This window comes from Erinaceus europaeus, chromosome 16 (genome assembly GCF_950295315.1).
Source record: "Erinaceus europaeus chromosome 16, mEriEur2.1, whole genome shotgun sequence".
Taxonomy (NCBI): Eukaryota; Metazoa; Chordata; class Mammalia; order Eulipotyphla; family Erinaceidae; genus Erinaceus; species Erinaceus europaeus.
The window spans coordinates 38,999,896-39,288,253 of record NC_080177.1 but is presented as its reverse complement, the minus strand read 5'-3'; the positions used below and the strand labels follow the sequence as shown (position 1 = coordinate 39,288,253).

At 39.3% G+C, this 288,358-nt stretch overlaps 1 protein-coding gene and 1 non-coding gene across 6 annotated transcripts; both read left to right on the top strand.

Moving 5' to 3' along the window:
• Positions 1-47,496: 47,496 nt before the first annotated feature.
• KTN1 (kinectin 1) lies at positions 47,497-177,575 on the top strand. 5 transcript variants are annotated; one of them, XM_007538459.3, is made up of 44 exons: positions 47,497-47,639; positions 72,752-73,296; positions 78,275-78,412; positions 80,489-80,659; positions 91,313-91,443; positions 94,751-94,867; positions 101,082-101,222; positions 101,717-101,823; positions 102,896-103,028; positions 105,794-105,881; positions 115,206-115,372; positions 116,359-116,427; positions 118,197-118,234; positions 119,085-119,175; positions 122,800-122,868; positions 123,665-123,702; positions 124,054-124,135; positions 125,894-125,962; positions 131,297-131,331; positions 131,724-131,814; positions 133,302-133,370; positions 134,247-134,284; positions 135,213-135,303; positions 135,446-135,514; positions 137,071-137,108; positions 137,768-137,858; positions 137,961-138,026; positions 138,494-138,531; positions 142,513-142,603; positions 144,715-144,771; positions 147,132-147,166; positions 149,448-149,538; positions 151,587-151,673; positions 154,901-154,990; positions 157,291-157,371; positions 158,187-158,276; positions 158,402-158,494; positions 160,290-160,361; positions 160,604-160,687; positions 160,842-160,925; positions 164,377-164,460; positions 166,967-167,059; positions 167,853-167,974; positions 177,077-177,575. In XM_007538459.3, exons 2-43 carry the CDS (start codon positions 72,780-72,782, stop codon positions 167,952-167,954), a joined length of 4,026 nt encoding a protein of 1,341 aa, XP_007538521.2. In that variant the 5' UTR covers positions 47,497-47,639; positions 72,752-72,779; the 3' UTR covers positions 167,955-167,974; positions 177,077-177,575. The 5 variants fall into 5 exon arrangements, with proteins under 5 accessions (XP_007538521.2, XP_060030909.1, XP_060030911.1 ...); XM_060174926.1 differs by lacking the exon at positions 135,446-135,514; XM_060174928.1 differs by lacking the exon at positions 151,587-151,673.
• LOC132533636 (small nucleolar RNA SNORA36 family) lies at positions 78,033-78,171 on the top strand. The gene has a single exon (XR_009545493.1). It is a non-coding gene; the product is annotated as a small nucleolar RNA SNORA36 family (small nucleolar RNA).
• Positions 177,576-288,358: the final 110,783 nt, after the last annotated feature.

Below are 288,358 nucleotides of genomic sequence, written 5' to 3'. Positions count from 1 at the left end.
CCATTTCGCTCTGTCCTATCCAACAACGACGACATCAATAACAACAAGGGCAAAAGAACAAGGGCAACAAAAGGTAACAAATAATATACGTAAATCAATCAATGTGATCCACCACATCAACAAAAGCAAGACCAAAAACCACATGATCATATCAATAGATGCAGAGAAAGCCTTTGACAAAATACAACATCCCTTTATGATCAAAACACTACAAAAAATAGGAATAGATGGAAAATTCCTGAAGATAGTGGAGTCTATATATAGCAAACCTACAGCCAGCATCATACTCAATGGTGAAAAACTGGAAGCATTTCACCTCAGATCAGGTACTAGACAGGGCTGCCCACTATCACCATTACTATTCAACATAGTGTTGGAAGTTCTTGCCATAGCAATCAGGCAGGAGCAAGGAATTAAAGGAATACAGATTGGAAGAGAAGAAGTCAAACTCTCCTTATTTGCAGATGACATGATAGTATACATGGAAAAACCTAAGGAATCTAGCAAGAAGCTTTTGGAAATCATCAGGCAATACAGTAATGTGTCAGGCTATAAAATTAACATTCAAAAGTCAGTGGCATTCCTCTATGCAAACACTAAGTTAGAAGAAATTGAAATCCAGAAATCAGTTCCTTTTTCTATAGCAACAAAAACAATAAAATATCTAGGAATAAACCTAACCAAAGAAGTGAAAGACTTGTATACTGAAAATTATGAGTCACTACTCAAAGAAATTGAAAAAGACACAAAGAAGTGGAAAGATATTCCATGCTCATGGGTTGGAAGAATTCACATCATCAAAATGAATATATTACCCAGAGCCATCTACAAATTTAATGCTATCCCCATCAAGATCCCAAGCACATTTTTTAGGAGAATAGAAAAAATGCTACAAATGTTTATCTGGAACGAGAAAAGACCTAGAATTGCCAAAACAATCTTGAGAAAAAAGAACAGAACCGGAGGCATCACACTGCCAGATCTCAAACTATATTATAGGGCCATTGTCATCAAAACTGCTTGGTACTGGAACATGAACAGACACACTGACCAGTGGAATAGAATTGAGAGCCCAGAAATGAGGCCCCACACCTATGGACATCTAATCTTTGACAAAGGGGCCCAGACTATTATATGGGGGAAGCAGAGTCTCTTCAACAAATGGTGTTGGAAACAATGGGTTGAAACATGCAGAAGAATGAAGCTGAATCACTGTATTTCACCAAATACAAAAGTAAATTCCAAGTGGATCAAGGACTTGGATGTTAGACCAGAAACTATCAGATACTTAGAGGAAAATATTGGAAGAACTTTTTTCCGCATAAATTTTAAAGACATTTTCAATGAAACGAATCCAATTACAAGGAAGACTAAGGCAAGTATAAACCTATGGGACTACATCAAATTAAAAAGCTTCTTCACAGCAAAATAAACCACTACCCAAATCAAGAGACCCCTCACAGAATGGGAGAAGATCTTTACATGCCATACATCAGATAAGAGTTTAATAACAAATAAATATTTTTTTAAAACCTTAAAAAATAAATAATATTTATTTATTTATTTATTACCTTTATTGCCCTTGTTCTTTTTGCCTTTATTGTTATTGATGTCTATTTGGGGCATTCCCTGTGAAACTACTATGGGATGATGACGTTGGATTCTTAGCAGTCCTTCTGTCTGTACTGAGAAACTGTGCAAGATACACTCTTATAATCCTTAGATGGGACAAATAAAGCAAAAACAAACTCAGGCAGCAAGAACAGACTCTCAGAGAGGTAAGGGGAAGGAGAGTAGGAGAAGCTAGTAAGAGGTGGAAGTAAATCAGACTTTGGGGTGGTTATAATATGTATGCTGAGTTATAATACTGTGCGGCTGAGTCTATATAAACTTATATAAATTCATTACTTTAATAAATTTTAAGTTTAGGGGCCTAGGCGGTGGTGCACCTGGTTGAGCATACAAGTTACCATGCACAAGGCCCTGGGTGCAGGCATCCACTCTCCATCTGCAGGGGGGATGCTTTATGAGCAGTCAAGCAAGTCTGCTGGTTTATTACTTGTTCTCTCCCTCTCTACATTCCTGCTTCTCAGTTTCTTTCTTTCCTATCTAGAATAACTAAATAAATAAATAAACAGGAAGCTAGGAGAGGTGGATTCATCGTACAGGCACCAAGCCACAGCAATAATCTTGGTGGCAAAATAATCATAATAATCATAAGAATCACAATAGTAATTCTTAAAATCCTTAAATGACTTCCATGAAGTCTGGGATCACTGCCTTAACTTTCCCTGATATCAAATAAAGAAGCTTATAGCTTTAATCTGGATTTGGTGTCTGCTTTGAAGTCATTTGAGAATTGCTTACCACCTGCAGCAGACTTCTTACCACGATAGGGGATGATTAATTATGAACTTTATGAAAAGAAACTGTGGTGAAAGTTTTTTAAAAAAATATATATTTATTTCCTTGTTGCAAATTAAACTTAACACAAAATGGGGTTAGGTTGGGGGCTGCTGCTGTGCCTAGGACTCACAGCAGGAGCTGGAAACTGGTTTAAACATTACACAGTTTATTAGGGTGAAACAGCTAAAAGGCAAAATAAGAATTTATCATCAAGGGTTAAGCGTACACTTGGCCTATAAAGTCTGAGTATGGTTATCAAAGTTTAGTCCCATAAGATAAACAATTATAATCTCTGGTAAAGGTTGCTCATGGCTGTAGAGGCTGTTTACCATCTAGCAGAGTCACACGTGTTCAGTTCTCAGGAGAAGTAGACATAGCGGATGGATGCCTGAAGCACCTCACTGGAGATGCATCTGACCAGGAGAAGAAGCAGAAGCCAAAAAGCCCCAGAGTTCCGGCTGCTGTCCTTTTAAGTCTATTCAGCCTACCCACAATGCTTTGCACGCCACACCGTCTGGATTCACCTACAGTCCACCATGAGCCTGCGCAGATCACTGCATACTGTCAGCCTTCTGTTACCAAGGCTAACGTCAGCACTGTGTCGGGGCATATAGCGTCACCACATTTCCTTTTGTTGCCCTTGTTTTATTGTTGTTGTTAATGATGTCATCGTTGTTGGATAGGACAGAAAGAAATGGAGAGAGGAGGGGAAGACAGAGAGGGGGAGAGAAAGACAGACACCTGCAGACCTGCTTCACCACTTGTGAAGCGACTCCTCTGCAGGTGGGGAGCCAGGGGCTCCAAGGGGCTCAAACTGGGATCCTACCGCCGACTCCTGTGAAAGTTTTTTTAATCATTAAAACTTGAAGCTGTATATAATACTTCAGCTGATGATTTGTACTCCTTTATTTTTAAAGATTTACTGACATAATTTACTTTTTTGACCTTTTTGTTTAATAGAGACAGACAGAAATAGATAAGAATGGGGGAGAGGGAGAAAGAAAGATAACTGCTGGGGAAGCTAGCCTGTTTTTTGTTTGTTTATAGTTTGTTTTTCCTTTATTGGAGGGTATTAATGGTTTACAGTTGACAGTAAAATATAGTAATTTATACATGTGTAACATTTCTCAATTTTCCACATAACAATTTAACCCCCTCTATGTTCTCCTCTGCTGTCATGTTCTAGGACCTGAACCCTCCCCTCAGCCCAGAGTCTTTTACTTTGGTGCAATACACCAACTCCAGTCCAAGATCTTTGTGTTTTCCTTTCTGTTCTTATTTTTCAGCTTCTATCTATCAGTGGGGACATACTATTATTCATCCTTTTCTTTCTGGTTGATATCACTTAACAAGAGTCCTTCAAGCTCCAACCAAGATGAGGTAAAGAAGGTGAATTAACCATTGCTAACAGCTGAGTAGTTCCATTGTGTATATGCCACAATTTCTCAGCCACTCATCTGTTGTTGGACACCTGGTTTGCTTTCATGTTTTGGCTATTACAAATTGTGCTGCTATGAACATAGGTATACACAAATCTTTTTTGGGTGTGTGTGTTTGTTTCCTGAGAATATATCCCCAGGAGAGGAATTGCAGGCCAATAGGGTAGGTTAACTTCTAGCCTTCTGAGAATACTCCAGACTGCTCTCCACAGGGGTTGGGCCAACTTACATTCTCACCAGCAGTGCAGGAGGCTTCTTGTTTCCCACAACCTCTCCAGCATTTGTTGTTGCTGTCTTTTCTGATGTGTGACACTCTCACAGGAATGAAGTGGTATCTCATTGTTGTCTTTATTTGCATTTCTCTGACAATCAATGACTTGGGGCAAAATAACAAAAATAACCCAATCATTTTTTTTTTTTAATTTTCATGTGTCTGATGGTCTTTGGATCTCTTCTGTGATGAATATTCTGTTCATATCCTCTCTCCACTTTTGGATGGGGCCATTCATTTTTGTTGTTGTTGCTGAATTTGGTGAGTTCTTTATATATTTTTGTTATTAGTCTCTTGTCTGATATATGGAATATAAAGATTTTCTCCCATTCTGTGAGGGGTCTTTTTGTTTCAGTACAGATTTCTTTTGCTGTGCAGAAGCTTTTTAATTTGATGTCGTCCCACTGGTTTATTTTTATTTTAGTTTTCTTTGCAATTGACTCATAGCACTGAAGATGCCTATAAAATTTAAATGGAAAAGAGTTCTGCCAGTATTTTCCTCTAAGTATTTGATAGTTTCTGATCTAACACCCAACTCTTTGCTCCATTTGGAATTTATTTTTGTGTCTGGTGAAATGTTGTGGTTCAGTTTCATTCTTCTGCATGTTTCTTTTTTAATTTTTAAATTTTTTTATTTATTTATTGCATAAAGACAGTCAGAAATCAAGAGGGAAGAGAAGGATAGAGAGGGTGAGAGATAGACACACCTGCAGCACTGCTTCACCACTTGTGAAGCTTTCCCCTGCAGGGGGACTGGGGGCTTGAGCTTGGGTCCTTGCGCACTATAACATGTGCCCTCAACCAGGTGCACCACCACCAGGCCTCATAAATTTTTTTATTATCTATATTTATTTATTGGACAGATACAGCTGGAAATCAGGAGGGAAGAGGGTGATAAAAAGGGAGAGAGACAGAGAGACACTTGCAGCCCTGTTTCACCACTTGCAAAGCTTTCCCCCTGCAGATGGGGACTGGGGCTCAACCCCAGGCCCTTGCACATTGTAACATGTGCACTCAAGAAGGTGCACCACCACCTAGCCTCTTTCTTCATGTTTAACCCAATTTTTCCAACACCATTTGTTGAGGAGACTCTCCTTTCCCCCATTTAGTCTGGGTACTTTTGTGAAAGATTAGATGTCCATAGGTATGGGGGCTTAATTCTGGGCTCTCAATTCTATTCCATTGGTCAGTGTGCCTCTTTTTGTTCCAGTACCAGGCAGTTGGGTTTTTGTTGTTGTCGTTTGTTTGTTTTACCAGAGAACTGCTCAGCTCTGGTTTATGGTGGTGCAAGGGACTGAACCCGACTAGGTAGCTTTGATTACGATGGCCCTATAATACAATTTGAGATCTGAGAGTGTGATGTGTCTAGTTCTGTTCTTTCTTCTTAGGATTGTTTTGGCAAATCTAGGTATTTTCTGGCTCCAGATAACATTTGTAAAAAGCAACCAGTTTTGAACTCCTTTTAACTCAAACTTCCCCTCAGAAATATCTGTTATTTCTCTTTTCTAAATACTAAATAACTTTTGACCAAAGTGTTTAGGAAATCCAGCAATTCAGGGGGCTGGGTTTAAGCATGCATAGCACGAAGCGTAAGGACTGGTGTAAGGCTCCCGGTTCCAGCCCCCAGCTCCCCACCTGCAGGGGAGTCACTTCACAGGCGGTGAAACAGGTCTTCAGGTGTCTATCTTTCTCTCCACTCTCTGTCTTTCCCTCCTCTCTCGATTTATCTCTTTTATTTATTATCTTTATTTTTTTATTGGATAGAGACAGCCTGACATCAAGAGCCTGACATCAAGAAGGGTGGCAGAGATGGAGAGAGACAGAGAGACACCTGTAGCACTGCTTTACCACTTGCAAAGCTTCCCCCCTGCAACTGGGGGCCAGGGTATCCAACCTGGGTCCTTGCGCATTGTAACATGTACACTCAACCAGGTACGTCACCACCTGGTCCCTTGATTCCTCTCTGTCCTATACGACAGCAATAACAACAATGGTAAAACAAGAGCAACAAAAGGGGAAAAACAGCCTCTAGGAGCAGTGGATTCATAGCACAGGCACTGAGTCCCAGCGATAACCCTGGAGGAGAAAAAAAAAAAAAAAAAGAAATTCAGCAGTTGCTTAAATCTGGATTTTTTACTAATATGACATTAAGTTCTTTGGTCCGGCTAGAAGCTAAAGGAGTTTGTCAGTTGGGGGAGGATAGCATAATGGTTATGTAAACAAATACTTTGGAGCCTGAGGGTCCAAAGTCCCAGGTTCAATTCCCCAAATCACTATAAACAAGAGCTGAGCAGTGCTCTGATAAAACAAAAGCAATATTAATCCCCCAATAAAGGGGGGGGGTAAAGCAAAACAAAAAACAGAGTTTATTGTACTGACTTTTTTTTAGAGATAATTATTCTTGTTTATTTATTGGATAGAGACAGCCAGAAATTGAGAGGGCAGGAGGAGGTAGAGAGGGAGAAAGACGAAGAGACACCTGAAGCCCTGCATCACCATTTACAAAGCATTCCCCCTGCAGGTATGGACCAGGGGCTTAAATCCAGGTCCTTGCAGATTGTAGCGTGTGCACTCAGCCAGGTGCACCATCGCTCAGCCCCTTGTATTGACTTTTGTACTCCAACAATTTTGGTTTGGTTTCTTTTCAATATCCTGAATCAATGGGAATTTAGATCACTCATAACAGCTCCAGTGCACTCAGTAGGTGAAAATAAAGCCATTAAAGAATAAGTTTTCAAGTCAAAGGAAGACAAATGTTGTAAAAAGGAAAATTTCTTTGATCATTAGCTGATAGCATAAATCTCCTTTTTCTCTTGGCAATTTCATAGGTGGTAGACAGTGGCAGAATCAGCACATAATTCTAAGTATGAGAAATATTTCTTGGTTTGTCAAATTTATAGCTCATTATCTCTAAACACTCTGCTGTTCTTTATTGTTGTCCCTGAAAATTTTAGAGCGGATTCACTAGGACATAACACAAACTACTGATCAATTTACATATTATTTGGTTGAGAGTAGTACCAAAGCAGGTACTTGTGTTGTTAATTCTGACCTAGAATAAAATAAATCTTAATACTGGTTTTTGAGTTCTACTCTGTGTTTGGTGCTATAAGCCATCTCCATCTGCAAACAGATCTTTTTATTTTTAAAATATTTTATTTATTTATTAATGAGAAACATAGGAGGAGAGATAAAGAGCCAGACATCACTTTAGTACATGTGCTGCTGGGAATTGAACTCAGGACCTCATGCTTGAGAGTCCAATGCTTTATCTACTGTGCCACCTTCAGGACCACTGCAAACAGATCTTCAATGATCACTGATGTCATTTTTCAGACACAATGAAAAATGAGGCTAATGTTCAATACTTAAAGAACTAGAGTCCCTCATTAACAAGCCTGCCCCGGGCTGCGGGGTTATTGATGGAAACCTAGGGTAGGGGGCGAGAGAATGGAGGGGACAAGAGACACGAAGAACGAGAGCAAGACAGGTTTCTGATCAAGCTCTGAAAATTTTATTTTGCAGTCACAATTTATGCACAAACAAGGAGGAAGTTCTGCTAAGGTAGTGGGGGGAGGGAGGTGGGTGAGCAACTTTCCAAACAGCTAGATGGTAATCGCAGTTACAATGATTGGAATGTCCGTTCACCGGTTATGTGAGAGACTTAGCTAAGGTTTTGGCTCCCGGCATGTCCTCCCTTTTTAAAATTTAAGTGAGGCGGCAATTGAGGGTAAAAGCTAGGAATCTTATCAAGAGATAAGCAGGCATTAACCAGAGGGGAGAAGTATTGACCTGATTTCTCCCACGGGGTAAATATAGAACTGATCTTCCCGCATCTTATACGGCTCTTGGTGTCTTTTTCGGGAGGGGAGGAAGAGCCACTATTTCTAAGGTGAGGAAAACTCATGGCGAAGAGTTTTGATGACTGACACCAACCTCCATGCAAATCAGGTTTGCTTCACGGGGGACTCAGAGGCAGACTATAGGGTCCTCCCCCTGCAGTGCTTAGCCCTGCACCCCTTACTGGTGCCCACGCCATGCCAAGGCTGGCGTGCATAAATCTGAGTTTTATGCAGCTCCTAAAAGTGGTGTGTCACCCTCAGGTTCAGCCAAGCCTCTGTCAGCCAAATCAATATGTGGTAATATATCTGTAATGGTTTCGATGCCAAGGAGTCAATTTGTTGTTTTATAAGGCCAATAATCTTATTAAAAATAAAGGGTCCCAAGGTAATCATTAACAAAAGATTAATCAGGGGTCCCATAAGGGGCATCAAAATGTCCTAGCATGCCACCAGCAAGTCTAAGGGAAGCAGTCAGTGGATGTGATGTCCAGGGGAAGAAACAGCACGTCTGGTCCTCTGGTCGTCGTCGGCACCAAGTGATGAAATTTTTCTTCTTCATAGAGGGTCAGCTGTGGAACAAGCAAAACTAGGAGGCAAGGACCAGGTAGAGAAGAATTGACATGAAAATATAGGGTGGTGTTGTACCAAAACACAGACAGAGGAGGTGCATACACATTAGAAGTCAAGGTGAGGTTCCTTGAACATGAGGAATATTGGGAGAAAAGTGAGCAGTCAATAAACATGCAAAGATGAAGTCAGCAGTGGTAGGTCAGCAGAAAGAGAAGACTTGGATAAGCTGGTGAGGTTAGCTGGACCATATATTGCCATGGCATCCTTTGTGGTAAGGACTTGCCAACAGGGACTGTGAATTTTGCAAGATCAATAATGTCATCCACCATAATAAAAGGAAAATAAAACATGGACATCCAGTGTTGAAAAAAGAAAGAAGAAATATGTCTCTATGGCTGGGAGAGTGGGTGGCTTTGTCAATGAGATATAATAAATGGACAATTCAAATTTTTGTAAATATTAGTATAATTACTTCATTGACACTTTAGCCAACTGAATATTGGAGGGTGCATTCCCCTTCTTTTTTTATTTATTGAGATTTTAATGTTCTAAAGGAAACAAAAATACATGGATTGGATGTCTATTGAAGCAAAATAGAGCATATGACTCCTAAGGTTTTTGAGCTTTTTCTTGTTTGAGCTGTAGCCCACATAAATTTAGAAAAAGTACCAATTGAGAAAAAAAATGTTTTTGTTTACTAAACATGGGCAGGTGAATTACATCAATCTTCCAGAGAGCATTGGCTTTTATCAATGGGGATTAATCTTAAAAGTCTGAATAGCAGGATCTTAATTAAACAATGCAGGAGCCAGTAAAGTGCTCTCACTATGGCAGGTCAAGTGTTAAAATTTTAAGAGGCTTGTAAAAAAACGAGAAAAATTTTAGGATATGAGTGACTTTAGGAATCATCACACACCCATAAATAAAAAATTAAAAGTGTTTAGTTTTAAATCTTACCATATGAGCAGTCAGTTCTTCATGTGCAGATGTACCTATAATTATTTACTTAGGGAGAGAACTTGTACCAAGTTAATTGATGATCTAATGGTTAGAATTGGCTTAAGTTCTTTTATATGATTTTAGAAGGCTCTTTATTAAAATATACCAGTATGTTATAGAAAGTCAATACCTAATGTGTTGACATAAAATGTTTACCATTTTTTAGCATTATTTTAAACTGATTAGACAGTTTAAGCACACTATTATAACTTTAGTTTACTAAGATCTTTACTCATCACAAAGCTATCATGAGTAAGCATAGATATAAAACTCTTAATAGACTTTGCTCTTTAGAACTCTAATATGGCAACTTAAAAAGCTAAAATAAGACCTCATAGCTTAATTGTTCAAAGTACTAATTTTGTTAAATCAGGATTTGCCAAAACAAATCTATCAGACCAGAAGCACCATGTATTACCTTAATTTATCAAGAACAAACCTCTGACAGTGTCTTAAAACAAGCCAGATAATTTTTTGCTCTCTAAAAGAACTGATTAAAGTTTGACATGTAGAATATGTACTCTCAAAAGCCAGTTATTTGATAATTTTTGTAGTTTTTCTAAATAGGGGAGTTATCTCAGTAACAACTTTATTAGAAGGAGTAAGTCACTGTAAAAGCAAAAGTAACTAACTCATGAGTAAGATCCCAAAATCTCTTAACAATTTTTAAAATAAAAGTTTTAACCGGAACATTTTAGTCTATATCAGACATAAAACTCTCTTAACTTTTTACCTAGTCTCTCATGTTTTAATATCTAGAGTTCTTTTTCAGGGAAACCAGGGACATACTTCTTGAATAAAATGTAAAAAGGTTAGATAAAACATCTATACAGCTCTATATTAGGCCGCACCGTATTTATTTAATAAGTTTTATTTGGAAAAAAAAATTTTTTTTACATACCTTATTTAAATTAAACCTCATTTATCAAAGCAAAGGCCTCTGGCGTTAGATAATTAACATAACCATTGTGTTATCTTTTACTAACCCAAGCCAGTTTTTCCTGTTTAGTTGAGAAAGTATTTTAAAAGCTTTTTTTTTTTTTTTTTTTGAAATCACTTAAACAATTTTAAGTAAAATGTTAAACTTTGTTAGAATCTTTGCTCATCACAAAGCTATCACACCCTTTGGGCAGCTATGAACAAGGGTGGGTACACAACTTAATTGATATTTCACTTTGATTTGGATAGGTAACTTAAAAGGCTAAGATAAACCTCATAGCTGAAATGTTCAAAATAAATTTTTACTGTTAACATTTCTTTTAGATGACCATTTTACATTAAATAATTTTGTTGAATCACATCTGCCAAATGAAAATTTTTTATCAGGCCAGGAATATCATGTTTAACCCTTTTTTCCTGGCAAGGCCACTGCTCTACACTGACTGGGCCACTAGAAAGCCATTTCAAGCATGGAATTAACAAATTAACAAACAGTGGCAGTTGGTATTGGGGTGCTGTTAAGGTTTGTAATTCTCACAAGAGGGAGAGAGACTGCAGGGGCATTTTACCATGCCTAGAGATCTCAGAAAATCTTTTAACTAATGAATTGATGCTGATATTAGCTATCAGAAGGACGAAACTGTCCTATATTTTACTCTGGTAAAGGTGTGCCAACTCTATGAGTCGGGATCTTTAAAACCACATTTAGCTTAACTGAATCTTATTTAAAACTTAAAGCAAACTCTATTATTTTGGAGGGTTAACACATATTAGTGAAAACAAGGCTAGCACAGACTTAAAACAGACATTTTTGGTGAAAAAAAATTTTTTTCCTTAGCTCACAGCCACTCTCCCCCCACCCCGACCCCAGGAGGGGCGGGTGTGGCTAGAGGAATGATTGACTGCAGTCTTTGCCAATCTGTGGAGCAGGAGCTCTGTGATGTGATTGGCTGCACGGATGGAACAGGTGGGCTTAGTTTACCGCGCATGGAGAAAAATCTTTAAAATTCTTTTTCTGGGCTAAGGTACATTTTACAGTTTTAAAGAAACAATTCATTAAATTTCTATCAAAAGTGTGTACTGGTTCTCTGATTAATAGTTTTTAAGTTAATAGAACATCTTGTTTGATTGATTTTATTCTTTCTTTAGAGAATAGCTTGGTAGCCAGATAAGATCTCACTCAGAACTGGCTTTCTGAGAGCTCTGGTGGTAGCCAGAGGGAAAAACCTGGATCTTTTTTTTTTTTGCTGGCTAGTTTTAAGATAATGCCAAATCAAGAGCCCACAGTTCTTTAACTAATTGTAAATGGTCTCATTTTTCTTCTACTAATTTTCTAAGGGAAGCTGTTTTTTGTGCTAGTTGAGTTTTAGCCTTGGTGGTGTCGGCCAAGCCGAGGACTGGAGCACAAAACGGAGGGGTGGTGGCATAGGGAGGCGGTCTGGACAAAGAAGAGCAAAGGGGTGGCCGGTCAGGATTATGATATTTGGCCATCTCTTCATCAAGGGATAAGGCCTCTTCAGGAGAAAGACTATCATCAGGCCCATCTTTGGCGGGGGTGGTCTTAAGGTTGTCAAAGAGGGGTAAATCTTAACAGGAGGAGACTTAGCAGGAGCCTCAGGGATGGGGTCTCCTGAATCAGGCATGGGAATAGAGACAGACTCACAAACAGAAGGTGGCCGGGAGTGTCGTTGTAGGACTTTTTCTCCCTCTCTCATGACTCCCTGTACATCAGGACAATGTTTATGGACTTTGAGTATATCATTTACTAAATTCCAATAAGAAAAAGCCTGGACTGGAATCTTTTCTGGACCGAAGGTCTCATAAAAATCTCTTAAACAGTTTCCTACTCTAGCCCATCTTTTTTCATCAATAGTCCCCTCTAAGGGAAACCACGGACAAATATCACTCACAAAATCAAAAAACTTCTTGAGATCCTTTTTCTTAACCCTTACTCCTCGTGTCTTGAGGGACTCTTTGAGGCCCTTAAGCAACAAATCATGTTTACTCAATGCTTGTCCCATAATTGCGTCGCTCTTTCTTACCTCAAAACGGATCAATCTCACAGACGGGCGAATCTGCGGCGATCACCACGCGGATCTTCACTCACTCTGGGCTAGAGTGGCGATCCAATGCGAACCTTCACTCACTCCTTCTCTGAAGTGGCGGTCCTATGCTCCTTGGTCGACCATCGGGGAGCGACGTTCTCTCGGACCCCAGACCCAAAAAGGTCCCACGTCGGGCGCCAGGTGCCCCGGCCTGCGGGGTTATCGACGGAAACCTAAGGTAGGGGGCGAGAGAATGGAGGGGACAAGAGACACGAAGAACGAGAGCAAGACAGGTTTCTGATCAAGCTCTGAAAATTTTATTTTGCAGTCATAATTTATGCACAAACAAGGAGGAAGTTCTGCTAAGGTAGTGGGGGAGGGAGGTGGGTGAGCAACTTTCCAAACAGTTAGGTGGTAATCGCAGTTCCAATGATCGGAATGTCCGTTCACCGGTTATGTGAGAGACTTAGCTAAGGTTTTGGCTCCCGGCACAAGCCTTAAGGAGTAGTGATTTTTGATAAAATAACAAAGAACACTGAGCTTTTTCTCAGTTTTGAAAGTCAGTTCTCACAAGTAAAAATAGGTTTATTTTTGTATTAAACATTCAAGGGCATTTTTTGGTCAGTAAAATAAATGAATACTTGGCCATGAAAAACAACCTAAAAGGAAAAAAATTAGGTTTATATAATAGCAATTGCAAATGAAAATGAATTATCTGGATTTGGATTGTAAGACTTCTATGACCCTTTCATATCTAAACACAAATTTGCTAGGGTACTAGAAAAAGTAAGTTAGCAGAACTCACACTCACAAAAAATTAATTCCCTGGAAAATATGAGAGAAAAAAAAGAGTAAGCAGCATAATTCAATTGAAGCACATGACAACCAGAGCCTTCTTTTCTACTTAACTTACTAAAAAAGCATAGTGTGGTGATCAAAAGCATGACAGCCACTGATAATGAGATCTGTGAAGAGAAGTGAAACAATGAAGGAACCATTGTCTTGCCGGGCTAGCTTCGCAGTTGGGAGAGAGGCCAGGAACCAAGCTCCTGGTGGTAGCAATACAAATCTTTATTCATGCAGACACCCCAGAGTCAGGTGTGAGCACAGCTAGTTAAGCCACATGGCGCCAAACTGCAATGGCCACCTCCCGCTCAGCACACCAGCCCTTCTCCAGGTCTGGACGCGGGAAAGAAGAGAACGAAACCAGGAACAGAATTGGGCTTTATAGGGTAAAACTGGAAGTGGCAAGTCAGAATGGAGATGGCTGGGAAAGGGGGTGGAGAAAAGAAAGAGCAGGAAGGTAGAAAGCTTCCATAGCAACAGTTGCTAGGGTTTTAACTGATGGAATTAATGTACTCTGCAGGCAGAACGAAGATAGATCAGGAAAAACAGTGGTTATGTAAATAGGCCATACTATCAGCGATGCAGCATGGAACAGGGGGAGCTGGTTTAATGCCCGACAGTCTTTTCAAACATTTTTCCCTGGGATGAAAAATAAGTTCAGGTGGCATCAAGAATATATTTTTTTGAGGCAGAAGTGGGTTACCTGGCACAAGAAGATCTACTCTCAAGCATAGTTATGGATTATTTTAGGGAAGTTAGGTAATAACTGTCTCAGTTTGCCTGGAACAGAGAGGTTTCCTGAGAATTTGAATGATATAATTAGGAAAATCTCAGGCAAATTTGTACATGTTGTTCACCTTAGTAATAACCAAATGGAAGCTTTAGCTTTCAGTTCATTTGTCATTTGCCCAGTTTTGATAATATTTCCCTTAAAAGTTCTGCTCATTACTATGATTAGTGCATCCATTAGTGTTTGGATTGAAAGAGCACTTGGGATTCGAACCCACACAAACTGACACAACTCCCGTATATAATTGAAGTATAAGGAATTTATTCTTAAGTTTGAAAGAGTAAAAATAAGGCCAGTACACAGACTTACACAGACAAAGACAAGAGACAAATCCTAGCTAGGAGATCCAGGCCAGCGTGCCAATATGGCCCTGTAGCTCTGAGATCTCGAGGTCTGGAACTCCCTTTTAAAGGGAACGGGAGTGGGAGTCTCAAGGATGTCACATGAGTACATTTCTAGAATAAACATTCCAAAACTACCCTGAAGCACTGGTAAACAAGTGAGATTACAGTAGTGAAAATAAGCGGGTTTCATATAACTTCAAGGCATAAAGATTACAAGGCAGATGGGTTTGGGTATCTCTTCTATAAATATTCTCAGTTAATCAGAAACTCTCTGCTGTCCTTGGGTGGGGAAAAGGGGAAATTCCTTCATAATCTAGTACTCTAAAGGTTTGCTCTTAATCACTAAAATCACTTAGCTTTCTATATGGGAATTTCTAATTGAATCAACTTGGGAGACTTATTCCTTCACAGGATGTTTTCCTCATTGTTATTTGTTTCAGGTTTGTTGGGATTTTTTCTGGGCTTCTGTCCTGATTCATTTCTGCTATGTTTCTTTTTGGTTTGACCATTGTATTTGGTAACTTTTGAAATTTGTGTCCTGGGGGCTGCTGGTGAGGTATTGTGTGAGGTAGACTTTCATTTTTGGTTCCTGGACCCCTGAAATCAGTCACCCTGGTGTGTCTCAGGAGTGGGTGGAGCTGTTACTCTAATGGTGACAGCACTGCCTTTTGGAAGATGAGAGGTAGGGTCTTTTGTGTTCAAACTGAGGAGAGAAGTAGACAACTGGAACAGCAAGGTACCCTCATACACTGAACACAGTGTCTAGAGTCTTGAAGTGTCCCCCTGTGACCTATTTTCTTTTTTTTACATTTTTTAAAAAGATTTTATTTATTTATTCATGAGAAACATGGGAGAAAGAACCAGAAATCACTCTGGTACATGTGCTGCTGGGGACTAAACTCAGGACCTCATGCTTGAGAGTCTGATGCTAAATCCACTGCACCAACTCCTGGACCACTTTTTTTTTTTTTACATTTTTAAAAATTATCTTTATTTATTGGATAGAGACTGTGGGAAATCAAGAGGAAAGGGGGTGACAGAGAAGGAGAGAGACAGAGAGACACCTGCAGCACTGCTTCACCACTTACAAAGCTTTCTCCCTGCAGATGGGAACCAAGGGCTTGAACCTGGGTCCTTGCGCATTGTAACATGTGCACTCAACCAGGTGTGCCACCACCTGGCCCATTGTTTTCAACCTACTGATCACCCTTGCCTGGACTGACATGTGTCTAAGTGAGTTCCCTGTTGTAAATTCTAACAGTTTTTGTTTGTTTGTTTGTTTTGCTTTGTTTTTGTTTTTTTGCTTCACTTCAATCTCTGGGTAGAACCAGGCAGCTGATGTCTCTTGTTAAGCCATGGAGAATTTGTTTGTGATTTATCTTCCCCTCAGGCCTTGAGATCTTTTCAACTATATGTAGATTTTTCACTTAACCACCAATTTGTCATGAGAAGACAGAGATAATAAACAGAAGCCTAGACCAAGTAGATTAGAAGCATCCAATAGCACAGCTATATACAAGATACTGGATACTGTACAGCAAGCCATAACAAAAGGACTTTTCAAAGTTAACCCAATTAACAAATAATGTGATGATAACATTAACTATCGATTGTCTTTTTGAACCCTAAGACAGCAGGAACCTCACATCTCCACTATAGAGCCCCTACTTCCCCCAGTCCTGGAACCCTTGGATAGGGCCCACTTTCCCGTATGCCTCTCCCAATCCATATCAAATAATATTGCATCCGCCTATCACAACCTAACCAACGCAACGATTGCCACCTCAACATGCTTCACTTCAGACTGTGTCCAGAGACTTCACATGTGGAATGACAACCCTTCAGCTTCATTACTTGGGTGAGACCTTTCCTTTCATAGTATACTCTAATTTCATCTCAGGTGGTTCACTTTCTAACAAAGTCCCAAAACCTAGATATACACCAGTTTCTGTGAGAGAGAGCATATGTTCATACGTATCCATAAACTACTGCAAAATATATACCTGAAAGCAGAAGTACACTAAGTTTGCAGTGAGTACCTCCCTAACACTTCCTCTCCACTATTCCAAGCTTTGGGTCCATGATTGATCAACAATTTGTTTGGCTTCGTATGTTAACTCTTTTCAGTCACCAGGTTCCAGATGCCATCAGGATGCTGGCTAGGCTTCCCTGGATTGAAGACCCCACCAATGTGTCCTGGAGCTCAGCTTCCCCAGAGACACACCCTACTAGGGAAAGAGAGAGGCAGACTGGGAGTATGGACCGACCAGGCAACGTCCATGTTCAGTGGGGAACAATTACAGAAGCCAGACCTTCTACCTTCTGCAACCCACAATGACCCTGGGTCTATGCTCCCAGAGGGATAGAGAATGGGAAAGCTATCAAGGGAGGGGATGGGATATGGAGATCAGGTGGTGGGAATTGTGTGGAGTTGTACCCCTCCTACCCTATGGTTTTGTTAATTAATCCTTTCTTAAATAAAAAAATTAAAAAAAAAAGAAAACCAGTATTTGAGCAAATTGTGGAATATAAATACAATACTATTTTAAGTAAAAAAAAAAAAATTTCCTCCAAAAAAAGAAGTGCTCTGGGGGTCGAGGGGTAGTGCAGCGGGTTAAGCTGCATGTGGTTGGAGCCCCCAGCTCCCCATCTGCAGGGGAGTCACTTCACAGGCGGTGAAGCAGGTCTGCAGGTGTCTGTCTTTCTCTCCCCCTCTCTGTCTTCCTCTCCTCTCTCCATTTCTCTCTGTCCTATCCAACAATGGCGACATCAATAACAACAACAGTAATAACTACAACAACAATAAAAATAAGGGCAACAAAAGGGAAAATAAATTTTTTAAAAGTGCTCTACCACCAAGTCATCTTCTCAACCCTAAACCATTTTTATGCTATTTTTTGGGTAAGAAAACTCATTCATATGCCCATTGGCTTCCTTCCTTCCTTCCTTCCTTCCTTCCTTCCTTCCTTCCTTCCTTCCTTCCTTTTTTAATATTTTATTTTTTCATGCAAAAGATAGGAGGACAGAAATAACAAAGTGTCACTCTGGTACATATGCAGCCAGGGATTGAACTCAGGACTACATGCTTGAGAGTCAATGCTTTGTCCACTGCGCACCACCTCCTGGACCACCCTAACCCATTTTTAAATATGTAAAAAAAGAATGTAGGGTAGGAAGGCAAATTGTTAAACACTCTGAAAATACACCTATTAATGGAATATAGTTAACAATGGGAAGCAAAATCCCAGGTCTCAGAATGAACCAGAAGAGCCTGGGAAAAGTCTGGAAGAATCAATGAAGTGTGAAGAATTAATGTGTTAGAGACTATTTATGAATTGATAAATGGCAGACTTTAGTGCTGCATATTGCTTTCTTTCTTTCTTTCTCTTTCTTTCTTTTCTTTTAAAAATATTTATTACCTTTTGTTGCCTTTGTTGTTTTATTGTTGTAGTTATTATTGTTGTCATTGTTGGATAGGACAGACAGAAATGGAGAGAGGGGGGAAGACAGAGAGGGGAAGAGAAAGATAGATACCTGCAGACCTGCTTCACCACTTGTGAAGCGAGCCCCTTGTAGGTGGGAAGCTGGGGCTTGAACCAGGATCCTTACACTGGTCCTTGATCTTTGTGCCACCTGTGCTTCATTTCTTTCTTTCTTTATTGACAGTTATTGCTGGGGCTTGGTGCCCACACTATGAATCCACTGCTCCTGGTGGTCATTCTTTCCATTTTATTGGATAGGACAGAGAGAATTTGAGAGGGGAGGGGGAGATAGAGAGGGAGAGAGAGAGAGAGAGACAGCCAAAGACCTGCTTCACGGATCGTGAAGTGAACCTACTGCAGGTGGGGAGTGGGGCTCGAACACAGGTCCTTGCGCTTAATAACAGATATTGCTTTATACATCAGTAATGTCTACGTCTAGTTAGGCTAAGAATAATTAGTATTTTTTCAATGATGTTTGAGTCTACTGTAATAGTCAATGAATCTTAATTGTGATGCTCCCTGTACTGCCTTTTATAGATTTACTTCCCAGTGACATGTAAAGCTATTTCTTATGTAATTATGTATCTACAGTTCAATCCTTTTGTCTACATTGGCAAAAAGATTTAATCTTTTGCTAGAGGGCTCTGAAATTCAATTCCATCAGGACCCAGAGAACAGAAAAAAAAAAGAAAGCCATTTGTAAGTAGTAATAAGTATAGGTGTGACTTAAAATGGAAGAGAAGGCAGGGCCATAAGGAAAAAATGAGCAAAACAAATATAGATAGATAAATAGACATATATTAGAAATAATAGTCAACTCATATCTATAAGCATGGGGAAACCACTGCAGTTTCTTTCTTTTTTCTTTTTTTTTTTTTTTGCCTCCAGGGGCTTGGTGCCTGCACTAGGAATCCACTGTTACTGGAAGTCATTTTTATTACCCTTGTTGTTGTCCTTATTGTTGCCATTGCTGTTGTTGTTGGACAGGACAGAGAGAAGTTGAGAGAGGAGGGGAGACAGAGATGGGGAGAGAAGGACAGACACCTACAGACCTACTTCACCACTTGTGAAGTGACCTACTCCCCTAGATGGGGAGCTGGGGGCTTGAACCTGGTTACTTACTCTGGTCCTTGCGCTTCACTCCATGTGAGTTTAACCCACTGTGTTAACCACCCCCCCCCATCACTGCAGTTTCTTTTCTTTTTTTAGAAACATTTATTCCCTTTTGTTGCCCTTATTGTTTTATTGTTGTTGTTGTTGGATAGGGCAGAGAAATGGAGAGAGGAGGGGAAGACAGAGGGGGAGAGAAACATCTGTAGATCTGCTTCACTGCCTGTGAGGCAGCTCCGCTGTAGGTGGGGGTTCAGGGGCTCGAACTGAGATCCTTGGTATCCTTAGGCGGTCCTTGTGCTTTGCATCAAGTGTGCTTAACCCACTGTGCTACTGCCCGACCCCCCACCACCACAGTTTCTAATGGAGAGAATGGGGACACAAAATTCTGGTGGTAGGAACAGTATGGAATTGTACCCTCAATATTTTGTATTTTGTAAATCACTAATAAAATGATGTAAATTTAAAAAAATGTGTTTTGTTTTGGTTAATCTAGCAAGGAGACACTGACAAATTCTCAACTATGACAAAATCAGTTTTAATCATGGAAGACTAAATTCTTCCTCAAGGAAATTTTCTCTGTCCTTGGAGTGGTCTGACCTCCTCTTTCTTCTGCATCTCTTCCCTTCCAAGGCAAAAACTACACTGCTTTTGTTTGTATCATTGTATCCTCAGGAAAAGGACAGTGCCCAACTTTGCTCCAGATGTTTTCAAGTTGATATATGTATGAGTTAGTCCTGGCATGATCAGCTCTTTCCTCCCTTTCTTCCTTCCTTCCTTCCTTCCTTCCTTCCTTCCTTCCTTCCTTCCTTCCGCCCTTCCTTCCTTCCGCCCTTCCTCTCTTTCTTTCTTCCTTATTTTTTTATTTCACTCTTTCTTCTTAAATATATGTTTATTTAATTTTTTAAATGATAAAGAGAAATAGAAAGATTAGAGAGAGTTAAGACCAGAACACTGCTCAACTCTGGTTTATGGTGGAGCTGGGGATTAAACCTTGAGCCTTGGAGCCTCAGGCATGAAAGTCTTTTACATAACTATTATGCTGTCTCCCTCGCCCTTATCAGCTTATTTCAATCCGACATCTTAGAATTAGAAAAAGGACTAGAAAAGATCTCAAGAAATCACCAAGCAGCTAGGAGGTGGTTCAATAGGTCAAGTACAGGACTTGCAAGTTTGAGGTTTAGTCTCAATCCCTGGCATTTCATACACTCATGTGGTGTTCTGATTGCTCTCTTTCATAAACTTAAATAAGTAAATAGGGCCAGCAAAATAGCTCACTTGCATGGATAGTGTATTTGCTTTGTCACACATACAACCCAGGATCGAGCCTAGTTCCCACTGCATTGGGGGGAAGCTTTGGTGCTTTGGTGTCTTTGAGTAAATATGAAAAAGGAAAAAAAAATTTTTTTTTGGAGTTCTTTCTCCAACCTTTTGAATCAGGTGATAAAAAGGTAGAAAAAGGGAGTCAGGCGCTAGCTCAGAGGGTTAAGTGCACGTGGCGCCAAACGCATAAGGATCCTGGTTTGAGCCCCTGGCTCCCCACCTGCCGTGAAGCAGGTCTGCAGGTGTCTATCTTTTTCTCCCCCTCTGTCTTCCCCTCCTCTCTCCATTTCTCTCTGTACTATCCAACAACGACGACATCAATAATAACTACAACAATAAAACAACAAGGGCAACAAAAGGGAATAAATACATAAATAAATAAATATTTAAAAAACTTTTTAAAAAAAGGTAGAAAAATACACTGCTAAGCAATAAGATGATCTGAGCATCTACCATGTGAACCAATGTGCATGGGCAAATGTGACAAGGAAGGCATATTGAGGTTGCAACTTGCAGGGAACACAGGTAAGTATATGGTCAGTTCTGTGGTGTGTACTGCTTGGGGTGGAAGTTAGGGAGCAGAGATTGCAATTAATTCTATCCACAGTGAGGCAGTGTGACCTGGGCACATGCAGCCTGCATTTCTGAAGTTTTTTGCTTGTGAGGTTGGGAAGCTGCTGGAAGCTTTGGAGCCACAGACTGCTTGCTGCCTGGTCCATTATTCTGACTGTGGGGTTTGGCTGCTTTATTTGTTTGTTTAACAATCCTTTGACTTGCTGCATAAGTAGAGGCCCTCAATTGTTTTACCCATTTGGCTTGTTCAGTTGTTCTTCTAAGAGGAATAAGTGGGAAGCAATTAGAAATGGTGTTTCTCAAATGTAGGACATCAATCATACTAAGATGTCCTAAGAATGCTAGTCTTTTTTAAAAATTTAATTTACTTATTCTGGATAGATAAAAAGATAACTTGAGAGGGAAGAGGGAGCTAGAGGAAAGATACCTGCAGCATTACCTCACTGCTGGTGAACCCACCCTTTCCACCCCCTAGCCCTTGTAGGTGGGGAGCCAGGGGCTCCAAAAGGGATCTTTATGCCTGTCCTTACTCTTTGCACCATGTTCACTTAACCTGCTGTGCTACCACCCAACCCCTAGCAATTTTTTTATAAGCAGATGATTGCGTGTAATAATAATGAGTCACTCCTACTACTCCCCTTGATTTCTGTTCTTATATATTGTATCTATAAAACGTGTGTGTGGGGGGAAGAGCCTTACATATTTTTAGCTGGTTGGGAGCATCTTGTAGAAGAGCACCTTGATCTATAGAGTATTGTCTCTCATTTGTCACTAAACTGAGTCTTTGACAGTCATCCCAACTATTCCATAATGTTAGCTACTTCTAGAGAATCCTGTGGACTTCAGTCTATTGCTTCATTCTTGCTACTGTGAAATGAGTTCCTTTGTGACAACAATGCTGTGAGGTATTCTGTGACAGTGAATAGGCCTTCAGTAAATTCACAGATGGTAGTGATAGCAGAAGCTTTGCATGCAGGGAAAGCAAATCCATGTTTAGAATGAGTGTATATTTCAGTGAGGCCTAGTTACTGCTCCCTCCATGATAGAAAGTGTTTAATAAAATCATTATGCCATCTGATGGCTTGTGTTCCCCCTAAAATATAGGTCTGTGAGGAGTCAGGAGGTAGTGGAGCCGGTTAAGTGCAGGAGGCACAAAGCACAAGAACTGGCATAAGGATACCGGTTCAAACACCCAGCTCCCCACCTGCAGGGAAATTGCTTCACAAGCTGTGAAGCAGGTCTGCAGGTGTCTTTCTCTCCCCCTTTCTGTCTTCCCCTGCTCTCTCCACTTCTTTCTGTCCTATTCAACGACGACATCAGTAACAACAACAATGGTAACTACAACAATAAAAACAATAAGGGCAACTAAAAGGGAATAAATAAATATAAGAAATACGTACATATGTACCTACACACACAATGAAACACTACTCAGCTGTAATGCTATTGACATAATAGCCTTTTTCAGTAATGTATATGGAACTGTGAAGTGAAGTAAGTCAGATGGCTAAATACCAAGACTAGATGATCTCACCCATATGTAGGACAAATGGGAATAGATAGAATCAAACAAAAACAAAACCCTTAGGCTCTGACCACAGAACTGAAGTTACCAAAGAAGGAGAAGGAAGGGTTTTTTAGCATAAAAGGGATGCAGAACACGGCAGTGGAGGGTTACTATTTTGCTGAGGTGTGTTATGGCAATACATGTGTTGAGGAAGTGTGAAAGTTATACTCCTATAAAACAATGTTACTGCAGTAAGAAAAAAAAAGGGAGGGAAAGAGAGAAAAAGAAGTGTTTATGGGGAAAAAAATAATAAGTGGGTACAGAAGCAGGTGTATGAGGAGCAACATGTATGAGAATGGGTAATGAAAAGACACAAGTGCCCCTTTTGGAGCCAACTTATCAACCACCCTGCCCAAAACCAGGCTTTGCAGGTTGATGGGGTAAGAGGCCTAGCTTGGAATTGGAAGGAGCTTTTGTTCTCCCCTTATTAAATGGAGAGTGCACTAACCACATTTAATGACTGGTAGAGAGGGGAGGAGATAAAGAGACATGGCTCAGAAGGCCATTGGTTTGAAGGATTGCAAGTAGGTTCAGAGGGCAGACATCAAGAGTTCTATTTCATGAGCACTGGGACTCAGAGACATTATTATATAGCTTCCACATACTAACAATAATCCGCCATTGGGCATGAAATCTGTTTTCTTTTTTACTCATAAATATACCTTTGCTAATATATATATATATACCAAAAGGCAGCTTGTAAATTTATTGACACAGTTCAAAGGAAATTGGCAAATTGGAGAGGGGTCAGGCTACTACACCTGGTTGAACTCACACATTATGGTGACTAATCTGATTCCGGATTTATAAATTGTCACAGTTACAAATCCTGAACATCAAACCTATGCGCAGGGACTGACTGGGGTTGCACCTGATAGAGTGCACATGTTATAGTGCACAAGGACCTGGGTTCAAGCCCTGGTCCCCGCCTGTAGGGGAAAAGTTCATGAGTGGTGAACCAGTGCTGCAGTGTCTCTATCCTTTTCTCTACTCCTTCATCCCTCTAAACTTCTGTCTCTGTCCAAAAAAAAAAAAAAAGTAAAAAAAATATTTAGGAGAGATAACAAAAAATGGAAAATAATACCTGAACTTAACTGGAACAGAAAAACATGATTTCTAGGCTGATTTTAACACATTCTTCAAATTCTTACAAAGAAATCTGATCCTTTGAAAATATACAAAAAAGATTAAAAACCTCACAGGTGGGTGTGGGGTCAAAGGAACCCTCCTGCACTGCTGGTGGGAATGTCAATTGGTCCAACCTCTGTGGAGAACAGTCTGGAGAACTCTCAGAAGGCTAGAAATGGACCTACCCTATGACCCTGCAATTCCCCTCCTGGGGATATATCCTAAGGAACCCAACACATCCATCCAAAAAGATCTGTGTACACATATGTTCTTGGCAGCACAATTTGTAATAGCCAAAACCTGGAAGCAACCCGGGTGTCCAACAACAGATGAGTGGCTGAGCAAGTTGTGGTATATATACACAATGGAATACTACTCAGTTGTAAAAAATGGTGACATCACCGTTTTCAGCCAATCTTGGATGGACCTTGAAAAAATCATGTTGAGTGAAATAAGTCAGAAACAGAAGGATGAATACGGGATGATCTCACTCTCAGGCCGAAGTTGAAAAACAAGATTAGAAAAGAAAACACAAGTCGAACCTGAAATGGAATTGGAGTATTATACCAAAGTAAAAGACTCTGGGGTGGGTGGGTGGGTGGGGAGAATACAGGTCCATGAAAAATGATGAATGAAATAGTGAGGGTTGTATTGTTAAATGGGAATCTGGGGAATGTTATGCATGTAAAAAAAAAAAAAAAAGAAGTAGAAACGCAAAGCAGAAATTGCCTGAGTTTGGAGTATGGCACCAAAGTAAGAAAGCAGAAGTACACTAGAGTTTGCAGTGAGTACCTCCCTAATACTTCCTCTCCACTTTTCCAAGCTTTGGGTCCATGATTGCTCAACAATTTGTTTGGCTTTGTATGTTAACTCTCTTTTCAGTCACCAGGTTCCAGGTGTCATCAGGATGCCGGCCAGACTTCCCTGGATTAAAGACCCCACCAATATGTCCTGGAGCTCAGCTTCCCCAGAGACCCACCCTACTAGGGAAAGAGAGAGGCAGACTGGGAGTATGGACCGACCAGTCAACGCCCATGTTCAGCGGGGAAGCAATTACAGAAGCCAGACCTTCTACTTTCTGCAACCCACAATGACCCTGGGTCCATGCTCCCAGAGGGATAGAGAATGGGAAAGCTATCGGGGGAGGGGGTGGGATATGGAGATTGGGCGGTGGGAATTGTGTGGAGTTGTACCCCTCCTACCCTATGGTTTTGTTAATTAATCCTTTCTTAAATAAAAAAATAAAAAATAAAAAAATAAAAAAAAACTCACAGGTTTTTTTTTTTTTGACTGTACATTTTTTTTCCCACAATTTTCCACATTTTCCCCACAATTCTCTACAATAAACATGTTTTTTTTTTAATTTCTTTATTGGGGAATAAATGTTTTACGTTTGACAGTAAATACAATAGTTTGTACTTGCATAACATTTCCCAGTTTTCCATATAACAGTACAACCCTCACTAGGTCCTCTGTCATCCTTCATGGATCTGTATTTTCCCCTCCCACCCACCCACCCTAGAGTGCAATATGCCAATTTGGTGCAATATGCACTTTGGTGCAATATGCCAATTAGAGTTCAGGTGCTACTCGTGTTTTCGTTTCTGATCTTGTTTTTCAACTTCGGCCTGAGAGTGAGATCATTTCATATTCATTCTTCTGTTTGTAGTCACTTATTTATTTATTAGTCACTTATTTATTTCACTTAACGTGAATTTTTCAAGGCCCAGTCAAGACTGGCTGAAAATGGTAAAGTCACCATTTTTTATAGCTGAGTAGTATTCCATTGTGTATATATACCACAACTTGCTCAGTGTCTTATCTGTTGTTGGACACATGGGTTGCTTCCAGGTTTTGGCTATTACAAATTGTGCTGCCAAGAACATATGTGTACACAGATCTTTTTGGATGGATGTGTTGGGCTCCTTATCCACAGGCGTGGAATTACAGGGTCATAGGGTAGGTCCACTTCTAGCCTTCTGAGAGTTCTCCAGACTGTTCTCCACAGAGGTTAGACCAATTTATATCCCCACCAGCAGTGCAGGAGAGTTCCTTTGACCCCACAACCTCTCCAGCATTTGCTGCTGCTATCAATTCTGATGTATGACATTCTCACAGGAGTGAAGTAGTATCTCATTGTTGTCTTTATTTGCATTTCTCTGACAATCAGAGACTTGGAACATTTTTTCATGTGTTTCTCAGCCTTCTAGATCTCTTCTGTGGTGAATATTTTGTCCATGTCCTCCCCCCATTTATGGATGGGGTTATTTGTTGTTTTCTTGTTGAGATTTGCAAGTTCATTATATATTCTGGTTATTAGCCTCTTGTTTGATGTATGGCATGTAAAGATCTTCTCCCATTCTGTGAGGGGTCTCTTGGTTTGGGTAGCAGTTTCTTTTTTTTAAAGAGATTTTATTTATTTATTTATTTATTTATTTATTTATTTATTTATTAATGAGAGAGATAGGAGGGAGAGAGAGAAAGAACCAGACATCACTCTTGTACATGTGCTGCTGGGAATTGAACTCAGGGCCTCACACTTGAGAGTCTAGTGCCTTAGCCACTGCGAAACCTCCTGCATCACTGGGTAGTAGTTTCTTTAGCTGTGCAGAAGCTTTTTAATTTGATGTAGTCCCATAGGTTTATGCTTGTCTTAGTCTTCTTTGTAATTGGATTTGTTTCATTGAAAATGTCGTTAAAATTTATGCGGAAAATAGTTCTGCCAATATTTTCCTCTAAGTATCTGATAGTTTCTGGTCTAACATCCAAGTCCTTGATCCACTTGGTATTTACTTTTGTATTTGGTGAAATATAGTGGTTCAGTTTCATTCTTAGGCATGTTTTAATCCATTTTTTCCAACACCATTTGTTGAAGAGACTCTGCTTTCCCCATTTAATATTCTGGGCACCTTTGTCAAAGATTAGATGTCCATCGGTTTGGGAGCTTACTTCTGGGCTCTCAATTCTATTCCACTGGTCAGTGTGTCTATTCATGTTCCAGTACCAAGCAGTTTTGATGGCAATGGCTCTATAATAAAACTTGAGATCTGGGAGTGTGATGTCTCCGGTTCTGTTCTTTCTTTTCAAGACTGTTTTGGCAATTCTAGGTCTTTTCTGGTTCCAGATAAACATTTATAGCATTGTTTTATTCTCCTAAAAAATGTAGTTGGGATCTTGATGGGGATAGCATTAAATTTGTGTATGGCTCTGGGTAGTATATTCATTTTGATGATTATTCTTCCAACCCATAAACATGGAATATCTTTCCACTTCTTTGAGTCTTTTTCAATTTCCTTGAGTAGTGACTCATAATTTTCAGTATACAAGTCTTTCACTTCTTTGGTTAGGTTTACTCCTAGATATTTTATTGTTTTTGTTGCTATAGTAAAAGGAATTGATTTCTGGATTTCAATTTCTTCTAACTTAGTGTTTGCATACAGGAATGCCAACTTAACTTTTGAATGTTAATTTCATAGCCTGACACCTTACTGTATTTCCTGATGATATCCAAAAGCTTCTTGCGGGATTCCTTAGGTGTTTCTATGTATACTATCATGTCATCTGCAAATAGGGAGAGTTTGACTTCTTCTCTTCCAATCTGTATGCCTTTAATTCCTTGCTCCTGCCTAATTGCTATGGCAAGAACTTCCAACACTATGTTGAATAGTAATGGTGATAGTGGGTAGCCCTGATCTGACTGGAAATGCTTTCAGTTGTTCACCATTGAGTATGATATTGGCTATAGGTTTGCTATCCGTAGACTCCACTATCTTCAGAAATTTTAAGTCTATTCCCATTTTTTGTAGTGTTTTGATCATAAAGGGATGTTGTGTTTTGTCAAAGGCTTTCTCTGCATCTATTGATATGACCATGTAGTTTTTGGTCTTGCTTTTATTGATGTGGTGGATCACATTGATTGATTTGCATATATTAAACCAACCTTGCATGCCTGGGATAAACCCCACTTGGTCATGATGAATAATCTTCTTAACATACTGTTGCATCCAGTTGGCTAGAATTTTGTTCAATATTTTAGCATCTATGTTCATCAGATATATTGGTCTTTAGTTTTCTTTTCTGGTTGTGTCCCTGTCTGCTTTCGGTATCAGAGTGATGTTAGCTTCATAGAAGCTGGCAGGGAGTATTCCAGTGTCTTCAATCTTCTGGAAGACTTTTAAAAGTAGAGGTGTTAGTTCCTCTTTGAAGGTTTTGTAGAATTCATTTGTAAAACCATCTGGTCTAGAACTTTTATTTTTGGGAAGATTTTTGATAACTGTTTCAGTTTCATTATCTGTGATCGCCTGTTCATGTTATCTAGTTCTTCTTAGTTTTGGAAGTTGGTAGGTACTAGGAAATCGTCCATTTCTTCCAGGTTCTCTAGCTTGGTGGCATATAGTTGTTCATAGAAGCCTCATATTCAGCCTCGCTGAATTTCTATGGTGTCTGTTGTGATATCTCCTCTTTCATATATGATCCAATTTATTTGGATCTTCTCCGTTTTTTGTTTTGTGAGTCTGGATAAAGGTTTGTCAATTTTTGCTGGCACTTACGTCAGGTGAATTCCAGCAAGGAAGGTAAATGACTGGTTCTCTCTCGCTTGTTCAAGAGATGACGCGAAATAGAGACAAGAGACACCGGGGAGAATTGGGACACTCGTTTATTTGGGTGTGGGCTTGGATATATATAGAGAAAGTTAAACAAAGAATATTTTTCAAATACATCAGAAATTACAGGTTTCTTAAAGGTAAGCTTGCCCCTATGGTACGGGGCTGGTATGACTAGAATTGATGCAGATACATAAAGGTCAAGATAATTAGTCTCCTGATGCAGGCATTTAATTACCCAGAGGCATTTGAGAGGAGAATAGGGGTTAAACTAGTTAAGGAAAAATAGAGAGAAGATAAGCAAATTAAGGACATCAAAGGGCACTGTTAGGAGTGTGTGATAAGGTGTGTTCCCCTTTGTGATCAGAAGATGAGGTGAACTTTGAGTAAATGAACCTTAAAGCAGGCAGCCATGTGGCCTGCAGATTGCAAGGAGAAACTGTGAGATCTCTGTGGGCTTGAGAGGCTAACAAGGCAAGCTTAGTCTGGGAGACTTTTTCCCTCTTGGCTCACCTCTATGACGAGAGAGACTAACAAGCGGGGTGTATTTCCAGACATCCATCCAAGGATGGGAGAGCTCCCCTAAGCTCTACCAAACTCTCACATAGTCCCACAGATTTTGTTCACTCTTTTGAAGAACCAGCATTTGCTTTTGTTGATCGTATGTATGGTTTTCTTATTTTCAATGCTATTGATTTCTACCCTAACTTTAGTGATTTCTGCCCTTCTGATTGCTTTAGGGTTCCTTTGCTCTTCTTCTTATAGGTCTTTATTATGTGCAAGCAGGCTGTTTATTAGTGCTTTTTCTTGTTTCCTAATGTGTGCTTGTATGGCTATGAACTTCCCTCTCAGTACTACCTTAGCTGTGTCCCAAATATGTTGAAAGCTTGTGTCTTCATTTTCATTGGACTCTCGAAACATTTTGATTTCTTCCTTTATTTACTCTTTGACTCAGTAGTTGTTAAGGAGTGTACTGTTGGCAGCAGCAGATCTATTTCTCTCCTATCCTCTTCTCTCCCGGATCAACTAGGAATATCAAAGGAGACCACCTGAGACTGAAACAAGACAGGACTAGCACAACTACAGGACCCCACCAAATCACCGGTGAGTGCAAACACACGTGGCTGGTGACAGAGAGGAGCCTAGGGAGAGACTAAGTGGCTGGTAACAGTCCGGTGGTTTACCAGTTGATACACCACCTCCAGTCTGTTCCACCAACAAGGGGACAGCTGAAGGGAGGAGAGGACTCCCCGGAGACTAACCAAGTGCAACTCTGAGTCTCCATTGCTACTGCCCTCAGAATTTGGATTAGCGGCAGGGAGGGACACCAGGGGACAGAGATCTAAGAGGAAACTCAGGAGAATACCTATACCTTGGTGGCATAGCTGTGGGGCTGTGAATGTCTCTTTGCATAACCACTGGACTATCTCTACCACACCCTGCCTTATCTCTTGGTCAGGAGTCAGTGATTAAGATAAGAAGCCTACTTATAGTTTAGAAGCCCTCAGGCTCCCATAGCCTACAGAGAAGAAAAAAAAAAAAAAGAGGCTTTTAAATCACAGAGCTCTAACTCAGGGATTAAAAGACTATTGAAACAACTGTTAACTTCCATCACTGTGAACCCAAATAAATTGGATAGTGAATGAAAGAGGAGATATCACAACAGACACTGCAGAAATTCAACATATCATGCGAGGTTTCTATGAACAACTATATGCCACCAAGCTAAAGAACCTGGAAGAAATGAATGATTTCCTAGATACCTACCAACTTCCAAAACTAAGTAAAGAGGAAGTGGATAACATGAACAGGCCCATCACAGCTAATGAAATTGAAACAGTTATGAAAAATATCCCCAAAAATAAAAGTCCTGGACCAGATGGTTTTACAAATGAATTCTACAAAACCTTCAAAGAAGAACTAATACCTCTATTTTAAAAGTCTTCCAGAAGATTGAAGACACTGGAATACTCCCTGCCGCTTCTATGAAGCCAACATCACTCTGATACCAAAAGCAGACAGGGACATAACCAAAAAAGAAAACTACAGACCAATATCTCTGATGAACATAGATGCGAAAATATTGAACAAAATTCTAGCCAACCAGATCCAGCAGTATATTAAAAACATTGTTCACCATGACCAAGTGGGGTTTATCCCAGGCATGCAAGGTTGGTTTAATATATGTAAATCAATCAATGTGATCCACCACATCAACAAAAGCAAGACCAAAAACCACATGGTCATATCAATAGATGCAGAGAAAGCCTTTGACAAAATACAACATCCCTTTATGATCAAAACACTACAAAAAATGGGAATAGATGGAAAATTCCTGAAGACAGTGGAGTGTACATATAGCAAACCTACAGCCAATATCATACTCGATGGTGAGAAACTGGAAGCATTTCAACTCAGATCAGGTACTAGACAGGGCTGCCCACTGTCTATTCAACATAGTGTTGGAAGTTCTTGCCATAGCAATTAGGCAGGAGCAAGGAATTAAAGGCATACAGATTGGGAGAGAAGAAGTCAAACTCTCCTTATTTGCAGATGGCATGATAGTATACACAGAAAACCCTAAGGAATCCAGCAAGAAGCTTTTGGATATCATCAGGAAATACAGTAAGGTGTCAGGCTATAAAATTAACATTCAAAAGTCAGTGGCATTCCTCTATGCAAACACTAAGTTAGAAGAAATTGAAATCCAGAAATCAATTCCTTTTACTATAGCAACAAAAACAATAAAATAACTGGGAGGAAACCTAACCAAAGAAGTGAAAGACTTGTATACTGAAAATTATGAGTCACTACTCAAGGAAATTGAAAAAGACTCAAAGAAGTGGAAAGATAATCATGATTTTTTCAAGGTCCATCCAAGATCGGCTAAAAACGGTGAAGTCACCATTTTTTACAGCTGAGTAGTATTCCATTGTGTATATATACCACAACTTGCTCAGCCACTCATCTGTTGTTGGACACCTGGGTTGCTTCCAGGTTTTGGCTATTACAAATTGTGCTGCCAAGAACATATGTGTACACAGATCTTTTTGGATGGATGTGTTGGGTTCCTTAGGATATATCCCCAGGAGAGGAATTGCAGGGTCATAGGGTAGGTCCATTTCTAGCCTTCTGAGAGTTCTCCAGACTGTTCTCCACAGAGGTTGGACCAATTGACATTCCCACCGGCAGTGCAGGAGGGTTCCTTTGACCCCACACCCTCTCCAGCATTTGTTGCTATTACCTTTTCTTTTATTTATTTATTTATTTAATTTATTTATTCCCTTTTGTTGCCCTTGTTGTTTTATTGTTGTAGTTATTATTGTTGTTGGATAGGACAGAGAGAAATGGAGAGAGGAGGGGAAGACAAAGAGGAGGAGAGAAAGATAGACACCTGCAGACCTGCTTCACCCCCTGTGAAGCGACTCCCCTGCAGGTGGGGAGCCGGGGTTCGAACCGGGATCCTTATGCCGGTCCTTGTGCTTTGTGCCACCTGCGCTTAACCCGCTGCACTACAGCCCGACTCCTGCTGTTACCTTTTCTGATGTATGACATTCTCACAGGAGTGAAGTGATATCTCATTGTTGTCTTGATTTGCATTTCTCTGAGCATTTTTGGAGCATTTTTTCATGTGTTTCTCGACCTTTTGGATCTCTTCTGTGGTGAATATTTTGTCCATGTCCTCCCCCCATTTTTGGATGGGGTTATTTGTTGTCTTGTTGTTGAGTCTGGCAAGCTCTTTATATATGTTGGTTATTAAATTCTTATCTGATGTATGACATGTAAAGATCTTCTCCCATTCTGTGAGGGGTCTCTTGGTTTGGGTAGTGGTTTCTTTTGCTGTGAAGAAGCTTTTTAATTTGATGTAGTCCCATAGGTTTATACTTGCCTTAGTCTTCTTTGTAATTGGATTCGTTTCATTGAAAATGTTTTCAAAATTTATGCAGAAAAGAGTTCTGCCAATATTTTCCTCTAAGTATTTGTGGTCTAACATCCAAGTCCTTGATCCACTTGGAATTTACTTTTGTATTCGGTCAAATACAGTGCTTCAGTTTCATTCTTCTGCATGTTTCAACCCATTGTTTCCAACAACATTTGTTGAAGAGACTCTGCTTTCCCCATTTAATAGTCTGGGCCCCTTTGTCAAAGATTAGATGTCCATAGGTGTGGGGCCTCATTTCTGGGCTCTCAATTCTATTCCACTACACAATTTCTTAAAGTAGAATAATTTTTTAATTATCTTTTTTAAAAATTTATTTATTTTGATAGAGACAGCCACAGATCGAGAGGGAAGGGGATGATAGAGAGGGAGAGAGACAGAGAGACACCTGCAACCTGGCTTCACCACTTGTGAAGCTTTCCCCCTGCAGGTAGAGGTCGGGGGCTCCAACCCAGGTCCTTGTGCTCTGTAACATGTGCACTGCACCAGAAATATTTAAATGTTACCTGTGATTAACTCTGGATGTGAGATTACAGGTATATACATATATACTTGTATCTATCTATCTATCTACTTACATTTGCCAAGTTCTTTTTCTACAATGAACATGCAAATAACAATACATCCAAGAAAATGGTTGACATGTAATTCACCTTGTAGACCATACGCCTTGCCAGTTCAAGGTCTGGATTTAAGCTCTGGTACCAGGGGTGGCCCTAGTGAAGCTCCATGAAGGGTACTGAAGTACTGTAGTCTTTTTTCTCCCTTTGTGTCTCTCTCCCTCTCTTGGTTCTCACTTTCACTATTAGAAAGAATAAAAAAAATTGGGGGCTGGGTGGTAGCACAGCAGATTAAGTGCACATGGTGCAAGTGCAAGGACCATCGTAAAAATCCCAGTTCAAGCCCCCAGCTCCCCACCTGCAGAGGGGTCGCTTTGCAAGTGGTGAAGCAGGTCTAAAGGTGTCTATCTTTTTTTCCCCTCTGTCTCCCCCTCCGCTCTAGATTTCTTTCAGTCCTATACAGCAACAACAACAGCTATACAATAACAATAACAACCACAACAAGGGCAACAAAATGGGAAAAATAGGAGCAGCAGATTGCTTTCTCTCCTCTCCTCTCCTCTCCTCTCCTGGATCAACTAGGAATACCAACGGAGACCACCCGGACCGAAACAAGACAGGACTAGAATGACAACAGGAACCCAGTAAATCACCCGTGAGTACAAACACGCGTGGCTGGTGACAGAGAGGAGAGAGGGGCCTAAGGAGAGATTAAGTGACTGCTAACAGTTCGACAGTTTGTCGGTGGAGACACCACCTCCAGTCTGCTCCACCAACAAGGGGACAGCTGAAGGGAGGAAAGGACTCCCCAGAGACTCACCAAGTACAACTCTGAGTCTCCATTGCTACTACCCTCAGAATCTGGAGCAGCAACAGGGAGGGACACCAGGGCACAGAGATCTAACCAGGAAACTCAGGAGAAGACCTATACCTCGGTGGCATAGCTGAAGGGCTGTGAAAGTCTCTTTGCATAACCACTGGATTATCTCTGCCACACCCTGCTTTATCTCTTGGTCAGGAGTCATTGATTAAGCCAAGAAGCCTATTGATAGTTTAAAAGCCCTCAGGCTACCATAGCCTACAGGGGAAAAAAAAAAGGCTTTTACACCACTGAACTCCAACTCAGGGATTGAAAAAACTGTTAACTTATATAAAATGGTTAAAACAACAAGAAAAAATAATGGAGACTCGAACCAGGACAAGAGTCCAGCTAAAAGTCCTCCAGAGGGTGAAGCACAAAACAACGAGTTCAACATCCAAACATTAGCTAAGGAAATAATAACAGGAGTGAGTAAAGAATTTGAAAAAATTGTAATCAGAAATGCAGGAACAACAAATGAGAATATGGAAGAAAATTCTAATAATCTCATGGTTATTAGAGAGCTGAAAGCTGAAATCACTGAGCTAAGAAGGCAACTAGCTGAACAAGCTAAAACAGTATCAGAACAGGGCAACAAAATAGATGAAAGCAGTAGAGGGCAGAGAGAATAGAATCAATGAGGCTGAAGACAGAATTAGCAAGATTGAGGATGAATTAGAGACAACTAAAAAAGAAGTAAGAGATCTCAAAAAGAGATTAAAAGATGCTGAAAACAACAACAGAGTCCTATGGGATGACTTCAAAAGAAACAATATACGCATTATTGGCTTACCAGAGGAAGAAAGAGAAGGGGAGGAAGAAAGCATTCTCCAGGCCATAATAGCTGAAAATTTCTCGAGTCTAGACAACACCAAAGACATAAAGATTCAAGAAGCCCAGAGGGTCCCAAACAGAATTAACCCAGACCTAAAGACACCAAGACATGTCATAGTTAGAATGCAAAGGAATAAGGATAAAGAAAGGATCCTCAAGGCTGCAAGAGAAAAACAAAGAGTCACCTACAAAGGAAAACCCATAAGATTAGCAGCAGACTTCTCCATACAAACACTACAGGCCAGAAGAGAATGGCAAGATATCTATCGAGTGCTCAATGAGAAAGGCTTTCAGCCAAGAATACTATATCCTGCTAGATTGTCATTCAGACTAGATGGAAGCATCAAAACCTTCTCAGACAAGCAACAGTTGAAGGAAGCAACCATCACCAAGCCTGCCCTGAAAGAAGTTCTGAAAGGTCTCCTATAAACAACCAGACCACCAAAAATAGGACATATATCAAAACACTCTCAAACTCTACAAGAATGGCGTTAAATTATCTTCAATCTTTGATATCAATAAATGTCAATGGCCTGAATTCACCTATTAAAAGACACAGAGTAGGAAGATGGATCAGAAAACACAACCCAACAATATGTTGTCTACAGGAAACTCACCTAACTCAACAAGACAAACACAGACTTAAAGTGAAAGGATGGAAAACTATCATTCAAGCCAATGGCCCACAAAAAAGGGCAGGAACAGCTATTCTCATATCTGACATGATAGACTTTAAAATAGATAAGATTAAAAAAGATAGGAATGGACACTACTTAATGCTCAGAGGATCAGTCAATTAAGAGGACTTAACAATTATTAATATCTATGCACCCAATGAGAAGCCATCTAAATACATCAAACTTCTACTGAAAGAGCTACAGCAATATATTAACAGTAACACAATCATAGTAGGGGACTTCAACACCCCACTATCTCAACTTGACAGATCATCCAGGAAGAAAATCAGTAAAGACATAAGGGAGCTAAATGAAGAGATAGATAAACTAGAACTATTGGACATTTTCAGAGTCATTCATCCCAAGAAACTGGAATACACATTTTACTCAAATCCACATGGATCATTCTCAAGAATAGACCATATGTTAGGCCACAAAGACAGCATCAGCCTATTCAAGAGCACTGAAATCATCCCAAGCATCTTCTCAGACCACAGTGGAATTAAACTAACACTTAACAATCAACAAAAGATTAGTAACAGTGCCAAAATGTGGAAGCTCAACAGTACACTTCTTAACAACTTCTGGGTCAAAGAGGAAATCAAGGAAGAAATCAAAATGTTTCGAGAGTTCAATGAAAATGAAGACACAAGCTATCAAAATATTTGGGACACAGCTAAAGCAGTCCTAAGAGGGAAGTTCATAGCTATTCAAGCACACATTAGGAAACAAGAAAAGGCACAAATAAACAGCCTGATTGCACATCTCAAAGACCTAGAAGAAGAACAAAAAAGGAATCCTAAAGCAACCAGAAGGACAGAAATCACTAAAGTTAGGGCACAAATAAATAACATTGAGAATAGGAAAACCATACAAAGATCAACGAAAGTAAATGTTGGTTCTTCGAAAGAGTAAACAAAAGCGACAAACCTTTAGCCAGACTCACAAAACAAAAAAGGGAGAAAACCCAAATAAATCGGATAGTAAATGAAAGAGGAGAAATCACAACAGACACTGCAGAAATTCAACATATCATGCGAGGCTTCTATGAACAACTATATGCCACCAAGCTAGAGAACCTGGAAGAAATGAATGATTTCCTAGATACCTACCAACTTCCAAAACTAAGTAAAGAGGAAGTGGATAACATGAACAGGCCCATCACAGCTAATGAAATTGAAACAGTTATGAAAAATATCCCCAAAAATAAAAGTCCTGGACCAGATGGTTTTACAAATGAATTCTACAAAACCTTCAAAGAAGAACTAATACCTCTACTTTTAAAAGTCTTCCAGAAGATTGAAGACACTGGAATACTCCCTGCCAGCTTCTATGAAGCCAACATCACTCTGATACCAAAAGCAGACAGGGACACAACCAAAAAAGAAAACTACAGACCAATATCTCTGATGAACATAGATGCGAAAATATTGAACAAAATTCTAGCCAACCGGATACAGCAGTACATCAAAAAGATTGTTCATCATGACCAAGTGGGGTTTATCCCAGGCATGCAAGGTTGTTTCAATCAATGTGATCCACCACATCAACAAAAGCAAGACCAAAAACCACATGGTCATATCAATAGATGCAGAGAAAGCCTTTGACAAAATACAACATCCCTTTATGATCAAAACACTACAAAAAATGGGAATAGATGGAAAATTCCTGAAGATAGTGGAGTGTACATATAGCAAACCTACAGCCAATATCATACTCAATGGTGAAAAACTGGAAGCATTTCAACTCAGATCAGGTACTAGACAGGGCTGCCCACTATCACCATTACTATTCAACATAGTGTTGGAAGTTCTTGCCATAGCAATTAGGCAGGAGCAAGGAATTAAAGGCATACAGATTGGAAGAGAAGAAGTCAAACTCTCCTTATTTGCAGATGACATGATAGTATACATGGAAAAACCTAAGGAATCCAGCAAGAAGCTTTTGGAAATCATCAGGCAATACAGTAATGTGTCAGGCTATAAAATTAACATTCAAAAGTCAGTGGCATTCCTCTATGCAAACACTAAGTTAGAAGAAATTGAAATCCAGAAATCAGTTCCTTTTTCTATAGCAACAAAAACAATAAAATATCTAGGAGTAAACCTAACCAAAAAAGTGAAAGACTTGTATACTGAAAATTATGAGTCACTACTCAAAGAAATTGAAAAAGACACAAAGAAGTGGAAAGATATTGCATGTTCATCGGTTGGAAGAATTAACATCATCAAAATGAATATATTACCCAGAGCCATCTACAAATTTAATGCTATCCCCATCAAGATCCCAAGCACATTTTTTAGGAGAATAGAAAAAATGCTACAAATGTTTATCTGGAACGAGAAAAGACCTAGAATTGCCAAAACAATCTTGAGAAAAAAGAACAGAACCGGAGGCATCACACTCCCAGATCTCAAACTGTATTATAGAGCCATTGTCATCAAAACTGCTTGGTATTGGAACATGAATAGACACACTGACCAGTGGAATAGAATTGAGAGCCCAGAAATGAGGCCCCACACCTATGGACATCTAATCTTTGACAAAGGGGCCCAGACTATTATATGGGGAAAGCAGAGTCTCTTCAACAAATGGTGTTGGAAACAATGGGTTGAAACATGCAGAAGAATGAAACTGAATCACTGTATTTCACCGAATACAAAAGTAAATTCCCAGTGGATCAAGGACTTGGATGTTAGACCCGAAACTATCAGATACTTAGAGGAAAATATTGGAAGAACTTTTTTCCGCATAAATTTTAAAGACATTTTCAATGAAACGAATCCAATTACAAGGAAGACTAAGGCAAGTATAAACCTATGGGACTACATCAAATTAAAAAGCTTCTTCACAACAAAAGAAACCACTACCCAAATCAAGAGACCCCCTCACAGAATGGGAGAAGATCTTTACATGCCATACATCAGATAAGAGTTTAATAACCAACATATATAAAGAGCTTGCCAGACTCAACAACAAGACAACAAATAACCCATCCAAAAATGGGGGGAGGACTTGGACAGAATATTCACCACAGAAGAGATCCAAAAGGTCGAGAAACACATGAAAAAATGCTCCAAGTCTCTGATTGTCAGAGAAATGCAAATAAAGACAACAATGAGATATCACTTCACTCCTGTGAGAATGTCACACATCAGAAAAGGTAACAGCAGCAAATGCTGGAGAGGGTGTGGGGTCAAAGGAACCCTCCTGCACTGCTGGTGGGAATGTCAATTGGTCCAACCTCTGTGGAGAACAGTCTGGAGAACTCTCAGAAGGCTAGAAATGGACCTACCCTATGACCCTGCAATTCCCCTCCTGGGGATATATCCTAAGGAACCCAACACATCCATCCAAAAAGATCTGTGTACACCTATGTTCTTGGCAGCACAATTTGTAATAGCCAAAACCTGGAAGCAGCCCAGGTGTCCAACAACAGATGAGTGGCTGAGCAAGTTGTGGTATATATACACAATGGAATACTACTCAGTTGTAAAAAATGGTGACATCACCGTTTTCAGCCGATCTTGGATGGACCTTGAAAAAATCATGTTGAGTGAAATAAGTCAGAAACAGAAGGATGAATACGGGATGATCTCACTCTCAGGCCGAAGTTGAAAAACAAGATTAGAAAAGAAAACACAAGTCGAACCTGAAATGGAATTGGAGTATTACACCAAAGTAAAAGACTCTGGGGTGGGTGGGTGGGTGGGGAGAATACAGGTCCATGAAAAATGATGAATGAAATAGTGGGGGTTGTTAAATAGTTGCTAAATGGGAATCTGGGGAATGTTATGCATGTAAAAAAAAAAAAAAAAGAAGTAGAAACGCAAAGCAGAAATTGACTGAGTTTGGAGTATGGCACCAAAGTAAGAAAGCAGAAGTATACTAGAGTTTGCAGTGAGTACCTCCCTAATACTTCCTCTCCACTTTTCCAAGCTTTGGGTCCATGATTGCTCAACAATTTGTTTGGCTTTGTATGTTAACTCTCTTTTCAGTCACCAGGTTCCAGGTGTCATCAGGATGCCAGCCAGACTTCCCTGGATTGAAGACACCACCAATGTGTCCTGGAGCTCAGCTTCTCCAGAGACCCATCCTACTAGGGAAAGAGAGAGGCAGACTGGGAGTATGGACCGACCAGTCAACGCCCATGTTTAGCGAGGAAGCAATTACAGAAGCCAGACCTTCTACCTTCTGCAACCCTCAATGACCCTGGGTCCATGCTCCCAGAGAGATAGAGAATGGGAAAGCTATCAGGGCAGGGGGTGGGTTATGGAGATTGGGTGGTGGGAATTGTGTGGAGTTGTACCCCTCCTACCCTATGGTTTTGTTAATTAATCCTTTCTTTAATAAAAAATAAATAAATAAAAAAAAAAAGAAAAATGATGAATGAAATAGTGGGGGTTGTATTGTTAAATGGGAATATGGGGAATGTTATGCATGTAAAAAAAAAAAAGAAGTAGAAACGCAAAGCAGAAATTGACTGAGTTTGTAGTATGGCACCAAAGTAAGAAAGCAGAAGTACACTAGAGTTTGCAGTGAGTACCCTCCCTAACACTTCCTCTCCACTATTCCAAGCTTTGGGTCCATGATTGCTCAACAATTTGTTTGGCTTTGTATGTTAACTCTCTTTTTAGTCACCAGGTTCCAGATGCCATCAGGATACTAGCTAGGCTTCCCTGGATTGAAGACCCCACCAATGTGTCCTAGAGCTCAGCTTCCCCAGAGACACACCCTACTAGGGAAATAGAGAGGCAGACTGGGAGTATGGACCGACCAGTCAACACCCATGTTCAGCCAGGAAGCAATTACAGAAGCCAGACCTTCTACCTTCTGCAACCCTCAATGACCCTGGGTCCATGCTCCCAGAGGGATAGAGAATGGGAAAGCTACTGGGGAGGGGGTGGGATATGGAGATTGGGTGGTGGGAATTGTGTGGAATTGTACCCCTCCTACCCTATGGTTTTGTTAATTAATCCTTTCTTAAATAAAAAAGAATAAATAAATAAAAGAAAAAATAATAAAGATAATAAAAATTTAAAAACCAAAAAAAAAAAAAAAGGGAAAAATAGCCTCCAGGAGCAGTGAATTTGTAGTGCCAGCATCGAGCCCCAGTAATAACCCTAGATGCAAAAAATAATAAAAATAATAATAATATAATAATAATAATAATAATGAGAACTAAAAAATTGTCCAAGTGCGCTGGGTGGTGGCGCTGCTGGTGTAAGCCCACATGGCCGAAGCACAAGGATTGGCATAAGAATCCCAGTTCCAGCCCACGGCTACCCACCTGCAGTGGAGTAGCTTGACGGGCAGTTAAGCAGGTCTGCAGGTATCTGTCTTTCTCTCCCCCTTTCTTCCCCTCCTCTCTCAATTTCTCTTTGTCCTATTGAATAACAGTAACAGAAGTGACAACAACAATAATAATAACAGCAACGATAAACAACAATGGCAACAAAAGGGGAAAAATGGCCACAGGAGCAGTGGATTAATAGTATAGGCACTGAGCCCCAGTGATAAACCTGGAGGCAAAAATAAATTAAATTAATAATAATAATAATAATAATTGCCCAAGAGTGACTACTTGCTTGTATTGCAGGGGAGACTATGCATGGTTCATTTCCAGAGTGCTACATTAAAAAAAGTGTCTAAGATTGAGAGTAGAATGATAAAAATAGTTATACATAATGATGAATGGTAATATTTGGGCAGGGGTAGATAGCATAATTGTTCTGCAAACACACTGTAATGTCTGAGGCTCCAAAGTCCCAGGTTCAATCCTCAGCAGCACCATAAGCCAGAGCTGAACAGTTCTCTGGTTAAAAAAAAAAAAATTGAATGGTAACATTTAAACACAGTTGAAAGATGTTGAATGATATGTTAGGTTTTTTTGGAGGTAAGAATGATTTTTACTTGCCTGGATGTTTAAAGAGTGGTTTGATTTGTGATAAATGAGAGCAAGTCTTTTTATTTTTATTTTTTATAATGTACATAAAGCAGTCTGTCTTTTGGAAGGGGTAAATCTGTTTAGTGGAGGGCACTCAGTTCTGTCATTTACTATACTAGCTCTGGGCCTAGACAAGTTTTTTGATTTCTTTTTTGGGGGCCCTTCCTGCTTTCTCTCTCTCTTTTTTTCTCTTTTGTTGCCCTTGTTTTATCGTTGTTGTGATTATTATTGTTGCTATTAATGTCGTTGTTGTTGGATAGGACAGAGAGAAATCGAGAGAGAAGGGGAAGACAGAGGGGGAGAGAAAGATAGACATCTGCAGACTTGCTTCACCACTTGTGAAGTGAGCCCACTGTAGGTGGAGAGCTGGGTGCTAGGACCCTGGCAGTACCAATCCTTATGCCAGTCTTTGTGCTTGGCTACCGCCTGACCACCCCCCCCCCGCTTTCTCTCTCTCTCTCTTTAAAGATTTTATTTACTTTAATGAGAGTGATACAGAGAGCAAGTGAGCAGAGCACTGCTTTGGCTTATGGTGGTGCTGGAGATTGAACCTGAGACCTTTGGTGCCTCAGTTATGAAAGACTTTTGCTACATCCTCAGCCGGCCTACTTGCTTTCTCAACTGTTAAGAACATAATTACATCTCAGTTAATTATTAGAATTAGCAGTTATATATAGCATATTAACTATACTAATATACTAACTGTATATAATAATATATAGTTATTATTCAGATATAGGTGAAGTTAAATAATGCTTTACTTAATATTAATCTTGACTAAGAACAATAATAGTCTATAATAAGTTACATGCCACTTACTAGTTTAAAGTATTAAAGAATATATGCTTCAGTTTCAGTATAACAGCATTCTTTAATGCTAAGCACGCATATCCTCAGATAATCTGAGAAAAAAAACTAAAATTAGGGAGTTGGGCTGTCAGGCTCTCGAGGGGGACCTATCTTGGGTCCAGACCTCTAAGCGTGACTGTTTCGTTGGCCACAGGAGAGAATCTGACTGGAGGCAGCAGGGGTGGGTACGCTGGGATACCTTTGCAACCTGGGGCAGGAGAGAAGACCAAAGATCACCCCAGGAGACTATGGCAGTGAATAGTCTGTTTATTGAGCAGCAGAGCAGAATTTCTAAAGGGTGGTAGGGGGAAGCAGTTTGTTTATATCTAAAATCGTTAAGGCACCAGGAGGTTAAGAAAGGGTGAGGATTTTTTCCAGTAACTGCTGGGCGGGTGGTCTAGCCAGTTGAGATTATCAGCAGGCAAACGGAGAGAAGGAGGGAGGGGGGTCTTTGCGTGGGCACGGGGCATTGAACCATATATGGTCAGAAAAACGGGAGACAGGGAAGAGGTGAGTGGGCTTCTAGTAGCTGAGTAAGTGGACTAACCAGTTTGAGAACAAGGAAGTGAACCTTTGTGCTTAGAGGATGTGGTGCCCTTGTGGGGCAGGGGAGACTGATAGGGGGACTGAACCCAGAAAGGCAAGGGCCTACCCTACTCAACCCGAGGTGGGGGAGACTGATGAGGTGGCTGTACTTTCAGGCACCCATTTTTCATAGGCAGTCCACACCATGCTCAACCTCAGCCTCACAGTTCCCCACATTGGGTAGTAGTGCGCAGGTGGCGCAAAGTGCAAGGACCAGCATAATGATCCTGGTTGGAGTCCCTGGCTCCCCATCTGCAGGGGAGTGCTTCACAAGTGGTGAAGCAGGTCTGCAGGGGTCTCTCTTTCCCTCCCCCTCTCTGTCTTCCCCTCCTCTCTCCATTTCTTTCGGTCCTATTCAACAATGAGGACATCAATAACAACAACGATAATCAATACAATAAAACAACAAGGACAATAAAAGGGAATAAATAAGTATTTTTAAAAAATTAAAAAACAAAACAAAACTGGGGCCGGGTGATAATGCAACTGGGTGAGTGCACATGATGCAGTGCACAAGGACCTGGGTTCAAGGCTCCTGTCCCCACCTGCAGAGGAAAAGCTTCACGAGTGGTGAAGCAGGGCTGTAGGTGTCTCTCTATCTCTCTATCCCCCCTTCCTCTCAATTTCTCTGTCTCTATCCAATAATTAATAAATTAATAAAAATTTTAAAATAAAAGGAAAAACTAAAATTTTGAGAAATGGGGTACCTTGCCTAAAGTCATACAGCTAGAAAGGGACATTGGGGAGGAAATCAGGTTCTGTAATTGCAAATTCAATAAGTAACAAAACTCCTTATACGAAAGTATATGAAATCATGGAATCAGGAAATTGGAAATCATGGAATGTTGCAAGAGGCTTTAAAGTGGGTTTCTCTAATTGCTATGTGTACTTGGACAACATTTCAGTAGTTTGGGGCAACTTGAATACAATTCAATACCACAATTTTTTACTTAGAAAAGTTTATATTTGAATGGGGTGAGCACATCGTGGTTATGCAAAAAAGCTTTCAAGCCTGAGCCAGCCATATCCAGCACCACCATAAGCCAGAACTTAGAAGTGCTCTGATAAAACAAAAGAAAAAAAAGCGGGGGTGGGGGTAGAGTGGGGGCTGGTCAGTGGCACACCCAGTTAAATGCACAGGTTACAATATATAAGAACCTTGGTTCAAGCCCCTGGCTCCCACCTGCAGTGGGGAAGCTTCATGAGTGATGATGTAATGCTGTAGATATCTCTGTCTTTGTCTCTGTCTCCCTCTCTGTTTCTCCCTTCCATCTCAGTTTATCTCTGTCCTATAAAAAAAAAGTTGTGCAAGCACTGAGTACCACTGATAACCCTGGTGGCAAATAAAAAAAAATTAAAACAATTAAAAAATTACATGATGCTGACTTGCACTTTAATACTCCTGATTTAATTTAATGTAGTTTATCTGCTCATCATCATATCAAAGACCAAAAAAAAAAAAAACCCAAACAAACCCTATCATACTAAGTGAAATCTATATATAATTAAAAACTCATTTAAATTATTTGTATATCTAAAAGTTATATCTTGGGAGTCAGCATGATGCAGAAGCTCATACATGTGAACTGGAATAAAAAGGATCTGGGTTCAAGTCAGGTCTTGGCCCTCAAGTGAGTTACGCAGTGAGAGTCTATTGTTTTATTATAGGGTTGCTTTGACAATTGTGTCAGCTAATGTACATTAAACACCCACTCAGCATTTAGGCACAGTAAATACACTGATTCCTTTTTCCTCATTTAACCCATCAGCTTGCAATCATTGGACAATCTCTGAAGATGGGATACATTAAGGCGGTTTTCATAATCTTAAATTATGCCACCAACTAGCCTTACTTCTCTGTCCATTCTTGTCCGAATTTCCCTTGAAGGAACCCCAGTGGTGTCTTGGGATTGTGTGGGCTAAATAAAAACTTCCATCTGTTTACAGAGACACTAAGATTTTTTTTTTACACCATTTAGAAGTAGAAGAAAGTGCTTCTGTTTATCTATTACTGTGTAACTATATATATATATATATGTATATATATATATTTTTTTTTGCTTGCCATATTATGGGATCAGAGATTCAGGTAGGACTAGGACAGGTGATCCTTTTGACCCATGTGGTACCAGATGGAGTGGTGGGTGGTATTTAGCTTGTGATGTTACGGTCTGGGATTCTGCAAGACTTCATTCATGTATCTTGCACTTTGGTGGAAACTGTTGGATGGTTGTGCCCAACTGGACCCATTTTCTTTCCCATGTACTTTCAAGGTCTCTCTGTGTGATAGTTGGATTTCTCACATGGCAATTCAGAACACAAATATCAACAGTTGGTAGGAATCTACAGTTCTACAGAGACCAGTATTTAACAAAATGTAACTTCTGGCATAGTTTATTGGTCACAATAGCTACAGATTGAAGAGGGAACACAGATCCCACTTCTCCACACAAAGAATGGCAAATAATTAGTGGTCACTTTCATATGCAATAAAAGCACTTGAATATATATGCTTGTTAAAGAGGCAGACTTCTATAGTTACAAATGCACCAGATATTTACTAGAATGACTGATTGTCTAGATATGCCACTACAGAGTTTCTGTGAGTCTCTTTGGGGAAGGTGAACTTGATATCTTCCCTTTAAGGTCAGTGACTTGCTTTCATTAAACTTTAATATCTGCCACCCCCAATCTGGTGGAGTTGGAGATGTAATCTATTACTCACATATTATTCAAATTCTACTTAACTCATCACTTCTGGGAAGTTTTCCCTAGACAAAACTGGAATAGCCAGTTTTCTCTCTGTCTGCTAGAGAGAAGTGTACTATGTGTCTTTAGAACTTTTCCAAAATCCAGGGGGTGGGGGGAAGCATTGCAATGCGCTTAGAGTCAGAAGGTAGTTTACAGTAAATTTCATTTTGTTTGATTAAAAAAAAAGGGATCAATACATTTTATGTAACAGCATTGCACTTGATAGTTTTCAATATAATTTAATTTCTTAGTTGTTACAAGTAGAAGTATTTCAGATGCTGAAGCCCTAATTCTTGAAGCAAGATAGTTGCTGGATTTTAGTGCCATTGGAGGGAGGTGCCATCAACCAAAGTTAACTTTATTTTAGTTTAAATACTTTGTTTATAATTAATGATATTATGTTAGATTGTGCTTTAAAATGTGGAGGCCTGCTCTTAATTCCTAATAGAACTTACATTTATTAACACTTCTAATAAGTTTCTGTGTTGATGTAAGTAAATAGAAAGCTTATGAAGAATAAAGTATCTGAACAGCTTCCTTTCAAAAAAGTCAAAGTTCAATTATCTAGTATGCTTATTTATTTCAAATTATATAATGCAGAAATAATTGCTTCCCTGACTATAAGAAAAACTAGTGTAAGGGGCCAGGAGATGGTGGACCTGGTTAAGCTCTCACATCACAGTGAGCCCCTGGTCCCCACCTGCAGGGGGAAAGCTTCATGAGTGGTGAAGCAGGGCTGCAGGTGTCTCTCTGTCTCTCTCCCTCTCTGTCTCCCTTCCCCTCTCAATTTCTGTCTTTAAATAATAAAAAATAAAAACTTGTTTAGGGAAAATATGTGCCTAAACTTCTTTTATTTTCTTAGTTGCAGGTCTACCTAGGTTACAGTCTCTAAAATAACACCTTTTTTTTTTTTTTTTAAATTAACCAGAGCACTGCTCAGCTCTGGCTTATGGTGGTGTGGGGGATTGAACCTGGGACTTCGGAGCCTCAGGCATGACAGTTTGTTTGCATAACCATTATGCTATCTACCCCCACCCTAACACTGTGGTTTTTTACTGGTCAGGAAAATGACATTTTTATCCTAACCCCAAATCTTCTTTATAATACTAGCTAGAGGAAATAAGATAGTTGTTTGTATGCCAATCAAGAGATCTTAGACTCCATTATAAAAATGATACCTTTCTCCCTTTGAATTAAGAGACCAGCAGTTTTGCTCTTCAATCAAGCTGGATCTCACAGTTCACAATCATGAGCCAGGCAGTGGCTTGGAGACAGATTGCTTTGAGGGATTTGGAGACTGAGTTAATCTTCTGGGGGGGGGGGAGGAGAAAGAGATGCTTATGTAGTTAAAATAAGATCACATCTTTTGAAAACATAGATGCTGAGGACTGGCAGAATTTGCAACATCTCAGGCTACCGCACTGTGTGCAGTTTTGATGGTAAGTGCTTTGTAAAGATTAGACAGAAGTAACTAGAATACAAATGGATACTTGCAGTTCGCCCATCTAAAGGAAATGCTCAGCTGAGGCAGGAATGGTTCAGTTCAATTGCTTATAGCTTGTTCCTGACCCAGCTTTGTCAATATGTAGATGCGATGTACTCCCAATTTTATGCATCTGTAGCTACACTCTAAAAGCTACGGACTCATTTTGAACTCTCATAACATTTGAGGAGGATTTAACCTATTTTGTATACATGTTCTGGGCAGTGGCTTGCAGTTTTCCTGTTATTCACTCTGCCTTCAAAGACAGAACACCTTCACGATATTTGCACACAATTTATTTGAGCCGGTTTTTTAATTTCTCCGTTTGTAGTTCGGGTTGCTCGTAGGAGAATTCAGAGAAAAAAATCTAGGGAGCCGAGGGACGGAGGGTTTTGTTTTCTAGTGATGTCTGGGAGACAATTTGGGACAGGCAAAGTGAAATAGAATACAATTTAGGTAAAGTAAAAATAAAATCATCCAGTGTGTGTGTGTTGCTTAAAGGGTTTTGCAAGACAAAATCAACTTTGGGGGCAAGACGAAATAATGAATGAAGGGAATTCCTCTGTGCCTCCAAGCCATACTTCACCCTCCAGCAAGCGGTGCGGAGGAGGCGGACCCCAGAATCCCGAGCCAGCGCGACCCAGCGGCTCACTGGAGTGCACAGCGGGCGCCTGTTCCTTTAAGAGGACGGTCTCTGGGCACCGCCGGCCCTGACGCCGAGACGTGCCGGGGCCGCCTCGCCCCGCCCCGTAGCCGCCCGTTTCCTGCCGGGCGGCGCTACAGCACCTGAGCGGCGGCGGCGCCTCGGAGAGGGTAGCTCGTGCTGTAGTGCCGGCGCCGCCGCGTCTTCCCGGCCTCCTTTCCCGGGCGCGCAGGGTAAGGGCGAGCAGGCCGCGCCAGGCCCGGGTGCGGGCCCCGGGGGCCCCGGGAGGGTAGTGGTGGCGAGGGCGGCGCTGGCCGCCGGGCTGGCAGCAGAGCCACGCCGGGTGGGGGGCGCGGCCGCCGGTCCGTACACTGCCCGCCGCGGGTACCCTCCCGGTAGGCCTCGGGCGCCGGGTCGGCGCGGCTGGGCTCCCACCCTAGCCCGGACGCTGCGGGGAGCCGCCCCGTGTGGCTCCTCGGCCTTGCTCAGCAGCCCGGGACCGACCAGGCTCTGCGCGGCGCCAGGAGCGCGGCCGGGGACTCCCGCGGGGACGTCTCTGGAGGGCGAGGTCGGCCGAGAGGGCCCCGGGGTGACCCGAGGCACCTATTTTTAGCCGAGCCTGGAGGCCCCCGGGAAGGAAGGCGGATTACCGCCGCCTCGGCGGGTGGACGGCGGGAGCGCGTCTCCGGCGGCGGCCCTCGGCCACGCTTACGCCATGCTGGAATTTCAGTCCCCGCCGCGCTCGCCGCCCGCCCGAGACGCAGGTCGGGATCCGCGCTGTGCCCGCCGCCGCCGGCGGTGCTCCCGGCCCTCGGTGCGGAGCGCTTGGTGATGGGCTAGCTGCGTGAGCGTAGAGTTTGGGTCTAAAACAAAATGTGGACTGTTCCGGAGATGGGGGGGAAGTTCTGCCTTCCTCTCCCAGAGGGGTGTGTCTTCCTTAGCGAGTCCCCTCCCCCCTTCAGTCTTCAACAATGAGATTTTTCAGCGTTGGGGCTCTTGGCAGTAAACCAAACCGGCTTTCTAGAAAAGTCGTCCAGGGATCCCACCCCCGGTGTTGGATGCACAGCCCTGTTCGTCGGTTCTGCAAGGAGCGTGCTTGTCTGTCTGTCTGCCTGTCTGTCTCTGTGTGTGTGTCTGTCTCTGCACCCGCACGGAGGCCGCAGCCCCGAGCATGGGAAGCTGCATCCTAACCTCGCCCAGTTGCACTCTGACTAGGTTGCAAACTTGGGGCGGTTCAGCTTAGGCATTCCTCATACTGGCCTGTCTTAGAAAATAATTCCTTAGCAAGCATGTGAATAAACATTGCTTTTCAAGACAAACAAACAAACAAAAAACCCAAAGTTTTGGAGTGTGGTTCTCCCCCCTTTCTTGTTTTTTGAAATGCTTTGTAGGAGGCCTCATAGCTCATAGCTCACTAAAGGTACCTTGGAGTGAACTAAACACTTAAACTGCCTTGGAGATGACTTAACATTTGAAAAAGAAATTAGCTTGCTTTGCCTGCCTCTCTCTCAGTGGGCGAATGGCAGTCGTGTCACCACTTTGGTTAAAGTAGTTGCTCATGAGACTGGGCTGTGTCTTAAGAACTACACTGTACTCTTGTTTTACATTTTGGATAAGTAGGCCTGACTATATCGATTTTTTTATATGTTTAATGTGCTCTCTGATAAACATGATCCTCCTACTCTACCCCTTTTAATTTAATGGTATAACAAGAAATAGCTTTTCAGTTTTAAGGAAACCCTATTAACCCCCCGCCCAACAATGAATTAGAAACGTCTTTTACTTTTTCCAGTACCTGCATTCGTTATAATAGTATTTTCTTTTAACATTTTTTATTATGTTTATTTATTTATTGGATAGAGACAGGTAGAAATCGAGAGGGAAGGGGGTGATAGAGAGGGAGAGAGACAGACACTTGCAACACTGCTTTCACCACTTGTAAAACTTTCACTCAGTAGGTGGGGACCAAGGGCTGGAACCTGGGTCCTTGTGCATTGTAACACGTGCATGTGCACTCAACCAGGTGCACTACCACGTGGCCCCATAACAGTATTTTCTATCAGGCACGCTTCTTCTTCTAGCGTTTGCCCTCCTTCCGTAGCCAGTCAACAGCGTCAGGTTGAGCCTGATGTAAAGTTTCGAGACCTCCTTTGAATCTGGAGAGGTGGCAGTCGTTGACTATGTGGGTCATAGTCTGTCTGGAGCCGCAGGGGCAGTTCGGGTCGTCTCTGGTTCCCCAGCGATGGAACATAGCGGCGCACCGGCCATGGCCTGTTCAATAGCGATTGAGGAGGGCCCAATCATAACATGCTAGGTCAAAGCCGGGTTGACGCTTGCAGGGGTCTGTGATGAGGTGTTTGTTCTTTACCTCAGCTGACTGCCAACTCTGTTTCCAAGAGTCTGGAACAGAGAAGTTCAGTGTAGGCGTAGGGGACCAGATTGGATGACGAGATGTCAAGCGTTGGACAGGGTGGGCGAAGATATCCGCATATATTGGCAGGTCTGGTCGAGCGTAGACATGGGAAATGAACTTAGATGATGCCGCATCCCGACGAATATCTGGCGGGGCGATGTTGCTAAGAACTGGCAGCCATGGAACCGGGGTGGAACGGATGGTTCCAGAAATTATCCTCATGGAGGAATATAATTTGGAATCGACCAAGTGGACATGGGGTTTACGGAACCATACTGGGGCACAGTATTCTGCAGTGGAATAGCATAATGCCAGAGATGATGATCGTAGTGTGGAAGCGCTTGCGCCCCAAGAGAATGGGTTGTTCTTTGTTTAATTTTTGGGCGACTTATACTGAATCTTTAAATATTGCAACACCCAGTGCAGATTTTTCTTGAGTATACTAAACACTAAAAGTGATAAAGATACTATCATTCCTTCCTTGATGACTCAGTCATCGTTAAGAGCCATTGATTTACGATGTTTGTAATTTTCTAAGTCTCTCAGTAACAATAGTCTCTTACAATGTAAGTGTTAACTTGGGCCTCTCATCTTAAATCTGCTCCTAGATTATAGGCTCTAATCTTTTTTTTAAATCATTTAAATTTTTTTAATCATTTAAAAGTCAATATGGCTTTTCTAAAGGCATTGGTTTTGAAGAGATTGTTATTGTTGGAAGATTTCTTGAGTTTTGAAATATATAGAAGACAGACCTTAATTTTGCAGGTTTATATTTTTATAACAGAATATTTTAGTTTAAAAGTTCTCACAAAGGTGGTCCAGGAGGTGGCACAGTGGCTAAGGCGCTAGACTCTCAAGCATGAGGTTCTGAGTTCAATCTCTGGCAGCACAAAGTGATGTCTAGTTCTTTCTCCTATCTTTCTCATAAATAAATAAATAAATAAAATCTTTTTTAAAAAAAATGGTCCGGGAGGTGGTGCAGTGATAAACCTTTGGACTCTGAAGCATGAGGTCCCGAGTTCCATCCCTGGTAGCACATGTGCCAGAGTGATGTCTGGTTCTCTCTCCTCCTATTTTTCTCATTTAAAAAAAAAAAATCTTAAAAAAATAAAGTTCTCACAAGCGACTTGTATGGTGGCGCACAGTTGAGTACACTCATTACCATGTTCAAGGACCCAGGTTTGAGTCCCTGGTCCCCACCTGAGGGGGAAAGCTTCATGAGCAGTGAAACAGTGCTGAGGGTATCTCTCTCTCCTTTCTCTCTCAGCTTCCCTCTATCTGTATCCAAAACATAAAATAGTCAAAAGAGAAACATTCAGATATTTGAAGATAACACTTAAGCTGCTTGCCTGGCGCTTTATGTTCTTAGTTATTTTGAAGGTAAATTTAGAGCACTGTATACTTAGGGATTAGAAGCAAGTAACTGTTTCTTTACAGATTACATTAATGTTTGCTTATGTAAAAATAGAGTTGAGTTTTACTGCTTCTTGTAGTTTTTGATCCTAACATTTGGTATTTTCTCCAGAGTTTATATGCAAATTCATAAGAAAACATGGACTTAGGTAATAATATAAGTAGTTGAAAAAAATAAACAGGAAATTGAACAGAAGGAAGAAAGACCTAATTGCTGTGAACTAAGACTTTACTTTTTCCTGAGTTTCAGGAAGAGGAAAGCAGTGGCAGTTTATAACTTTGTGCTAGGTTGTTAAATTGGGGTTTATTTGATTTTTTTAAAAGGCTTTTGAAATTGATAGACTTTGTTGTTAATAATAAAATAGGCAAAATATATATTTAATACTAAAGAGTAGCTTTAGCAGAGACCCCAATAGGAAAATAATAACATTCCAAGGAAATGTCTAAGAAATGATGAGCTTTTTATAACAAGTTATGATTTAGTACTCTACATATCATGCTATCTGGTCTCAGCAAAGTGATTTGTACCTTCGTGAAACTGAAGTTGTTTACACACTTTAAAAAAAAATTTTTTTAACCAGAGCACTGTTCAGCTCTGCCTTATGGTGGTGCAGGGAATTGAACCTGGGACTTTGGAGCCTCAGGCATGAGAGTCTATTTGCATAACCATTATGCTATCTACCTTCTGCCATACACACTGCTTCTAAGACATTGTTTTTTGAGTTTTTTTTTAACTAACCGTTTTGGTCTTTGTTTAATATTCTTCTGTACGCTCAAAAAGTGTCCACTTTTTAAAAAATATTTATTTATTCCCTTTTGTTGTCCTTGTTGTTTTATTGTTGTAGTTATTATTGTGGTTGGATAGGACAGAGAAATGGAGAGAGAAGGGGAAGACAGAGGGACAGAGAGACACTTGCAGACCTGCTTCACTGCCTGTGAAGTGACTCCCCTGCTGGTGGGGAGCCGGGGGCTCGAACCGGGATCCTTATGCTGGTCCTTGCGCTTTGTGCCACGTGTACTTAACCCTCTGTGCTACTGCCCAACTCCCCAAAAGTGTCCACTTTTATATTTCCTTGGTGAACTCATCTAATATTGTGTATGGTGTTAAATAACTGCATATATGCTAATGACTGCTATATTTGTATTTCTTCACCAGACTTCACTTGTTCACTACGGACAGCCTATTCTGCATTTCTACTAGCCTTTGAAATAGTGAACAGATGTTGGTTTTTCATTTAAATTTGCCTCAGGAGCAACCTTGTCACATCTCTTTTAATAGCTTCATCCAACATTCAGACCAAAAAAAAAAAAAAAAAGCCAGAGTGGTCATCCTGTTTTACCTCTTTCACACCTGCATTCTTGGCTCTATTTTAGTTAGAAAAATATATCTGGAATCATACTGCTTGTTCTCACAGCACAACACTCACTAGTCTGGCTCAAATCATTCTTATCTCTTGCCTGGATTCCTGCAGTTCATCTCTTAAGTGGTATCCTTGCTTCTCCCAATCTCCCTACTGTCTCTTTCTACACATCATCTCACATCTCCCCCAGAATTGTGCAGAGGATTCTGTTAGGCAGTGCAAACATCCTTTTGGCCTCATAACCTCACAGAATCTGGACAGTCCTCTCCCTGTCCTTCTTTACTCGTCTTTTACTCTGATCCTGTCTACATCCTTCCAGCTTTCTCTCTTAGTGTCTTTGCACAGCTTGTTCTGTTTGTTGGATTATAATTCTTCTTCTAAAATACCTGCATGGTCGATACTTAGGTCTACCCTACAATTTTATTTAAAGCTCTGTCACCTACGTATGATTTCTGTACTGTGTTCTATTTTCCCCATAGCACTGACAAGTTATATTTTCCTTATTGTGACTTTATTATTTCTTCTCTCAGCACCCCCCCCCCCCCATGTAACTTTTTGTAGTTGGAGCTAAGGGTTCTAGGGTCACAACAGATGCGCATTATGTTTGTTTCTTTCCCAGGAATAATCAGAGAGCAAAAAAGTGGTAGGTGTTGTCTTTGGAAATCCTTTGTTGTAGAGTGATAATGGTGTGGCTAAGACCTTCTTACCCATTTCTTGTGATTAGGACCATTGCTTAGTTGTAATTTAAAAAGTGGATTAGAAAGGCAAGAACTCAGAGTACCTATACACTGTAATTTTTTTTTTTTAATAAAGATTCTGCTTATTAATGGGGGGGGGGGAGAATGAGAGCAAGCACCAGAGCATCACTCTGGCACCTGGGATGCCAGGGATTGAACTCAGGACCTTATGCTTTAGCATCCAATGTTTATTTATTTATTTATTTATTATTATTTTTTTCACTTTTTTTTAATTGGGGAATTAATGTTTTACATTCAACAGTAAGTACAATAGTTTGTACATGCATAACATTCCCCAGTTTCCTATATAACAATACAACCTCCACTAGGTCCTCTGAATCCTTCTTGGACCTATATTCTCCCCACCTAACCACCCCAGAGTTTTTTACTTTGGTGCCATATGCCAATTCCATTTCAGGTTCTACTTGTGTTTTCTTTTCTGATCTTGTTTTTCAACTTTGGCCTGAGAGTGAGATCATTCCATATTCATTCTTCTGTTTGTGACTTATTTCACTCAACATGATTTTTTCAAGGTCCATCCAAGATCGGCTGAAAATGGTGAAGTCACCAGTTTTTACAGCTGAGTAGTATTCCATTGTGTATATATACCATAACTTGCTCAGCCACTCATCTGTTGTTGGACACCTGGGTTGCTTCCAGGTTTTGGGCATCACAAATTGTGCTGCCAAGAACATATGTGTACACAGATCTTTTTGTATGGATATGTTGGGTTCCTTAGGATATATCCCCAGGAGAGGAATTGCAGGATCATAGGGTAGGTCCATTTCTAGAGAGTCTCCAGACTGTTCTCCACAGAGGTTGGACCAATTGACATTCCCACCGGCAGTGTTGGAGGGTTCCTTTGACCCCACACCCTCTCCAGCATTTGCTGCTGTTACCTTTTCTGATGTATGACATTCTCACAGGAGTGAAGTGGTATCTCATTGTCGTCTTGATTTGCATTTCTCTGACAATCAGAGACTTGGAGCATTTTTTCATGTGTTTCTCAGCCTTTTGGATCTCTTCTGTGGTGAATATTCTGTCCATGTCCTCCCCCCATTTTTGGATGGGGTTATTTGTTGTCTTGTTGTTGAGTCTGGCAAGCTCTTTATATATGTTGGTTATTAAACTCTTGTCTGATGTATAGCATGTAAAGATCTTCTCCGATTCTGTGAGGGGTCTCTTGGTTTGGGTAATGGTTTCTTTTGCTGTGAAGAAGCTTTTTTTTTTTTTTAAATTTTATTTATTTATTCCTTTTGTTGCCCTTGTTGTTTTATTGTTGTAGTTATTATTGATGTCATTGTTGTTGGATAGGACAGAGAGAAATGGAGAGAGGAGGGGAAGACAGAGAGGGGGAGAGAAAGACAGACACCTGCAGACCTGCTTCACCGCCTGTGAAGTGACTCCCCTGCAGGTGGGGAGCCGGGGGCTCGAACCGGGATCCTTCCGCTGCTCCTTGTGCTTAGCGCCACCTGCGCTTAACCCGCTGCGCTACCGCCCGACTCCCGTGAAGAAGCTTTTTAACTTGATGTAGTCCCATAGGTTTATACTTGCCTTAGTCTTCTTTGTAATTGGATTCGTTTCATTGAAGATGTCTTTAAAATTTAGCATCCAATGTTTTATCCTGTGCCACCTCCCAGGTTGCTTATTTGAACTTAAAACATTTATTCACTTATCTTTTTATTTGTTGATCTTTTTTAATATTTATTTATTCCCTTTTGTTGCCCTTGCTGTTTTATTGTAGTTATTGTTGTTATTGATGTCATTGTTGGATAGGACAGAGTGAAATGGAGAGAGGAGAAAGACAGACACCTGCAGACTTGCTTCACTGTCTGTGAAGTGACTCCCCTGCAGGTGGGGAGCGGGGGGCTCGAACCAGGATCCTTATGCTGGTCCTTGTGCTTTGCACTACCTGCGCTTAACTGCTGCACTACCGCCCGACTCTGGATCCCTTATTTTTATTTGCTGATCTCTCTCTCTCTCACTCACTCACTCATGTAAATCATGCTCTAGAAGCCTTGTCCAGAACTTCTTTTTTATTTTTCTTTTCTTTTCTTTTTTTTTTTTTTAACAGTGGAATGAAAATGTAGGCACTGGGAACCTTTCCAATTATAAAATTCTTCTAAAAATTTTCTCATCTATTGAGATCTTCTAAAGGATTTAATATAGCTTTGATGGCAATAATAGTTTTTCTTATATTTAATGGACTTATTTTTAAAATCATTTATAAAATGGAAATATTGGCAAGACTACAGGATAAGAGGGTACATCTCCACACAGTGCCCACCCCAGAGCTCCATATCCAGTCCCCGCCCTTGATAGCTTCCATATATATATTTTTAAAGTCTTTATTTATAAAATGGAAACAATGACAAGATAAGAGGGGTAAAATTCCACACAATTCCCGCCACTGGAACTCCATATCCCATTCCCTCCCCTGATAGCTTTCCTATTCTTTAATCCTCTGGGAGCATGGACCCAGGGTCATTATGGGGTGCAGAAGGTGGAAGGTTTGTAAGCTTCCCCATTCTTTATCCCTTTGGGAGTATGGTCTCAGGATCATTGTGGGGTGAAGAAAATGGGAGGTCTGGCTTCTATAATTGCTTCCCCACTGAACATGGGCATTGGCAGGTGGACCCATGCTCTTAGTCTGTCTCTCTTTCCCTAGTGGGGCAGGCCTCTGGGGAGGTGGGGCTCCAGGACACAGTGGTGGGGTCATCTGCCCAGGGAAGTCTGGTTGGCATCATGGTAGCATCTGGAACCTGGTGGCAGAGTAATGAAGCTGAAGGGTTGACATTCCATGCCTGAATCTCTGGATGTAGTCCGAAGTAAAGCATGCTGAGGTGGTACTGGTTGCATTATTTAATGGACTTATAAACATGAGTATGTAACAGTTTAGACTGCTAGTTGGGAACATTTAGCTTTCTTTAAACATTAGTCATGTGATCTTACCAGGGTGAGAAATGCCAGTTACTTCAGTGAGAGTTCCTTTAATGTAGCTTTCATATTGTGAATAGATTTTACTGGGGCTGTAGAATTCTAACAGGGTATCATTGCTAGAGGAGAATGTCATTTACCCACACTTCTTTATTATGACTGAGTAATGCCTACAATTAGAACTTATACATTATCAAAATGTGTATATTTTTAGTAACTATTGTCTGATGTTTTGTTACACTTACTGGAAAAGGTGGAGCAGTTACTACTTAATCTTACATAAGAGATATTTGAGTTGCCATGGAAACAGTATGATCTGTACTAAATTGGAAGTTAATGGGAAAGCTGTAGGTCTTTGACCTTACTAACTTTATGGCCTTATGCAAGCTTCTTACTGCTCATTTCTTTAATTCTGTAGTGTGATGAAGTGACTAAAGCACAGGTACTAGGGAGTCTGAAAACTTGGGTTTGAATTTGACTTTTCTAGTTAGTACCGTATCAATGTGTATGGTGAACTTAATGACATTAACGTGCCTTAGGCTTATTTTCCTTGCATTAGTAGTTGCTACATAAACCACAACACTAGAATGAATTGTTTCCAGACTGGGAACATTTTAAGGAGACTGTCTTTCCTTTCAACAGTTTTATGAAGTATGTACTGTTTGGTGGAAACTAGAAGCAGGCTAAATAGTTTGTCCAGTGACTCAGAAAAAATAAGAGGAGGAACCTGAGTTTGAGCTGAGATTTCTGATTGTATAGCTTATTCTCACCCATTGTGCTATTCTGTAAGTGCCTTTTTTTTTGGAGGGGGTGGACACTCAAGTATTATTTGTCTCCAGGGTTATCGCTGGGACTGGATTCCTGCACTACAGATTCGCTGCTCCTAGAGGCTATTTTTTCTTTTTGTTGCCCTTGTTTGTCTTTGTTATTGTTATTATTGTTGTTGTTATTGCTGTCATATAGGACAGAGAAATCGAGAGAGGAGGGGAAGACAGAGGGGGAGAGAAAGATAGGGGGTAACTTCACTGCCTGTGAAGTGAACCCCCTGCAAGTGGAGAGCCCGGGGCTCGAACTGGGATCCCTGCGTCTGTCCTTGCACTTCACCCCATGTGTGCTTAACCCACTGCACCACTGCCCAGCCCCCTCAAATATTATTCGTAGAATGTTGGTTGATGCTAGATATTAGAACTCTAAATGTCAAATATTTTTTTTTTTTTCTTTTGGAGTTATAACTCTTGTAGTTAAATGAGTTTGACTGCTTTTATTTTCCCAAGTGGAAGAGTAATAAAAGCTACTTAAAACTAAATGCTTTATGTCTCATAAAGGAAACAGTGGATATGTTGTGATATATTTAGTTTCCAAGAACTTTTTAAAAGTTCAATTCTTATTTAAATTGTAAGGTGCTTCCTTGTGAAAGTGTAATTGTTGCTTAATGGTCATCCCGGGAAGGCCAGCCACCCTGCTGACTTTACCTAAAAATATGTCTGTCCTTTGTTCCAGCCTTATTTTTCTTCTTTGACTTATCAGTTGCTCCCCAGTACTCCAATGTCTGCTTTACTTGGTAGTATATATTTGGTAATCTGTATCACCTGTAAGAATGTAAGCACTATGAGGCAAATCTTTGTTTACCTCTGTGAGCTGTATTTTTGACTAGGTGGTAGTGTCACTTTGGTGAATGAATTGCCTGATGTTTGAAAATGGTTGGGACTTATTGAGCCCTTTGCTTTACTTGTTATTTGTGTAATTCATTTATTATAGATTTATCATAAGTTTATTTAATTACTTGTTCATACTCATATTTTAGCTGTATTTTATTTCTTATGTAACACCCTTTGAGTGGTTATGAGTAAGGGTGGATATTAAATTTTACTAGATCTTACACTTTAAAATTCTGATATGGGCATGTTTGTTAGAAAAGCAAAGGCCAGCAGCAGGCCTCGTGTGCTCTGGATATTTATAGTCTTGTTAAAAGCCTTATTTAAAACAGGTCTTGAAGGCCAAGAAAAACGGCTGGTGTTTAAATGCCATGGCTTTTCTCTGACTCACAGAGCACCCTCCCACCCCAGGAGGGGGTGGATCCAGGAGAGAAGGTTAGTGACATATAGGCTATCAGAGAAAAGATTGAAAGGGTCTCTGATGTGGTGAAGAGTGAAATAGACGGCATATAATTCTTTAAATTGAGGGGAACTGTCAGGGAGTTCTTCAAAGAGAATCTGGGGGGAAGACGCTGGTGGCTTTAGGGATAGGGGAGTCCTGGAAGAGTTTGGGACCCACCCAGGGTAGACTGGGGAAATATTAAAGACCAGCAGCTGGAGAGGCAGGGAGGGGTCACATCTGGCCAGCTCAAGGCCTGATTAACCTGTCTGAGGGCTTCAGAGGCACTGGGTGTCAGATGCCTTCCAGCAGGATTCTTACTGCCTTTGAGCAGACGGAAATAGGATCTGCATGAGGTCCCTCCCAATACAAGAATTGTAAAGTCCTTTATGTGTGAGAGTAGGGCAGCTTTCACTGCCTCTTGGCAAATGGTAGGGCTCTTAGCCACGCCCTGGGGCAGGACCACCCACTCAACTGGTCCGCTGTGGCCGGGAGTTGAGCACTAGGATAGAGAAAGTAAAGCGTTTGTGGTCACGGAACCCCCAGTCAGGATGGCTGAAGCAAGGGGTAAGCCTCTCTGGGGGGAGCCCCAGATGCTCATCGTCTTATTGACTGCGCGGAGGTATTGAAGTAATTGCCATTTTCCAGATTTTTTTCTGGATAGTAAATACTGGGGTATTCCAAGGGCTACGAGAATGGCGGATGTGTTCCAGAGCAAGTTGCTCTTGGATCAGCTCTTTAAGATCGGATAATTTCTCCCTAGGTAGAGGACACTGCTCTACCCAGACTGGGGAGGGGCTTCTGGCGATTAGGAGTCAGATTCACAGGTATAGTTAGAATAGGATCTCGGAGGCAGCACAGGTGCTGTGTGTCAGAAGGTAGAGTGGCCGGCAAAGATGGGGGATCACAAGAGCGGGGTGGATGTGGTCCCGGAGGTGGCACAGTGGCTAAGGTACTAGACTCTCAAGCATGAGGTCCTGAGTTCGATCCCTGGCAGCACATGCACCAGAGTGATGGATGGTTCTTTCTCTCCTCCTATCTTTCTCATGAATAAATAAATTCTTTAAAAAAATAAGTAAAAATAAATAAAAAAAGAGGGGGGCAGAAGGCTGGGGACCGCTGAGGACTCAGTATCCGCTGGGGTCTCAGGAGCCCATTATCCTGAGTCCGGATCTTGGGGAACTCACCTGGCAGCCGTCGTGGGGCCTCTTCTGCCTTGTGGAGTGTTCTCAGTGGGGGGGGGATACGTGCCCCGCATTTGGGCGCCAGATGTCGGGGTTCCTTGGGGGGAAAGAGCTCCCACTTCTATCTCTGGCGTGTTGGCCACCAGGAGACAGACATGAGAGTGGGGAACCTAGGGCTAGCAGAGGCAGGAGCGAGTTTGCTAAAGGGTTTTCTTGCGTTCGGTGGCAGTGGACGATACACAAACCTCTTTAGGGTACCCTTGCAGGGAACAGAACATCCTTATTACGCAGTTACAAGTTTATAAAGGGGAAGTAGCCAGCTGGCCAATGAGGTCAATATCTCCTTATAAGGGAAAAGGGAGCAAGGCAATGAGAAGGTATGGATGGTGATGCAGGAACGGGGAAATAGAAATATAAGGATGGTGAAGCCCACCAGAGAGAGGGAGGAGGGGTGGGGTGATGCAGCGAGGCTGGTAGGAAGGTTGAAATTCCCCCCGAGTACTCTGGCCACATCTTGCTCGACCACAAGGCTGGCATGCCAAGGGGAATCTGATAGACGAGTTTCCCGGGGGGTCAACCATCGATGTTCAAACACACATCAGACTCACAAGAAACTTAGGTGTAGTTGAAGTTGAGAATAGGGCTGGAAAGCTCTTAGGGCAGTAGAAAGCTCAATTAGGGCAGTAGAAAGCTCAGTTAGGGCAGAGAGTAGCTTCCAAACTTGAAGAAAATGTGTAAATACAGTTAACTGTGACCCCACAATCGCTATCGAACAGGCCATGGCCGGTGCGCCACTATGTTCCATCGCTGGGGAGCCAGAGACGACCCGAATTGCCCCTGCGGCTACAGACAGACTATGACCCACATAGTCAATGACTGCCACCTCTCCAGATTCAAAGGAGGTCTCGAAACTTTACATCAGGCTCAACCTGACGCTGTTGACTGGCTACGGAAGAAGGGCAAACGCTAGAAGAAGAACTGTGACCCCAGGTACAGGAGTCTCCCTAGGCCCTGTCAGTCTGAGCTCAAAGTGTATGGTCATAGCTGCGAATATTCTAGGCTGCACTCATTTCAGGACCAATCTTCCTTGAGTGGCAGAGTATGCTGACCCAGCCTCCCTTTGGAGAGTGGAGCCTCAGTACCATTGCTACTTTATAGTGAGGGCAAGATCCTGGAGAGACCCTTGAAAGGACTTATGGTGACATTTCTGATGGAAGTGACCAGTGATGGTGGAGATCTGTTAGAGGTCTAGTCCCATTATATCTACAGGAAAATCCTAGGATACCCTGACTTGGGCCCCAGGTGATGGGGTGGCCTCCTAGTGACCAAAGAGGCCACCATTAAGTGAGCCAGTCTCTTGCCCTCTTTCAGCTTTTGTAGTCCTTTCTTTATTTTATAGACTTTTGTTCTCTCAGCTGTTAAAGTACTGGGTGTTATTTTTGTGTGTGTGTGTGTCCAATTTGGTCTGTGGGGTCTGGGCTCAGTTTGGGGAGGAAATACCTGTAGGTTTTTAGTGAGGTCTAAGGTAGCCTGGAGTTTTATTGAATTTACTTGTTTGATGATTCTAAATAAAGGTTGTCATAGAGATAATAATTGTCCTTTAATATATATATATATGTGTGTGTGTGTGTGTGTCAGCGTATCTCATCCAGTTGTATACTTTTTTCTTCTAAAAAAGAGTATCAAGGGGTGACAATAATGCTGATGCTGTAAGAGATTAGGAGACATATCTTATGCTCTTTTGTGTAGTTAGTTGAGTAGATAGAGTGATTGAGAGATGTGGGGTAGAGGGTAGGAGATGAGACTATCTAGGCCTAAGTAGTAATTATTTGATAGAAAACTTACAGTGCCTTGTTAAGGCCATTCTACTAGGTTGCCGAGCTTATTATGTCAAAGTGTAATCACAGAGGACTATCAAACACTTTCACTTCGTGGTGTATAGTTGCCCCTAACTTCTATATACATGTACCCAGTCCCCTAGACCCTACCTGGCCTATATCTTTGTTGGAGAGTGTGCCAACAGATAGACTTTTGTTTTATTTTTTGCTGAGCCAGGATCTCAGTGTACTTGTTTCAGATAGGGAGGAAAAAGAAAAAAAAAACCATAAGCAGGTAACAACAAAAAAAAAAAAAACAGAGAAAAGGGAAGAAGGAGGGGAAGAGATAACCAAAGAACCAGAGGGATACTTTAGTACCTCCCATGTGGTGCTGGAACTTGAACATGGGCCACACATATGCCCTACCCAAGTGTTACCTCTCTATCTCCCCTCAAAGAGTAAAAAATTTTAATAGAGTAAATGTTGTTTTACAAAACTGTAGTTGCCTAAGGGGTACAATCATTTTACACTTGGTTTGTTGGAACATGTAAGCTTTAAGGTCAGTGAAGGTGATAATAACACCATAGTACTAAATTTGAGTCGAAGCTGTGTGCTCATGTTGTAATTTAGTTTGTTAAATTTCTTCTGGAACTGCTACCAAAATGGGCCTGGAAACAATGACCAATCCTTAGTAAGCATTCCTGGCACCTAGATTGTGGTCTTTTAGTACCTCTTCACAATAAAAGTATACTCATGCTTGAATAGGCATCTTGAATGTCTAAGGCAAAGAATTGTGTGCTGTGAATTTGTGTATTAGTAATCTATTTCTGTGAAACAATATTACCACAGACTTAGGGGATTTAATATAATTACACTATGGTTTATGTAGGTTAAGACCCTTGGCACTGCTTGGCTGGGCCCTCTGATTGTCTCACAGAGTTACCATTAGCTAAACAATTGATGAACCATCCTGAATGTGATCCAATTGGTCAAAAAGGGATAGTTTAAACATCAACAAAGATAAAAACCAATGAATTGGATCAAATCGAGGATATTTAATTTTTTGAGTTTATTCATAATGTGAGGACAATTTAAAAAAGTCTTAAATAGTTACTGAACAATAGTTATTCATTATTTTTACAGCTGGTAAGTAAAGAGAAACAAGTACTTGTCCTAGTTGTCTTATATGATGATCTCTATCTCAGGGGAACCATATAAGGTTATGACAAAAGTTTTTACAGATGTTTTTGAATCTAATAAGGGAGAGATGAACATCACTGTTTTGTATCTAATAATGAATAATACCTAGGTAGCTGGTATCACAGATAGACATCCAGTTACTAGACTTATTCTTTTGAAAGTACTATGTATCAATAGTAATTTTTGCAAAGGACTTTCATGCCTGAGGCTCTGAGTTCCGAGGTTCAGTCCCTGGCAACCTTGTTGACCAAAGTTAAACAGTATTCTATATATAATGTTACGTTATTTAATTATTTTTCCATGCTATATATAGCCTTGTATCCAAGTCATAACTGAATCTACTCTGGCCTTTACATTTAGCTACTGTTAAGTTATTGGAAAAGTCTATGGAAAAATGTGTCAAAACTTTTTGACAAAGTCAGTAATTTATGAGATAGAAAAACAAATTCATTGAAGAGTGTGGGGATGATGATGTTAGTGATAGTGATTAGTGACCATTGATGAGGTATCTATTTTTTTATTGGGATTAATGGTTTATAGTCACAGAAACTACAATAGTTTGTACATGCATAACATTTTTCAGCTTTCCATGTAACAATTCAACCCCCTATAGGTCCTCTGCCTTTTTGTTCCAGGACCTGAACCCTCGCCCCAGCCCAGTCTTTTACTTTGGTGCAGTACACCAACTCCAGTCCAAGATCTGCTTTGTGTTTTTCTTTCTGTTCTTATTTTTCAGCTTTTGTCTATGAGTGAGATCATCCCATATTCATCCTTCTCTTTTTGGCTTCTCTCACTTAACATGCTTCATTCAAACTCCAACTAAGATGAAGAAGGTGAAATCACTTTTTTTTTTCTTTTTTTACTTATTGGATAGGGACAGCTGGAAATTGAGAAAGAAGGGGTGGTAGGAAGGGAGAGAGACTCTAGAGAGACACCTGCAGCCCTGCTTCACCACTTGCAAAGCTTTCCTCCTGCAGTTGGGGACCAGGGCTTGAACCCTGGTCTTTGTGCACTGTAACATGTGCATTCAACCAGGTGTGCCACCACTTGGTCCCTTACTCTTTTTTTTTTTTTTTTTAACCTCCAGGGTTATCTCTGGGGCTCCGTGCCTGCACTACAAATCCACTGCTCCTGGAGACCATTTTTTCCCATTTTGTTCCCCTTGTTGTTGCTGGATAGGACAGAGGGAAATTGAGAGAGAAGGGGAAGACAGAGGTGGAGAGATAAGACACCTGCAGACTTGCTTCACTGCTTATGAAGCGACACCCCCCTGCAGATAGAGAACCGGGGGCTGGAACCAGGATCCTTATGTTGGTCCTTAGTCTTGACACCATGTGCACTACTTGGTCTTGACGCCATTGCGCTACTGGCCTCCTCCCTGAAATCACCATTTTTAATAGCTGAGTAGTATTCCATTGTGTGTATATATCACAACTTACTCATCTGTTGTTGGACACCTGGGTTGCTTCCAGGTTTTGGCCATTACAAATTGTGCCGCTATGAACATAGGTATACACAGACCTTTCTGCATATGTGTGTTTGGTTCCTTAGGATTTATCCCCAGGAGAGGAATTGCAGGGTCATAGTGTAGGTCCACTCTAGCTTCTGAGAGTTCTCCAGACTGCTTTCCACAGGGGTTGACCTATTTACATTCCCACCAGCAGGCAGGAGGGTTCCTTTGTCCCCATAACCTCTCCAGCATTTGTTGCAGTTACCTTTTCTGATGTATGACATGGGGAGGCATTGTTATTTTGAAAATCATTTTGTATCATTTTCTTCACCAGTTTCAACCTTCTTGGTGTTCAGGTGCACTTAAAGTCAAATTGAGGTAAAGGAGAGCACTTTTAAAGGGAACAAAGGCCAAATTAAAGTTCTTTAAGTAATGTAAATAGATATGGGGGCTGGGCTGGGCAGTGGTGCACCCAGTTAAGTGCACATGGTACTATGAATGAAGAGCTGCTTAAGGACCCCCTGCTCCCCACCTGCAGAGGGGATGCTTCACAAGAGATGAAGCAGGTGTGCAGAAGTCTTTCTCCCTATCTCCCCTTCCTTTTTCAGTTTCTCTGTCCTATCAAATAAGAAATATAATAATTAAAAAGAAAAAGTTGCCATCAGGAGCAGTGTATTCCTAGTGCTGGCATCAAGCCCCAGCATAAATGTGGTGACAGTAAAAAAAATAAATAAAAAAGAAAGTAAATACATACAGAAAAGTTTAAAGAGCTATTAAGAGATAACAGATCTGCATTCTCTTCTATGGCATATGTACACAAAGCAAAATGTTCTATGTGTGTGGTAGAGCTTTGTTACATATTGGTATTTCAACTGGAAAGCATTGTGTTGAATAACCCTTTCAGTGTGTCTTTGAAATCATGGTGGTTTATTTTTATTTATTTTTTTGCTGCCAGGGCATTGTACCTGCGTGATTCCATTGTATCCAGGTAAATTCTTCTTTTTTTTTTTTTCTTTCCAGGCAGAGGGTGAGAAACAGAGAGAGAGAGAGAGAGAGAGAGAGAGGGAGAGAAAGAAAGAAACAGAAGACACTACAGCCCTACTTCACCACTCACCACTTTGGAAGTTTTTCCTTTTCATGCTACTCCTATGTAGTGCTGCATGTTTGAACCTTGGTCTTTGTACTTGGTAAAGTGTGTGCTGAAAGGGTTAACTATTTCCTGGCCCCAAATATCATTCTTTGTAGGGTATTTATTGAGTTTTTTTTTTTTTTAAAGAATTTATTTATTTATGAGAAAGGAGGAGAGAGAGAGAAAGAACAAGACATCACCCTGGTACATGTGCTGCCTGGGACTGAACTCGGCACCTCATGCTTGAGAATCCAGTGCATTTATCCACTGTGCCATCCTCCGGACCACGAGTGTGTGTCTTAAATGAACAAATCTCTGTATCGAGAAATTGTTTAAAAAGTAGTACATTTCTTTTTAAAAAGATTTTTAAAATATTTATTCTCTTTTGTTGCCCTTGTTATTATTATTGTTGTTATTGATGTCATTGTTGATGTCGTTGTTGTTGAAATAGGACAGGGTGACATAGAGAGAAGGGGAAGACGGGGAGAGAAAGACAGATACCTGCAGACCTGCTTCACTGCTAGTGAAGTGACCCCACTGCAGGTGGGGAGCCGGGGGCTCAAACCGGGATCCTTAAGCCGGTCCTTGTGCTTTGCACCATGTGTGCTTAACCGGCTGTGCTACTACCCGACCCCTCCCCTTTAAAAATTATTTATGTATTCCCTTTTGTTGCTCTTGTTTTATTGTTGTAGTTATTATTGTTGTTATTGATGTCATCATTGTTGGATAGGACAGAAAGAAATGGAGAGAGGAGGGGAAGACGGGGAGAAGAAAGACATCTGAAGACCTGCTTTACCGCTTGTGAAGCGACTCCTCTGTAGGTGGGGAGCCAGGGGCTTGAACCGGGATCTTTATGCCAGTCCTTGCGCTTTGTGCCACCTGCTCTTAACCTGCTATGCTTCTGCCCAACTCCCCAAAAGTAGTACATTTCAAGGAGAACCAGCTAACAGAGCAGTTCATTATTTGAGATAATTCTGTAGATAGAGGAAATACTGTGGTACTCCTCCTTATCTGAACTGGGTATGGACATTCCTGTTACTTCAGCTAAGGAACTAAAAGCATTTTGTAGCAAAGATTAAAATAAGAATCTTACTTTATGAAACATTAATTGCTTTGTATTTTTTTCTTTTTTGAGATATTCTTGTGTTCAATACAGTATTTACCTTGTCAGTGCTTTATATGTGCCATGTATGTTATAGTATATTTACAAGCTGACAATCTTGTCTTATTAGTCAAGTAGTTGATTAAAATGTTAGTATGATCAGACCAAAGTTCTTTGATACATGTTTCACATACTCTAAATCATTAATGGCGACTTCGGGATATGATCATTTAATGTTTTAAATATTCCCCAACTTCTGCTACTATTCAGCCATATTCAGTATGTGTCTGTCTTGTCTCCAAGGATCGCTTGTCTGCTTTATCAACTGTTCTCTCACAAACCAGACACTGTTAAATATACACTATGTTTTCCTGATTTAGTCTTAAGGAAAAAAAAAAACAAAGCTTCAGAATGACTTGTTTATAGAGAATGACTTTTGATAAGATCTTAACTTTTTAGTTACAGTGTTTGGGCATACCAATGATGACTGTCAATTCTATCTAGTTTGATAGTTTTCTGCTATTTTTGGTACATGATAGCTTTATACAAAGCAAACAAACAACAAAACCCAGCAGCAAAAACAAATTTTTTCCCAGCATCTTCTAACAGTTTGAAAAACATTTCTTTCTTTTTTAAAAAAATCATTTCTTTAATTAATTTATTTATTGGATAGAGACATTGAGGGAAGAGGGAGCGAGAAAAAGAGAGAAACCTGCAGACTGTCACCTCTTATAGGGACTGGGGCCTTGAACCCAAGTTCTTGTGCATTGTAACATGTGCTCTCAGCCAGGTGTGCCACCACCCAGTTCCAAGCATTTCCCTTTTATGGGTCTTGAATTGTAGCATCTTGGCAGCTGTGTACTGTTTAGTGAAGAAGGTAGTGCTTGGGCTGGGGAGATAGCATAGTGGCTATGCAAAGGATTTTTGTGCCCGAGTCTTTGAGGTTCCAGGTTTAATCCTCAGCAGCGATCTGGTAAGACCAGATCCCCCCCCCCCCCCAATCCTTGTCATTTCTGTGTCCCGGACCACAACGCTGCTGGTTTTTATGTGAGACTTAGAAAAGAATTTTACAAAACAATATTAATTTTTAAACATTTGTTTCATTTATACATGTGAGTTTCATATAAAACAATGTTTGCAATACAAGAGAGTGAATGAGCAGAGGATTTGGAGAATTTGTTGTGTAGGAACTAAGCCCTAGAAATAACCCTGGTTGCAGAAAAAGAAGAAAGGGAGGGAGGGAAGGAAAGACTAAGGAAGGAAAGAAAATTGTTGCAGTTTCAAAGTAGAAATTGTACCATAGCCTTGAGATTTCAACATAGTCTGTAAAGTCAGTTTTTAGAAAAGCCATTGTGGGTCCAGGCGGTGGCACACCTGGTTAAATGCACACATTGGAAAAAGCCATTGTAATGAAGTTCCCATTTCAGGGAACTTAATGTTTGTTTTATTAGGCTATTTTGTCTTTTGGCTACTGTAAAGTCTTTTTTAAAATTACCTTTTATTTATTTATTGGATAGAGACAACAAGAAATCAAGAGGGAGGGAAAAGATAGGGAGATAGACACAGAGACACCTGCAGCTTTGCATGAATTTTTTCCCTTAGCAGGTGGGGACCAGGGGCTTTGTGTACTGTGATGTGTGCTCAACCAGGTGTGCCACAACCTGCTCCCTTTTGGCTACTTTTAATATTTCCCCTCATGTTTAAAAAGAAAAGTTTATAATTGTAGACTATGTATATTATCTATTTGGTATAGTAGCTGACTATGGAATGAAAACTTAGGTAAGTTTCTATACAGTGATGGCCATTTCAGGAAATGATTGTCTTTTTCTCATGGGCATTTTCCCTTCCCTCCCTTATGATTTGTGGTGTCAAGTTCTAAAAATTCTGCTTATCTCTGGCTTTTTATTTTAATTTTTAAAATACGTTTTTATTAATTAGGAAGATGGGGAGAGAGAAAGAACCAGACATCACTCTGGCACATGTGCTGCCAGGGATCGACTCAGGACCTCATGCTTGAGAGTCCAAAACTTTATCATTGCGCCACCTCCCGGATCACTTACCTCTGGCTTTTTGGGGTGCCTGAGATTGGACCTGAGACCTGGAACCTTAGAGACTCAGAGATGAAAATCTTTTGTGTAACTACTTTGATATGACTGTAGCCCTTAAAAATGTCACTTCTAGTGTAATAAATAATATAAAATTGTGTTAAAGTAAGGCAAGTCTGTATTGTCTTGTGATTTCATTAAGTACTTTATGCACTTTCTTGTTTAAAAGTTCTTGTCTGCATGTCTATTTGATTTTGAGTGATCCAGACTTTCCCCTTTGATTTAGTTACTTAAACATTTGAAGCCCCATTGTTGTTCCTTATATCTGGATCACACCCCAGAATTTTACTACCTCCCTATTATTAAGACTGTCTCATAGAATTCTATGAATATGCATAGAGAGTCAGTTCTTCAGAATTTTAGGAGAACTAGCTATAGGCATGGAACTTAAGTTGGAAGAGTGGGGAGACATTGAGGTCCAGGCTAGTTGGAGTTTATAGTTCTGTTCTGGTTTATAGAGATAGATACTATATATTCACCACCTCAGATACACCATACATTTTTTTAAAAGCAGAAAACAGGCACGGGAGGTGGCCCAGTGGCCAGAGTGCCAGACCTAAGAGCATGAAGTCCCAAGTTTAATTCCCAGCATTGCATGTGCCAGAGTGGTGCTTTAGTTCTCTATCATAAAGAAACAAATAAATCTGTAAAAAAAAATTAAAAAATTAAAAAACAAAAAACAAAATTGATTTGAGTAATACTGCTAGTGATCTTGCATCTTCATTCAATTTTTAAAATTTAAATGAAGAATCAAAGTAAGCACAGAAAATAAAGAATAGGGGCTGGGTGGTAGAGCAGTGGGATAAGCAAACATGGTGCAAAGTGCCTAAGGATACTGGCTCGAGCCCTCAGCTCCCTATATGCAGGGGGTTGCTTCCCCATCTCTCTCAATTTCTCTCTGTCCTACCCAACAGCAACATCAGTGGCAGTAGTAACATTAACGACGGCAACAACAAGGGCAACAAAAACAGGAAAACTAGCTTCCAGGAGCAGTGGATTCGTGGTGCTGGCACCCAGACCTAGCAACAACCCTGGAGGCAACATAAATAAATAAAGTACAAAAGAAACCAGACTATATAATTGCATCTTGTAGGACGTCCACAACCACTATTTCACCCTTACTTTGTGTTAATAACTTTGATTGACTCTTTGAATATGGAGCCTCCTATAGAGAAATCTTCACAGATAAGCAGACTCATAAAGTTCACAACTGTGTGTTCAAGGGTCATCTGTACATGAATTGCTAACTGTAGTCTTAAAGTAATCTCTTTTAGTTCATCTAATACTGTGATCTTGTTCAGTTTACTGAGTTATTGGAAAAGTCATGACATATTTTTCTGCTTTTCTTTGCAAAAATATCTCGTGACTTTCTGACAATCTAGTACTTCAACTGTATTGTTGTATTCTTGCTCAGTATGCTATGTATGTTCTTATTAATTATTTAGCATTTCATTAGTAGAATGTCAGTCCTAAAAAAGTGAGGATTAGTATTTCTATTGCTATTCAAAATATTCTTAAAACAATCTTGGCATATAACTGGTGTTAAGTAACTATATGAAAGGATTAGTAGTAAATAGTTGTGAAGTAGTTGAATAGATGCTTCATAGATATGCTTTGATTTTTATTTAAAAATAAAAGATTGACTATATAAGTCATATGAGAGAGGACTCAAAGAAACTAGAGCACTGTTACGACACAGTGTCCTCCTGGGATGAAGTTAGGAGCCTCAGGCATACAGGTGCTGTAGTCTTCCAGTTGACTATCTCACTGTGTGGCTGATTTGAATTTTTAGCAAGGAAAGAAAGTTTTTTTTTTTTTTTTTGGCCACCATGGTTATCACTGGAGCTCTATGCTGGCACTTATCCCTGGCCATTTTCTTTGATTTTTTTTATTTTGCTAGGACAGAAATAAATTGATGAGGAATGGGGAGGTAGAGAGGCAGAGTGAAAGAAATCTGCAGACCTGCTTCACCACTTCTGAAGTGTCTCTCGCTACAAAGTTCTTAACTTATCTCTGAATCCTTGCTCCTTGCTCTGCTTATTTATTGACTCTGCTTTTCCTAAAGTATAGGTTGCACATGGTTACAACTTGCTGCTGTTCATAGTTTGACCTTTTTAAAAAATGTGTTGTTTTTATTTTGTTTTTGAGTTACAAGGAGTGTAGTTTCACAGTACTGCCACCCCAAAGGTCTATGTCCTTATCCTTACCCGAAAACTCGCCCTCTCTTCAGTCTTAGACTTTCTTGCAGTACATCAGGGTTATCACTGGGGCTTGGTGCCAATACTACAAATCCAGCACTCCTGGCAGTCAGTAAAAAAAAACAAGACATTCCTTTTCTTTCTTTTTTATTGGATAGAGAGAGACTAAGAGTGGAGGGGGAGAAAAAGAGGAACAGAGAAAGATAGACACCTACAGGTGGGGAGTGGGGATTGAACCCAGGTCCTCACATATGGTAATATGTGTGATTAACTGAATATACCACCACCGGGCCCTCCTGACCTTCTCTTTATTTTATTTTATTTTATTTTATTTTTCCTTTAGGGTTATTGCTGGGGCTCGGTGCCTGCACTACAAACCCACTACTCTGGAGGCTATTTTTTTCCCCTTTTGTTGCCTTTGTTGTTTATCGTTGTTGTTGTTATTGCTGTCATTGTTATGACAGAGAAATGGAGAGAGGAGGGGAAGACAGAGAGGGGAAGGGAAAGAGAAACACCTGCAGACCTGCTTCATCTCCTGTCCCCCCCCCCCCACAGGTGGGGAGCTAGGGGATCGAACGGGGATCCTTACACCAGTCCTTGCACTTTGTGCCATGTGTGCTTAATGCTCTGCACTACCGCCTGGCCCCCTCTCTTTTTCTTTTTTAGTATTAGTAGTTACTGCTTTAAGTGTCTCAGCCTCTCTTTTTCCCCAAAACAAAAATCCAAAGCGTTTTAATCATTGTTTCGTCTTTTTTGTTCTCCCCCAATTCAAAATAAAATAAAAATTAAAGTGTTGTAGATTGGCAATAACAGCACAGTAAAATCTAAGGTAGGCACAGGAAAATCATAGCTAATTTAAAGTCTGAATTGTTCATGCTTTATTAGGAATAATTCTGTATGTAGTTTTTAGTGTTTTACTAGTACATAAAAACATTTCCTCTGTTAACTTTTAAAAATCTCATTGTAGTAGGTCCTGGGTCATTTTAATAGCATTTAAAAAATTATTCGTGAAAGTACAAACTATTAGCAAACTACTTCATAATAATGTGCTTAATAATAAACTTTGCTCTTAGGTTCCATTTCTAGCTATAAAGTATACTCTGCATTTTAAAATGAGATATAAATTAGTTTAAAAGCAAAGCTAAATTTAGTCAAGTTTATTGTATTTCATTATCTTGGCAGTTAACACAATTAGGAAGAACTTTGTTTTGGAAAAATTCGTGAGTCTTAAAAAATGAATACAGAAGGTCTTAAAACATAATTTCTATAAGGTCTTAAAACATAATGTTCAGAAATAGAAGTACAGAAACCAAAACATATCTGGGTAGTAAGTTGCATCTTTGTAGCCACTGGTTAAACTTAAAAGTAGAGATGATAAGTTTATGTAGGAAGCAATACCTCTTTTTACCTATGGGTTTTTTGGGAAGGATAGTTGATGGTCAGCTTTATTTTTATAATATCATTTAGTTGAGGTAAGGAATACTTCTAAAAATTTGAGGAAAATGTCTAATTTGAAATATAATAAAATGATATACCAACATTTTGATTGACTTTCTTATATTTTCCATATTTTTACTGTTGTGGACCACACCAGGAGGCTGTCAGTACTCAAAATAAAGGGGCTGTCAAGTTTGTGAATGGGCTTAAATTTGTAAATGAGTGAACCACCCCTATTTTTGTTGTTAATAGATACCTCTAGAGAATATTCAGCATGTTGGTAATAGTAAATGTCTCATTATTTGCACATATGGTAGAAGTCATTAGCATTGTACAAAAAAGAAAAAGGAATCCTAAATATTCATGAAGTGTCAAGTGATTGGGGGAAAAGAGCAACTTTCATTCCTTTTCCTTTCATGTCTTTTTATGAGGTATGCCACACTCTGACTTTAATATACTATTTAGTATTTTTTCATAGTAATTTAAATAATAGTTGGCATTGTAACCATGTATATGAATTAAAAAATCAACCTTCTTTGATACATAGATGATGATACATTTATTTATTTATTTATTTATCTGTTTATTACTAGAGCACTGCTCAGCTCTGGTTTATGATGGTACAGGGGATTGAACCTGGGACTTTGGGGCCTTAGGCCTGAGATTCTCTTTGCATAACCATTATGCTGTCTAACCCTGCCAAGATTTTTTTCTTTTCAGTGAAATTTTTACAAGACTGACTGAAGCTTGTGTTTCTCTCTCTCTTAGGTTTTATAGAATCATTAAGAAAAGCACCATGGAGTTTTATGAATCAACATATTTCATTGTCCTTATTCCTTCAGTAGTTATTACAGTAATCTTCCTCTTCTTCTGGCTTTTCATGAAAGAGACATTATATGATGAAGTTCTTGCAAAACAAAAAAGAGAACAAAAACTTATCCCTACTAAAACAGATAAAAAGAAAGCTGAAAAGAAAAAGAATAAAAAGAAAGAAATTCAGAATGGTAACCTCCATGAGTCTGATTCTGAGAATGTGCCCCGAGACTTTAAATTATCTGATGCTGTAGAAGATGAGCAAGTTGTGCCTGTGCCACTGAATGTGATTGAGACAGTGAGTAGTGTTAGAGAAAGGAAGAAGAAAGAGAAGAAGCATAAGCCAGTACCAGAAGAGCAGATCACCAAAGAAACTGATATTTCAAAGACTCCAGGCAAAAAGGTAGAACCTGTCCCAGTTACTGCACATCCAGTCCCCCCCATTGAAGTAGCTGCCTCAAAGAAGAAACCAGGACAGAAGAAGTCTAAAAATGGAAACGGTATTGTAATCTATATAACTTTATTGCATGATACATAATAACTAGAAATTCAGATACTTTTAGTTGTGGATACAGTCTTAAATACTGAGTCTGTTTTCATTAGTATTAACTGCTGATTGAAATACTTAGTACTAATCTAAAACAGTGTATTGTAATTTAAAAATAAGAACTAGAGGAGTGTGGGCTGCTTGGCTCAAAGGTTTATTACATGGCAGTACAGCAGTACGGAAGGGTTTATTTTAGGTAGATACAGCCAGATAAGCAGGGGTAAGAATACAGGTCAGGCCCATGAGATAAGTTAATTACCAAAGTTCAGCGTCACTTGTACAAGTCCTGGGAGGAGTGGCAATGGGGGCCCTCAAGCATGTAGGAAAGCAGGGAGACCCTAGAGCCGAGTACAGGAACAGAGTACGACTTCCTTCAGTCCTGACTTCAGCCTGACATCAGCCTTATGCTAATTACATTTGTCAGCTGTACTAATCAAGCCCCAAAGTCCTATTCAGGGCTGTAACAATAAGTAAACTTATTATATTATAAATATAAACTTCATATTATAAATATAGGAAAGACCTGTAACGAGAACATGTAAAACCTAACTCTTCCACTGAAACCACTAAGGAGCTACTGATACTGAAAATTAATAATCTTTGCATTTACTTCAACCAATACTTTCTAACCCCTGTAGTAAGTAAGAATGAACAATGAAAAGTTGAATCACATAATTTTTTTTGTCCTTGATGATTTTTATAAACATTTATTTATTTAATCTTTTTTTTTTTTTTTTGCCTCCAGGATTATTTGCTGGGGCTCAGTGCCTGCACTACAAGTCCTGTGCTCCGGGAGGCCATTTTTTCCCGTTTTTGTTGCCCTTGTTGTTGTCATTATTGTTATTGTTGCCATTGATGATGTTGTTGTTGGATAGGACAGAGAAATTGAGAGAGGAGGAGAGACAGACAGACACATGCAGACCCGCTTCACTCCCCTGCAGGTGGGGAGCTGGGGGTTCGAACGGATCCTTATGCCAGTCCTTGAGCTTTGCACCATGTGACTTAACCCACTGTGCTACTGCCCGACACCCGTAAACATTTATTATGTATCAGTGTCATGCTAGATATTAAGGCTGTGAATATGACTAGTACAACTTCAGGGTAGAGTTCTATCTATAGGCACAAGCATAAATAGGTTATTATAAAAAGTTAGACTAGTGCTCTAGGGAAGTCCAAACCAGTGCTGGAGGTTTAAGGTGGGCCACTAAGAGCATGCAGTGTTTGAAATTAATTTTAAAGGTTGAATAAATACTAGCATGTGTGTGTCTTATCTGGAAGAGGGATAGGACAGGCTATACCAGGGAGAGGAGTTAACAAGCACAGTGAAAAAGACTTTGAGAAATGTTGTGATTACTGGGTAAATCTGTAAACTATTTCCTATGTACGAAAAAACAGTGTACTATTAAGTTGTCTGTGCACCTTAACTGGTAGAATATTAAATTAGTTATATTAGGTTATAATATTTGCTGCTCATCTCTGATCAAACCACTATTGTACCTCACATTTCTTGTGGGTGGAAGAAGTAAGCCATTAATAAAGCATAACTTATATAAGAGCTGTTCAGAAATAGAAGCACAGAAACCAAAGAGACTACTTACTACTTACAGGAATTGGGATGAAAAATTTTATAGAGGGGACAGTATCTGAACTGAGTCATCCAAAAAGTCACATCATCAAGCAGAGAGTAGGGTCTTCTCTCATTCAACATTGACAAGACACTGTGCAAAGACTCAGAAACAAGAGCACAGTGTACTATTAAATGATGAAATATGAGGCAAGGAGTGGTTGGAAACAAAGCTGAAAAGATTTTTTTTTTTTTTTGTTAACACAGTGCCAGGGAATTGATATTATAGCTTAGTCATTGTTGAAGACTATTATCCAGTGTAGTTTACATATTCAGAGTTGTAATTTAGAAATCAATTTTTTTAACTTTTGGTATTAGCCTTTTTAAAATTTTATTTATAAAATGGAGATATTGATAAGACCATAGGATAAGGGGTAAATTCCCACCACCAGAACTCCCTCATCCGCGTTCCCTCCCCACCCCCAAAGCTTTCCTATTCTTTATCCCTCTGGGAGTATGGACCCAGGATCATTATGGGGTGTTGAAGTTGGAAAGTCTGGCTTCTATAATTGCTCCCTGCCGAACATGGGCACTGTCAGGTCAATCTATACTCCCAGCCTCTCTCTCTTTTCCTAGTGGGGCAGAGCTCTGGGGAGGCGGGATGCCAGGATACACAGGTGGGGTTGTTTGCCTAGGGAAGTCAGGTTGACATCATGGTAGTAACTGGAACCTGGTGGCTGAAAAAGAGTTAAGATAGAAAGCAGAACAAATTGTTAACTAATCATGAACCTCAAGGCTGGAATATTACAGTTGAAGATTTGGGGTCTCTGCTTTGGAAAAAGCTAGTAGGTCTATTTTGGGTATATTCCAAGGGACCCCTGACTTTACTAGTTTTTGCCTGAGTCTGAAAGCTAACATGCAGGTAGACACAAGGTATTGTCTGGGGAGATGATGTCAGAGTTGGAAAAAGGAATAGAAAGCTGATTACGGAAGAGAGTAGCTCCCAAATATGAGAAAAGTATATAAATATTGCTAACTATAAACCCTATCGATTTGATCTGGGGCCCTTATTTAGCACAGGAGCCTATGTAGCCTCTGCATCCCTCTAGGTCTGAGCTGGTCACTGCTAGGCATTTCAGGGTGTACTAATTTCAGGATCCGTCTTCCATGAGTGGTAGAGTATGTTGTCTCTTCAGAGAATGGAGTCCCTACCATTGTTGATCCACATTGAGGGCAAGGTCCTGTAAGGGCCCATAGAGGGATCCATTATATTGTTCCTGATGGAGATAACCAGTGACCGTGGAGAGACGGATCTGTTAGAGGTCTAGGCCCGTCATGGCTGTGTGGGAATCCCAGGACTCCCTGACTAGGGCCCCAGATGATGGGGTGGCCTGGGAATGACCAACGAGGCATCTTTAAAGCATGCTGGTCTCTTGACCTTATCCAGCTTTTGTAATCCTTACTTTGCTTGAAAAGGTTAGCTTTGGGGAGTCGGGCGGTAGCGCAGCGGGTTAAGCGCAGGTGGCGCCAAACTCAAGGACTGGCAAAAGGATCCAGGTTTGAGCCCCCGGCTCCCCACCTGCAGGGGAGTTGCTTCACAGGCGGTGAAGCAGGTCTGCAGGTGTCTGTCTTTCTCTCCTCTTCTCTGTCTTCCCCTCCTCTTCTCTGTCTTCCCCTCCTCTCTCCATTTCTCTCTGTCCTATCCAACAACAGTGACATCGATAATAACTACAATAGTAAAACAAGGGCAACAAAAGGGGAATAAATAAATAAATAAAATTAAAAAAAAAAAGAAAAGGTTAGCTTTGGAGTGATTGAGGGAAGGGGAATAGGAAGTAGGTGAGGAGGGTATCTAGGTCTAAGTAGAAACTAGTTAGTTAGGTACTTTATGTTGTCTTTTTTAGGTCTTTGTACTTGCTTGCTGAATTTATTGATTCACTGCAAACTATTGTGTGCTACTGTTTTCAAGGGTATATTTTCCCCTAATTTATGGATGCATGTGAACATATTCTCTAATCTCATGGACCCTGGTCTGTATCTAGGTTTTGAGGCTTTGTTAGGAAGTGCACCACCCAAAATAGAATTAAGGAGTCCAACGAGCTAGGAAAGGTCTCACCTGAGTAGTGGAGCTGGACGGTTGACATTCCACATCTGATGTCTCTGGATATGATCCGAAGTGAAACATGTTGATGTGATACTGTTTGCATTGAATAGGTTGGGATCATCAGATGCAGTATCAATTGGTAGATTAGAATTATGAGAAGAAAGTAGAATGTGAAATGCTAAACAAATCAAATAATTCAAGGATATTACTGTTAGAGTATGGCATTTTTTTGAAATTGGAGACCTGAGTAAATTCTCTTCATGGGTATAGTGGAAGAGATACACATTAGGTTGTGATTAGTTGAGAAACCAGTGATAGAAAAGGTAGTGCACACTATTCTTTTATTTTTTTTAAACAGAAGATGAAAATGGTGTTGGGAGCCAGGGAATTAAATGAGTGAGGAGGTTTTTGATTTTTAAGATAATAGATATTTACCATACTAATAGAGTTGGAATTCTGCTGAGAAATGGGACATAAAAGGAGTGAATTTTGAAAAACAGGTGTAATAAAATGATAATGACTGTTAAGTTATTGGCGAGAGTTAAATGTCATAATTTAAAATTTTACAGGGAGTCGGGCTGTAGCGCAGTGGGTTAAGCACAGGTGGCGCAAAGCGCAAGGACCGGCAGAAGGATCCCGGTTTGAGCTCCTGGCTCCCCATCTGCAGGGAGTTGCTTCACAAGCGGTGAAGCAGGTCTGCAGGTGTCTATCTTTCCCCCTCTCTGTGTTCCCCCTCCTCTCTCCATTTCTCTCTGTCCTATTCAACAACGACGACTACAACAATAAGACAAGGGCAACAAAACGGAATAAATAAAAAAAATTAAAAAATTTTTTACTGGTGGTCATGAAGGTGGTGCAGTGGATAAAGCGTTGGATTTTCAAGCATGAGGTCCTGAGTTCAATCCCCGGCATCACATGTATCAGAGTGATGTCTGGTTCTTTCTCTCTCTCCTTTTATCTTCATGAATAAACAAATAAAATCTTTAAAAATAAATAAATAAGTAAATAAATATTTACTGGTTTCCAAAGTGTTGAGTTGAGTTCAGTTCAGGGCTGATTCCCTGTTCTGTTAATTAAACTTTGGGACATTGAAACAGAGGCTAGTGAAGATGACTGGATAGAAAACATTATTCTATTCATTTACTTCTCATCCTACAGTAAGAGAAAAAAAAATACTAGTAAGACATGGGATAATTCAGTTAAAAATCACATATTTTCTGGTATGTTCTTAGTTATGATACTTCTCATTTATGTTTCATAAAGATGATCAGGATAAAAAGATGGAGAATCTCATGGCACCGTCAAAAAAGCAAGAATCCTTATCCCTGCATCAAGAGGTGAAACAAGAAAGTGGATCAGGAAAGAAGAAAGTTTCATCAAAGAAGCAAAAGACTGAAAATGGTAAAATGTGTAGATATGTGTTTTACAGATACTCTGGAGAGGCATACTAGAATAAAGACCAAATGGATGCTGTTTGCTGTTTTTATTATTTTTTCCCCCTCTCCAGCTTAATATGTACTATAACAACTGTAATAACATTAAAAGTTCAGGATTTTCACTAGTTGTATGGCTTCATTGTGCTCTCATAGATGGATAAGAGTATGTATTTAATGTTTTTCCAAACTTAAATGTAAATAGCAAGAAAATTCTATAAAAGTACCTAAAATACTTGACTTTTAAATATCACTAAAAACAATTTCATTTGGATGATTGAGAAAAATAGTACAGTGGTAGTAGAAATTCTATTCCAGAGGTCCCAGGTTTGATTCTAGCACTGCCATTAGCCATAGCTAAGTGGTACTCTGGTTAAAGTGTGTGTGTGTGTGTGTGTGTGTGCTAGTACGTTAAGTAGATCTGTTATTCAATAGTCCTAATTATTTTCTAAACATAATTTGCTTGTATATGTGGAAAGCATTTCTAAAAGTGGTGTAGTAGATTTTTGTATGTATGTATTTATTTTTTGTGGCTCTGGGGCCTTGTGTATGTGTGGTTTTACCACTACTAGACTGACTTTTTCATTCTTTTTACTCTGTGTGTGTAGAGAGAGAGATTACCCACTCCCAACCAACTCCCTTCCTGTATATTATTGGAACTGAACCCAGCAGTGTGTGCATCATACTGGATGAGCTATCTTCTAGTCTCTGATTTATATGGTCAGAGTTGTCTAGGGAAGACGTAGCTATAAATTTTAGTTAGATTAAACATTGATTTTCAGATTATATTGGACTATGGTAAAAATTAGTGCTAGAAACAAAATTGGAACAGAAAAAGAATACATTTTAATATTTGCCTAAGAGTATGGCATGAATCAACAAGAAATTGGGACCAGCAGGTGACACAGGTGGTAGAATGCATACATTACCATTCAAGAGGACTCAGGTTCTAGCCTTAGGCCAACACGTGGGGAAACTTCAAAAGTGGTAGAATGGTGCTATGGGCCCATGTATAAACCCCTCCCATCATAGCCCCTCATCTTCTATTCAGAGGAAAGTAAAGGAAAAATAAAAGGCAGCTAGGAATAGTGGAGTCATGTATGCACCGAGTCCTAGCAATAACCCTAGGGGCAAAATAATTATCTAAAGGTAATTGATAATATTTATTTTAAATATAAGGACTACACATGCTCCAAAGTCATTTTTTTTTTTAAAGTGGAACTGCAGAGGGATTTGTACAAGGGCATGGAAGTTTATATTTCTAACCAATAGACCTAAAACTTTAATGTTCAAATGCTTAAGAGCCCTCTGCATTAATCCTTGGGAGGGAAAAAGGGAGACTTCCCTTCTCTACTTTTGATACTGCTCTGGAAGTTTTAGCCGGAGTAGTAAGATACATGATGAAAATTAGAAGCACAACTGTTAAAAAATGGGCAGTTGGGCAAGGAATAATGGTTGATTGTTTAAATAAATAAAGTAAAAAATTATCAGTTGCAATAAGGATTCTGTAAAGTACCAATATAGATAAAATTAAGCTTTCCTTGAATTCTAATTAAATGTGAATGAATTCTTAGACTCGGACAGGTAAAAAGAACCAAATTTAAAGAGTGTTTTTTTAGAAAGAAAATTTAAATTACTGTTAACGGATATAGGCTGCACATTTTTAAAAAGGTTTTATTTATTTATTAATTAATGAGAAAGATAGAGGAAAGAGAGAAAGAACTAGACATCACTCTGGTACATGTGCTGCCGGGGATTGAACTCAGGACCTCATGCTTGAGAGTCTAGTGCCTTAGCCACTGCACCACCTCGTGGACCACAGGCTGAACATTTCTCAAATGACTTAAATGATTCATTATAAAGTAAGATGGAACTGGTATACCAAGTATGGCTTGATTTGTTAAAAATAACAGGAATTTAAAGTAAAATTGAGGTGATATTAAAGATTTGAGAGTAATTGTGCTTATCATTGCTTGCTTACATGTTTTGTAATTTGTTATAAAAAACCCTTGCTAATAACAGTTTTGCTGAATTTAAATTGCAGTCTTGGTAGATGAACCTCTTATTCATGCAACTACTTATATTCCGCTGATGGATAATACTGACTCAAATGCTTTGGTGGACAAGAGAGAGATTATTGATCTGATCAAACCTGACCATATAGAAGGAATCCAGAAAACGGGGGTAAAAAAACCCCAAAATGAAACCAACAAAGGTAATGTACAGAATGCTACTATCTCCATTACATTATAGAAACACAATTTTGAGTTTTGATGGAATTTAGTACATCTTCTCATAGAAGCAATAATAACTTTAAAAGACTAGTTGTGTCTTCGCAGTAAAACCTTGTTTGTAGTTTTCTAGTTCAGCCTCTTCAGTTGTATGTGCTGGTCATCTTTTCCTTCTGCTACTTTCTTCTTTGAGCATCCTATTTTAACTCACAGTACCCTTACAAAGTAGACTGTTTTTTTTTTTAAAGTGCATTTTTGGATTCATAGCAGAATTGAATGGAAAATGTAGAGCTCCCAAATACTCCTTGCCACCTACATGTATTTACAACTGTCACTTTAAGCTTCAAATGTAGTTGAAATAATAAAAGCCCCGGGCTTCTTTGGATCTAATAAATAGCATTTAAGAAAAGATATTGATGCCTAATAATGGAGCCTTGGACAAAATGATGAGATAGGCGAGCCCTATGACACTTGATGCCTGATTTAATAAACTTATTTATTTATTGAATTGCCCACAGGGATGTTGCTGGGAATTGGTGCCTGCACAATGACTTCTTCTCTTCCAATCTGTATGCCTTTACTTCCTTGCTCCTGCCTGATTGCTATGGCAAGAACTTCCAACACTATGTTGAATAGTAATGGTGATAGTGAGCAGCCCTGTCTAGTACCTGATCTGAGTGGAAATGCTTCCAGTTTTTCACCATTGAGTATGATGTTGGCTGTAGGTTTGCTATATATAGACTCCACTGTCTTCAGGAATTTTCCATCTATTCCCATTTTTTGTAGTGTTTTGATCATAAAGGTATGTTGTATTTTGTTAAAGGCTTTCTCTGCATCTATTGATAGGACCACGTGGTTTTTGGTCTTGCTTTTATTGATGCTGGTGGATCATGTTGATTGATTTACGTATATTAAACCAGCCTTGCATCCCTGGGATAAACCCATCTTGGTCATGATGAACAATGTTTTTAATATACTGGTGTATCCGGTTGGCTAGAATTTTGTTCAGTATTTTAGCATCTATGTTCATCAGAAATATTGGTTTGTAGTTTTTTCTTTTTTGGTTGTGTCCCTGTCTGCTTTTAGTATCAGAGTGATGTTGGCTTCATAGAAGCTGGCAGGGAGTATTCTAGTGTCTTCAATCTTCTGGAAGATTTTTAAAAGTAGGGATATTTGTTCTTCTTTGAAGGTTTTGTAGAATTCATTTGTAAAATCATCTGGTCCAGGACTTTTGTTTTTGGGAAGATTTTTGGTAACTGTTTTAATTTCATTTGGTGTGATGGGCCTGTTCATGTTATCTAGTTCCTCTTTACTTAATTTTGGAAGTTTGTAGGTATCTAGGAAATTGTCCATTTTTTCCAGGTTCTCTAGCTTGATGGCATATAGTTGTTCATAGAAGTCTCGCATGATTTGCTGAATTTCTGCAGTGTCTGTTGTGATACCTCTTCTTTCATTTAGTATCTGATTTATTTGGGTCTCCTCCCTTTTTTGTTTTGTGAGTCTGGCTAAAGGTTTGTTGATTTTGTTCACTCTTTCTAAGAACAGACATTTACTTTTGTTGATCTTTTGTATGGTTTTCTTATTTTCAATGTTGTCGGGCTGCGCCACAGAGGAGAGAGGAGATCCAGAGCGAAGAGGGAACACAAATCTTTATTCGCACCGGCACCTCAGGATTGGGTGAGAGCGCAGTGGTTTGGGCCATGTGGAGGTAGCAAAAATGGCCGCCTCCCGGACCACCCTCTCTTGCGTCTAATCACCTAAGTGAAAGGCCATCAAAAGAGGGACGAGGGGTGGAAGAAGAAGGGTTTTATAGGGCAATAACCAGGAGTGACGTGTCGGGACAGGATTGGTTGAAAAAGGCACTGCGAAAATATCATGGAAAGTGGCAAAGCCTGAGGGGACTCTTGGCAGATGTGACTGCATCTGCATAATTCCCTAGCACAGTGTTATTTATTTCTGCCCTAACTTTACTTATTTCTGTCCTTCTGGTTCCTTTAGGGTTCCTTATTCTGGGTCTTTAAGATGTATAATCAGGCTGTTTATTTGTGCTTTTAATTTAATTTAATTTAATTTAATTTTTTATTTTATTATTTTTCAATTAATTAATTAATTAAAAAAGATATTGACAAAACCGTAGGGTAGGAGGGGTATAACTGCACACAATTCCCACCACCAGATCGCCATATCCCATCCTGTTCCCTGATAGCTTTCCCATTCTTTATCCCTCTGGGAGTATGGATCCAAGGTCATTGTGGGTTGCAGAAGGTGGAAGGTCTGGCTTCTGTAATTGCTTCCCCACTGAACATGGGCATTGACTGGTCGATCCATACTCCCAGTCTGCCTCTCTCTTTCCCTACTAGGGTGGGTCTCTGGGGAAGCGGAGCTCCAGGACATATTGGTGGGGTCATCTGTCCAGGGAGGTCTGGTTGGCATCATGATAGCATCTGGAACCTTGTGGTTGAAAAGAGAGTTAACATACAAAGCCAAACAAATTGTTGACCAGTCATGGACCTAAAGACTGGAATAGTGCAGATGAAGTGTTGGGGAGTACTCACCACAGACTATTGTGTACTTTTGCTTTCAGTTGTATATTTTGCCCTAGTTTATGGATATGTGTGAACATAAGCTCTATCTCATGGAACCTGGTCTATATCTAGGTTTTTGGGACTTTGTTAGGAAGTGAACTGACTGGAATGGAATTAGAGAATACTATGAAAGGAAAGGTCTCACCAGAGTAATACAGCTCTTTTTGTTTGGGTGTTATGGAGTCCTTGGGGTATAACCCCAGGAGAGGAATTACTGGATCATATGGAATGTCCATGTGTAGCCTTGTGAGAGTTCTCCAGACTGCTCTCCAGAGAGGCTGGACCAATGTACATTCCACCAGCAGTGCAGAAGGGTTCCTCTGTCCCCACAGCCTCTCCAGCACTTGTTGCTGCTGTCCTTTTTGGTGTCTTTTTTTGTGTATTCTCACAGGAGTGAGGTGGTATCTCAGTGTTGTCTTTATTTGCATTTCTCTGACAATCAGCAACCTGGAGCAGTTTGTCATATGTTTGTTAGCCTTTTGGATCTCCTCTGAAGTGAATGTTTTGTTCATATCCTCTGCCCATTTTTGGATGGGGTCATTTACTTTTTTGTTAAGTTTGCTGAGCTCTTTGTATATTTTGGTGATTAGTCTCTTGTCTGATGTATGGCATATGAAGATCTCCCATTCTGTGAGGGGTCTCATTGTTTGTGTGATAGTTTCTTTGGCTGTTCAGAAGCTTTTCAATTTGAGGCAGTCCCATTGGTTTGTTTCTGCTTTAGTCTTCCTTTCAATTGGGTTTTTTCATCAAAGTTGTCCTTGAGGTTTAGGTGGGAACGTATTCCACCAGTGTTTTCCTCTAAGTATTTGATAGTTTCTGGTCTAACATCCAGGTCCTTGATCCATTTGGTGTTGATTTTTGTTTCTGGTGAGATAAGGTGGTTCAGTTTCATTCTTCTGCATGTTTCAACCTCATTTTCCCAGCACCATTTATTGAAGAGAGTCTCCTTCCTCCATTTAATACTTTGGGCTCCATTATCAAAGATTAGATGTCTATAGGTGTTGGGGTTTAGTTCTGGGCTTTCAATTCTGTTCCACTGGTCTGTGTACCTATTTTTGTTTCAGTTCCAGGCTGTTTTGATGATGATGGCCTTATAATGTAGTTTGAGATCTGGGAGTGTGATGCCTCCATTTCTGTTTCTTTTTCTCAAGATTGTTTTGGCAATTTTAGGTGTTTTCTGGTTCCAGATAAATGATTGTAGTTTTTGTCCTATTCTCTTAAAGAAGTTTGGTGGAATTTTGATGGCTATCACATTAAATTTATATATATTTCTGGGGAGAATATTCATTTTGATGATATTTATTATTCGAATCCATGAGCATGGGATGTCTTTCCATTTCTTGGTATCATTTTCTATTTCCTTGAATAGTGACTCATAGTTTTCAGTATACAAGTCACTTCTTTGGTCAGTTTTATTCCTAGGTATTTTATTGATTGTGCTGCAGTAGTGAATGGGAGTAATTTCTGGATGTCTTCTTCTTCAGAATTAGTGTTTGCATAAAGAAATGCCACTGACTTTTGTACATTGATTTTGTAGCCTGACACCTTGCTATATTGCCTAATAACGTCCAGTAGTTTTCTGCTGGATTCTTTAGGTTTTTCTATGTATAATACTATATCATCTGCAAATAATGAGAGCTTGACTTCTTCCCTTCCAATCTGTATTCCTTTGATTTCTTTCTCTTGCCTGATTGCTATGGCAAGAACTTCCAATACTATGTTGAAGACTATTGGTGATAGTGGACAGCCCTCTCTAGTCCTGGATATGAGGAGGAATGCTTTTAGCTTCTGTCCATTGAGTAGGATGTTGGCTGTAGGTTTGCTATGTATGTATTCCACTCTCTTGAGGAATTTACTGTCTATTCCCATTTTTTGTAGTGTTTGAGCATAAATGGGTGTTGGATTTTGTCAAAGGCTTTCTCTGCATCTATTGAGATAATCATGTGGTTTTTGGCTTTGCTTTTATTGATGTGGTGAATGACATTGATTGACTTACATATGTTGAACCAGCCTTGCATTCTTGGGATAAATCCCATTTGGTCATGATGAACAGTCTTTTTGATATACTGCTGTATCCGGTTGGCCAGGATCTTGTTTAATATTTTGGCATCTATGTTCATCAGAGATATTGGTCTGTAGTTTTCCTTTTTTGTTGTGTCCGTATCTGCTTTTTGTATTAGGGTGATGTTGGCTTCATAGAAGGTGGAAGGGAGTGTTTCTGTTTCTTTGATCTTGTGGAAAAGCTTCAGAAGTATGGGTATTAACTGTTTCCTGAAGGCTTTGTAGAATTTGTTTGTGAAGCCATCTGGTCCAGGACTTTTGTTGTTGGGGAGATTCTTAAAACTGTTTTGATTTCTTTATCTGTGATTGGTGCATTTAGGTTTTGTAGTTTCTTGGTTCAGTTTTGGAAGGACATATGTTTCTAGGAATTCTTCCATTTCTTCCAGATTCTCTAGCTTGGTGGTGTATAGTTCTTCATAGAAGTTGCACATAATTTTGTGGATTTCTGTGGTGTCAGTTGTGATATTACTTCTATTTTTTACGATTCTATTAATTTGAGTGTTCTTTTTTTTTTAAGTGAATCTGGTTTTTCAATCTTGTCTTTTAGTTATTTACTGTTTTTTGTTAAATGTTAGCTTTATTCCACTGTGGTCTGTGAAAATACTTGGGATAATTTCAGTGCTCTTGAATTTGTTGATGCTGTCTTTGTGCCATAACATGTGGTCTATCCTTGAGTATGTGTTGTGTGGATTTGAAAAGAATGTGTATTCTGGTTTTTTGGGGTGAAGAACTCTGAAAATATCCAGGAGGTCTAGTCTGTCCATCTCATTATTTAATTCTCTTGCTTCTTACTATCTTTGTGGCCTAACATATGGTCTATCCTTGAGAATGATCCATGTGGACTTGAGTAAAATGTGTGTGCCAGTTTCTTGGGTGAATGACTCTGAAAATGTCCAATAGTTCTAGTTTATCAATCTCCTCATTTAGCTCCCTCATGTCTTTACTGATTTTCAGCCTGGAAGATCTGTCATGTTGAGAGAGTGGGGTGTTGAAGTTCCCTATTATGACTGTGTTGCTGTTAATGTATTGCTGTAGCTCTTTCAGTAGATGTTTGATATATTTAAATGACTTTTCGTTGGGTGCATAGATGTTAATAATTGTTAAGTCCTCTTGATTAACTGATCCACTGAGCATTAAGTGGTGTCCATCCCTATCTTTTTTATTTTATTTATTTTAAATTCTATCATGTCAGATATGAGACTAACTGTTCCTTCCCTTTTTTGTGGGTTGTTGTCTTGTATGATAGCTTTCCATCCTTTCACTTTAGAGTGCGTATTTGTCTTGTTAAGTGAGGTGGGTTTCCTGGTTTCCTGTAGACAGTATGTTGTTGGATTGTGTTTTCTGATCCATCTTCCTATTCTGTGCCTTTTAATAGGTGAATTCAGGCCATTGACATTTATTGATATCAAAGATTAAAAATATTTTAATACCATTTTGTATTTTTAGTGTTCTGATATATGGCATATTTATGGTGGTCTGACTGTTTATAGGAGACCTTTCAGAACTTCTTTCAGGGCAGGCTTGGTGATAGTTGATTCCTTCAACTGTTGCTTGTCTGAGAAGGGTTTTATGCCTCCATCTAGATACAGTAGTCTTGGTTGAAAGCCTTTCTCACTGAGCATTCAATAGATATCTTGCCATTCTCTTCTGACCTGTAGTGTTTGTGTGGAGAAGTCTGCTGCTAGTCTTAGGGGTTTTCCTCTGTAGGCGACTCTTTGTTTTCCTCTTGCAGCCTTCAAGATCCTTTCTTTATTCTTATTCCTTTCCAGTCTAAATATGATGTGTCTTGGTGTCTTTAAGTCTGTGTTGATTCTGTTTGGGACCCTCTGGGTTTCTTGAACCTTTATGTCTTTGATGTTGTCTAGACTAGAGATGTTCTCAGCTATTATGTCCTGAAGAATGCTTTCTTCCCGTCACTCTCTTTCTTCCTCTAGTAAGCCAATAATTTGTGTATTATTTTTTTAAAAATATATTTATTTCCTTTTTATTGCCCTTTTTTAATTGTTGTTGTAGTTATTATTGTTATTGTCATTATTGGATAGGACAGAGAGAAATGGAGAGGGGAGGGGACAACAGAGTTGGGGAAAGACAGACAGACACCTGCAGACCTGCTTCACCAATTGTGAAGTGACTCCCCTGTAGGTGGGGAGCCGGGGGCTTGAACCGGGATCCTCATGGCGCTCCTTGGCTTTGCGCCACGTGCGCTTAACTCGCTGCACTACTGCCTGACTCCCTATGCATATTATTTCTTTTGAAGTCATCCCATAGGTTTCTGTTGTTGTTTTCAGTATTTCTTAATCTCTTTTTGAGATCTCTTTCTTACTTTTTAATGGTCTCTAATTCATCTTCGATCTTGGTAATTCTGCCTTCAGCCTCATTTATTCTATTCTCTCTTCCCTCTACTGTTTTCTGGAGTTTATCTGTTTTGTTACCCTGTTCTGATACTGTTTTAGCTTGTTCAGCTAGTTGTGTTCTTAGCTCAGCTATTTCAGCTTTCAGCTTTATAATAACCTTGAGATAATTTGTGTTTTCTTTCAGAGTTTCATTTGTTGTTTCTACATTTCTGAGGACAGTTCTTTCAAACTCTTTACTCACTCCTGTGATTATTTCCTTAACTAGTGTTTGGATTTTGACCTCATTATTTTGTGGGTCAACCTTTGGGAGCCTTTTAGCTGGACTCTTATCCTGGTTCATTAATTTTTCTTTTTGTTCGTTTAACAATTTTATGTAGTATGTTATGAAGTCGTTTTTAAATTACTGATCACTCTTGCTTGGATTGACTTGTGTCTAAATAAGGAAATTAAAGGGTTCACAGTTGTGGAAATTGACAGTTGTTTCAGTATTATTTTAATCCCTGAGTGGCTTAAAACCTCTTTGGTTCTTTTTCTTGTAGGCTGTGGGAGCCTGGGGGCTTTTAAACTATAAGTAGGCTTCTTAGCTTAATCACTGACTCCTTCTTCTTCTGGCATTTGCCCTTCTTCCGTAGCCAGTCAACAGCATCAGGTTGAGCCTGATGTAAAGTTTCGAGACCTCCTTTGAATCTGGAGAGGTGGCAGTCGTTGACTATGTGGGTCATAGTCTGTCTGGAGCCACAGGGGCAGTTCGGGTCGTCTCTGGCTCCCCAGCGATGGAACATAGCGGCGCACCGGCCATGGCCTGTTTGATAGCGATTGAGGAGGGCCCAATCATAACGTGCTAGGTCAAAGCCGGGTTGACGCTTGCAGGGGTCTGTGATGAGGTGTTTGTTCTTTACCTCAGCTGACTGCCAACTCTGTTTCCAAGAGTCTGGAACAGAGAAGTTCAGTGTAGGCATAGGGGACCAGATTGGGTGACGAGACGTTAAGCGTTGGACAGGGTGGGCGAAGATATCCGTGTATATTGGCAGGTCCGGTCGAGCGTAGACATGGGAAATGAACTTAGATGATGCCGCATCCTGACGAATATCTGGCGGGGTGATGTTGCTAAGAACTGGCAGCCATGGAACCGGGGTGGAACGGATGGTTCCAGAAATTATCCTCATGGAGGAATATAATTTGGACTGACTCCTGAACAAGAGATAAAGCAGGGTGGGGCAGAGATAATCCAGTGGTTATGCAAAGAGACTTTCATAACCCCACCACTAAGACATGGAGGTATAGATCTTCTCCTGAGCTTCCTGGTTAGTTCTCTGTCCCCTGGTGTCTGCACAGGGCCTTCCTGCAGCTGCTCCAGTTTCTGAGGGCAGTAGCAATGGAGACTCACATCTGCGTTTGATGAGTCTCACGGGAGTCCTTTCCTCCCTTCAGCTGTCTTTGTTGGTGAAGCAGACTGGAGGTAGTGTCTCAACTGGTGAACTGCAGGACTGTTACCAGCCACTTAATCTCTCCCTAGGCTCCTCTCTGTCTATGAGCCACACGTGTTTGCACTCACTGGTGATTTGGTGGGTCCTGAATTTGTTCTAGTCCTGTCTTATTCTGGTCCCTGGTGGTGTCCTTTGTATTCCTCAACCTGGCCCATTTTTATTTATTTATTTGGTCTAATAATGAGCAACAAGACTATAGGTAAGATGGATACAATTCCCACCACCACAATTTTGTATCCCATCCCCTCATTGGAAGCTTTCTTATTCTTCATTCTTTTGGGAGCATAGACCAATGATCATTACAGGATACAGAAAGTGGAAGACCTGGCTACTGTTATGTCTTCTCTGCTGCACGTGAGTGTTGGCAGGTTGATACATGTTTCCAGCCTTTCGCTACCTTTCCCTATTGGGGTAGCACTCTGGGGATGTGGGAATTGAGGACACACTGGTGAGGTTGTCTACTCTGGGAAGTCAGATTGGCATCATGGTAGCATCTGCAACTTGGTGGCAAAGTAATGGAGCCAAAGGGTTGATGTCCCACACCTGGCATCTCTGAACACAATCTGAAGTGAAACATGTCGAGGTGATACTGGTTGTATTAAAAGATCAGCAGATGCAGTATCAAATGGTATGGATCAAGAGAAGCATGAAGGAAAAGGTGCCACACCCCAGGTGTTCTAGGACTGGGAGAAATTCTTTTATAATTTATTTATTGGGGGAATTAATGGTTTACAGTCAACGGTAAAATGAAGTACAATTGTTTGTACATGTGTAGCATTTCTCAGTTTTCCACATAATTCAAACCTCACTAGGTCCTCCTCTGTCTTCTAGGACCTGAACCCTACCGTCTACCCCATTGTCTTTTACTTTGTTACAGTATACCAACTCCAGTCCAAGTTCTTCTTTGTTTTCCTTCTTTTCTTTTTTTTTAAATTTAATATTCACTTATTCCCTTTTGTTGCCCTTATTTTTTTATTGTAGTTATTATTGTTGTCATTGTTTTTGGATAGGATAGGGAGAAATGGAGAGAATAGGGGAAGACAGAAAGGGGGAAAGAAAGATAGACATCTGCAGACCTGCTTCACCGCTTGTGAAGCAACTCTCCTGCAAGTGGGGAGGTGGGAGCTCGAACTGGTACCCTTATGCAAGTCCTTGAGCTTTGTGCCATGTGTACTTAACCTGCTGCACTAATGCCTGACTCCCTTCCCTTCTGTTCTTATTTATGAACTTTTGATTATGAGTGAGGTCACCCCATGAAATAGGGGTTTTATGAAAACGTGAAAGTTCCTGTCTTATTAGAGTTTAAGAAGGCAATAGATAATGTTATAACCAAATAATTTGGGAATTTGGTTTACTTTGTATCATACAAGACCTCACCATAATTTGTTATTTAATGCTATTTCCAAATTGCTGTATATTTTATACTGACAAGACCAGTATCTTCTGGTTTCCTTTGTCTAAGATTATAGGTGATTTAATATTTGAAAGCAAAAGTTATTATTTGAAATATATTAACAATTTTTTTCAAATCACACTGTCAGAATTTATTGAGATATATCAAACAGGCAGATCATAGAATAAGGTGCAATCCAAGAGTATAACTTTGTTCACTGGTTTCTCTCTGCCCCCGTGACACTAATGATAAAAACTTTGCTGTCTGTGATTCAGTCCACACTGGAATAGTGAGGCCATATGGATATTAACAATTTAAGTTCACTGTTAAAATTCAATCAGGTTACCAATTTGAAACCATAAGTGCTTAGATTGAAGGAATATGCATCAAAATGTTCCAGATATTTAATGTTTTCCCCCTTTCATATTGACTAAATAATGATTTATAAGACTATAAGTTAATAGGAGTGTATATTAACACCATTTCCATCACCAAACATCTTTGTCCCTTCCTCTACCCCCTGTAGTGAAGCTGAAAATCTACCCTACCTCCAGAGTTTTTTTTTTTTTTTTTTTAACTTTGGTGTGATCCTCCAACAGGGTATTTATTTTTATCTGACCTGAAATGTTAATCTATTTTCTCTTGGTTATTGACTTTCTGGATTAAGAATTAATGATCCTTACTTTTGCTGTAGATATTACTTGTGTCTTTTAAATGCCAATTCCTCTTTCCTCCCTCCCCTTTTGTTTTTTTAAAGAAAACGCTGAAGTGAAATTTAAAGATTTTCTTCTATCCTTGAAGACTATGATGTTTTCTGAAGATGAAGCACTTTGCGTTGTAGACCTGTTAAGGGAGAAGTCTGGTATAATACAAGATGCCTTTAGAAAGGTGAGCTTGTTTTTGATTATGGGCAGATTTAGTAGTGATTAGCATTTCATCAAGAAAGGCTTCTGTTCGTGCAATAAATTATCATCTATTCCTACCCTTCATAGTCCAGATTATAGTTCACATTCAAGGTTCTCTTTGTGGACATGGAGAATTGAAACACATACACTTCAAAAAAGAAAAAACTGCATAGTTAACTCTTATCTATAACCTTGGGAGAACTATGGTGATTACCTTTGGAGGGAATGGGGCCACAAAAATTTGATGGTAGAATTGGTGTGGAATTATGCCCTTATTAACCATATAAACTTTAAATCACTAACAAAAATAAAAAAATAAAATTGTATAATGTCTTCTGAAATTATTTCAAATATACATGATAGTGTACTTATTTAATAAAGTCTAATAAGTCATTTGATATTCTGATAAAATCAAGTATCTTAAAATAAAAAATAAGGAAAATGATTTATATGACTTTAAGGTCATTTGGTACTTTGGTAAGTTGTTTCTTTGCTCAGATTGGTAGTATTGAAGTCAAGGTCAGGTAAGTTCTGGATAGCACATAAGGAATCTTTTTGTGACTGAAGATAGCACTATTCACAGAACCTGAGAAGCTGTGTTGTTGTATATGTATTATATTGACCTTTTAGTTAAACTAAGTTATTTGAGTGGTAGAATTACTACATGAGTGACTAAAATCATGGGTTGTGTTCACTGTATTGTTATGGAAAATGATGACACAGGTGTTAACTTGCTTCAATATTAAGCTCTTGAACATAAACTTTTCTTTTTTTCTAAAAACGTACAGACACACATATACGTATCCCCACCCCTCAAAGAAATTTCAACTATTTTCTCCCCTCCCCCTTTCTCCCTTCATTCCTTGGATAGAGGCAGAGACACCGAGAAAGTAGGGGGATATAGAGAGGGAGAGAGAGAAAGAGAGATACCTGCTGCACAACTTTGACATTCTTGAAGCTTTCCCCCTGCAGTTGGGGACTGGGAATTTTAACCTGGACCCTTTCATATTGTAACATGTGCTCAACCAGATGTGCCATCAATAGGTCATCACCTATTTTTAAGCCTTGAGTAAGAGCTAGGGATTTGCATACACGACATTCTTTTTATTATCCCTAGCACCACATATACTAGATCTGAGTGTTGCTTTGATCTTAACATTCATTAAAAACAATAGAAAACCAAAAACAAACAAAAAACCACTTTGAGTTGACTTCTGCTCCCAGGGACTGTTACTATGAAGATTGAGTTCCAACAGAGCATCCACCAGCCATGATTTTTAGCAGGGTTGCAGAGCTCAGCTGGCCATGTCTGCTCCCCAAATTAAAGCCCGAACCTTAGATAACTGCTTTCTGATTGCTGCATATTGTCATATAATATAATATAAGAAAGAAAGGGTTTATTTCTTAGGGGTGGGTGTTTTTTTTTTAATATATTAAAAAAATTTTTTTTTGATGTTTCCTTTTGTTGCCCTTGTTTTTGTTGTTGTAGCTATTATTATTATTGTTGATGTCATTGTTGGGTAGGACAGAGAGAAATGGAGAGAGGAGGGGAAGACAGAGAGGGGGAGAGAAAGATAGACACCTGCAGACCTGCTTCACTGTCTGTGAATAGACTCCCCTGCAGGTGGGGAGCCAGGGGCTCGAACCAGGATCCTTCCACCAGTCCTTGCACTTTGCACCACGTGTGCTTAACCCGCTGCGCTACTGACCAGCTCCCAGGGGTGGGTGTCTTTCTATCTTTGTCACCTGGATGCTGACCTTTGGTCCCTTGTTTTGGAAGAATAATTGGATTTTAGGTCTGTTTCTAGGTAGATTTTTTCCCAAGTATTACCACTTTGCTGTTATTATGGGAGGAGAAAAACACAGGTACACCCTATTTGACTATCTTGACCCTGTCCCACTCTATCTGCACCCCCCCACTATTAGATTAAAAGAAATCTTTAACTGATTATTTTTCTCATTTAACATACCTTTCCTCCTCCCTTCCTAGCTCCTTTCTTTTCCCATTCTCTCCTCCCCTTCCTCCCATCCCCTTTCTCCCCTCCCCTTTCTCCTCCTTTCTTCCCTGTCTCCCTCTCCTTTCTCCCCTCCCCTTTTTTCCTTTCCCTTTCTCTCCTTTCTCCCCTTCCCTTTCCCTCTCCCCTTTTCCTGCTCCCTTCCCCCTCCTACTTCCCCTCTCCCTATCCTTTCCCTTCTGTTCTCTTCCATATTTTCCTATTTTTCATTTATTACATATACCCTTTATATAGGATCACTACTTTTCTCACAGTGAAGGATGTTACTTTTGAATTGTCTGTGTATCTGGAAATAAATAACAACGAAAGACCCAGTTTGACTTCTGTTCTTCTTTGGTTATGTATTTTTTTTTTTAAATATTTATTTTATTTATTTATTCCCTTTTGTTGCCCTTGTTGTTTTTATTGTTGTAGTTATTATTATTGTTATTGTTGTTGGATAGGACAGAGAGAAATGGAGAGAGGAAGGGAAGACAGAGAGGGGGAGAGAAAGATAGACACCTGCAGACCTGCTTCACTGCCTGTGAAGCGACTCCCCTGCAGGTGGGGAGCCGGGGTTCGAACCGGGATCCTTATGCCGGTCCTTGTGCTTTGCGCCACCTGCGCTTAACCCGCTGCGCTACAGCCCGACTCCCGGTTATGTATGTTTTTAACCTTTCCATTTTCCAGATAAGTCTTCACTTGACAGTCTCACTATAGAGAATTTATACATCATCTGCCTTGACTAGCTGCTCTTTTTTGAGTAAATTTGTCTGATTTCTTCTTTTTTTTCTGCTTCTTGTGCCCTTTGAAAATTCCTGTTTGCACTTTTCCCTGATATCAGAAGGGAACTGCTAATTTAACCTTTTAAGATATGTGTATTAACTTCAGAAAAATGATCTTGGAACATCTCTAGTCTTGGTTATATTCTGACAGGATTGCTTAGCTCTTGTGTTTGATTGCAGCTGCTTTGGGCAGTATATCTTGATACTTGTTTTCATATTTATCTTTTGGTGTTTAGTAAGAAAGGAAATTTACTACCTAGACTCTGGTTTTAAAATCTGGAAGTCATGTAATTTGTAAAAAATTGTTTCTTGAAATAAATCCTTTTGAATGCATCAGAATATATAACAATAGTAACTTTTCTGAATGATTCTTAAATGACTAGTGATGGGCAGTCGTTTTGCTTTATATCTAGTAGAGAACTCTGCATTGGCCTAAGAGCTCTTATTGCTAGTCTTTACATGATTTTGTTCGCCACTGCTAAATGTTTATGTATTAATTTCTCAATTATAGTCAAGTAAAGGAGAATTGACTGCACTCCTACATCAGCTTCAAGAAAAAGACAAATTGCTTGCTGCTGTGAAGGAAGATGCTGCTGCTACAAAGGATCGTTGTAAGCAGTTAACCCAGGTGAAGGCATTCTTCTTTTTATGGGGTGTGTTCTGAGTCAGAAGCAACAAAGTTTTTAGAGGATTTTAGAGATTTTAATTCTTGACTTCTTGGTGTGTGTAGTAAATTTATGTCCTGTAAAAGTTTAGAACTTTTTAGAACTTTGGTGGCATTTTATATTCTGATAACCTACAGTTACGAATTTAAAATAGTAGTATTTTTGTATAACTAATTTCAGAATAAAAAGAGTGGTTAGTTATTGGGAGCATGTTTCTAGATTATTTTCTTATGTTAGCATGTACAGGTTCAATTTGTAGGTAAATGTCAAGCTTACACAGATAATTTTTATGATGGTTTTTGTGATACTTACAATTTTAAAAATGGCCATCAGGGTTACTAGTGGGGCTCAGTGTTTACACTATGAATTTACTGTTCCTTGTGGCTACCCCCCCCTTTTGCATAGAGATAGAAATTAAGAGGGGAAAGATGGAGCTAGAAAAGGAGAAAGTAAGGGGGGCACTGCAATACTGTTGCACTGCTTGTGAAGCTTTCCTTCTGCAGGTGGGGTTGGGACTTGAACCCAATTCCTTAGGTACCACTGCCCTACCCTGCTCCTTCTAATTTTTAAATAACGCAGTTTCTCAATCTCTAGATGTTTTACTCAGAGAATTTAATAGTAAACCCTTAAAACTCATATAAAACTATGTCAAAAACTACAGGCATTATTTATTTATTTATTTATTTATTTATTTATTTATTTACTCATTTTTTTTGCCACCAGGGTTATTGCTGGGACTTGGTGCCTACATGGTGACTCCATCATTCCTGGCTGTTATTATTTTTTTATTCTCTACTCCCCCTTCTCTTTATATGGTAGTGAGAGACAAAGAGAGGGAGAGAGAGACAGACAGACAGGTAGATAAGAGACACCTGCAGTACTACTCTAATATTCAAGATGTTTCCCCCCTTAAATTGGGAGGCAAGGTCTTTAATCCAGGTCCTTATGGTAATGTGTGTGTGTGAACAGGTGTGCCACTGTATGATACCCCCCTTTTACTTTTTTGTTTGAACTAGGGTCAGAGAAGGGTGAGGGGATCGAGATACTTGCAGCTCTATATCATCTTTATGAAGCTTATCCCATGCAGGCAGGGACTGGGGACTTGAACCCAGGTTTTTGCATATGGTAATGTACTCTCTTTACAGGGTATGCCACCACCTGACCCCAAATGATGTAGACTTTGAATTAAAAATACCTACTTCTGGAATGTAATCTATAGGCATGTGTCGAGTAGTTGTGAGGAGCCTCACAAAGAACCTTACATTCCTGATAATATGGCCTGTCTACATAATCATTGTTTTGCCTGAGAGATCCCCACCCATTCCATTCCTTTGATCTATCTTCTTTCTACCTCCCTGCCTGCAGGGTAATATTAATCCTACCAGTTAAAACCCTCACAACAGTTGCTAAGGAAGTTCCTACCTTTCCAGCCCACTTTTGCCTTTCTCCACCCCCTTCCTATCCATTTCCCTTTCGAACTTGCCACTTCTGGGTCTACCGTTTAAACGCGTTGGCTTTCTGATCAATAAAGACATTGTATTGCCACTCCACCACAAGTTTATGAGTCATCTCTCCCACGTCGCTGAGTGAGTAGCAGCCCAGGCTGGCTCTGGTCAAGTTCTCTCCAACCCAGAGAGTATACGCCCGGGAAGAGGTACCCCTACACTAGCCCAGCAGGCATGGTGACTTAAAGTTTTATTATTATTATTATATTTTTAATTTATTTATTGGATAGAGACAGCCAGTAGTCAGAGGAAGAGGGGAGACAGAGAGGGTAAGAGACAGAGAGACATCTGCAGCACTGCTTCACCACTTGCAAAGCTTTCCCCCTGCAGGTGGGGACTGGGGCTGGAACCTGGGTCCTTGAGCATTGCAACATGTGTGCTCAACTGGAGGCACCACCACCTGGCCCAGGCATGGTGACTTAAAAAAAAAAAAGTAATATTGTGTTGTGTATCTAAACATTGCCAGGAGAGTAAATCTTCAAATTTGTTTTAGTCATCAAAAATATAGTTGTGTGATAATTGGTAGTAGTTAGATTTATTGTATTAATCATTTCACAATACAGTTGACCCTTGAACGTTACTGGTTTGAAATCCCTGGTTTTACTTTTATATACAGTATTGGTAATTACAGTGTAATACTGTAAATAAATTTTCTCTTAGGATTTTTTGTAGCTTACTGTATTATAGAACTATAGTACACAGTGCTAATACCATGCATAATTTATTTATTATTGGTATTATTGGTAAAACTTCGGATCAATAACAGACTATTAATAATGTTGTGTGAGAGTCAACTGTGTGGTAATTGGTGCCCAAACCAATTTTGTTGTTCAAGAGTCAAATGTATATATGAGTAACAAATGTTGTACACCTAAAATTAATAATAAAATTGTGTCATTTGTATGTTAAAAAATTCTGTGGATAACATAATTGAAATCCTATAGAAAGTATGGTCTCATTGCTCCCAGAGTACCTATTTTTTCATTTTGGAGTTAAATAATGGTATAATAAGTGAAATTTATTTCTGTACCATTCTGTTGCATACTTGACTGACATTATAAGACTGGCTTTGCTTGAATATATAATCTGTAATGAGATTTTGAAGTAAAATTTAAAGATAATGGACAAATTTGGGTTGATAGAGATTAATAAAAGGTAAGTGTGTTTTCTGTCTAAAAACTCAATGTGCTATCCATTGCACCTCAGAGCCAGGTGATAGGCATGCTTTCTTAGATTTAAAAACTTTAGTATGGTTTTTATGTGACTAATTTACTGACTGTTTTAAAAAAATTTAAATTTGAGGGTGGGGGTACACCGCATAATGGTTATGCAGAGTCTCTCATGCTTGAGGCTCCAAAGTCCTAGGTTCAGTCCCCTGCACCACCATAAGCCAGAGCTGATCAGTAGATGACTATCAAATTTAAAAAAAGGCTGTCTTCTGTGTTTTACGTGGTCTTATACCAGTTCCTCTTATAAACACTTTGCAACTGTTAACATGCACTTTCTAGGGAGTTTGGAGGTAGCGCAGCGGGTTAAGCTCACGTGTTGTGAAGCTCAAGGACTGATGTAAGGATCCTGGTTCCAGGTCCCGGCTCCCCACCTGCAGGGGATCGCCTCACAAGCGGTGAGGTCCCCATGAAAGTGCTCACATATGATGTTTGGGGGCTTGAACTCAGGTCCTTATGCATGATAATGTGTATCTTCTATTGGGTGAACTACCTGGCCTGTCTTTAAATAAATAACTACAAATCTTTAAAAAGGTTTTATTTATTTATATATATATATATATATATGAAATAATTTTAATTTATTTATTAGATAAAGACAGCCAGAAATCAAGAGGGAAACAGTGATAGGGAAAGCGACACTTGCAGCCCTGCTTTACCATTGTGAAGCTTTCCCCCTGCAGGTGGGGGCTGGAGGCTTGAATCTGGGTCCTTGCACACTCTTAACGTGCATATTTATATATTTTTTCCATAGACAAAACTCACTTTTATTAATAGGTTAAGTTAGGGCCACAATGGATAACTTCCTAAAAACAAAAGTAAGATGGTGCCAGCACAGTAAAGTGCACTGGACATAACCTATAGCTTCACTTTCTCCCTCAGCATTATCTGCCTAATTTTCTCAGTCTTTCTGCCAGGCATCTATGTTTTCATGATCCTCAGAAAATTCTCCTTCCTCCGTGCCCTCACCTATATACTGGTGAAGAAAGGCGTGATTGATGTGCATGAGATCATACTTGTGGTCCAGACCATGAGCCCATACCTCTGTAATGAATGTGGTATAGTTTGCTGTATTTTGGTTAGATCTCCACCAGGGATCACAGCTGGAAGCTGGTAATGCCAACCTCAAAGCCACTGGGGCACCAGTCCACAAACTGGATGCTGTGATTATTCTTGGTGTTGGTAGTGACAGCACTGACATCTTTGGGATGTCACACTGCCACAGTCCAGGATATATATTTTCCATATGGAGAGAGTCACATTTTACCATTTGGTGATCTCTGCAATAGTAAGGTGTTCATAGTAGGCTTTCTCAGCAGAGATGATAGGATGTATATGGCCAGAGGGACATGGATTCAGGGATTCAGGACACCAGGTTAGTCTGGCTCCAGGTCAACATTCAGGGTTTCAAGTGTGAGAGAAGTAGTCAATGGAGGAAACAATTTGACCTATCAGTTTCTTCAGGTTTAGTTTAGGTTGGATGTTCAGTGTCAAAGTTTTTATGTGTCGTAGATCATAGTTCTCACTGTATACCACGAAGTCTCAGTCACAGTGCTTCAGGATGGTATGAATGGTGAGAATGGAATTCCACTACTACTGTGGTATCCTGGTGTGGAGGTTGGGTAGATGAAGAACTCCAGCTTGGACTTCTTGCTGGCAGAGGTGAACCAAACTTGTGGAAAATCGGGAAGCCTTAAAGACAGGTACACTATCAGCCTGTTTCCAAATATGGTCTAAGACAAGGTCAATAATCTTGCCAGTAGTACAGTACCCATAGGCATAGTTAATTGGCAGCATCTTACTTGCCTTTAAAATATGCATATAATTAATTCATTAATTAATGTTGGATTGAGAGAATTGAGAGGGAAGGGAGAGATAAAGAAGGAAAAAGAGACACCTGCAGTATGATTTCACTACACCCCGAAGCTTCCCTACAACAGCTGGGGACAAGGGGCTTGAACCCAGGTCCTTGTGCACTGTAATATGTTCATTTAACTGTGTGTGCCCCCACGCAGCTCCCTTCCTTGCCTTTGATGAGTTGCTCAGGGTAGAAGAGCAACTTGCCAGAGCAAGCTTCATCCCAGGTCTAAACATTGCCTTGAACACACTTTGTAGCCTGTCTTGAAGAAAATGTTGTTGAAGAAGTTATCTCCTCTGCCAGAGGTTGTGCCACAGGGCATCTCAGCATCAGGATAGGTTCAGTGTTCTGAGCAATTGAGCTCCCTAGTAGGTAATGCTGATCTGAACACTGGTCTGGTCATTGTGAATGAAGATGCACTCATGCAGGAGTAGCACTTAACATGCCTCCAGAGGAATGGAGAGGAGGAGGGTAATGAGGTTCTCACTGATGTACTACCAAGAATTCCAGGAGAGAAGAGCCCACAGAGGGCTGTTCTGATGGGCCCCATGAACCTTTATTCTCCTGCTCCTAGCAGAGGTTGGGAGCCTGGCCTCACCTCCAACTCTCCTCTAAGCCCCACAGCTCCCTATTAATTTTTTTAAAGATAATATTTTCTTTTTTTCTTTTTATTTATTTATTGGATAGAGACGTCCAGAAATCGAGAGGAAATGGGGTGATAGAGAGGGAAAAGGACAGAGACACCTGCAGTCCTGTTTTCACCACTTGTGAAGCTTTCCCCCTGTAGGTGTGGACCAGGGGCTTATACCTGAGTCCTTGTGCATTGTAACTTGTGGGCTCAACCAGGTGAATCACCCCCCATTTATTGTTACAGTTGAGAGAATTTCACATAAAGAGACAAACCAGTACACAACTCCGCTACATGCAGTGCTGGGATCAGACTGGGAAACCTCAGACATGAAGGTTTGATGCTCTACCAGTTGAGCTGTTTATGTACATACACGTCTGTATAATTGAATTAGAATGTGGGATTTATTCTGTGTTCAACAACTTAACTCTTAGACATGTTTTTTTTTTTAAACCTTTAATATTTTCATTTATTTTCCCTTTTGTCGCCCTTGTTTTTTTTTTATTGTTGTTCTAGTCATTATTGTTATTGATGTCATCATTGTTAGATAGTACAGAGAGAAATGGAGAGAGGAGGGGAAGACAGAGTGGGGGAAAGAAAGACACCTGCACACCTGTTTCACCGCTTGTGAGGCAACCCCCTGCAGGTGGGGAGCTGGGACCTGGAACAGGGATCCTTATGCAGGTCCTTCTGCTTCATACTGCGTGAGCTTAATCCGCTGCGCTACCTCCAGACTCCCTAGAAAGTGCATGTTAACAGTAACAAGTGTTTATAAAAGGAATTAGTATAAGAGCAGGTAAAATGCAGAAGACAGCCTTTTTTTTTTTAACTATTTTTTTAAAACAAGTACTTATTTCTGAATTCATGATTATATTACTAACATTGTTTTGCTGATGTTAAATATGTTTTATGGTACTTTTCCATAACTTTTGAAATTTCTTTCATTGTCTACTCTTCTAGGAAGTAATGGCTGAAAAAGAAAGAAGTAATGTTGTTATAGCAAGAATGAAAGATCGTATAGGAACATTAGAAAAAGAACACAGTGTATTTCAGAATAAAATTCATGTCAGTTATCAAGAGACCCAACAGATGCAGATGAAGGTATCTGTTCATTCTTTCCAAACGAAATGTTTTGAGTTTATTTTGCTCGTAAAATTTTAAATATCTAATATGTGTAATACTTTGCTGGGCTACTGTATATAATGGCTAGTTACATTTGGTTCCCTGTCTTTAGCTAAGCAACTTAATTTAGGTGGGGTTGAGAGGGCAAACTTAAAGCTATTAAGTGAATACTTTATTATAATAATAAACACTGTGTACTTTGGAAAAATGAAGATGGGAGGTGGGAAAGATAAGGACTGATGAGAGCACTTGTTAAAAGTGATATATGCTGACTTATAGTCTTGAAAGCTGTGTCTATTTGTATATATTTTATATTGATTCCTGTCAATGTCATTTATTCTTTAACTTAGTTGAAGATGATCCAGACTTCATTTATTGATGTTTTTTCAGTCTGATCATAAAAAAAAAAACTTCTGTGAAAAAATTTTCTTTGGTGGTTACTCTTAAATCTCATGTGTGTAAAATAATTTTAGTTCCAGCAAGTTCGTGAACAGATGGAGGCTGAGATTGCTCACTTGAAACAGGAAAATGGCATACTGAGAGATGCAGTCAGCAATACTACAAACCAACTAGAAAACAAGTATGCTTTCAAATGCTTTACTTTTTGTTGAATGGGAAGGTATTTTCTTGAATAATCTAAATGGTGTTTGATAGTAACTGATGTAGACTTTCATATTTTTTTACTTTTGCTTCTAAAGTGAATCAGTTTAAAAAAACAGTTCTTTCGTGGTCCGGGAGGTGGCGCAGTGGATAAAACATTGAATTCTCAAGCATGAGGTCCCGAGTTCAGTCCCCGGCAGCATATGTACCAGAGTGATATCTGGTTCTTTCTCTCCTATCTTTCTTATTAATAAATAAGATCTTAGAAAAGAAAAGGATGTTTAAAAAAAACAATTATTTTTATGTTTTGTGAAGAACCTTTTCAGCTAAATTGTACAATGTTAGTGTCATCTGTGGAAAGAAACTGCAAAATTGGAACTTTAAATTCATTTGCATATTTGAAAACATTAAACTTAAAAAACATTTTAAATCCTTTCATGGTAACTATAAAACTCCATTATTTTGAAAAGTATCTGTCATGTTAAAAATCGTATTCTTGATTTTTACCCCTTTAGAAATTATGCATCATTGACTCAGTCCAGGAGTCTGTATGCTAAGAAACATTTCTTAGGGTGGGGATATAGAACTCTGGTAGTGGTTGTAGTGTGAAACTATACATAATCTTATAATCTTGTAACATACTATTAATAACAAATAAAAAGAAACATCTCTTGTGATACTTGGCAATTGGCTGTGGATTATACTTTGAGAAACTGGCCAAGAGGAGACTAATTAACATGTTTATTCAGAATAACTACGCTTGACTGACTTTAATAATAGTTGTGAGCATGATGCTATTGATCCATGCTTCTCATGAAAGTTAAATCATCGGTTTTTAAAATATAATTTTATAGTGATTTAGGATTTGTATAATTGTCATCAGAATTGTTCAGGTATTATATTCAACCATACTTTTTTAGCATTGTTACTTATAGCATTGCTTTTAGTTAGATATAGGAGGGATTACTTACTCTGAAAAACTATATTTAATATTTTGTTGTTCATATGTGTTAGTATTAATGGAAGATTCCTAATCTAGTTACTGTTTTTAGGCAGTCTGCTGAACTCAGTAAGCTGCGCCAGGATTGTGGTAGATTGATGAATGAACTGACTGAGAAGAAAGGAAAGCTACAGCAAGAGGAAGTTCAGAAGAAGAATGCTGAGCAAGCAGTTACTCAGCTGAAAGTAATATATTGCCACCTTTATATCATTTTATGAGTAATGTAGATAATAACAATTCAGTGATCTGAATGCGTGCGTTTGCACGCGCACACACACGCTTGAGAAATGTAATTTGATGACTAATTGAACCCATAGCCTCAGGATTCTATAGAGCCATTTAAGCTAAATAAAGAATTGCATGTAGATTTGAATTTAATATTAAAAATTCTTAGAAAAAATTAACTGATTAACTCTAAATAGAATTCATCTTAAATATGAGTTTACAACTTAAAGGTAGTTAATGACAATTGCCTTCAATAACAACTTGTCTCTAACTTGGATTTCCTAGTAAATTCAGAAGAGCCTCTTTCTCTTCCAGCCTTGAATAGCGGGTTTTTCCTTGATTATGCACAAGACCAGCTATTGCTGCAGTAGTTTCATTTGAATCACACTACAGAAATCATGCTTTGTTTCTTAGACACCAGAACAACCGCTGGTATTGTGAGATGCTTATTACTGCCAGGAGATGTATGCGGTTGCTTAGGATGATTGATGGGAGAATAGATTTGTTTCCCTTCCATGTTATAGTGTATGCACATTAAGTAGACTGATGTGCAAAAATTATCTTTTCATTGGAAAGAAAATGAGTTAAATATGTGTAGTTTAGTTTAAGTTGTAGTTTAAGTATTAGATTCTTTTGTAGGCTATTGATGTTGTCATATATCTTAATAACAATTCCAGAGCAGTATAAGTTAAAAAGATTGAGAATGATCAGATGTGGGGATGAGTGGTGGCATACTTGGTTAAGTGCACATATTATAATGCACAAGAACTCAAGTTCAAGCCCCCTAATCCCTACATGCAGGAGGGATGAAGCAGGTCTGCAGGTGTCTCTGTCACTCCCTGTTTCCCCTTCTCTCAATTTCTCTTCTATCAAATATAATAAAATACTAAAAAAGAATTATATATGAGAAATAGTATAATTTTTGTTTTTGTAGTTTTTAATAAAAAAATTATTCATTAGAGATGGAAGTGGAGAAAGAGAAGCAGAGCATCACTGCTATATGCAATGCCAAGAAAGAACTAAGGACCTCATACTTGAGACTTAAAAATTTAAGTCTTATACTTGAGACTTAAAAATTTATTTTGCCTCTAGGGTTATCACTGGGGCTGAGTGCCTGCACTATGAACCCACTGTTCCTTGAGGCCATTTTTCCCATTTTTGTTGCCCTTGTAGTTGTTATTGTTGTTATAGTTGTTGTTGTTGGATAGGACAGAGAGAAATCAAGAGAGAAGGGGAAGACAAAGGAGAGAAAGATAGACACCTGCAGACCTGCTTCACCACTGGCGAAGTGCCCCTGCCCCAGCAGGTGGGGAGCTGGGCTCAAACAGGGATCCTTTTGCCAGCCCTTGTACTTTGTGCGTTTCGTGTCATGTGCGCTTAACCCACTGTGCTACCACCCAGCCCTCCTCAGCCCTCCATTTTATTCAATATGACAGAGAAATTGAGAGGGGAGATACAGAGGGAGAGAGACACTTGCAGACATGCTTCACCGCTTGTGAGGTATCCCTACAATAGGTGGAGAGTGGGGGCTCAAACCCTGGTCTTGGTGTGCAGGTCCTTGTACATAGTATTACGTATGCTTAACTGGGTATACTGCTGCCCAGCCCCCTACCACAGTACTATTTCTAGGCCACACCTACTGTAGTTTTCTTAGATTTGTCTGGGAGATTATTAATTGTTTCATTTAATACGATTTTATTGCTGGTGGGTTTAGTGCTGGTATTTATAGTTTATAGATGTAAGTTTGCTCACTGTAGACATGGACAAATTGAATGCTTTCAACTGAGGAAAATATTGGAAAACATCATAGCTGAGTTAGATATATGCACGGTAGTACATGTATTGATCCAATACTGAGTTTCTGAAATAATCTAATCTGTAAATCCTGTATATAAAAAAGTGAAATGGTGGGAGTTGCAGCAGGCTAAGCGCAGGTGACGCAAAGTGCAAGGACTGGTGTAAGGATTACAGTTTGAGTCCTCGGTTCCTCACCTGCAAGGGAGTCGCTTTACAAGTGGTGAAGCAGATCTGCGGGTGTCTATCTTTCCTCCCCCTCTCTGTCTTCCCCATCTCTCTCCATTTCTCTCTGTCCTATCCAACAACGATGGCATCAATAACAACTATAACAATAAAACAAGGGCGGGAGTCGGGCGGTGGCACAGTGGGTTAAGCGCACGTGGCGCAAAGCGCAGGGACCGGCGTAAAGATCCGGTTGGAGCCCCCGGCTCCCCACCTGCAGGGGAGTCGCTTCACGGGCGGTGAAGCAGGTCTGCCGGTGTCTATCTTTCTCTCCCCTCTCTCCCTGTCTTCCCCTCCTCTCTCCATTTCTCTCTGTCCTATCCAACAACAAAGCAACGTCAACAATGGCAATAATAACTGCAACGAGGCTGCAACAACTAGGGCAACAAAAAGGGGGAAAAATGGCCTCCAGGAGCGGTGGATTCATGGTGCAGGCACCGAGCCCAGCAATAACCCTGGAGGGGGAAAAAAAAATAAAACAAGGGCAACAAAGGGGAATAAATAAATATTCAAAAAAGTAATTTAAAAAAAGTGAAATGGTTCTGGTTGATCCTATCGGCATGTTATCAGACTAGGCATATCTGCCTATCATCTTATATGAGACTAGTTGTTAGATTAAGCAGTTTTATGACACATCAGTAAAGCTTGAGTAGATAGGAATTTTAATAAATGAAATCCTGTGCTTGTTAATGTACCCCTTTTCCAGGTCCAACTACAAGAAGCTGAGAGGAGGTGGGAAGAAATTCAGAGCTATATCAGGAAGAGAACAGCAGAGCATGAGGCAGCACAGCAAGGTAAGGGGAAGAGATATTCATGATATTTATTACATAATTCTGGGTAAGATTTCTTTTACCTATGTGAAGACAATATGATTTGATAGTTTTAGTACAGTTCGACTTCTTTAATATTTCTTAGAACTTAAAAATAGTCTCTGTACTACTTCTTTCTGAAGGCTAAAGTTGCAGATAAAATTGGGATACCTAGTAGGTACTGTGAGCTAGTTGTATGTTTTTTTCCTCCTGTAGTTACATCCTTTGGTTCTTTGAGAAACTTTCTGTTATTTGTTTTAGGGAATGGCTCTGAAGTTCATTGATTGTGAAGAGAGAAGCAGCTAAAGCATTTCTATTCCAAATAGTTAAATTTGCCTACTTAAATGCTCATTTTCTGTACTCTTTTCTTAATTTGATGAGTGCATCAGGAAATCATGGAATACGTATTATTTACTCCTCTATTCCCTTTATTCCGCCAAAGAAGTGATGAACTAGAAAAATAGTAATTTGAAATACTAGGTTAGATATAAGAGTTGTGGCCCTTTAAGCCGTTGGTTTTATCTGGCTTTTTATTTTTTCTTTGTAGATAATTCACTTTGGGTCAACATTTAAGTAAACCTAAAATATTGGAAGACTTTATTTATCTAAAGTTTATATTACACATCCGTACAATGTATACACACAGTGTATATATATTTATATTAGCACATTTAAAATTTATAAGTAAAAAATAATTGTAAGTATAAACTCTCTATATTTGCCTATAACTATGTAACTGAACAGTAAATCCTCATTTTGGCCAGAAGCATATCTGTTGACTCTTACAGAAAAGAAAGCTTAATATTTCCACACTATTCCTCTTACTTTCCCCTTATTGTCTTTGTATGGTTATACAAACCCTTTGAGTTTATCAGTGTGTATTGATATCATTAAGATCATGTTACTCAATTTTAAGCCAAGATAAATTAAAATTCCATTTCCTTTTTTTATCTTTTTTTTTTTAGAATTAAAAATTAAAAAATTATTTTTGTTTAATTATGGGACAGCCAGAAATCGAGGGGGAAGGGGGTGATAAGGCAAGAGACAGAGAGAGACACCTGCAGCCCTGCTTTACCACTTGGAAAGCTTTCCCCCCTGCAGGTGAGGACCTGGGTCCTTGCGCACTATAACGTGTTTGCTCAACTATTTGTGCCACCACCTGGCCCCATATCTCTTTTTTTTTATTGGTCCCGCTATTAATCACTGGAGCTTGGTGCTTGTACCACAAACCCACCTCTCCTGGTGGCCATTATTCCTCTTTATCTTGCTTTTTTTTTTTTTTTAATATTTTATTTATTAATGAGAAAGAAAGGAGGAGGGAGAGAAAGAACCAGGCATTACTCTGGTACATGTGCTGCTAGGGATCGAACACTGGACCTCATGCTTGAGAGTCCAATGCTTTATCCACTGTGTCACTTCTTGGACCACTCTTTTTTTCTTTTTTTTAATTTGATAAAAAAAAGGCCAGATAGGAATTGAGGAGGTCACGGAAAGAAGGAGGGAGAGAGACATCTGCAGACTGGCTTCACTGCTTGTGAAGGGACCCCCCTATCCAGCACATGTGGACAGGGGAGCTTGGTAATGTGTGTGCTTAACTGGCTGTGCCTCTCACTGCCTGGCTCCTAAAATACCAATTCTTAAACCGAATCCCTGGAATTAACTGCTTTATGCTTTCGGTTTATATTTGTTTATAATTTTACTTACTTATGATTATATTCCTTCTAAATTTCCTTGTCCTTCAGCTTCTTAACACATTATGTATTAAACAACTGTCTCTTTATTTTGAGGATATATCCCTTCTGGAGTCTTTAGTCTTTTTCCTTTAGTATTTTCTTTTCTTTTCTTTCTTTTTCTTTTTCTTTCTTTTTTTTTTGCCTCCAGGGTTCTCACTGGGGCTCCCTGCCTGCACTATGAATCCACTGCTGCTGGCAGCCATTTTTTTCCTTTTTATTTTTTATTTATTTTTTTTATTTTGTTGCTGAGTAGGACAGAGAGAAGCTAAGAGAAGAGGGGAAGATAGAGAGGGGGAGAGAAAGATAGACACCTGCTTCACTGCTTGCAGTGACAACTTCCCTGCAGGTCTAGAGCCAGGGGCTTGAACCAGAATCCTTCCTTTGTGCATGTCCTTGCGCTGCACACCATGTGCACTTAACACCACCCGGCCCCGCTTTGATATTTTCTTAATTGATGGCATAGTTGTCTTTCTGAGACTTCTTTTAGCATCCCCCAGTCCAATAACACTGTCATCTTTCTTGCTTTCCTTCCTTTTGAACATAATTTGTAGTGTCAAGAGCATATACCTTTTGTACTTTTGTTGAGGCATTGTGTATCTGAAAATGTATTTATCCTTTCTAGTTTCATGTTTGGTTGATGGTTTTACTGGATGTAGAATTCTCGATTGAAAATTTCATTTAGGAATTTGAAGGCATTAATTTATTGTTTTCCCTTTTACTGATCTTGGTAAAAAATGGTATACTCTTCTGAATTCAGTTTTTGGATACGAATATTATTTTTATGAATATGATAAACATTTCTAATTTTCACAAATTATATATTTATTAAAATTACTTATTTTTATTGCCACCCATGTTAACATTGGGGCATGACAAATTCCTGGTGGTGTTCCCCTGCTTCCCCCTTATTTTCCTCTTATGTTTGATAGAAACAGAGATTGAGAGGTAAATAGGAGGTAGAGAAAGAGAGATAACTGCCATAATGCTTCTTTGTTTATGAGCGTTCCCATTGCATGTTAGCTTGAAGCCAGATACTTGCATGTGGTAATTTTCGCACTCTCTTGGGTTTGACCAGCCCCACAATGTTTGTGTGTGTGTGCACCCTCTGTTTTGTTGTTATGATCTTGTTATTGAAATAACAATTTTTTCTTAGAATGTGTAATTAATACTCTGTTGTGTACATATAAGAACAAATATGTATTCCCTGCATTGTTGTCCTATACTGTGGTGCTTTTCCCCGTACCCAGCCTCCCCAAACCACTTTGGGTTTGTTTTATAGGACCCAACCGGGCAGCTCTCATTTTATCTAGTATCTCTACTTTCTGAGCCTTTCAGATTTTTTTTTTAAATAATTTATTTCTTTATTGGGGAATTAGTGTTTTACATTCAACAGTAAATACAATAGTTTGTACATGCATAACATTCCCCTGATTCCCATTTAACAATACAACCCTCACTATGTCATTCATCTACTTTCATGGACCTGTATTTTCCCCACCCACCCACCCACCCACCCCAGAGTCTTTTACTTTGGTGTAATACTCCAATTCCATTTCAGGTTCGACTTGTGTTTTCTTTTCTATTCTTGTTTTTCAACTTAGGCCTGAGAGAGATATCATCCAATATTCATCCTTCAGTTTCTGACTTATTTCACTCAACATGATTTTTTCAAGGTCCATCCAAGATCGGCTGAAAACGGTGAAGTCACCATTTTTTACAGCTGAGTAGTATTCCATTGTGTATATATACCACAACTTGCTCAGCCACTCATCTGTTGTTGGACACCTGGGCTGCTTCCAGGTTTTGGCTATTACAAATTGTGCTGCCAAGAACATAGGTGTACACAGATCTTTTTGGATGGATGTGTTGGGTTCCTTAGGCTATATCCCCAGGAGGGGAATTGCAGGGTCATAGGGTAGGTCCATTTCTAGCCTTCTGAGAGTTCTCCAGACTGTTCTCCACAGAGGTTGGACCAATTGACATTCCCACCAGCAGTGCAGTAGGGTTCCTTTGACCCCACACCCTCTCCAGCATTTGCTGCTGTTACCTTTTCTGATGTATGACATTCTCACAGGAGTGAAGTGATATCTCATTGTCGTCTTGATTTGCATTTCTCTGACAATCAGAGACTTGGAGCATTTTTTCATGTGTTTCTTGGCCTTTTGGATCTCTTCTGTGGTGAATATTCTGTCCAAGTCCTCCCCCCATTTTTGGATGGGGTTATTTGTTGTCTTGTTGTTGAGTCTGGCAAGCTCTTTATATATGTTGGTTATTAAACTCTTATCTGATGTATGGCATGTAAAGATCTTCTCCCATTCTGTGAGGGGTCTCTTGGTTTCTATAGTGGTTTCTTTTGCTGTGAAGAAGCTTTTTAATTTTATGTAGTCCCATAGGTTTATACTTGCCTTAGTCTTCCTTGTAATTGGATTCGTTTCATTGAAAATGTCTTTAAAATTTATGCAGAAAAAAGTTCTGCCAATATTTTCCTCTAAGTATCTGATAGTTTCTGGTCTAACATCCAAGTCCTTGATCCACTTGGAATTTACTTATGTATTTGGTGAAATACAGTGCTTCAGTTTCATTCTTCTGCATGTTTCAACCCATTGTTTCCAACACCATTTGTTGAAGAGACTCTGCTTTCCCCATGTAATAGTCTGGGCCCCTTTGTCAAAGATTAGATGTCCATAGGTGTGGGGCCTCATTTCTGGGCTCTCAATTCTATTCCACTGGTCAGTGTGTCTGTTCATGTTCCAGTACCAAGCAGTTTTGATGACAATGGCCCTATAATACAGTTTGAGATCTGGGAGTGTGATGCCTCCGGTTCTGTTCTTTTTTCTCAAGATTGTTTTGGCAATTCTAGGTCTTTTCTGGTTCCAGATAAACATTTGTAGCATTTTTTCTATTCTCCAAAAAAATGTGCTTGGGATCTTGATGGGGATAGCATTAAATTTGTAGATGGCTCTGGGTAATATATTCATTTTGATGATGTTGATTCTTCCAACCCATGAACATGGAATATCTTTCCACTTCTTTGTGTCTTTTTCAATTTCTTTGAGTAGTGACTCATAATTTTCAGTATACAAGTCTTTCACTTCTTTGGTTAGGTTTACTCCTAGATATTTTATTGTTTTTGTTGCTATAGAAAAAGGAACTGATTTCTGGATTTCAATTTCTTCTAACTTAGTGTTTGCATAGAGGAATGCCACTGACTTTTGAATGTTAATTTTATAGCCTGACACATTACTGTATTGCCTGATGATTTCCAAAAGCTTCTTGCTGGATTCCTTAGGTTTTTCCATGTATACTATCATGTCATCTACAAATAAGGAGAGTTTGACTTCTTCTCTTCCAATCTGTATGCCTTTAATTCCTTGCTCCTGCCTGATTGCTATGGCAAGAACTTCCAACACTATGTTGAATAGTAATGGTGATAGTGGGCAGCCCTGTCTAGTACCTGATCTGAGTGGAAATGCTTCCAGTTTTTCACCATTGAGTATGATGTTGGCTGTAGGTTTGCTATATATAGTCTCCACTATCTTCAGGAATTTTCCATCTATTCCCATTTTTTGTAGTGTTTTGATCATAAAGGGATGTTGTATTTTGTCAAAGGCTTTCTCTGCATCTATTGATATGACCATTTGGTTTTTGGTCTTGCTTTTGTTGATGTGGTGGATCACATTGATTGATTTACGTATATTAAACCAACCTTGCATGCCTGGGATAAACCCCACTTGGTCATGATGAACAATCTTTTTGATATACTGCTGTATCCGGTTGGCTAGAATTTTGTTCAATATTTTCGCATTTATGTTTATCAGAGATATTGGTCTGTAGTTTTCTTTTTTGGTTGTGTCCCTGTCTGCTTTTGGTATCAGGGTGATGTTGGCTTCATAGAAGCTGGCAGGGAGTATTCCAGTGTCTTCAATCTTCTGGAAGACTTTTAAAAGTAGAGGCATTAGTTCTTCTTTGAAAGTTTTGTAGAATTCATTTGTAAAACCATCTGGTCCAGGACTTTTATTTTTGGGGATATTTTTCATAACTGTTTCAATTTCATTAGCTGTGATGGGCCTGTTCATGTTATCCACTTCCTCTTTACTTAGTTTTGGAAGTTGGTAGGTATCTAGGAAATCATTCATTTCTTCCAGGTTCTCTAGCTTGGTGGCATATAGTTGTTCATAGAAGCCTCGCATGATATGTTGAATTTCTGCAGTGTCTGTTGTGATTTCTCCTCTTTCATTTACTATCCGATTTATTTGGGTTTTCTCCCTTTTTTGTTTTGTGAGTCTGGCTAAAGGCTTGTCAATTTTGTTTACTCTTTCGAAGAACCAACATTTACTTTCATTGATCTTTTGTATGGTTTTCCTATTCTCAATGTTATTTATTTCTGCCCTAACTTTAGTGATTTCTATCCTTTTGGTTGCTTTAGGATTCCTTTGTTGTTCTTCTTCTAGGTCTTTAAGATGTGCAATCAGGCTGTTTATTTGTGCCTTTTCTTGTTTCCTAATGTGTGCTTGTATAGCTATGAACTTCCCTCTTAGGACTGCTTTAGCTGTGTCCCAAATATTTTGATAGCTTGTGTCTTCATTTTCATTGAACTCTCGAAACATTTTGATTTCTTCCTTGATTTCCTCTTTGACCCAGAAGTTGTTAAGAAGTGTACTGTTGAGCTTCCACATTTTGGCACTGTTACTAATCTTTTGTTGATTGTTAAGTGTTAGTTTAATTCTTCTGTGGTCTGAGAAGATGCTTGGGATGATTTTAGTGCTCTTGAATTGGCTGATGCTGTCTTTGTGGCTTAACATATGGTCTATCCTTGAGAATGATCCATGTGGATTTGAGTAAAATGTGTATTCCAGTTTCTTGGGATGAATGACTCTGAAAATGTCCAATAGTTCTAGTTTATCTATCTCTTCATTTAGCTCCCTTATGTCTTTACTGATTTTCTTCCTGGATGATCTGTCAAGTTGAGATAGTGGGGTGTTGAAGTCCCCTACTATGATTGTGTTACTGTTAATATATTGCTGTAGCTCTTTCAGTAGAAGTTTGATGTATTTAGATGGCTTCTCATTGGGTGCATAGATATTGATAATTGTTAAGTCCTCTTGATTGACTGATCCTCTGAGCATTAAGTAGTGTCCATTCCTATCTTTTTTAATCTTATCTATTTTCAAGTCTATCATGTCAGATATGAGAATAGCTGCTCCTGCCCTTTTTTGTGGGCCATTGGCTTGAATGATAGTTTTCCATCCTTTCACTTTAAGTCTGTGTTTGTCTTGTTGCGTTAGGTGAGTTTCCTGTAGACAACATATTGTTGGGTTGTGTTTTCTGATCCATCTTCCTACTCTGTGTCTTTTAATAGGTGAATTCAGGCCACTGACATTTATTGATATCAAAGATTGAAGATATTTTAAAGCCATTCTTGTAGAGTTTTAGAGTGTTTTGATATATGTCCTATTTGTGGTGGTCTGGTTGTTTATAGGAGACCTTTCAGAACTTCTTTCAGGTCAGGCTTGGTGATGGTTGCTTCCTTCAACTGTTGCTTGTTTGAGAAGGTTTTGATGCTTCCATCTAGTCTGAATGACAGTCTAGCAGGATATAGTATTCTTGGCTGAAAGCCTTTCTCATTGAGCACTCGATAGATATCTTGCCATTCTCTTCTGGCCTGTAGTGTTTGTATGGAGAAGTCTGCTGCTAATCTTATGGGTTTTCCTTTGTAGGTGACTCTTTGTTTTTCTCTTGCAGCCTTGAGGATCCTTTCTTTATCCTTATTCCTTTCCATTCTAAGTATGACATGTCTTGGTGTCTTTAGGTCTGGGTTAATTCTGTTTGGGACCCTCTGGGCTTCTTGAATCTTTATGTCTTTGGTGTTGTCTAGACTAGAGAAATTTTCAGCTATTATGGCCTGGAGAATGCTTTCTTCCTCTCCTTCTCTTTCTTCCTCTGGTAAGCCAATAATGCATATATTGTTTCTTTTGAAGTCATCCCATAGGACTCTGTTGTTGTTTTCAGCATCTCTTAATCTCTTTTTGAGATCTCTTACTTCTTTTTTAGTTGTCTCTAATTCATCCTCAATCTTGCTAATTCTGTCTTCAGCCTCATAGATTCTATTCTCTCTGCCCTCTACTGCATTCTGGAGTTCGTCTATTTTGTTGCCCTGCTCTGATACTGTTTTAGCTTGTTCAGCTAGTTGCATTCTTAGCTCAGCGATTTCAGCTTTCAGCTCTCTAATAACCATGAGATAATTAGAATTTTCTTCCATATTCTCATTTGTTGTTCCTGCATTTCTGATTACAATTTTTTCAAATTCTTTACTCACTCCTGTTATTATTTCCTTAGCTAATGTTTGGATGTTGAACTCGTTGTTTTGTGTTTCACCCTCTGGAGGACTTTTAGCTGGACTCTTGTCCTGGTTCGAGTCTCCAATATTTTTTCTTGTTGTTTTAACCATTTTATATATTATCTTATGAGTTCCCTTTATCAGTACTTTTCAAATTATTGGTCACTATTGCCTGGATTGACTTGTGTCTAAATAATTTAATTAAAGGGTTTACCGTGGTGGAAGTTAACAGTTTTTTCAATCCCTGAGTTGGACCTCAGTGGTGTAAAAGCCTCTTTTTTTTTCTTCCTTGTAGGCTATGGGAGCCTGAGGGCTTTTAAACTATCAATAGGCTTCTTAGCTTAGTCACTGACTCCTGACCAAGAGATAAAGCAGGGCGTGGCAGAGATAATCCAGTGGTTATGCAAAGAGACTTTCACAGCCCTTCAGTTATGCCATGGAGGTATAGGTCTTCTCCTGAGTTTCCTGGTTAGATCTCTGTCCCCTGGTGTCCCTCCCTGTTGCTGCTCCAGATTCTGAGGGTAGTAGCAATGGAGACTCAGACTTGCACTTGGTGAGTCTCTGGAGAGTCCTTTCCTCCCTTCAGTTGTCCCCTTGTTGTGGAGCAGACTGGAGGTGGTGTCTCCACTGATAAACCGTTGAACTGTTAGCAGTCACTTAATCCCTCCTTAGGCCCCTCTCTCCTCTCTGTCACCAGCCACTCGTGTCTGTACTCACGGGTGATTTACTGGGTTCCTGTGGTCATTCTAGTCCTGTCTTGTTTCGGTCCGGGTGGTCTTCTTTGTTATTCCTAGTTGATCTGGGAGAGGAGAAGAGAGGAGAGGAGAGGAGAGGAGAGGAGAGGAGAGGAGAGGAGAGGAGAGGAGAGGAGAGGAGAGGAGAGGAGAGGAGAGAAAGCGATCTGCTGCTCCCCTTTCAGATTTTCTAGACCACTTTTCTCTTTCTCTCCTGTTTCAACTTAGTGGTTATCTCTCAATTTTAATTTTAATTTCTTGTGATTTAAGGTTATATTTAGTATCTGAGTATATCAAAGCTAGTTTGTATTTTTCGTTCTCTTTTATGTTTTATTTTAATGTTTATTTTCTGGGAGAGTAGAGAAGCATAGATTACTCAGGGATCCTTCAGGAGAGGAATTGGAGAGAATTAAGGAAGAGTTTTCAAGGAGATGATGCTTACACTAAAGATGAATAATGACAGGCAAAGGGTGAAGTTCTTCTTTAATGCTATGTTTTGTTACAGATTTACAGAGTAAATTTGTGGCCAAAGAAAATGAAGTACAGAGTCTGCATAGTAAGCTTACAGACACATTGGTGACAAAACAGCAGTTGGAACAAAGACTAATGCAGTTAATGGAGTCAGAACAAAAACGAGTGAATAAAGAAGAATCTCTACAAATGCAAGTTCAGGTACCTCCCCCCCACCCTTAAAAAGTTTTTTATTTGTTTGTATTGTTAGGTAGCCATCCAAATCCAGGACTTGGCGCATGCATGATAATACTGAGTGCCTTCCCCTACCAAGTATTTTAGTCTGTATTTTTAGAGAGAGAGAAAGACTTGAACACAACATCACTCCACCACCCATATAACTCCACATTTTTTCACTGTTTTGGTGCTGTTCATGGTGCTTTTATATGTGGTATTAGCTATTGAACCTAGGACTTTACATACTGAAGTCATGTGCTCTGCCTTTGGGCTACCTTCTTGGCTCCATTTTTTTGTGTTGGACACCCAGTCTAGGGACTCATACATGTAAAGCATATACTCTGCCACTGAGCTACAACCCCTACCCCGTTGTGGTCATTAGGTGGTGGTACCCCCAAGTATAGTGAACATGTTACCGTGCTCAAGGCTTTGAGTCCTGGGATGCCATGTGGAAGCACCTGCAGAGGAAAGTTATGGTCATTGGAACTGCTACAGTTTTTATTATTCTCTCTCTTTCTTTCTTTATTAAAAAACGAACAAGAAATGGAAGTGGAGTGTAATCATGTAGGTACTGAGGCCTAGTGATAACTGTGGTGGCAAGGAAAAAAAAAAGCAGGCATTGATTAGACATGTCTGTATGAGAGAGGAAAGAGGAAAGTCTTCTTTGTCCTGATTTGGAGTGATGGTGAATTGCTATAAGTTAATTTTTGAACAGTTGTCATAACTTGGAGCATTTGAATTATGCTCAGAGATGTCCTTTCCTAGTCTTTCTTATTGTGAGATTAGAAACAGCACAATATAGTCTCAATTTTCTACTCATAAATTAACTCTCTGGTCTTTGTTGTTTAAAATAGTCTTTGAATTCTAGGAATGACTTTTAGAAGATAAACATAGACGTAAATTATTTTATATATTAAGTATGTGCTAACAGTGTACTTTTCCCTTTTTCTGTTGGTTGCTGTTTATGAAAGGATGTTTTAGAGCAGAATGAGGCTTTGAAAGTTCAAATTCAACAATTTCATTCCCAGATAGCGGCTCAGGTAACAGTGCTTTCTTATTGCTTCTCATCACTAGTAACTTCATTGCCATTTATGTCATCATGTAAGTGCTTATAAAGTGCCAACTACTTGTAGTTGCAGCACTGGGCAGTGAATCAATAATGATAATTCTGAGTGCTGAACACTTAGAATTATGTTCAGTGTGGGAAAATTGTAAGAAAATCCTTTTCAGCCAATTGAGAGGTAGGTTAGATAGTTCTTACATTTCTGAAAGATGTCCATAGTCCTATAAGAAAACTGGAAGCATTGGCCAAATGGTGTAATAAAATAAAATAACAGCTTTTGTATTAAAAAACTCTTCCCTAAGTACAGACTTTATAAACCTTGAGCTATGTAAACCATAGCTCTCAGATTATATGTACATAAAAGATTATTTAAACTTTTACAGCTCAATACAGTGAGTGGGAAGATTGTCCAAAATTTTCCAAATGGTATTGTAATTGGCAGCATTGTTAAGTTACATTAATTTTTAGAATGTAGATGGTGTAGCATTAAGAAAAAAAGCAGAAATTAAGTACTTTTTCTATAATACACTGAATTTTAATTTATTTTACTTAAAATCCATAAAGTTGTATCTTAGAAATCTTTCTGTGTAAAATGTTTTTTGTTTTTTTTAAATTTTTTTTATTTAAGAAAGGATTAATTAACAAAACCATAGGGTAGGAGGGGTACAACTCCACACAATTCCCACCGCCCAATCTCCATATCCCACCCCCTCCCCATGTGTAAAATGTTTTAAGAAAAAAAATTTGTAATCACTTTCTTTTAGAAACCATGGTCTAAGATTAATTGGGAAAGACAGTTCAGTGGGAGAACATGTTTGTGAATGGATATATGTGTAAATCATCAACTCACATTATTCTGGATCGAGATCTTAAGTTTATTAACTGAGAGGATGTAGCTCTAGGAATTTTGCCACGATTTCTCAGAATACTGTATTTACTTCTTTTTTTCCATTTTTAAAAAAACTATCTTTATTTATTGGATAGAGACAGCCAGAAATTGAGAGGGAAAGGGTTGATAGAGAGGGAGAGAGACAAAGACAGAGAGACACCTGCAACACAGCTTCACCGCTCGTGAAGCTTTCCCCTTGCAGGTGGTGACTGGGGCTTGAACCCAGGTCCTTGGTTCACTGTAATCTGTGCGCTCAATCAGGTGTGCCACCACCCAGCCCTCTGTACATTTTTTTCTTTATATACTAGAGTTTTTAGAAAAGTTTCTTATTTTAAAGTATTTATGTATTTGAAGGAGATGAGACTAAAGTACCACTCAGTTTTGGTGTATGGAGCTTCAGAGATTGAACCTGGGACCTACCTCTAGTGCCTCAGGCATTCATTTCCTGTGCTCTTTATGTGTTCAGCTATTTCCTCATCCTTTTAAGTATCTTTTAAAAGTAAAGATAATAAAATGAGCTCTTTTTCATGAGTTCTAGAAAAGAAACTGAGTATTATACTCACCAATTCTTATGCTTGGCAGTTACGTATCTTGACATTTATGCAGTTTCCAGGCCTGTCAAGTTATTTTATTTGAAATGTCTTGTGTTATATAATTCTCTAAATCCTGCTGTTGGTGACCAAACTTGTTTTCAGAATAGTAGCAACTATTTATTGAATACTAATCATGTGCCAGCTGCTGCCACAACAACTTTATGTATATTAATTTAATCTTTAAAATTCTGTTTTGAGACTATTGTAAAACTTTAAAACTTTCTGCTAAATTTTCTTTATGTTGATGCTATTTTTGTTTCTTAGACTTCCGCTTCGGTTCTAGCAGAAGAACTACATAAAGTGTAAGCCTTTCTCAGTTTTCTCTTATAATTGCTTTGTTATCACTAAATGATACCTGTTTGTTACAACACTCAGAATTAACGTTATATTTTAGCTTGTTCAGGAAATAATGTGAAGTATATTTAGAGTAACTATTTTTTAAATATATTTTTTATATTTATTTTCCCTTTTGTTGCCTTTTTTTATGGAGTAACTAATTTTGTCTCCTGCACCTTTTTCTGTGACTTGGGTCTTATATATGACATATCCTTATGTTTGTTTGTTTTTTAAATCTTCTGGAAGAGATGATGATTTGAGATTAGATTAGTGGTTCTAAGTTATTTTTTGTTTCTCTAAGTAGTTTTGACTTATTTTTTTTTTTAACTATCTGATGCTATGGTCAAAACAAAGGTCTATGGTTTTGTTGATTGTATACTTTGCAAAGATGGGGATAAACTCAAAACCAGAAGGCTGAGATCTTACACTAAGATTGTCAGCCTTAAAATTATAAGCAAATTATTTAACTTTTTGACCTTAAGCTTTAAAATGGAAGCATGTATTTTAAGGAGCAGTGGTAGTTGATATAGTAGTTACTACTGAACTGGAAAAAAAAAAGAAAACAAATGGAAAGTCCAGTTAAGTGAGAAACTTCTTAAAAGGACCATAATTCTTAAAGAATTTTAAATGCTTTATTTTATTTTTATTTTATTTATTTTACCAGAGCACTGCTTATGTTGGTGCAGGGGATTGAACCTGGGACTTTGGAGCCTCAGGCATGACGCTCAGGCATGAGTGGCTCTTTGCATAGCCATTATGCTATCTATCCTTGCCCTTAAATGCTTATCAAATGCACAAATGTGTTTCCTTTTAAAGGATTGCTGAAAAGGATAAGCAGATAAAACAGACTGAAGATTCTTTAGCAAATGAGCATGAACATTTAACAAGTAAAGAGGAGGAACTTAAGGTATAGTAATTATTATTATTATTTTTTTGTAACCAGAGCACTGATCAACCCTGGTTTATGGTGGTGCAGGGGGATTGAATTTGGGAATTTGGAGCCTCAGACATGAGAGCATCTTTGTATAACCATTATATGCTATATCTATCTCTGCCCACAGTAATTCCTATAAATAACTTCAGTATCCTGCTGAAATTAAATTGTCCTTTATCTTGTTACCAGTACAAGTATCAATTCTTCTTCTAGCGTTTGCCCTTCTTCCGTAGCCAGTCAACAGCGTCAGGTTGAGCCTGATGTAAAGTTTCGAGACCTCCTTTGAATCTGGAGAGGTGACAGTTGTTGACTATATGGGTCATTGTCTGTAGCCGCAGGGGCAGTTCGGGTTGTCTCTGGCTCCCCAGCGATGGAACATAGCGGCGCACCGGCCATGGCCTGTTCGATAGCGATTGAGGAGGGCCCAATCATAATGTGCTAGGTCAAAGCCGGGTTGACGCTTGCAGGGGTCTGTGATGAGGTGTTTGTTCTTTACCTCAGCTGACTGCCAACTCTGTTTCCAAGAGTCTGGAACAGAGAAGTTCAGTGTAGGCGTAGGGGACCAGATTGGGTGATGAGACGTCAAGCGTTGGACAGGGTGGGCGAAGATATCCGTGTATATTGGCAGGTCCGGTCGAGCGTAGACGTGGGAAATGAACTTAGATGATGCCGCATCCCGACGAATATCTGGCGGGGCGATGTTGCTAAGAACTGGCAGCCATGGAACCGGGGTGGAACGGATGGTTCCAGAGATTATCCTCATGGAGGAATATAATTTGGAATCGACCAAGTGGACATGGGGCCTACGGAACCATACTGGGGCACAGTATTCTGCAGTGGAATAGCATAATGCCAGAGAGGATGATCGTAGTGTGGAAGCGCTCGCGCCCCATGAGGAGCTGGCCAGTCTTGCAATGATGTTATTCCTCGCGCCCACCTTTGCTGCAGTTTTTATGAGATGTTCGTGAAATGACAGAGTGCGATCGAGAGTAACGCCAAGATAGACTGGCTGGGCTTCATGCCGGATTCTCGTATCGCCAAGCTGCACATTAAGCTCACGCGAGGCCGAGGCATGGTGTAGATGGAAAACAGATGATACCGTTTTTGCAGTGCTAGGGATTAGTCGCCATTTTTTACAGTAATCAGATATCAGAGACATGTCTTTCGTGTTTCCTTGAGGATGTCGAACTTTGATGCCTGAGTTGCACAGCAGATGTCATCGGCGTAGATGAACTTCCTTGAAGAAGTTTCTGGGAGGTCATTGATGTAAATATTAAATAGTGTAGGAGCCAGAACAGAGCCCTGGGGGAGGCCACTTGAGACAAGTCTCCATCTGCTAGACTTGTCACCCAGATGCACCCGGAATCTTCTGTTTTGGAGAAGAAACGATATAGTGTTGGCCACCCATGGAGGCAGGCATCTTGAGATCTTGACTAGGAGACCACGGTGCCAGACCATGTCATAGGCTGCTGTGAGATCAACAAAGACAGCACCCGTCTTTAAATTCTTCTGGAATCCATTTTCAATGTAACTTGAGAGGGCCAGGGCTTGTTCGCAGGTAGATCTTCCTGGGTGGAAACCAGCTTGGGCGGGTGGTAGGAATTTCTCTGTAAGATGAGAAATACGTGACAGAAGCAGCCTCTCAAGGAGTTTGTAACACATGGAGAGGAGAGAAATTGGTCTATAGCTGGCGGCCAGTGTTGGGTCTTTCTTTGGTTTCAAAACCGCTATAATCTTCGCACGACGCCAAACTTTGGGCATAGACTCAGATTCCAAGATCTGGGACAGGAATGAAGCAAGCCATTTCTTTGCCGCGGGACCTAGATTAAGAATGAGTTCTGGGGTGATGTTATCATAGCCAGCAGCTGTTCCTGGTTTAACCCTCTTCAAAGCGTCTTCCAGTTCAGACCGTGTAAAGGGAGAGAGTTTTGGAGATGGACAAGATAACCGGAAGTAGGATGACCACTCATGGGAAATTTCTCTTTTCCAGACTGGGTCGATCTTAGCACAAGTATCAATGAAGATAGTAAATACACTAGAACTCATATGTTTTTTTTTTATTTATTTATTTATTTATTTATTTATTTATTTATTTCTGATATACATGATTCTCTTTGACTCTTCAAAAAAGAAAAATTCAGGGCTTTTCTCATGTGGTATAATTCAACAATAATTTGGTATATGATCCAAGTAAGAGGAATTGTTATGCTCTTTTTCTGATCTTAGAAATCGTAACCTAAGTCCATTGTTTTAAAAATGTTGCTTAGAACCTTCCAGATAGGAGATTTAATTCAAGGCTTGTCCAGCAATAGAAGAAAATACTAAGTATTCCGAGGATATTAGTCCAATCCTAAAGTGACACTTTCATTGTAGTTTATATAGAAATAGAGTGAGTATACATATGACAAGAGTTGGGGTGGGGTCAAAGAATATTCTCTTCATACTCCCATAACTGCTTTGCACATAAGTTTATTTAATTTCTCATAGTTTTGTTTACAATCTCCATCTCACAGATAAAGAGCTGGAGGCACAGACAGGGTAATTCCCTTTTTTTTTTAAATTTATAAAATGCAACTATCGACAAGACCATACAATGAGAAGAATATAATTCCACACAGTTCCCACCACCAGAATTCCCTATCCCATCCTATCCCTTGATAGCTTTCCTATTCTTTATCCATCTGGGATTATGGACCCAGGATCATTATGGGGTGCAGAAGCTGCAAGGTTTGGCTTCTGTAATTGCTTCCCTGCTGAACATGGGCTTTGACAGGCTGATCCACATTCCCTGCCTGTCTCAGAGAGGGAAATTCTAAGGTGACATGGACTTTTTTCCCTTTAACCCTGAGTCAGCACTGTGACTCAGGAAGTGGTGCAGTGGATAAAGCATTGAACTCTCACGTATGAGGTCCTGAGTTTGATCCCAGTGACACAATAGTTCTCTTTCTTTCTCTCCTTATTAGAAATAAATCCATTTCAAAGGTCAAAAAAAAAAAGTTGCCTAGGTTTAAAACATGCTTTGTGGGGGTCAGGCGGGTTAAGTGCACATGGCACAAAGCACAAGAACAAGCGTAAGGATCCTGGTTTGAGCCCCCGGCTCCCACCTGCAAGGGGTCACTTCAAAAGTGGTGAAGCAGGTCTGTAGGTGTCTATCTCTCCCCCTCTCTGTCTTCCCCTCTTCTCTTGATTTCTCCCTGTCCTACCCAACAACAATAACAACAATAATAATAACCACAACAACAATACAACAACAAGGAAACAAAAAGGGAAAAAATGGTTTCCAGGAGCAGTGGATTTGTGGTGCAAGCACCAAGCTGCAGCAATAACCCTGGAGGCCAAAGGAAAAAAAAAGTAAAATTTTAAAGTCAGTTATATTTAATATTAAAAAAAACAATAGTTAGCTTATTTTAATGGGAGAGATAATAGAGGAGATGGACCAGAGCTCTGTTCTGCTCTGGCTTATTGTGGTTGTAAGAATTGATTCTGAGATCTTAGAGCTTCAGGCACTGATTTTTTTTTTTTTTGCATAACAACTATGCTGTCTCCCCAGCTGATATTTTAAATACTAGTTTTCTTTCTTTCTTTCTTTCTTTTTAGGATATACAGAATATGAATTTCTTATTAAAAGCTGAAATACAAAAATTACAAGCTCTTGCAAATGAGCAGGTAAATCTTCAAGTTGCTTTTGAATATTTACTCCAGCATTTCAGTTTTCCTATATTTGTTTTCATTAGTATTGTATGCCTTTAATATGTTAATAGAAAAAAATTCATGTTTTTGTATTTGACTGCATGGTATGTTGTTGATAGTCTCTTCTATTTGGCTGTAACACACAATTCATGTTCATGTTAAAATGTGTGTTTGGTCTAATGAATTGACAAGTCACTTGAGATAATAGAAATCAGTTAATATACTATTCCATGTGTTGGTTTGCTTTAACCTGTCCCAATGAGTCAAAAAAAGTGATACTTTGGGGGCCAAGTGTTGGTGCACCAGGTTAAGTGCACATAGTACTATGCACAAGTACTTGGGTTCAAGCCCCTGCTCCCTGCCTGCAGCGGGGACACTTCATAATTGATGAAGCAGGTCTGCAGGTATCTTTCTCCCTCTCTTACCCTCCCCTCTCAATTTCTTTCTGTCCTGTTGAATAAAATGGGGAAAAAAAGGAAAAAATGACCTCCAGGAGTGGTGGATTTGTGGTGGATTGCCAGCACCTGGTATCTGGCACTGAGCCCCAGTCAGTGATAATCCTGGAGGCAAAAGAAAAGTATACTTTTTACTAGGATAAAAATTGATGTTAGAGAAATGTGAAGTACTGGATGTCCAAAAGCCAAGAATGCTGATGCTTTAACTTTACTCCAAACTATTGAAATATAACTTTTAAATGAGTAAAAATAAGTGAAAGAATAGTTTTAAATGTTTCCTGCAAATTGATGTAATTCTCATTTCATTCTGAACATAGGCTGCTGCTGCACATGAACTAGAGAAGATGCAAAAAAGGTGATTAAACTATTGCCATTCAGGGCTCAGACTGTGATGCATCAGGTTAAGTGCACATGTCAACATGCATAAGAGTCTGGGTTCGAGCTCCTGTCCCCACCTACAGGGAGAAAGTTTGTCTAGTGGTGAAGCAGTGCTGCTGGTGTCACTCTTTCCCTCTTAAGCCTCCCCTGCCCTTCTAATTTCTGTTCTATCAAGTAAATAAATAAAAATTAAAAACAAACATTGCTATTCATACATTCATGTTCAAGTGCAATTATAGAGAAGTATTTTTTTTTCGTGGGACAGTACAGTTTACAATAAATACAGTTGTTGATTATATGAAGTATATTTTTCATTTTTCCCTCATAGCCTTCATGTTAAGGATGACAAAATAAGATTACTTGAAGAACAGCTACAATGTCAAATTTCAAACAAAATGGAAGAATTCAAGGTGTGTGAACATTTTTTAAAAATATTTATTTATTTATTTTCCCTTTGTTTTTGCCCTTGTTGTTTTATTGTTGTAGTCATTATTGTTGTTGTTATTGATGCCTTCGTTGTTGGATAGGACAGAGAGAAATGGAGAGAGGAGGGGGAGACAGGGAGAGAGAAAGATAGACACCTGCAGACCTGCTTCACCGCTTGTGAAGCGACTCCCCTGCAGGTGGGGAGCCGGGGGCTTGAACCGAGACCCTTATGCCAGTCCTTGTGCTTTGCGCCACCTGCGCTTAACCGCTGCGCTACCGCCCGACTCCCGAACATTTTTTTTTAAAAGACCTTATATAGTTTCAGTTGAAGTGGATTTAAAAATACTGCTTTTTATATGTAACCACCCTGAATCAATGTTTCTGTATTGTTTAGAGGCTTAACTTGATAGATGACTATATCAGATTTTTTCCTAGATTATTTTAGTATCTTTGTTTTTGTAATAGATTTCAGACATGTTTGCCCTACCGTTTTGTTTGCTTTTTTTAGTTGATAGTTGGCGATGGCTTTATCTGTCTCCTTTGTTCATGCAGTGCTACTTTTGTCATGCCCAACTCACTTGATTATTTTAAAGCATTCTGATTGCCAGGGCACAATTGCAGTTGTTGTAATTGTTTTTTTTTCTCCCCTCCCCCTCTCTTCTCTTCCCATCCTCTCCACTCCTGCTCCCCCCCTGTTTTTAAATTTTAATAGGAACCATGTAAATATTTGTAAAAGCAGGGCTTCACAGAAAAAACATTGGCACAAAATGTTCAACTCATTGAAAATTACAAAAGCAGTAGTGCCAGGCACAATGTTATCATTCTTTTGGGGGATAAATCACAACACAGGATTAGGAGGCACAGAAGAAACTGCTTTTAGTAATCAGTGTCCATGCAGTGTGGAATTACATACTCTGTAATTTTATAATTTTGTAAACCACTATTAATAATAAAATAAAAAATAGTATCTTCAGGGAAAATGATACTGGATCTTATTAAACTAAAAACAAGAAGTCAGTGTACATGCACTTTATGCTAGTGCTATAGATCTTTTTCTCTGGAAAAATACTCACTAAATTTATAAAAGCCACCTGGGACTCACATTCTTTTTTCTTTCTTTTTTACTTCCAGGGTTATCATTGGGGCTCAGTGCGGGAGGCCATTTTTCTCCCCATTTTTGTTGCCCTTGTTATTATTGTTATTGTTGGATAGAACAGAGAGAAATTGAGAGAGGAGGGGAAGACAGAGAGGGGAAGAGATAGATATACACCTGCAGGTCTGCTTCACCACTTGTGAAGTGACCTCCCTGCAAGTGGGGAATTGGGGGCTCGAACCGGGATTCTTATGCCGGTCCTTGGGATTCGCGCCATGTGCTCTTAACCCATTGCGGTATCGCCTGGCCCCCTGGGACTCACATTCTTACATCAGTGTATACTTCATCTGTTACTTTATGAGAACTTAAAGCAATGTATAGGTTTGATCAACCCCCAAAAGTGGATTTAAACTATTGTATTACTTTTTTTTTTTTTTTAATTCCTCCTCACTGGGTTTCTCCATTCTCAGCCAACTTTTCCAGACAGAAATTAGGCAAGAAACAGAGGGAAAGATACTATAGGCTCTGGACCTGAACCTTTTATTATGTGTATGACTAAGCAGCTATCCTCCAGGCGAACTATCTATCTCACTGACTTGCATGGTTACCTTTTCTTAGTAAAACAATAAATTGAAATTCTTTCTTCCAGATCCTTAATGACCAAAACAAGGCATTAAAATTAGAAGTTCAGAAGCTACAGACTCTTGTTTCTGAACAGGTAAGACTGGCCATTATTTACAAGGTGGAAATATCTAATATATAATGAAGTCTGATTCATTTATTTCCAGATTTGTTTGCTGAAAGAGAGAAAGAGAAGGAAGGAAGGAAGGAGGGAGATTGACATGAGGGAGAGGAAGATAAAGTAGAAGAGTAGCCAGAGTAGCAGTTTGGCAGTTGCAGTTTTGGGATTGAACTGGGAGCCTCAGTCACACAAGTCCTGCAGTTGCCCTCTGTCAACTGATCCACTTGCTTCTTAAATAAGAACTAGTGTACTCATTTGGAGTATACCTAGTTTTTTTAAAAAAAGTTCTCTACTATCTACCTTATCTAATGAGTTTTTTATTTAGTATAAATATCTTGTGCACTTTAAATACTTTGTAAAAATAGCAGATTTTAGCATTTTAACTAGTTTTATGAACTTCACTGGGCAGAATTTGGTAACTTTTTTTTTTAATTCACTTAAAAGAATTATGTGTGAAAGGAGAACACATTTATGGTATTTAAAACTGGTTGTTTCGTTTGTTTCTTTTTTCTGAAAGCTCTTTTCAAAAAGATTTGTCAAAAGCATGAGACTAATTTTTTTTCTCTGACTCTTCGAGAATAATGTTTTTAGTAGTTCTCTCATTTTGGCTTTTCTTTCTTTTTTTCCCTCATCATTTTGTATTATTGAAAGAATAGATGAAGATTAATAAAAATTTGACTTTATTTCCACCTTTCTTTAACTCTTTCCTACCCAGTTGCCAGAATTCTAAGTGGCAGTTGAGAGATGAACAGTTTAGTTATGTAAAAAATTGGCTTCTTTTGCTCTATGGATTTTTATTCTAGAAGAAAAGATTGGGCTTAGTGAAACAGAAACCAATCATGGTACCAAGTTGTTGTTCATTCAGATGTAGGAAACAGAAAAATAAATACCAGGTAATGTAATGTTTATACATTAAAGAAGGGAAGACTTGCTCAGTCTGTACTTAGACCCGTGGGCTATTTATGCAAGAATCAGTTATTAAGATTTCATTTACTCAGTGAAATTTTATGATTCAGTGATCAAGATTATTTTGTGATTCAGTGATCAAGATTATTAACATAAACAGTAAATTTCTTTTTGTCTTATTACAGAAGAGTTCATTATTGTATGAGCTATATTTTGAAAGCCAAGGAGTTGAAAGTAGAATGGGATTAGAACATTAATATAGGTATAAAGCAAAACGGTATCATTTTTTGTGCTTTGATTATTTGATGACTGGAGTAAGGATCCCGGTTTGAGTCCCTGGCTCCTCATCTGCAGGGGGGTTACTTCACAAATGGTGAAGCATTTCTGTAGGTATCTATCTCCCCCCCCCCCCATCTTCCTCCTCTCTCAATTTCTCTCTGTCCTATCCACAACAACAATAACAAGGGCAATAAAAATGGTGGGGGAGGGGAAAGGTCTCCAGCACCAAGCCCCAGTGATATCCCTGGATGGATATATATACACACACACACACACACACACACACACACACATACATATATCCCAGGTGGTTTTATAAATTTAGTGGAATACTTGTTATGATCCCACTCATAAACAGAAGTTGAGAAAGAACAGAAAGGGAAACTCAAAGCAAGATCTGACTGAGTTTGGAGTAGGGCACCAAAGTAGAAATCGCTGGGTGGAGGGTGAGAGTAGATGTTCAGCTTCACTGGGGGTGGGGGGTGGGGGGTGGGGAGAAACCCAAACTGTCCTTTGGTGGTGGGAATGGTGTTTATGCACACTCCCATTAACTTGTAGTCTCAAAAAAAAAAGAATACTTCTTAAGCTGGAAGCTCATTAAAAGAAAGTAAATTCATTAAATATTATGTAGCATATGTTTGTACTGTTTGTGCTACATGCTGAATATACAGAGAGCAATGAGACATGGTTTCAGACCATAGGATGATAGAGTTCCTAACCATGCCCTCTTTCAAACCTGACTTTGGAAAATAAATAAATGACAATAAATTTTCCAAGTAAATAAGGTGTCATTCAGGCTGAAGGTAGACAATGTTAAAAGTTATGACACTGTGTAATGAAATTGGCACATTTAATGTACGCTGGCATATTGTAGATATGCAAAGTATGAGAGGTCTAGGGATTGGAGAATGATTTACTCAGGCCTAGTCACGGTGGACTTTATATACTGTGTAACAGCCATGGACATGGTCTGGCATATAGTTAAGCTCCTAAAGTGTACTGCAAGAATAATTAAGCATTGATCAGCAATACAGAAGGATCATTTTGCTAATGTTGAGTTTGAATTTATATGGAGAAGTATGTAGGGCAGCTGGCAAATAGAAATAAAGTGCAGAGAAGTAGGGATTTCTAGTGTTTTCATGTGGCATGGTGTTCATTATATAAAGCTGAACAAAAACCATCTGGATGAAACATTTATAAACTCACTACATGACATATATTTTATAGTTTGAAACTATATTTAATGTACTTTTGAAAGATCTGGGCCTGGGAGGCGGTACAGTGGATAAAGTTGTGAACTCTCAAGTACAACTCATGAGGTTCTGAGTTCATTCCCCAGCATTGCATGTTCCAGAGTAATGCTCTTTTTTCCACCCCTCCCATGTCTTACTCCCCCCCCCCAGTAAAAAAAAAAAAAGTCTGATGGTGGCACATCTGGTTGATTGCACATGTTACCATGTACAATAGTCTGCAGGTGTGGGAGGTTGGGGGTTGGAAACTTCATGAGTAGTGGAACAATGCTGCAGGTGTCTCTCACTCTTTCTCCCTCTATAGCTTTCTTCTTTCACCCTCTATCAAAAAACTGACTTCAAAGGATGGTGGTGTCATACAAACACTGAGCTCCAGTGATAACTTGGTGGCAAAGGATAAAGAAAAGGGAAAAAGGAAGCAAGCAAGCAAGCAAACAAACAAAGCAAAAAAATGGAGAATCATGAAGGCATTAATGATATTTAAAATGAGTAAGGCTCAAGGACTAACCTAAGGGGGTTAATTTTACAAAGTGTAAGAAGTAAAATCTTAGGACTTGGGTTTGACATATAAGTTAATGGTATTTGTGAAAATGGTTGTAGTAAAACTGGAAAAAAAATTAACTAGCAAGGTTGAGAGAAAACGGAGTGATACAGACAGAAAAGAATTTTCAAGGAAAAATAATAAAAATATGTTGTAGCCCTGCTTAACTGCCGAAAGACCTAGAAATATCAGTTGGGAAGCCCAGCTTCTGGGCACAGAATAAATTTTATATTTATTTTATCTTTTGTTGCCCCTGTTTTATTATTATTATTGTGGTAGTTGTTATTTTTGTTATTGATATTGTTGGATAGGACAGAGAGAAATGGAGGAAGGGAAGACAGAGAGGGGGAGAGAAAGATAGACACCTGCAGACCTGCTTCACCGCCTGTGAAGCTACTCCCTGCAGGTAGGGAGCTGGGGGCTCCAACCCAGATTCTCGGTCCTTGCGCTTTGCGCCACGTGCGCTTAACCCACTGTGCTACTGCCCAACTCCCTCTATTTCTGCTTCTATGCCAATTGGGGATAATCGTAATAACAGCTGCATCAAGTATTGAATGGTATTATGTGTGGAAAGTACCTAACCCAACATCATATTAGTCATTATTATTATTAATAATATTGTTATTACCAAGTATAGCTCAATAAAGGTTTAAGGAGCAACCTGGGAGGTGTAAGATAATGTAATTTCAATCTTGAGGTCCAAAGTTCAGGTCCATTATTTATGCCAGAGTGATGCTCTAGTTTTTTCTCTGGCCCTTTTTCATTAAGCAATAAAATTTAAAATTGAATTTAAAAAATGAGCAAGTGGGGGCAGGCGCACCTGGATAAGTGCACATATTACATTGCACAAGGACCCAGGTTCAGGCCTCAGGTCCTCACCTGCAAGGGGAAAGTTCACAAATAGTGAAGTAGGTCTGTAGGTCTCTGTCTCTCTTCCTCTGACTTTATCTCTTCCCTTCGCAATTTCTGTTTCTATCCAATAATAAAAAAATATATATTAAAAACAAAGATGGAATTCAGTTTACATGTCATGTTTTAATGCTTCATAAAGAGAATAAAATTATATGTTGCTTCAACCAGTTTTAAAACATTCTGGGGGGGGGGGGGTCGCACGGTAGCACAGTGGGTTAAGTGCACATGGTGCAAAGCACAAGGACCAGCATAAGGATCCCGGTTGGAGACCCCGGCTCCCCACCTGCAGAGGGGTGGCTTCACAGGTGGTGAAGCAGGTCTGCAAGTGTCTATCTTTCTCTTCCCCTCTCTGTCTTCCCCTCCTCTCCATTTCTCTGTCTTATCCAACAACAATGACGTCATTAACAACACCAACAACAGTAACCACAACAATGATTTAAAACAACAACAACAACAAACAAGGCAACAAAAGGGAAAAAATAGCCTCCAGGAGCAGTGGATTCATGGTACAGGCACCGAGCCCCAGCAATAACCCTGCAGGCAATAAATAAATAAATAAAAAAAAAAAATTCAGCATCATGGTTGGGTGGTAGTTACATACATTCTGCTTGTTAAAATGCATTGAGTTGTACACAGAATTTGGGTACTTGTCTATATAAATGTTGTATCTTAGATTAAAAGATTAAAAAACAATTCATGGGGCTGGCTGGTGGTACCCTGATTGGTTGGGCACACACATATGGACTCGGGCTCAAGCCCTCCAGTCCCCAACTGCAGGACTTCACAAGTTGTGTTGCAATTCTGTCTGTCTCTGTCTCTCTGTCGCTGCCTCCCTCTCCCTCTCCCTCTCCCTCTCCCTCTCCCTCTCCCTCTCCCTCTCCCTCTCCCTCTCCCTCTCCCTCTCCCTCTCCCTCTCCCTCTCCCTCTCCCTCTCCCTCTCCCTCTCCCTCTCCCTCTCCCTCTCCCTCCCTCCTTCCCCAACCCCTGCCTTCTGTCACTCCTTTCCCTCTCAATTTTTGTCTTTATCCAAAATATGAATAACTTAAAAAAGTCATGAAAGAATAAAGCTCCTTTTGGAAAGCTTTAGAATTTAGGAGATCTTAATTTTGGTAAGTTAATGTGACAGAATTAAAACAGTTCTCCTATTCTTAACATTATTTTTAAACATTCTTATTTTGTAGTAAATTATTTATAAGGTACTAACTCATTTTGCCAGCTCATTTTTTTGCCCTTTTATGAAGCAACTTTTTTTGTGTGTGTCTTACTGTTTTATGAATTAAGTATATAATTATTAGCAGTGGTTGGATGTGTTTATCTTCCTGAATTTTAGAATTAACTATCAATTTTCATAGAGGCTTTTAAAAATAGTTCACCTATGGTAAGTTGGCAAAATTAAACCTGTCTTGGTGTTTTTTATTTTAGCCCGATAAAGATGTTGTGGAACAAATGGAAAAATGGTAAGAATTTAAAGTCTTCTTTTTTATAATTTAATGACTTAACTTTTTACCAAGTTTGTGTCAACAGAACTATTTACTACATTAATTTACATTCTTAATTTTCTTTGTACTTTGTAGTGGAAGAGAACACTAGTCTATTGGATTGATTTGATTTGGCATGTTTGTACTACTTTTGTGGGTGCCATGTGGCAGTGATTTGATTGATTATGCTCCCACTTAAGCTTGCATTAGTAGGAATTCATTGGTGAAGAGGTAGTTCCTTTGCCCATTTTAGAAAACTTCCTAGAATTAGACATTTATAAAGAAAAATGGATGCAAGGGTTGGTTTGTGTAAAATATTTAGAAATACTATCTTTGCTTGAAAAACAGCTCATACATATATTTTGAATTAGCATTCAGGAAAAAGATGAGAAGTTGAAGACTGTGGAAGAACTACTTGAAACTGGGCTTATTCAGGTGGCCACAAAAGAGGAAGAACTCAATGTAAGATATTCTGTGAACTTATTTTTCAGTGAGTGATGAATCACACTATACTTTGTGATTAGTCAGTCTTCCTCCCTCCCTCCCTCCCTCCCTCCCTCCCTCCCTTCTTTCTTGCTTGCTTTTTCTTTTATTTTTTGCCACAGGGTTATTGCTGGGGCCCAGTGCCTGAACTATGAATCCACTGCTCCTGGAGGCCATTTTTTTCCTCTTTTTTTTTTTTTTTTACAAGAACATTGTTCAGTTGTGGCTTATGGTGATGTGGGGGATTGAACCTGGGATGTTGGAGAGGCATGAGAGTCTGTTTGCATAACCATTATGCTGTCTACCCTCTGTCCCATTTTGTTGCCCTTGTTGTTATTGGATAGGACAGAGAGAAATGGAGAGAGTAGGGGAAGATAGAGAGGAAGAAAGACACCTGTATACCTGCTTCACTGCTTGTGAAGCAACCCTCTTGCAGATGGGGAGCCGGGAGCTCAAACTGGGATCCTTACCCTGGTCCTTGCACTTCCTGCCCTTTTGTGCGCTTAATCTGCTGCGCTACTGCCCCGTGATTAGCATATATATATATTTATTTTTTACCAGAGCACTGCTCATCTTTGGTTTATAGTTGTGCAGGGGATTGACCTGAGACTCTGGTGTATTAGGCTATCTACTCCTGCCCTATGGTTAGCTTTTAAAGCTAATGTTAGTCATATTTCAAGATATTTTATGGGAACCAAACTGTTTTATTGATGTTTCAAGAGAGGATTGAAGGTCTGAGAGTAAGAGATTTGATGGCCTCAAGTGGGATGGGATTACCCTACCTCACTTTACAGTCATGGAAAAAAAGTTACTGTATTTTATAAATTCATAAGATATTTTAAAATTAAAGTTAAGATTTTAGTAGATATCTAAAATCAATAATGGAAAGCGGCTAAAGAATAATGAACAGTAACAATCTAATTATATATTTAAATATTTATTCCTTTTTGTTGCTCTTGTTTTATTGTTGTAGTTAATATGATGATTTTGTTGTTGGGTAGAACAGAGAGAAATGGAGAGAGGTGGAGAAGACAGAGAGGAGGAGAGAAGGATAGACACCTACAGACCTGCTTCACCACTTGTGAATCGACTCCCCTGTAGGGGGGAGCCGGGGCCTCGAACCGGGATCCGTACTCCAGTCCTTGCGCTTTGCACCACATGCGCTTAACCCACTGTGCTACTGCCCGACTGTATATTTTGAGCCTAGTTACTTTTTTATAAAGTAAAAAGACCGGGTGGTGGTGCATCTAGTTGAATGCATGTTATAATGATCGAGGACCCACGTTCAAGCCTTTTGTCTCCACCTTCAGGGAGAAAGCTTCATGAGTGGTGCAGCAGTGCTGCAGGTCTGTCTGTCTCCTCTACCTCCTTCTTCCTCTCAATTTCTGGCTGTCTCCAATAAATAAATAAAGATAATAAAACGTTACTAAAAAGTAAAAAAAAATGTTTTGTTTGTTTTTGAAAAGGCAATAAGAACAGAAAACTCATCTCTGATGAAAGAAGTTCAAGACTTAAAGGCTAAGCAAAATGATCAGGTAATGCATTTAGTAAATGCTGGAACTTTGCTCTTGGAAATAATGGGCAGACTTAATATATTCAAACTTATTAACTCTGTTGGTTGCTTATATCTCCAGGGTGGAATATAGTTGTCACTAGATTATTAGTAATTGAAGCTTACTAGTTTATTGAATGCAGATTCTGTGCTAGGCACTCAGTGGAGTACTCTAAATATGATCACAACTTAGTACATTGATAAGAAAAGATTTAAATGGGGAGTCGGACGGTAGTGCAGCAGGTTAAGCACACGTGGCGCAAAGTGTTAATGGATTGTGTAAGGATCCCCCTGACCCCCACCTGCAGGGTTGTTGCTTCAAAGGCAGTGAAGCAGGTCTGCAGGTGTCTTATCTTTCTCTCCCCCTCTCTGTGTTGCCTTCCTCCATTTCTCTCTGTCTTATCCAATGACAACATCAATAACAACAATAATAACTACAACAATAAAACAAGGGCAACAAAAGGGAATAAATAAATAAAATAAATATTAAAGAAAAGATTTAAATATTACAAATATAAAGACTAAATAATGGTAAAAGACAACCTGCAATTAAGACACATTTCCTAGTTACATTTTATCATCTATAAACAGTTACTGACAAAATAATTTTGAATTATCTGTAGATTTACTCAAAAATTTTAACACAATTGATTTTCCCATTTGGCCTACAGTTACAATTGATACTTTATGTTGCTCATTTTTAAAGGCTCAGCATTTTTCAAACTCAGGAAGGAATTACTGGGTGTACTTTTCATTTGGATTTTGTTAGGGTGGAAAAGTTAAGAATAGTATGCCTTTTTATTCTGACGTATTTTAATATTTTGAGCAAATTATTAAATAGGATGCCTCTTATTTCCAGGTTTCTTTTGCAACTCTAGTTGAAGAACTAAAGAAAGTGTAAGTACTGACATTATTAAACTGGTCTTTCTATTTTAGTAAATTTTGTTTCATTTTTCAGTTGGAACAATTGATACATGTTTTAACCTTTGTTTTAGAATTTTTCATTAATAGAATAAATGCTTAGCTCTGCTGTGCTAAGTGCAATGTAGTAAATTATTTTCATAGTTGAGGCCCTTTACTTTATGACATTGAATATTAATTTTCTGTTTCTGTAGCAAGAATTACTAAATAAATGGTTACATTGCTTAGGAGATTAATTCCCTACCTTGTATCCTCTTGAGGTCTCTGAGGAGTTAAAAGTCCATAATTGTGCATAAATTCTGCCATAGCTTTCAGAGTTCTTGAAGTGAATATTGTGTGAGGGAAAAACACCAAAAACTAGATTTCCTTGGTGTTCTACAGGGTACAAATCTTGTATTTCATGTGTATTTTTGAAGCATCAACTTCTTGTACCAATAGGCATCAGCCACCTGGTAGTTACACATTAATTCTCGCTTTGCAAAAACTTCAAGTGTTTGTCTCCTTTTTCTCCCTGTAATGCTTGTTGCTATTTTACTGTAAGTGGTTTGTAAAGCAATGTTAAAATGAATGAAAATAAAAGAGAAAATAAATAACAATCTAAATTAGAAAAGAAAGAGTTTGGGAGTAGTGACATAGGTCACTTAGGGAAGTACTTAAGCCACCCTGGCACACGACGTGAGAATATTCTGCTACTGGAGGAAGCTTCAGTGCTGTGGTCTTTGTCTGTCTGTCTGTCTGTCTTTTCTATCTGAGGAAGTTGGACTGGAGCAATAAATCCTTAGTAAGGACCAGAAAGGCGGGAAAGAGTTGATTTGGAGAGTCTATTCATGATCTGATGTTATTTTTATATCTTGGTGGAACTTGATCATTTTTACTAGGTTAATACTCTATTAATTTATCTAAGGATCCATGAAAAAGATGGAAAGATCAAGTCTGTGGAAGAGCTTCTGGAAGCTGAACTTCTCAAAGTTGCTAATAAGGAAAAAACTATTCAGGTATTGGGAGACAGAAAACTGTTGTTTTTGTTTCTCAACTTTAGTGAATACCATTTAATTTCATGTGTTTGTCTTTACATTGCATTTTATGTCAATTTCTGTGTTTCCATTGTCCAATCTTGTCTGTTTTGTTATTGTTAAGGATTTGAAACAGGAAATAGAGGCTCTTAAAGAAGAAATAGGAAATATCCACCTTGAAAAGGCTCAACAGGTAAAAATTCCAGAGCCATAGCATGACAGATTTGTTAGTACTTGCGGTTCTATGAAATACTTGGGTTTTGTCTTGCTACTCAGAAAAGAATTAGTAGTCTACTATAAGTATATTGGAGTGTGTGTGTGTGTATTTTCCTTTTGCCTGATTTAGATCTTGATATTTTTAATCCACACCTATTTTTACTATTGAAGAGTCTTTTCTAGAATTTTTTTTTTTTTAAGAGATAGAGAAGTAGAGAGAATGAAAATGACCAAAGTAGTAAAACTTCTTTCAATGTGGTGGGGCTGCCTTGAACCCCAGTTGCACACATAGAATAGTACACTACCCAAGTGAGCTATTTCACCGGCCCTCAAGACACAGGTAAACACCCAAATTCACCTCTCGCTATCACTCAGTATCTCCGTCCTACTTCTTGCCATCGGGGTTTTTGCTAGGACTTGATCCTGAGACTTGGTGCCACCACTACAAATCCAGCGCTCCCTGCAGCCATTTTTTCCTTTATTTTTATATTAAATAAGGCAGAGAGAACTTGTCTGGGGAGATAGAGAGGAAAGATAAACTGTTGGAGACCTGCTTCACTGCTCATGAAATGGAACCCATGCAGATGGGGAGCAGGAGTTCAAATCTTGGTCCTTGAGCTCAGCAACAAGTGCACTTAATTTAGTGCACATTTATTGCCCAGCCCAAGTTTTTCTATATTAATCTTTTTTAGTTTGCCTACTTAAAAATGATATATATATATATGTAATCAAATATCGTTTTAAACTTTTAAAATTTATTTTGGTATATATGTGTCTGTGCAGTTTTTAATTGCATGAGTTTAAATGTTTTGTTATTGGAAATATACTACTCAACCTTTGTCTTTACAATGAAATTCAAGTTTTCAGGTAGTTACGTTTTCTGGAAAAAATGTGCTTAGTGAATTTAATGTGAAAATACCTCATTGAAAAGTTAATTGGATTGTATTGAAGGGACTATTCACCCGGCAGATTTATTAACAATATATGAGTATATATTAAATTTTTCCTACTTGTCAAAGCACTGTACTTGTAAAAGAAGATAATAAGCTGCATGAAATATATATGAATGAAAATGTCATATTCCTATAATACAGATTTAGTAGAAACCTTTTTGAGAAGTGCCACCTAAATCAAAATCTATAGAGACAATAAAAAGATATAGGGGATCATGGGTACTAAACTGTATTACAAAAGAGTTTAAAGAAAAAAAATAGAATATGGTTGAGTAACTTTGAAGACTAGGGATGGCGAATAGTTCTCACATAGCAGGAGGTATGTGGTCAGTTAATATTACAATTTTGGTTTACCACCCATTAGTTACCCCCCCCCCCAACATGATATTTACTTTTGTTATTCTTAATGATACTTAAGCCAGAGGAAGGAAGGTGAAGTAAAGACATACCACATTTGGGCAAAAATAGTTTAACTAGGATTTATGTAGTCTGTAGATTATACTAATTTTAAAGTTTATCATAGAGCTTCATAAGTTAAATTGAAAAGATTATGAATTGCTTCTTTTCCTTTGTATTTTAGTTATCTATCTCTTCTCAAGTCCAGGAGCTTCAGAATTTGTAAGTAATATTTCTCTCCTTCCTCTACATCTTACTCCCAAATTGATGAAAATTTTAATGAAAATCATAGCTATTTTAAAATTTTATTTTAAGTAATAGTTTATAGAGAAAGCCAAATTATAGTTCAAAAGACCTCAAGGAGGTCTTCAGTTTTTTTATTAGAGTTTAATTTTCCAAGATTAAAAAACAAATGTGGTTTGTGGTCATTCATTTTTCATATTTGACACTTGTAATATGATCTAATGCTGAGAATTTACTGCCTTTAGTCATTTTTTTAATTGACACTAAATCTGACTATATTTTTCATACTCAAAGTGGTGGTTGGAAATAGTTGTCTAAAATTAAACTCTCTCTATTTGCTGGTATTAACTTAAATTAGGTGATAGGGTGTGATAGTTGTAATATCCTAATTTACTTAGTGATCTCTGTCTTCAGTGGTATTTTGAGCTGCTTTCTTTAAACACCCCAAATTTCTTAATTCGATTTCTCCAAAATATGTGCTGTTTTTGTACGTAAAAGAATGGTTTATTTTTAGCTTGTTTTAATTAAGTTGGGCTGTGAGTACAAGGTAAAATTATACACATTCTCATTTTCTAATATTCTTGCTTTTTATGGCCAGATAACATTTTCATTACTATTTCTTGCTAATTCACTGTTAGATTAAAACGAAAGGAGGACCAGATGAATACTATGAAGGCTGTTTTAGAAGAGAAGGAGAGAGACATAGCCAGTAAAGGGAAATGGGTACAGGTGAGAAGTTAAAACCAAGAAATAAACCTTATTTAAATTTTTTACTTTTATTTTTTATTAAATACTTGAGTATAAGTTCAATTTAGAGCTGCTCTCTTTCAGGATCTTCAAGAAGAAATTGAATCTTTGAAATCTGTTCAGGAGATAGCACATCCTAACTTCAAGGAGGTATAACCATATTACTAGTATACAATATAAAGAATGGTAATTCTTTACCTTACTTTATTAGAAAGTAATTAGTGTGTTACTATATCAAAGATTTTTTTGCTGATAATGAAATAAGATAACTTTTATCCATCTCATATCTATTACTGTCTAATTTTTCAACTTAAGCTCTCCCTTCATCACATGGGCTAATACTCATCTCTTAGTATCTGTTTTACTTGATGTTTTGTTTTTGCTTAATTGATGTTTAATTTGGTATAGTGATACTCATTTGCAATCCATTAAGAATTGGAAATTATTAAGTTAAATAAAGACAAATTCATTGTTTTTTCATATGTGGCCTAATCTATATTATTTATCTAAACCATTATATAATTATATTTTTACTTTGTTGGTGAATGAGATTTTATATCTGTGTTGTGGTACTTGATCTTTTAACTGTAAAATTAAACATGAAATCTTTTTCTTAGGCTAATTCCACATCACGATGTGAAGAGCTTGAGACTATGTAAGTATGTTTTAGCCAACATTTTAAAGAGGAACTTCTCATTTTTCAGACTATTCTTGGCTGCTATGAGTTTCTTATAGATCATTGAATTTCTTGTTAAGTAGGAATTATTATCCATAAGCAACTAAATTAAGTCCCTGGGGTAATAAAACAGAAATTGATTAAGGATTTTCAAATACCCAGAGACTTTATCCTTTTTAAATCTGTTAAACCAATTTCTTAAAATGTTCTTTCTGCAAGTATAGGTTACTTTTAGTATTACCAAGCAAATTATGCTGTTGTTGTAAAGAGAATTTAGTTAATTCCATTATATAAAAAAATATGTCTGCATTAGTCAGGAGATAATCTTTTTTTTTTTTTTAAATTACCTTTATTTATTGGATAGAGTCTGCCAGAAATTAAGAGGGAAGGAGGTGAGAGAGGGAGAAAGGGAGAGAGTGGGAGAGAGAGAGAGACCTGCAGCACTGCTTCACCACTCGCAAAGCTTTCCCCCTGCAGGTGGGGACCAGGGGCTCACCTTGAGCATTGTAATATGTGTGCTCAACCAGGTGCACCACCACCCAGCCCCTACCAGGAGATAATGCTAACCATAATCTTGGTGACCAGTTTTGAATCTCCATCTACCAAAGTGATTTGATTTTTGGGAAATATTATTATTTGTCATATCAGTTAAGCTGTAGTAAAAACTGAATCTGGTTAACCTTGTTGGCTGTTCATCCAACAAAATTTAATTTCTCTAAATTTTCTCTAAATAAAGGCTTTTCAGAGTTGTTAGAAAGCCATTTAGATGTCATCTTTTTGGCTTTCTTTTAGAATCATTTATAGGGGATTTTGCTTTGATTTGGTGCTATTAGTTTTTCTTAGTATTTATTTTACGTGATCTGTGGAAATAAGATGTTAAAGGTATTGTTTAATTCACTGTCTTTATAAAAATAAAGGAAATATACCTTTTCTCAGCAGTAAGGTTGCTCATTTGTATAATTAATTGTTTAACTTGTTGGTATTGTGGGTGTTTTTTCCTTGTTTTCTATAGGAAAACCTGGACACGTTTCTGCCATTTTTGTAGTACTATATTGGAATTTAAATTTCTATTCTTCGTTAAAGTTTCTGGTTTTGTATTTATTTCTATCTCATATTATCTGATTTTTGTAGTCACTTGGACTTTAGCACTCTGAACTAAATTTTGTTCTTTTAATTAGAGAGAGAGGGAAACTCTGCACCAAACCTTCTGAAGCTTCTAATTTGGTGCGAACTGCAGTTTAATTTGGGTTATGTGCATGACTAAGCAAGCACACTACTCAACTGACCTATCTTGCTGATCTTTATTATTTTCTTTAAAAATTTATTTAATATACATGTGAGGCATTATTTTACTTGAGACACAGAGAGGGATGACAGCATCATTGTGGTACCTGCAGTGCTGGAGATCATATCACTGGCATGCAAGTCTGAAGCTTTACCAGCTGAGCTATATACCATATGCTTACTTTTCTTACTTAAAACAGGCTTTTTTTTTTTTTTTTTTTTTTTACACACAGTGAGGTGGGGAAGGAGAGTTTTAGCTGTACAAAAACACAAAGCTGAGAAGGGATTGGGATATACACCTGACAAAATGGTGCCTCACATAGTTCAGTATCCTGACTTCAAACCTTATAATCATTTGGTACCACCATCATTAGCATGGAGGGAATCCCATGGATGGTGGAACAGTGATGTAGTGTTTCTTGTTCTCTTCACTGGTTTTCTCTCTCTCCTCTCTTTAAAAAATAAAGAATAGGGCTGGGCAGTGGCTCACTGGGTTATTAGGTGTGCATAGTACGAAGTGCAAGGACCCCGTTGGAGCCCCCGGCTCTTCACAAGTAGTGAAGCAGGTCTGCAGGTGTCTCTCTTTTTTTCTTCCTCTCTATCTTTTCCTTCTTTCTCAATTTCTCTGTCCTATCCAAAAAAAAAAGAAAAATTGGAAAAAAAAAAAAGTAAAATTGGCTGCCAGGAGCCAGTGGATTCATAGTGTCAGCATGGAGTCCCAGCGATAACCTTAGTGTCAATAATAGTAATAGTAATAATAATAATAATAATTCTCTGGCACCAAAAACAAAAAACAAACAAAAGAGGGAAAATACAGAATCTCACTGATGCATCAGTGCCAGTACATTTTTAGTAACTAAAGTTCATAGGATTCACTTTTTGTATTGTGCATTCTATAGGACTTGATGAATGTACAAAGATGTATATTTACTCATCATTATAGTGTCATAGAAAAATTTCACTCTTCTGCTCAATGTTCTTTTCTTCTTTCTTTTTACTCTTTCCTCCCAGATATTACTGATAACTTTACTGCTCTAATTTTTTTGTTTCTCAAATTTGACATATTTGGAGTAATCATGTATAGATAGCTTTTATATAGATTGGGTTTTCCCACTTATCAGTATGTATTTATGTTTGGTGGGTTTCCTTTTTTTTTGGGGGGTAGGCTTTCATTTAAAAATTCTTCTTTTATTGCATGCTTATTATTTTTTCCATGTTGACCTATAAATATATTGACATTTAAGACAAATTTTTTTGTGATTTATATCACTACAAGTTAATAGTGTATTTAAACACCATTCCCAACTCCAAAAGACTGTGTCCCATCCCACCCCCCCACCCCCCCAAGTGTTGCTGAGCATCCACCTTCCACCCAGAGATTTTTACTTTGGTGCTCTACTCCAAATTCAGTCAGATCCTGCTTTGAGTTTCCCTGAAAATTTTTTAAAAAATAAATCAAGATGAGGCAAAAATAATGTTAAACTTAGCAAATATTGTGAATGCCTATTATGTGTCCTTTTGCGAATAGTCACCAAAGTGACCAAAGTAGATTCCTGCCTGGAGGAAATAATTAAACAGGTCACTTCAATCATGTTAGTGCTGCTAGAGATCTGTAGCGCGGGCTGCTGACAAGGACAGTTGAAATTTGCTTGGGCTACGTATAGTAAGATTTATGTCTTTGTTGGGTAAGAGAATCAGAATAAACTAATACCACACCTCTTAAATCTTACGAGTTGGGTATAAATTGCAGGGCCAACTAATTATTCCCAAGACCCTTGTGAACAAAACTCACATTAAAAAAAATTTTTTTTTATTATCTTTATTTATTGGATAGAGATAGCCAGAGATTGGAAGGGGTGGGAGAGATAGAGAGGGAGAGAGAGAGAGAGAGACACCTGCAGACCAGCTTCACCACTTGTAAAACTTTCCCCCTGCAGGTGGGGACCAGGGGCTCGACCTGGGTCCCTGTGCACTGTAATGTGTGTGCTTAACCAGGTGTGCCACTGCCTGGCCCCCCAAAACTCACATTTTTTAAGTGGTAAATTTTTTTTTTCTAATAGCAAGCTAATGAAATAAAGATTGGCTTTAGCTTTCTTAGATTTTTCTTTCTAGATAAAGCCATACTGAAGACATGCTAAGTGTGGGACTTCAGGAGATGGCTCAAGAACATACACGTTACCATGCATGAATATTTGGGCTCGAGTTCTAGGCCAGCATGTGGGAGTGCCATTAGAGGGAAGCTTCATAAATAGTGGAATGGTGCTGCAGTCTCTCTCCTCTGCCTGTTGCTCCCTCTTAGTCTCTTACTCTTTATCCAAAAAGAAAGGGAGGGGGGAGAAAAAAATTTAAAAAGAAAAAAGGAAAGAAAGAGAAAATTACATACATAGATAACTTAGAGCAGTGAAGTTGTGTGCAGATACCACACACCCCCAGGATAACCATGGTGGAAAAGAAAAGAAATACTAGTAGTGAGGTAAATTGTGGTAATTTTAGGATGCACTTGACTTTGAATTGAATGCTTCTGCAAGTAACTGTCTTTTAAGAACTACTTATAATTTGGTGAAAAAGAGCATTTGTTTATGCTGTCACTTTTTAAAGGCATATCATATTAAAGGAGTCTGGTTGCTTTCTGTGTTCGTAAATAACTAAATACAAAATTTTTGTAAAAAATTCTAGGTTGAAAGAAAAGCAAAATGAAATGAAGAGAGTAGAAACTATGCTAAAAGAGAGGGAAAGTGATCTTTCTAGCAAAATAAAGCTGTTGCAGGTGAATATACTTATTTAAAATTATTGTTTTTGCATGCTTTAAAACAGTTTTAGCTACTGTGAATAAAAGTAGAATATGAATAAATTCCTGAGTTATGAGCTTACTTGCATGTTTTAAGAAAGTTCCCAAACATAAGATTGTATCTGTTTATATAATTGGTTTTTGACATTCTACATATAATCATACAATTTTGTATTTTGTTGCCCTCATGTGGATAATGTTTTTGAGATTTTGCCACATAAGTACATTTCTCTCTTTTAGTAACTTACTGGTATTCCATTGTATAGGTGTATCATTTAAATAACTATAGCTATTGAATTATTGAGAGTTGTGATACCTGTCATACTGTTACCTTTATATTGTTATACTTCTACTCTGAATATCCTTGTGCACATTAAATAGTTTTGTCTAGCATAACTGCATTTTTAATTCATAGATGTGAAATTTTGGGTTAAATGTTTATGCCAATTTTTTTAAAAAGAATTATACTTTTTTCTCTCCTGTTTTATTGGGGTACCTAATGGTTTACAGTACAGTTGTTTACACGTAGGCACAATTTCCCAGCTCCATGTGATATGTGTCTGCAGAATACTCATACCTCCAACCTAGGGCTCAAATGTCCCTCAAGGTCTTCCTTGTGATTCTCCCTACAGTCCCTTGCTTTGCTGCACTACCACCTCCAATCCAAGATTCACTCTGTGTTCTCCTTTTCTGGTCCTGTCAGACAAGTTAGGCTCTCTCTTTAAATCTGTGTTTGTAATCTTTCTCTCTGAGTCTTTTACTTATTTTATAAGATATATTTTGCATATTAGGGAAAAATAGCCTTTTGTCACAATGTAAGGTAGTTTAGTTTTTTTCACTTGACTTCATTCCTCTCACTGTCTTCAAATATATATAAACATATATATGTATTAAAAAATTTTTTTTAACTCACCAGGGTTATTGCTGGGGTTTTGTGCCTGTACAACGAATCTACCACTCCTATTTTTCAGATTTCCCTCTTTTTTCCCTCCTTTGCCTCCCTTCTTCCCTCTTTTATTATTCAGTAGAACATAGAGAAATTGAGAGGGGAAGGGGAAGCAGAGAGGGAGAGAGAATACCTGCAGACCTGCTTCACTACTAGTGAAGATTCCCCCTCACAGTGGTGGGGAGTAGGAGCTTGAGCTCAAGCCCTTGTGCATAGTGAAGTGTATACCTCAGCCAGGTGTACCACCATCCAGTCCCTGAAACAGAAATTATGTGCATAAATAAATACAAGTTGCTTTTTTGAGTTTTAAGTCTTGCAATGAAACATATCTCTATGATCATAAAATTTTTACATTTCTTTATATTACAGTTTGATATATATATATATATATATATTTTGATACTTTCATGTCACTAAGTCATGAGAGTAAAATTTCTGTCATAATTAAAGGAGACTGGGGTTGGAAGATAGCTCAACTGGTAGGGCATGAGGCTCATTGTCTTTGCAGCCTGGATTTAATTCTTGTCTCCGTACATGGGAGTGCCAGAGAATAGGGGTAGGTGGGGGGAAGCTTTGGTATTGTGCTATCTTTTCCTCTTTTTCTATCCATCTGGATGAAAAAGTAGGCCCTAGAATAGTGAAAAAATGCACACACAAGGCCTTGGCTTTACAGATAAGTAAATAAAGATTAGTCATATTGCACAATATATTATTGCTTTGTAGCAATAGCTTTGCTCCCCCGGGGCTCATTTAGCAGTACCTGGAGATGTTTTTGGTTGTGACTGCTGGTGAAGGATGTTCCTACATCTAGTGGATGAAGGTCATAGATGCTAAACATCCTATAGTAGTTAAACATAGGACTAGCCCTCTACAGTAAAGAAATGGCCAGCCCGAAATAATAACTGCCGTAGTGATCTGAAATGTCATCCTATACTATATTCTGACTGTCATTACATTTGTTTTTAGATCACATCCCCATCCTAGTAATTATTCTAATTTATAATGTGTCTTTAATATAAGATTTATTTACATCCTATAAAAAGTATTACTGTTTTAAAGATTTTTCTGGGTTGTATATGTTTCAAAAGTTTAGGTGGAAAATAAAATCTCTATAGGTGTTCATGTTTAATTTTTCTTTTAATAGGTGGTACAAGAAGAAAACAAATTATTTAAATCTCAAATTGAGCAGAACAACCAAGAGGTACTTGGCTTGCCTTTTATTTATATGATAAAAACATGATATGTGGCTATGTTTCTTTCCATTTTTGTCTTTTTTCTAAGAATGAAATGGTTGTTGTATAAGTGTTTGGTAAATTTTCTTAAAACAATGCATATCTAAGGTAAAATAATCTACAATTTTAATTTTTTTATGATTTACAATGTAGTTACATAAAATTCTGTACAGGTTAGTATATATAGTACATATATAATATATATACTATATAACATAATATATAATGTATATACACTACATATAATATATATACTATATATATGTGTATATATATATATATATATACACACACACACACACACACACACATTTGTATGAATACCCTACCTCCTTTTTCTCAAAAGAAGACATTGATAATTTGAGAAAAACTAACAAATGTAAACATTTTAAGTAATCATTTATTACTATTTTAATCATTTACTACTATGTAATGATATAATTCCCTTTAATAAAATAGAAGTGTGTTTTTCTTCAATATGCCACCAAAGTATTCTATAAATTCTCTTGTAGTTATATGTAGATAAACTAGGAGGTATTTAGAGAAACTAAAGAATTAAAAATTGTTGTTGACAAAAAGCTTGTAGTAGTTTGGGAGATAGCTGTCATCAAGGAATGCATACCATATATGAAGAACTATGTACGTGTACATGTCATTTAAAATTTGTTACATCCAAGTCAACTAACTTTTCTTAGATTTTCTGCATTTCATTTATGGTGTGTATAAGTTTTTTATTTTTGGAAGCACTGTGTAGTTAAATATAAATTGTACAATGTGAAAATTATGACACTTTGTACTTTGCACATGGTACTAAATGAAGTTGGTTTTTTAAAATTTTTTTTTATTTAATAATGATCAACAAGGTTGTGGGATAAGAGAGGTACAGTCCTCTCCCCTCCGTTGAAAGCCTCCCTATTTTTTTTTTTTAATTTGTTTTGCTTATTGGATAGAGACAGAGAAATTGAGATGGAAGGAGGGGGGATAGAGAGGGAGAGAGACACAAAGACACCTGTAGCCCTGTTTCACCACTCGTGAAGCTTTCCCCCTGCAGGTGGGGGAATGCTTCCCTATTCCCTATCCCTCTGGAAGTATAGACCAAAGATTTCTATGGGTTGCAGAAAGTGGGAGGTCTGGATTCTGTAATCGCTTCTTTGGATATGGGTATTGGCAGGTCAGTTTATACTCCCAGCCTGTTTCTATCTTTCCCTAGTGGGGCAGGGGCCTGGGGAGGTGGGGTTCCAGGACACATTGGTGAGATGATTTGTCCAGGGCAGTCAGGTTGGTGTCATAGTAGCATCTGCGACTTGGTGGCTCAAGAACATCAAGATAGAAAGCAGAACAAATTGTTTAATAATCAGGAACCTAAAGGTCAGAATATAGCGGATGAAATTTGGGGTCTTCATGTTGGAAGAGGCTAGAAGTCTTAGGTATATTCCTAGGGGCCCATGGCTTTACTAATTTTTGCCTGAGCTCCGATAGCTAACATGCAGGTGGGCTAAAGGTATCGTTTGGGAGGATTGTTTCAGAGTTGGGACTAGGACCAGAAAGCTGGATCAGGGCAGAAAGTAGTTCTCAATATGGGAAAAGTATATAAATACTTTTAATTCCATCAATATGACCTAGGGTCCACATCTATTCATATTTAGCACAGGACTGAATGAAGTGCTTAATGTAGTGGCAATGAAGATTTGAGTTTATACTCAGTACATTTTATAAGTTTGTATATCTTTATTAAGATTACTTGTTGGGTGGGGCCGAGTAGTTGCACAACTTGTTGTATGCACACATTATAGTATGCAAGGACTAGGGTTCAAGCCCTTAGTCTTCACTTGCAGGGAGGTAGGCTTCACAAGTGGCGAAATGGTGCTGTGTCTCTCTCTCCCATTTTCAACCTATCCCATCCTATCTCCTTCCTTTTCACTTTCTCTCTGTCACTATCCAAAATAAATAAATAAAAGAAAAAGATTCCTTGGTGGGAATATTGCACTTATGGTTATTTTACTTTTTGTGTTAGTGTACATATGAGAAAAGTTTCAGTTTTTTGAAATCTTCTAGAAAGTTTTATTTTGAGTGATCCGGGAGGTGGCTCAGTGGATAAAGCATTAGTCTCTCAGCTTGAGGTCCTTAGTTCAGTCCCTGGAAACACATGTACCCGAGTATGTTTGGTTCTTTTCCCTTCTCCTATCTTCCTCATAAATAAATAAATAAATAAATAAATAAATAAATAAATAAGATCTTTAAATAAATATATATATATATATATATACATACACACACACACACATAGGAGTTTTATTTTTGAAATAACATTTAACTCTGAATTTCACAGGCATCTTTTCCTTCTCATGAAGAACTATTAAATGTGTAAGTATTAATCTTGATCACAATTTGAGAGATTTTTTTAATATAGCCATCAAATTTTTGTGTTTCTTTTACATTTTATTGAGGAAGATTTTGGATTTTTTTGGTATTTATTTATTTTCCCTTTTGTTGCCCTTGTTTTTCATTGTTGTTGTAGTTATTATTGATGTCATTGTTCTGTAGGACAGAGAGAAATGGAGAGAGGAGGGGAAGACAGAGGGGGGAGAGAAAGATAGACACCTGCAGACCTGCTTCATCACCTGTGAAGCTACTCTCCTACAGGTGGGGAGCTAGGGGCTGAACCGGGATCTTCACACCGGTCCTTGCAATTTGCACCACATGCACTTAACCTGCTTCGCTACCGCTCGACTCCTGGATTTTTGTTTTTTAAGGCAATCAGAGCATTCAGTCAGATTAAATCATATTGTGACATTCTTACTAATTCATATTAAATTACCTTACTGATAACAGAATTCAATAATGCAAATGGTGATTTAACTTTTGCATTTAAAATGTTGCATAACTTTTGTGATAGTTGTGTTTTAAGGAGACTTTTTTTTTTTTTAATTGAAATGATGTGGCTTGTTCCTTTCTCTTAGGGTACATTTAAGGTTATTTCATGTAAAGTAGTGTGTTTCAATATGTTGACTGTCAACTACATTAAGTATATTAGGTGTTATAAGTAATATAAATGCCCTTCTATTGATTTATTTATAAAGTTGATGGTTTACAAGGCCAGAATTACTTACTGTTAAAGTGAGTCTAGAGTTCTTTTATATAAAGTGAAGCCGGATAGTGAATTTCCCTTCCTTCATTCCTTCCAACTTAAAGTTACTAAGATCATACAAATATTGACAATGGGTCATACAAATATTGACAAATGGGTCAATACAAATATTAAGATCATACAAATATTGACAATGGGTCAGGTCTGTAGCCCCAGTTTTCTATCCCCTTTTATAGAGTCTTGTTCTTAGAGAATCATTTGTAATTTTTACTTTCTTTTTTTAATTTTATTTATTCCCTTTTGTTGCCCTTGTTGTTTTATTGTTGTAGTTATTATTGTTGTTGTCGTTGTTGGATAGGGCAGAGAGAAATGGAGAGAGGAGGGGAAGACAGAGAGGAGGAGAGAAAGATAGACACCTGCAGACCTGCTTCACTGCCTGTGAAGCGACTCCCCTGCAGGTGGGGAGCCGGGGTTCGATCCAGGATCTTTATGCTGGTCCTTGTGCTTTGCGCCACCTGCGCTTAACCCGCTGCGCTACCCTGTGCCACCACATGAGTACATTCAGGGGGAAGCTTCAAAAGTGGTGGAGTGGTGCTTCAGTATCTCTTCCTCCTCTGTCTCTCTGTCTCTGTATCTCATCCTCTGCCAAAAAGAAAAATTATCCAGTTGTGCAGGCACTGAACCCCAGTGAGCACCCTGGTGGCAGTAAATAAAATGCCATGAATGGTTTTCATTAGTTTAAAGAAAACTAGTTCATTCATCTGAAAATAGCTACTTCATTGACCCAGGTATACATAGAAATACTTGTACTATGCGAGTTCATATATTTATGAGTCTCTTTGGGGATGATTTTTCTTTGCACAAATGCCAACAGCTTTTAGTATCAAATTTTACTTTAAAAATTATTTCTCGAGGGAGTCAGGTGGTAACGCAGTGGGTTGGGTGCACGTGGTGCGAAGCGCGAGGACTGGCGTAAGGATCCCGGTTGGAGCCCCCCGGCTCCCCACCTGCAGGGGGAATCGCTTCACAGGTGGTGAAGCAGGTCTGCAGGTGTCTCTCTTTCTCTCCGCCTCTCTGTCTTCATCTCTCTCCATTTCTCTCTGTCCTATCCAACAATAATAGCGACAATAATAATATGATGATACCTACAACAACGATAAATCCCCCTCCCCCCCAAAAAAAACCCCAGCAACAAAAGGGGAAAAAAAATAGCCTCCAGGCTTCATGGTACTGGCACTGAGCCCCAGCAACCTGGAGGGGGAAAAAATTATTTCTTGGGAGCTGGGCAGTAGCTGGATAATGACATCAACAACAACAACAATAATAATAACTACAACAATAAAACAACAAGGGCAACAAAAGGGAATAAATAATAAATACTTAAAAATATTTCTCAAAAGAAAAAAATATGGCCAGTTTTCCTAGCTAAGCTTAGAAAGTTGCCTATTTATGTATTTTTCAAAGCATCATATACTTGCTGTTTTTATTTTGTAGTAATAAATGTTATGTTCTGTGTTTACCTAAAACATTGCTATATATATTCATGTTTTGATTTAGAATTACAGAAAGAGAGAACAAAATAGCCCGTCTCCAGAATGAGTTAGATTCTTTGAAGGATGCTGTTGAACACCAGAGGAAGAAAAATAATGTAAGCAAATCTTTGTCAAAATGAAATTTTATAAAAATTGCTTTTCTAGAATATAATTTCCTAATCTTTATATGAAAGTACTTTTGTGGTAATGTGTGGGGGCAATCATTTTATTGGAGTACAGATCTTTTTAAATAAATAAATGAAAAAATCAGTTTGTATATTTCTGAATATCATTTCAAACACTGAAGTTATAATTATTACAGCTTCAGATTTTTATTTTTAATGCAATAAATATAACCTATTTTCTATAAAACTTATCTTGAAAGGTTTTTTTTTTCAACTCAGGATTTCAAATGCAAAGATTTTTTTATTGTTGTTTTAGTAGCCTTTTTGTAAACTAAAAGTAATGCCAGTACTCAGGTCCTATATTTTTAATGGTTAAATGTTTTTCAGAGTTTTCTGGAGCTTCTCTTTTTTAACTGAGAGTTTCAAAATAATAATTAAGCATGCTAGAGGCCTCAGAACCTGCCTACATGTATTTATAATCTTAGTCCCTTACGAAATGTAGGTCCTAAAACTTTTAAGAAACAGGCAAATAGTGAATTCAGTTGAATTAAAAAAATTTTTTTCTCACCAGAAGTTGACACTAGTAAGTAGAATCTAATGATTCTTGCCAGAGGAGAAATTTTAATTGTTTATTTCAGTTTAAAAATATTTATTAGGAGAATGAAACTACAAAAGGCTGGGAGAGCTGAAGTGTGCTGGTATAAAGTAGTATCTGGAATTGAATTTGCTATCTCTGGGGCCTCACACATGTAAGTTGGTATTCTAATGGGATACCCTGGCCTCGGAAGAAATTTTTTAAACAAAAATCACAACTGCTAAGACGAGCAATGTTAAAAATGTCACTGAAATCTAAGGGAGCCATTGGTAGTAAATTGACAAGTGTTTTCTGGTGTAATTAAAAGTATTTGTGAAGTTTGTGTTAATTGAACAAGTTGACATGTTCTTACCCCCGAGTTTGTCAAAATTAGGTATGTTGATTGCCCTTTGCATGTTTGTGTAACATTATCAGCATTGCATTCCCTTAAAACCTGAGGTGAATTTGCTAGTGTACTGTTATTGTCTTAACTTTATCATCAGGATTCTGAGATAAAGAGAGCACAATAATGGTAGCATAATGCTGCAGCAGCACTGAGAGCACTGAGCATGTGAAAAGAGCCAGAATGCTGGAGGCCTGCAGATTGTGGTTGTCATATCCATTCAAGTATTGCCACTTCATTTGCTGTGTAAACCTGACTAAATTTCTTAACTTACCTGAGCTGTGGTTTCCCTGTCTATAAAATAGTAATACTCTCAGTATTGTGAGGATTAGCAAGAGTTTCTGTGAAACACGAAGCATGTAGTGTTTGCCACAGAATTAGCAATAAATGGTGATTATTAGCTTTTATTTTTAATCTGGATGTTTAATTTTGAAGAAAGGCTGTTTGAAATCAGTTTCTCATGTCTTCTATTTCTCTTCTAAAATAATTTGTTGTTTACTATTTAGCTTGCCCTTTTCCTTGAACGGGTAGCTGATTATTGTTTCATGGCATACATATTTTAGCATGCCAAGAAACATACTGACTTGAAATATGTTAATCTAGTAAAGCATTTTTTTAGAGAAACCTAGGTTATGCTGTAATGGAGGGTTTCACAAGTGATCATTGAACTGTTGCAAAATTTTGTGTGTAGCTTTTTGCAGTACTTATATATTCCCACTGTCCTTAATTTTAACTCTAATATTTGGTGTACCTGAAATCATATTTGTAATCTTTGGTTTGTGTGTGTACTTTTGAATGTCTTCTTCTTTGTTATGTGTGCAGTAATTACTTTAAAATTGGCATATTTGGTCCATATACTAAGATGTGGGAATCAGGCATCTTTATTTTCTCATTCAAGCTTCTAAACATTGCTCTTTTTATTTTGCTAATATACATATTTTCCCATTGAAATAATTTTGCAGTAATAAGCATTTAACTGCAATGCAAAATACTGATGAAGTGAAAAGCAAAAAAACTTTCAATAATGGATAAACTGAAATCATTCTTTCTAAAAATGATTAGGACCTTCGGGAGAAAAACTGGGAAGCAATGGAAGCATTGGCATCAACTGAAAAAATGCTGCAGGACAAAGTGAACAAGACTTCCAAGGTTGTAATGCTAACTCCTAGAAAAAATTCACTGGACAGAGAAAATCTGCAGCTTGATTTCAAATCAGGCTAAAACATTTACTTTTACTGCAATTTAAATATAAAGAAACCTCTCCTTATCTGCATTTATCATCTTTTTCATCTACTCCATGAAACTTTAATTTTGGGCATGCTGGTTGGTTTTGTTTGCCTGATTAAGCTGTGGTGCAGCATCTCAGAAACCCATGTAAACTCTTTGTTAAACAGAGTGTGCTTGTGGCTTCTTAAAACAACTTTTGATAAAAACTCGGCCAAAACATCTTAAGTGAATTAACATATATGATGACAGTTACTTCTCCTAAGTTCTTTCGGGGACACACTAAGATGACTCAGAAAAGGTAGAAGATTATTAAAAACAAAGCCCACAATTTTTTAAGTTTAGGGATAGGGCCCCTTGTGTGTATGCAATTGGAGATGGCTCCATAGAAGAGGTGGACTGGAAATTAAACTTAAGGTTCAGAAGCTGCTGAGTGGTGATGTGTGATGTTTATTATAGAATATCAGTGAAAAGGTTGATTTTCTTACCCCAGAGTATGTAACATACTGCTGAAACATGCTTTCCTGTGTTTTCAAAATGGTAAAGAACTGATGTCAAGTTTTCCTTGTGTGTATGTTGAATTATAGTTGAGAAGATTATTTTAAAGAGGAGCGACGACTGTATCAGTTCAGCCAAACATTTTGAAAATTCTTTTCCAGAGTAAACGCAAAATCAGTACTAGGTTTTCCTAGGTGAGTTAGTAAGTTTATTAACTGTGCGATTCATTTCAGCATTCAGTATTTTGTGTGCCAAGAGGATCTTATGTGAATTTTAGAGGTATTTGAAGAGTTGTTTTTAAAGCAGATGGAGCTTTTATAATTTTTTTAAATCAAGTATATAGTTGTAGCTATATTGCTTCTGCTGGAATAGATTTGTACTTACATTCAATTTACTTCACTTTGGCTTCATAAAAATCTTAAGTTTCAGAGAGTTGGAAAATACTAAGAGTAAAAACTTCTAGGCTAAGTAGGACGTTGTTGTTCTGTTGCATTTGTAGTTGGTTCTGTTAGCAGTGAGGCTACTGATTTAATTTCTGGTGTATTTACAACTTTTTGACTTCAGTGACTAAGCTGCCTTTTAGTTTTTATTTATTTGTTGTTGATTGACCCACTATCACATGCTGTGCTGAAAAGTGACAACTATGTAAAATACATTTAATGTTTTATATGATATAAATAAATAACTTAGTTGAAATGTGACAGATGATATTTTTTTAGATGATATTTTTCTAGGATTGTTTTTAGAATAGTAAATATTCTTGCATAGTTACTCTCACACATTCATGTGAAAGATAATTTCATGTATATTACATTTGGGTAAAGATAGTAAGGAAATGATAATGAAGTTTCTAATATTAAATTATTTCCAGCCATTAAAATGAAATAGAAATTGCTGTATATAGCTAAACTCTATCAGGTGAAAACTTAAATTTTTTGGTCCGTTTGTATATTTCTTTCTCTGTCTCTCTCTCTTTTTTTTTGTCTCTTGGTTATGAGTTGTTTCCTTTGGATTGGGAAATTCAGCAGGCTGTGAAAGTATCCCACATCCGCTTTCCTAACCGACTTTCTTTTCATTATATTACTACTGCCACCAGAGTCATTGCTAGGGGCATGGTACCTGCACAGTGAATCTACCATATCTTATGCCCCCCTTTCTGTTTCTTTTCCCTTTTTCTTTCTCTCTTTGATCAAGACAAAAAGAAATGGGGGGGGGGAGAAAGAGAGAGAAGGCTACCTGGTATACTACTCTATCACTTGTGAAGCTTCCCTTCTGCTGTTAAGGATTGGGTCTTGAATCTGCTTCTTAGAAGTGGTAATATGTGTGTTCTGCAGCCACTCAGCATCTTTAATTGACTTTTTAGTTTTTAGAGATGTGAAAAGTTATTTTGTAATGATCTCTGAACTAACAGATAACTATTTTCCTTAAATAAGCATAATTTATTTTATGCACTTAGTATATTCATGAAAAACAGTGGATTTTACTAAAAACACTCCATTTGAAGATCTAAATTTTAAGTACTACTAATCCATAACAAAATAATAACCTTCTGTATGTATGCAGTCATTAGGGCTGGAGAGATAGCATACTAAGTGGGGCATGTGCCTTGCTCTGCAAGGCCCAGATTTGAGTCATGGCATCACACAGGAGATGGCAGAGCAGTGGAGGAAGCTCTGGTGATGTGGTCTGTCTCTCCCTCTCTCTCCCTCCACGCCGCCCCCATGAAAAAGTAGTTGGGGAGCAGGGAGCAGTAAAATATATAGCATGTGTGTCTTGCTGGCTCCACTAACGCAAACAAAAATATGAATATAATTAAATCTCTTGATTTTTATTATGTAACTAGATTTTCATGCCATTAGATCTCCTTAAATTGACACACACACACACACACACACACACACACACACACACACACACACACACACACACACACACACACTATAATTGATTGTTTAAATGCTGGGGGAAAGATAAGTTTGAGATCTTGCTAGCTTGCTTGCCTCTGTCACCTTTTGAGCTTCATAAGTATTCTGAGATAATTTTCTCTGCTTGGTGTAGCTGTGCGTTTTTATAGGTATCATGTTTTTATCCTCTATAGAAATTGAATATTAAATTTTAATATTGCTTATTAGGCATTATCCTAATTTTGACAAACTTTTAAATTAATAATTAATGACATTGGACTTGGATGTGAAATAATCAAATTTAGACATACACTTGTAATATTTATCTTTATATTTGTAGCCAAGAGCCCATAAGTGTCAGGTTTATTCTTTTTTTTTTTTTTTTTTAAGTTTTATTAACAGAAGGAGAGAGAAAGAACAAGACCATCATTCTGGCACATATAGTGTGTTTTAGCTGAAAGAAGTGGATGTTGATTTAGGAAGGACAAATTATTTTCTCATGGCAAGGAAAACGCCTATATTTTCATCTTTTGCCTTCATTTGATTAAAAAGAAAAGTTATTTAGAATATTTTCAATATCTCCCATATTTTTTCCTTATGGAGACATTTTGACATTTTAAAATGGGAAAATTTTAGCATTTGTCAGTACTAAAATCAATTGTTTAAAATACTATGACTTTTTCTTCCCTTAGAGTTAAAAAGAACATAGCTTTCCCTACCGAATTCTGATTTGGTTTTATTCTGCTTTAGGAAAGACAACAATACATAGAAGCTGTTGAGTTGGAAGCTAAAGAAGTTCTGAAAAAATTATTTCCTAAGGTGTCCATTCCTTCTAATTTGGTAAGTTTACTTTATTAGTTTTTAGACATTTTTATCATTATTTGAGGAAGTTGTAAATAAGCAGCATTTGTATTGTGCAGTTGATTTGTATAGTTTACCTAGTAGTGCATCAGTTTTTTTAATCTTTCCCATTTTTAAATGAGAGAGATTAGTGTATTATGTTCTGTTTATTCTTGTCTTTCCTGATATGTAATGCCTGGGATCAAATCAGGGCCTCATACATTCAGGGCATCTGCTGTACTGTTGAGCTGCCTTACCTGCCATTTTAACCTAGGGTGCTTTTGAGTAATTAATACAGCGAGAGCAAAGTTTTTTATTTAGCTGTCACATTTGTGTATTGGATTTGGGAGAGAAATTAATATTGTTGGTTATTAAACCAGTTAATTGTATTAATATTAATGATTATTAAACCAATAATGTTCTTAGTGACTTCATTGAAAATCAAGATTAACTTTGAAGGGATTGCTTCTGGCTTTTAGGAACACTTTCTTTTTAAATAAGTGTAATGCTAAAATTAAGACTCTCCATTTCCAAACTCAATATTTTTATTATCTATTAACTTCTTCAGCAAGTCTTGAAGATCTTGTAGGTTGTGTGTAGTTTGAGTGGGAGAGAAAACTTTCCTGGGCTCAGATAATTAATACAGTGAATATTTGATGGTGGAAAGGCTGGTGAGAGTGAATGTAGCTTCCTAACATGGTGGTTTATGTCTTTATATTAATGGAAAATTATAAATACTCAGAAGTAGTGAGAATAGCATAATAAGCCAGATAATACCCACTACCCCATTTTAACATATAGCATGCATCAGTACACAAGTATGTTTTGCTTTTTATACTGTCCTTCTTAGATCATTTGGAAGGAAATCTGAACATTTTACCTAGAAATATTTCAGTATGTATTTCTAAAAGATAATGAAGAGTCCTTAAAAGATGATTATTGGGTGGGGGTAGATAACATAGTAGTTTTGCAAAGAGAGACTCATGCCTGAGGCTCGAAGTCCCAGGCTCAATCCCCTGTACCACCATAAGCCATATCAACAAGTGATTAGTTTAAGATACCTTGTAGATCTTTTGTTCTTGTCACTGGTGTCAAACCCCCATACAGATTCATTAATCAGAACTGACTATTAATAGGGAAAAACGAGAGACACCACAGCACCAAAACTACCCCTGGTGCTTGGTACCGTGTGTGTGTGTGTGTGTGTGTGTGTGTGTGTGTATTTCATTTTGATAGAACAGTGAGATATTGGGGGGGCGGTGGAGGAGTGAGAAAGAGAAAGACATCTGCAGCACTGCCTCACTGCTTATGAAGCTTTACCCCTACAGGTGGGGAATTGGAGTCTTGAACTGGGGCCTTTGCACATGGTAATGTGCACATTCAGCTGGGTGCCCCACCCTGTTGCTATATTTGTAATTTAATAATTTTATTCCTTTAAATAGGAGAGGCTTTTTTGGACTAATTTGTGAGGTGGCCTCAGCATTAGTCTTTTTTTTTTTTTTTTTTAATTCTCATTTAATAGAATATAGATAATCTTGACGGAGTCATAAGCAGTAACTTAGTGAATTAAAATTTCACTTGGGATTTCCTTGCATTAAACTAAGGCCATTGACTTAAAAGAGAACTATGAGAAAATTTGATTTGAAGTATTTGATAAATACCCGTCAGAGTTTAAAATTCAGATACGTATAACATTTATTCTAAAGTGTTTGCCTTTTATTTGTCAGTGTGTTGACACAGAATATATAGATATATGTATATTGAAGTTTTCATGATTTCAAAAGCTTTTTATAATACACTTTTAAAAAAATTTTCAGGTGTTTTTAAAAATCTCTGGAGCATTTTCAAGTTGCTCATTTATTGAGGTCATCAAATTTGAAAACCCTCGAATATTTTATCTATTAAACTTTTACCTTGTGAATTCAGGCTACTTGTTTTCAAGGATTATCTTACTTAAAATGTTTTGGAAAATCTTCAATTCTAAACTTTCTGTAAAAACTGTATTAGTCGTGGTGCCTAGTAAGTGGTAGAGGCTAGCTTGAACTCGGATTACTTACCTATACGTTCAAACTTAATTTGCAAGTAACCTTAGAACAAATATGATTTGATATAGATGGTTATGAGTATTCCTAGTGTTTATTTTCAAGACTGTTGCCATGTACAAAGCATGCAACAATTATATGCCTGTTTCATTCCAGAGAGTAGTATTTGTCTCATGTAAATTTCTTTTAGTCTAATTTGATTATTTAAAATTCAGATATTTTTAAAAATTGTTTTCTTTTTATTATTTTTCTTCACAGAGCTATAGTGAATGGTTACATGGATTTGAAAAGAAGGCTAGAGAATGTGTGGCTGGAATTTCCAGTTCAGATGAAGTTAAGGTTTGTTTGAGAAATAAAGTATCTTAAATATGGGGGGGAAAGTAAATGAGAATTTTCATATATTCTTGGGAAAGGAAAGAGATGTATTGTGAGAAGGTAAATCTTTTAGTATTATGAGTAGATAATAATTTTTTTGAGAAAATATAACAAGGTGATTTCATTTAGTGTAACTTGTGGTAGAAATGTTATTTTCTTCTTCACTTGATGTGTGCAAATAGCTAATGTTTGTAGTTTAACTAAAGTATTTCTGAAACAGTATTTAACCACCCCTTACTCTCTTTTTAGCCTGGGCTTAAAGTTGGTAGGTTAAAACGGATTGTTAAAGCATCTCCAAATTCAGTGGGAGTTTTCAGGACCCTGACATGTTTTTGCTCTTGATAAATAAAATACTCCATGTGTATGTACAGCATCAGTATTACGATTTCACTTTACAAATGGCAGCTATTTGATTTTACCATCTGGTTTGGAAGAGTGATTAAAACTGTGTAATGTGTTTCATCTACATTACGTATTTGTATGCTAGTGTAAATTGAAGTCATTTACCATTAAGATTGATAAAATGAAGTAGACTAGTAAAAATAGAAAACAATTCTTTTTTTTAATATTTCATTTAGTTTATTACTTTAATGAGAAAGTGTAGATACAGAGGGAAAGAGAGACAGAGACAGAGACCAGAACACTGCTCAGTTCAGCTTATGGTGGGGCTGGGGATTGAACCTGGGACCTCAGAGCCTCAGGCTTGAAAGCCTTTTGTATAACCATTATGCTGTCACCCCAGCCCATATAAAACAATTCTTTTGTTTTTTTCTTTGCAGGTTCTGGAGCACAAATTGAAAGAAGCTGATGAAATGCACACATTATTACAACTTGAATGTGAAAAATATAAATCTGTCCTTGCAGAAACAGTAAGAAATGATTTTTAAAATTTATACTTTGGTTTTATTTGTAAACCATTAACTCATTACTTAGTAGCTTCAAAAGTTTATTTTGGCGCTTGACTTTTTCAAAACAACTGTACTTTTTTCTGTAGGAGGGAATTTTACAGAAGCTGCAGAGAAGTGTGGAACAAGAAGAAAATAAATGGAAAGTAAAAGTTGATGAATCACAAAAGACCATTAAACAGGTATTATATTATTTTCAAATTTTATTTATTTATTCATTTATCTACACTTATTTTAGAGCCAGAGAGAAATCAACAAGGGAAGGGGAGATAGGGAGAGACAGACAGAGACAGACAGATATGTACAGCGTTGCTTCACCATTCATAAAACTTCTCCCCTGCAGGTGGTAACCAGGGGTCTTGAACCTGGGTCCTTGTACACTGTTATGTGTGTGCCCAACCAGCTGCACCACCACTTGGCATTTAAAAAAGAAAGGGTAGAATAGTGGTTCTAAAATTGTGAGACCTGGACTATCAGCTTCAACAGTACCTGAGGAAATGTTAGAAACTTACATAGGTGGGTCTACCCCTACTTGGTGCCAGGGGGGATGGGGGGGGAGTTTTATTGAAGAATTGTTACTTTGCAAGACTGTTTTCTTTGGGTTAGTTGCATTTATTCCTAGAATATGTGCTAGTGTACCTCTCCTACAATGGGTTCTTCCACTCTAGTACTCAGCATAGTCTCCTTCCCCCTTTGTGATCCCAGTTCTACAGCAGTCTGTAAAGAACCCATAAATGACTCTGATGCCCACTCAAGTTTGAGAATCACTGATTTAGAGCACAACTAAAGGGTAGTGACAAAACATTAAAGTGTTTTGAAGGATTTAGAACTCTGTTATAATGTAAAAAGATTTTGTTCAAAATGAATTTTAAAACATTGACTTGGGACTGAGGAGATGGCAACAGTGGCTCTGCAAAAGGACTTTCTTGCCTGAGGCTTCAAAGGTCACAGGCACCACCATAAGCCAGAGTTGAACAGTGCTCTGATGTAAACAGAAACACTCTGATGTCCTTTTGCTTATGGGACCTAAATATTATTATGTAATACTGATTTTTCTCATGATTTCTTTGGTATGTTAAAGTGTGCCATCTGTTGCTCACTTGTTTTTCTGGACCAACGTGTGTAGAATATAGGTTGTTGCTATCCTATGTTGATGCATTTAAATATCTAGTTAATCAGTTATTTTTTTAAAATTTTATTTATAAAATGGAAACATTGACAAGACTATAAGATAAGAGGGGTACAATTTCACACAGTTCCCACCACCAGAACTCCCTATCACATCTCCACCCTTGAAAGCTTTCCTATTCTTTAACCTGGGAATATGGACCCAGGATCATTGTGGGGTACAGAAGGTGGAAGGTCTGGCTTCTGTAACTGCTTCCCTGCTGAACATGGGCATTAACAGGTGTATCCATACTCCAGCCTGTCTCTCTATTCCCCTCATGGGGCAGGGCTCTGGGGAGGCAGGGCTCCAGGACACTGGTGGGGTCATCTGCCCAGCAAAGTCAGGTCATCTGCCCAGCAAAGTCAGGTTGGCTTCATGGTAGCATCTGGAACTTGGTGGCTGAAAAAGAGTTAAGATAGAAAACAGAACCTCAAGTCAAGAATATTGCAGATGAAGATTTGGGGTCTCTGCTTTGGAAAAAGCTAGTAGGTCTATTTTAGGTATATTCCAAGGGGCCCATGACTATTGCTAGTTTTTGCCTGAGCCTGATAGCTAACATGCAGGTGGACCCAAGATACTGTCTGGGGAGACCATGTCATAGTTGAAAAGTTAATCAGTTATTTAAAAATTAAGCACTTAACTAGAACTAATGTCTTGAAGGTGGAGTAGCTTTTAAGTACAGTTTAAATCAAGTTGAATATGACACTTATTTCTATGTTTTTTTTTTTTAATTCAGTATGACTAAGTAAAATGAATTTTAAAATCTTTATACCCATGGTGATTTATTTGGTCATATAATTGCATTTCAGATGCAGTTGTCATTCACATCTTCAGAGCAAGAGCTAGAGCGGTTAAGAAGAGAAAATAAAGATATTGAAAATGTATGCTGTGCCATTATTTTACATTAGTATGTTTTGCATTCACTTTAAGCCTTAATGTCCTGAATCTGTGCTTTAATTTTTAAAAAATTGAATGTTGTATTTATTATCGTGTTAAGAGTATCTTGGGCAATATTTAAGAGAATATGGCATGAATATGAAAGTAACTTTACATTGTGAGGGAAGCTTATTATGAGAAGCAATCGTAACTGTGCTTAACTTTACTTTTTTTGTTGTATTGATAGCTAAGAAGAGACCGAGAAAATTTGGAGATGGAACTAGAGAAGGCAGAGATTGAACGATCTACCTATGTTACAGAAGTCAGAGAGGTACTTAACAGTAGAATTTTTTCAACCTTGTTCTCAATTCAAGATAAGTTTGTAATGGAATGAAAAATATTTTAGTATAAGTTGCTTATGCCAGAGCTTCCAAGTAGTATATTAAACATGGGAGATCAATCTCAAACTCTAAACTTCATTTCAGCTGAAAGATCTGTTGACTGAATTGCAGAAAAAACTTGATGATTCATATTCTGAAGCAGTAAGACAGAATGAAGAGCTAAATTTGGTAAGAAGTTTGTTCTCCACTGGGTATGAAGTAGGCTCTGAAAACACTTGTGTTGACATGTGGAGAAACCATTCAAACTTTTCCTCCTTGCTAACATCTTTAGCTTGGCGTTTTTGTAAGTTTAAGATAATCTTCATATTCTGACAACTCCTGAGAAATAATCTTTTCTTTTCTTGGCTTCTAAGATGATTCTACTTTTCTCAGCTCCTAACAGTGGCATGTTTGGCTTGCAACTTTTCTTTCCAAGAAATTGTCTGTGTTTTATAAAATATAACTTTGTAAATAGCATCTTTTTCAGTGAGTGAAGAAATAAAAGTTTGGCTGAGTTGCAAAGATTCCTAGACTGTTAGAGATAATGGGACCTTGGGACTGGGTGGTGGTGCACCAGGTTTGAGTGCAGGTGTTAGATAACAAGACCTCTAATTTTCTTTCTTTTTTTTTTTCTTTTTTTTTTTTAACAGTGAATACCCAATATATTTTTAATGAAAACAACAACATTCAATTTTATTAGGTCATTATTACAGACAACCCCCCCCCCAAAAAAAAAAATCATAGACATCATCAATATATTTGACTAAAACATTGTGGCAGGGTGGTAGTGCACCGGTTTAAGTGCACAGGTGCGGAGCGCAAGGACCAGCTCAAGGATCCCGGTTCAGACCTAATTTTCTAACTGGAAGGAGATTATTGAAAGTTGATGATATAGTTCATTTAGTAATCCAACCCACTTTTTAAAAATATATTAATTAGTATTTCTTTAAGTTATAGAAAGCAAAAGTTTTGAATTTCTTAAGATTTATTTTCATAAGGAAGAGACACCAGAGTATTGTTAAGTTCTGCCATGTGGTGATGCTAGGGATTGAACTTGGACTCTGAAGTCTCAGCTTTTCAAGTCTAGTGTACCTTCATTGTGCTATTTTCCCACCCTCTTTTTTAAAGATTATTTATTTATTTATGAGAACCAGTGCATCACTATGGCTTGTGGATTGTATTCATAGGATGAGATTTGGAATTCACTCCCAAGTCTGCAGGTCTGGCCACTCCTGTACCACCTCCTGGGTCATGTGGAATTCTTCATCATCAGCATTTATCATTTATGTAGAGACCCTAAAGTTTTAGACTTTAAGATACTGAAGTTTGCTTGATGACTTATTTATAAAAGCAGAATACTCTGTATTGCCATTCTTAAATTTTCTAGAATTTATACTGATTAAAGCACCATTAGTTACTAGAAGACTTGAATATATTACACTGTATTTCAAATGGCAATCATCATATCTTTCTGTGACTTAAAGTTATAGCACATTATTAGTTTTTTGCTTGCTTGTTTGTTTTACTAGAATAGAAAGATCCCTTCTCCCAATTTAGCCCCTACCCAGTTTGGGATTTTTTTTCATTAGTGCCACCATATGTGTATCAAAGAAAACTTGTTGAATAGATTGTTGGTTACCAGTTGTCTTTCTGTTAATGGTGATAATTTATGGGAATCAATTTCCAGAGTAGGTTTTTATGAAATGTGTAGAAAGAACCTTATGCACATGCACACACTTTTTTTTTTTTTACCTTGATTGTGCTCATTCCCATTGGAATGCCAGACTAGTTTTTTTAAAAAAAATTTTTATTTATAAAAAGGAAACATTGACAAGACCATAGGATAAGAGGAGTATAACTCCACACAATTCCCACCACCACCAGATCTCCATATCCTATCCCCTCCCCTGATAGCTTTCCTATGCTTTATCCCTCTGGGAGTATGGACCCAAGGTGGTCCATTGTGGGATGTAGAAGGTTGAAGGTCTGGCTTCTGTAATTGCTTCCCTGCTGAACATGGGCATTGACTGGTCAATCCATATTCCCAGCCTGCCTCTCTCTTTCCCTAGTAGGGTGGGCCTCTGGGGAAGCAGACCTCCAGGACACATTGGTGGGGTTGGCCAGACTAGTTTTATACATGTTTGTTTCACATTGCACAGTCCAGGAGTTTATGATGTGCTTAAAATAATTTCCAGCCATAATTATTGAGTAACTTATGTTTATCATTGATGTTTAGTGGCTGACTCATAAAATCTAAACAATTTCACTTGAGTTGAGTGTCCGCAACCCCTCCCCCCTTCCACCAGAGTAGCTCAGCTCTGTCTTGTGGTAGTGCTGGGGATGAAACATGGGGCCTTGGAATCTCAGGCATGAAAGTCTTTTGCATAACCATTATACAGTCTACACAGCCTTTTGTTGAGTTTTTAGTTGGCCTCAACTGATGATTCCTTAATACTTTTGTACCATTTCTTCTGTCAAGAAGCTGTTCTCTTTTTGGGGGGAGGGGGTCCCCCCCCTTGGGCTTATACTCCTTTAGTTTTTCTATTTCTTTGCTTAGTATAACTGTGGCCACATTTTAGGATAAATTTATTGTGTTCATTTATTCTTACTTTGTGTGCTCTTTGGCAGAGGAATAGCCTCTCTGATGTATTAAATCAGATTTTACTAAAAGAAAGCCTAAACATTTGGGTATTTAAATAGGGTCACCAAAGTAATTGGAGGTAGGTATACAACTAGGATTTTGTACATGTGTGGTTTCACTACTCCTGAGCAGTGTTTTTTTAATTTATTTTATTTTTATAAATTGATGCTGAGCATTTTTTTTCCTTCATTCAGATAGAGAGGGAGAGATACTACAATATTGGAACTTCCCCTGTTGTCATGATACCTCTGATATGGTTCTGGGGCTTGAACCTTGGAGTAAATGTAAGGCACTTGCCCTACTGTGGGAGGTAAAAAGCAGTTTGATAAGTTTAATAAGTTACTTTTTGTCAATGCAGTTAATTTCCCTCATTCATATTCAACTGAACAGTTATATGGAGGCAACATATATTAACACCAGCATTTTATAGAGCTTTATTTTGACAACTTGATTATCCAGAAGTATTGAGATATCTCTTGTCATAAATTACTATGTTCAATGAAATCAGTTCAAGGTGATCAGCAGTTAATTTTTTTTGAAGTTTTGTTTTCCTTGGTTTTCATTTTACTAGATAGATGATCTGGTTAAATTTTTTAAAATAATACAAAATTTAATTTTATAGGCTAAGAAAGCTTTAAACACTAATTGGTAAAATTTTAAGCTACTTAGCTAATTGAAATATGTACAAATAACTTCATGAGTAGTGAATAGTAATACTTTGAAGATACTTTACTAGAAATTGATGGTTTGTCTTTCTATTTGTAGTTTTATACTTGAAACTGAAGTTCATTGCTGTAACTTCTTACATTTAGCTTTACAGATGGGGACCTCCACTGCTTTGCTTCTCTGTAAATCTGGCACAACATACTATTTAATCCACTGTGCATAATAACTGATAGCCATCCTTTCTTTCTCAATCATTCTTGAGTCATAGAGGTCTCAGCACAATCAAAGAAGGATGCAAATTAAATTAATAGTGGTGCTTCTTTATTTTTACAGTTAAAGACACAGTTAAATGAAACACTCACAAAACTTAGAATGGAACAAAATGAGAGACAGAAGGTAGCTGGTGATTTGCATAAGGTAAGAAACTACTTGTTCTAACAATGTCAAATCATACTCTTTTTTGTACTTGTTTACTAATCTGACTTTGATCTTTTGTGTTATTATTATTCACTTGGAAATTTAAGCCTACCTCTTTGAATCTAAACATTTTGACTTGTTTTTCCATTTTTTCTTAATTTGCTTCATCAGTTATATATAATTGCTTTATAAATGTAAGTTCTAAATTCAAAGTTATTTTTCTATTTTATTTTTCTTGTCTCCAGGGATTTTCTGAGACTTTGTGCCTGCACAAGTCCACTGGTTCTGGAAGACTCTTCATTTATTTATTTCAGATAAGAAAGGACAGTTTGGGGGACGGGTAGTAGGCCTAGGGTGGGGGGGAGGAGCTGGAGTGGCACCACAGCACTATTTGACCACTCTGAACGCCTCCCTTTGTGTGTTGCTCCTCACACTCAGCTTTTTACATGGTAAAAAGTGTGTGCTCTGTCTCCTGGTGAACTATCTTCTCCCCTCAAGTTCTTTTAAAAATTTGGTCACATTAGGGGGGCCAGGCGGTAGCGCAGCAGGTTAAGCGCACATGGTGCAAAGTGCACTGACGGGCATAAGGAACCCGGTTCTAGCCCTTGGATCCCTACCTGCAGGGGGGGGTCGCTTCACAGGTGGTGAAGCAGGTCTGCAGGTGTTTGTCTTCCTCTCCCCCTCTGTTTTCCCTTCCTCTCTCCATTTCTGTGTCCATTTCTCTGTCCTGTCCAACAACAACAGCAACAGCAATGATAACAACGATAAACAACGGGGCAACAAAAAGAAAAAAATAGCCTCCAGGAGCAGTGGATTCATAATACAGGCACTGAGCCCCAGCAATAACCCTGGAGACAAAAAAAAGAGGTCATATTATTGAGATCTACTTAGTCATTTACAAATTATGCTTCTTTTGATCTTATGAATCTAAAAGATAAATTGAATGATAATATTTTTAACATTTATGCCTTTTATTTCTTTGTAAAAATACACTTACTCTTACATATAATCTTAGGATTACACTTTATTCTTTGTGTTAGATTGACAAGTTATTTGTAATAGTTTTGATAATTTTTAATTGTATAATTAATATATATTAAAGCTGCTTTAGAGCCGTAGTTATGTTTATGTAAGATACAGTTATTCTGTGTGATTATAATTGCTATGTGAAAATATAGGAATCTATATTTTATAATATAAAATAATGCATAATATAAAATGATATATTTATAATCATTAGTTCAGATTATTTTTGGTGCTATTATCAGCAAATAAAGTTTGCTTTTATCAAAGTTCAGACTTAATTATATTCTGTATTGTCAAGGTTGTGCAGTCTAATTCAGTTTTATATGTGATTTTTAATTTTTGATCTTTGGATATAAAATATAAAACATGCAATTTTTACCTAGCAATTTAGTTTCTCAGGAGGTACTGCAGTAGTAATTAACAGATTGTCAAAGACATGAATATGCCATGTTAACTTATGATAAAATTGGCAACAATTGGTGATGGTGAACTTTCTTTGTACATTTATCTGTATTATAGAAATAGAATGCAACACATCTGGTTGGAAATGTAAAAATTTGCAGATGTGAAGAAAATAAGATATTTAGTAAAACAAAAATAGTATGAAAAAAATCATGATTTTATAATATTCTACCTATTTTTTTAAAACTTATTTTTATTTTATTTACTTCTTATTGGATAGAGGCAGAAGTTGAGAGGGGAGGGGTAGATAATAGAGAAAGAGAGAGACACCTGTAACCCTGATTCACAGGGGCTTGAACCTGGGTCCAAATATGCTTAACTAGGTGCACCACTGCCTGCCCCTGTCTATTATTATTATTATTATTATTTTTTAGAATACTGCATGCTAGAGGGACTTAGGCCAGAGCTTGATGAACCCACAAACTAATTTAGTATTTGTAGGCCACATGGTTTTTCACATTTTTTTTTATTTGCTTGTGAAATATAACACTTTAAAAATATAAAAAGCTAAAAAAATATATAAAAAGTATGCTTAGCTTGTAAGCATACAAAAATCAGACTAGCCGGGGGTCAGGTGGTGGTGCACCTGGTTGAGTGTTACAGTGCACAAGGATCTAAGTTTGAGCTCCCCAGTCCCCACCTACAGGGGGAATGCTTTGCAAGTGGTGAAGCAAGCAGTGTTGCAGGTATGTCTCTGTCTCTCCCTCTCGATTTCTGGCTGTCTTTATCCAGTAAATAAAAATAAAGATTATATATATATATATATATATATATATATATATATATATATTTTTTTTTTTTTTAATTAGACTAGCCAGATTGTGCTGACTCTTGATATAGACTAATGTTCCGTCAACTGTTGTTTTTATTTAGGAGGCTATTTTTATTTTGGAGAAAAACCCAAGTAGGTTGGTTTTGCATTATATTTTGAGAAGACTAATCATAAAATATGTAAGAACATCACTAATTTTTACTCAGACATTCCCATTTAGAGGCTGTCATATTGCTTTCTTTACAGGCTCAACAGTCAGTAGATCTTATTCAATCAAAAATAGTCAAAGCTGCTGGAGACACTACTGTTATTGAGAATAGTGAGGTTTCCCCAGAAGTGGTATGACATTTTTTAACTCTACATCTTTGGGATGATTACTTTGTAAATTATGTGAATAAAATTATATCTCTGTAATATGCTTTCATCATTTAAATACTGGAGATTATCTTTTTTTTTAATAACCTATCATTAACAGAACATCTCTCAGAATTGCAATGCTTTTATTAATGTTTCTTTTCACTTAGTTTATCGAAATGTAATATAGACTTTCAGGTTCACGTTTGGAGTTACTATGTTAGACTTCTTTATAGAAACTGATAGTTTATGGTTGAATCGTTTATGGTTGAATCTTGGCTGTGTTGGTTAGTAGCTGTGCGACTTTGGGCAAATTGCTACCCTGGTCTTTTAGTTGCCTCTTCTGTAAAAGTCGATGATAATAATAGTGCCTTTCTCGTGGAATTACTGAAAGGAATTAATGAATTACTATATAAAATACTTGGTAACATAATAGTGTTTAGCTCTTAGTAGGATCTTAATATATGTGATCAAGAATTTTTTCTTTGACTGCTGACAAATTTGTGTTCTAAATACTTTGGTAAGATTTGGGGGAAAAAACTTTTTTTTTCCTCTTAAAATGTCTGTCAATTCCCTCCCCGCCCCCAGAGAGATAGATGTATTTACATCTAGCTTTTTCCCGTTGTGACTTGGCATAAAGTGAACTGTACCATTAGATAGTAGTAAGATTTTGTAATTAATTTTCTTTTCATTTTTTATATTTTTCATGTTTGTATTAAATATAAAATATTTTCTGTCCTTGGTTGTAATTGTCCTTTCCTTCTGACTTCTTTTCTAGGACTCTTCTGAGAAAGAAACAATGGCAATAAGTCTAAATCAAACTGTAACACAGTTACAACAGTTGCTTCAGAAAGTAAACCAACAGCTTACAAAGGAGTAAGATCACTTATCAGGGTTTAGGTAAGACTAACTGAAGTAGTAGTATTGTCTGGTCAGTTGACATAGTGCATATGCATATGTTTATGTAGTACATGTTTACCATAAATACAGGGACTCTCACTGTCTTAGAGGAAATATTCTGTTTCTCTCTCAGAACTTCTAGATGGCAACTATAGCTTCCTGGAAGTTTTATTTTTATATATATTTTAATCTTGCAAATTGCAGGGGGTGGTGTTCTTTATCTTTGCTTCTTTTGACTTTACTATTTTTTTTTTAAATAAAATATATCTTTGTTTTGTTCATTGCCACAGTGCCTGCAACTGTATATATGTGATTTAAAATATGACTTGGCAAAATAAAGTGAATATAGCATTTTGCTGTGCTAAGATGGTGAACTAAAACTCAGATCATAATTTCTTTAAATTGAAAGCTACATTTTATTTCTTTGCTTGTGGGAAATCAAGAAAACTATTGAAATTTTTTTGTATTAGTGATTTAATACTGATTTACAAAATTATGAGATAAGAGGGGTATAATTCCACATCATTTCTACCACCAGAGTTCTGTGTTCCCATTCTCTTAAATTTTTGCTTCCAGGGTTATCACTGGGGCTCAGTGCAAGCACTACAAATCCACTGCTCTTGGTGGTCATTTTTTACATTTTATTGGATAGGCCAGAGAGAAATTGAGAGGGAAGAGGGAGATAGAGACACCTGCAGATCTGCCTTTGCCACTTCTGAAGTGTTCTCACTCCAGGTGAAGAGCTAGGGTCTTGGGCTTGGATCCTTGCACAGATCTTTGCGATTAGTACTATGTGCACTTAACTGGGTGCACCATCACTTGGTGAACACCCCCCGGCCCCCCCCCCCCCCCCCCCCGTCCTTATTCTCTCCTCTGGAAATTGCATTAGTTCTTCCAAGATTTTCTATAACTTATCTATCTATATTTTCATGTATTTTTTTTTTTCTGTGATCCTGCCTTTTCCTAAGTCACAGCTACTACTTCTGCATGTGTCATTCTCCCCCCCACCCCCTTTCTCACTCTGGGTCCTGGGTCCTGAGTCCTGATGAAATTGGCATTCAGAGCCCTCTGATCATCTTCCCCTAATGTTTCACACACACACACCCTGGGAGTATAGGCCAAAATTCCTTCTGGGGTAGGTGGAAGGTCTGGCTTCTGTAATTGCTTCTTTGCTGGATGTGGGCATTGGCAGATGGATCCATACCCCCAGTTTGTTTCTGTTTTTCCCTAGTAGGGCAGGGCTCTGGGGAATTGAGGTTCCAGGACATAATGGTGAGATCATCTGCCCAGGAAGTTCAGAATGAAATTGTAGTAGCATCCACAACTTGGTGTCTGTGGATTAGTGAGTTTCTAGAGAGATTTGTTTGTATTTTGAGCTTTCAGGTGTTTTTTGTTTGTCTCTTTGTTTTTTTTTTGTTTGTTTGTTTTGTTTTGTCCTAGTTTATAAGGAGCATAACCTGAAATGGTTCCTACTCTATAGCCACACCTCTGGAAGTCCCTTAGCATGGCTTCTTAAGTCCAGAAAACCAGTTTCTAACTCCTGAAATGAGAGTTTTTAATTGAGGATAAATCCATTATTAATTCAACCATGTTGTGAGTTTGTTGCCTATATTAACAAAAAAGGGGGGAAAAACCTTGATTTGTTGACACTTTAAAATAACTTCCAGTTACTGAATGAGGATTTATTTATTAACATTTTTATTGGGTGCCCTAGTGGTTTACAGTGCAGTTGCTGACACTTCTCCCTCTGGAAGTTCGTGCAACAGGACCACAGGGCTCTCTTTACTCTCTCCCTCTGGCTCCTTCCCCCGAGTCCTTTGCTTTGGTGCAGTACTATCCAACAGCTCAGGCTGTGCTCTGTATTTAAATTCCACCTGTAAGTGAGATCATTTGGTGTTTACCTTCCCTTTTTGGCTTGGCTCACTTAGCATGATGCCTGCCCTCAGGTTCCATGCAAGATGGGGCAAGAGTAACTTAGTAACTTTTTAACACTTGAGTTACATCTATGTCTACACTTTATCAGCCATTCAATCTGGGTTGCATCCAAGTTTTGGCTGTTACAAATTGTGCTCTTTTGAATATAGGTATATAGAAATCTCTTCTATAGGTTTTTTTCATTTCTTGTAGGTAAATACCCAGGGGGAAAATTGCTGAATCATTTCTAGTATTTAGAAAAATCTTCAGATATTTTCACAAGAGTTAAACCAATTTACATTCCTACTAGCAGTGCAGAGGGTTTTTGTTACCTCATTTTCACTTGTCTTATGAATGACTTAAGTTTCACTGCTTTGAGCAATGAAAATATTTTTTTTTACTTTTTTTTTATTTTTTATTTAAGAAAGGATTAATTAACAAAATAGGGTAGGAGGGGTACAATTCCATACAATTCCCACCACCCAATCTCCATTTCCCACCCCCTCCCCTGATAGCTTTCCCATTTTCTATCCCTCTGGGAACATGGACCCAGGGTCATTGTGGGTTGCAGAAGGTAGAAGGTCTGGCTTCTATAATTGCTTCCCCGCTGAACATGGGCGTTGACTGGTCAGTCCATACTCCCAGTCTGCCTCTCTTTCCCTAGTAGGGTGTGTCTCTGGGGAAGCTGAGCTCCAGGACACATTGGTGGGGTCTTCAGTCTAGGGAAGCCTGGCCGGCATCCTGATGACATCTGGAACCTGGTGACTGAAAAGAGAGTTAACATACGAAGTCAAACAAATTGTTGAGCAATCATGGACCCAAAGCTTGGAATAGTGGAGAGGAAGTGTTAGGGAGGTACTCACTGCAAACTCTAGTGTACTTCTGCTTTCAGGTATATATTTTGCAGTAGTTTACGGATACGTGTGAACATAAGCTCTCTCTCACAGAAACTGGTGTATATCTAGGTTTTGGGACTTTGTTAGAAAGTGAACCACCTGAGATGAAATTAGAGTATACTATGAAAGGAAAGGTCTCACCTGAGTAATGAAGTTGAAGGGTTGTCATTCCACACGTGAAGTCTCTGAACACAGTCTGAAGTGAAGCATGTTGAGGTGGCAATCATTGTGTTGGTTAGGTTGTGATCGGCAGATGCAGTATTATTTGATATGGATTGGGAGAGGCATACGGGAAAGTGGGCCCTATCCAAGGGTTCCAGGACTGGTGGAAGTAGAGGCTCTATAGTGGAGTTGTGAGGTTCCTGCTGTCTTAGGGTTCAAAAAGACAATCGATAGTTAATGTTATCATCACATTATTTGCTAATTGGGTTAACTTTGAAAAGTCCTTTTGTTAGGGTTTGCTGTACAGTACCCAGTATCTTGTATATAGCTGTGCTATTGGGAAAATACTTTATGTGTTTATATGTTGAATATTTTTTCTTTTTTTTTTTTAATTTTTTTCCTCTTTTGTTACTTTTGTTGTTTATCGTCCTTGTTATTATTGCTGTCGTTGTTGTTGGGTAGGACAGAGAGAAATGGAGAGAGATGGGGAAGACAGGGAGAGAAAGACAGACACCTGCAGACCTGCTTCACCGATTGTGAAGGGACTCCCCTACAGGTGGAGAGCCGGGGGCTTGAACCTGGATCCTTGCGCCAGTCCTTGTGCTTTGCAGCACATGTGCTTAACCCACTGTGCCACTGCCCAGCTCCCTAAATATTTCTTTTTTAAAAATTTCGTTATCTTTATTTGTTGGATAGAGACAGCCAAAAATTGAGAGGGAAGGGGGTGATAGTGAGGGAGAGAGGCATAGAGACACCTGCAGCATTGCTTCACTACTTGTGAAGCTCTCCCCCTGCAGGTAGGGACCAGGGGCTTGAACCTGGGTCCTTGTGCATTGCAACATGTGAACTCAACCAGGTATGCCACCACGCAGCCCCTTGAAGATTTCAAATAGTTTTATTTGGAAGCATGATACTGTGGAGATCAGTGGCCATTGATATTCAAAAGGACAATTATCACAGAACAGTCTCTTTCAGAACCCATTCTTTTTTATTATTTATTTATATAATTTTTATTTATAAAATGGAAATGTTGATAAGACCATAGGATAAGAGGGGTATAATTCCACACAGTTCCTATCACCAGGACTCCCCAACACATCCCCCCTTGAAAGCTTTCTCATTCTTTATCCCTCTGGGAATATGGACCCAGGGTCATCATGGGGTGCAGAAGGTGGAAGGGTCTGGCTTCTGTAATTGCTTTTCTGTTGAACATGGGCATTGTTGGGTCAATCCATACTCCCAGCCTGTCTTTTTCTTTCCCTAAGGGCGCAAGGATCTGGGGAGGTGAGGAAGAACCCATTCTTTAGACTCCGATGAAGGCTCTCAGGATAGGTTTGCTATCCAGGAAAAGTTGGGATAAACTACCATTTTAATTCCCACAGGATATTCTGTCTTCTGTAGAATCTTATTTTCTGGCTGACTTTAACCTTTGTTCTTCTTTAAAATGCTATTTTAGCTTAGTTACCTCTAAGACTTCCTAGATAAGCTTAGCTTATTCTTTCAGTGTGTCAGCAAAAATAATTTCATCTTATTTCTTTATTCTTGGCAAGCTGACATATCAGTTGCCTAAAGTTAAATTTTTTGCTACATTATCCTCCTGTCCTAAATTAGAAAATAATCTTGCTTGCTGCTTCACTAGAAATTTCTCCTTCCCATGTCTTCAGTCATACACTCTCCATATGCTCCTTCTGTTAGTCTTGAAAATATGCTCAGATGTCTTTTTTTTAACTTCATACTTCCTTCAGGTTACCATGATGTTTCAAAATTTTCTTATAATAGGAAACTGTTATTACTGTGCTTACTTCTTTACTTGCTATTAAATTTTCTCCTGTCTTCTCTAGAATGATACCTCTTCCTGCCATTGCAATGAGACACTCCCACCATCGTCATTAGTGATTTTCCAATGGTTCTATCTAATATAGTCCCTTCTTTTGCATATGAAATACTAAAAAATTATGAAATATGCTAAATATGTTAAGGTCATTCAATTGGACAGGTATAGGGAAGGGCTGCTTTATGCCTTCCTTGCTTTAGATGCTGCCAAGATATCTGTTCAAGTAGCAAGGTCTTCTTTCCTATTTTCTTTCTCTTCTCATACACATGATTTCACTCATAATTACATTTTATGAACTATATTTGGCTGTCTGTTGCCATATTTGCCTTATGCTGATTATTACTAGCTACACCTTTGTATTTTAAAATTTTTTTCTCCTGATACAGAAAATTATAATATCTTATTAAAGGGAACACATATAGCCCAGCAACACAGCTTAGTAAGTTGCAGTGCAATTGGAACATAGGTCCTTTGAGTGATGACTGCATTCTTGGCATTCTTTTTATTAGCTGATGAACAGAAGTTCAAATTTGGTAAGGCTAGGTCTGGTTGGCCATTAGTCTGTCATGGATGACAGGTAGTGTGGATCGTATGAAAATAGAGTACCATCTGGCACTGGAGAACTAATTCCTTCTTTAGACTACCCAGCACTGACATGTAACCACATCTCTCTTCTTTATATCCTTTAATGTTTTATCCTTAACTGTCATTTTGCTTAAAATATGTCTTAAAATTACTGCTAGATTAAGTTGGAAATGACATTTTTTTAAATCATCAGAATGTAGGTAGACTAATATCTGATGCTAAGAAACATCTCTTCTTAGTGTATACTAAAAGTGTATATGAATTGTTTAAGATAATGATGTGCATATTCAGTAAGAGAAAATAATTAATTTGATTTGTGGTTTAGTAATGGTTTACAGTATTATAAGATTACAGGTGTGTAGTTCCACATTGCACCTACCATAAAAATTCTTCCTTCCCCTTCTTCTAGCGTTTGCCTTCCTTCCCCTTAGTGATAACCACTCTAGTTCTCACAAAGTTTTGGATACAGTTTAGCCGTGTGTGTGTGTGTGTGTGTGTGTTTCAGTTCTGTATATTTTATAATTGTCTTTCATTTCCTTACTTAACTTCACTAGGGAATCACCTCCAGTTCTATCCAGTTTGTCCTGAAGGACACACTACCATCTTTTTCAGTCATAGAGTACTATTCTATTATCCATGAATAAATATCCCCAATCTAAGAGAAAAGCTATTTTTAAAATGCAGAATGAGGGCAATGATATGCAGTAATTTAGTTTTTACATCCTAATACACAGTACATTGAAGTTCTTTGAGCCATCGTCATTAGTGATTTATGTACATTTATGTCCTTAATTTATAAGACATTAACCTTTCTTTCCTGTTTGGTATCTTCTTTCCCATTTCTCATCTCCCATATCCCCCAAAAAGAAAATTGTTATGTACCATCTTTTTTATTTTTTACTTTTTTTTTGTAGCTGTAGACTGGCAACACTGGTATTTTGTACTATACTTTTTTCCTTATGATTTATATATTCCCTGGTTTCTCTGTGAATATTTGACCACATTAGGAAATATTATTCTAGTGTTTCAGTTCATTTGTGCTGATGTAATAAAAACTTTGTAGACATGACAAACTTCTGTTTCTCATAGTTTATGAAACTGTAAAGTTTAAGATCTGAGTGTCACTTGCTCAAGGCCACTCAGCTGGGTAAACTGAGATTTAAATTGAGATGACCAGACCCCCTAGGCCAGTGTTTTTCCTCCCTCCCTGACCAAATTACAAATTGAGTGCTCCTGGCAGCCATTTCCCTCCTTTCTTTTGTTAATAGAGCCAGAGAGAAATGGGAAGGGAGAGAGGGAGAAAAAGAGACACCTGCAGCACTGCTTCACTGCTTGTGAAGCTTCCAACCTGTAGCTGGGGATGGGGACTTGAACCAAGGTCCTTGTTCATGGTAATGTGTGCACTCTACCAGGTGGGCCAGCATCCAGCACTCAGTGCCAGTGTTCTTATTCAGTGCTTCTGGTCTTCCTTCCTCTCATTGCTTTATTTTCTAATCAGTTAGTTCTCATTATTCCTTAAAGTTGGTGTTTGGTTTGTCAAGAGTGACCTATCCAGGGGGCCAGATGGTTAAGTGCACATAGTAAGAAGTGCAAGGACCTGTGCAAGGATCCCAGTTCAAGTACCTGCTCCCCAACTATGGGGGGGGGGTCCTTCACAAGTGGTGAAACAAGTATGCTGGTGTCTATTTTTTCTTCCTTTCTATCTTCCCCATCCCTCTCAATTTCTCTTTGTCCTATCAATTTAAAAAAAAAGCTTCCAGGAGCAGTGGATTTGTAGTGCCAGCACTGAGCCCAAGTGATAACCCTGGAGGCAAAAAATGAAGAGTGATCTATCCATATTATTCAGAAGCTGAGTTGAAAATTTATGTATGTATTATACACTTTCTGCCACTTGATGAAATTCTGCCACTATTTTATGATGAAATTGTTTCTAAAGGAGAAATATCTTATAGTTCAATTGATAGTAAGTTTTAATGTACCACATAAAACTCAAATTTACTAAACTTACATTGGCCAGATTTTTATTTATTAAATGGAAATTTTATTACAATATTTGTATAGTACTTCTTAGTTTAATGCACTGGGCTGTGTAGATTTCTAATCTAATCTTAGGGAAACATGATAGCCATAACTTTGCTTCCCCCTTTTTATTATGTTTATTTTTGTTTATTGGATAGGGGTAGTCAGAAATCAAGAGGGAAGGAGGAGATAAATAGGAAGAGAGACACCTGCAGACTTGCTTCACCACTCAGGAAGCTTTCCTCCTGGAGGTGGGGCCTAGGGACTTGAACTCTGGTCCTTGTACATTGTAACATGTTTGCTCAAGGAGGTGCACCACCACGGGGCCTCTGCCTTTTTTTAAAAAAGTGTAGTGCCAGGCAGTGAACTCAGGGCCTCATGCATGCTTAATACCTTTGAGCTGTCTCCACTGCTTAATTTGTATTCTTTATTTAGTGGGAGGGTTCAAAAGTCCCACTTCACCATTCATACTTTCCTCAGTGCTATGCATGGTACTTTCACGAGGTGTCAGGGATCTAACCCAGGATATTACATACATATGTGCACTTGACCCAATGAACTATTTCCTTTTTCTTCCTCGTTTTTTTTGTTTTGAAAAATCTCACACTTTCGAGTTGAAAGACAACACATACGTTTCATCTGTTTCGTTTCTATATGTAGATTTTGTTGGTGTCAAAACTATTTATCTACAGATACCATGACGTATTATTTCTCAGCATAGAGTCAATATACATCCAAGAATAAAGATCAAAAAATGCTCTATTGCAAATCCGTAGTACCATTAACATCCCTCAAAATAAAGTAGTTCTATAATATCATTTAATGCTAAAATACATGTTTTTCCAAGCATATTACTATTTTTTTTACTATTTTCTTCAAATCTGAAGCCAGTAAAAATTCATGTTGTACTGTTTTCTTTTTTATTTTATATCTTATTTATTATTTATTGAATAGAGATAGAAATTGAGAGGGAAGTGTGATGATAGAGAGGAGGAGAGACACCTGCAGTGCTGCTTCATTGCTTCTGAAGCATACAGGGGCTTAGACCCAGAGGTTCCTTGCTCAGTTGTAATATGTGCTCTCATCAGGTGCATTGCCTGGTCCCTGCTTGCTTGCTTTACTGACTTCTAAAAGAGAATTATTTCACGAGATAAGGATAGAGCAGGGATGGAAGGATGGCTGGTCAGAGCAACACTCTGGTGTACATGATGTTGGGGAATTGAACTTAAGACTTTATTTCTAAGCCTAAAGCTCTATCTCTACACCACTTCATGGACTACTCTCTATAACTTTTGAAGTTTAATTTCTTTCTTGATTTTATTTGACTTTGAAAGCTTCACATGGTCTCAGGTTTTTTCATCTGTGCAAAGTTATAAATTTCAGTCTTTTTCCACTATTATTACCTTAGGTTTATGGTCTCTCAAATAAGACTAACGAAATTGGATTTCTGGTGTTATTCTCTTTTGGTACTAAACATTTTCTAGTTTATTCATGGTTGGATCTGAAAATTTTGCCTCATATGTTAAAAAGAAAAGTTAGCTTTTCCTTTGCTTTTTGATTATCATGAGTTTTAATTCCTTTGACCGTAGTTAAAAGGACCATGCTAGATCAAATGAAATAATGTGTCTTTGGAGTTTGACAAATGTCTTCTGACTGTCATTTGTTTTAAAATTTCTTTCTGATCTTTTACAGAGTGAAGTAATTGAAGACAGTTCATTCGAGATAACCGAAGGCATTGTATTATATTTTGCCAAATTAAAGCCTTATTTATGTTTTCACCCTTTCTACTTTGTCAGAAACACTGAACAGAGTTTTGTCTTTTCTAATCCTTGTTAGACTACTGATTTAAAGAGAGAGAGAGGAAAAAAAAAAAGCCAACTCTGTGGATACCTTCAGAGTTTAGTTTTCTAATAAAAAAAAAAAAAGTTTGAATAATTAGACCTTTACATTCCTGAGGATAAAATAAACATGTATACTCTTTTATCTTATTTTGCTCAATAAAATTGTTCAGAAGATCAAAAGTAGTAAAGACATATAAAATTTAACATTTTAATACTGATGTTGTACAATGTTTTACTCACATTTTGAGGAGTAACTGCCTCTGACTTCAACTCAAGAAAAACACTTTTTTGTTGCTAATGTAATCAGTTTTTGTAATGACGTCAGCAAATAAAGGGAAGCTTATTATTCAGACTTGTTCTAATTTTTTATTGAGCTTTAACATTTCATTAGTACTATAGCTCAACATAATTTAGGACAGTTATTAATTGCAGTCTTTAAAGAATATAAATGTTGTTGTTTACACAACTTTAAGTAGAGCTCTGGTAAACTCTGACCAGAATTGCTTTGGGTCACAAAAAAAGACTGAGGCAAGTATTTAGGGGTCCAGGTTTAATCACCTTCAGTTTAGTGGAATTCTGGGCTGTTTAATGGCATTTGAAGTTTAATTTCTTTCATCATTTTATCTGACTTAGAAAGCTTCATATGCTTTTAGAAAATCTATGAAACAACTTCCCTCCCCCCTTAAAACAAGCCATTTTCTTATTTGTGGTTCATAGTGGATTACAAGGTTATACAAGTACAGGATATAATTCCAAACTGCACCCACCACCAAAGTTCTTTGCCCTCTCCCTCCCAAGGATAACTATCGTAGTTCTTACAAAGTCTTTAAGACCATATGTGAAACAACTTTTTAAAAACTGATATTTATATAAATATAATTATATATTATATATAAAACTAATTTAATTATATTTACTATATATATTTTTATTTATAAAATGGAAATATTGATAAGACCATAGGATAAAAGGGGTACAGTTCCACACAGTTCCCACCACCAGAGCTCCCTATCACATCCCCTCCTTTGAAAGCTTTCTTATTCTTTATCCCTCTGGGAGTATAGAGCCAAGATTATAGAACAGAACCAATTGTTGACTAATCATGAACCTCAAGGCATAAATATTGCAGATGAAGATTTGAAGTCTCTGCTTTGGAAAAAGCTAGTAGTCTATTTTAGGTATATTCCAAGGGCCCCTGACTTTACTAGTCTTTGTCTGAGCCTGACAGCTAACATGCAGGTGGACCCAAAATATTATTTGGGGAGATGGTGTCATAGTTGGAAAAAGGACTAGAAAGTTGGATCAGGGAAGAGAGTAGCTCCCAAATATGGGAAAAGTGTATAGATATTGCTAACTGTAAACCCAGATTTCATCTGGGGCCCATATTCAGCACAGGAGCCTATGTAACCTCTGCATCCCTGTAGGTCTGAGCTCACATTCTGTGGTCATGGCTAGGAACATTTCAGGCTGCACAAATTTCAGGACCCATCTTCCTTGAGTGGCAAAGGATAGGGTCAAACCTCCCTTCGGAGAATGGAACATTCCCTACCATTGTTGATCCACATTGAGGGCAAGGTCCTATGGTGGGGGGGGGTTTGCACAAAGGGGTCCATTATGTTGTTCCATATGGAGATAACCAGTAACAGTGGAGAGAGGGATCTGTTAGAGGTCTGGGATTCCCATCATGTCTGTGAGAATCCCTCTCCTTTACTAGGGTCCCAGATGATGGGGTGGCCTGGTTAGTGACCAAAAGTGGCCTTATCTAGCTTTTGTAGTCCTTACTTTGTCTGACAAGGTTAACTTTGGAGTGGTTGAGAGGAGTGAAATAGGGGGGTCAGAAGGGTATCTAGATCTAAGTAGAAACTATTTGATTAGGTACTTCATGATTTTTATATATAAATATAATTATATATCAAACTAATTTTATATTTTTACTGTATTTTTAAACTATAACAAAGCTTTTTAGTGTCATCAGATATATTGGACAGTTTATTACTGTTTTTGAAAAGTTGTATTAGAAAACAAACAAAAACTGATCCATTGAACCCTTCAGATAATAGGGGCCGATAGAAAAAAGAAGTAGAAATGTGAAAACCACGTAAGAACTCTTGAGATTACAAGAGGAATGGCATCACATTAAAGATATCCCAGAGTGGGATGAGAAATGGGGATAGAAATCCAATTTGAAGTAGTCGCTGTGACCTCACCTCCTGTGGGAAGAGCTGAACTTCCAGATAAATATAGGAAGCTCCTAGAGTCCCAAACAAAACAAGTCCAGCCATAACACAAGGCATAATTAAAACTTGCAAAATAAAAACCGTACTACAAGCACCTAGAAGCAAAGGAATTATATCTAAGGGAACTATGTAAGATTATCTGTGGACTTCTAAGTAGAAACCATACATGACAGAAGGAAATGTCTAGTTATTTAGAGATCTTAAGGAAGGCCTCCCTCCTCCCCATGTTATTAATGAGAGGTGATCCAGAGCGTCACTCTGGTTTAGGATGCAGGATAAAGCTCAAGGCCCCAGGCAGGTAAGTCCTGAAGTCTAGATGAAAAAATTTCAACTGAGAATACTTTTCTTCTAGATTATCACTTAGAGCTAAGTGATGGACAGTGTTAATGGAAAAACACTTTACCACCAGCAAATTTGTCCTGCAGAAAAACACTCATCAGACAAGATTTACAGATTCAAAAAAAAAAAAGGAAAAAAAAAGAAATGGATTGGTATTACATAATGGTAAATGCAACAAAAAATTCACATACGTAGCAAGTACAGGAGCATCAAAATACACCAAGCAATTGACAGAACTAAAAAGTGACTTGACAGTTAGAATAATAGAGGGTCTTAATAACCACTTAAAATCATAGACATAAGTAAACAGAAAAAGACAAGTCTTGGGAGTCGGGCTGTAGCGCAGCGGGTTAAGCGCATGTGGCGCAAAGCACAAGGACTGGTATAAGGATCCCGGTTCGAACCCCGGCTCCCCACCTGCAGGCGGTGAAGCAGGTCTGCAGGTGTCTATCTTTCTCTCCTCCTCTCTGTCTTCCCCTCCTCTCTCCATTTCTCTCTGTCCTATCCAACAACGACAACAATAATAATAACTACAACAATAAAACAACAAGGGCAACAAAAGGGAATAAATAAAATAAATATTTTAAAAAAAAAAGACAAGTCTTAAATTATGAACTAGAAAAGGTAAGCTTAGGAAACAGAATATTTCACCCAGGAATAGCTGAATTTACATATTTTTCCCAAGTGCACATAGAACATTTCAAAGACCATGTACTGGGATACAAAAATATCAAACTTAAGGTTGAAATCGTACCAAATATTTCTTTCTGACCACAACACTGTAAACTTAGGGGCAAACGGGGAAAAAGTTAAACCACATAAAGACTAAATATGCTTCTTAGCAACCACAGGTAAATATGTGTAAGAATATCTTCTGGAGGAGTCAAGCACAGCAGGTTAAGTGCACGTGGCACAAAGCGCAAGGACCCGCATAAAGATCCTGGTTCGAGCCCCTGGCTCCCCACCTGCAGGAGAGTCACTTCACAGACCTGAAGCAGGACTGCAGGTGTCTATCATTCTCTCCCCTTCTCTGGCTTCCCCTCCTCTCTCCATTTCTCTTTGTCCTATCCAACAACATCAGCAACAACACTAACTACAACAATAAAACAGGGACAACAAAAAGGGGAAGAAATATTTTTTAAAAGAATATCTTCTGATAAGTAGTGCTATTAATAAAGTAAAATGTTTATGATCTTTGTAGTTAAATGAATCAATATTTTACAAATGATCAATCAGTGCACAGTATAGCAGAAAATCATGCACAGGTGAAAGATGGATTTGAAGAACAAGATAACATATATACCTGAAAGCAGTAGTATACTAGAGTTTGCAGTGAGTACCCCCAACACTTCATCTCTACTATTCCAACCTTTGGGTCCATGATTCTTCAACAATTTGTTTGGCTTTGTATGTTAACTCTCTTTTCAGCCACCAGGTTCCAGATGCCATCAGGATGCCGGCCAGGCTTCCCTGGACTGAAGACCCCACCAATGGGTCCTGGAGCTCCACTTCCCCAGAGACTCACCCTACTAGGGAAAGAGAGAGGCAGACTGGGAGTATGGATCGACCAGTCAATGCCCATGTTCAGTGGGGAAGCAATTACAGAAGCCAGACCTTCTACCTTCTGCAACCCACAACAACCCTGGGTCCATGCTCCCAGAGGGATAGAGAATGGGAAAGCTATCAGGGGAGGGGATGAGATATGGAGATTGGGTGGTGGGAATTGTGTGGAGTTGTACCCCCCCCCCCCCGCAATCCTATGATTTTGTTCCAAACTCTAGTGTACTACTGCTTTCAGGTATATATTTGCCCTAGTTTATGGATACCTGTGAACATATGCTCTATCTCCTGGAACCTGGTCTATATCTAGGTTTTAGGACTTTGTTAGGAAGTGAACCACCTGGGTTGGAATTAGAGAATACAATGAAAGGAAAGGTCTCAGCTGAGTGATGAAGCTGAAGGGTTGTTCCACACCTGAAGTCTCTGGACAGTCTGAAGTGACGCATGCTGGGGTGGCACTTGTTGCGTTGATTAGGTTGCAATCAGCGGATGCAATATTTTATAAGAATTGGGAGAAGCATATGGGAAAGTGGGCCCTACCCTAGGGTCCCAGGACTGGGGGAAGTTTAGGCTCTGTAGTGGAAATGTGAGGTTCCTGCTGTCTTAGGGTTTAAGAAGACAATGGATAGTTAATGTTATCATCACATTATTTGGTAATTGGGTTAACTTTGAAAAGTCCCTTTGTTAGATATACAATCAGTTTTTCCCCCTCTCATATTAATTAAATAGTGGTTTATATGACTACAATTTAATAGGTGTGTACATAAACACCATTCCCATCACCAAAAGATTTCGCCCCAGCCGGCCCAGGGAACCGCATGTCCACCCTCCCCCTCACCACTAGGTTTTTACTTTGGTGCCCTACTTTCAACATAGTGGATTTTAACATAACCAGATGTAAATGGTTTTGCTAGGATTTTTGGCACAACATAACAATTGATCTTCAAGGAATTGTCACTTGTTGAGTTTTGCTATACCAAGCCATTTCCACAATTATCTGAAATGACCACTCTGTTTTCTAATGATACCTGTATGATGGAAGATGTATTTCACATAGTTCAACCAAAAACAACAATCTTTCACAACAGTTTGGATCCAAAAGCTATTAAACTAGTATGTAAAGTAATGCCAATCACTGTCTACGTCGTTTTGATTTCTATTAGAAAACGAATTGACATTTTATGAAGCCATGTTTGTTATTGTAAATTAACACTAAGAAATAACCTCTTAGTTTTTTGAATTTCTAGTACATAGACTATTAGAAATAACAAGAAAGCCAAAAGATTTTATATACAGAACTTCTAGTGCCAAAAAATTGGCAACTACTACTCTAGTGTGTTGTTTTTTCCAATAGTTTGTTAAACATCCTGGGCAGTTTTATAAGCATTTTCTTTTTTGTATTCTAGTTTTGGTATTTTTTGTTTGTGTAGTTTGTTTTTTTTTTAATTTCCCCCATCAGGTATCACTGGGGTTTTGGTTTCTGCATGACAAATCACCACCCCCAGCAATCATTTTCTCCTTTTATTTAATAGTAGAGAGAAATTGAGAGGGAAGCAGGGATGAGGGGAATGGAGAAGGTGAGAAAAAGAGGGAACCTGCAGCACCATTTTACCACTCTGGAAGCCTCCCCCTGCTACAGGTGGGAACCAGGGACTTGAACCTGGGTTCTTGCAGATGGTAATGTTTGCACTGAACCAGATGCACCACTAACTGGCCCTATAATTTTTTTTCTTTTGATTTCCTTTTCTTCCCGCCCCCCAATAACCTGAGTTCTGTTGTTTTTTTAACTTCCATCAGGGTTATAGGCTGGGTGCTGGCACTATAAATCCACCACTCCCAGTGGCCATTTTTTCCTCCTTATTTTCTTTCCCTTCCATTCTTCCTTTTAAAAAATTATTTATTTATTCCCTTTTGTTGCCCTTGTTTTATTGTGGTTATTATTGTTGTTGGATAGGATAGAGAGAAATGGAGAGAGAAGGGCAAGATGGGCAGAGAAAGATAGACACCTGCAGACCTGCTTCACCGCTTGTGAAGCAACTCCCCTGCTAGTGGGGAGCTGGGGGTCGAACCAGGATCCTTATGCCTATCTTTTCGCTTTGCACCATCTGCGCTTAACCCACTGCGCTACCACCCAACTCCCCCTTCCTTTTTTTCTTCTCTCCTTCCTTCCTCCCACCCTCCCTCTTTCCTCTTTTTCCTACCTTCCTTCCTTCCTTCCTTTTTTTCTTTTTGATAAGACAGAAATTGAGAAGGGAGTGGGAACTTAGAGTGGGAGAAAGACATCTGCAGATCTGCTTCACCACTTGTGAAGCATACCCCCCGCCCCCAGCAGATGGGGAGCAGAAGGCTTGAACTCAGGTCCTTACGCTTCACTGAGTTGTACTACTACCTGGCCCCCAATCGTAAGTTTGCCTTAAATCCTTTGTTTCTCACAGATTTAGATATATATATAATCCATGTGCTGCCTAGCAGATATCTCACTTGGTAGAGCACACACTTCACCATGTGCAGTGACCTGGATTTGAGTGCCCAGCAAAGGGAAAGCACAAGTGCTGTGGGATGTCTGTCTCTCTTACCCTTTATTTTTTTTTTTATTTTTTTTTTAAATTTTTTATTTAAGAAAGGATTAGTGAACAAAAGCATAAGGTAGGAGGGGTACAACTCCTTACCCTTTATTTAAAAAGAAAAAAGGGGCCAGGCGGTGGCGCAGCGGGTTAAACGCACATGGCACAAAGTGCAAGAGCCGGCGTGAGGATCCTGGTTAAAGCCCTGGCTTCCCACCTGCAGGGGAGTTGCTTCACAAGTGGTGAAGCAGGTCTGCAGGTATCTTATCCTTCTCTCCCCCTCTCTGTCTTCCCCTCCTCTCTTCATTTTTCTGTCCTGTCCAACAACAATGACAGCAATAATAACAACAAGGGGAACAAAAGGGGAAAAAATAAAGAAGTCATCTGCTGGAAGTGGCGTAGACATAACACCCCAACAAAAATACTGACATAAAAAAAAAAAAAAAACTGGACTAGCTGCTGACATCAAAAAAAAATAAAAAAAACTGGACTAGCTGCTTCTAGTCCAGTTTTATTTTCTCCGTTTTTAATGGCATCTGGGGTTATCAGTGGTACTTGGTGCCTATATAATGAATCCATTGTTCCCAGCAGCTACCCCACTCCCCGTTTTTTCTTTCCCTTCCTTCCTTCTTTCCTTCCTTCCTTCCTTCCTTCCTTCCTTCCTTCCTTCCTTCCTTCCTTCCTTCCTCTCTTTGTTTCTTTCTTTTTTTTTTTCTTGATAGAAATGGAGAATGAAGGGGTTGATAGGGAGAGAGAAAAAGACACCTGCAACACAGCTTCACTGCTTGTGATGTGCGCGCCCCGCCCCCCATGGAGGTGGGGTAAGAGTTGTGAAGGGCATAAAGGAGGGCTTCTGAGTATCAGCCTGAGGGTGGTGATGATGGAGGGCTTTCAGGATTTCAGACTTCACAGGGGTGAAGGGGGTGAGGTCCTTCTGCTGTGGCTGAAGAGGCCAGTTAGTATGTAGGCTGGTTGCCCAGCCAAATGCTGGGGGGTGTCAGCTAACCATGAGTGACTGAACACTGTTACAATTGACCTTGCAAAGTCTCTTCTCTAAGTAAAAGCCTTATTCCATTACCCACCCTCAATATTCCAAACATACAAAAAGTTGTGGAAATAATATTTTAAAACCTGTGTACTCTACTTAAATGTTAGTACTTTGTTATATTTTCTTGAGCTTGATACACTGTTGTGTCCTATATACCCTCTTGATTCCAAATCCGCTCTCACCAGAAGGTGATGTTTGTTATTTAATTTCATATTGTTACACAGATTACTCGTATAACATGCATATATTCAGAAATGTGTTCTTCGTGTTTTGAAATTTCATATAAATTACTGTCACTTGCTTTATTTGCTTAATACTAACTTTAAAATTTATATACACAGTTTTCATTTATTCTTAAACTTATTCCATAATTTACTTGAACATTCTTTGCTAAGAGATATCTAAATTGTTATCAATTTATAGCATGTCACTTTCATTTTGATTTTATTTAAGCTAAGAGGCATTTTAAATACATTTAAATGTTATTCACAACATAGATTTTTTTGAAGTTATGAATATATTTTAAATATATTTTATCTTTTTTTAAAAAAAAAATGGCATTTTAGCCCTGAGTCAAAACTACAATGTAGTGTTTAATTTCTGCTAAAGCCAGAATTGTGCATTTAAAAAAATTTCTTTATTGGGGAATTAATGGTGTACAGTTGACAGTAAAATACAATAGTTTGTACATGTGTGACATTTCCCAGTTTTCCACATAGCAAGAATTGCTCATTTTAAATGCATGTTCTAGTGACTCCGCTACACACCAACACTTGACCAGCATGCCTTGAATTCTGCCAGGTTAAGAAAGCAGTCCGAGTGGAGTAGAATTCTCTTGAGAGAGCAAGGAAATGGATTTTCTTGACTCAATTTGAGGTGTATATGTTATAGAGATTTGTTTTCCTGATCTTATGCTCAAACGAAGTAAGCAGCTACTAACTGAAGCACAGATTGCAAAGCAACCTTCTCTCCAAAATACCTGTCCAGCTAGTCTGCCATTGGGTTCAAGGTTCCTGGGAGTAGCTTTTCTCCTTTTTTTTTTTTGTTTGCCTCCAGAGTTATTGTTGGGGCTCAGTGCCAGCACTACAAATCCACTGCTCCTGATGGCCATTTTCCCCTATTTTTTTTTTAGGACAGGACAGAGAGAAGTTAAGAAGGAAGGGGAAAATAGAGAAAGATACCTTCACACCTGCTTCACCACTTGTGAGGTGACCCCCCCCATAGGTGGAGAACTAGGTGTTTGAACCAGGATCCTTGCTCAGGTCCTTGTGCTTCGTACTATGTGCACTTAACCTGGTGCACTACTGCCCACCCCCCTTAAAATTTTTTTACTTTAGGGGTACAGTTTCATATCTTATGTGTGTAAGGCTCACCAAACATCCCCCCCCAACAAAGTTCTAGTAGCATTACACTAAAGAAACCGCTTTCCCCACCCACCTCATACCTCATACACCTCATATCATATTCTGTATGTTAGCCACCATAGTTTTCCTGGACATTGAGTTAGATTTGTTAATTTTTTCCCCAAGTTTGTTTTATTTATATTTCATGTGTCACTTAAACCATCTGGTAATTGTCTTTTACTTACTTATTTCATGCAGTATTACCACCTCAACTACCATCAGTTTTGTCCAGAATGGCAAAGTGTTAACCTTTTAATGGCTGAGTAGTATTCCATTGTGTAGTCACCTGGCAGTAGCCATTAATGCTGATTGTGTATTTCTTGTGAATAGTGCTGCTGTGAGCATAGGGGCATGTATAGCTTTTTGAATTAGTGTTTTTATATTCTTTGGATAAAAACCTAGGAGTAGTATTGTAGAATACAAGACATTTTCTTTCTTTATTTACTTATTTCCTCTAGGGTTATTGCTGGGACTTGATGCTGCATGCACTACAAATCCACCACTTCTGGAAGCCTGTTTTTTTTTTTTGTTTCCCCTATTTTATTCAATAAGACAGAGAGAAATTGAGAGGGGAGGGGATGATAGGGAGAGAGAAAGAGTGACACCTGTGTCACCAATCATGAAGCATTCCTGCTGCAGGTGGGGAGTGGGGGCTCAAACCTGGAAACCTGGGTACTGTGTGCTTAACCAAGTGCACCACTGCATGCTCTCTTCCCCCAGCTTTAAGGAGCCTCTGCCATTTTTCATAGAGACTGTACCAGGTACAGGGCTTACTTATCAAATGCACCCTCGGTCGAGCTTGTCCTTGACTGGGTATGTTACCATTTTAGATGGCAATTCTCTCCTACAGTGACAGTGTGCTGCCTTTCAGGGTGTCAGCATTATAACTGGGCCATGTTTGAGTAACTAGGCATTGACTTCAAGTCTGTTCTTTTTCTCAAGATGTGTGGTCATGGGCTAAGTTACCTAAGTTTTTAGATTCGCAGTTCTTGCACCTGCACCTGTCAAGCATGGAAGGGCCTTCTGCAAAGGATTGTTGTGAGGACTAGTGAGTAAACATGGACCAAGCAGCTAAAACAATGACTAGCATTTAAAGGTCTGAGTGTCTGCCTTTCAAAGCAAGAGCTCTTAAATTGGGGAGGAACCTGGAACTATTAACTCATCACCTCCTAACACTCAGAGGAATCTTAGGGTGTTTTCAACATACATAAAGAGAACTCATTCAGGTATGGATTGACCTGACAACACCCAGAGAAGCAGTCTTTGCACAGAAGCCAGAACTCCTATCTTCTGCACCTCAGAAAAGAATTTTGGTCCATACTCCCAGAGGGATACGTAATAGGGAAGTTTCCAATAGAGGGGATGGGATATGGAACTCTGATGGTGGGAACTGTATAGATTTATACCCTATATTTTATAATATTATAAGTCAATATTAAATCAATAATTAAAAAAAAGAAGCCCACCCACTTCAATCTCATGTTTGTTGAGTGCAAATGATGGTATCACCTCTCTGTCTCTTTCTTTGTTATTGTGGTTTTGCTACCTCAGAAACTTTTTTTCCCAGATAGATACAGAGGAAAAGAGAGAGGAAGATGCTACAGTATGGAAGCTTCCTTCAGTGCTGTGTAGGTTGGGTTTGGACCTGGGTCAGTGCTCATGACAAAGCAGACACAGTATCCAGATGAGTTTCCTACTGGCCCTATAATGATATCTAATTCCCAGGTGTCTCTGGCTTCTGGAAGTGGTTTTGCAGACTGAATCCTCGCATCCATATAGTCTGTTGACGCTTGTCAGAAGACTTTGAAGGAACTCAGACTCCAGCAGTCTTCTGCTTGTAGGGGCTTTAGTGCGAGCTCGTTAACTTCACTGAAGAAAAGCACAGAAATGCTTAGCATGGTTAGTGCTTAGCATTCCAGAGCATGAGTTTTAAAACAACTTTTATTATGCAAACACACATGCACGTGCGCTCCTCTCCTGCACCTTGGAGCTGATAGGATATTGGTTTCTTCAACAGTAGGAGAAATAGATCTCTCTAGTTCTAATTTCCTTGTGTGCGTGCATTTTTTTCTTCCTTTCTCTACTTGTTATCTAAAAAGCCCCCAAGAGGACTGACAGAGGCTTACCATTTGATTCCCATGAAATGGAGACAGAAGCCAGCACCTGTGATTACGTTCTCTGGATGTCTACTTTTGTGTCAAAGGTGTTTGGTCAGGACAGGCTGTTTGATCTTCATCGTGACATCTGCTGGGTTCAGGTGCTGGAGCTATTTTTGGTAGGTGACTGCAAGAATTACTCTAGTGTAAGCAGATCTTACGAGCTGATAATTGCTCTAAACCTCTGTGTTGTGTTTGTGTACGCACCCACACGTGCATGTGTGCTTGTGATTTTATTTTTACTTATTCTTTGGTAGAGATAGAAATTGAGAAGGAGGGGTCGGGCGGTGGCGCAGTGGGTTAAGCGCATGTGGCGCAAAGCGCAGGGACTGGCGTTAAGGATCCCGGTTCGAGCCCCCGGCTCCCCACCTGCAGGGGAATCGCTTCACAGGCGGTGAAGCAGGTCTGCAGGTGTCTTATCTTTCTCTCCCCTTCTCTGTCTTCCCCTCCTCTCTCCATTTCTCTCTGTCCTATCCAACAACGAATTGCGTCAACAAGGGCAATAATAATAACCACAACGAAGCTACAACAAGGGCAACAAAAGGGGGAAAAAAAAAATGGCCTCCAGGAGCGGTGGATTCATGGTGCAGGCACCGAGCCCAGCAATAACCCTGGAGGAGGAAAAGAAGAAAAACAAAAATTGAGAAGGAAGGGACATATAGAAAGAGAGAGACCTGCGGCACTGCTGCCCCACTCAGGAAGCTTCCTTCCTGTGGGTGAAGGCTGGGAGCTTGAACCTAGCTCCTTTGCACTATCATGTATGCAGTCAACCAGGTGTGCTACCGCCCAGCCCTCCTAATTTGGAATCTTTTTTTTTTTTTAACTTTTATACATAAAAAGGAAACACTGACAAAATCATAGGATAAGAGGGGTACAACTTCACACAATTCCCACCACCAGAACTCTGTATCCCCTCCCCTCCCCTGATAGCTTTCCTATTTTTTAACCGTCTGGGAGTATGGACACAGGGTCATTATGGGGTGCAGAAGGTGGAAAGTCTGGCTTCTGTAATTGCTTCCCCACTGAACATGGGAGTTAGCAGGTCGATCCATATACTCCCAGCCTGTCTCTCTCTTTTCATAGTGGGGCAGGGCTCTGGGGAAGCAGGGCTCCAGCACATATTGGTGGGACCTGGTGGCTGAAAAAAGAGTTAACATATAAAGCCAAACAAATTGTTGACTACTGATTTGGAATCTTAAAGAGCTCTCTGCAGATTGTTTTTTCCCCTTTCTTCATGTCCACTTGTTCCTCTCTATTCACCAAGGGTTAAAATCTGTAAGGCAGAGAATCTTTTCTGAGCAACACCTGGTCTGAACATGCCTTTGTGGCTATGGTTGCATGCTGGGGCCCTGGAGATGTGGGATAGACTCTGACTGACACTGAGAAGTATCAGGAGAAGGCATCCTGTTGGGCAGCATAGGACTCTGGACTTGGGACTAAAACTGAAGGATGACAGGAGGGGAGTGCTGGTCCTCCCAAGGTTTTTATTTATTTATTTATTATTGATTTAATAATGATCAACAAGACCATAGGATAAGGAGTACAGTTTCACACAATTCCCCACCAGAGTTCCACATCCCATCCCCTCCATTGGAAGGTTCCCTATTCTTTTTCCTTCTAGGAGTATGGAACAAAGATCTTTATGGGGTGCAGAAGGTGGGAATTCTGGCTTCTGTAATTGTTTCTCCACTGCACATGGGCATTGGTAGGTCGATCCATCCCCCTCAGTCTGTTTCTATCTTTCCCTAGTCAGGTAGGGCTCTGGGGAGGTGGGGTTCCTGGATTCAATGGTGAGGTTGTCTGCCCAGGGAAATCAGGTTGGCGTTATGGAAGCATCTGCAACTTGGTGCTGAAAAGCATTAAGAACCCTCAGTCCCCACCTGCAGGGAGAAAGTGTCACAGGTGGTGAAGCAGGGCTGCAGGTGTCTCTGTCTCTCCCCCCTCTCTATCGCCTTCTCCCCTCTCAATTACTCTCTGTCTCTTTCCAATAAATAAATAAAAAATATAAAAAAGAAATTCAAATAAAAAAGAAAAGCATTAAGATCTAAAGCAGCACAAATTGTGTAATAATCAGGAACCTAAATAGCAGATGAGATTTGGGGTCTCCATTTTTTTAAAAAAAAGCTAGAGATTCTATTTCCAAGGTTATTCTTCAGATGCAAACTGACAGCTTACAAGTCAGACTAGAAAGGGAAAATCAGGAAAATTGAACAAAAGAAGCCGATTTAAGTAGTTAAAGCAACAGTGTCTCAGATGTAAGGAAGAAAAACCTCCCAGCTGGCTCAGAAGTGTTTCTAAGTGGAAGTGGGAACTGAACAACAGCAACAAAAACAGTATCAACCTCAACATTTTAACATTTCACACCAGGCATGGCAGAAATGGTTTTCAAATACAGGACTGACCCCAAAACATATGTTTGTACTTTCTCCTGTTTGAGAAAGGCTCCAAAGCAAAGTCAGTGTGAGAGGATTTAGTGGTCAAATATGCCAGTCTCACAGGACTGATGCCAGGGTACAAGGGACTGCACATGGGAGAGTACCTTGAGGACCATAAGGTACTGCACAAGTATAAAAAAGCACCATTGTCATTAGCACGAGTCATTTAATTTTCCAACTCTACCTTAGGATTCTCAGTGTACATGACATATCCAATCACTAGAGGGAGACAGTAGACAATGCATATAAGCAAACAATCCTGGGGGTGAGGAAGCGTGCACTTTCTTTGTAAACAATGCTCAGGGTTTTAAAATAGAAAAGTCTTTTTTTTTTTAAATCATGATTGTCGGGCTTGTGATTTTGTTGAAGTGTTCTCATGAAGACATTTTAGTCTAGTGTGGATACTTTAGAATAGTGGGTGTTGCCTAATGAAGATTCTACAGGCCTTTTATGATTCTCTTCTTGTTCTTTGTCCCTCAGTGATCACTGCTCTTTTTTCATTGAAATTCAGTTTCACCCTCACTGTCTGCATTTCATGTTGCTACAAATCACAGTCATTGGTCATCCGAGGCAAAGCTGGTAAGGCATGTTCCTGCCACCTCCCATCTCTTTAATGGTGCTTTCCTGGGTGCCACTGGTACCCAGATGCAGATCATTCTATGGGTATTTCAAGGTCGTCTTCAACTTTGTCTTTCTTCTCTTCCTATTGTGACTTGTTCTCTCCCCTTTCATTCTTCCAGTCTTATTAATATTCCTTTTGATAGATGGAAAAAAATTAAACTAAAATTTCCAACCTTGTGAGTATCGCTTACCAGTTAGTTGACATTGAGCTTGAACCATTGTTTTGGGGGGTAACTATAACTTCATGTTTACTACTTAGGTCTAGACCTAATTATTTCTTTTTTACTGTAATTTTAGTTGGAGACAGTGAGTTAGAGAGACAGAGAAAACCAAGAGATCACAGCACTAAAGTTTCCTTCAACATGGTGGTGACCTGGCTCAAACCTGGGTCACACACATGGCAGAACAGCCCACTGTCCAAGTGAGCTACCTTACCAACCCTAGCATTATTTAATTTGCAACCCAATCAATCTAAACCTTGCCTGTGCTGTTTATGTAGAATTTTCTGAACAGTTCACTTTCTCTTCCACTTCAAGTATATCCGGAAGCTACTCACAGGTACTCACTCGAACGTTTCCAACTGTGATGTCAGCTCTGTTCTACCAAACGCAAGTGATTCCTAGCCATAGTAGATCCTTAAGTGGTTTTCCTGAAATCTGTTTGAAGGGATTTTATTTCCAAATGGAAGAGTGATTCTCTTGCCTTTGTGTTACTATGTACTAGAATGTTCCTTGCTCACTTGGATAGTGTGTTGCTTTGCCATGTACAGAATCCAAATTTGAATCCAGCCCCAATCACATTGAAGGAAGCTTTGGTGAATGGTCTCTTTTACTCTCCCTGCCTCCTTATCTTTTCTGCCTCTACCTAAAATAAAATAATAATAATAATATATGTATACAATTAGAATATTCCTAAGCAGTGCTATTTGAGTTTCTCTTATAGATTTTACAATAATCTCTATTACCCCCTTTTTTACAGGCTGGAGGTCAATCTATAGAATAGCTCCCACAGGGGAGTCGGGCGGTAGTGCAGTGGGTTAAGCGCACGTGGCACGAAGCGCAAGGACCGACATAAGGATCCCGGTTCAAGCCCCCGGCTCCCCACCTGCATGGGAGTTGCTTCATAAGCGGTGAAGCAGGTCTGCAGGTGTCTATCTTTCTCTGCCCCTCTGTCTTCCCCTCCTTTCGCCATTTCTCTCTGTCCTATCCAACAATGACATCAATAACAACAATAATAACTACAACAATAAAACAACAAGGGCAACAAAAGGGAATAAATAAAATATGAAAAAAATTATATAAAAAAATAGCTCCCACAGTTTCATCCTATGACCCTCCAGTGTTGGACTATGGGGAGTTTTGGTTTCTTTTGAGAAGAATCACCACTGTCACCACAGCTATCCTCTTCTGCAGTTCATCATGGTTTCCTTCTTTCATATTTCCAACCTCTTTCTTTCATATGAAATACCAATAAATGGCAAGGTAGCTTAATGATTATACAAACAGATTTTCATGCCTGAAGTTCCAAAGTACCAGGGTCAGTCCCAGCACCACTATAAGCTAACACTGAGTAGTGCTCTGGTAACACACCACACACACACACACACACACACACACACCAATAAAGTGTGTTCAAAACTGAATGATACAGCAAAAGTTTATTGCATTTACTTAAATGGGCTTCCATGTCTGATATGGGACAATTTTAGCATTCATCAAAACAAGGATGGTAACAGTAACATGTTGTGTAAAAAGATTCTATCAGGGAGTCAGGCGGTAGCCCAGCGGATTAAGCACATGTGGTGCAAAGCGCAAGGACTGGCGAAAGGATCCCTGTTCAAGCCCCCAGCTCCCCACCTGCAGAAGAGTCGCTTCACAGGCAGTGAAGCACATCTGCAGGTGTCTGTCTTTCTCTCCCCCTCTCTGTCTTCCCCTCCTTACCATCTCCTATCCAACAACTAGAACAATAATAACTACAACAATAAAACAATGAGTAACAAAAGGGAAAATAAAAAGATTCTACCAGTCTATACTCACCCTAAATTAATGAGGGGGGAGAGAAGGAAAGGCACTTCTTTGTAGGTAAGCACTTCTTTGAAGGTAAGCACCAGTTACTAAATACAAAGGAATAGCAGAATTTTCGTTTCCAACCATAGTAGTAACAGTTCAGGCAAGATGTATTGACACCACTGGAAGAAGGGCTGTTGGGGACAAGATAGTCACACAGTCTCAACATATTAACCCATTGGTTTTTTAAAAAATATATATTTTATTGATTTATTATTGGATAGAGACAGCTAGAAATTGAGAGGGGGAAGAGGAGATAGGGAGAGAGACAGAGAGGCACCTGCAGCCCTGTTTCACCACTCATGAAGCCTCCCCGCCTGCATGTGGGGATCAGGGGCTTGAACCTGAGTCCTTGTGCACTATAATGTGTGCGCTTAACCAGGTGCACCACCGCCTAGCCCCACTCATAGGTTACTTACTAATTATAAAGGGGAAAGTTACGTGTATGATGAACAAATCTGGTAGGCATTACCTTAGCTAAGTGACTGACTAGTCTTTCAAAAAATTTTTATTAGTGATTTAATAAAGTGATTAATCTTAACATCACTAATAATATCTAATAATGGTTAAATCAACATATAGCTTCTGGTGAGAGGAATAGTATTCTTGTCAAACACATTTTGTCTGAATCTAATCAAGAAGAAATGAGCCAGACAGTTCAGGAAGCAGTGATTCATAGCCTCAATGCAGGAGACGTGCACGGTGCTTAGAGGTTTTGGTCTTTGTGCTCTCCATGACAAGTTTAGTTGGGATAGGGAATTCAGAATCAGAGCACCATGGCATCTGCCACCATCTTTCATTTCTTGGCTGTTGGTCCTGCCTCAATGGCTCCATTTCTGTCTTTTATCTATGTACTGGGCAAGTGAGCTGTTAGCCTTCCAATCTTATTGTACTCCAATAATCCAAGTTCATCTGACTGAGCTTTATGTCTTTCCTTCATAATAATCTAGATGATAGCTCAGTCCCCAACAACTTCAAATCTCTGGTGTGAATTAGAGACATTTGAGACTTAGTGCTATACTTTCCATTAAATCACTCTGAAAGAGTTCCCTTGCTCTGATGTGACTGCCAAATTCCTGTGGGACACTTCACAGATGAATTGTAAATGGCTGAGCCTCTTGTTGGCACACAAAAATAAGAACTAAAAATTTTCTCCCAGAGGACTAAGAAAATGTTAAAAGTGAGATGTCCTGGTTCCCTATGACTGTACTACCTTCTTCTGTGAGCTACTTTTCTTGTTGCTATTGCTAGGGCTTTACTGCTCTGAGCTGACTCAGAGAGTGTGAGAACCCGCCTACAGGGGGGTTACTTCACAATTAGTGAAGCAGGTCTGCAGGTGTCTTTCTCTCCCTCTCTCTATCTCCCCCTTCCCTCTCAATTTCTGTCTGTCCAATCCAATAAAAATGAAAAATGGCTCCAGCACTGAGCCCCAGAGTTAGGGCTAAAAGCAAGAGAGAGAGAGAGACAGAGAGAGAGACAGAGAGAGAGAGAGAGAAAGGCCAGACCCAACTTAAAAAGCAGATGCACTATCTGGGTGAGCTATCTTGCCAACCCTCTGATAGGTGCTTTAATGACTTTGATCAGGTGGCCTCTGGCTAGAGAGAAGTCTCACTTTGAGAAACTCTTAACACATGGTTGTTAGAAACATGTTTCAGAATCCTTTTAGTTGGCTCTCACACAGCAATGACATAAGCTATGATTCTATTATGGAACAAATCTCTAAAAATACAACTTAAGTCTTCAGGGCTTATAAATGGTCCCTAATTTTTCTTCAGATGTTATAATGAAAACACCACAACACAGCAAAACTGCTGAGCCTTGGAAATTCCAGTATTAAAGAAGCTGCCTCATTTGGGAAGAGAAAGGATTAGTTCATAACTCAGAGTCCCTTAGTCTGGGTCACATTAAAGATGAAGGGAGGTATTTGTGGCATAGACGCATAGGGCAATACACAGTTCATATAGCTCTGTTTTTTCCATGTCAAAAATCTTCAGGTAGAGAGGTATGTGATGGGCAATAAGCACCTAAAACTGAAACTGTATTTTCTGGAGTCACTACTGGGAAGAAAAGTCATTTAGGGGCTTGGTGGTGGCACAACTGGTATACAAAAAGTTTATCATGTGTGTGGGCCCAGGTTCAATCTTCTTGTTCCTACCTAAGGTGTGTGTGTGTGGGGGGGGGGTAAAGCTTCACAAGTGGTGAAGCAGTACGACAGGTGTCTCTCTTTCTCCCTCTCTACTTACCCCTTCCCTTTGATGTTTATCTCTATTCAATTCATAAATATTAAAAAAGGAAAGAAAAAAGAAAAGTCATTCCTGGGATCTTGAAGGACACTCCATTTGGTCATATTGTGCCTTGAGGCTATGCCTTCCAAAGCAAGAGTTTTCAGACTTTCTCTGAAGGAACTCATCCGTGGCAAATCATTGGGGTGATAGAAGGGAGAGAACTTCAGGAAAGCTAAGGCAGGGAGGTGTCCCAGAATGCTCAAAGAGGAAATATGAGAGTTTCTGCATGCAAGAGCCATGAAGCCAGTCAAGGAGCCAGAAGCAATCTAAAAGTTCTGAGTTCCAATCCCCACTGCCCATATCTTGGGTCTCTTTATCCAACTACCATCAACTTTATCTTCCCTCTCTGGTTAGAAAGACCCGTCTATCCTTCTGGTCCCTGTGAAACCACATAGATGGGGGGAGGGGATCTTGTAGTCAGATTTTTGCACAGTCACTTTTTAGGATTAACACAATCACTTAAGATCCTGAAGTCTGGCTTCTAGCAGAACAAACTATCTGCCTTTCCAGCATTTATTACTTAATTGATGAACACTGAATTAGCACAAACCAATTTTATTTCAGGCTGTTAGGTGCCAGGACAACTGGAGTGAAAACTATTCGAAGCATCTGGAGTCAAAGTCTTTTGGTATAGGATTCTTTTGCTATCATAGCCCTGTAAACAGAGATCTGTTCTCAGTGTTTTCTTGGTTGCATCTTTGGCGCCAGGTTGACTGACTTCTGTTTTGTCTGGAGATGTGTCCAGAATTGACTACAGTTGACTCAGCTGGGGTCTAGTTTCCCTGTCTGGGTATACTCAGCAAGACTCTGACTTCATAGTTACTCTAGGCCATGGAGACATAGTCTCTATTTTTTTTTGTTTGTTTTGTTTGTTTCCTAACTTTTCTTTAGTCTATGTGACCTTTTAACAGCTGAGTAGGGTAATTTCTATAAAGAAAATGGAGAATATTCCCATGATGCTGTGTAACAAGGTCACAGTTCTACAGTGGCAAAATTCTGCTGTTTTTCTACTTGTTTGTTCATTTCTCTTCTGCTTTCTCACATGGATTTTTACTTTAATTTGATATTACTAGAATAGTGACTCCACCTGGGTATTGAGGCTACCAGACAGCTCATTCTTGGAGTCCTAACAGGTAGCTAATGCTCATGTTGAGAAAGGACATTGGTATATAAAGAGATGCTCTTTTCTCATACAACACACTGTAGACCGATTGTACTTTTCGGACAAGCTGAGCAGCTCTTTGAACTATGGTTTTAGCACTTTGAAGGAATCAGACTCTTCCTCAAGTACTTCAGCTCTGACGTATTAATCGGATGAAGCAGAAGGCTTGGTTGTGTGGTGGGATAGATGTTTCACACTTTTTATTTCACTTCCCACCTTCCTTTCTTGGCAGAAGTCCTCTGAGCCCCTCCATGAATCCCTAGCACTCTGCAGAACAGTAAAAAACTGCAATGCTAGCGGGAAACAAGAGCTCATATATTTTGGTTCTACTGGTAAGACCATAATACTGTTAAGACCTTGACAAGCATTTTGAGGTGTTGGTGAAACAGGTTCAATCATTTCTGTATATGACCGTTTGATAGGTCGTTTGATGAATGACCATTTGTTGACTGTGTAGAGATGGGTATCAGCTTAAGTCTTTTAATGGGCACAGATGATATGTTTGGTGGTGGTGCCCATTACCAACATGCCTTAGCCCAGACAGTCACAAATATGTGAGGAACACCGTGTGTTGTCCTGTGAGCTGCCACTCTGCTCAGGACTCAAGCAGAAGAGGTTCTTACATGACTTTTGAGCCAATTCTCAATGACAAAGCCAAGGAATTTTTCCTTTAAGTTACTTTGACCCACTGCTGGTGCATTGAAACTGGTCTGTGCTAGTTGAAAAAATTTTGATAGCAAACTTCCAGAGGCGGGGCTAGGTAGCAGCAGCAGCTGTATTTCTCTCCTCTTCTCTCCCAGGTAACTAGGAATACCAAAGGAGACCACCTGGGACTGCAACAAGACAGGACTAGAACGACTTCAGGAAGCCACCAAATCACTGGTGAGTGCAAACACGTGTGGCTCATAGAGAGAGTGGAGCCTAGGGAGAGATTAAGTGGTTTGTGACAGTCTGGCAGTTTATCAGTTGAGACACCACCTCCAGTCTGTTTCACCAACAAGGGGATGGCTGAAGGGAGGAGAGGACTACCCTGAGACTCACCAAATGCAACTGTGAGTGTCCATTGCTACTGCCCTCAGAATCTGGAGCAGGGGCAGGGAGGCCCTGTGCTGACACCAGGGGACAGAGAACTAACCAGGAAACTCAGGAGATCTATACCTCGGTGGCCTAGTGGTGGGGCTGTGAAAGTCTCTTTGCATAACCACTGGATTATCTCTGCCCCACCCTGCTGTATCTCTTGGTCAGTAGTCAATGATTAAGCTAAGAAGCCTACTTATAGTTTAAAAGCCCTCAGGCTCCCATAGCCTACAGGGAAGAAAAAGAACAAAAGAGGCTTTTAAGCCACTGAGCTCCAAATCAGGAATTAAAATACTACTGAAACAACTGTCAACTTCCACAACTGTGTGCTGGGAGCAAAGTCAAGCTGCGGGGAACTGTGAGGCTGAGGTTGAGTGTGGTGTGGACTGTCTGTGAAAAAATGGGTGCCTGGAGGTACAGTCACTCCATCAGTCTCCCCTACCAGCAGTTGAGCAGGGGGTCTCGGTCTCCAGGATTCTGTCCCCCTGTCAGTCTCCCCACCACACAAAGACCCTCTCTCTCTCTTTCCCCATGTACCTGCTGATAATTTCACCTCCTCATTCCCAAACTAGGACTAGGGCTAATTGCAAAGCGGGGAATCCTAAACTAAACTGAAGCCATTTTCCTTACATTGATAATTTAAAAACCTATCGGCTATATTGGATATGCACAAATAATACCTGGGGACAATAAAAGGAGATCCCTGGGGGAAGTACATTGTAACAACAATTAATGGCAGTGAGTGTAACAAGACTAAAATGGCCTAGGAGCAGAAGCTGCTGTACCCATTTAAAGGCTTTCAGAAAGGAGCTACTTATCACCACTACAATTTCTCAATCAGCTGGGCTCAGACCTGCCGGGATAGCCTGAGGGTACTTCTTCCCGAGCTAGTGCTCTCTGGGTTGGAGAGAACTCAATTGGAGCCGATCTAGGCTGCTGCATGGGAGAGGGATCAGGAACTCGTGCCGCACCAACTTTGCAGGAGATACACTCTGGAACTCTCGGAGCCAGAAAGCAATTTCCAAGTGTCTTTAATCAGAAGAGCAGCTGTTTTTATACTCTCCAAGTAGGGTGGAAAAAAGGATGTGATATAGAGAGGGTGGAGAGAAAAGTGACTGGTGAAAATCAGAGTGTGACAAGGAGGGGGCGGAACAGGCGAGAATCCTATCACTGAACCACGAATGCCCTGGAGGGAGTGCTTTATGTAAATGTAAAAGTGATTTATGTAAATAGACCAAAGCTTTGAATGGGATCAGTAAATCCCTATATAGGCATATGGTTAAGCAGAAGCCAGGGGGAGGTGGCATACTACCCAACAAGACCAAAAACCAGAATTACAGGTGGCTTATAGTGTGAGTGACAGCCTGTGGTCTTCATTTAGTTATAAAAAGCTTTATTGCTTACCCTCACCCATAAACACACTGCTTATAGACATCCATGATGAGTATTAGGGTGAAGCTTCACAAGTGGCAAAGCAGTGCAGCAGCTGTCTCTCTTCCTCTCTATCTCCCTCCCCTCTAAATTTCTCTCTGTCCTACCAAATAAAATAAATAAAGTTAAAAAATATTTTTTTAAAAAAATCAACATTATATGAAAATAGAGATGGTTTTATTTCTTCCTTTCCAAACTAGATGCCTTCTATCTCATTTACTGTCCAGTTGTTCTGGATGGAATCTCTGGTATAATATCAAATAAATAAAAAAGGAAAAAATAAATAGATTAACCTTGGTGACTGTTAAATAATTGGTTGGGGGATTATAAACCTGTCTGCTCCACAAGTTTTCAGTGCCCATGTGTTCTGATCCTCAACACTAGAGCATTCACCAGCTTGAGCTGCATCTTTCTTAACAAACACAGTCTAGAAGATTTGAACAGCAGGGGTAGATAAGTCATCTGAGGCTTGTTGCCTAACAAGGCCTTGCATGTGATCCTAACCCACCCTGTACAAACTGCTACCCCTGCAGCTTCCATTTGGCAGTACTCGGTTCACAGAAATTCTCAGTTGTAGCTTATTTTGTCATGTGAAGGAAAAAGGGAACAAGGACTTGGAAATAACTCTGGGACTTAGTTTGATCACATCTCATTAATTTCCAAGTATTTCTGAGAAACTGGGAAGGAGAACCTAGTAAGTTCTATTAGTTCATGACTGAGTGATTGCTAATTGGTTTTACATTTAAAAACAAACCCAGAGAATTGCATTAAATATTGTTGTCTGCATCTGGAGAGAGTTTTGTTTAGTTTGACAAAACGTTAGCTGTGACACCTTGAGGTTAGTACAAGCTATTTGAAAATACATAGATGGGGGCCAGGTGGCAATGCTCTCAGTAGAATATACGCACTGTCATGCACAAGAACTGGGGTCCAAGACCCTGGTTCCCACCTGTGGAGGTTGGAGGCTGGGGAGAAGTTTCATTAGTGAAGCAGTGGTGCAGATGTCTGTCTTGCTTTCCCTACCTCCTCCTCCTTTCTCAACTTTTCCTTGTCCTATAAAATTAAAAAAAATAAGAAGAAAATATATAGGTATGGAATATAAAATTCCATTACATAAGAATTAGAGTAATAGGAAGTACATTCTCTTTTCAATCTCTTGATCATCTTCCTCTGAAATAGTACCTGTCAGGTACTATATAACTTGGTGCTACATGCTTCCATGGTATCTTCTTCCTCTCCCTGGAGATAGGCTTGTTATTAATTTTTTTCTTTGCTTCTATTCTATGACACATGCCCAAACTATCTTCCTATAAGTTTCAATATTTAGAATTTCTTGTGCATATCTGATGGTAAGGGCTGAGGAAGTTGAAATAATGTCACAAACTTCATTTATGACAGGGATGCTACTGACTGCCATAGGAAGGAGCTTCTGTTTGAAAATTTCTCCCACTATTGTTGACAAATTTGCCTTTCACTCATTCAGTAAAAATTATTTGATTACCTTCTGTTTAAAGTATTTTACTTATTTACATATTTTAGATAGAGATAGAGAGAAATTGAGAGGGAGGGGTGTTGGTATGCTTCTAGTTCTGCTTCTGGGATCCCTTCTGTTACATTGCTTGATGTTGTGGTCTATTTACATCATCATTCTGTTACATTGGTTTGGTCTTGCTCCCCATGCCTCTGGGAGATTTTGGTTTAGTCCTCACTGGTTCACATTCCTCCCTTCTCCATGCCCCTATCCTAGGTACTATTCTCCCATGGTTCCTGACTCTGCCAGTGGAGGAGAGAGATGGAGGACAGAATTGTGTTGTGATTAGGTTGTTGGACTGCATCCCGCTCTTGAATAAAGATTGAACTGCGTTCTCAGCTCAGCCATGAGTCTCTGGTCGTCTCTGTCTCCCTCCTGTGAAGCCAGCCCGGCGAAAATGACAGAGGGGGAAATAAGAGATGGGGTAGAGACACCTGCAACACTGCTTCAAGCTCAGGAAGATTCCCCCTGCAGGTAAGGAGCAGGGTCTTGAACCTGAGTCCTTGTGCATTTAGTTGTACCACCACCTTGCCCTCTGCTTTTATTTCTTTACATTCCTTTTTTTTTTTTTTTTCCATCGTGGGCTTCCTTTCAGAATCTGTACAGTTTGAGTTCAGTTCCTAATAACACACTCAAGTATTTTTTTTTTTTAAATAGAATTACAGTCCAGAGTCTAGGAAAGCAAAGTGTTGAATTCCAAATCATTTTCCCTATTGACATTTTGGTTGAGGAAAAACAATGTTAAAGAGTTATATCTTTATTTTCTGTTTAACACAACAAAAGAATCATGATACTCCACTTCATAGTTTTTAATTATCTTCAAAGTTCTTTCACCTCATTTCTCTTGGTACTGCATCTATGTGGTCCAAGGAAAAATCCTGGTGAGTATGCTTATGTAAGCAGATTGAATTTATTTCTGGCTGAGCCCATCCCTGTCTGTCACCCAGTTACCATCAATAAATATTTAAATGTCAAGCCAGCAACCCTCAATGGAGTCCTGGGTATTAGGTCTTTGTGAGTCCCAGCTGATTATTAATTCAGTGACTATAGCTGTAAATTGCCTAAGAACACAGAATAGAAGCAATTACAAGTGCTCTTGTCAATGTGGGCTCACTCCATTGAAAGATGTTTTAAATTTATTTTTGCTTCATTCCAAGAAAATATGAGATGCAATTTGCTTCACACTTAAACGTCCCTTTAGCTTCTTGTCCAAATATTAAATAAGGATAAGGCAGGTTAGAAGAGTCATCTCTACAGTGTATTGTTCTGAATACCCTGGAGATTTGCAGTTTCTTTATGAGCTAATGTGAATCAGCAGGCAAATGGCTTCTACTGAGATGAAGTATGTACTTAGGGTTACCTTTTTTTTTTTTTTTTTTTTTGGTCTGAGTTAGACAGAAGTAGATAGAAATGAAATGACCCATTATCAAATAATCAATGAGAAAGCTACACTCCTGCAATGTTTCTGGATCAATATACAAGTTACCTTTCAGATAGATGATTTATTCTTGGGTAGTTCAGAGCAGAACAAAACCCACTTCCAGTCAGACTCCCCAAATACATTGTGTGTCAGAGCAAAAAAATGCCAACAGAGACAGAGGTTGTACTCTGTACACCTTTCCCAAACCATGCCCAGGGAGAGTATTCTTCAGAACATGCTTTGAGAAGCACTGATCCAGAGATACAAATGATTGAAGGACAAAGAGATGAAATTTCGTACTAAATATCAGAATTTAAGTCTCTGTACTCTTTGACCTATTTTAAGAATTTATTCTACCAGTGAAGTTACATATGTATAAAAGTGTTTGTATAATACTTTTCTTCTTGTGATGGTAAACACTTAACACATCTTCAAAAATAGACATCAGAAGAGGAGTCATTATATTTGAATATGCTGAATATTAGCCGCCACTAAAAATGAATTCTGCGTATGTTGGCATTTAACCTGGGGGTAAGTATTTTCTCTCTCTCTCTCTCTTGCTCTCTCTCTCACTCCTTCAAAGCTTTATTTCACAAGAGGGAGACACAGAGTATCACTCTGGTACATGCAGTGTTGGGGATCAAACGCAGGACTAATATTTTTTAAGTTCAGAATTCCACCACCGTGCCACGCTCCTGGACCATAGTTATTCATCCTCTTAATACCTAGACTTTTTCTTTTGTAAAATGGGGATAACATAGTTTTGAGTAAATATTAGTTCAGTGACAGTCTAAATGAATATCTGTGGTCAGGGAGATCCTCAAAATTATCACAGCAGACTTTCATGTCCCAGCTTCATCCATGGCATCAACATAGTCCAGAGCTGTGTGCAGTATATAACACTAATAAAGACCATTCAAGTATATAACACTAATAAAGACCATTTCTTTTTTTTTATATTTATTTTATTTATTTTTTCCCTTTTGTTGCCCTTGTTGTTTTATTGTTGTAGTTATTATTGTTGTTGTTGTTGTTGGATAGGACAGAGAGAAATGGAGAGAGGGAGGGGAAGACAGAGAGGAGGAGAGAAAGATAGACACCTGCAGACCTGCTTCACCGCCTGTGAAGCGACTCCCCTGCAGGTGGGGAATAAAGACCATTTCTTCTTCCTTTGTTGCTCTGTCTCTCCCTAGCCCATATTCCCATTCCCAGGTGAGGGTCTTGGGATTCTAAACTTAATTCTCTCTATGTGGCTTCATCTCTAAATTTTAGTATTTCAAAAAATACATGCATATATGTATATATGCATATACATATACAACACACACAAATATTCATTTATTTTTTTTAAAGATTTTATTTATGTTCACGAGGATAGATGGAGACCAGAGCATCACTCTATCTAAAACAAGCAGTTCTCAGAAGGAGTTGAAGGATCACAGGTAGTAGCTGAGGCTTTCTCAGGGCACCTGTGAGATCAAAATTATCTTAATAGCAACACTAAATCATTATTTGTTGTTTTTTAAAATATTTATTCCTTTTTGTTGCCCTTGCTGTTTTATTGCTATAGTTATTATTATGATGTTGTCATTGTTGGATAGGACAGAGAAAAATGGAGAAAGAAGGAGAAGACAGAGAGGGGGAGAGAAAGATAAAATACCTGCAGACCTGTTTCACCACTTGTGAAGCAACTCACCTGGATGTGGGGAGCAGGGAGAGCTTGAACCGGGATCCTTATGCTGGTCCTTTCACATTGTGCCACATGCACTTAACCTGCTGTACTACTTACTGCCCGACTCCCCTAAGTCGTTATTTGTATGATACTGGAATAGATCAAATGCAGCCAAGAGAATACACTATCCTCTAGGAGACCAGGAATTAAATAAATTTAAAAAACAAAAATAAAATAAAACCCCCCTCTTCTCACAAATACTTTTACTTTAGAAGATACTCTGGCATTTTATAAACATGTAATTGTTTTTTTAAAATATGATTAGAAAATGCATATTAAGATTTTTGTTTTACTTTCTAATGTGGCAAATAGTATAAGTTCTGTAAACATAAACTCTTTGGGGTCCTTAGTAATTTTTTTAAAAGTGTAAAATGTTTTGAGAACAAAATATTTAAGAACTACTCTCCTAATATGATGTTGGAGACCCTGCCAGTCTTGATGAAAGGGTTTGCTGGAAAGATCATTAAACATAGTTCAAATTTTCTTAGCTCTAGTGAAGATAGCACTGAGCCCAGTGGGTTCATGTAAATGCTGTTATTTTTCATAATCATCACCAGTGTTCCATATCTTGTACTTCCTGAATGGGAGAGAAGATTCGTTTGTTAAAGAAGATTGGTTGCATGAATTATTTTCAGCCTTGCAGAAGTTCACAGCTTGATGTTGTATCATTAATGAATAAAAATATGGCAACACATAACCCTGCAAAGAAAAATGCTGCTTTTTTTTTTCTTAAAGATACTTTTTTTTTCTTTTTTATTTAAGAAAGGATTAATTAACAAAACCATAGGGTAGGAGGGGTACAACTCCACACAATTCCCACCACCCAATCTCCATATCCCACCCCCTCCCCTGATAGTTTTCCCACTCTCTATCCCTCTGGGAGCATGGACCCAGGGTCATTGTGGATTGTAGAAGGTGGAAGGTCTGGCTTCTGTAATTGCTTCCCCGCTGAACATGGGCATTGACTGGTCGGTCCAAACTCCCAGTCTGCCTCTCTCTTTCCCTAGTAGGGTGGGTCTCTGGGGAAGCTGAGCTCCAGGATACATTGGTGGGGTCTTCAGTCCAGGGAAGCCTGGCCGGCATCCTGATGACATCTGGAACCTGGTGACTGAAAAGAGAGTTAACATACAAAGCCAAACAAATTGTTGAGCAATCATGGACCCAAAGCTTGGAATAGTGGAGAGGAAGTGTTAGGGGGATACTCACTGCAAACTCTAGTGTACTTCTGCTTTCAGGTATATATTTTGCAGTAGTTTATGGATACGTGTGAACATATGCTCTCTCTCACAGAAACTGGTGTATATCTGCTGCTTTTTAATAAGAGGCACCACTAATTTAGCATTGTCTTGAAACTTTATCATACATCTCACTTATTTCAACACAGAAGAATTGAAAAAGAGCCCCACATTTACCCTGATGAGTAATAAAAGTGAAGAATACTTTGTGAAAACCCTTTTTAAGAAAAGACTTTATAGTGCCTTTCACATATGAACTAATTAAGCCTTTGTTCATATTTGTGCCTAAACTAAGCTAAGCTAGCTTAGAAACATTCCTCTTTACCTTTGTGTCTGCATCATGTCAGTACCCTGATCCCCTAAGTGCTATCTCCCAATAAAAACAAAACAAAACAAAACAAAACGTAAATTCATGGACAGAGACTGTTTTTTAAAAAAATTATTTATTTATTTATTATTTAAAAATATTTATTTATTTAGTCCCTTTTGTTGCCCTTATTGTTTTATTGTTGTCGTCGTTGTTGGCTAGAACAGGGAGAAATGGAGAGAGATGGGGAAGACAGAGAGGGGGAGAGAAAGATAGATACCTGCAGACCTGCTTCACTGCCTGTGAAGTGACTCCCCTATAGGTAGAGAGCTGGGGGCTCAAACCAGGATCCTTATGCTGGTCTTTGTGCTTTGCGCCACATGCGCTTAACCCACTGTGCTACTACCCAGCTCCCAGAGACTGTTTTTCAATCTCTGTTGCAGAGCTCCTATGAAATAATTTTGCTCTGAAAATTCATTCATTTTTTAAAAAAATTTCTTTATTGGGGAATTAATGTTTTACATTCGACAGTAAATACAAAAGTTTGTACATGCATAACATTTCCCAGTTTTTCATACAACAATACAACCCTGACTAGGTCCTCTGCCATCCTTTTTGGACCTGTATTCTTCCCCCCGCCCACCCCAGAGCCTTTTACTTTGGTGCAATACACCAACTCCAGTTCAGGTTCTACTTGTGTTTTCTCTTCTGATCTTGTTTTTCAACTTCTGCCTGAGAGTGAGATCATCCCATATTCATCCTTTTGTTTCTGACTTATTTCACTTAACATGATTTTTTCAAGGTCCATCCAAGATCAGCTGAACATGGTAAAGTCGCCATTTTTGATAGATGAATAGTATTTCATTGTGTATATATACCACAAATTGCTCAGCCTCTTATCTGTTGTTGGACACATGGGTTGCTTCCAGGTTTTGGCTATTACAAATTGTATTGTTAAGAACATGTGTGTACATAGATCTTTTTGGATGGATGTGTTGGGTTCCTTATCCACAGGAGTGGAAATGCAGGGTCAGAGGGTAGGTCCATTTCTAGCTTTCTGAGAGTTCTCCAGACTGTTCTCCACAGAGGTTGGACCTACTTACATTCCCACCAGCAGTGCATGAGGGTTCCTTTGACCCCACAACCTCTCCAGCATCTGCTGCTGCTACCTTTTCTGAATGTATGACATTCTCACAGGAGTGAAGTGGTATCTTATTGTGTCTTTATTTAAAGTTCTCTGACAAGACAAAGTTTTGGAGCACTTTTTCATGTGTTTCTTGGCCTTTTGGATCTCTTCTGTGGTGAATATTCTGTCCATGTCCTCTCTATTTTTGGATGGAGTTATTTGTTTTTTTGTTGTTGAGCTTTGCAAGCTCTTTATATATTTTGGTTATTAGCCTCTTGTCTGTTGTATGGTATGTAAGATCTTCTCCCATTCTGTGTGGGATCTCTTGGTTTGGGCAGTTGTTTCTTTTACTGTGTAGAAGCTTTTTAATTTGATGTAGTCCCATAGGTTTATGCTTGCCTTAGTCTTCTTTGTAATTGGATTCTTTTCATGAAGATGTCTTTAAAATTTATGTGGAAAAGAGTTCCGCCAATATTTTCCTCTAAGTATCTGAGAGTTTCTGATCTTGGTCTAATATCCAAGTCCTTGATCCACTTGGAATATACCTTTGTATTTGGTGAAATATAGTGGTTCAGTTTCATTCTTCTTCATGTTTCAACCCATTTTTTCCAACACCTTTTGTTGAAGAGACTCTGTATTCACCATTTAATAGTCAGGGCATCTTTGTCAAAGATTAGATGTCCATAGGTGTGGGTGTCGGGCTGTGCCACGGAGAAGAGAGAGAGGAGATCCGGAGCGAAGAGGGAACACAAATCTTTATTCGCACGGCACCTCAGAGTTGGGTGAGAGCGCAGTGGTTCGGGCCACGAGGAGGTAGCAAAAATGGCCTCCCCCTGTAACCCCCTCCCTTGCGTCTAATCACCAATGTGAAAATCAGGTGGAAGAAGAAGGGCTTTATAGGGCAACAGCCAGGAGTGACGTGTTGGGACAGGATTGGATGAAAAAGGCACTGTGAGAATATTGCAGGAAGTGGCAAAGCCTGAGGGGACAGCTTGGCAGATGTGACTGCATCTGCATAATTCCCCAGCATCTCTCCCTTTTCTTTTATATCTAATGGACACAGTATAGGAAATATAGAGTGGAGCAGGCTTAAATGTTTTTAAGGAATGCCGTGCTCAGGTGGGAAGATGTAGGACGTTTTTGTGGGGGAGGGAAGACTTACATGGCCACCAACCTTGTGAGATTCATGTGTACCCCCTGTGCTCAACCCCTCTTTAGAGAGAGAGACTTACCTGGAGGGACTCATCTCATAGGTTAAGCTCTGCCAGGCTCCACCATCTCTTCACAATTTTTTTTTTTACATCTTTTTCTTTTTATCTAGTCTTTGCATTAAGATGGTTCAATGTCTGTAAAAGACTCTATCTGTGACAGAGGAATAATAGTGTAGGGGTGAGCAGAAACATTTTGGGCATAAACCTGAATGCTATAACAAAACAGGAAGGGACAAGTAGGGGAGCAGTAAGAGCCAGTGTGATGCCAAGGGGAGGCTTGGTGCGCAAAGGGGTATTTCCTGTCTCTGGGGGCATCCCCTGCCTCTGGGGCAGGGCTTAGTAATGAGGTGGGGGGTTCTGCCTCTGGGGACATCTCCTGCAACTGGGGGCAACTCTTGCCTCTGGGGCATTTCATGCTTCAAAGGGCATTTCCTGCCTCTGAGGCCAGGATCTAGTAAGGGTTTTTTTTCTTGACTCTGGGGGCAGGGCCTGCAGGTGGGAGGGCATGCCTGCCAAACGAAGGGGTTGTTTGGCAATGTACAGTCTCCAAGGCAACTGGCTGTAAGGTCCATGTACTGCGGGTCAGTCTTTGAAAAACCAGCAGTGTGAAGGGAAGGAAAAATTGTGTAAAGTGTGTAAAAAAATTGCTGTAAAATTGTGTAAAGTGTCCAATGGGTATACCAGCAAGTCTGATAAGAAGTCTCAGTCCAAAGTAGGTGACTAGGGGAAGAGATGCCGAGGTTACTTCTGGGCTTTCCATTGGTTATTATGTCTATTTATGTTCCAATACCAAGAGTTTTGATGAAAACAGCCCTATAATACAATTTGAGATCTGGGAGTGTGATGCATATGGTTCTGTTCTTTCTTTTCAAGATTGTTTTGACAATTCTAGGTCTTTTCTGGTTCTGGATAAACATTTGTAGCATTTGTTCTATTCTCCTAAAAATGTGGTTGGGATCTTGATGGGATAGCATTAAATTTGTAGATGGCTCTGGGTAGTATATTCATTTTGATGATGTTAATTCTTCCAACCCATGAACATGGAATATCTTTCCACTTCTTTGTGTCTTTTTCAATTTCCTTGAGTAGTGACTCATAATTTTCAGTATACAAGTTTTTCACTTCTTTGGTTAGGTTCATTCCTAGATATTTTTTTTTTTTTTGTTGCTATAGTAAAAGGAATTTATTTCTGGATTTCACCTTCTTCTAACTTAGTGTTTGCATAGAGGAATGCCACTGAGTTTTGAATGTTAATTTTGTAGCCTGACACCTTACTGTGTTGCCTGACTCCCTTGGAGACTATTTTTTCCCTTTGTTACCCTTGTTGTTTTTATCATTGTTGTGGTTATTATTATTGTTTTTGTTGTTGCTGTCATTGGATAAGATAGATAGAAATTGAGAGATGGGGGAGACAAAGAGGGGGAGAGAAAGATAGACACCTGCAGATCTGCTTCACCACCTGTGAAGTGACTCCCTTGCAGGTAGGGAGCTGGGGGCTTGAACTGGGATTCTTACACTGGTCCTTGCACTTCATGTCATGTGCGCTTAACCCACTGTGCTACTGCCTGACTCCTTCAAGATCCTTTCTTTATCCTTATTTCTTTTCATTCTAAATATGATGTGTCTTGGTGTCTTTAATTCTGAGTTAATTCTGCTTGGGACCTTCTGGGCTTCTCGAACCTTTATGTCTTTTATGTTGTGTAGACTAGACAAGTTCTTAGTTATTATGTTTTGAAGAATGCTTTCTCCCCTCCCTCTCTTTCTTCCTCTAGTAAGCCAATAATGCATATATTATTGCTTTTGAAGTAATCCCATAAGTTTCTGTTGTTGTTTTCAGTATCTCTTAATCTCTTTTTGAGATATCTTCCTTATTTTTTAGTTGTTTCTAATTTAATTTGTCTTAGATCTTGGTAATTCTGCCTTCAGCTTCATTGATTCTATTCTATCTCCCCTATACTGTTTTCTGTAGTTCATCTATTTTGTTAACCTGTTTCGATATAGTTTTAGCTTGTTCAGATAGTTGTGTTCTTAACTCAGCTATTTCTGCTCTCTAATGACCTTTATGAGATAATTAGTGTTTTCTTCCAGAGTCTCCTTTGTTGTTTCTGCATTTCTTATGACAATTCTTTCAAACTGTTTACTCATTCATGTGACTATTTCCTTAACTAGGATTTGGATGTTGATTTCACTATTCTGTGTTTCAATCTTTGTGGGGCTTTTATCTGGACTTTTGTCCTGATTTATTTCTCCAATATTTCTTCTTGTTGGTTTAACCATTCTTTATAGTGTGTTATGAGGTTCGTGTCTCAGTACTTTTCAAATTACTGATCACTCTTGCCTGTATTTACTTGTGTCTAAGTAAGGTACTTAAAGTGTTTACAGTTGTGGAAATTAACTGTTGTTTCAATATTATTTCAATTTCTGAGGTGGAACACAGTGGCTTTAGCCTCTTTTCTTCTTTTTCTTCTGTGTAGGCTATGGGAGCCTGAGGGCTTTTACACTATAAGTAGGCTTCTTAGCTTAATCACTGACTCCTGACCAAGAGATAAAGCAGGGTGGGGGAAATGTAGCATAGTGGTTATGCAAAGAGACTCTTACACTCCAAGAATTCAAAGTTCCGGGCTCAATTCAGCTTCTTTGCCAAGCCAGGCAGCAGTGCTGGGCCCTGTGAGTTTCTATACAAGTCCCGTTTATAGTCTGTAGGTTCTGAGGCAGTTATTCACCATGTTGTCACAGGAGAACAATGTGAAAAGGCTCCAACCACATAGCCCCCCTACTAGGCCATCAAGGTGTAGATCTCCTGAGTTTCCTGGTAAGTTCTCTGTCCTCCAATATCAGCACAGGGTCTCCCCCCTGATGCTCCAGCCTCTGAGGGCAGTAGCTTAAGCAGTCTTTTCTGTTGGTAAAATAGACTGGAGGTAGTGCCTCAACCAGTAAACTTTCAAACTGTTACCAGCCACTCAATCTCCTCTCTGTCCATGAGCCACACGTGTTTGCACTTACCAGTGATTTGGTGACTTTCTGGAGTTGTTCTACTCCCATCTTGTTGTGGTCCCAGGTGATCGCCTTTGGTATATCTAGTTGACCTGGGAAAGAAAAGGAGGAAAACACAGCTGCTGCTGCTCATAGCCCTGCCTCTGGAAGTCCTTCCTCTTTGAGTCTTTTTCTATTTCCTTGAATAGTGACTCATAATTTTCAGTATACAAGTCTTCCATTTCTTTGGTTAGGTTTATTCCTAGATATTTTATTATTTTTGTTGTTATTGTAATAGGAATTGATTTCTGGATTTCATCTTCTAACTTAGTGTTTGCATAAAGTAATGCCACTGACTTTGGATGTTAATTTTTCATCCTGACACTTTACTGTATTCCCTGATAATTTGTAAAAGCTTCCTGTTGGATTCTTTAGGTTTTTCTATGTATATGATCATATCATATGCAAATAAGGAGAGTTTGACTTCTCTTCCAGTCTGTATGCCTTTAATTCCTTGCTCTTGCCTGATTGCTATGGCAAGAACTTCCAACACTATGTTGAATAGTAATGGTTATAGTGGGCATCCCTGTCTAGAACCTGATCTAAGGGAAAATGCTTACAGTTTTTCACCATTGGGCATGATATTGGTTGTAGGTTTGCTATATATGGACTCCACTATCTTGAAGAATTTTCCATCTATTCCCATATTTTGTATCATTTAGATCATAAAGGGATGCTAGATTTTGTCAAAGGCTTTCTTTGCATCTGATGATATAACCATGTGGTTTTTGGTCCTGCATTTATTGTTGTGGTGAATCATGTTGATTGATTTATGTATATTAAACCAACCTTACATCCCTGGGATAAACCCAATTTGGTCATGATGAACTGTCTTTTTAATATATTGCTTTATTTAGTTGACTAGAATTTTGTGAACTATTTTAGCATCTATGTTAATCAAAGATATCAGTCTGTAGTTTTGTGTGTGTGTGTGTGTTGTGTTGTTGTTATTGTAGTATCCCTGTCTTCTTTTGGTATCAGAGTGATGCTGGCTTCACAGAAGCTGAAAGGAAATATTCCAGTGTCTTCAGTCTTCTGGAAGACTTTTAAAAGTAGAGGTATTAGTTCTTCTTTGAAGGTTTTGTAGAATTCATTTGAAAACCATCTGACCCAGGACTTTTTTTCTTGGGAAGATTTTTGATAACTGTTTCTATTTCTGTTATGGGCCTGTTCATATTATATAGTTCCTCTTTATTTAATTTTGGAAGTTTGTAGGTATCTAGGAAATCGTCCATTTCTTTCAGGTTCTCTAGCTTGGTGTCATAGAGTTGTTCATAGGAGCCTTGCATAATATGCTGAATTTCTGCAGTGTCTGTTGTGATATTTCCTCTTTCATTTACAATCTGATTTATTTGTGTCATCATCCTTTTTTGCTCTGTGACTCTGGCTAAAATTTTACAGATTTTGTTCACTCTTTCGAAGAACCAACCCTTTGTTGACCTTTTGTATGGTTTTCTTATTTTCAGTGTTATTTATTTCTGCCCTAACTTCAGTTATTTCTGTTCTTCTGGTTGCTTTAGGGTTCCTTTGTTCTTCTATTAGGTCTTTAAAATGAGCAATCATGCTGTTTATTTGTGCTTTTTCTTATTTCCTAATGTGTGCTTCTATGGCTATGAACTTCCCTCTCAGTACTGCTTTAGCTGTGTCCCAAATATTTTGATAGCTCATATCTTCACTTTCATTGTACTCTCAAACATTTTGATTTCTTCTTTTATTTCTTTTTAAAAAATATTTATTTATTCCCTTTTATTGCCCTTGTTGTTTTATTGTTGTAGTTATTATTGTTGCTGTTATTGATGTTGTTGGATAGGACAGAGAGAAATGGAGAGAGGAGGGGAAGACAGAGAGGGGGAGAGAAAGATAGATACCTGCAGACCTGCACCGTCTATGAATCGACTAGCCTAGAGTTGAGGAGCCAGGGGCTCAAACCGGGTTCCTTATGCTGGTCCTTGTGCTTTGCACCACCTGTGCTTAACTGGCTGTGCTACCACCTGAGTCCCTCTTTCCTCTTTGACCCAGTAGTTGTTGGTAGTATACTGTTGACTTTCCATATTTTTGGACTTTTAGTAAGTTTTACTATTTTTTGTTTGTTTGTTTTACTATTGTTAAGTGTTCATTTAATTCCACTCTGGTCTGAGAAGATGGTTGGGATTATTTCAGTGCTCTTTAATTTGCTGATTCTGTCTTTGTGGCCTAACATATGGTTTATTCTTGAAAATGACCCATGTGGATTTGAATAGAATGTGTATTCAAGTTTCTTGGAATGAATGTCTATGAAAATATCCAATAGTTCTAGTTTTTCTATCTCTTCATTTAGTTTCCTTGTTTATTTACTGATTTGATGCCTGAATGATCTGTCATATTGAGAGAGTGGGGTGTTGTATTGCCCTACTATTACTGTGTTGTTGTTAATATGTTGCTGTAACCCTTTCAGTAGATGTTTGATGTATTCAGATGGCCTCTCACTGGGTGAATAGATGTTAATAATCATTAAGACCTCTTGATTGGTTGATTCTCTGAACCTGAACCTTAAGTAATGTCCATCCCTACTTTCAAAAAAATATTTATTTTCCTATTTATTTTCTTTTGTTGTCCTTGTTGTTTTATTATTGTTGTTGTTTTGATGTTGTCATAGGACAGAGAGAAATGGAGAGAAGAGGGGAAGACAGAGAGGGGGAGAGAAAGGTAGACACCTGTAGACCTGCTTCATTGCTTGTGAAGTGACTCCCCTGCAGTTGGGGAGCCGGGGGCTTGAACCTGGATCCTTGTGCTTTATGCCTACTGCACTTAACCTGCTGCACTACTGCCCATCTCCCCCATCACTATCTTTAAAAATTTTATTTGTCTTAAGGTGTATTGTGTCAGATTGAGAATAGCTTTTTTGTGGTCCATTGCCTTGCTTTCCATTCTTTTACTTTGAGTCTGTGTTTGTCTTTTTGAGTTAGGTGGGTTTCCTGCAGACAGCATATGGTTGGGTTGTGTTTTCTGATCCATCTTCCTACACTGTGCCTGTTAATACATGAATTATAAAATTTTAGAATGTTCTGATATGTGGCATATTTATGGTGATCTGATTCTTTATAGGAGACCTTTCAGAACTTCTTGCAGGGAAGGCTTGGTGATAGTTGATACCTTCAACTGTTGCTTGTCTAAGAAGGTTTTTATTCTTCCATGTATTTTTTTTTCAGCTTAATCACTCACTCCTGACCAAGAGATAAAGCAGGATGAGGAAGAGATAATACAATACTATACAAAGAGACCCTTATGCCCCAAGGATCCAAATCCCTGGCTCAATTCAGCTTCTCTGCTGGCAGCCAGAACCCCACTGGGTAGCACTACTTGGCTCTGTGAGTTTCTAAACAAGTCCCATGTGTACTCTGTGGATTCTAAGGCAATTATTCATCATGTTCTCATCAGGAGAACAATGTAGAAAGGCTCCCACTATACAGCCTCACCTCTAGACCTTTAGGGTTTAGATCTTCTGAGTTTCCTTGTCAGTTCTCTGCCCCTCAATGTCAGCACAGGACCTCCCTACCACTGCTCCAGCCTCCGAGGGGCCATAGCAATGGAGACTCACAGTTGCATCACAGGTGAACCTTAGGGGAGTCCTCTCCTCCCTTTAGCAGTCTTTTTGTTGATAAAACAGACTGGAGGTGGCTCCTCAACTGGCAAACTGCTGGACTGTTACCAGCCTCTTGGGAGTATATGGGTTTTAGCACCAGGAATCTCTCCTTAGACTCCTCTCTGTCCAGGAGTCACGTGTTTTCACTCACTAGTAACTTGGTGGGCTCTGAGAGTAGTCCTAGTCTTGTCTTGTTTTGGTCTCAGGTGATCTTCTTTGATATTCCTAGTTGACCAGGAAGAGGAGAGGAGAGAAATGCAGCTGCTGATACTCTGTAGCCATACCTCCAGAAGTTTAACTTTCTTTTTGGAAACCTCAAATCTTCTTCTGCAATATTCATGCCTTTAGGTTAGTAATTAGTCAACACTTTGTTTGGCTTTATATCTTAACTCCTTTTCAGCCACCAGGTTCCAGATGTCACCATGATGTCAGCCTGACTTTCCTGGGAAGTTTCACTAATGTGTACTGGAACCCCACCTCCCCAGACCCCTTCCCCACTATGGAAAGAAAGAGATAGGCTGGGAGTATGGATTCACTTGCCAATGTCCATGTTCATCAGGGAAGCAATTACAGAAGCCAGACCTTCCACCTTCTGTACCCCACAATGATCCTGAGTCCATTCTCCCAGAGGGATAAAGTATTGGGAAGCTTTCAAGGGAGAGGAGGGGATAGGGAGTTCTAGTGTTGGGAACTGTTTGGAATTATACCCCTCATCAATATTTTTATTTTATAAATAAATAAAAACTTTTGTTTTATATTTATATTTCCCAGGGTTTGTGTTAATATTCCCCATGATTGGAATAGTTATTAAGGAAATAATTATCTCACAGCAACAAAAAAAGTGCTATGGGTGGTCCAGGAAGTGGCGCAGTGGCTAAGGCACTGGACTCACAAGCATGAGTTCCTGAGTTCAGTCCATGGCAGCACATGTACCAGAGTGATGTCTGGTTCTCTCTCTCTCTCTCTCCTATCTTTCTCATTAATAAATAAAATCTTTTGAAAAAACTGCTATGAAAAAGTAGTGGGTGGTGCTACTCTGTTGGCTATTTGTGTAAGTTTACTCATACATTCTTTGAAAAACAGATTTATCAGCACAATTCTCTGTATCAGTCAGGCTTAGAGCCAGATGTTGGGACACAGGTGTAATCAAGTGTCATTCCTATTCTGTGTGGTATGTGTGAGGGTCAGAGGAGTGGGGCTGTGGAGGAGTGGAAAGGGAAGGTATCACAGAGGAGGGAACATTTAGACTGGATCTTTAATGATAAATAACTTTTGGGCAGAGAGGAAAAGAAGGCAACTGGAGATTCACAGAATGCAGATTCACAAAGATTTGTCAGCATCAGCTTAAGGAGGCATTTCTTACAGTGCCTGTCACAGAATACCAGACCCCAGGGTAGCTTCTCAAGGACAAGCTCTGGGATTAGTCATCATTTAGAGACCTCAATATTATTAGCCATTAAAATGTTGACAAGCTTCACAAAAATGTCATTACTTTTTTTCTTAAAAAAATATTTTGGGCCCTGAGACCTTTGATACAGTATCTATCAGCATAAAAATCCCAGTTGTTCCAAGACAATCCGCTACCTCATCCCACAAATGATTTAAGGTAAAGAAAGATAAAGGGTCACAGAACTGGGCTGTAGCACATCTGGTGGAGTGTGTCCCTTACCATAATCAAGCCCCTTGGGTTTGAACCTTGACATCACATGGGAGGACCATGGTACTGGGGGTAACTCTGTGGGTAGTGGAGTGGATCTGAGGTGTTATTTACTCCCTTTCTGTCTTTCTACCTGAAATACAAAGAATGAAAAAATTGGTATGGTAAATGTGGAATTGTTGTTTGAGACATTGTGGTGCTCAGCTATGTGCCACATAACCCAAAGGACAATTCTCTTCATGAGAGTTATCTACCATTTTTTCAGTAGTCTACCTTTCAGTAGTCTTGCTAGATAAAAAAGGACACCTGAGATATTGCTTTCTCTCCCCTCCTCTCCTCTCCTCTCCTCTCCTCTCCTCTCCTCTCCTCTCCTCTCCTCTCCCGGATCAACTAGGAATAACAAAGGAGACCACCCGGGACCAAAACAAGACAGGACTAGAATGACCACAGGAACCCAGTAAATCACCAGTGAGTACAAACACATGTGGCTGGTGACAGAGAGGAGAGAGGAACCTAAGGAGAGATTAAGTGACTGCTAACAGTTCAACAGTTTATCAGTGGAGACACGACCTCCAGTCTGCTCCACCAATAAGGGGACAGCTTAAGAGAGGAGAGGACTCCCCAGACACTCACCAAGTGCAACTCTGAGTCTCCATTGCTACTACCCTCAGAATCTGGAGCAGCAATAGGGAGGGACACCAGGGGACAGAGATCTAACCGGGAAACTCAGGAGAAGACCTATACCTCGGTGGGATAGCTGAGGGGCTGTGAAAGTCTCTTTGCATAACCACTGGATTATCTCTGCCACACCCTGCTTTATCTCTTGGTCAGGAGTCAGTGACTAAGCGAAGAAGCCTATTTTTTAAAAATTTTTTAAAATAATTTATTTCTTTATTGGGGAATTAATGTTTTACATTCAACAGTAAATACAATAGTTTGTACATGCATAACATTCCCCAGTTTCCCATTTCACAGTACAACCCCCACTATGTCATTTATCATCCTTTATGGATCTGTATTCTCCCCACCTACCCACCCCAGAGTCTTTTACTTTGGTGCAATACTCCAATTCCATTTCAGGTTCGACTTGTGTTTTCTTTTCTAATCTTGTTTTTCAACTTTGGCCTGAGAGTGAGATCATCCCATATTCATCCTTCTGTTTCTGACTTATTTCACTCAACATGATTTTTTCGAGGTCCATCCAAGATCGGCTGAAAACGGTGAAGTCACCATTTTTTACAGCTGAGTAGTATTCCATTGTGTATATATACCACAACTTGCTCAGCCACTCATCTGTTGTTGGACACCTGGGTTGCTTCCAGGTTTTGGCTATTACAAATTGTGCTGCCAAGAACATATGTGTACACAGATCTTTTTGGATGGATGTGTTGGGTTCCTTAGGATATATCCCCAGGAGGGGAATTTCAGGGTCATAGGGTAGGTCCATTTCTAGCCTTCTGAGAGTTCTCCAGACTGTTCTCCACAGCGGTTGGACCAACTGACATTCCCACCAGCAGTGTAGGAGGGTTCCTTTGACCCCACACCCTCTCCAGCATTTGCTGCTGTTACCTTTTCTGATGTATGACATTCTCACAGGAGTGAAGTGATATCTCATTGTTGTCTTGATTTGCATTTCTCTGACAATCAGAGACTTGGAGCATTTTTTCATGTGTTTCTCGGCCTTTTGGATCTCTTCTGTGGTGAATATTCTGTCCAAGTCCTCCCCCCATTTTTGGATGGGGTTATTTGTTGTCTTGTTGTTGAGTCTGGCAAGCTCTTTATATATGTTGGTTATTAAACTCTTGTCTGATGTATGGCATGTAAAGATCTTCTCCCATTCAGTGAGGGGTCTCTTGGTTTGGGTAGTGTTTTCTTTTGCTGTGAAGAAGCTTTTTAATTTGATGTAGTCCCATAGGTTTATACTTGCCTTAGTCTTCCTTGTAATTGGATTCGTTTCATTGAAATTGTCTTTAAAATTTAGGCGGGAAAAAGTTCTGCCAATATTTTCCTCTAAGTATCTGATAGTTTGTGGTCTAACATCCAAGTCCTTGATCCACTTGGAATTTACTTTTGTATTTGGTGAAATACAGTGATTCAGTTTCATTCTTCTGCATGTTTCAACCCATTGTTTCCAACACCATTTGTTGAAGAGACTCTGGTTTCCCCATTTAATAGTCTGGGCCCCTTTGTCAAAGATTAGATGTCCATAGGTGTGGGGCCTCATTTCTGGGCTCTCAATTCGATTCCACTGGTCAGTGTGTCTGTTCATGTTCCAGTACCAAGCATTTTTGATGACAATGGCCCTATAATACAGTTTGAGATCTGGGAGTGTGATGCCTCTGGTTCTGTTCTTTTTTCTCAAGATTGTTTTGGCAATTCTAGGTCTTTTCTGGTTCCAGATAAACATTTGTAGCATTTGTTCTATTATCCTAAAAAATGTGCTTGGGATCTTGATGGGGATAGCATTAAATTTGTAGATGGCTCTGGGTAATATATTCATTTTGATGATGTTAATTCTTCCAACCCATGAACATGGAAAATATCTTTCCACTTCTTTGTGTCTTTTTCAATTTCTTTGAGTAGTGACTCATAATTTTCAGTATACAAGTCTTTCACTTCTTTGGTTAGGTTTACTCCTAGATACTCCTAGAAGCCTATTGATAGTTTAAAAGCCCTCAGGCTCCCATAGCCTACAGGGAAGAAAAAAAAAAGAGGCTTTTAAACCACTGAGCTCCAACTCAGGGATTGAAAAAACTGTTAACTTCCACCATTGTGAACCCTTTAATTAACTTACTTAGACACAAGTCAATCCAGGAAATAGTGATCAATAATTTGAAAAGTACTGATAAAGGGAACTCATAACATAATATATAAAATGGTTAAAACAACAAGAAAAAATATTGGAGACTCGAACCAGGACAAGAGTCCAGCTAAAAGTCCTCCAGAGGGTGAAGCACAAAATAATGAGTTCAACATCCAAACATTAGCTAAGGAAATAATAACAGGAGTGAGTAAAGAATTTGAAAAAATTGTAATCAGAAATGCAGGAACAACAAATGAGAATATGGAAGAAAATACTAATTATCTCATGGTTATTAGAGAGCTGAAAGCTGAAATCTCTGAGCTAAGAATGCAACTAGCTGAACAAGCTAAAACAGTATCAGAGCAAGGCAACAAAATAGATGATCTCCAGAAAACAGTAGAGGGCAGAGAGAATAGAATCTATGAGGCTGAAGACAGAATTAGCAAGATTGAGGATGAATTAGAGACAACTAAAAAAGAAGTAAGAGATCTCAAAAAGAGATTAAGAGACGCTGAAAGCAACAACAGAGTCTTATGGGATGACTTCAAAAGGAACAATATACGCATTATTGGCATACCAGAGGAAGAAAGAGAAGGAGAGGAAGAAAGCATTCTCCAGGCCATAATAGCTGAAAATTTCTCTAGTCTAGACAACATCAAAGACATAAAGATTCAAGAAGCCCGGAGGGTCCCAAACAGAATTAACCCAGACCTAAAGACACCAAGACATATCATACTTAGAATGGAAAGGAATAAGGATAAAGAAAGGATCCTGAAGACTGCAAGAGAAAAACAAAGAGTCACCTACAAAGGAAAACCCATAAGATTAGCAGCAAACTTCTCCATACAAACACTACAGGCCAGAAGAGAATGGCAAGATATCTATCGAGTGCTCAATGAGAAAGGCTTTCAGCCAAGACTACTATATCCTGCTAGACTGTCATTCAGACAAGATGGAGGCATCAAAACCTTCTCAGACAAGCAACAGTTGAAGGAAGCAACCATCACCAAGCCTGCCCTGAAAGAAGTTCTGAAAGGTCTCCTATAAACAACCAGACTACCACAAATAGGACATATATCAAAACACTCTAAAACTCTACAAGAATGGCGTTAAAATATCTTCAATCTTTGGTATCAATAAATGTCAATGGCCTGAATTCACCTATTAAAAGACACAGAGTAGGAAGATGGATCAGAAAACACAACCCAACAATATGTTGTCTACAGGAAACCCACCTAACTCAACAAGACAAACACAGACTTAAAGTGAAAGGATGGAAAACTATCATACAAGCCAATGGCCCACAAAAAAAGGGCAGGAGCAGCTATTCTCATATCTGACATGATAGACTTTAAAATAGATAATTAAAAAAGATAGGAATGGACACTACTTAATGCTCAGAGGATCAGTCAATCAAGAGGACTTAACAATCATTAACATTTATGCACCCAATGAGAAGTCATCTAAATACATCAAACTTCTACTGAAAGAGCTACAGCTATACAATCGTAGTAGGGGACTTCAACACCCCACTCTCTCAACTTGACAGATCATCTGGGCAGAAAATCAATAAAGACATAAGGAAGCTAAATGAAGAGACAGATAAACTAGAACTATTGGACATTTTCAGAGTCATTCATCCCAAGAAACTGGAATACACATTTTACTCAAATCCACATGGGTCATTCTCAAGGATAGACCATATGTTAGGCCACAAAGACAGCATCAGCCTATTCAAGAGCATTGAAATCATCCCAAGCATCTTCTCAGACCACAGTGGAATTAAACTAACACTTAACAATCAACAAAAGATTAGTAACAGTCCCAAAATGTGGAAGCTCAACAGTACACTTCTTAACAAATTCTGGGTCAAAGAGGAAATCAAGGAAGAAGTCAGAATGTTTCGAGAGTTCAATGAAAATGAAGACACAAGCTATCAAAATATTTGGGACACAGCTAAAGCAGTCCTAAGAGGGAAGTTCATAGCTATACAAGCACATATTAGGAAACAAGAAAAAACACAAATAAACAGCCTGATTGCACACCTTAAAGACCTAGAAGAAGAATAACAAAGGAACCCTAAAGCAACGAGAAGGTCAGAAATTACTAAAGTTAGGGCAGATATAAATAACATTGAGAATAGGAAAACCATACAAAAGATCAATGAAAGTAAATGTTGGTTCTTCGAAAGAGTAAATAAAGTTGACAAATCTTTAGCCAGACTCACAAAACAAAAAAGGGAGAAGACCCAAATAAATCGGATAGTAAATGAAAGAGGAGATATCACAACAGACACTGCAGAAATTCAACATATCATGCGAGGCTTCTATGAACAACTATATGCCACCAAGCTAGAGAACCTGGAAGAAATGGACGATTTCCTAGATACCTACCAACTTCCAAAACTAAGTAAAGAGGAAGTGGATAACATGAACAGGCCCATCACAGCTAATGAAATTGAAACAGTTATCAAAAATCTTCCCAAAAATAAAAGTCCTGGACCAGATGGTTTTACAAATGAATTCTACAAAACCTTCAAAGAAGAACTAATACCTCTACTTTTAAAAGTCTTCCAGAAGATTGAAGACACTGGAATACTCCCTGCCAGCTTCTATGAAGCCAACATCACCCTGATACCAAAAGCAGACAGGGACACAACCAAAAAAGAAAACTACAGACCAATATCTCTGATGAACATAGATGTGAAAATATTGAACAAAATTCTAGCCAACCGGATACAGCAGTATATCAAAAAGATTGTCCATCATGACCAAGTGGGGTTTATCCCAGGCATGCAAGGTTGTTTTAATATATGTAAATCAATCAATGTGATCCACCACATCAACAAAAGCAAGACCAAAAACCACATGGTCATATCAATAGATGCAGAGAAAGCCTTTGACAAAATACAACATCCCTTTATGATCAAAACACTACAAAAAATGGGAATAGATGGAAAATTCCTGAAGATAGTGGAGTCTATATATAGCAAACCTACAGCCAACATCATACTCAATGGTGAAAAACTGGAAGCATTTCCCCTCAGATCAGGTACTAGACAGGCCTGCCCACTATCACCATTACTATTCAACATAGTGTTGGAAGTTCTTGCCATAGCAATCAGGCAGGAGCAAGGAATTAAAGGCATACAGATTGGAAGAGAAGAAGTCAAACTCTCCTTATCTGCAGATGACATGATAGTGTACATGGAAAAACCTAAGGAATCCAGCAAGAAGCTTTTGGATATCATCAGGCAATACAATAAGGTGTCAGGTTACAAAATTAACATTCAAAAGTCAGTGGCATTCCTCTATGCAAACACTAAGTTAGAAGAAATTGAAATCCAGAAATCAATTCCTTTTACTATAGCAACAAAAAAACAATAAAATATCTAGGAGTAAATCTAACCAAGGAAGTGAAAGACTTGTATACTGAAAATTATGAGTCACTTCTCAAAGAAATTGAAAAAGACACAAAGAAGTGGAAAGATATTCCATGTTCATGGGTTGGAAGAATTAACATCATCAAAATGAATATATTACCCAGAGCCATCTACAAATTTAATGCTATCCCCATCAAGCTCCCAAGCACATTTTTTAGGATAATAGAACAAATGCTACAAATGTTTATCTGGAACCAGAAAAGACCTAGAATCACCAAAACAATCTTGAGAAAAAAGAACAGAACCAGAGGCATCACACTCCCAGATCTCAAACTGTATTATAGGGCCATTGTCATCAAAAATGCTTGGTACTGGAACATAAATAGACACACTGACCAGTGGAATAGAATTGAGAGCCCAGAAATGAGGCCCCACACCTATGGACATCTAATCTTTGACAAAGGGGCCCAGACTATTAAATGGGGAAAGCAGAGTCTCTTCAACAAATGGTGTTGGAAACAATGGGTTGAAACATGCAGAAGAATGAAACTGAAGCACTGTATTTCACCAAATACAAAAGTAAATTCCAAGTGGATCAAGGACTTGGATGTTAGACCAGAAACTATCAAATACTTATAGGAAAATATTGGCAGAACTCTTTTCCACATAAATTTTAAAGACATTTTCAATGAAACAAATCCAATTACAAAGAAGACTAAAGCAAATATAAACCTATGGGACTACAACAAATTAAAAAGCTTCTTCACAGCAAAAGAAACCACTACCCAAACCAAGAGACCCCTCACAGAATGGGAGAAGATCTTTACATGCCATACATCAGACAAGAGTTTAATAACCAACATATATAAAGAGCTTGCCAGACTCAACAACAAGACAACAAATAACCCCATCCAAAAATGGGGGGAGGACTTGGACAGAATATTCACCACAGAAGAGATCCAAAAGGCCTAGAAACACATGAAAAAATGCTCCAAGTCTCTGATTGTCAGAGAAATGCAAATCAAGACAACAATGAGATATCACTTCACTCCTGTGAGAATGTCATACATCAGAAAAGGTAACAGCAGCAAATGCTGGAGAGGGTGTGGGGTCAAAGGAACCCTCCTACACTGCTGGTGGGAATGTCAGTTGGTCCAACCGCTGTGGAGAACAGTCTGGAGAACTCTCAGAAGGCTAGAAATGGACCTACCCTATGACCCTGAAATTCCCCTCCTGGGGATATATCCTAAGGAACCCAACACATCCATCCAAAAAGATCTGTGTACACATATGTTCTTGGCAGCACAATTTGTAATAGCCAAAACCTGGAAGCAACCCAGGTGTCCAACAACAGATGAGTGGCTGAGCAAGTTGTGGTATATATACACAATGGAATACTACTCAGCTGTAAAAAATGGTGACTTCACCGTTTTCAGCCGATCTTGGATGGACCTTGAAAAAATCATGTTGAGTGAAATAAGTCAGAAACAGAAGGATGAATATGGGATGATCTCACTCTCAGGCCAAAGTTGAAAAACAAGATTAGAAAAGAAAACACAAGTCGAACCTGAAATGGAATTGGAGTATTGCACCAAAGTAAAAGACTCTGGGGTGGGTAGGTGGGGAGAATACAGATCCATAAAGGATGATAAATGACATAGTGGGGGTTGTACTGTGAAATGGGAAACTGGGGAATGTTATGCATGTACAAACTATTGTATTTACTGTTGAATGTAAAACATTAATTCCTCAATAAAAAATTAAAAAAAAAGGACACCTGAGATATTTCTGACATGTTTATACCAGAAAAGTATTCATTGTTTATCTGAAATTCCTATTTAACAAGCATTCCATGTTTCTATTTGCAGAAATTGGCAACTCTTCTTTTAGGACTGAGTCATTTGATATTTAGAACATCATTTGTGGGCCCTACAAAATTATCAGCTTAAAAAGTAGCACTTACTATTGCTATGAAAAAAGCTCCTAGATTTATTGAATTTTGAGTCCTGCCTGTGCTTGACTTGATAGGGCCTCATGGACCTTATAAGGTCTGCGGACTGGATGTTCCCCATCTCTGTTTTAGGGAAACAACATGCTGATATTTCTTGCTAATCACCTTGAAAAATGATCCCATGTGTGTTACTTTTCAACACATCACAGGGTCAATCCTTTTAAGTGGGTCTAAGAAGATAAACGGATTATATACAACTTCATTTCTTTTCAAGTTGCTGCTGAGAGGGAAAGCCTCCATGTAAACAGGGAATGACAAAACCTTTAGCTCATCAATTTGGGCTCCAGGAAGTGAGAGAGCACCCAGAAGGCGAATCCAGCCAGCTCCCTGTTACCTCCTGCGGGGTGGGGGGGTCCCCTACAGGAGCAAATCTATATGATGCCTGTGAAAGAACAAGGAATACAAAGTTCTCCAACTTAAAGCTGTCTAGACTTAACAGAGAGAGGATTACCACACACCTCAAACCAGGATATGTTTCCCAAAAGAGATACTTTCAGCTACAAACTTGATTAAGCTTGGACCAGATGATCTATTCATTTTGTGCAGTGCAAGCTTGCATATAGATCATGAACTATACAACTTGTTAATGTTTCCTTATTCCCCCATCCATATTAACCCTGCCCCACAGAGATGTACTGAGGTCTCTTAAAAGCCATTCATAATGAGCCATTATTACTTTGCTAGGACATTCTTAAGACAACTGAAGAATTTTAAGGGGGGGGGGCTGGAGAAAAAGAGCAAAGATGCAGACTTAAAAACCTTTCCTGTTCTTTACACAGAGGGTAGCTGAGGCTATCCATACTACTTTCATCCTCAGCTCAGGTGTGAATTATCTGTGTTTAAACTCCAGCATGCCTTTAGGTAGCTTTTTGCATACCGCTCCTTTCTATAATTTTTTTTCTGATACTACATTAACTTAAAATTTTTTTTATTTATAAAAAGGAAACATTGACTAAACCACAGGATAAGAGGGATACAACTTCACACAATTCCCACCATCAGAACTCTGTATCCCCTCCCCTCCCCTGATAGCTTTCCTATTCTTTAACACTCTGGGAGTATGGACCCAGGGTCATTATGGGGTGCAGAAGGTGGAAGGTCTGGCTTCTGTAATTGCTTCCCCACTGAACATGGGCATTGACAAGTTGATCCATACTCCCAGCCTGTCTCTCTCTTTCCCTAGTGGGGAAGGGCTCTGGGGAAGTGGAGCTCCAAGGCACATTGGTGGGGTTGTCTGTCCAGGGAAGTCTGATGGGCATCATGCTAGCATCTGGAACCTGGTGGTTGAAAAGAGAGTTAACATACAAAACCAAACAAATTGTTGACCAATCATGGACCTAAAGGCTGGAATAGTACAGATGAAGAGTTGGGGGGGGGTTCCATTTTGTAGATAGCTAGAAGGCATATTTTAGTTATATTCCAAAGGCCTGTGGCTATACTAGTTTTTTTTTTTTTTTTTTTTGCCTGAGCCTGAAATCTGATATGCAGGTGGATCCTATTTATTGTCTGGGGAGGTGATGTCATGGCTGGCAGAAGAACCAGAAAGCTGGATCAGGGAAGAGAGTAGCTCCCAAACATGGGAAAGGTGTATAAATATTGTTGAATATAAACCCCATCGATTTGATGTGATCTGGGGCCCATATTCAGCTTAGGAGCTGATGTGACCTCTGCATCCCTGTAGATCTGAGCTCACATTCTGTGGTAATGAGTAGGAACAGTCCATGCTGCCCCAATATCAGGACCCATCTTCCTCAGGTGTAGCATAGAGTATATTGTCCAGCCTCCCTTCGGAGGATGGAATATTCTCTATCATTGTTGATCTAAGTTGAGGGCAAGGTCCTATGGGGGCCCACAAAGGGGTCTATTGTGTTGTTCCTGATAGAGATGACCGGTAACAATGGAGAGAGGGATTTATTCGAGGTCTAGGCCCATCATGTCTGTTTGGGAATCTCAGGACACCCCGATTAGGGCCACAATTGATGGGGTGGCCTGAAAGTGACTAAAGAGTCATGATTAAAGTATGCCAGTCTCTTTCCCTTATTCAGATTTTGTAGTCCTTGCTTTGATGAGGTTAGCTTTGGATTGAGTGAGAGAACTGTAATAGGAAGTAGGTGAGGAGGGTATCTAAGTAGACACAATTTCATTGTGAACGTTATACTGATTCACTACAGACTATTGTGTATTTTTGCTTTCAGGTATATATTTTGCCTTAATTTATGGATACAGGTGAACATATGCTCTATCTTATGGGACCTGGTCTATATCTAGGTTTTGGGACTGTGTTAGGAAATGAACCTCCTGGAATGGAATTAGAGAATCCTATGAAAGGACAGGTCTCACCATAGTAATGAGTCTGAAGGGTTGACATTCGAAGCTTGATGTTTCTGGACACAGACTGAAGTGAAGCATGCTGAGGTGGTACTTGTTGCATTGATTGGCTGGGATTGGCAGATGCAATATCATTTGGTATGACTTGAGAGAAGCATGCAGGAAAGTGAGCCCCAACCTAGAGGTTCCAGGACTGGGAGAAATATAGGCTCTATAGAGAAAGTGGGAGGATCCTGCTGTTTTAGGGTTTTAGAAGACAATAGATAGTTATTACTATAATCACATTATTTGGCAATTGGGTTAACTTTGAAATATCCCTTGTTAGGATTTCCTGTATCATACACAACATCACCATAATTTATGTCCTTTGATATTATTTGCATATACCTCTGCCACCGGTTGCTTCTGTTCTCCTTGGTCTAAGTTTATTTATTTTATTTTTATTTTTATTTATTTATTTTTTTTCCTCCAGGGTTATTGCTGGGCTCGGTGCCTGCACCATGAATCCACCGCTCCTGGAGGCCATTTTCCCCCCTTTTTGTTGCCCTAGTTGTTGTAGCCTCGTTGCGGTTATTATTGCCATTGTTGACTTTGCTTTGTTGTTGGATAGGACAGAGAGAAATGGAGAGAGGAGGGGAAGACAGAGAGAGAGGGGAGAGAAAGATAGACACCTGCAGACCTGCTTCACCGCCTGTGAAGCGACTCTCCTGCAGGTGGGGAGCCGGGGGCTCGAACCGGGATCCTTATGCCGGTCCCTGCGCTTTGCACCACGTGCGCTTAGCCCACTGCGCCACCGCCCGACTCCCTTGGTCTAAGTTTTTAAGAGTGTCAATATATGAAAGACTCAGCCTATGTATTAAAAAGACTCATTCTGTGATTTAAAAAGTTTGAGACATTCAATCTTTTTTCCCCTCTCATATTAATTAAATAGTGATTTATATGACTACAAAATAATAGGAGTTTACATAAACACCATTCCCACCACGAAAAGACTGTGTTGTCTCCCCCCTCCCCCCTTTCCCCACGGGTGGAAAGCTGAACATCCACCCTCACCCTCAATCCAGGGTTTTCACTTTGGTGCCCTACTCCAATATTTCTATAAATCTTACTGCACACTAGCATGATTCCACTTCTGCAGAGACTGGCCAATCCTTGCTTACTAAATAAACTTTCATCCCCTGGTTTGTTTATCATACTAATATATATATATATATATATATATATATATTACCAGGAGCTGTGTGCAAAGCACAGGGGAATCGGATAAATAAAAGATGGTCCCTACCTCTACTTTTATGGAACTGACAGGTTGAACAAATACTTTCAATTCAATGTGATAAGTCTCTAGAGGTGACTTTAGGACAGAGGTACTACAAAAAGGAGCTGAGGGAGGTGGGGGCAAAGAGAGAGCTGCACAGAGATTTATAGGTTGAATCCTGAGGAATAAATAGGCCTTTTCTAAGTGGAGAGAAGGCAGAATGGAAACAACCTGTACAAAGGCAAGAAAAGATGACATAGTATGACTTGTCCAGGGAAAGACCTTCACAGACTAAAATGATCTTCTGAGATGCTGGGAGAGAATAGGATGGTTTCTTACCTGTACTTAATTCCCTGTAAAAATAAATGTTAGCAATATTCACTTTACAAAATCACTAATAGTCACTCACTAATATATGATTTAAAGTTGGGCATATTTAATTATCAATAAGTACACAAGCTTGGTATGTTGTGTACTCAAAAATTGCCTCACCAGTAGGGAGCACTCATGATCAAGTAGATTTGGATTCCCCTGCAGGAATGGTGAAACTGAGAATTGACTTGGTGGAGATCACAACAGTGCCAATAGGGATTTAGATAATTGTGGAAATAGAATGCCTAGAGTGCCTGTTAGAAAAAAAGCATACTCTGGACTGGTCCTTGGTCAGTAGAATCAGAATCTTTGGGGAGAAAGACCCAGACGCTTGTAACATCTCCCTAGACCGTGCTGACTGTTTTAGTCTGCGTGAGCTGCCTTAACAAAAAACCATAAATTCAGTGGCTTATGAAATAGAAATTTCTCTCAATAGTTCTTGAGTCTGGAAAGCTCAATTTTTGTCAAGGCTTTCTCTATGGTTTCTTGTTCTATTCTTAGATGGTGGGGAGGGTAGGAGAAATCTCTGATGTTTTCTCCTCTTCTGGTAAGGGTGCCAGTTCCATTGGGTTAGACCTCATTCCTAAGGACTTTATTAAAGGTCTAATCTCCCATACAGCCACATGGGAGGTAGGGGTTCCAATATATGAATTTTAAAGACCACAGTTGAGTCCATAGCACATATGGACTGAAGTTTGAGGACACTACTCTAGTCTAATCAGTAAAGAAATAGTAAAGTTAATGAAAGCCCTTTTGTTTATGGATTTGCAGCTCCCTCCTTCCTTTCTGATTGTCAGCAGAAATGAACTGGGGCCCACATTACTAAACACCCATATAATTTACATTTTTTCTAGTAATCACTTCAAAACTAACTAAAAAGAAAAATGGTAAGGCTATTTTAAACAAATGCTTAGTTTAACCCAAAATATCATTTCAACATGAAGTCAATATAAAATGCTCATAACCGATTATAATTTTTGTAATTAACATTTGAAATCCTGTATGCTTGATTTTATACTTTTAAGCACATCTTGGTTCAAACTAGCCAACTTTCATGTCTTCAGTGGCCCTGCGTGCCTGGGGGCTACTATATTCTATAGTCAGCACAAGATTATTACAACCTGTAACTCCACGCTTGATCTGACAGGACAGATAGGGTGAACATGCTTGCTAAATAACATAATTTTGATGAGGTTTTATGTTTATGATTTGTCATGGAATATTTTTGTTAATCCATATTTCCTTTAACCAGCAGCTTAGGATGTCATATTTAAGCAGAGAACAAAAGCCAAGGGTTCATGACAGCATCTGAGGAGACTGTCACCATTAAATGTTCTGTTTACCATTTACACAAGAAACCACAAGCTGCCAGGACTGGCTGCTGACTTGAGACACATAGATTGGGTGATAGTTTGCCCTTATATGAAAACTGAGCTGCGTTGGATTTGTCACCCTCAGCTGTCACTTCTCACCTCCACTGAACCTTTCCCAGGACCACAATAAATATCACTTCAAAGGTTCAGAACTGGATTTCAACTGTGAAGAGCACATTAATAGCCTCTTTCAAACAAAGCAGCATCTGCAGTCAGTGCTGGGGTTGGAGAAAGCATATGGAGAAAGTTCCTTGAATTGTTCATAATGAAGAAAGCGCCAAGCTTACCATAAGGCTGGCTTTACCAAAATCCCACAAATTGGGGGTCTTCTGGGGGCACAGGCATGCTGCTAGTGCTGTGTCTTGGGACACACTGGAATCCAGATGCTTCTAGTAACTTTGATGATAAATTCTTGTCTTTTGGAAGAAACTGGGAGTGTTTGGCTGGAAAAGAAGAAGTTTAATGAAGACAGCATGAGCAGTCAGCTTCACAGAGTTGATGGTTTTGTGGAAGAGCAATTAGACTCAGTCTAAATAGTCAAAAAGGGGGCAAAATTATTGTACTCTTTCACCCGATATAGAACACATTCAAAATGAGCTTGTGACGAAACGAGTAAGACACTGACTTCAGATTGTATGCCTAAGGGCAAATTTATCTTACACCTATTTGAGGGCAAGCACTGTCACATATGGCTTCAGTGAAATTTCACTCCATTCCCATGAGGTAAGTATCATTACCTTATTGCAAATATGGTGTCCCTTGCTCCAAGATAATAACAGTTACAGCTTCAGCAGCTGTAACTGTCTTGGACCTGGGTAGTGTTGGCTTTCCTGAGAAATCTTTCTGTTCTAGACAGAAAATCAAATGTAAATGTCATCTGTCTTCTGTGCTAGTTTGTCTTCTGAGACAGCTTGTGTATGCTGTGCAGTGGAACTTGAATTTGACAGATGAAAGAAAAAGATTAAAGCAAACTCTTAAAAAGTTGCAAAAGATTTTTTTTTTTAATTAAAGCCAGTGCTTTTCATTCTTATGTGTGGCTCTTCTCTGAATGCATCTGGTAGTGTGGTTTGCCTCTTCAGTTTATCTTGCAGTGTCCCTGACAGAATATCTCCAGATGTTGTTTTAAAGGAATAATGTTTTTCTTTTAGTCTTTTAGCAGAACCCACCATGACTAGAGCTGCCTTCCACCTCTTTTCTCTTGGTGAGAATATTCTTTTCAATAATAGTATTAAAATAATTGGACACCCTTTTGAAGAAGTAGGAATCTCAACTGTAACTTCATAATGCACACAAACTATTAATGTAGAAATAAAATTCTCTGGGGTGGGTAGTGGCTCACCTTGTTGAGCACACACATTACTTATGCACAAGAATGGGACCCATCTACAGGGGGGAAACTTCATGAGTGATGAAGCAGGTCTGCAGGTGCCTATCTTTCTCTCTTCCTCACTACTTTCCCCTCTCTTCTCAATTTCTCTCTGTCCTATATAATAAATAGGAAAAAGAAAGAAAAAAATGACTGCTGGGAGCAGCCAATTCCTAGTGCCAGCAAAGAGCCCTAGTGATAACCCTGGTAGCAAACAAACAAATAAAATAAAATAATAATAATATTTTCACCAATTTCATTTTACTTTTTTAATACCATTATCTTATTAGTCAGTGAGCCAAACATAAAATACACTCATCCAATTTAGATAAAGCTACTATCAAATTGTCAAAGGCATCTCAACTTATCAACTTTAAGAAAATTTTAATTTATTTTTTAATTTTACTTTTTAAGATGAGGCTTTTAGTGGGTGGGGAGATGGCTTAGTGGGTAGAGTACAGGATTTGTATGCATGAGGCCCCAGTTTCATTCCCTGATACTACATGTACTCTGGTTCGCTCCTCTCTCTTATAAGATAAATAAATACATCTTTAAAAAAAGACTCAGTTTCAGTGCTAAGCAGTGGCACACTGGTTAAGCACACAGGTTACCATGTGCAAGGATCAGGGTTGGAGCCCCTACTCCAACCTGCAGGGTAGACACTTCAATGAATGTTGAAGCAAGTACTGCAGGTGTATCTCTGTCTCTTCGTCTATATCTCTCCCTCACCTCAGTTTCTTTCTGTTCTATTAAATAAAGAAAAAAAAGGGGGGGGACAGAGGAGAATGAATACCAGGAACAGTGCATCATTCAGGCACTGAGCCCTAGCGACAGCCCTGAAGGCAATTAAAATAAAAAGGCATAGCTTCTAGACAATTTAAGAGTACATATGTGACTTGCTATTGTGACTTTCATTTTGATTGGGTGAGAGGGCCTGGACAACTTGTTTATTCATTTCATTCATTTGCTTATTTATCCCATGTTCCCTGGTGCTCTTCAGGCACCAACTGTTGGCAAGACAGATTTGGCTCCTGCTCTCAAGTAGCTCGTATTTTGGAAAGACTATTGAGTTGAGGGGAATGATTGTACCTTAAGATATGACTGTGAAAGTACTTGATTAACTACTATCATTATTGTTCAATAGTAGAAGGGAGTTGCTATGAAAGACTATATTAAGGGCACCTGGGTGGAGTGCTAAATTAATATCGTCTATTCCATAAATCTATGCTGAGTGGAAGATGATCCGGAGTGAGGTGAGGAGGCTCCCCTGAAGACATGCTACTCTGATAGAGCTATGCAGTCAGGTGAGTCTGGAGCAATGGGGAATGTTGCTGTGATGGCAGGCCTGATCTCTAGGTGGGTTCTGCTATCTCCCTCTTGTGGCAGAGGCTCCCTCTTTGCCACTCTGACTTGAGTAGCCTGCCATACCCAAGAGTTCTGTGGGGGAGTAGAAGTGCCTAGATGAGAGTGGTCTGCGGGCACCGGGGCATATGAGGGAGTGGGGCAGTTGGAGAGGCCCCTCCTTGTCCTCTTCCAGCCTCACACCACACTCCCCCACTCCAGTTTCTCTCTCATTGCAGCTTTGTGCTGTTGCTGCTCCTCTTTGTCCCCACTAGTTCTGCCTTTGTTGGCATTTCCCTTTGATTACACCATCCACCTGACAGGTTTTCATTCTGTTATTTCTGCCCAGTGAAAACAAGGCCTCCAGTCAGGAAAACTACTTCTAAATCTTTTGTGACCCTCGAGTACAAAATGTTCCTATATTCATCCTCTGAGTGGTTTCCATTTCTGAGGCAAGGCACAGTGAAGTGTTTATTCTTGCCAATAACAGTTTGGCTGTGTGTGTGTGTGTGTGTGTGTGTGTGTGTGTGTGTGTGTGTGTGCATGTGTGTATTTGTAGAGAGAGAGAGGGAGGGAGGGAGGGAGAGAGAGAGAGAGAGAAAGCGTGACAGTGAGCTGTGCTGTTTGGCTGGGTGCCTGGAGGCCCCTAGCTGTAACCAAGTGGAAGTGGGAGTGAGGTGGGATCAGGGTGGGGCTGGAGGCCAAGGGCAAAGCTGGGCAGCCTGGGAGGCAGATCTTAGGTGCTGTGCTGGGCCTCACCCTGGCAGCCCCACGAAGAGCTTAATTTTGGAAGCTCTTCCCCAGTTTCCTGAGTACCTGATTCCAGGTTGCCAAGTTCCCAAATACTATGAACCAAATACTATGAGCCACTATGAACTCAGCTTTGGATAGGGGTGAAGGTGGAGGTTGTAGGGTTCCGAGCCTCTCTATTTCCCCTGCATCTTATATTGGACTTGATGACAAAGAAATCTGCTATAGTGACTAAAAATTTCTGCAGGTACATAGCAACTATGTCCTGAATGTACTGAGTACTCAACAAGTGACTTTAAAAAATTAAAAAAAAACATTTAAAAATATTTTGGATTGAGACAGAGAGAAATTGAGAATGGAGGGGGATATAGACAGGGAAAGAGACAGAGACACCTACATTATTGTTTCATTCCTCACAAAGCTTCTTCTGGCAGGTGGGGACTGGGGGCTTGAACTTGGGTCTTTATACACTGTAACATGTACACTACTGCATGTGCCATTACCTGACCCAACACATAGCTTTTAAATGAACAACGAAGAGCTTGTAGGGGTTGGATGGTGGTGCATCTGGTAGAGCACACATGTTACAATGCACAGGAACCTGAGTTCAAGCCCCTAGTCCCTACCTGCAGGGGGAAGCTTCACAAGTGGTGATGTTGCAGGTGTCTTTCTCATCCATCTTCTGTTTCTCTCTTAATTTTTGTTTCTATCCAACATAAATAAATAAATATTTAAAAAAGAGTTTTCAATAAAGGTGACCACTTTTAGCTAATCTGCTATACATGAACTACCTGGGTGGCAAGCCAAGACCTTGCTGCCCCCAACCTCATCATGTGACATGGTGAGTACTGTGTAGTGTTGTGCTGAGAGTGTCTGAAAAACCCAGCTGGGACTCAGCTGGACTCTTTGTCTCTGAAATCTCTTCCTGATCAGATTCTGTGACTCTTAGGCAAATGCCTGATCGGGGACAGCTTCTGCATGAAGGAGGCTTATGCATAAGACTTTGCCTCGACTCTGTAGGGCCTCTTGTCTCCTTGTTGCAGGGTGTTTTAACTTTTGCTTTGCTGTCAGTTGGTGTTGATCCTTCTTGGTAGTGGTGGGGACTGTCCTTCACATTATAAAATGGACACATTGTATCCAGCAGATGCCTCCCCAGCACCTTTCTAACCCTCCCCAGCGGAGGAAAGCAGAGATGCTTTCTAGCCATTGCCCTCTGCCCCTGGCGGCAGAACTGTTCCTACTGAGAACCACTAGCTCCATGAGAAGGGAGGGAGGCAGCGGTGCAAACCCATTTTGCCAAATCCTTTCCTGTGGAAAGCATCAGGCATGTGGGCTTTGCAGATTCACCTTCCCCAAGCCTTTCACTTCATGCATATTGAAACCATCTGACTTTTCTAGGCGCTCACTGCCTGGTGAGGGGCTGGATATCTGAACACAGTTGCCTGCTTCCTGCATTGTCCATCGTCCTTGTTTATGTCCTCTCTGTTCCTCATACTGGGCAGTGGCTCTAGCGCCTGAACATGTGTGCGCTCTTCTTGCTCCTACTGCTCAGGTTCTGACTTGAGGAGTGCAGGCTGGGGTCTAGGTATTCCTATGTTTCTTAAGCTTTTCAGGTGATATGGAAAATGAAGCTGGGGTTGGGAACCCTGGGTTAGGGCATGGGGTTTACAAACTTTAGTTCAAAGTGCTTTGAATTTATTGTTGTGGAAACTGGGGAGAATAATAGGTCTTTCTTGTGGTGACAATAAAGGTGGTAGCATTTGAAGGGAGATGACATTCTGAGGTGCATAGCAATTGCTCTGAAGTGCTCTGGGAGCTACTGTGTGCCTTATACCTAACACATAGCAGCTCCCATTCTCATTTTATTTTATTTTAAAATTTTAAAAATAGTTATTTATTTATTCCTTTTTGTTGCCTTTGTTATTTTTTATTGTAGTTATTATTGCTGTTATTGGTGTCATTGTTGTTGGATAGGACAAAGAAATGGAGAGAGGAGAGGAAGACAGAGACAGGGAGAGATCGACAGCTGCAGACCTGCTTCATGGCCTGTGAAGTGACTTCCCTGCAGGTGGGGAGCCGGAGCCCCAAACTAGGACCCTTACACCGGTCCTTACGCTTTGTGCCACCTGCGCCTAACCTGCTGCACTACCACCTGACTCCCTTTAATTTTAATTTTTTTATTTTATTGTTACCAAGGTTATTGCTGCAGCTCAGTGCTGACTATAGGACACTCCCTTTTCTATTTTATTTGGTAGGTCAGAGAGAAATTGAGAGGGGAGGGAGAAAGAGGGGGAGGGAGAGAGAGGGGGTCAAGTGGTGAAGCACCTGGTTGAGTGCACATGTTATAATATGCAAGGACTTGGGTTCAAGTCCCCGGTCTCTACCTGCAGGGAGAAAGCTTTGTGAGTGGTGAAGCAGTACTGCAGGTGACTATCTTTCTTCCTCCCTCTCCATCTCTCCCTATCCTCTCGATTTCTGGTTCTCTCTATCCAATAAATAAATAAAGATAATAAAAAAAGAGGGAGGCAGAAAGATAGACACCTGCTGACCTGCTTCACCAATCATGAAGTTTCTCCCATGCAGGTACGGAACTGGGGGCTCAAACCCAGTTCCTTGAAGATGGTGATGTCTGTGCTCAACCAGTTCAATATTGTCTGCCCCCTCCCCCCTCCCCCCCCCCGTAGCTCACATTCTTAAACCAGAGCACTTCTCAGCTCTGGCTACTGGTGGAGGCAGGTAAAGAACCTGGAACCTCAAGGACTGGGTGGTGGCACAGCTGGTTGATTGCATATGTTGCCATGTACAAAGACCTAAGTTCAAATCTCTTCTCCCCATCTCAGAAGGGAAGCTTTATGAGTAGTGAAGCAGTGCTGCAGTTGTCTCTGTCTCTCCCCCTCCCCTCCCTCCTTCATTTTTCCTCTGTTCTATCTAATAAAACAAGGGAAGAAACAAAAGAAAGAAAGAGGATATTACTTTCAAAAGATGGAGCTTGAAGGAATCAGATTAAGTGAGATAAGTCAGAAATAGGACGAATATGGGATGATCTCACTCATAGGCAGAAGTTGAAAAACAAGATCTGAAGAGAAAACACTAAGTAGAACGTGGATTGAAGTTGGTGTATTGAACAAAGTAAAAGACTCTGGTGTGGGTGGGAGGGAGGGGTTAGGTCCTGGAACAAGATGGCAGAGGACCTAGTGGGGGTTGTATTGTTGTGTGGAAAACTGGGAAATGTTATGCATGTACAACTATTGTATTTACTGTCTACTATAAAACATTAATCCCCCAATAAAAAATTAAAAAGAGAGAGAAAGAAAGAAAGAAGAGGAAAGGAAAAAGATGGCTGCCAAGAGTAGTAGATTTGTTGTACAGGCACTGAGCTCCAGTGATAACCACTGTAACAAACAAATAAATAAACACCTGGAACCTCTAATATGAGCACCTTATGTGCTGTCTACCTAGCCCTACAGCTCACTTTTTTGGGAACATTTCATATGTGTCATACTGTGCTGAGGTGTTAATATGTAGGCTATTTTGGTTCTCAACAAATTCTCATTATCCCAGGCTTACAGATGGGTGAGTTACTTGCCACAGTTGTTCAGTTCATAAATGGCTGTAACCTTTGACATATTAAAACCAATAATAAGTAAATAGCTTCTTTTCTCTGCCTGCCCTGATCATACTTTGTCGCTTCTCATCTCATTCTCACCCCATTTGCCCTCTGAGTCTCAGCTATACCTTCAGGATTCTCTGTTCAGTCTGGAGCCACTCTGGTTCCCTTCAACTAGAACAAATGCATTTCTGCACATTTTCAAGTCACTACATGATGACATGGTGGGGGTCCAGTGGGTGCTCCAATGAACTCCTGGAGGAGGCATGTGGGTGGCCAGCAGTGAGTCCCCAGGGGGTCCAACAAAGCACATTCTCCTGGTGAGGGCCATATCACAGCTTATTGACTTTTCTTCTTTAATGGAGAGAGGAGTATCTGGGGTAGAACTTAGGTAGCACATCTGAAGCACTTGGGTCAGGAGAAAGTGAAAGGAAAAGAAGAGGTCCATTCATTATTGTCCCATTTATCCTTCTATGTTATCTTGCTTTTAAAGGAATGATCTCACTGTTCCCATATGACTTAAAAAAAACCCTTTTATTAGTGATTTAATAATGATTAACAAGATTGTAAGATAACAGGGGCACAATTCCACACAGTCCCCACCACCAGAGTTCTGTGTCCCATTCCTTCAACTAAAAGCTTTCTTTTCCTTCCTTCCTTCCTTCCTTCCTTCCTTCCTTCCTTCCTTCCTTCCTTCCTCCCTCCCTCCCTCCCTCCCTCCCTCCCTCCCTCCCTTCCTTCCTTCCTCTCTCTCTCTCTCTCTCTCTCTCTCTCTCTCTCTCTTTCTTTTTAACCAGAGCACTGTTCAGCTCTGGCTTATAGTGGTGTGGGGGACTTTGGAGCCTCAGGCATGAGAGTCTGTTTGCATAACCATTATGCTATCTACCCTGCACCCCAAATCTTGCCTACTCTTTATCCGTCTGGTATTATGGACCAAAATTCTTTATGGGGTACAGAAAGTGGAAAGTCTGGCTTCTGTAATTGCTTTTTCACTGGACATAAATGTTGGCAGGTTAGTCCATGCACCCAGCCTGTTTCTATCTTTATCTAGTGGGATAAGGCTCTGGGGAGGTGAGACTTCAGGACACACTAGTGACATCATCTGCCCAGGGAAGTTAGGATGATATCATGGTAGTGTCTGCAACTTGGTGACTGAAAAGCAGTAAGAAATAAAGCAGAAAAATTTTTAATAAACAGGAACCCAAAGGTAGGATCAGAACAGATTAAATTAGGGGATCTTTGAATGAGAAGAAGCTAGGAAGTCTACTGTAGCTATGTTCCAAGCCAGGTCACCTTTAATCCAGACAGAGATGAAAAGACAGCAATCAAGTGAGGGAGAGAGACACCAAAGAACAGGACCTTCCCACCTGTGCCATGATATCTCTTGTGTGCTTGTAGTCATGAAAAGGCATGCCCTCCACCCTGTGGATAATCTCTCCAGCCCACATCTGTAACATTTGAATCTGTCCTTGGTTAGTTTTTCTTTTTTTCAAAAATTTTTATTTATAAAATGGAAATATAGGGGTAAGAGGGTAAGAGGGGTACAGTTCCACACAATTCCCACCATCAGAATTCTGTATCCAATCCCTTCCCTTGATAGCTTTCCTATTCTTTATCCTCTGGGAGTATGGACCCAGGGTAATTATGGGGTGCAGAAGGTCTGGCTTCTGTAATTGTTTCCCCGCTGAACATGGGTCGGTCTATACTCCCAGCCTGTCTTGGTTTGACCATCTGCCCAGGGAAGTCAGGTTAGCATTATGGTAGTATCTGGAACCTGGTGGCTGAAAAAGAATTAAGATATAAGCAGAACAAATTGTCGACCTAAAGGCAAGAATATTGCATGAAGATTTAGGTGGTCTCCAGTTTGGAAAAAAACTAGTAGGTGTATTTTAGATATATTCCAAGAGCCCATGACCCTTCTAGGTTTTGCCTGAACCTGACATCTGATGTGCAGGTGGACCCAAGTTATTGTCTGGGGAGATGATGTCATGGATGGAAAAAGGGCCTGAAAGTTGGATCAGGGAAAAGAGTAGCTCCCAAATATGGGAAAAGTATATAAATATTGTTAATTGTAAATCCCATCGATTTGATCTGGGGCCCATAGTCAGAACAGGAGGCTATGTAACTTCTGCATCCCTGTAGGTCTGAGCTCACATTCTGTGGTCATGACTAGGAACATTTCAGGCTGCACTAATTTCAGGGGTTAATTTTTCATGAACAGTGTTCTTGGCCAGTGTCCTTTCATAAGGTCAGTGGTATCTTGTCATACTGTGGAGCTTCCTGGAGCTTCTCAGTTTTCAGGCTGGCTAAAACAAGTGAGCTGTGGTGCTTCTCAGTGTCAAGGGTCTTGTCTCCTCTCCATCAGCTCTCTAGGCTCTCCAGCCACTCCCTACCTTCCCACCCCCTGCCCCGCCCCTGGGACTGATGAATGATAAGACTCCTCTCCTGCTGCCCTGGGATTGGAGGCTCCTCTAGACAGTTGAGGAGAGTCTCTGGGAATCCAGGTCAGATGGTTAATTTCCAGACAAGTTCTGGAACCAGGCATGACATAAAGCTTCGAGTTTTTGTATCTGAAAAGAAGGAGACACACTATGCACTTTTTTTTTAGTTTTTAAAATATTTATTTATTTTATTTGACAGGACAGAGAGAAATTGAGAAGGGAAAGAGAGATAGGGAGAGAAAAACCTGTAGCACAGCCTTAATGCTCATGAAGTCTACCCTCTTCTGCAAGTGGGGGCTGGGGGCTGGGGGCTGGGGGCTTGAACCTGGGTCTTTGCACACGGTAACACGTTCTCTTAACTAACTGTGCCACTATTCAGCCCCTGCACTTACTTTTCTGCTGCATAACTTTATGGCTCAAGATAGAGAGAAGTTTAGGCTATATGCCAAAGAGGAAAGGAAGAAAGAACATTTAGGGCTACACTCATTTCAGGATCAGTTTTCCTTGAGTGGTAGAGTAGGTGGTTCCAGCCTCCCTTGGGAGAGTGGACAGTCCTTACCATTGTGGTTCTACGGTGAGGGCAAGGCCCTGTAGAGGCACACAGGAGGGCTTATGATGACATTCCTGATGCAAGAGACCAGTAATGGTGGAGAAAAGAATCCATTATAGGTCTAGGTCCATCATATCTGTGTAGGAATGCAGATTCCCTGACTACAGCCCCAGATGATGTGTTGGCCTGGTAGTGATCAAAAAGACCAACATTAAAGTGTGTGAGACTCTTGCCCTTTTCCAGCTTTTGTAGTCCTTACTTTATCTGACAACAGGAAAATATTGGCAAAACTCTTTTCTGCATAAATTTTAAAGACATTTTCAATGAAATGAATCCAATAACAAAGAAGACTAAAGCAAGTATAAACTACATCAAATTAAAAAGCTTCTTCACAGCAAAAGAAACCACTACCCAAACCAAAAGACCCCTTACAGAATGGGAGAAGATCTTTACATGCCATACATCAGACAAGAGTTTAATAACCAACATATATAAAGAGCTTGCCAGACTCAACAACAAGACAACAAATAACCCCATCCAAAAATGGGGGGAGGACTTGGACAGAATATTCACCACAGAAGAGATCCAAAAGGCTGAGAAACACATGAAAAAATGCTTCAAGTCTCTGATTGTCAGAGAAATGCAAATCAAGACAACAATGAGATATCACTTCACTCCTGTGAGAATGTCACACATCAGAAAAGGTAACAGCAGCAAATGCTGGAGAGGGTGTGGGGTCAAAGGAACCCTCCTACATTGCTGGTGGGAATGTCAATTGGTCCAACCTCTGTGGAGAACAGTCTGGAGAACTCTCAGAAGGCTAGAAATGGACCTACCCTATGACCCTGCAATTCCTCTCCTGGGGATATCCTAAGGAACCCAACACATCCATCCAAAAAGATCTGTGAAAACATATGTTCTTGGCAGCACAATTTGTAATAGCCAAAACCTGGAAGCAACCCAGGTGTCCAACAACAGATGAGTGGCTGAGCAAGTTGTGGTATATATACACAGTGGAATACTACTCAGCTGTAAAAAATGGTGACTTCACCATTTTCAGCCGATCTTGGATGGACCTTGTAAAATTCCTGTTAGTGAAATAAGTCAGAAACAGAAGGATGAATATGGGATGATCTTACTCTCAGGCAGAAGCTGGAAAACAAGATCAGAAAAGAAAACAGAAGTAGAACCTGAAGTGGAATCGGCATATCTCACCAAAGTAAAAGACTCTGGGGTGGGTGTGGTGGGTGTGGAGAATACAGGTCCAAAAAGGATTCATAGGACCTAGTGGGGGTTGTATTGTTATATGGGAATCTGGGAAATGTTATGCATGTACAAACTATTGTACCTGCTGTTGAATGTAAAACATTAATTCCCCAATTAAAAAATAGTACAATAAAAAAGAAGAAAAAAGAAAGAAAGATAGAAGCAGGCTGGGGTTGTGGATCAACCTGTGAACACCCAAGTCCAGTGGAGAAGCAATTATAGAAACCAGACCTCCCACCTTCTGCACCCCATAGAGATCTTTGGTCCATACTTCCGGAGGGATAAAGAATAGGAAAGCTTTCAATGGAGGGGATGGGATACAGAACTCTGGGGGTGGAAACTGTATGGAATTATACTTCTCTTTTTTTTTTTACCATTATAATTCTTTAAAAAAAATTTTTTTTATTTATAAAAAGGAAACATTGACAAAACCATAAGACAAGTGGGGTACAACTCCACATAATTCCCACCACCAGAACTCCATTTCCCATCCCCTGCCCTGATAGCTTTCCTATTCTTTAACCCTCTGGGAGTATGGACCCAAGGTCATTGGGCCATTGTGGGGTGCAGAAGGTGGAAGGTCTGGCTTCTGTAATTGCTTCCCCACTGAACATGGGTGTTGACTTGTCGATCCACACTCCCAGCCTGTCTCTCTCTTTCCCTAGTAGCTCTGGGGAAGCAGAGCTCTAGGGCACATTGGTGGGGTTGTTTGTCCAGGGAAGTCTAGTTGGCATCATGCTGGCATCTGGAACCTGGACACAGTATGAGGTGAAGCATGCTGTGGTGTGCTGGGCTAGCTTCGTGGGTGGGAGACAGACGACCAGGGACTCATGGCTGAGTGGTACGCAGATCAGTCTTTATTCATGCGGAACGCAGCACAATCTAAGCCATCTATCTGAACACAGTCCTGTCCTAATATATATACTATCTATATCTTATATATTATATATATTACATCTATATATATTATATATATTATATCTATATATTATCTATATATTATAGATAATATATAGATATAATATATATTATATCTATACTATATATATCTATCTAATCACAGTCCTGTCCTTATATATATACTTGCCAAGTAGGGTGTAAACAGGATGTGATGTAGAGAGGGTGGAGTGAAAAGTGACTGGTGCAAATCAGGGTGTACTATGAGAGGGGGTGGAGCAAAAAGACATCATGAACCAGTGGGGATTAAACCAATGCCCTGCAGGCAGGGCAGTGCTTACTTAACAGTGGTTATGTAAATAGAATACAGTGTTAAGCAGGGGGGATTAAACCAATGAAACAGAAGGGGTTTTTAGAAGCAGAATTAGAAGCATACCAACAGTGGTAGTTCTTGTTGTGTTGATTAGGTTGTGATCAGCAGATGCAATATCCTTTGGTATGACTTGAGAGAAGCATGCAGGAAAGTGAGCCCCACCTTAGAGGTTCCAGGATTGGGGGAAATATAGGTTCTATAGAGGAAGTGGGAGTTTCCTGCTGTCTTAGGGTTTAATAAGACAATAGATAGTTATTGCTATAATCACATTATTTGGCAATTGGGTTAACTTTGAAAAATCCCTTTGTTAGGATTTGCTGTATTATAAACAACACCACCATATTTATGTTCTTTGACATTATTTGTATATAGCTGTGCCACCGATTGCTTCTGTTCTCTCTGGACTAAGTTTTTAAGAGTGTCAACATATGAAAGACTCAGCCTATGTATTAAAAAGACTCAGCCTATGTATTAAAAAGACTCAGTCTGTGCTTTAAAAAGTTTGAGACATTCAATCAGTTTTTCCCCTCTCATATTACTTAAATAGTGATTTATATGACTACAGATTAATAGGAGTGTACATAGGAGTGTACATAATAGGAGTGTACATAAACACCATTCCCACCACCAAAAGACTGTGTCCCCTCCCCTTCCTCTTATAATGGATAGGACACCCAGTCACCTACCACTGGAAAAAACAACAGCAGTTAATTCTGGTCAATCTGAAGAAGGGGGGGGGAGAGACATGCATATATATAATAGTAATAATAAAATAGAATAGAGTAAAAAATCCTAACAGTCAGTCTGCAGCTTGGACAGCTCTGGATTGGCTGCAGGCAGCCTGAACAAAGACAGCCAATTGTAAGAAGTATCAAAAAAAAAAAAAAAAACCCTTCAGGTAGTCTTTCTCATTAGCTGAGGCTCTAATTAGTCAAATATTTTGTCACTCAAAAAGAACTCCAGCCACTTAAAAAAAAAAAAAGAGAGAAGGAAAACAAAAAGCAGAAGGATTGGAATGACACCCCTAGTGAGCCAGTAATCTTGGTAAAGAAAATAGCTCAGGGAGAAGCCTGCTAGGAGTGGCTGTTCAGCCCCTGGGGGCTGGTTCTGGGGTGGTCGGGAGGGGTAAGCTTCAGAAATAATCAAAATATTTCCTTTCTTTTTCCTCCTGGCCTCCATTTTCTAACCCAAGAGTGAGCTATAGGACTCCTCCTTGGTGTCACACTCAGGAGCCCTTACTCACCCTCCTGCTGACAGTCTAGTATCCTACCCTATCCAGAGAATCCTAGGTCACAAGCTGATGCTTGTTGGAGCTCATGCCAGCAGTTGCTTTCAAGTTGCCATCTAGGCTCCGCCCCTTGAATTATAACCTTCTTATCTCACAATTTTGTCAATCATTAAATCACACACACACACAAAAAGCATTGCCCTGGGACAATCCACCACAGTCAGAGTCTTGATCTAGGAGTTGCTGCTGAGGAATTCCCTGGGCCTCCAGTGCTACCTCCTTGCAAGACATAGGAGCACTTACAGCAGTCAAGAATAAATTCTAGAGTGTCCCTGGTTCTTCATTTGCTCCAGCAAGAAATCTCAGGAAGACACAGACAGGTTAAGGATTTGTATTGTGTCCTCTGGTTTCTAGCACTGAGGATCCAAGTGTGATTTTCTCAGACACAACTATTTGAGTATAGGTGGCATATTTCCAAGCTTTCCAGGAACTATTGCAAGGAGGGTGGGAGCATCATGGAGGGTGGGAATGAAGCCATGGAAACTTTGTTATTGTGCAAGTGACTTCTATGAGTTACTATAGCTCATCCCTGCTTGGCAATTCCAGGAAACTGTGTTGACCTGTGCTTCAGAGCTATCCTACTGATAGGCCAGGGAACCTGTGAGAGCTTCCCAATACCTGAACACTTGACATGAACCATATGTTCCCTGCTTGTCCTGCATCCACTGTGAGCAGGGGAGTAGCAATGAGCCATGGGGGTTGGCAGATGGAAGTCTGACTTTCCATGGGTGCTTTGGCTTTCACTTGCATTTCCATGAATACAGAAAGCTGGGTAGTCACAGTGATCTGCATCTATCTGTGGGTCCTATGAAGCCATGTGGGGTAGGTAGCCACACTGTGACGGACTCACTGCCCACATAGATCCATACCCCCAGTCTGTTTCTACTTTTCCCTAGTGGGGCAGGGCTCTGGAGATGTGGGGTTCCAGGACACACTGGTGAGGTCGTCTGTCCAGGGAAGTCAGGTTGTCATCATGGTAACATCTGCAACCTGGTGGCTAAACAAGCGTTAAGATATAAAGCAGAACAAATAGTTTAATAATCAGGAATCTAAAGATAAGAATATATCAGATGAGATTTGAGGTCTTCATGTGAGAAGAAGCTAGAAAGTCTGTTTTAGGCTTTATGTTGGCCACATATACTACAGATACTGACTATAAGTGCTTTATTTTTACAATGTAATAATACATTTTTTTCTCCAGATAAAAACACATTTTCCCACCATTTATTTATTTATTTTTCATTTTTTAGAAGAACATTTTTTATGGTCTGTAAAGCTGCAGCAATTCCCTGTGGGTGACCCAAGAGTCTGCTATCTGCCCTGACTCCCCATCTCCCTCTAATCTGCTTCCTCCCCACCTCCAGGGACACTGTGGCTTCCTTAATGCCACCTGCTCCATGATGCAGCTCCTCCACATTGGCAGAAGCCTTGCTGCACTTTTCTTTTTTCTTCACTGTCTTTGGGTGGGGAGTGTAGGAGGTTTTTCCCTATGCAGTGAGCATGAAGAAACAAAAGCTTGAAAAGAAGGGCATACTTTCACCAGGAGCTTCTCTTTTCCTGAAGACTCCCCAAAACTGGCCCTTTAGAATATCTGTTCCCTTCAGAAAAGAATAACTGGGCAATGTCAGAGGCTGAGAAAAACGTCATTTCATTTCCTTATTTAAGTGACAATGGATCCTTAACAGCAGACCCTCCCCAACACACACACACACACATATGCACACACACTCCTTTTGCCTACAAGCCATGTAATGAGCAAGAGGGACAGTGCCACAAGTACTGAGCCACATACAGGCTCTCAGTGCTGGTCCATCATGCCCAGACTTCCCATTGCACAAGTTGAGTGTCTTCCTACTACTCTAGCAATGCTTTTTTGTTGTTGTTGTCCTTTCTCTCTGCACTTTCTATGCTTATGGGTTGTGAGAAATAGTGACAGATGGCTTCACAGATATGATTTTTACCTTTGCTTACTTACAGTCAAGAAAGATATTGCTGGGATTAAGATCTTGCTCATCTATTCAAACAAATACTTATTAAATGCTTACTGGGTGTCAGGCATTGTGCCGGGGCATTCTTCTAAAGCATTTTTTAAACAAGTGTGATTTATTTACCTCTAAAACTGTTAGAATGGGCCCTAGGTTAGTTGTTGTCAGCATCAAAAAAATGCCACTTTGTATTTTCTGGTTTCTGGTACAAAACACATTGGTCTATGTCACCCAAGAACCCCACTGTTGTTTCTAGCCTCTTTGAAGCAAGATAGTATGAGACCTCAGGCATGAAGATTTATGGAAGTGATTGATGTGCAGAGTTGTGGGATATCTGTTTCCTTGCAAGAATCTTCCTTGGAGACTGCAGTAATATGGGTCAGTCCAAAGGTGGTGTAGTTGAGCTACTTGCCTCCCTATCTCTATTGTAGATGGATAGGGACCATCCCTCAACTCCTTCTAGACTCCCAGAGTGGAGCAGAGAGATGGGGCAAGGGGAGGGGGGATGGGTGTTCTGGCCTATGGAGGTTAGTCCCCCAGGGCCAGATCTTGCCCTGAAGTGTTCAAACTGAAATTCAGTGAAGATTTACTGAGATTTCTACACACCAACCACAAGTGTAGGTACTTGCTCATAGCAGTGAGTGTACAACAAAGTCAAAAAAGCTCTTCCTCATGAAATGTTCATATGAACATAGACAGCTCATGTAAACATGGAATGCATATTTGAACATAGAGTATATACAAGAATGTGGAGCAGATGCATGGATGTGGAATGCACATACAAAAAAGAAGTATGCATATGAATATGGCATTATACATGTGAACATGGAAGGTGTGTGTGTGTGTGTGTGAATGTGAAATGCACATAGGAACATAGAACTTCCCCCAGGATCAGAGGTGATATAGAGACAATCCAAGATGCAAGCCAGTCTTTATATAATCTAAACTTGGAATCATATCCCATCACTGGCCATTCTTGGTGTTAGAAGCAAGTTGCTAAATCTAGCCTATGTTGGGGGTAGCTATTAGGAGGTGGAGATGATTGCATGGCAAGAAGAAACAAGAAAGCCTTAGAAGGTGTTTCTGAGTTGTGATTGTCTCAAGGGTTTTGTTCCTTCTCAGCTACTGAACATAGATTCTACCATAGGAAAGGGCACAGCCTGTGCGGTCAAAAAAAAAAAAAAAACTTCAAAGAGTCAGAGTACCTCTCAGGCTAATCCCTCTCATTGGAGACTCCTGTGAGATTGATCCCTTTGTTAAAAAGCCTGTTGTGTGGGGATGCAATGCAGGGCTAATTATTCAGTTCCCCAAAGGACATGTCTTTTTGAGAATAAGTTAGTGCCTAAATTTCACAGCAAAAGAAAATGAGAGTTGCAATTGGAAAGTTTACTTCAACTTAGTTTTTAGGGCTTATCACAAGTTAGAATAAAGTAGGAGCTGCAGAGGAAAGGTCTAGAGAACTCACATGTATTGAGTGTCTGTGGGTGAGGGAAGAATGAAAGTTGAATTAAAAACAGTTTTACATTGGGGGTCAGGTGGTAGCACAGAGGTTTAAGTGCACATGTCACTGAGCACAGGGACCTGGGTAAGGAACCTGGTTCGAGTCCCTGGATCCCTACCTGCAAGGGGGTTGTTTCACAAGCGGTGAAGCAGGTCTGTGTCTTTCTCTCCCCCTCTTTGTCTTTCACTCTTCTCTGGATTTCTCTCTGTCCTATCCAACACCAATAACAACAAAAATGGGAAAAATGGCCTCTAGGAGCAGTAGATTAGTAGTGCAGGCACCAAAACCCAGTGATAACTCTGGAGGCAAAAACAAACAAACAAACAAAAATTTTATATATCTTGTGGTCATATCAACAATTGTCGATATATATGGCCTCCAGTGTTATCACTGGGGTTTGGTGCCTGCACTATGAATCCACTGCTTCTGGAAGCTACTTTTTCCCCTTTTTGTTGCTCTTGTTGTTTATCATTGTTGTATTATTTTTTGTTGTTATTGCTGTCATTGTTGTTGGATAGAACAGAGAGAAATTGAGAGAGGAAGGTAAGACAGAGAGTGGGAGAGATAGACAGACACCTGTAGACCTGCTTCACTGCTTATGAAGCGACCCCCCCTGTAGGTGGGGAGCCAGGGACTCCAACCAGGATCCTTACTCTGATCCTTGTGTCAGTCCTTGTGCTTCACATCATGTGTGCTTAACCCGCTGTTCTATAGAACCTTTCTTTATGTTTTTAAGGAAATCCAAGCTTATAACAGAAATGCCCCTTTGGCAATTTTTAAACAAATTATTTAATGATTTAAAAGCATTGTGTGGGTCCATTAAACACACACACACACACACACACACACACACACACACACACACACACACACACACACACAGCAAATGGCCCATAAGAGAAATAGGTAGGCAGGAGACTACATCTTTTCCTGATCTGAAAGATAATATGATCTTTCATTCTTGTTAATTTAATCACAAAAAATGATACATGAGTGCTAACCTCCAGCACATAAGGAGATGATTAAACTAAGATTTGATGAGCTTCATATAAAAGAGTAAAGACATGTCCAGATCTCCTCAACTGGCTCTTTGAGGACAAGAAGTGTTCTTTTTTATTTTAAAGAGGTGAAATATGAGATTCCCTGAAGGTCCTTTAGGAACTGGCCAGAAATCCCCAAAATACCCTGCTGTTAAATTAGACAGTTTTCAGAATGTCTGTGCTTGCATCCATGGATGAAAGAGAAATAGACATGTTAATTGGTAGAGAAGGGAAAGCACTAGGAATTTAAGATAGACAGAAGGAACTACTTAGAGAATTAAGAGAACTAAAAGTTATTGAAATAAAGGAGAGAAGCTCAATGTTGTTGTTTTTAACCTATAGTTTCTTTTTTAAAAATGTATTTATAAAACAAAAATATCGACAAGACCATAGGGTAAGAGGGGTACAATTCTACACAATTCCCACTGCCAGAGTTCCATGTCCCGTCCCCTCCCTTAAAAACTTTCCTGTTCTTTATCCTTCTGGGAGTATGGACCCAGGATCATTATGGGGAGCAGAAGGTGGAAGGTCTGGTTTCTGTAACTGCTTTTCTGTTGAACATGGGCATAGGCAGGTTGATCCATACTCCCAGCCTGTCCCTATCTTTCTCTAGTGGGGCAGGACTCTGGAGAGGTGAGATTTCAGGGTATATTGGTGATGTTTTCTGTCCAGGGAAGTCAGGTTGGCATTATAAGAGCATCTGCAACTTGGTGTCAGAGTACTGGAGCTGAAGGATTGACATTGCAGGCCTGTTGACTGTAGACACAGTCCAAAGTGAAACATGTTGAGGTGGTACTGGTTGCATTGATTAGTTTGAGATCATCTGATGCAGTATCAGTTGTTAACCTATAGTTTCTAAAAGGAAGAATCATTGACTTCTTCCTCATATTCTCAGTGAGCAGTTCTCAGAAGGAACTGGTTCAGGAGACACTGCATTCCTTTTCATTCAGTGATTTCTTTTCAGGCTCAGAGGTCCCTCTCCCCCATTTACTAACTCCCCACAATGATTTACCAGCTGTCTCTTTCCCCAGGAGGTAAACAGGCAATAAAATAAATGAAATTCCTATTCTTTATTACTTGACCCCCATAAATCACCACTCACTCTCGGTAAACGTTTATCTCTAAGGCATCAGAAAATATTTAAAATGCTGTCTCCTTTACTGTAAATAAAATAGAAGACACGACCCCCCCAAAAAAAAAAAAAAAAGAAAACCAAAAACAAACCAATGGTGATGTGTTTTAGGGCAAGAACTAAGGACTAATTGTACAAATATTAACTTTAATTTCAGAAAATGGGAATGTGTGTGCTGAGAGAATAAAGAATCTTAGGAGCTTCCTGATTTATTCTGTTGCAAACTGTTCCTATGATTAGATTTAGAGAGTGATGGATCAATATGATCCTATGGACTATTAACTTCCACGTTTAGTTACTCATAAAATCTATCTTGATCTTTAGATCTTTAGCTTATTGTGTCTAAATAGGGGACTTTTGTGTAGTGCTGGTGTTCTACTGTCACCATGACAACGAATATTTGCATTAAGGCAGTCTCCTGCAACCATGGCTTGGTCATGTAACCTGGAGGACCCCTTTGAAGCTCTTGTAATCTTTTCTGTAAGCATTATTGTTAACATCTTCTGAACATAATCATTAACTGTGTTCTGCAACAGATAATTACCTACTGTAGTTAGAATTTTCTATCCTAAGTGCTCTGTGAAACTTGTGGTATGCTCGACCTACTCTACATTTAACCTTACCAAACTGAGCAAAACAGAGCAACTTAGTCTTTTGAAATAGGGAAGAGTTTGCCTTTTATATAAAAATATTGTACTGACCTGGCATCCCATGTGTCTGTCACTCATTTGCCATTGTCTTTGAATGCCTCCTGCAGGTAACAAAGCCATGGTGTTCAGCTCCTGCTTGTGTCTCCTCTTTGTCCTGTGATATCTGCTCACTTACTGCATGTCAGGTGCTAGCCTTTGCTTCAGGTTCATTGCACTGATGTGCCATGCTAGTTAGGGGCTGATTTTTAAAAAATGTGCTCACAGATGTCTTCCCAGTAGATTTCTCTTTATCCTCTCACATCCTATCTGAAGGCTCCCAAGTCTTGCCATGATTCAGGGTAGTCATGCTGAGCTCCTGTTTCCTGAGGACGATCTCAGCTCAGTAGAAAATGTCCTCTGGCAGGTTCTTTATTAACTTGGTGGATAGAGACAAAGAGAAGCTGAAAAGTAAGGGATAGATAGATTAGAGAGAGAGAAAGAGAGAGAGAGAGAGAGAGAGAGAGAGAGAGAGAGAAACCTACAGCACTATTTTACCATTCATGAAGCTTTCATCATGTAGGTGAGGGCTGGAGCCTTGAGCATTGTAACATATGTGCTCTATCAAGTGTTCTACCACCCAGCCCCTCTTTATTTCATTTCATCTTTGGGGGAGACTCTCAAAATCTCAGAGACTCCAGAGGGAACAGATGTTAAAAAGAGAGTGAGTGTGGGGAGTTAGGTGGTAGCGAGTGCTTTAAGCACACGTGGTGCAAAGCACAAGGACCGGTTTAAGGATCCCAGTTCAAGCCCCCGGCTCCCCACCTGCAGGGGAGTTGCTTCACAGGCGGTGAAGCAGGTCTGCAGGTGTCTGTCTTTCTCTCCCTCTCTCTGTCTTCCCCTCCCCTCTATTTCTCTCTGTCCTATCCAACAACAATGACATCAATAACAACAACAATAATTACAACAATGAAAAACAAGGGCAACAAAATGGAATAAATAAAAAAAAATAAAAAGAGAGTGTAAAAGAGAAAAGAGTACAGGAAGAAAAGCAAACTCTAAATCCTAAGCCAAAATCCAAATGGATCTTTGCTGACATCCTTCCAAGGATACAATCAAAGTATTCCACTCTATCACCCTGTCTTTGTACAAATAGGATGCAGAGTCATTCCGATGATAAAAAGCATTTGGTTGTTTTAAATGTAGCCTTGCTAGATAAAGTACCTGGATTTTAAAGACCAAACAATAGTCTTTAATATCCTGGGGCATCTTTTGTGCTGTCGGGCAAGGAAAAGAAGAAATTGTAACACACCATGTCTGCTCCCTTCCCTGAAAACTTCTGCTGATGTTAAAAGATAAACCAACACTCTGGTGAGACCATTCCTAGCTCATAGGATTCCTCAATTCTGTACTGGGTGGTGCACCTCTTAACAAAGATACAGAACCTAGATATAGATCAGAGCCCATAAGACAGAGCACATATGCACATGTGCCCATAAGTTAGGGGAAAATATACACCTTAAAGCAAAAGTGCACAACAGTTTTCAGTGACCCAAAACATCAAGCAAGTAGAAAGACCTTGAAAAAAAAAGACACGATAAAATGATACTTATATCCTTTTCCCATATTTGGGAGCTACTCACTGCCCTGATCTGGCTTTCTAGTCCTATTTCCAACTCTGGCACCATCTCCCCAGACAATACTTTTGGTCCACCTGCATGTTAGCTGTCATGCTTATGCAAAAACTAGTAAAGTCATGGGCCCATTGGAATATACCTAAAATAGATCTACTAGCTTTTTCCAAAATGGAGATCCCCAAACTCATCTGTTAATATTCTTGCCTTTAGGTTTCTGACTATTAAACAGTTTGTTCTGGGAGTTGGGCAGTAGAGCATCCGGTTAAGCGCACATGGCGTGAAGTGCAAGGACTGGTGTTAATGATCCCGGTTCGAGCCCCTGGCTCCCCACCTGCAGGGGTGTTGCTTCACAGGTGGTGAAGCAGGTCTGCAGGTGTCTATCTTTCTCTCCCTCTCTCTGTCTTCCCCTCCTTTCTCCATTTTTCTCTATCCTATCCAAAAACGATGACATCAATAACAACTACAATAATAAATAACTACAACAACAATAAAAAACAAGGGCAACAAAAGGAAGATGAATAAATAAAATATGTAAAGATTTTTAAAAAACCAATTTGTTCTGCTTTATATGTTAATACTTTTTCAGCCACCAAGTTGTAGATGCTCGCATGATGCCAACATGACTTCTCTGGGTAGACAACTTCACCAATATGTTCTGGAACTCCACTTCCCTAGAGCCCTGACCCACTAGGGAAAGACATGGACAGGTTGGGAGTAGGATTGACCTGCCAATACACATGTTCAGTGGAGAAGCAATTACAGAAGCCAGACCTTCTGCACCCCATAATGACCCTGTGTAATACTCCCAGAGGGATAAAGAATAGGAAAGCTTTCAAGGGATGGGATGGGACACAGAACTCTAGTGGTGGGAATTGTGTGGAGTTGTACCCTTCTTGTCCTATGGTCTTGTTAGTATTTTTTTATTTTATAAATAAATAGTGAAAATTAAAAAAGCAAGAGTTCATCATTCTAAAAAAACAAAACAGACAAACAAAAGATAAACCAGGGAATCAGAACACTTTTAAAGACTTGATCTGAGTAAAAGTCAACTTGAACTGGGCAGCATCTAATCTGGCAGAAATAAAGGAACTCTGAAGAGTTATACACAATGAAAGATTAAAATTGCTAAGAGGGTATGGGAACAAGGAAGTCATATGGACATGAAACAAAAGGAATCATGTTAAGTGAGGTAAAAAAAATGAGGACAACCCAGCTTTCTAGCCTTTTTCCAGCCATGGTATCTCACCAGACAATAACTTGGATCCACCTGCATATCAGATATCAGGCTCAGAAAAAAAAATATCTAGTATAGTCATGTGCCCTTTGGAATATAACTAAAATAGCCCTACTAGCTATCTACAAAACAGAGATCCCCAAATCTTCGTCTGCACTATTCCAGCATTTAGGCTCAAGATTAGTCAACAATGTGTTTGGCTTTTTATGTTAACTCTCCTTTCAGCCACCAGGTTCCAGATGCTAACATGATGCCAGCCCGACTCCACTGGCAGACGACCCCACCAATGTGTCCTGGAAACCCGCTTCCCCATAGCCCAGCTCCACTAGGGAAAGAGACAGATTAGGAGTATGGATCACCCTGTGAATGCCCATCTTTAGCGGGGAAGCAATTACAGAAGCCAGACCTCCCACCTTCTGCATCCCCTAATGACCATGGGTCCATACTCCCAGAGGGATAAAGAATAGGGAAGCTATCAGGGGATACGATGTGGAGTTCTGATGGTGGGAATTGTGTGGAGTTGTACCCCTCTTATCCTATGTTTTTTTTTTAATAATTTATTTCTTTATTGGGGAATTAATGCTTTACATTCAACAGTAAATACAATAGTTTGTACATGCATAACATCCCCCAGATCCCATTTAACAATACAACCCCCGCTGTGTCATTCATCATCTTTCATGGACCTGTATTCTCCCCATCCACCCACCAACCCCAGAGACTTTTACTTTGGTGTAATACTCCAATTCCATTTCAGGTTCGACTTATGTTTTCTTTTCTAATCTTGTTTTTCAACTTCGGCCTGAGAGTGAGATCATCCCATATTCATCCTTCTGTTTCTGACTTATTTCACTCAACATGATTTTTTCAAGGTCCATCCAAGATCGGCTGAAAACGGTGAAGTCACCATTTTTTACAGCTGAGTAGTATTCCACTGTGTATATATACCACAACTTGCTCAGCCACTCATCTGTTGTTGGACACCTGGGTTGCTTCCAGGTTTTGGCTATTACAAATTGTGCTGCCAAGAACATATGTGTACACAGATCTTTTTGGATGGATGTGTTGGGTTCCTTAGGATATATCCCCAGGAGGGGAATTTCAGGGTCATAGGGTAGGTCCATTTCTAGCCTTCTGAGAGTTCTCCAGACTGTTCTCCACAGCGGTTGGACCAACTGACATTCCCACCAGCAGTGTAGGAGGGTTCCTTTGACCCCACACCCTCTCCAGCATTTGCTGCTGTTACCTTTTCTGATGTATGACATTCTCACAGGAGTGAAGTGATATCTCATTGTTGTCTTGATTTGCATTTCTCTGACAATCAGAGACTTGGAGCATTTTTTCATGTGTTTCTAGGCCTTTTGGATCTCTTCTGTGGTGAATATTCTGTCCAAGTCCTCCCCCCATTTTTGGATGGGGTTATTTGTTGTCTTGTTGTTGAGTCTGGCAAGCTCTTTATATATGTTGGTTATTAAACTCTTATCTGATGTATGGCATGTAAAGATCTTCTCCCATTCTGTGAGGGGTCTCTTGGTTTGGGTAGTGTTTTCTTTTGCTGTGAAGAAGCTTTTTAATTTGATGTAGTCCCATAGGTTTATACTAGCCTTAGTCTTCCTTGTAATTGGATTCGTTTCATTGAAAATGTCTTTAAAATTTATGCGGAAAAAAGTTCTGCCAATATTTTCCTCTAAGTATTTGATAGTTTCTGGTCTAACATCCAAGTCCTTGATCCACTTGGAATTTACTTTTGTATTTGGTGAAATACAGTGGTTCAGTTTCATTCTTCTGCATGTTTCAACCCATTGTTTCCAACACCATTTGTTGAAGAGACTCTGCTTTCCCCGGTAATAGTCTGGGCCCCTTTGTCAAAGATTAGATGTCCATACGTGTGGGGCCTCATTTCTGGGCTCTCAATTCTATTCCACTGGTCAGTGTGTCTGTTCATGTTCCAGTACCAAGCAGTGTTGATGACAATGGCCCTATAATACAGTTTGAGATCTGGGAGTGTGATGCCTCCGGTTCTGTTCTTTTTTCTCAAGATTGTTTTGGCAATTCTAGGTCTTTTCTGGTTCCAGATAAACATTTGTAGCATTTGTTCTATTCTCCTAAAAAATGTGCTTGGGATCTTGATGGGGATAGCATTAAATTTGTAGATGGCTCTGGGTAATATATTCATTTTGATGATGTTAATTCTTCCAACCCATGAACATGGAATATCTTTCCACTTCTTTGTCACTACTCAATTTCTTTGAGTAGTGACTCATAATTTTCAGTATACAAGTCTTTCACTTCTTTGGTTAGGTTTACTCCTAGATATTTTATTGTTTTTGTTGCTATAGAAAAAGGAACTGATTTCTGGATTTCAATTTCTTCTTAGTGTTTGCATAGAGGAATGCCACTGACTTTTGAATGTTAATTTTATAGCCTGACACATTACTGTATTGCCTGATGATTTCCAAAAGCTTCTTGCTGGATTCCTTAGGTTTTTCCATGTATACTATCATGTCATCTGCAAATAAGGAGAGTTTGACTTCTTCTCTTCCAATCTGTATGCCTTTAATTCCTTGCTCCTGCCTGATTGCTATGGCAAGAACTTCCAACACTATGTTGAATAGTAATGGTGATTGTGGGCAGGCCTGTCTAGTACCTGATCTGAGGGGAAATGCTTCCAGTTTTTCACCATTGAGTATGATGTTGGCTGTAGGTTTGCTATATATAGACTCCACTATCTTCAAGAATTTTCCATCTATTCCCATTTTTTTGTAGTGTTTTGATCATAAAGGGATGTTGTATTTTGTCAAAGGCTTTCTCTGCATCTATTGATATGACCATGTGGTTTTTGGTCTTGCTTTTGTTGATGTGGTGGATCACATTGATTGATTTACGTATATTAAACCAACCTTGCATGCCTGGGATAAACCCCACTTGGTCATGATGAACAATCTTTTTGATATACTGCTGTATCTGGTTGGCTAGAATTTTGTTCAATATTTTCGCATCTATGTTCATCAGAGATATTGGTCTGTAGTTTTCTTTTTTGGTTGTGTCCCTGTCTGCTTTTGGTATCAGGGTGATGTTGGCTTCATAGAAGCTGGCAGGGAGTATTCCAGTGTCTTCAATCTTCTGGAAGACTTTTAAAAATAGAGGTATTAGTTCTTCTTTGAAGGTTTTGTAGAATTCATTTGTAAAACCATCTGGTCCAGGACTTTTATTTTTGGGAAGATTTTTGATAACTGTATCAATTTCATTAGCTGTGATGGGCCTGTTCATGTTATCCACTTCCTCTTTACTTAGTTTTGGAAGTTGGTAGGTATCTAGGAAATCATTCATTTCTTCCAGGTTCTCTACCTTGGTGGCATAGGGTTGTTCATAGAAGCCTCGCATGATATGTTGAATTTCTGTGGTGTCTGTTGTGATATCTCCTCTTTCATTTACTATCCGATTTATTTGGGTCTTCTCCCTTTTTTATTTTGTGAGTCTGGCTAAAGGTTTGTTGATTTTGTTTACTCTTTCGAAGAACCAACATTTACTTTCATTGATCTTTTGTATGGTTTTCCTATTCTCAATGTTATTTATTTCTGCCCTAACTTTAGTGATTTCTGTCCTTCTGGTTGCTTTATGATTCCTTTGTTGTTCTTCTTCCAGGTCTTTAAGGTGTGCAATCAGGCTGTTTATTTGTGCCTTTTCTTGTTTCCTAATATGTGCTTGTATAGCTATGAACTTCCCTCTTAGGACTGCTTTAGCTGTGTCCCAAATATTTTGATAGCTTGTGTCTTCATTTTCATTGAACTCTCGAAACATTTTGATTTCTTCCTTGATTTCCTCTTTGACCCAGAAGTTGTTAAGAAGTGTACTGTTTAGCTTCCACATTTTGGCACTGTTACTAATCTTTTGTTGATTGCTAAGTGTTAGTTCAATTCCACTGTGGTCTGAGAAGATGCTTGGGATGATTTCAGTGCTCTTGAATAGGCTGATGCTGTCTTTGTGGCCTCACATATGGTCTATCCTTGAGAATGATCCATGTGGATTTGAGTAAAATGTGTATTCCAGTTTCTTGGGATGAATGACTCTGAAAATGTCCAATAGTTCTAGTTTATCTATCTCTTCATTTAGCTCCCTTATGTCTTTATTGATTTTCTGCCTGGATGATCTGTCAAGTTGAGATAGTGGGGTGTTGAAGTCCCCTACTATGATTGTGTTACTATTTATATATTGCTGTAGCTCTTTCAGTAGAAGTTTGATGTATTTAGATGGCTTCTCATTGGTTGCATAGATATTAATAATTGTTAAGTCATCTTGATTGACTGATCCTCTGAGCATTAAGTAGTGTCCATTCCTATCTTTTTTAATCTTATCTATTTTCCAGTCTATCATGTCAGATATGAGAATAGCTGTTCCTGCCCTTTTTTGTGGGCCATTGGCTTGTATGATAGTTTTCTATCCTTTCACTTTAAGTCTGTGTTTGTCTTGTTGAGTTAGGTGAGTTTCCTGTAGACAACATATTGTTGGGTTGTGTTTTCTGATCCATCTTCCTACTCTGTGTCTTTTAATAGGTGAATTCAGGCCATTGACATTTATTGATACCAAAGATTGAAGATATTTTAACGCCATTCTTGTAGAGTTTTAGAGTGTTTTGATATATGTCCTATTTGTGGTAGTCTGGTTGTTTATAGGAGACCTTTCAGAACTTCTTTCAGGGCAGGCTTGGTGATGGTTGCTTCCTTCAAGTGTTGTTTGTCTGAGAAGGTTTTGATGCTTCCATCTAGTCTGAATGACAGTCTAGCAGGATATAGTAGTCTTGGCTGAAAGCCTTTCTCATTGAGCACTCGATAGATATCTTGCCATTCTCTTCTGGACTTTAGTGTTTGTATGGAGAAGTCTGCTGCTAATCTTATGGGTTTTCCTTTGTAGGTGACTCTTTGTTTTTCTCTTGCAGCCTTGAGGATCCTTTCTTTATCCTTATTCCTTTCTAATCTAAGTATGACATGTCTTGGTGTCTTTAGGTCTGGATTAATTCTGTTTGGGACCCTCTGGGCTTCTTGAATCTTTATGTCTTTGGTGTTGTCTAGACTAGAGAAATTTTCAGCTATTATGGCCTGGAGAATGCTTTCTTCCTCTCCTCCTCTTTCTTCCTCTGGTAAGCCAATAATGCGTATATTGTTTCTTTTGAAGTCATCCCATAGGACTTTGTTGTTGTTTTCAGCATCTCTTAATCTCTTTTTGAGATCTCTTACTTCTTTTTTAGTTGTCTCTAATTCATCCTCAATCTTGCTAATTCTGTCTTCAGCCTCATAGATTCTATTCTCTCTGCCCTCTACTGTTTCTGGAGTTCATCTATTTTGTTGCCCTGCTCTGATACTGTTTTAGCTTGTTCAGCTAGTTGCCTTCTTAGCTCAGCGATTTCAGCTTTCAGCTCTCTAATAACCATGAGATAATTAGAATTTTCTTCCATATTCTCATTTGTTGTTCCTGCATTTCTGATTACAATTTTTTCAAATTCTTTACTCACTCCTGTTATTATTTCCTTAGCTAATGTTTGGATGTTGAACTCGTTGTTTTGTGCTTCACCCTCTGGAGGACTTTTAGCTGGACTCTTGTCCTGGTTCGAGTCTCCAAAATTTTTTCTTGTTGTTTTAACCATTTTATATATTATGTTATGAGTTCCCTTTATTAGTATTTTTCAGATTATTGATTACTATTGCCTGGATTGACTTGTGTCTACGTAATTTAATTAAAGGGTTTACTGTGGTGGAAGTTAACAGTTTTTTCAATCCCTGAGTTGGAGCTCAGTGCTTTAAAAGTCTCTTTTTTTTTCTTCTCTGTAGGCTATGGGTGCCTGAGGGCTTTTAAACTATCAATAGGCTTCTTAGCTTAGTCACTGACTCCTGACCAAGAGATAAAGCAGGGTGTGGCAGAGATAATCCAGTGGTTATGCAAAGAGACTTTCACAGCCCCTCAGCTATGCCACCAAGGTATAGGTCTTCTCCTGAGTTTCCCGGTTAGATCTCTGTCCCCGGGTGTCCTTCCCTGTTGCTGCTCCAGATTCTGAGGGTAGTAGCAATGGAGACTCAGAGTTGCACTTGGTGAGTCTCTGGGAAGTCCTTTCCTCCCTTCAGCTGTCCTCTTGTTGTGGAGCAGACTGGAGGTGGTGTCTCCACTGACAAACTGTTGAACTGTTGGCAGTCATTTAATCTCTCCTTAGGCCCTTCTCTCCTCTCCTCTCTGTCACCAGCCACGCGTATTTGTACTCATGGGTGATTTACTGGGCTCCTGTGGTCATTCTAGTCCTGTCTTGTTTCGGTCCGGGTGGTCTCCTTTGGTATTCCTAGTTGATCCGGGAGAGGAGAGGAGAGGAGAGAAAGCTATCTGCTGCTCGTAGCTCCGCCTCCAGAAGTCGAATCGTATCCTATGGTTTTTATCAGTGTTTCCTTTTGATAAATAAAAATTAAAAAAAAAAAAAGAGAAGGAAGACTACCAGATGATTTCATTCATAGGTGGTACTTAAGAAACAGTGACAGAGGAAGATTGCGGACTGAGAAGCTGCTAGTGTCTTGAGCTCTGACCACATCCTCTGGAAATGGTAGGATTTTCTCCCTTTAGTAGGCCAGTCAATAAGGGGTCCTAGTGGTGACACCAAGAAGGTGGGTGACTAGAACTTAATTTGGGTTAAAAAATAAAGTAGAAAAAAAGAGAAAAAAAAATTTTTTCTTTTAAATTATTATCTCCAAAGCACACCTCCTCCTGCTCCCCCCATAACCAGTCCCTGGGACCAGCTCCTAGCAGGCTCCCCTGCTGAGCTTCTTTCTTTACCAAGATTCTTGTCCCACCAGGGAGTATCATTCATTCTAAGTCTAGTCCCTTCTGAAACCTCTGGCCTTTTTTCTTTCTAAGTAGCCAAACCCCCCCTCCCCGCATAGCTAATTAAATAATTTTTAAAATTTTTTAATAAAAAACTCTTTCCTTCCACCAATATTTTATTACTGTTCTTTTTCTTATCTTTTTCTTTTTTCTCTCTTTCTTTTTTTTTTCTTTTTCTCATTCTTGTCATCCTTTCTTCCTTAATCCTACAGCTTTCACAGCCACAGGCCCCATCCCCCACACCACCAAAAAGTGTGCTTTCACTGATACACCTTTGGGAATTATTTTGGGGACGAATTCTGACTCAGAGTGGACTCTCACTGTGAGTATCTCTGCTCAACTTCCCTTCCTCTTTTAGCTACCCCTAGAATATACAGTGGATAGTAGATTTGCATAACTGTCTATTTCAGCTATCCTTCTCTAGTCCTGAGGGTTTTTTTGTTTGTTTGTTTGTTTTTCTTTCTTAACAATCAGCTGCCACTGCTCATGAGGTTTGAGGTAATCTGGGACAGGGTATTATTGGTACTCTGCTCTATTTTATTATTAATATTATATAAAGGCATATATCTTCCCCCCCTTTAGGTTGATCAGAATGAACTCTTAGGGTATCTTTCATTGCTAAGGTAGTAGGCATCTTATCTATTGTGGGAGGAACTTGTCTCGTTATTCCTACATCCTTTACAGACTTTCCCCTTCCTCCTAGCTAATTAAAAAAATAAAATACAATTAAATTAAATCAAAAATAAAGTAATAAAAAAAACCTTTCCTTTCACTGCTCTTTAATTACAGTTTTTTTCTTATCTTTTCTCTTTTCTCTCTTGTTTCTTTCTTTTTTTATCCTGTCATACACTTCTTCCTTCCTTCTTCTTTGCCTTTCTGAATTTAGGAATTATTTTGGGGAAGAAATCTAACTCAGAGTGGACTCTCTATGTGTGTATCTCTGCTCTACTTCCCTTTCCCCTCTTGTTACCTCTAGAATATACAGTGGATAGTAGATTTGCATAACTGTTTATTCTTGCTATCCCTTCTTTATTTTCACTTTCTTCTTCACTGGGATTTGGTTACTATTTTTTCACAGACTGGAGACATTGTTTGGCTAACTGGTAGTGGTTAAACTGCTTCAATACTTGCTTCAGTTGCTATTGTAATACCTGAGGTTGGTGAGTGCAATTGTCATAAAGCTATTTAGTACAGTGTTGCTTGTATTCAAGACACAACAACTGAGGAACTACAGAGCGTAAACAAAAAAGAAACACATATATAAAAAAATGGGTAGATCAAAAACAAAAAAAACTGATACTCCAATGAATGAAGACAAGAGCCCAGAAGAAGCTACAAATCAGCCAGAAGTAACCATAGATAAGAAAAGTATGCAAGCAATAATAAACTTATTAATCACAGAAATGAAAACAACATTGGAGGAAAGGAATGGCAGTATTAGGGAAACAACAGTTGAGACCCCCAAGGAAAATACTGATTATCTTGAGGCAATTAGAGAACTGAAAGCTGAAATAGCTGTAATGAAGAAAGAAACCAAGGGAAGGGAAAGCAGACTAACAGAAGCAGAAAACAGAATTAGTCAGACAGAGGATGAGTTAGAGAAAACAAAGAAAGAGGTGAAAGAGCTCCAAAAGAGATTGAGAGACACTGAAAACAACAACAGAGACACATGGGATGACCTCAAAAGAAGTAACATTCGTATAATTGGCCTGCCAGAGGAAGAAAGAGAGGAAGGGGAAGAAAACATTCTAGAGGAAATAATAGAAGAAAACGTCCCAGACCTGAATAACAGAAAGGACATCAAGATTCAAGAGGCCCAGAGAGTTGCAAACAGAATCAACCCAGACATGAAGACACCAAGACACATCATAATCACAATGAGAAGAAGTAAGGATAAAGAAAGGATCCTAAAGGCTGCAAGAGAGAAAAAAAAAGTCACATACAGGGGAAAACCCATAAGATTATCTGCAGACTTCTGCACTCAAACTCTAAAAGCCAGAAGAGAATGGCAAGATATCTTTCGAGCCCTGAATGAAAAAGGGTTTCAACCAAGGATAATATATCTTGCTAGGCTTTCATTCAAACTAGATGGAGGGATCAAAACCTTCTTAGACAAACAACAGTTAAAGGAAGCAACCATCACCAAACTGGCCCTGAAAGAGGCTCTAAAAGACCTCTTATAAACAAGAATATCACTACAATACTGGCAATATATCAGAGCAAACAAAAATTTATTTTGAACAATGGCACTACAATACATTAAATCCATAATATCAATAAATGTCAATGGCTTAAACTCACCCATCAAAAGGCACAGAGTGGGGGGATGCATCAGAAAACATAACCCAACCATACGCTGCTTGCAAGAATCCCATCTGTCACAACAAGATAAACACAGACTTAAAGTGAAAGGATGGAAAACTGTCATACAGGCTAACGGACCACAAAAAAGGGCAGGAACAGCCATTCTCATCTCAGACACAATAGATTTTAAATTAAATAAAGTAATAAAAGATAGGCAAGGACATTACATAATTATTAGAGGATCAATCAGCCAAGAAGACTTAACAATTTTTAACATCTATGGGATGTTAATAATTGGGATGCGTTGGATCAACCTTCCCGTGGTGCATCCCGTGAGTACCCATTCATTGGGGAAACTGACGATCCTTCCTAGCCGACTGAATCCACATGGAACCCAGTCACTTTCAAAACCAGCAACAAGCAGCAACAAGCAAGCATCAACCCGGCTATGACCTAGCACGTTATGATTGGGCCCTCCTCAATCGCTATTGAACAGGCCATGGCCGGTGCGCCGCTATGTTCCATCGCTGGGGAGCCAGAGACAACCCGAACTGCCCCTGCAGCTACAGACAGACTATGACCCACATAGTCAACGACTGCCACCTCTCCAGATTCAAAGGAGGTCTCGAAACTTTAAATCAGGCTCAACCTGACGCTGTTGACTGGCTACGGAAGAAGGGAAAACGCTAGAAGAAGAAGAAGAAGAACATCTATGCACCCAATGAGGGACCATCTAAATACGTCAAGCATGTACATGAATTTCAAAAATACATCAATAGTAATACAATAATAGTGGGTGACTTCAATACCCCACTCTCACACTTAGAAAGATCAACAAAGCAGAGAACCAACAAAGATACAAGAGAATTGAATGAAGAGATTGACAGACTAGACCTCTTGGACATTTTCAGAGTCCTTCACCCCCCAAAACTGTAATACACCTTCTTTTCAAATCCACATAACACATACTCAAGGATAGACCAAATTTTAGGCCACAAAGACAGCATCAATAAATTCAAGAGCATCAAAATCATCCCAAGTATCTTCTCAGACCACAGTGGAGTAAAACTAACATTTAACAACAAACAGAAAATTATTAAAAGTCACAGAATTTGGAAACTAAACAACATACTCCTTAAGAACCACTGGGTCAGAGATTCACTCAAGCTGAAATTCAAATGTTCCTGGAAACTAATGAAAATGAAGACATAACCTATCAAAATATTTGGGTCACAGCTAAAGCAGTACTGAGAGGGAAACTTATAACCATACAATCACATATTAAACACCAAGAAAAAGCTCAAATGAACGAATTGTAAATGATGGAGAAAAAGAATAGAATTGTAAACGATGGAGGAGATATCACAACTGACACCACAGAAATCCAGAGAATCCTGCAAAACTTCTATAAAGAACTATACGCCAGCAAGCTAGAGGATCTGGAAGAAATGGAACAATTCCTAGAAGCATATGCCCTTCCAAAACTGAACCAGGAAGAACTACAAAATCTAAATGCACCAATCACAGACAAAGAAATTGAAACCGTTATTAAAAACCTCCCCAACAACAAAAGTCCTGGACCAGATGGCTTCACAAACGAATTCTACAAAACTTTCAGGAAACAGTCAGTACCCATACTTCTTAAGCTTTTCCATAAGATTGAAGAAGCAGGAATACTCCCTTCCACCTTCTATGAAGCCAACATCACCCTGATTCCAAAAGCTGATAGGGACAGAAGAAAAAAGGAAAACTACAGACCAATATCTCTGATGAACATAGATGCCAAAATACTAAACAAGATCTTGGCCAACCAGATACAGCAACATATCAAAAAGATTGTTCATCACGACCAAGTGGGATTCATCCCAGGAATGCAAGGCTGGTTCAACATCCATAAGTCAATCAATGTCATTCACCACATCAATAAAAGCAAAGCCAAAAACCACATGATTATCTCAATACATGCAGAGAAAGCCTTTGACAAAATCCAACACCCATTCATGCTCATAACTCTACAAAATATGGAATAGATGGGAAATTCCTCAAGATAGTGGAGTCTATATATAGAAAACCTACAGCCAACATCATACTCAATGGACAGAAGCTGAAAGCATTCCCCCTCAGATCGGGGACTAGACAGGGCTGTCCACTGTCACTGTTACTCTTCAACATAGTACTGGAAGTTCTTGCCATAGCAATCAGGCAAGAGAAAGGAATCAAAGGAATACAGATTGGAAGGGAAGAAGTCGAGCTCTCGCTATTTGCAGATGATATGATAGTATACATAGAAAAACCTAAAGAATCCAGCAGAAAACTACTGGATGTTATTAGGCAATATAGTAAGGTATCAGGCTACAAAATCAGTGTACAAAAATCAGTGGCATTTCTTTATGAAAACACTAAATCTGAAGAAGAAGACATCCAGAAATCACTCCCCTTTACTGTTTCAGCAAAATCAATCAAATACCTAGGAATAAAGTTGACCAAAGAAAGTGAAAGACTTGTATACTGAAAACTATGAGTCGCTACTCAAGGAAATAGAAACTGATACCAAGAAATGGAAAGATATCCCATGCTCATGGATTGGAAGAATAAATATCATCAAAATGAATATTCTCCCCAGAGCCATATGCAAATTTAATACAATAACCATACAAGTTCCACCAAGCTTCTTTAAGAGAATAGAACAAACACTACAATCATTTATCTGGAACCTGAAAACACCTAGAATTGCCAAAACAATCTTGATGAAAAGAAACAGAAATGGAGGCATCACACTCCCAGACCGTAAACTATATTATAAAGCCATCATCATCAAAACAGCATGGTACTGGAACAAAAATAGGCACACAGACCAGTGGAACAGAATTGAAAGCCCAGAAATAAATCCCCACACCTATGGACATCTAATCTTTGATAAGGGGGCCCAAAGGATTAAATGGAAGAAGGAGGTTCTCTTCAATAAATGGTGCTGGGAAAACTGGGTTGTAACATGCAGAAGAATGAAATTGAACCACTTTATCTCACCAGAAACAAAAATCAACTCTAAATGGATCAAAGACCTGGATGTCAGACCAGAAACAATCATATACTTAGAGGAAAACATTGGTAAAACAGTTTCCCACCTACACCTCAAGGACATCTTTAATGAATCAAGCCCGATTGCAAGGAAGACTAAAGCAGAAACAAACCAATGGGACTACATCAAATTGAAAAGCTTCTGCACATCCAAAGAAACTATTAAACAAACAAAGAGACCCCTCACAGAATGGGAGAAGATCTTCACATGCCATACATCAGACAAGAAACTAATCACCAAAATATATAAAGAGCTCAGCAAACTTAGCACCAAAAAAGCAAATGACCCCATCCAAAAATGGGCAGAGGATATGAACAAAACATTCACCTCAGAGAAGATCCAAAAGGCTAACAAACATATGAAGAACTGCTCTAGGTCACTGATTGTCAGAGAAATGCAAATTAAGACAACACTAAGATACCACCTCACTCCTGTGAGAATGGCATACATCAAAAAGGACAGCAGCAACAAATGCTGGAGAGGATGTGGGGACAGAGGACCCCTTTTACATTGCTGGTGGGAATGTAAATTGGTCCCGCCTCTGTGGAGAGCAGTCTGGAAAACTCTCAGAAGGCTAGACATGGACCTTCCATATGATCCAGTAATTCCTCTCCTGCGGTTATACCCCAAGGACTCCATAACACCCAACCAAAAAGAAGTGTGTACTCCTATGTTCATAGCAGCACAATGCCCAACCACAGATGAGTGGGTGAGAAAGCTGTGGTATATATACACAATGGAATGCTATGCAGCTATCAAGAACAATGAACCCCCTTCTCTGACCCATCTTGGACAGAGCTAGAAGGAATTATGTTAAGTGAGCCAAGTCAGAAAGATAAAAGATGAGTATGGGATGATCCCACTCATCAACAGAAGTTGAGTAAGAAGATCTGAAAGGGAAACTAAAAGCAGGCCCTGACCAAATTGTAAGTGGGGCACCAAATTAAAACCCTGTGGTGAGGGGTAGACATGCAGCTTCCTGTGGGAGTGGGTGGGAGGGATGGGTCACAGTCTTTTGGTGGTGGGAATGGTGTTTATGTACACTCCTAGTAAAATGTAGTCATATAAATCACTGGTTAATTAATATGAGAGGGGGAAAATTAATTGTATGTTTCGAAGTTTTTTAAAACACAGACTGAATCTTTTCAATATATAGGCTGTGTATTTGATATGCGGACTCTCTCAAAAGTCTAGACCAAGTAGATCAGAAGCAACCAATAGCACAGCTATACAAGATACTGGGTACTGTACAGCAAACCCTAACAAAAGGGCTTTCAAAGTTAACCCAATTACCAAATAATGTGATGATAACATTAACTATCGATTGTCTTTTTGAACCCTAAAACAGCAGGAACCTCACATCTTCACTATAGAGCCTCTACTTCCACCTGTCCTGGAACCCTTGGATAGGGCCCACTTTCCCGTATGCCTCTCCCAATTCATATAAAATAATACAGCATCTGCCGATCACAACCTAATCAACGCAACGATGGCCACCTCAACATGCTTCACTTCATACTGTGTCCAGAGACTTCACTTGTGGAATGACAACCCTTCAGCTTCATTACTCGGGTGAGACCTTTCCTTTTATAGTATACTCTAATTCCATCTCAGGTGGTTCACTTTCTAACAAAGTCCCAAAACCTAGATATACACCAGTTTCTGTGAGAGAGAGCTTATGTTCACATGTATCCATAAACTACTGCAAAATATATACCTGAAAGCAGAAGTACACTAGAGTTTGCAGTGAGTACCTCCCTAACACTTCCTCTCCACTATTCCAAGCTTTGGGTCCATGATTGCTCAACAATTTGTTTGGCTTTGTATGTTAACTCTCTTTTCAGTCACCAGGTTCCAGATGTCATCAGGATGCCAGCCAGGCTTCCCTGGACTGAAGACCCCACCAATGTGTCCTGAAGCTCAGCTTCCCCAGAGACCCACCCTACTAGGGAAAGAGAGAGGCAAACTGGGAGTATGGACCGACCAGTCAACGCCCGTGTTCAGCGGGGAAGCAATTACAGAAGCCAGACCTTCCACCTTCTACAACCCACAATGACCCTGGGTCCATGCTCCCAGAGGGATAGAGAGTGGGAAAGCTATTAGGGGAGGGGTGGGATATGGAGATTGGGTGATGGGAATTGTGTGGAGTTGTACCCCTCCTACCCTATGGTTTTGTTAATTTATCCTTTCTTAAAGAAAAAAAAAAGAAACAGTGACACAAAGTAAAACTTAAACTGCGTTTGGTCTACCACACCAAAGCGTAGGACTCTGGGGAAAAGATAGGGAAGGAGGATGTTCAGGGGGCCCTGGTGTCCTGATGCACAATGGTGGAAAAGGACCTAGTTGGTAGTGAAAATGTGTTGCAGACCCTTAATATGGGAAGATAACACATTGTACCTGTGTGTCAACACCCATATTGTAATAATCTATTTAGTGCTCCCTCCGAGTTAAAAAAAAAAAAAGTAAAAAGAGAGCTGCCTCTTGTATTGTAGCTTTTCTTTAGGGTATGATTGGGGCCTACCATGTAGATTAATTGTTGACCATCAGTGGATTCCCATTAGTGGGTTTACGATCCAATATCTGGGAAGGACTGAAACTGTAGTTATGTCTTGGCTGGATAACATGGAATTTAGCATAACCTGTGCTTAACCTGCTGTGCTACCTCCTGACTCCCTATTTATTTATTTTTAAAGAATGTTATTCTACAATTTTTAAATTATATTTATTTATTTATTGGATAGAGCCAGCCAGAAATTGAGAGGAAGGGGAAGATAGAGGGGGGGGGGGAACAGAGAGACACCTGCAGCACTGCTTCACCACTTGTGAAGCCTTCCCCCTGAAGGTGGGGACTGAGGCCTTGAATCCAGGTTCCTGCACATTGTAATGTGCACTCAACCAGGTGTGCACCTACCCCCTTACAGAGAAAGAGAAAGAGAGAGAAAAAGAGAAAATAACACAGGAAGAGCAAGAGCAGTGGTCAGCTCTGGCTTATGGTGGAGCTGGGGATAGAATCTGTGACCTTAGAGCCTCTGGAATTAAAATCCTTTTGCAGAGGCACTATGCCGTCTCCCCATCCCTTATTATTATTATTATTATTAATAATTTTTTAGATAGAGACAGAAAGCAGACAGAGTGTGAAAGAGGCCACAACATCTAAGTTTCCTTTAATATAGTGGAGGCTGGGTTTGAACCCTGGTCTCACATAAGGCAAAGCAGTACACTACCTAAGTGAGCTATTTCATCTGCCCACCATCACACAGTTTTACAACTGTCCTGTCAAGCTCCCACTTAAGAAACTTTAAATCAAAACAGATCACTAGAAAATGAAAAGAAACTAGCCCTAGTTAGAATAGTTTCTGCTTACACACCCCATGCCTTCTTTCTCTCAAGGACAGCTAAAATGGTCTCTGTTCTCCTTTCTCCTTAAGGAAGATAGCCACCAATTTTAACCTGTGCTTATGACAACCCTATTTTCACTAAACATCTTCATCTTGGGCCAATCAGAAGACAGTTTTCCAGAATAGTCAGTCCAGATTGGTTTCAGTCACAGAATAGTTGTGTTGTGTACTCTTGGTTGGGATCCAGAGGGAAGTGTCACAGCTCCACACTGATATCTAGGAAACAGTTTCACACCCCTTGAAGGCAGTGTCCTTAGAAGGCAGTGCAGTGAAGGCAGTGCAGCTTGGAAGTCAGCAAAATGCTAGTGACAGAATGCCTGAGTAAAAGCAGAGGTATTGCTATCAAGGTTGGAAATTGAATGCTGTCTTTTGAGGAACACAAAAATGAGGCTGTTAACTGAAAACAAGGATAAGAAAATCAGCTGGATGAATCCTTCAGAGAAAATAAAGTGATTTTCAATGGGAGCTTTTGAGCAGTTGTTTCAACAGAGATGAATTGTTCTATTGTAATTTTGTGATATTGTAGCTTGTTCCATATAAATCAGCCCTCTCAAGCCTTCTCCATCACATACCTACACTAAGTGGAAAAACAGATATTTGCTTTCCATCAGAAGAAAAAACAGTAACTTTTCAGGAGTATTTTCCAGCATAAGAAACATTTTGCTGGAGGATGTATGGTAGTGCATACATGGGTTAAGCGCACATGGTGCAAAGCACAAGGACCAGTGTAAGGATCCTGGTTCGAGCCCCCAGATCCCCACCTGCAGGGAGGGTCACTTCGCAAACAGTGAAGCAGGTTTGCAGGTGTCTATCGTTCTCTCCCCTCCGGCTCCCCTTCTTCTCTCAATTTCTCTCTGTCCTATCCAGTAACAACAGCAGCTATAAACAACAATAACAGTAACAACCACAATGAGTCAAAAAACAAGGGCAACAAAATGGGAAAAACAGCGTTCAGGAGCAATGGATTTGTAGTGCTGGCACCTAGCCTGATCGATAATCCTGGAGGCAGAAACAGTTATAGAATCCAGACCTTGCACCTTCTGCACCCCATAATGACCCTGGGTCCATACTCCCAGAGGGATAAAGAATAGGAAAGCTATCAGGGGAGGGGATGGGATACAAAGTTCTGGTAGTGGGAACTGTGTAGAGTTTTACCCCTCTTATCCTATGCTTTTAAATTTTTAATTTTATATTTATTTATTTATTCCCTTTTGTTGCCCTTGTTGTAGTTATTATTGTTCTTGTTATTGATGTTGTTGTTGGATAGGACAGAGAGAAATGGAGAGAGGAGGGGAAGACAGAGAGGGAGAAAGAAAGATAGACACCTGCAGACCTGCTTCACCATTTGTGAAGCGACTCCCTTGCAGATGGGGAGTCGGGCGGCTCGAACCGGGATCCTTATACCGGTCCTTGCGCTTTGCACCATGTGCACTTAACCCACTGCGCTATTGCCAGACTACCAGTGCTTCTTTTTTATAAATAAAATTTTTTTTATAAAGAAAACATTTTCTGCAAGTATCTGTCTTTTACATGAAAAAAATGTCATTTTGTATATACTCAGCCTCTCACCCATAAGAGATTGCTATTGTCTTTGCCACTAGGATTACTACTAGGGATTGATACCTGCCTGATTCCACCACTCTTGGTAGCCTTTTCTCATATCATTCTCATTTACATAGAAGGTGAGAAATAGCGAGAGACAGGGAGAGAGACAATTCTTTTATAATGTATTTATTTAAAAAAAGAGACATTAACAAAACCATAGGAGAGAAGGGGTACAACTCCACACAGTTCTCACCACCAGATTTCTTTCTTTTTTTTTTTTATTTAAGAAAGGATTAATTAACAAAACCATAAGGTAGGAGGGGTACAATTCCATACAATTCCCACCACCCAATCTCCATTTCCCACCCCCTGCCCTGATAGCTTTCCCATTCTCTATCCCTCTGGGAGCATGGACCCAGGGTCATTGTGGGTTGCAGAAGGTAGAAGGTCTGGCTTCTGTAATTGCTTCCCCGCTGAACATGGGCGTTGACTGGTCGGTCCATACTCCCAGTCTGCCTCTCTCTTTCCCTAGTAGGGTGGGTCTCTGGGGAAGCGGAGCTCCAGGACACATTGGTGGAGTCTTCAGTCTAGGGAAGCCTGGCCGGCATCCTGATGACATCTGGAACCTGGTGACTGAAAAGAGAGTTAACATACAAAGCCAAACAAATTGTTGCGCAATCATGGACCCAAAGCTTGGAATAGTGGAGAGGAAATGTTAGGGGGGTACTCAATGCAAACTCTAGTGCACTGCTGCTTTCAGGCATATATTTTGCAGTAGTTTACGGATATGTTTCTCTCACAGAAACTGGTGTATATCTAGGTTTTGGGACTTTGTTAGAAAGTGAACCACCTGAGATGAAATTAGAGTATACTATGAAAGGAAAGGTCTCACCCGAGTAATGAAGTTGAAGGGTTGTCATTCCACAGGTGAAGTCTCTGGACACAGTCTGAAGTGAAGCATGTTGAGGTAGCAATCGTTGTGTTGGTTAGGTTGTGATCGGCAGATGCAATATTATTTGATATTCACCACTAGATTTCTATATCCCATCCCCTCCCCTGATAGCTTTCCCATTCTTTACCCTCTGGGAGTATGGACCCAAGGTCATTGTGGGTTGCAGAAGGTGGAAGGTCTGGCTTCTGTAATTGCTTCCCCGCTGAACATGGGTGTTGACTGGTCTGTCCATACTCCCAGTCTGCCTCGGAGAGAGACAATTCTATCACTTGTAAATTATCCCTGCCCCCCACCCCCACCGCAAATGCTTTTATAGGGGAAGTGGGGGCTTGAACCCTGGTCCTTGTATACATTAACATGTGCATTTTACTGAATGAGCCACTGCCTGCCTCCAAGAAATTATCTTATTGAAAGGGAAACACGATCCTTTAACTGACAACTAGTTGGGGTTTAAAATATTTTATGCACATGTATTGTGTTTCTGGTTTCTATAAGTCTACCACTTGTACCAGATTGCTGATCCTTCTGGGAATACCTAGAAATTATGAATCAAATACAAAAGAACTACTTGTTTGAAAGTACCAAAGAGAAGCTAAGCCTACTATCATGTTAAGAACATGATTCTGGAAAGAAGAAAGGCTACTGAAGTAAACCTATTTTTTTATGTGCTCTTTCTGTCTTGAGCCACTTTGTAGGTTGAGACATATATGAGATGCTGAGATTCTGGGCAGAGGTTTGCTATTTTAATGTCAGAGAGGACTTCTGAGCTTTTCTGCAATTCCATGAGTATGAAGAGTCCAGCTTTGCAACACACCCTGAAGTTAAGTGTGTAGTGGACCTTCAGAGCACTTATAGATTATCAACCATAGGATAAGGAAGCAGAAAATTTCTAGGACAGGATGGAGCACTGTGGTGATGATGTGAGCTGAGTGTCCATCAAGAAGCAGGAAGCATTGGTGACCTGAGATTCTCAACTGGTAACCCTGGGAAGGCGAAATTCCACCAGTGGGGGAAGGCCAGAAAAATAGTGAGTCCCAAGAAGAATAAAAACTTGATTAATTAATTAATTATAACCACCAGGATTATCACTAGGGTTTAGTGCTTACACAATGAATCCATTGCTCTTGGTGTCCATATTATTTATTATTATTATTCATAGAGACAGAAAAAAAATTAAGAGGAAAGGGATAGAGGGAGAGACAAAGAGACATGTGCAGTACTGCTCCACTGCTTGTGAAGCTTTCCTCTTGAAGATGAGGACCTTGTGGTAATGTGTGCACTCTACTGGGTGTACCATTTCCCAGGCCTAACATCTCCCCCCCACCAGAGTGTCACTCAGCTCAAGCTATTGGTGGTACAAGGGAATACAAACCTGGGATCTCTTGTATGCAGATCTTTTTTTTTTTTAAAGATTATTGAAATATATAGTGCTTTAATTCTTTTTTTTTAATTGGGGAATTAATGTTTTACACTCAACAGTAAGTACAATAGTTTGTACATGCATAACATTCTCCAGTTTCCCATATAACAATACAACCCCCACTAGGTCCTCTGAATCCTTCTTGGACCTGTATTCTCCCCATCCACCCACCCACCCCAGAGTCTTTCACTTTGGTGTAATACTCCAATTCCATTTCAGGTTCTACTTCTGTTTTCTTTTCTGATCTTGTTTTTCAACTTGTGCCTGAGAGTGAGATCATCCAATATTCATCTTTCTGTTTCTGACTTATTTCACTCAACATGATTTTTTCAAGGTCCTTCCAAGATCGGCTGAAAATGGTGAAGTCACCATTTGTTATGGCTGAGTAGTATTCCATTGTGTATATATACCACAACTTGCTCAGCCACTCATCTGTTGTTGGACACCTGGGTTGCTTCCAGGTTTTGGCTATTACAAATTGTGTTGCCAAGAACATATGTGTACACAGATCTTTTTGGATGGATATGTTGGGTTCCTTAGCATATATCCCCAGGAGAGGAATTGCAGGATCATAGGGTAGGTCCATTTCTAGCCTTCTGAGAGTTCTCCAGACTGTTCTCCACAGAGGTTGGACCAATTGACATTCCCACCGGCAGTGTTGGAGGGTTTCTTTGACCCCACACCCTCTCCAGCATTTGCTGTTGTTACCTTTTCTGATGTATGACATTCTCACAGGAGTGAAGTGGTATCTCATTGTTGTCTTTATTTGCATTTCTCTGTCAGTCAGAGACTTGGAGCATTTTTTCATGTGTTTCTCAGCCTTTTGGATCTCTTCTGTGGTGAATATTCTGTCCATGTCAGTATGCAGATCTTATGCACTGCCACCAAGCTATCTCATCAGCCCTAAAAGGAAAAATAAATCTTGAGTAATACTAGGTTCCAACTAGGCTGAGGTGATGTTCCATAATAAGGATTGGCAAAGAATAGAGTATATTTCCTGTGCAGGGATGTAATGTAAAAATCACAACTTTCCATGCACAATATTCAGCACTCTAAAAAAAATCACTGGAACAAACAGAAAAAAGATATTTAGTCTAGAAAACAGACTAATATATGACCTAGACACAGGGAATATCACAAGTGACTTTAAAGTAACTGAGAAAATAGCTAACAAAATGGAGAATTTCATGGGTGAATGAAAATCAAAATAAGAATGTGTCAAACAAAAAATTCAGACATAAAAATACAGCACCTAGAATTAAACAGGTAGAAGGAGTTAAAGTAAATGAAACACAGATAAAGAGAGGGTTAAGACAGTGCAGTAGGTGAGTAGAACTATCCATGCTAGAATATGGAGGAAAAGATGTAGCAAACATCAAAGAACCTAAGACATATGGAAGAAACACAGAGAACAGGCCCAGTATTTGAATTCTATAAGCAGAGAGAAAATGAGTAGATGAAGATTTGAAGAACTAAATAATGATTAAGAAATTTACAAAAACAATGAAAGACCTCAAGTCATAAATACAAAAAAATAAAATAAAATTGGCTGTGAACTCCAACTGAAACAGGTCAAATACAACAAAAATTATGCCTGGATATATTATAATTAAACCAAAGGAAACTAGAGATGAAGGCAGAAATCTTAAAACTAGTCAGGAAATAAAGATAGATTACCTCTAGAGGAATGACAGTGAGATCCAAGAAAGAAAATATTTCCAAGCTAGAATTTTTAACTAGTGATTTAATATTGGTTTACAAAATTATGAGATAATAGGGTTATAATTCCAGGTGCACCGCTGCCTGGCCTCCTTAATAGGAGTACAATTTCATAACATTGCTACCACCAGAGTTCTGTGTCTTGATTTCATCCATTGGAAATTGCAGTAGTTCTTCTCTGGCCACAGATATGGGGTGACTTTATATCTATAACTCTCTCTCTCTCTCTACATATGTTTGCCCATTTCTCTACATCCCTGTCTTTACTTCCTTCCTATGTCATATCTACAACCATTGCTACTTCTTATTGTTCTTCCCTTTTTAAAAAAATTTTAAAAAATTAAAAAAAATATTTATTTTCCCTTTTGTTGCCCTTGTTTTTATTGTTGCTTTTATTATTGTTGTTATTGATGTCGTTTTAGTTGGATAGGACAGAGAGCAATGGAGAGAGGAGGGGAAGACAGAAAGGAGGAGAGAATGATAGACACCTGCAGACCTGCTTCACCGCTTGTGAAGCGACTCCCCTGCAGGTTAGGAGCCAGGGCTCGAACCAGGATCCTTAAACTGGTCCTTGCGCAGGTCCTTGTGCTTTGCAGCACGTGCGCTTAACCCGCTGGGCTACCACCCGACTCCCGTGTTCATCCCTATTTCTTCTTCTCTCAGATAAGGAAGATAGTGCCTGGCTTCCTTTGGTGTTTTCTAGATTCACTTTCCTTTCTGTGATGGTACAAAAACAAGGTTCCTGATGATAAACACTTTGCGTCCTGGTGGAACTGGGATTCAGAGCTCTTTGATCTTCTTCCCCTATCCTTTACACCTTTGGGAGTATGGACCAAAGTTCTTTTTGGGGTACAAAATGTGGGAGTTCTGTCTTCTGTAATTACTTCTCCACTGGGCATGGATGTTGGCAAGTTGATCCATCCCAGACTGTTTCTGTCTTTCCCTAGTTGGGAGGAAAGGTGAGGTTCCATGACACATTGGTGAGGTCATCTGCCCAAGAAGGTCAGAATGGAATCATAGTAGCATCTGCAACTTGGTGACTGAAAGACAATTATATATAAAACAGAACAAAATGTTTAATAAATAGGAGCCAAAAAGTAGTAATAGAGTCAATGAGAATAGGGATCTTAGGGTGGTAAGAAAATAAGAAGTCTATTCTAGGTATGTTCCTAGGGATCTATATCTTTAGTAATCATTGTTTGAGCTAGATACCTAATATGGAGGTGGACTAGAAATGTCTGGGAAGATGGTGTTAGAGGTAAGAATAGGACAAGAAAGCTGGCTTAGGGCAGAGAGTAGCTCCCAAATGTGAAGAAAATCTATAAATGCAATAAACTGTTTATCATAGTGATCTGACCTGGGCATGGGTATACACACACACACACACACACACACACACACACACACACACACACACACACACACGTTCATATTTAGCACAGGAGCCTGTCAGGATAAGCTCACAGTCCCCTGTCATAGCTGGAAATGTTCTAGGTTGCACTCATTCCAGGACTAGTCTTATTTGAGCGGCAGCCTCCCTTCGGAGAGTAGGTCAGTACCTACCATTGCTATTTTATATGAAGGTAATATCCTGGAAAGGCCTGCAAAATGGCTTAAGATGACATTCCTGATGGAACTAGCCAGTGATAGTAGAGAGAGGGATATGTTGGAGGTCTAGGCCTATTGTATCTGTGGAGGAAAGCCAAAAATCCATGACTAGGACACTAGTTGATGAGCTGGCCTGATAGTAGCCAAGGTCATCATTGAGACAGTCTCTTGCCTTTTTCCAACTTTTGTAGTCCCTTCTTTACCTGATGAGTTTAGACTTTCTCCCATTTGTGTATTCAGACTGTTATTGGGTTTATGGTATCTGACCTCAAGTTAGGGAGGAAATAGACTTAGGATTTTAGTGGGGTCTAAGTTAACCTCAAGTTTTTCTGCAATTACTTGTTTGATGATTCTAATAAAGTTTGTTATAGGGACAATAATTGCCCTTTACTAGATATATAGTTTTTTGCCAGTATATCTCTTGGCCAATTGTGTACAGTCTTTCTTTTAATCAAGTGGTGATGATTATGCTGATGCTCTGTCCCAAGCTAGAATTTAAATTTAAAATATTGACAAAAAATTTTGGGCCTGGAGCCAGGTGGTGGCACACATGGTTGAGTGCACATGTTACAATGCACAAGGACCCGGGTTCGAGCCCCTGGTCCCCACCTGCAGGGGGAAAGCTTTGCAAGTGGTGAAGCAGGGCTGCAGGTATCTCTCTGTCTCCCTCTCGATCTCCCCCTACTGTCTTGATTTCTGACTGTCTCTATCCAATAAATAAAGATAATAATAAAAAAAAGTGTTGGTGCCAGGAAAGACAGTCCAGATAAATGAAGAAGTGTATCTTGATGTAAAACAAGACAGATAACAAAATTTGATACAAGGGCAAAAAAAGTATGAGTAGATATTTCATAAAATGAGAAATTCAAATGGTGAATTAAAAAAATCCACATTGAAAAAAGCGAAGGATGAAAAGAAAACTTTAAGCTCAGATGAGATTGGATGTGTTCAGGGTGGTATGAATGTAGACAAACTTTTAAACTCTAAAGTGTATTTTCATAAGTCTTTTAGAAAAAAGAAATAACAGTGGAGGCTATGCTAGACCTTAAATAGTAAAGCCAGGAAGACAGAGCTTTCTTGTTTCATTTTATAAAATACATTTTGTCTTATCTGCTTTCCAGGAAACAAACATTGAAGCAAAGGGTAAGCCACTTTTCCAAATTCAAAAAGACAGAGGTATTAATAGAGCTTTCTTAGGCCTGTGGCCCTAGATCTCTTACCTCCTGACAGTTATTATTGGGAAAAGGCAGTTTGTCTTAATGATTTACATTCTAGTGGTAGGAGATAGACAGTAAACAAACTCTAGATCAGCATTTGGAAGAAGATGAAGCAGTAAAAGGGGTGGGAAGATAAGAAATTGCCTTTTTACTTTATTATTTTTGTATTTTTAAATTTTTTTGTGATTCATAGTGGGTTACAAGATTGTAAGATTACTGTATATAGTTCCACATCACACCCATCACCAAAGTTCTGTGTTCCCACCCTCCCAATTGCCAAGGATAACCACCATTGTTCTCACAAGTCTTAGAAATAGTTTGGTGGAGGCCTTGTGGTGCAATAGTAGTGCATTTGACTCCAGAAATAGTTTGCTTGTTTGTTTTGTTTCTTCAAGTTCATGTGTGTCAGTTCTCTAGATTCCACTTATGAGTGAAGCTATCTAATATATCTTTTATCCCTTTACTTACAGAAGTTACCTTTTTAAATAATCTGCTCAGGTACCTCCTCCTGGAGGATGAGTCTGAGTAGAAATTCACGCAAACTGAAGAGGAGGATAAATGGCAGAAGAGGGTTCTAGACTCCAGGCAACAAGACTAGCATGGTTGGACTAGAGAGTGAGACTGGTGAGGTCCTGAAATTTACTTTCTTGGAGAAGATTATGTTCTGTGAAGCAAGTAAGGAAGTGAAGGATAACTACAGAATGGTTTCACTCATATGTGGAATATAGAGAATTAAATATATAAATGTGAAGAAAACCCAAAATAACTTATTTTCAAGACTAGGAGAACTATAGTGGTTATCTATGGGGTTGAGGACACAGGCCTTTGGTGTTGGGAGTGGTAAAAAAAATAATTTAAAAAAAAAGGAAAAAAATTACTTTCAATGCTGAGCCTTGGTCAACTTTGAGTACAGACTTAATAGCAATTATAAATAGATAGATAGATAGATAGATAGAAGGAATGAACAGTGCCAAAATTCCACTCTAGTGTGTGGAGAATAAAGAGGACTAAGTGTGGACTCAAGGACACTATTTCAGAAGGTACTATATCAGCCCAGACAAGCAGTGATAGTGACTTGAACTAGGATGACTATAGTCAGGTACATGTTTGTATTTGGAACATACACTGAAAATAAAATTAGTAGGATTTACTGATGGGTTATTTGTAGGATGAGGAAAAGAGAAAAGCCAGCAATGAATCCCAAATCTATAGGAATTGAAAGGATGGAGAAAAAAAATTGTATTTGTAGTACAGGAGGATAAGTACTTCACACAAGTGAAGACAATGGGAATATAGAGTTGGGTGTGTAATGTAGGTATGGGGTGGAGTGTGGCCCAGAAAATGTCCCTTCTTTCCCTAGATAAGCTATTTGTATTGCTTGTATGGCTTTGACTGATGCAGTCTTTCTGACTTTTTGAGTTTCTTATTCCTTTTTTTTGGTGTGTATGTATATATATATATATATATATATATATTTTTTTTTTTACAAAAAATAAGATAAACTATGTAACAAAATGTAAGTTTAAATTTTATAATGTGCTAAATTTGTTTTAGATAGGTAGATAGATAGATAGAATAAACAGTTCCAAAACTTCCTTAAATGCAGTGAGGGCTGGGCTTGAACCTGGGCCATGCACATGGCAGAGTTATACACTACCCAAGGGAGCTGTTTCTCCAGTCCACAATATGCTGACTTGATGTATTTATTTACTGAATATATAAAGGTGTTAGACAACACTTCTATCATGTCACATAATTATCACTTCTTTTTCCTGTGGTGAGAACAATTAAGATTGAGTCTCTCAGCAACTTTGAAGTTTACAATGTTAATGTTGGCTATAACCATGATAATGTGCATTAGATCTCCAGGACTTATTTATCTACCAGTTTCAAGTTTGTGCCTTTAAGCAGCTTCTCCGCAGCTCACCCACATAAGTTCCTGGTAACCTCCACTCTACCTGTTCCCTGAGTTACATTTATGTTAGATTTCATATTTAAGTGATTCATAGTATTTGTATTTCTTTGTCTGACTTTTCATTATGCCCTCAAGATCTGTCCAGTTGACAGAAAAAACAAGGTTTCTTTCTTTCTCACAGCTGACCAATATTCCTGTCTATTTATCTGCCTATTCTAATTTTTTTTTTATCCATTACATCTGATACCAAACACACTTAGGCTGTTTTCCATATCATGGCTATTGTGAATCATGCTGCAAATAACACAGTACATATCTTTGTTAAAAGCATAAATCTTGGGCCAGTGGTGATACACCAGGCTGAGGCTGCACACATTACTGAGTACAAAGACTTGAGTTCAAGTCCTAGTCCACACCTGCAGGGAGGAAGCTTCACAAACCATGAAGCAGGTCTGCAGGTGTCTCTGTCTTCTCCCTCAATTTCTCTGTCTTATCAGGTGAAAATAGTAGAATAAGTAAATTTAAAATGTTTTTTAAAACCATATCTTTTTTCAAATAACTTTTTAAAAGATTTTATTTATTTATTAATGAGAAACATAGGAAGAGAGAGAAAGAGCCAGACATCACTCTGGTACATGTGTTGCCGGGGATTGAACTCAGGACCTCATGCTTGAGAGTCCGATGCTTTATCCATGGCACCACCCCCCAGACCACAAAAAGATCATATATTTTTGATAAAATAACATATATTTTGATAGTCTGCATTGGTATCCTTTGGCTATACACCTAGACATGGGATTTCTGAATAAAAAGTTAGTTTTACTTTTAATTTTTTGGAGCAGCCTCTACTTTTTCTCATAGTGACTATAGCAATTTACATTTCTACCAACAGTGCATAAGGGTTGCTTATTCTTTTTAAGTATACATATATATGTGTGTGTGTGTGTGTGTGTGTGTGTGTGTGTGTATTTATTATTGGATAAAGACAGAGAGAAATTGAAAGGGGAGGGGGGAACAGGGATGTTGTTGTGCACGGGCTGCGGAGAAGAGAGAGAATGGGTCCGGAGCAAAAAGGAAACACAAATCTTTATTTGCACTGGCACCTCAGAGTTGGGTGCTAGAGAGGCAGGTTGGGCCACGTGGAGGTAGTGAAAATGGCCACCTCACGCAGTAACCTTTCCTGCATCTGAACACCTGAGTGAAGCGCTGGCAAGAGAGCGAGGTGCGGAAGAAGGGCTTTTATAGGAGTAGCTTTCGTGAGAATGGGAAGGGGGAGGAGTAACCATAGCACTCCAGGATAGGATAATAACTCTTGTGAGAATGGGAGGGGGGAGGAGTAACCAAAGCACTCCAAATATCACGGGGATATAGACAATGCCCTGAGGGCACAACATGGCTGAACAGGCACTCCAAGAATGTCCCAACTCTCGCGGGAACTAGCAGTAGCCTGAGGGGACAACATGGCAGATGTGACTGCATCAGCACAATTTCCCAGCATCTCCCCCTTTCCTTTTATCTAATGCCCAGGGCAACAGTGTATAAAGTCTATGAACTACTCAGGGTCAGTCTATGAAAAACCAGCAACGTGAAGGGAAGGAAGCTGCTGTAAAATTGTCTAAAGTGTCCAAAGGGTATACCAGCAAGTCCGATAGAAGTCTCAGTCCAAAGTAGGCGACTAGGGGGAGAAATGGCAGGGGATGAAATGCTGCATGAGGAAGGTCAGCCTCTGGACAGGGAGATACCTGCAGCACTGCTTCACCGCTCATAAAGCTTCACCCTGCAGGTGAGGACTAGGAGCTTGAACCTGCATCTTTTGCACACTGTGATGTGTCTGCTTAACTTGGTGTGCCACTGCCTGGATCCTGGGTTGCTTATTTTTATTTCTAAAAAATTTTTATTTATTTATAAAAAGGGAACATTGACAAAACCATAGGCTAAGGGGGGTACAACTTCGTACAATTCCCACCATAAGACCTCCGTATCCCATCCCCTCCCCTGATAGCTTTCCTATTCTTTACCCCTCTGGGAGTATGGACCCAAGATCATTGTGGGATCACAATGATCCCACAGAAGGTTGAAGGTCTGGCTTCTGTAATTGCTTCCCCGCTGAACATGGGCATTGACAGGTCGATCCATACTCCCAACTTGTCTCTCTCTTTCCCTAGGAGGGAAGGGCTCTGGGGAAGCGGAGCTCCAAGGCATGTTGGTAGGGTTGTCTGTCTGGGGAAGTCTGGTCGCATCTTGCTAGCCTCTGGAACCTGGTGGCTGAAAAGAGAGTTAACACACAAAGCCAAACAAGGGTTGCTTATTTTTCATATCCTTACTAACACTTTTAAAAATGATTACTATTTTATTGTCCTCAGGATTATTGCTGGAGTTCAGTGCTTGCACAATGGAAAGACACTTAATGCAGCACTGTGAAGCTTTCCCCATGTAGGTGGGGACCGGATGCTTGAACTCCGATCCTGGCATATGGTGACACGTGTGTTCAACCTGGTGCACCACCACCTGGTCATGCCAACACTTATTATTTCTCATCTTCTTAATGATAACTATTCTGACAGGTGTTAGGTGATATATCACTGTGGTTTCTAATTTGCATTTCTCTGATGATTATTGATTTGGGGAATCTTTTCTTGTATCTGTTGGCCATTTGTATGTCTTCTTTGGAAAAATAACTATTCAATTCTTCCACCAATTCTTTTTTAATCTTTTATTAGTGATTTAATATATTTTTACAAGGTTGTAAGATAATAGGGGTATAAGTCTGTACAGTTCCCACTATCAGAGTTCTGTGTCCCATCCCTTTCACTGGAAACTTCCCTATTGTTTATCCCTCTGAGGATATGGACCAAAACTCTTTTTGGGGTGTAGAAGGTGGGAGTTCTTATTTTTGTGATTTCTTCTCTGCTGGACTTGGGTATTGGCAGGTCTATCCATATTCCCAGGCAATTTCTATCTTTCCCTAATGGGGTCAGGCTCTGGAGATGTGAGGTTCCAGGGAGCCTCAATGAGGAGTGTAAAATGGAATGAAAATCTGTAACTGCAATGAACTTTTTACCATAGTGCTCTATCCCGGTGCCCATATTTATTCATATTTAGCAGTGGGGCCCATATAAGCTCTGAGTCCTTGTTACTCTAGGCTAATTGACTCACTTCAGAACCAGTCTTCCTCAAGTGGCAGAGTAGAATGACCCAGCCTCCCTTCTGAGAGTGGGACAACCCCTACCATTGCTAGTTCATAGTGAGGGTATGGTCCTGAAATAGCCTACAAAAGGGCTTATGATGATTTTCCAATGGGTGTAATCAGTGATGGTAGAGAGAGGGATCTATTCAAGGTCTAGTTTCATATTATTTATATGAAATATAAGGATTCTTCTCTAGAACCCTGAGTGATGTCTCACCCATTTTTTATCAGATGTTTTTCATATTGGGTTGTATGAATTCTTTATATATTAACCCTTCGGATATATGGCTCACAAATATTTCTTTCCTATTCTATAGGCTGCCCTTTTATTTTGTCAAAGTGTTTTTCTTTTCTTTCTTTCTTTTTTTTTTTTTTGGTTGTTCAGAAACTTCTCAGTTTGCTGTATTTCCATGTGTTGGATTTTTGCCTCTGCTGCAAACAGTAATGGGACTACCCAGAACCCATCTTCACCCTGAGTAGCAGAGGTCTGTGCACTCCACAGTATTATGTGTTTGTTATGTCTGTGTTCTGTCCTGAAATTTGTGTCTTCAAGGGGAGCCTTACTTTCCCTCTGCAGTTTTAGAATCAAAAGGAAAGTCCGAGATTAAGAATGTGTTTCATAGTCTCTTCCACAAGAAACACAAGTTGCTCTTATCCCACAATTTTAAATTCAATCAGTTCTTTTCCCAGCACAACAAACAGACAAATAAACACATACAACTTCCCAGGAAAGTGAGGGCCAGAGAGGACCCTGAAAAATTTCTTTGGGTATCTTCAATGCTCTATAGTTGATCATTGACAAGGCAGACAAATCTAACCCTTGCTGGTTTCTGAGCAGTTTGTGGGGGGAACATGTTGGGGTTTTAGCACAGCTTTGTAGTGAGGCCAAGTGCCAAGAGCTTTGCACACAGGGTGGATCTGCACTGGCGTAGGGTATGTGGCCACATATGGCTCCACTGCCTGATGCTTGGAAAGAATTTCAGCACAATTAAAAGACTTTTTGAGACTTGGCACTAGTGCTAATTCCTTTGCCATTTTATATGAGCAGGAGGGTTAATTAGCGCTGGCTTTATAGAGTTATATCTAAATGCATATGTTTTGGGTTAGATATTTCTTTTTACTAGATTAGTCAGACGTGTTCCCAACTGTGCAGACTGCCTCCTGGGATTCATTTGTTCCTGCCTGAATGCTTCTTGCCTGCTGGAGTGTTCACCAGGGCTGACACCAGACCCACCACAGGGAGGCTGGTTCTGTCCTTACCTTGTAATCTTACTTTTGAGGACAAAATCAGAAAGCAAATGCATAGGGATTTAGAAGACAGGGGCAGGTGAGGGGTCACTGAATTTCTTTTGTTTGTGTCCATTTCTTCAAATGAATTAAAAACTGTCCCCTCCCACCCCAGTTGCCTTTCCTTAATATTTCTTTCTTTTCACACTTTCACAGAAGAGAAAAAGAGACAGAACTCTTTGCAGTGAGGGGAATCTTTCACTTTTTCAGACCCTTTTAGTGTTCAAATTAGAGCCCATGAGCCTCCCAGCCTTTCTTTTAGTCAGTTAAGGCATACATAATTATTAGAAGGGTACTTTTCCTATACTTTGGTGACCCTGAAAGAATATTCCAGAATTAAATATATACACCATTCTTTTCCTTATTGCTCATGTTAGGGATGGAAGTTTGCCTTACTCATCTCCCAGTGCTGGGCCAAGCACAGGGAGATATACAGTCAGTGTTTGTTGAATAAATAAATGTTTGCTTTCATGCTTTAGCCATCATCGAGGGCAATGGTTCTCAATCGAGCCTACATGAGGTTCAGCCATGATAGCTTGATAATAGTCATTCCCAGCTACAAGTCATGAGTTAATGGGTCAGAGAGAGGGTATGAGAGTTCATATACTAGTAAATATCCTGATGGATTTCATGTAGGTGACATTTTACCTTCACACATTTGGAAAGAAACTGGCCCAGAGGATGTGGCATTTCAGAACTGTAGGGGGAAGTTTGTACAAACCATCTGAATCTCTTTCTCCTTTGCCTTTATGCTCCCAGCCTTGCCTGGGAGCCCACTCACTCTTCATGACTCCTTCCCTCCCACATCATCTTATTGTTGCTGGCTACCTCTCTACTCCTAGCTGCCCTCCTTCTGAGCTAAGTCTACTTGGCTGTGGGTCTGACTGCTGCTAGAGCCACCTAAGAATGACCTCACCTGATTGTATGCCTTGACTTTGGAATTGTGACATATGCTGAGTGGTCAAAATGCTTTATACCCATTAGTCTAGCCTAAGTGAACTTTCTTGGCATCTGTGCTGTGTGTGGAACACAAGGCACTGAGTGAGGTTCAGTGTATACATGAGATGGTACATTTGAACTTGTTATTGTTTATTTATGTGGTGCCAGGGGTTCAATCCAAGACCTCACATATACAAGGCATGTGTGTTACCATGGAGCTATATCAGTGGATTTGGCTAAACTTCTTAGCACAGTTCAGAATATATAACATAGGCTCCCTACAGTGGGAATTTTTTCCCTGTATAAGTTATAAACCCCTTGAGAAGTAAGACTATGTTTCATTCTTGGGAGACGCTGAATGAAATTAGATATCCAAAGAGCTAGTGCCAGAGCTGACTTCACTTAGAAAGACGTTGCACTGGTAGAGCAAACAAATTATAATATTCAAGGACCTAGGTTCAAAGCCCCAGTCCTCATCTACAGGGGGAAAACTTCACAGTGTTGTAGGTGTCTCTCCTCTCTTCCATTCTATCTCCACCTTCATTTTAAATTTCTCTGTCCCTATCCAAATTAAATAAATAAAATAAAAAGGAAGTTGCACAGAAATCTGACAGAATCATAAAATAACTAAATAGCAAGGCCTCAGTGATCAAGTGATCAAGTTCAGCAGCACTGATGCCTGCCGTGAAGAAGCATGAGGATAAAACCATGCAGGAAGCAACTTTGCACAAAAGCCTCTCAAATACAATACATTTAGCAGGGCAATGTTATCTTCATGCCCAAAAGCCAAAGATGCAAAGAAAACTCCTCCATGCCTCCCATCACTGCAGGAACACAGAAGGCAGTTAGTAACAGGCATATTTTGTTAGGTTTCATTAACTGAGAGTGACTCTATAGTAGCATAAACATATGCATTTGAGAACAGGAGAATTCTATCTAGTTTTGCCAGTTTCAATTCTCTGGTTCCTTAAGACATTTGGCGGTATAAAGAAGAAAAGAAGAGAAGCCATGGGATGTCCTTCAAAGTCTATGGGAAGCATGGTGCAATGGACCATTGGCAAGTCACCAGCCACCTTGACTAAGAGTGACTTAAAGCAAAGGAAAAGTGACTCTAATAGGAGCTAGTTCTTTACAGTCCCAGAGTTTGTTCAGTAGGTTTTGGGTGGGAGAGCCTTTAATTCTTCATCTTGAGATTACCAATTGTTCATCAAGGATCTGAGGCTTTCTTTCACCTAACTGGGCTCCAAGAAATTTCTCTTCTTTCTCCCTTTGCTCCATGCTACCTCTTCTCTCTTGCTCTCTTTCTGTCTCCCCTATTGTCACTCTGCTGTTTGTTACATGCTTATGATTTAACTGACTTTTTAAGTGGAAGTTCATTTCTTTCAAACTCCTTTCCTATCCCCTGATCCTTGTCTCTGGCAAAAAACAAACTTTACTCTGACTTAATCAATTTGCATACTACTCTCAAGGTTTGTCCAGATTGTTGTAATGACAAGATTTATTTCCTTCTTTTAATGACTGAAAAAATATTATCACAATTTCTTTATCCATTCATTTACTAATGAACATTTAAAATTGTTTCCATGTTTTACTCATTGTAAATAAATAAGTTTAAGAGTGCAGATACCTTTAAAGGTATTTTGTGGTAAATGCCCAGAATTTAATAGCTGGATCTTTGAGGTAACTCCATGTGTTTTTCCAGTATTTATAATAATTTCCATTTACCCAAGAGAGGTTCCTTTTCTACACATCTGCACCAATACTTGTCTCTTGTCTTTCAGAGAATAAGTGTTCTAACAGGTGTGAGGTGTTATCTTATTGTAGGTTTTGATTAGTATTTTCCTGATATTTGGTGATGTTGATCACCTCTTCATGTAGATATTTGCTATTTGTATGTCTCCTCTGGAAAACGTCTATCCACATATTCCATTCTTTAAAAAAATCGAGTTATTTGATTTGTTATTGAATTGTGTGATCCCTTTATGTATGTTGAACATTAAACTCTGATATGATTTTCAAATCTTGTTTTCATTTGGTAGGTGACCTTTGCATTTTGTCAATGGTTTCCTTTGTTCTGTATAGGCTTCTTCCTTTCTGTCCTTTTTTTTCATTTCCCCCTTATTTTCTCTCTTCCTTCCTTTCTTTTTTCTTTCTGTCTTCTCTGTTTCCCTGTCTCAACCAGGAGAAAAATTCTCAAAAGCTCCCAAGAATTTTCTCTCTCTTTGACTAGAATCAAGTCATGTAGCTACCTCCAAAACAATCACTAGCCAATGTCCACAGGCTTACCATCTTGGTTTAGATCTGTCTATCATGACACCTTTCATGGATCTACAGAGTAGCTCTCTTTTGTCATCCTATGGCTAAATGAATGAAGTAAAGTTTCTATAAGCTAAGAAGAGAGGAATGACTGTCAGAGGTAGTCATGTTAGGTTTTTAAGGTTGTTGTAACAACATATCATTAACTGGATAACTTAAATAATAGAAATGTACTTGTAATTTTGGAGGCTAGAAGTCTAAGATACCAAGATAATGGCAAGGTTTGATCCTTCATAGATTTGTGGGGAAGAATCAGCTATACTCCTACCCCCTTGCTTCTGGTAAGTCATAAAAAATACCTGGAATTTCTTTGAATATTAGAATATCATGTTAATGTCTGTTTTCACTTTCTTCAACTGGCATTCTCCCTATATGTATTTTTGTCCAAATCTTCCCCTTCTATAAGGCCACTAGTCATAGTGGATTAGGGGCCCATTCTATTACAATATGGTCTCTTGACAACTATTTCAATTATAGGGAGATTACATTCTTCTCCTTCTTCTCCTTCCCCTTCCCCTTCCCCTTCCCCTTCCCCTTCCCCTTCTCCTTCCCCTCCTTCTCCTCCTCCTCCTCCTTCTTCTTTTTTGCCATGAGGTTTGTTGTTGGGGCTTGGTGCCTACATGACAAAGTCATTGCTTCTGACAGCCATTTCTCTCCATTTCCTTTCTTTTTGTTTGATAGGAAAGAGAAAATTTGAGACAAGAGGGGAAGATAGAGAGGGAGTGAGAAAAAAAAAAAACCTGCAGCCCTGCTTCACCAGTTGTGAAGCTTCCTCCTTACAGATGTGTGTATGGCACTTTGAACACTTGTCCTTGTGCATGGTAATATGTGCTTATAACTAGCTGTGCCACCATCCAGCCCCTGAGGTCACATTCTGATACTCAGGCCTAGGCCTTCAGGATAGAAATGGGGGGGAGGGACCTGACTTTCCTGGGCTGATGACCTCACCATGTTTCCTGGAATTCCACTTTTCCAGAACTCTGCCCTACTAGGGAAAAATAGAAATAAGCTAGGGGTATGGATTGACCTACCAATGCCTATGCCCAGCAGAGAGAAACAATTACAGAAGCCAGACCATCCACTTTCTGCACCCATAATGATACTGGGTCCATACTCCCAAAGGGATAAAGAATAGGAAAGTTTCCAGTTAAGGGGATGGAATGTGGAACTCTGGTGGTAGGATTTGTGTGGAATTGTACTCCCCTTATCCTAGGGTATTGCCAATCATTATTAAATCAATAAAAATGTAAAAAAAGATATGGTTGATTAAAAATATACCATTAATTTAAAAAAGAGAACATCTAACTGCCTACTGAAGATCACTTGTCTTTTCATATGTATGCAGATCTTAGTTCTAGACCACTGCCAAGAATAGACATGGCAGTAATGAAGAAAAAAAAGAAAGAAAGAAATGGGGGCAGGGAGACACACAATTCATTCCACAATAGCAGTATCTGCCACAAAAGGTAGAGTAACTGTATTGATATGATCAGACGTCATTTACTCTACTTCCTTGTTCATATTTAGCATTTAATGCAGTCTAAATGTTTTTTTGAATCCTAGTTAATTT

Coding starts and splice junctions, on each gene's coding strand:
- KTN1 (XM_007538459.3), top strand. CDS start 72,780: ATGGAGTTTTATGAATCAACATATTTCATTGTCCTTATTCCTTCAGTA. Junction 101,824..102,895: donor ACAAACCAACTAGAAAACAA/GTATGCTTTCAA, acceptor TACTGTTTTTAG/GCAGTCTGCTGAACTCAGTA. Junction 158,495..160,289: donor CACAAAAGACCATTAAACAG/GTATTATATTAT, acceptor ATTGCATTTCAG/ATGCAGTTGTCATTCACATC.